The sequence below is a fragment of the Mobula hypostoma genome, chromosome 4 (assembly GCF_963921235.1).
Source record: "Mobula hypostoma chromosome 4, sMobHyp1.1, whole genome shotgun sequence".
Taxonomy (NCBI): Eukaryota; Metazoa; Chordata; class Chondrichthyes; order Myliobatiformes; family Myliobatidae; genus Mobula; species Mobula hypostoma.
Window position 1 is genome coordinate 201,419,704 of NC_086100.1, and position 225,093 is coordinate 201,644,796.

Sequence of the window (225,093 nt, forward strand, 5' to 3'; positions counted from 1 at the left end):
AGGTGACAGTACTCCAAGTGTGGCCTAACCAGAGTTTTATAGAGCTGCATCATTACATCGCGATTCTTAAACTCTATCCCTCAACTTATGAAAGCTAACACCCCATAAGCTTTCTTAACTACCCTATCCACCTGTGAGGCAACTTTCAGGGATCTGCGGACATGTACCCTGAGATCCCTCTGCTCCTCCACACTACCAAGTATCCTGCCATTTACTTTGTACTCTGCCTTGGAGTTTGTCCTTCCAAAGTGTACCACCTCACACTTCTCCGGGTTGAACTCCATCTGCCACTTCTCAACCCACTTCTGCATCCTATCAATGTCTCTCTGCCATCTTTGACAATCCTCTACACTATCTACAACACCACCAACCTTTGTGTCGTCTGCAAACTTGCCAACCCACCCTTCTACCCCCACATCCAGGTCGTTAATAAAAATCACGAAAAGTAGGGGTCCCAGAACAGATCCTTGTGGGACACCACTAGTCACAATCCTCCAATCTGAATGTACTTCCTCCACCACCACCCTCTGCCTTCTGCAGGCAAGCCAATTCTGAATCCACCTGGCCAAACTTCCCTGGATCCCATGCCTTCTAACTTTCTGAATAATCCTACCGTGTGGAACCTTGTCAAATGTCAGATCCATATAGATCACATCCACTGCACTACCCTCATCTATATGCCTGGTCACCTCCTCAAAGAACTCTATCAGGCTTGTTAGACACGATCTGCCCTTCACAAAGCCATGCTGACTGTCCCTGATCAGACCATGATTCTCTAAATGCCGATAGATCCTATCTCTAATAATCTTTTCCAACAGCTTTCCCACCACAGATGTAAGGCTCACTGATCTATAATTACCCGGACTATCCCTTCTACCTTTTTTGAACAAGGGAACAACATTCACCTCCCTCCAATCCTCCGGTACCATTCCCGTGGACAACAAGGACATAAAGATCCTAGCCAGAGGCTCAGCAATCTCTTCTCTCGCCTCGTGGAGTAGCCTGGGGAATATTCCGTCAGGCCCCGGGGACTTATCTGTCCTAATGTATTTTAACAACTCCAATTCCTCCTCTCCCTTAATATCAACATGCTCCAGAACATCAACCTCACTCATATTGTCCACACCATCATCAAGTTCCCTCTCATTGGTGAATACCGAAGAGAAGTATTCATTGAGGACCTCGCTCACTTCCACAGCCTCCAGGCACATCTTCCCACCTTTACCTCTAATCGGTCCTACCTTCGCTCCTGTCATCCTTTTTTTCTTCACATAATTGAAGAATGCCTTGGGGTTTTCCTTTACCCTACTCACCAAGGCCTTCTCATGCCCCCTTATTGCTCTTCTCAGCCCCTTCTTAAGCTCCTTTCTTGCTTCCCTATATTCCTCAATAGACCCATCTGATCCTTGCTTCCTAAACCTCATGTATGCTGCCTTCTTCCACCTGACTAGATTTTCCACCTCACTTGTCACCCATGGTTCCTTCACCCTACCATTCTTTATCTTCCTCACCAGGACAAACTTATCCCTTACATCCCGCAAGAGATCTCTAAACATCGACCACATGTCCATAGTACATTTCCCTGCAAAAACATCATCCCAATTCACACCCGCAAGTTCTAGCCTTATAGCCTCATAATTTGCCTTTCCCCAATTAAAAATTTTCCGGTCCTCTTTGATTCTATCCTTTTCCATGATAATGCTAAAGGCCAGGGAGCGGTGGTCACTGTCCCCAAGATGCTCACCCACTGAGAGATCTGTGACCTGACCCGGTTCATTACCTAGTACTAGATCTAGTATGGCATTCCCCCTGGTCGGCCTGTCCACATACTGTGACAGGAATCCATCCTGGGCACACTTAACAAATTCTGCCCCATCTAAACCCTTGGAACTAATCAGGTGTCAATCAATATTAGGGAAGTTAAAGTCACCCATGATAACAACCCTGATATTTTTGCACCTTTCCAAAATCTGCCTCCCAATCTGCTCCTGTGTATCTCTGCTGCTACCAGGGGGCCTATAGAATACCCCCAGTAGAGTAACTGCTCCCTTCCTGTTCCTGACTTCCACCCATACTGACTCAAAAGAGGATCCTGCTACATTACCCACCCTTTCTGTAGCTGTAATAGTATCCCTGACCAGTAATGCCACCCCTCCTCCCCTTTTTCCGCCCTCTCTATCCCTTTTGATGATGTGGTTTGAGCTGAATCTGGCAGTACGGTCATGAGTACATAGCCCTGGGGCATACTGGTGTTCAGTGTGATGGAGCTTGAGGTGTTGCCGCCAACTCAAACTGACTGGAATTGTTCAATTAGAAGTTCAAGATCCAGTTACAGAGAGGAGTGGGGAATCCCAATGAGGACAGTTTACCCACCGGTCTCTGAGGGGTGATCATGCTAAATGCCAAGCTGAATTCAATTAACAGTATCCAGACATATGAGGCACCTTCTTCTAGGTAGGACAGGACAGAGTGGAGGGCCAGGGCTATGGCATCATCGGTGCACCTGTTTGAGCGGTAGGTGAATTAGAAAAGGTGCAGTGTAGCTGGAAGGTGGCATTCTATATGTACGATCCATTACCAGCCGCTCAAAGCACTTTATGATTGTTGAAGTCAGTGCCACTGGGTGATAGTTGTTCAGGTCAGTTACCATTGCTCTCTTGGGCACCAGAATGAAGCCTTGAAGCCCGCAGTGATTGTGGACTATTTCAAAGAGGTGTTAAAGATATTTATTAATACAATTTTGTTAGCGGATCTGCACAGTACCTCAGCACCTGACCGGCTACTGTTTGTTGTCTGGCCCTGCAGCTTTGCCTGGGTTTACTCTGGCTAGGATCCTCCTCACCTTGGCTGCGAGATGGTACCTGTTCTTCAGGGCTCAGGGGGAGGGGAGTGCTTTCAATATCACATCGTTCAATGCATCAGATCATGAATAGAAGACATTCAGCCTATCAGGAAGAGATTTGTCACTGTGCAAGGTGGACTTGTAATCCATTATGGTCTGAATACTCCGCCACATGCGCCACCTGTCCCTGTTGTCACAGAGGTGTCTGTGAATTTTCTGTGCGTACTCACACTCTGCTTTCCTGATGGCACAGGAGAGTGTGGCTCTTGCTGAAGTTAGGGATGACCCCAATCTGAAAGCAGTGTCTCAACCCCTAAACTGTGCGCAAACCCACGCAGTCAGTTTAGAATATAGAATGGTACAGGCACATCAGCCCACGGTTGTTCTCACCTTCTAACAAACTCCAAGGTCAATCTAACCTTTCCCTCATACAAAGCCCTCCATTTTTCTTTAGCCATGTGCTTATCCATGGTTCTCTTAAATGTCCCTAATGCATCTGCTTCTTCCACCACCCATGACTGTGCATTCCATACATCCATTACTCTGTGTAAAAAATACCTACCTCTGACATCTCCCCTATACTTTCTTCTAATCACCATAAATGGCTCGTATTAGCCACTTCCACTCTGGGAAAAAGTCTCTGGTTGTCCACTCAATCTATACCTCTTGTCATCTTTATATACCTCGATCGTCGCCTCTCATCCTCCTTCAATCCACAATCCCCATCCCAGTTCTTAGACCTCAGTACTCTTTCCCCCACAACAGATATTTATGTTGATAATTATTGCAGGAATCAGTGCTAGTGTCTATTGTTGTTTGTCATCTATGTCAACGATCTGGATGGTAATGTGGTTAACTGGATCAGCAAATTTGTGGATGACACCAAGATTAGGGGTGCAGTGGACAGCGAGGAAGACTAACATGGCTTGCACCAACTGGAAGAATGGGCTGAAAAATGGCAGATGGAATTTAATGCAGACGTGTACGAGATATTGCCCTTTGAAAGGACCAGCCAGGGTAGGTCTTACATAGTGAACAGTATGGCACTGAAGTGTATAGTAGAACAAAGGGATCTGGGCATACAGATTCATAATCCATTGTAAGTGGCATCACAGGTCGATAGGTTCATAAGGAAAGCTTTTGGCACTTGGGCCTTCATAAATCAAAGTATAGGAGATTGGATGTTATGGTAAAGTTTTATAAGACATAATTTGGAGTATTATGTACAGTTTTGGTCAATTGCCTGCAGGAAAGATGTAAACAAGGTTGAAAGATGCAGAGAAAATGTACAAGGATGTTGCGATGTCTGCAGGACCTGATTTATAATGAAGGATCGAATAGGTTAGGACTGTATTCTTTAGAACACAGAAGTTTGAGAGGGATTTGATACAGATATACAAAATTATGAGGGGTATAGGTCGGGTAAATGCAGGCAGGCTTTTTCCACTGAGGTTGGGTGGGACTACAACTAGATCATGGATTAAGGGGAACATGAGGGGAAAATTCTTCTATCAGAGGGCTGTGAGAGTGTGGAATGAGCTGCCAGCACAAGTGGTGCAGGGCAAGCTCAATTTCAATGTTTAAGAGATGTTTGGATAGGGGTATGAAGGGCTATGGCCCCTTGGCAGGTTGATGGGACTAGGTGGTTCAAATGGTTTGGAATGGACTAGATGGGCTGAAGGGCTTGTTTCTGTGCTGTACCTTACTATGACTCTAATTCCTGATATTTCCATCTCATTTCAGTTTTACAGACCATTGTATCTTCGAATTGCACTAATTGGTGTTGAGGTGTGGACAACAGACCAGATTGTGGTGGACGACAATGCATTGACCACCATGAAACGATTCCTGACATGGAGGAAAACAAACCTTCTACCAAGGTTGCATAATGACAATGCCCAGCTTATCACGTAAGCTACTGTTACTGAGATAACTCACTGGTGCAGAATGTGAATTAGATCCCTTTACCTTCACAGATCCTACTAAGCCTGCTGAGTTCCCCCACCAGTTCAACATTTGCAGCTTATTTCCAACACTTCAAGGTGACATTTTACATGATTATGCGGTTATCGTTAAATCTGATTGCTTTGTCTATTTAGAATCACTTCTGCAAACCTTTTTACTTCTCTCATGAGGCTTACGTTTTCATTTTATATTCTTTTTTGTGCATTTTTCTGCTTGAAATGAGAAATGAGAAAGAGAAAAGGTATGACTACCTTAATGGGGCTATATTACAGACCAAGGAACAAATTTGTAAAGAGATAGCAGTCTGTGCAAGAAAGATAGTGTTGTTACAGTTGGTGATTTAAAATTTCCACATCTTGGCTGGGAATTGTCATGGTCCGGTCCGTGGACTCCGGGTCTTCCAGCTGTCCCTTGTTTCAGTTGGGCTTAATCATAGGCACCTGACGCTCATCTTGGGGCTGGGAATATAAATGGCCCTGGTTTTGAGTGCTGTTGCTGGTTTGTCTTGTCAGTATCCTGTCCTTGCCTCTATGGGGGTAAGTCAGGCCATCTTTGGGGTTACCCTGAGGTTGGACTGTCCCTTCCCCTTCCCCTTCCCCTTCCCCTTCCCCTGCCCCTTCCCCTTGAAGCCTTGCCCCGCAACCGGTATTTAGTTCAACCACCGGAGTGAGACTGGAGCCTTGCTGTGTCAAGATAAGGAACTGTCTATCGTTGAGTTGGAAATTTCTCTGTGTCCATGCCTTCGCTAGGTAGGTCTGGCTGTTTGCCACTACCTAGTGTTGGGAACTGTCTCTGAGTCCACGCTCTCCCAAGGTAGGTCCAGCCATTTGTCACTACCTAGAGTTGGAAATTGTCTCGTCATGTTCAGCATTCTGTGTATGAGTCCTGGCCCTAAGTCCTGTTCCCAAGGAGGGGTCCCTGCTCTGTGTTCCATGTTCCTGTCTCTCAAGTCCAAGGCTCTGTGTTCCTGTGCTCTAGACTGACGCTCTGTCCTCCCCAAGACCAAGTCAAGGCTTCTGGCTTTGTGTTTCGAGGTTCCTGTCTCCCAAGACCACTTCATGTCTTTGCCTAGTTCCGGAGTCTAAGCCCTAGTCAAGACCCAGGTTCTGGGTCCTTGTCCAGTCTCTGGCTCGGAGTCCAAACCCAAGCTTCAAGGAACCCAAGCCATGTCCAGTCCTGTACCCACATTATGTCCTCGCCTAGTTCCACGGTCCAAGCCTGAGCCAAGACCCAGGTTCTGGGTCCTTGTCCAGTCTCTGGCTCGGAGTCCAAGCCCAGGCTCCTAGTTCCCAGTTCCTAGTCCTGGTCCCGCTTGCCTTGCCAATATCCTAAGCCAAGTCTGTGTTCTTGTCCCAGCTCCTTGACTACATCCAGTCACGTCCCTAATTCTAGTCTCTAGTCCTGTTCTGTTCCTAGTACTTCAGTGTCTGTGTCTTGCATTTGGGTCCGCTACCAGCACCCCCACTATGACAGGAATTGAATACTGAAAAAGGACTGATAGAGTTTCTCAAATGTGTTCTGGAAAGTTTCCTTTGTCAGCATGTAGAAGAACTGATGACAGAGCATGCTATACTGGATCTGCTGTTAGGGAGTGAGACAGGGCAGGTGATAGAAGTTTGTGCAGGGGAACACTTTGCATCTAGTGATGACAATGCCATAAGTTACAAAGTAAATATACCAAGAGAAAGATCTGGTCCATGGGTTGAGCTTCTAATAGAGCTTTGGCCAGTGACCAATCCAGACTTTGGAAATTTCGAGAGGAAAGGACTTCAATCAGGTCCACTACCCAAGGGTAGAATCAGCACCAGGTCGCAGCAGCATAATAGAGCTTTGACCAGAGGCCAATCGGTGTCTCGGATTGATTAGTAAGAGCAAATTAAAGGAAGCCAGGAGCGATAACAGTGGCTGTCATCTGTGTGGGCATAGTCATAGTGGTGATCTTAAGGTTTTTTGAGGGTTCTCCGCTTTATATCTGCTCAGGACAGTAGAGATGCCAGGCAGGATAGTTGAATGCTCCTTTTGCGGGATGTGGAGAGACAGGGAGATCTCCAGCATCCCTGGCAACTACAACTGAGAAGTGCATCCAGCTGCAGCTTCTAACAAACCTGTTAAGGAATTGTAGGTGGAACTGGGTGAACTCTGGATCATTCAGGATGCTGAAGGGTTAGAACATACAAAGAGGTAGTTAAACCCAAGGTGCTGGACACAGGAAACTGGGTGACAGTCAGGAAGGGGAAAGGGGTTAAGGAGCCAGTGCAGAGTAGTCCTGTGTCCATCTCCTTCAAAAGCAGGTATATCACGTTGGATATTGTCAGAAGGGGACGACCAAACAGAGGAAAGTCACAGTGGTTGGATCTCTGCCGCTGAGTCTGCCTCTGTGACTTAGAAGGGAGGGGGAGAAGAGGCATGCTGTGCTGATAGGAGATACATTAGTCAGGGGAACAGAAAGGAGAATCTGTGGACAAGAATGAGATTTCCGGATTGTACTTTGCTTCCCGGGTGCCAGGGTCTGGGATATCTCAGATCGAGTCTTCAGCGTTCCTCAGTGGGAGGGTGAACAGCCAGAGGTTGTGGTCCATGTAGGTACCAATACCATGGGTAGGACAGGTGACGAGCTTCTGCATGTTCAGGGAGATGAGCGCAAAGTTAAAGGGCAGGACCTCCAGGGTTCTGATCTCAGGATTTCTACCTATACATAGGAACATGGAAACATAGAAAACGTACAGCACAATACAGGCCCTTCGGCCAACAAAGCTGTGCCGAATATGTCCCTACCTTAGAACTACCTAGGCTTTACCCATAGCCCTCTATTTCTCTAAGCTCCATGTAGCCATTCAGGAGTCTCTTAAAAGACTCTATCGTTTCTGCCTCCACTACCACTGCTGGCAACCCATTCACACACTCAGCACTCTCTGCATACAAAAACTTGCCCCTGACATCTCCTCTGTACCTACTTCCAAGCACCTTAAGACTATGCCCTCTCGTGCTAGCCATTTCAGCCCTGGGGAAAAGCCTCTGACTATCCACACGATCAATGCCTCTCATTATCTTGTACACCTCTATCAGGTCACCTCTCATCCTCCATCACTCCAAGGAGAAAAGGCTTAGTGAGAATTATATAGTTTAATACTTGGCTAAAGAGTTGGTGTAGGAAGGAGGGTATAAGATTTTTCGATTATTGGGCTCCCTTCCAGGGAAGGGACAGCTTGCACCTGAACCCGAGTGGGAAGGTTTGTTAATGCTGCACGGTGGGGTTTAAACTAGAGTTGCAGGGGAATGGGAATCTGAATGCTAGAATATTTAGTGGAGAGATTGTGGAGGCAGATGTTGGTAAGACCTCAGATAAAGTTGGAAGTCAAAAGGTTGAGTGCAAATACTGTCCTGAGCTGCATATATTTCCATGCAGTAAGTATCGTAGGAAAAGCTTGTATTACTGCTGAAGATGAGGGAGCTGGTTTATAGAGGCAATGCGTAGTGAGGAAAGACTGTTGGTAAGACAAAAGTGCAGTCAGCAGCGTGAGTTGCAATGTAAAAGGTGGACAGTGTCGAAAAGGGTGAATAAAGGACTAAAGGTGTTGTATTTGAATGCATGCATTTATGGAATAAAGTAGATGAACTTGCACCACAGTGGCAGGTTGGCAGGTATGATGTTGTAGGCATCACTGAATGATGGCTGAAAGAAAATTATAGTTGGGAGCTTAATGTCTAAGGATACACATTATATTGAAATAATAGGTAGGAAGGCAAAGGGGGGCGACCTGGATCTGTGTGTAAAAAATCAAATCAGGTCATTAGAAAGAGGTTACAAAGGGTCAGAAGGTGTTGATTTATTGTGGATAGAGCTAAGGAACTGCAAGGGTAAAAAGACCCTTTTCGAAATCATTGATATACAGCAAAAAACAGAAGCGGCCCCAACAGCAACCCCGATCCTTTTATTCCCACTCACTGTCTCCTACCACTCAGCCAATGCTCTAACCATGTTAGTAACTTTCCTGTAATACTGTGGGCTCCTAACTTGGTAAGCAGCCTCATGTGTGGCATGTTGTCAAAAGCCTTCTATAAGTCCAAATTGATAACATCCACTGCATCCCCTTTATCTATCCTACTTGTAATCTTCTCAAAGAATTCCAGCAGGTTTGTCAGGCAAGATTTCCCTTGAGGAAACCATGCTGACTTTCTCCTATCTTGTCCTGTGTCACCAATTACTCCAACACCTCATTCTTAACAATTGACTCCAACATCTCCCCAACCACTGAGGTCAATCTAACTGGTCTATAATTTCCTTTCTGCTGCCTTTCTCCTTTCTCTAAGGGTAGGGTGACATTCGCAATTTTCTGGTCCTCTTGCACCATGCTAGAGACCAATGATTTTTGAAAGATCATTACTAATACCTCCATAATCTCTACCGCTACCTCTTTCTGAACCCTAGAGTGGCTTATGTACTGTTAGGTCTTTCAGTTTTTTGAGCACCTTCTCCTTTGTAATATTAACTACGCTCACTTCTCTTCCCTCACACCCTTTCAACATCTGGCACACTGCTAGTGTCTTCCATGTGAAGACTAATGCAAAATACTCATTTGCCATCTCCTTGTCCCCTTTATCATTTCCCTGGCTTCATTTTCTAGCATTTCTATACCCACTCATCTCTCTTTTATTATTTACATACTTGAAAATGCTTTTACAATCCACTTTAATATTGTTTGCTAGCTTGCTTTCATATTTCATCTTTTCCCTCTTAATGATTCTTTTAGTTGCTCTCTGTAGGCTTACCGATCCTCAGTCTTTCCACCAATTTTTGCTTTGGTGTATGTCCTCTTTTGCTTTTATATTAGCTTTGACTCCCCTTGTCAGCCACAGTTGTACTATTTTTCCATTTAAATATTTCTTCATTTTTAGAATACATCAATCCCTCTCCTTCTTCGGTTTTTCCCAGAAACTCATGCCATTGCTGCTCTGCTGTCTTCCCTGCCAGCATCTCCTTCCAATTTACTTTGGCCAACACTGCTCTCTCACCACTGTAATTTCCTTTACTCCACTGAAATACTGATACATCAGACTTTACTTTCTCACTATCAAATTTCAAGTTGAACTCAATGATATTGAGGTTATTGGCTCCTAAGGGTTTCTTTACCTTAAACTCCCTAATCGTCTCCAGTTATTTGCATAACACCAGTCCAGGAAAGCTAATCCCCTAGTCGGCTCAATGACAAACTGCTCTAAAAAACCATCTCGTAGGCATTCAACAAACTCACTCTTTTGAGATCCATTACCAAGCTGATATTCCCAATCGGCCTGCGTGTTAAAATCTCCCATGACTGTCATAACATTGCCCTTTTGACATGCCTTTTCTATTTCCTGTTGAAATCTGTGTTCCACACCACAACCCAGCTACTGCTGGGAGGCCTGTATATAACTGCCATCAGGGTCTTTTTACCCTTGCAGTTTCTTAACTCAACCCACAAGGATTCAACATCTTCCAATCCTATGTGACATCATTCTAATGATTTGATGCCATTGTTTATCAGCAGAGCCACACCACCCCCTCTGCCTACCTTCCAATCCCTCTGATACAACGTGTAACCTTAGACAGTCAGCTCCCAACTACAACCATCCTTCGGCCACGTTTCAGTGATGGCCACAACATCGTACCTGACAATTTGTAAAGTGCAACAAGATCATCCGCCTTATTTCTTATACTCCATGCACTGAGATATAGCACTTTGAGTCCTGTATTTACTACCCTTTCTGATTTTCCATCCTTAATGCACTGATACTCACCCTGCTGGCTGCAATTTTGTCTTATCATCTGCCTGACGGTCTGACTGCACACTATCTTGCTTTTTTTTTCCATCTGTCCTGTCCTGAGTCCCTTCATTCCGATTCCCACACCCCTGCCAAATTAGTTTAAACCCTCCCCAACAGCTCTAACAAACCTGCCCGTGACAATATTGGTCCCCCTCGGGTTCAGGTGCAACCCGTTCCTTTTGTACAGGTCATATCTTCCCCCAGAAGAGATCCCAGTGATGTGAGAACCTGAAGCCCTGCCCCCTGCACCAGCTTCTCAGCCACACAGTTATCTGTCAAATCATCCTGCTTCTACCACCACTAACAAGTGGCACAGGTAGCAATCCAGAAATTACTATTCTGAAGGTACTGCTTCTCAGCTTTCTGTCTAGCTCTCTAAATTCCCTCTTCAGGACCTTATCACTTTGTCATTGGTACCAGTATGTACAAGAGATCTGGCTGCTCTTCCTCCCTCTCTAAAATGATGTGGACCCTGGCACCTGGGAGGCAACGTACCATCTGGGGTCTGTCCAAGGTCTTATCACTGTCAACCTGTGCAGCAGCTTTGAGTGTCCAGTGGACACTTGTCTGGGTTGTCATCCATCTGCCACTTCTCAGCCCAGTTCTGCATCCTATCAATGTTCCTCTGACAACCCTCCAGACTACCCACAACACCCCTAACCTTTGTGTCATAAGCAAATTTACTAACCCACCCTTCTACTTCTTCATCTGGGTTACTTATAAAAATCACAATGAGGAGGGATCCCAGAGCAGATCCCTGTGGAACACCACTGGTCAGAGACCTCCATGCAGAATATGACCCGTCTACAACCACCCTTTGCCTTCTGTGGGCAAGCAAGTTCTGGATCCACAAAGCAATGTCCCCTTGAATCCCATGCCTCCTTACTTTCTGAGGGAGCCTTGCATGGGGAACCTTATCTCATGCCTTTCTGAAATCCATATATACTACATCCACTCCGCTACCTTCATTGATGTGTTTTGTTACATCCTCAAAGAATTCAGTCGGGCTCGTAAGGCACAACCTGCCCTTGACAAAGCCATGCTGACTATCCCTAATCAGATTACATCTCTCCAAATGCTCATAAATTTTGCCTCTGAGGACCTTCTCCAATAACTTGCCCACCACTGAAGTCTAACTCACTGATATATAATTTTCTGGGTTATCTCTACTCCCTTTCTTGAACAAGAGAACAACATTTGCAACCCTCCAATCCTCCGATACTTCTTCCGTCCCTATTGATGATGCAAAGATCACTGCCAGAGGCTCAGCAATCTTCTTCCTCGTTCCCCACAGTAGCCTGGGGTATATCTCATCTAGTCCCAGTGACTTATCTAACTTGATGCTTTTCAAAAGCTCCAGCACATCCTCTTTCTTAATGTCTCTATGTTCAAGCATTTCAGTCTGCTGTAAATCATCCCCACAATTGCCAAGGCTTTTTCCCCGGTGAATACTGAAGCAAAGTATTCATAAAGTACCTCCTCCGACTCTATGCACACATTTCCACGATGGCACCTGATAGGTCCTATCAGTTTATCGATACGGTTTATCCTCTTGCTCTTCACAAACTTGTAAAATGCCTTTGGTTTTCCTTAATCCTGTTCACTAAGGCCTTCTCAGAGCACCTTCTGGCTCTCCTAATTCCATTCTTAAGCTTCCCAGTAACCTTGTAATATTCTAGAGCTCTAACAGTACCTAGTTTCTTCAACCTTTTGGAAATGTTTCTTTTCTTCTTAACTAGATTTTCTACATTCTTTGTACACCATGGTTCTTTTACCCTACCATCCTTTCCCTGCCTCAATGGAACATACCTATGCAGAACTCCATGCAAATGTTCCCTGAACATTTGCCACATTTCTGCTGTGCATTTCCCTGAGAACATCTGCTCCCAATTTATGCTCCCTGCCTAATAGCATCATATTTCCCCCGACCCAATTAAATGTTTTCCCAAGTTTTCTGCTCCTAACCCTCTCTACTGCTATGGTGAAGGAGATAGAGTTATGGTCTCTACCTCCAAAATGCTCTCCCACAAGAGATCTGACAGCAAACCAGGTTCATTTCCCAATACCAAAACAAGTACAGCCTCTCCTCCAGTTGGCTTATCTACATATTGCGTCAGGAAACCTTCCCGAACACACCGAAGAAACTCCACCCCATCTAAACCCCCTGCATGAAGGAGATGCCAATTGATGTTAGGAAAGTTAAAATCACCCTTCACAACAACCCTATTAGTATTGCACATTCCAGAATCTGCCTCCCTACCTGCTCCTCGATATCCCTGTTACTATTGGGTGGTCTATAAAAAAAACAACCAGTAGAGCTATTGCCCCTTTCCTGCTTCTGACTTCCACTCACACTGATTCAGTAGATAATCGCTCCATGACTTCCTCCCTTTCTGCAGCCGTGACACTATCTCTAATTAGCAATGCTGCGCCCCCACCTCTTTCCTCCCTCTTATTCTTTTTGAAACATCTAAAGCCTGGCACACTCAGCAGCCATTCCTGCTCCTGAGACATCCAAATCTCTGTAATGACCACAACATCATAGTTGTACGTATAGAACCACACTCTAAATTCATCTGCTTCATTTATGATACCCCTTGCATTAAAATAGACACATCTCAAACCATCAGACTGATTGCATCTTTGCTCTAACATCTGCCTATCCTTCCTCACAAACTCCCTACAAGCTGTCTCTACTTGTGCTCCAACCTCCCCGTCTTCTGCCTCTTCACGTAGGTTCCCACCCCACTGCAAATCTAGTTTAAACCCTCCCCAATAGCATTAGCAAACCACCCCGCCAGGATTTTGATCCCCCTCAGATTCAAGTGCAACCCGTTCATTTTGTACAGGTCACACCTGCCCCAGAAGAGGTCCCAATGATCCAAAAATATGAATCCCTGCCCCCTGCTCCAATCCTTCAGGCATGCATTTATCCTCCACCTCATTCTATTCCAATACTCACTGTCGTATGACACAGGCAGCAACCCCGAGATTACTACCTTTGAGGTCCTGCTTCTTAGCTTCCTTCCTAACTCCCTGTATTCTGCTTTCAGGACCTCCACACTTTTTCTACCTATAAGACCATAAGATATAGGAGCTGATGTAGACCATTTGGCCCTTTGAGTCTTCTCTGCCCTTCAATCATGGGCTGATCCAATTCTTCCAGTCATCCACATTTCCCTACCTTCTTCCCATACTCTTATATGAAGAACCTATCTATCTCTGACCTTAAATACACCCAATGACTTTGCATCCACAGCTGCTCGTGGCAACAAATTCTACAGATTTACCACCCTCTGACTAAAGTAATTTCTCCACTTCTCTGTTCTAAATGGACGTCCTTCAATCCTGAAGTCATGCCCTTTTGTCCTAGACTCCCCTACCATGGGAAATAACTCTGCCATGTCTAATCTGTTCAGGCCTTTTAACATTCGGAATGTTTCTGTGAGATCCCCCTAATTCAGAATGTTTCTATAAGATCTCCCTCATTCTCCTGATAAATCTGTTGGAATCCTTTGAGGAGATTACACATAGGCTAGATAAGGGGGATGTAGTGGACATTGTATATTTGGACTATCAGAAGGTCTTTGACAAGGTGCCACACATGAGGCTGCTTACTAAGTTAAAAGCCTATGCTATTACGGGAAAGTTACTAACATGGTTAGATCATTGGCTGATTGGCAGGAGTCAGTGAGTGGGAATAAAAAGATCCTTTTCCGGTTGGCTCCACAGGGGCTGCTTCTTTTTATGCTGTATATCAATGATTTAGATGATGGAATACATTGCTTTGTTGCCAAGTTTGCAGATAAAACAAAGATTGGTGGAGGGGCAGGTAGTGTTGAGGAAACGGGTAGGCTGTAGAAGGACAGACAGATTAGGAGAGTGGGCAAGAGTGATAAATGAAATACAATGTTGGAAAATGCATGGTCATGCACTTTGGTACTAGAGATAAATGTGCAACTATTTTCTAAACAGTGAGAAAATCCAAAAATCTGAGATGCAAAGGGACCTGGGAGTTCTTGTGCAGAACACGCTAAAGATTAACTTGCAATTCGATTCTGTGGTGAGGAAGGCAAATGTCATGTTAGCATTCATTTCAAGAGGTCTATAATACAATAGTAGAGGGTTTCTAAGGCACTGTTGAAGCTTCACCTTGAGTATTGTGAACAGTTTTGGGCTCCTCATCTGAGAAAAGATGTGCTGGCATTGGAGAGGGTTCAGAGGAGGTTCACAAGGATGATTCTGAGAATGAAAGGGTTATCATACAAGGGACACTTGATAGCTCTTGGTCTGTACTTGCTGGAATTCAGAAGGATAACGGGGGATCTCATTGAAACCTTTCGAATGTTGAAAAACCTAGACAGAGTAGATGTGGAAGGGATGTTTCCCATGGTGGGGGAGTCTAGGACAAGAGGGCACAGCCTCAGGATAGAGGTGCATCCATTTAAAACAGATGCAGAGAAATGTATTTAGTCATAGGGTGGTGAATTTGTGGAATTTATTACCACTGGCAGTTGTGGAGACCAGGTTATTGGGTGTATTTAAGGCAGAGCTTGATAGATTCTTGATTGGCCACAGCAACAAAGATTATGGGGAGAAGTCCGGGGAGTGGGGCTGAGGAGGGGAAAAATGGATTAGCCATGATCGAATGGCAGAGCAGACTCGATGGGCCAACTGCTCCTCTGTTTTATTGTCTTATGGTCTTCTAGCTAAGCCTTTTGTAATTTTACATACCTAAGTTAAATCTCTTCTCAACTAACTCTGTTCTTAAGGTGCATTAATCTTTTAGTCTCTGTTTTGAATGAACGTAATGACTGAGCCTCCTTTGGTAGAGAATTACAAAAGTTCAACACCTCTGAATGAAGATATTTTTCCATCAAGCCTCTTTACATCCTTCAGCATAATCTCAATGCTATCCAGTTTTATTGTATTAGCAAGCTTGGAAACATGGTAGTCAAAGTAGATATATTATCGAAGTACATATATGTCACCATATACAATCCTGAGCTTCATCTTCTTGTGGACGTACTCAGTAAATCCAAGAACCGTAATAGAATCAGTGAAAGACCGCTTGAAAGACTACCAATGTGCAAAAGACAAGGAAGTGAGAAAATACATACATAGTTAAACAAGCAAGTAATAAATATCAGGAACATGAGTCCATAGATTGTTGGGACAATTAATCCCCTCAATTAATTTATTGATATGGATAATAAACATCTGGGTCCAAGCCTTGATTAATCCAAGACTCAACTGGCCATAGTCTGTTCATTGAGAAACCCATTAATTCTTTGCTTTTTGACAGGTAACCATTCCTTTAGTTCCTGTTGGTTTAAAATCTATGCTGGTATATTGCACAAAATTCCATGTGCATAATCTTGTGAATCAACTTTATTATCAAAAGTATTCTACAAAATCTAATTGTGCTCTGTCTCTGCTCACTGTTGGAATCTACCCAAATATCTGTGTGCCAAGTTATCCCTTATTAACTTAAGTCTATTTTGTGGAGAAGAGAACAGCAGTGAACCAACTTCCAAATGACTTGGGTCAAACCTCACCTGTACATCATTAGCATTCATGTTTTATCTTGTTTCTAGAGGCAGGAGCTTAAATAACATCGACAGACAGCTTGCTGAATTTGGATCCATGTGTTCCCAGGATTACTCAGGAGGTATTGTTCTGGTAAGCATCAGCCTGTTTGCACAAATATGATATGATTGAAGGTCCAAGGTAACAGGACAAAAGTACTGGTGGAATACAAAAGATTTAATAAAGCCAGAAGCAAAGCTCAAAGCAATGGTTATTCAATAATCATGTGCAACAGGGAAAAGTTTAGAGGATCAATTTATTGGATGCATTTGGGACAGTTTTCCAAAACAGTACAAATTGATTCAAATTCAGATTTATTTATCACATGTACATCATTTGTGTTAACAACCAAGACAAGCTAAGGACGTGCTGGAGCAGCCTGCAAATGTCAGCACACAGTCCAGCACCAACACAGCATGTCCACAATGCTCAGCAGAACAAAACTGAATGCACTCAGTGACAGAGCAAAAACAGCAAAACAAACCCCATTCCTCCCTACCATCCACCCACCCATCTACATACACAGTCCACTAACCCCAGGACAAGGTGCCTTCATGGATTTGCAGATATTGGGCCTTTGACTCCCCAGCAGGCTCAGATTCAGGACTCCATCTGTCAGGATTTGAATTCTGGGCAGCTGAGCACCTTTCGGCTTTGAAATGGACTTCCAATCAACTTTTGGGTTTCAATCTGGATTTCCAATTGATCTCCGGGCTTCAATCTTCAGTATAAACCTAGGACTTGCTGATGACAACAAATGAGGACCAAGGATGAAGATCTGAACTCCAGTCCTCAAACTCTGATCTTGCCAACTCGTGTATCTAGCACCCTCGCACCTCCTGCCTCCTGCCAATCACTTGCTGACAGGGAGATGGGAATAGACTTGGTCAGACCTTAATCTTCTGAAGTGAAACAGAGGGTTTAATATGAAATCCCAGAGGAAGAGAACCATGAGGAAGTAATCACAACATGACAGTATTTTATAAGCAATTTGGAAGTTGTGCAATTTAGTCAGAATATTTAGAACAAAATGATGCCGAAGCTGGAGATTGAAAGCAATGAGAGGAAAGGCAGAAGTGATGACATGAAGAAACAGAGATGGGGAGGGGGAATGAAGTCGGTGTTTCAGGTCAAAAACCCTTTATCGAAACCAGTGAGAAAACAGGTGTTGGATTCTGTTGTTTAAATCCAAGGTTCTTTTAGATGTCAGGAAAGGGGCATAAAACTTGTTGCTTCACCATTGTTTTATTAAGAGTTGACAGAACAAAGGGAACAAGAACAGAACAGTGACAAGAGGTCTTGCTACTTGAAAAAGCAAGAACCTGAAGATGATGCCAAGCATAAAACAGTTATTTTTAAACTCAGAAATAAGAAATTTCCATAGTAAACAATAGTCCAGTCAGAAAAAACCTATTCAGTATTAGTTATGTAAAGGATTTCTTCCTTTATGTTACTGCGTAGGTTAATCAAAATGGCTTCTTTGTTATGTTAAATGCTGAGAAAGTTCTCTCGCTGCAGCTTGTTTGGGTTGTATTATTGATAACAGAGCAAATGAACCAATGGGTGTCCATGTTATTCTTTCTTGGGCTGATATTCTGTCTCATATGGCTGGGAAAGGGTGTTTTTGGAGGAGAGACCGGGGAGTAAGTCTGTCTCATATGGCTGGGAAACGGTGTTTTTGGAGGAGAGACCGGAGGTAAGTCTGTCTCATATGGCTGGGAAAGGGTGTTTTTGGCGTGTTTTTGGAGGAGAGACCGGGGGGTAAGACTGTCTCATATGGCTGGGAAACGGTGTATTTGGAGGAGAGACCGGAGGTAAGTCTGTCTCATATGGCTTGGAAACGGTGTTTTTGGAGGAGAGACCGCAGGAAAGACTGTCTCATATGGCTGGGAAATGGTGTTTTTGGAGGAGGGACCGGGGGTAAGTCTGTCTCATATGGCTGGGAAACTGCGTTTTTGGATGAGAGACCGGAGGTAAAAGTCTGTCTCATATGGCAGGGAAACGGTGTTTTTGTTGGAGAGACCAGGGGTAAGTCTGTCTCATATGGCTGGGAGATGAGGGTTTTGGTGTGTTTTTGGACGAGTGACTGTGAGTAAGTCTGTCTCATATGGCTGGGAAACGGTGTTTTTGGAGGAGAGACCGGGGGTAAGTCTGTCTCATATGGCTGGGAAACGGTGTTTTTGGAGGAGGGACCGGGGGTAAGTCTGTCTCATATGGCTGGGAAACTGCGTTTTTGGAGGAGAGACCGGGGGTAAGACTGTCTCATATGGCTGGGAAACGGTGTTTTTGGATGAGAGACCGGAGGTAAAAGTCTGTCTCATATGGCAGGGAAACGGTGTTTTTGTTGGAGAGACCAGGGGTAAGTCTGTCTCATATGGCTGGGAGATGAGGGTTTTGGTGTGTTTTTGGACGAGTGACTGTGAGTAAGTCTGTCTCATATGGCTGGGAAACTGCGTTTTTGGCGTGTTTTTGGAGGAGAGACCGCAGCTAAGACTGTCTCCTCTGGCTGAGAAACGGTGTTTTTGGAGGAGAGACCCTGGGTAAGTCTGTCTCATATGGCTGGGAAACGGTGTTGTTGGCATGTTTTTGGAGGAGAGACCCGGGGTAAGTCTGTCTCATATGGCTGGGTTATAAGTCTGTCTCATATCACTGGGAAACAGTGTTTTTGGAGGAGAGACCGGGAGCAAGTCTGTCTCATATGGCTGGGAAACGGTGTTTTTAGCGTGTTTTTGGAGAAGAGACCGCGGGTTAGACTGTCTCATATGGCTGGGAAACGGTGTTTTTGGAGGAGGGACCAGGGGTAAGTCTGTCTCATATGGCTGGGAAACTGTGTTTTTGGCGTGTTTTTGGAGGAGAGACCGCAGGTAAGACTGTCTCATATGGCTGGGAAACAGTGTTTTTGAAGGAGAGACCGGGGATAAGACTGTCTCATATGGCTGGGATATAAGTCTGTCTCATCTGGCTGGGAAACGGTGTTTTTGGAGGAGAGACCGGGGGGTAAGTCTGTCTTATATGGCTGGGAAACGGTGTTTTTGGAGGAGAGACCGGGGGTAAGACTGTCTCATATGGCTGGGAAACGGTGTTGTTGGCATGTTTTTGGAGGAGAGACCTGGGGTAAGTCTGTCTCATATGGCTGGGTTATAAGTCTGTCTCATATGACTGGGAAACGGTGTTTTTGGAGGAGAGACCGGGAGCAAGTCTGTCTCATATAGCTGGGAAACGGTGTTTTTGGTGTGTTTTTGGAGAAGAGACCGCGGGTTAGACTGTCTCATATGGCTGGGATATAAGTCTGTCTCATATGGCTGGGAAACAGTGTTTTTGGAGGAAAGACTGGGGGTAAGTCTGTCTCATATGGCTGGGAAACGGTGTTTTTGGCATGTTTTTGGAGGAGAGACCCGGGGTAAGTCTGTCTCATATGGCTGGGTTATAAGTCTGTCTCATATGACTGGGAAACGGTGTTTTTGGAGGAGAGACCGGGAGCAAGTCTGTCTCATATGGCTGGGAAACGGTGTTTTTGGCGTGTTTTTGGAGAAGAGACCGCGGGTTAGACTGTCTCATATGGCTGGGAAACGATGTTTTTGGAGGAGAGACAGAGGGTAAGACTTTCTCATATGGCTGGGATATAAGTCTGTCTCATATGGCTGGGATATAAGTCTGTCTCATATGGCTGGGAAACAGTGTTTTTGGAGGAAAGACTGGGGGTAAGTCTGTCTCATATGGCTGGGAAACGGTGTTTTTGGCGTGTTTTTGGAGGAGAGACCCGGGGTAAGTCTGTCTCATGTGGCTGGGAAACGGTGTTTTTGGAGGAGAGACCGCGGGTAAGATTGTCTCATATGGCTGGGAAACGGTGTTTTTGGAGGAGAGACCGGGGGTAAGTCTGTCTCATATGGCTGGGAAACGGTGTTTTTGGAGGAGAGACCGGGGGTAAGTCTGTCTCATATGGCTGGGAAACGGTGTTTTTGGAGGAGGGACCGGGGGTAAGTCTGTCTCATATGGCTGGGAAACTGCGTTTTTGGATGAGAGACCGGAGGTAAAAGTCTGTCTCATATGGCAGGGAAACGGTGTTTTTGTTGGAGAGACCAGGGGTAAGTCTGTCTCATATCACTGGGAAATGGTGTTTTTGGAGGAGAGACCGGGGGTAAGACTGTCTCATCTGCCTGGGAAACGGTGTTTTTGGAGGAGAGACCAGGGGTAAGTCTGTCTCATATGGCTGGGATATAAGTCTGTCTCATCTGGCTGGGAAACGGTGTTTTTGGAGGAGAGACCAGGGGTAAGTCTGTCTCATATGGCTGGGATATAAGTCTGTCTCATCTGGCTGGGAAACGGTGTTTTTGGAGGAGAGACCGGGGGTACGCCTGTCTCATATGGCTGGGATATAAGTCTGTCTCATCTGGCTGGGAAACGGTGTTTTTGGAGGAGAGACCGGGGGTAAGACTGTCTCATCTGCCTGGGAAACGGTGTTTTTGGAGGAGAGACCAGGGGTAAGTCTGTCTCATATGGCTGGGATATAAGTCTGTCTCATCTGGCTGGGAAACGGTGTTTTTGGAGGAGAGACCGGGGGTAAGTCTGTCTCATATGGCTGGGATATAAGTCTGTCTCATCTGGCTGGGAAACGGTGTTTTTGGAGGAGAGACCGGGGGTACGCCTGTCTCATATGGCTGGGATATAAGTCTGTCTCATCTGGCTGGGAAACGGTGTTTTTGGAGGAGAGACCGGGGGTAAGACTGTCTCATCTGCCTGGGAAACGGTGTTTTTGGAGGAGAGACCAGGGATAAGACTGTCTCATATGGCTGGGAAACGGTGTTTTTGGAGGAGAGACCAGGGATAAGACTGTCTCATATGGCTGGGAAACGGTGTTTTTGGAGGAGAGACCAGGGATAAGACTGTCTCATCTGCCTGGGAAACGGTGTTTTTGGAGGAGAGACCAGGGATAAGACTGTCTCATATGGCTGGGAAACGGTGTTTTTGGAGGAGAGACCAGGGATAAGACTGCCTCATATGGCTGGGAAATGGTGTTTTTGGAGGAGAGACCAGGGATAAGACTGTCTCATATGGCTGGGAAACGGTGTTTTTGGAGGAGAGACCAGGGATAAGACTGTCTCATATGGCTGGGAAACGGTGTTTTTGGAGGAGAGACCGGGGGTAAGACTGTCTCATCTGCCTGGGAAACGGTGTTTTTGGTGGAGAGACCAGGGATAAGACTGTCTCATCTGCCTGGGAAACGGTGTTTTTGGTGGAGAGACTGGGGGTAAGTCTGTCTCATATGCTGGGAGACGGGGGTTTTGGAGGAGAGACCGGGGGTAAGTCTGTCTCATATGGCTGGGAAACGGTGTTTTTGGCATGTTTTTTGAGGAGAGACGGGGAGATGACGGACGTGCTGGGAGCGCTCTGGTCGATCACCTTGGGCGGTCCCGAGCGGCGAGTCTAGGGGGTCGGAGTGGATCGCAGGGTGAAGAGAGAATACCCCAGGTATTTGAGCTCCAACTGTGTGCACCAAGTAATTGAACTTTGATCAGTCTGGTGCCTTTTTGTTCATTCCCTTTTGTATTGTATCTCTATTAATCTCATAGTCTTAGTAAGATTTATGAAGTGTAATCTGTAAAATGTACTTTGTGTGCTGTCTGATGATTGATGTTTGAGCCGTATCAGGTGGCATTGCACAGCAACCGACGCAACCGGGAGACAAGGTTGGGCGGCAGACGGTGTTTCCCCTGGATAAATACGAGCCGATATAGCTGAGCATTACAGCTAAAATTAACCCATGAGAAAATACTGTCCACTTAATGAATTGAATTGACTTTACTTCTTACATCTTCGCATACTATACATGAGTAAAAATATTTACGTTACATCTGTCTAAGTGTACAATGTGCAAGCATAGTAATTTATAATAAATAGATCAGGCAATGTAACATTGAAATACACTCAAATCAGCATGATTTAATCAGTCTGATTGCCTGGTGGAAGAAGCTGTCCCAGAGCCTGTTGGTCCTGGTTTTTATGTTGCGGTACCATTTTCCGGATGGAAGCAGTTGGGACAGTTTGTGGTTGGGGTGACTCAGGTTCCCAATGATCCTATGGGCCCTTTTTACACACCTGTCTTTGTAAATGTCCTGAATAGTGGGAAGTTCACATCTACAGATACGCTGGGTTGTCCGCACCACTCTGCAGAGCCCTGCAATTGAGGGAAGTACAGTTCTCATACCAGGCGGTGATGCAGCCAGTCAGAATGCTCTCAATTGTGCCCCTGTAGAAAGTTCTTACCTGGCTGGTGGTGCAGTGACATCAGCGCCGGACTCCAGAGCGAAGGTTCCCGAGTTTGAATCCAGTCGGGCCACTTCTGGGCACGCTTTCCATATGTGCTGGTTGAGTGTCAAGCTCGCAGCTTGACCTCGTAAAAAAAAACAAAAAAACTGCGCTGTCAGAAGGATGTGAGGGACCACTCATAGAATCTTTCCTTCAAGACAACCACTTGAAAAGTGGTCGCCGAGGCTCTGGCAGAGTATGGCACGCAAGAAAAAAGAAAGTCCTTAGGATTTGGGGACCCATACCAAACGTCTTCAACCGTCTGAGGTGAAAGGGGCACTGTTGTGTCTTTTTCACCACACAGCTGGTGTGAAGTCCTCGATGATGTTGATGCCAAGGAACTTAAAGCTGTTTTTCCTCTCATCCCCAGATCTTTTGATGTCAATAGGGTTAGCCTGTCTCCATTCCTCCTATAGAAACATAGAAAATAGGTGCAGGAGTAGGCCATTCAGCCCTTTGAGCCTGCACCACCATTCAGTATGATCATGGCTGATCCAACTCAGAACCCTGTACCTGCCTTCTCTCCATACCCCCTGATCCCTTTAGCCACAAGGGCCATATCTAACTCTCTCTTAAATATAGCCAATGAACTGGCCTCAACTGTTTCCTGTGGCAGAGAATTCCACAGATTCACCACTTTCTGTGTGAAGAAGTTTTTCCTAATCTCGGTCCTAAAAGGCTTCCCCTCTATCCTCAAACTGTGACCCCTCGTTCTGGACTTCCCCAACATTGGAAACAATCTTCCTGCATCTAGCCTGTCCAAATCCAATCCCTTTAGAATTTTATACGTTTCAATAAGATCCCCCCTCAAATCTTCTAAATTCCAGTGAGTATAAGCCTAGTCGATCCAGTCTTTCATCATATGAAAGTCCTGCTATCCTAGGAATCAATCTGGTGAACCTTCTTCGTACTCCCTCTATGGCAAGAATGTCTTTCCTCAGGTTAGGGGACCAAAACTGCACACAATACTCCAGGTGTGGTCTCACCAAGGCCTTGTACAACTGCAGTGGTACCTCCCTGCTCCTGTACTCGAATCCTCTTGCTATGAATGCCAGCATACCATTTGCCTTTTTCACCGCCTGCTGTACCTGCATGCCTACTTTCAATGACTGGTGTATAATGACACCCAGGTCTTGTTGCACCTCCCCTTTTCCTAGTCGGCCACCATTCAGATAATAATCTGTTTTCCTGTTCTTAATTGGCTATAATTCACAACCAGCTAAGTTTTTGTGACATTGAGGGAGAGGTTGTTTTCTTGACACCACTGTGTCAGAGAGATAACTTCTTCTCTGTAGGCCACCTTGTTACTGTTGGAGATTAGGCCAATCAATGTAGTGTCATTGGCAAATTTAATTAGCAGATTAGAGCTGTGGGTGGCGACACAGTCATGGGTATACAGAGAGCAGGGGGAGACTCGGGTCTCCCTGAGGGGCTCCTGTGTTGAGAGTCAGAGGGATGAAGGTAAGGGAGCCCACTCTTACCACCTGCCAGCGAAGCCCAGGATCCAAGGCAGAGTGAAGGCCGAAGTCTGAGCTTCCTGTTGAGCCCGGATGGAATTATGGTGTCGAATGCTGAACGGTGGTCCAAGAATGGTTCCAAGGTTGACAAGTCAAGGAGTGGTAGTGGGGATAAGCTCCTACTACCTAAAAGTGCACCTCACGGCATGCGTCTCCAATAGCCTCTGACAACCCAGTCCAACTCCTGGCCTTCTTGTGTGGCTTAGCCTCTAAGCCCAGCGGAACTGTTTCTACTGACAGAAGGGGCAAAGGTGGGCCCTGGTGCCTTAAAACCAGTGCTTTGGGTAGATGGAGCTCATCAGCCTGGGAAGGCAGTCCATCCAAGACAGGAAAACTCTGATTTCAAACATCCGCTGCCTTGCAGCCATCCCCACTCATGGGAAAGGCTTCGGGAGTAAACCCTGAGGACAAATCCGGAGCTGGAGTCCCTAAGGCAGTTCGACGTTGCCTTCAACCTCGTTCTGGCAACTTCTGAGATGACACTGGTGCCAAGCTGTATCAGCCTTTGCCCTTCCCTTGGACAACATTGGTGTCGTGGAGAGGGGAGACTTGCTGCATGGGCAACTGCTGGTCTTCTATATAACCTTGCCCAGGCCTGCACCCTGGAAACTTCCAGGCACAGATTCATGGTCTCATGAGACTAACGGATGCCACCACCTGTCCAAGAACAGCATCCTCACATAAGCATCCTTCTTTTCCAGATGTGAAAGAATAAAGAAGCCAAAAAGCTTCTAAAATTATACCTTATAAAGTTCAAAAGGTTCAAAGTAAATTTTATTATCAAAGTACATAAATGTCACTATATACAACCTTGAGATTAATTTTCCTGCGTGCATACTCAGCAAATCTATAGAATAGTAACTATAATGGGATCAATGAAAGATCAGCTAGAAGGATGCCATCGCCTACCTGCTGAACCGTGTCTACGCCCACCTGGACAAGCCAGCGAGCACTGTGAGGGTCATGTTTTTTGACTTCTCAAGTGCGTTCAATACCTTCCGTCCTGCTCTGCTGGGGGAGAAGCTGACAGCGATGCAGGTGGATGCTTCCCTGGTATCATGGATTCTTGATTACCTGACTGGCAGACCACAGTACGTGTGCTTGCAACACTGTGTCCGACAGTGATCAGCAGCACTGGGGCTCCACAGGGGACTGTCTTGTCTCCCTTTCTCTTCATCATTTACACCTCGGACTTCAACTACTGCACAGAGTCTTGTCATCTTCAGAAGTTTTTGGATGACTCTGCCATAGTTGGATGCATCAGCAAGGGAGATGAGGTTGAGTACAGGGCTACGGTAGGAAACTTTGTTACATGGTGTGAGCAGAATTATCTGCAGCTTAATGTGAAAAAGATTAAGGAGCTGGTGGTAGACCTGAGGAGAGCTAAGGTACCGGTGACCCCTGTTTCCATCCGGGGGTCAGTGTGGACATGGTGAAGGATTACAAGTACCTGGGGATACGAATTGCCAATAAACTGAACTGGTCTAAGAACACTGAGGCTGTCTACAAGAAGGGTCAGAGCCGTCTCTATTTCCTGAGGAGACTGCGGTCCTTTAACATCTGTCGGACGATGCTGAAGATGTTCTACGAGTCTGTGGTGGCTAGTGCTATCATGTTTGCTGTTGTGTGCTGGGGCAGCAGGCTGAGGATAGCAGACACCAACAGAATCAACAAACTCATTCGTAAGGCCATTAATGTTGTGAGGATGGAACTGGACTCTCTCACGGTGGTGTCTGAAAAGAGGATGCTGTCTAAGTTGCATGCTATCTTGGTCAATGTCTCCCATCCACTACATAATGTACTGGGTGGGCACAGGAGTACATTCAGCCAGAGACTCATTCCACCGAGATGCAGCACAGAGCGTCATAGGAAGTCACTCCTGCCTGTGGCCATCAAACTTTACAACTCCTCCCTTGGAGGGTCAGACACCCTGAGCCAATAGGCTGGTCCTGGACTAATTTCATAATTTACTGGCATAATTTACATATTACTATTTAACTATTTATGGTTCTATTACTATTTATTATTTATGGTGCAACTGTAACAAAAAACAATTTCCCCTGGGATCAATAAAGTATGACTATGACTAGAGTGCAGAAGACAACAAACTGCAAATGCAAATGTAATTAAATAGCAATAAATAATGAGAACATGAGATAACAAGATAAAGGGTCCTTAAAGTGAGATCATTGTTTGTCGTGGGAACATCTCAATGGGTTGGCAAGTGAGTGTAGTTATCCCCTTTTGTTCAAGAGCCTGATGATTGAGGGGTAGTAACTGTTCTTAAATCTAGTGGTGTGAGTCTTGAGGCTCTTGTACCTTCTACATTAGATTAGATTAGATTCAACTTTATTGTCATTGTGCCGAGTACAGATACAAAGCCAATGAAATGCAATTAGCATCTGACCAAAAGTGCAAAAGAATAGTATTATTTACCAAATAACCGTGAATAAAAAGTAAGTGCTACAGCATACAAATATAAAAGTACTGATTGTGGAGTTAGAACTGTGTACAGAAACGCAGTCATAGGTGAAAAGGGAGTACAGAAGAGGGCTCAGCACACCGCCTTGAGGCATGCCGGTATTCAGGGTGAGAATGGAGGAGAGGTGGTTGTCTAAGTTAGCAGATTGGGGTCTGTTAGTCAGAAAGTCCAAGGTCCAATTGCAGAGGGATGAGCTGATACCAAGCTGGCGAAGTTTGGCAATCAGCTTGGAGGGGATCATAGTTCGGCATTCAATACTAAGGTCAATGAACAGCATTCTGATGTAAGAGTTGGGGCTGTCCAGGTGGGTCAGGGCAGAGTGAAGTGCTGTGGAGATGGCATCCTCTGTTGACCTGTTGGTGTGACAGGCAAATTGATGGGGGTCCAGGGTAGTGGACAGAAAGGATTTCAGATGTGGTCGAACCAGTCTCTCAAAGCACTTCGCAATGATGGGGTGAGTGCAACTGGACAGAAGTCATTCAGGCCCGTGGCAGTGGAATGATGGCAGCAGTGAGAAAAGAGCACGACTTTGGTGGTGGAGATCTCTGATGATGGATGCTGATTTCCTACGACAGTATTTCATGCAGATATGCTCAATGGTTGGGAGGGTTTTGCCTGTGATGTATTGGGCTGAATCCTACTTTTTGTTCCACTCAAAGGCATTGGTGTTTCCATTCCAGGCCATGATGAAGCCAGGCAATATACTTTCCACTACAGTTTGTTGAAGTTTTAAATGTCATGCCAAGTCTCTTCAGACTCCCAAGGAAGTAGAGATGCAGCCGTGCTTTCTTTACAATTGCATTTATGTACTGAGTCCAGGACAGATCTCCGGAATTAGTAACATCTTGGAGTTTAGAGTTGTTAACCCTCTCCACCTCTGATCTTCCAATGAGGACTGGCTTGTGGACCTCTAGTTCCCTTTCCTGAATACTGCATTCACCAGTATAGACTTATTAAACTGTTACGTACATAAAGACTACTTAAAATACGAACAGATAACACTGGACAGCAAATTGTTTTGAAAGTGTTGCTTCCTCAGAAATTTTTATGTTTCTGATAGACCACTTGAAGCTGAACACAAATATAATTTCAGACTAATTGTACCACGTAGGAAGTTGGAGAAACAAGAAAAATAACTTTTATTGAATGTAATGCATTTAATTGCATAGCTAACACTTTACAATAGTTCAACTAAGCTAAAAATGTTTTGTTGATAATTTTCATTTGTACTTGTTGTCTGAGGCTTCTCACTTAATGTCCAGCAATGATCAGCTAGCATTGATTGATTCCAGTTGCCCTGATACTGTTTCTTCATAACCACAATGTCCTGGTGAAATCTTTAACTATGCTCGCCTCTGACAGCGCGAAGGTTTGCCGTGAAGAAGTCTAAATGGGAATTCAGAAAATGACATTGTTTGATGCTCTATAGCTGCCAGGAAAATTTTCAGTAACATCCTCGAATGCCTTCCATGCGATTTTTCTCTTGTCCCATTAGAAATTCTTCCAATTGTCTGTCATTGTTGACCTGTTTGATTTGTGGATGAACAAGAATGCCTTCCTTAATCTTTGCATTTGTCAGGTTATTCTGTCAAATCACCGGCAGATGGTAAAACTGAGCTCCCTCACCTCTGCCCCTCAACACAGGTGCCCCTCAAGGCTGTGTCCTCAGCCCCCTTCTTTACTCTCTGCATACCCATGACTGCATCGCCACCCACCGCTCCAATCTTCTAATCATATTTGCTGATGATTCCTCATTGATTGGCCTTATCTCAAATAATAACGAGGCAGCCTAGAGAAAAGAAGTCATCACCCTGACACAGTGGTGTCAAGATAACAACCTCTCCCTCAATGTCGCAAAAACAAAAGAGCTGGTTGTGGACTACAGGAGGAGTGGAGACACGTTAACGCCTATTGACATCAATGGATCTGGAATTGAGAGGGTGAACAGCTTTAAGTTCCTTGGCATACACATCACCGAGGATCTCATGTGGTCTGTACATACCGGCTGTGGTGAAAAAAGCACAACAGTGCCTCTTTCACCTCAGACGGCTAAAGAAGTTTGGTATGGGCCCCCAGATCCTAAGGAGTTTCTCCAGGGGCACAATTGAGAGTATCCTGACTGTCTGTATCACTGCCTGGTATGAGAACTGTACTTCCCTCAATCGCAGGACTTTGCAGAGTGTTGTGGACAGCCCAGCGCATCTGTAAAAGAAGAGGCCGAGTTGCAAGCTTGACGCTCAACCCAGCACGGATGGAAAGTGTGCAAGGGAGCTGGCTGGATTTGAACTCGGGAGCCTTCGCTCCGAAGTCCGGTGCTGATGCCACTACGCCACCAGCCAGCTATCTGTAGATGTGAACTCCAACTATACAGGACATTTACAGAGACGCGTGTAAAAAGGGCCCGAAGGATCATTGGGGACCCAAGTCACTCCAACCACAAACTGTTCCAGCTGCTACCATCCAGTAAATGGTACAGCAGCATAAAAGCCAGGACCGACAGGCCCTGGGACAGCTTCTTCCACCAGGCCATCAGACTAATTAATTCATACAGATACATTTGTACAAACCCCATTTCCAGAAAAGTTGGGATATTTTCCAAAATGCAATAAAAACAAAAATCTGTGATATGTTAATTCACGTGAACCTTTATTTAACTGACAAAAGTACAAAGAAAAGATTTTCGATAGTTTTACTGACCAACTTAATTGTATTTTGTAAACATACACAAATTTAGAATTTGATGGCTGCAACACACTCAGCAAAAATTGGGACAGAGTTAAAATAAGATTGAAAAGTGCACAGAATATTCAAGTAACACAGGTTTTGAAGACTCCACGTTAAGCAGGCTAATTGGTAGCAGGTGAGGTATCATGACTGGCTGTTGCAACATTGGCAAAACATTTTGCTACCACAAGTACTGTTGAAAATACAACTACTTTATTATAATGAGTGCACACAATGTGCTATGCTCGCAGAGCATGCACATCAATGTGATCGCCAACCGATATACATGTAAACACAATGCATAGAACGATGTGTGTATGATGCTTTTATACCTTTCTAAAACCTGCCCTGCCATGTAGCATCTGTCCTGCCTAATCATGCCCAGGCATACCATGACAAGATAGAAAACTTTTCAACTTACATTGAGGGCAACATTTTAATTGACTTGAATTATGAATTCAAATAACAAATATAGAGGATTTCAAAAAAATGATGCTTGATAGAGATATTTCATTGTGATTTTCATGGTCAGCAGCCCAAAAAGTATTCAGGAAGCAAAATCTTTGTTGTCTAGTGTAATTGATTGTTAAACTGCAAAGAAAATGACATTTAAAATTAAACAGTATCCAACACAGGTTTGTTTACCATTGCAAGGAAGGGAGGCATGCAGAGAACTGAAGGAACACCTCTCATTGGGTCAAGGTCTTCATCAAGGACTTGGGAATTTTCTCTCCTTCCTCGTTCAATTACCTGATATATATCCCACCAGGCCTTAGGGACCCAGTAACACCTTCTCCAACTCAAAATACCCTGGCACATGTTCATGGCTCACACTCATCTCTAAATATAAAGGGAAATTATACGATGAATGGCATGATATTTAATAGGATTAATGTACCATAGAACCATGGAACACTGCAGCACAGAAAACAGGCCGTTCGAACCTTCTAGTTTGTGCCGAAACATTATTCCACTTGTCGCACTGACCTGCATCTAGTCCATAACCCTCCAGACCTCTCCCATCCATGTACCTATCCAATTTATTCTTAAAACTTAAGATTGAGCCCGCATTTACCATGTCAGATGGCAGCTCGTTCCACACTCCCACCATTCTCTGAGTGAAGAAGTTCCCCCTAATGTTCCCCCTAAACCTTTCCCCTTTCACCCTAAAGCCATGTCCTCTCATATTTATCTCTCCTAATCTAAGTGGAAAGAGCGAAGTACCAAGGGAACTTGAAGTCCAAGTGCAAAGTGACTGCACAAGCAGACGGGGTGGTAAAGAAGGGAGAGAGGTGGAAGAAAGGAAATTATAAACCAGTTAACTTGACCTCAGCAGTTAGGAAGATGCTGGAGTCTTATTAAAGATGAGGTTTGGAGTTACTTGGGTGCACATGGTAAAATAGGTCAGCATAGCTTCCTTAAGGAAAAAACTTAGGTCCATAAGATACAGGAGTAGAATTAGGCCATTTGGCCCATCAAGTGTGCTCCACCATTTCAGCATGGCTGATCCATTTTCCTTCACAGCCCCAATCTCCTTCCTTCTCTCTGTATCCCTTTATGCCCTGACCTATCAAGAATCTAGCCACCTCTGCCTTAAATTAGATAATGACTTAGCCTCCACAGTCACCTGTGGCAACAAATTCCACAGGACTAGAAGCAACCCTTAGATGACTGGCCTCCTCCAACCTGACCCCCAGGAGCACCCATGTCCCGTGGGCTGAGTATGCCCACCACACACTCTGCTGCTCTTCCACAGGTCTCTGCTCTTTCAAATGCTATTTCAGATACCAGCCACCCATGTTTCTCGAGCAGGAGGTTGTGGTGTGGGTCCCTTCTGCACATCCAGTCATAAGACCATAAGATATAGGAGCAGAATTAGGCCATTGACTCTGCTCCACCATTTCGTCATGGCTGATCCAATTTTCCTCTTATGCCCAGTCTCCTGCCTTCTTCCTATATCCCTTTGTGCCCTGACCAATCAAGAATCTATCAACCTCTGCCTCTGCCTTAAATATACGTAAAGACTTGGCCTTCACAGTCATCTGTGGCAACAAATTCCACAGATTCATCACTCTCTGGCTAAAGAAATTCTTCCTCATTTCCATTCTAAAAGGTCACCCCTCAATTCTGAGGCTGTGTCCTCTTGTCCTAAACTCTCCCACCATAGGAAACATCCTCTCCACATCCACTCTATTGAGGCCTTTCAACATTTGATACGTTTCAATTAGGTTATCCCTCATTCTTCTGAATTCCAGTGAATACAGGGCCAAAGAGATCAAACACTCTTCATATGACAAGCCATTCAATCCTGGATTAATTTTCGTGAATATCCTTTGAATCCTTTCCAGTTTCAGCACATCCTTTCTAAAATAAGGGATCCAAAACCACTACAATACTCCACGTGAGGCCTGACCAGTGCTTTATAAAGCCTCAACATTGCATCTTTGCTTTTATATTCTAGTTCCCTTGAAATAAATGCTAACATCACATTTGCCTTCCTCACAACCTGCAAATTAACCTTTAGGGAGTCCTGCACAAGGACACCCAAGTCTCTTTGCGCCTCAGATTTGCACCTCATTCTTAATAATCAACTCCAACATCTTCCAACCAAACTGGCCTATAATTTCCTTTCTTCTGCCTCTCTCTCTTCTTGAAGAGTGGAGTGACATTTGCAATGTTCCAGTCCTCCCGAACCTTTCCAGAATCTAGTGATTCTTGAAAGATCATAACTAATGCCTCCACAATCTCTTCAGGACACTGGGATGTACACCATCTGGTCCTGGTGACTTACCTACCTTCAGACCTTTCTGACAAATCTGTTGGAATTCTTTGAGGAAGTAAGTAGGATAGACAAAGGAGAATCGGTAGATTGGTGTATTTTCAGAAGGCCACACGTAGCAAGATAAGAGCCCATGGTATTACAGGAAAGATACTTGTATGGATAGAGCATTGGCCGATTGGCAGGAGGCAGAGAGTGGGAATAAAGGGAGGCTCTTTCGATTGACTGCCGGTGACAAGTGGTGTTCCACAGGGATCAGTATTGGGACTGCTTTTTACGTTATGTGTCAATGATTAGGATGATGGAATTGATGGCTTTGTGGCACAGTATACGGATGATATGGAGATAGGTGGAAGGGCAGGTTGTACTGAGGAAGCAAGGTGGCTGGAGAAGGACTTAGACAGATTAGGAGAATGGACAAAGAAGTGGCAGATGGAATACACTGTCAGGAAGTGCACTCAGGTAAAAGGAACGAAAGCATTCTAAGTGGGGAGAAAATTGAAAACTCCAAGGTTCAATGGGGCTTAGGAGTCCTTGAGTAGGATTTGCTAAAGGTTAACTTGCAGGTTCAATTGGTGATGGAGGAAGGCAAATATGCTGTCGGCATTCACTTTGAGATGACTAGGATATTAATACAAGGATGTAATACTGAGGCTCTGTAAGACACTGGTTATACCACACTTGGAGTATTGAGAGCACTTTTGGACCCCTTATCCAAGAAAGGATGTGTTGATATTGGAGAGGGTTCAAAAGAGGTTCACAGAGATGGTTTCAGGAATGAACTGCTTATCATATGAGAAATGTTTGATGACTCTGAGCCTGTAACCGCTGAAATTTAGAAGAATGAGGGGGAAATCTCATTGAAACCTATAAAATGTTGGAAGGCCTAGATGGAGTGAATGTGGAGAGGATGATTCCTATAGTCTGGGAGTCTAGGACCAGAGGGCACAACCTCAGAATAGAGGGCCGTCCATTTAGAACAGAGATCAGGAGGAATTTCTTTAGCTAGTGAATATGTGGAATTTGTTGCCACAGGCGGCTGTCAATGCCAGGTCATTAGGTGTATTTAAGGCAAAATAAATAGATTCTTGATAGGTCAGTGTGTCAAAGGTTGAGGAGAGAAGGCAGGTGAATGGGGTTGAGAGGGAAATAGATAAGCCACAATCAAATGGTAGAGCAGATTTGATAGGCAGAATGGCCTGATTCTGCTCCTATGTCTTATGGTCTTATTTCGAAGCTTTGATGAGGCTGTATTGAGAGTGTTATGTGCAGTTGTGGTTGACCCATTACAGGAAGGATGTGAAGGCTTTAGAAAGGGTGCTGAAGAGGTTCACCAGCGTACTGCCTGGATGAAAGTGCATGAGCTATCGGAAGAGGCTGAGTGAATTTGGGATGTTGGAGACTGAGGGGAAACCTAGTAGCAGATTACACAATTATGAGAGGCAAAATTGTCTCCATGCGTGGGACAGACATGGTGAGTCAAAGGGCCTGTGCCTGTGCTGTTTGTTCTCCGTGCTGAAAGATGGGATTGAGAAGTGTGCCCACTGGCTAGTCTGCACATGGCGAGTAGAATGGATGCTTCCAAGTTGTATCACTCTATGACTCAAAGTCATTACTCTGTTCTTCTAGGACACCACTGCTGAAAGTTTAGGCATTGCTTCTAACCTGGCTCATGGAATTGGACATAATCTAGGAATTGACCATGACTTCCAAGATCCAAAGTGCGTATGTGCAGACAAGAAGGCTGCTTGCATCATGGCAGAAGTCCACAGGTAATATATCTGTAGATGTGACAGAGGGTAGTCACTATTGTCTCCGTCATGGAAGACAGAGGGTAGTCACTATTTGGTTGGTCTTGAAAGGCAAGGGTAGTCACTATTGACTTGGCCATGGAAGACAGGTAGTCACCATTGGCTTGGTAGACAAAAGCAGAGGATGATGATGTAAGGTTGAGGTAAAGCAGAAGGTGGGTGTGTGGGGATCGTGGGGAAAACGTCATGGCAAACGACACGGTAATGCTCAGTCAGGACAGGCTGGAGAACTTGTCTAGTGAGGCATTATGGGTGGAACTGAGAAGTAAGAAAGGTTTGACCACGTTAATAGGGTTATATTACATCCGACAGATTTAGAGGAACAGATTTGCAGGGAGTTTGCAACATAAGGTTGTTATAATACGTAGATGATTTTAACTTTCCACTTATGACTGCAACTCCCATTCTGTAAAATTACTCGGAATGGATAGAGTTTGTCAAACGTATTCAGTAAAGTTTCCTTAATCAGAATCAGGTTTATTATCACCGGCATGTGAGGTGAAATTTGTTAACTTAGCAGCAGCAGTTCAATGTAACAGATAATCTAGCAGAGATAAAATAAATAAATGAACAAACAAACAAACAAGTAAATCAATTACATATATTGAATAGACTTTTAAAAATGTGCAAAAACAGAAATACTGTATATTTTTTAAAAATTGAGGTAGTGTCCAAAGATTGAGTGTCAATTTAGGAATCGGATAGCAGAGGGGAAGAAGCTGTATGAAATCGCTGTGTGTGTGCCTTCAGGCTTCTGTATCCCCTACCTGACGGTAACAGTCAGAAAAGGGCATGCCCTGGGTGCTGGAGGTCCTTAATAATGGACGCTGCCTTTCTGAGACACCGTTCCCTAAAGATGTCCTGGGTACTTTGTAGGCTAGTATCCAAGATGGAGCTGACTAGATTTACAACCCTCTGCAGCTTCTTTCGGTTCTGTGCAGTTGCCCCTCCATACCAGATAGTGATGCAGCCTGTCAGAATGCTCTCCATGGTACAACTATAGAAGTTTTTGAGTGTATTTGTGGACATGCCAAATCTCTTCAAACTCCTAATAAAGTACAGCCGGTCCTCAGAGACCTTGACACCCAGGAACTTGAAGCTGCTCATTTTCTCCACTCCTGATCCCTCTATGAGGATTAGTATATGTTCCTTCGTCTTACCCTTCCTGAAGTCCACATTCAGCTATTTCGTCTTACTGATGTTGAGTGCCAGGTTGTTGCTGAGGCACCACTCCCCAGTTCGCATAATCTCACTCCTGTACGCCCTCTTGTCACCACCTGAGATTCTACCAACAACGGTTGTATCATCAGCAAATTTATAAACGGTATTTGAGCTATGCCTAGTCACACAGTCATGTGTATATAGAGAGTAGAGCTGTGGGCTAAGCACACACCCCTGAGGTGCATCAGTGTTGATCGTCAGCGATCTGCACAGATTGTGGTCTTCCGGTTAGGAAGTCAAGGATCCAATTGCAGAGGAAGGTACAGAGGCCCAGGTTCTGCAACTTCTCAATCAGGATTGTGGGAATAATGGCTAAATGCTGAACTATATTCGATGAACAGCATCCTGACGTAGGTGTTTGTATTCTCCAGGTGGTCTAAAGCTGTGTGGAGAGCTATTGAGATTGCGTCTGCCATTGACCTTTTGTGGCGATAGGCAAATTGTAATGGGTCTACGTCCTTGCTGAGGCAGTTCAGTCTAGTCGTGACCAAACTAAAGCATTTCATCACTGTCGATGTGAGTGCTACTGGGCGATAGTCATTAAGGCAGCCCACATTATTCTTCTTAGGCACTGGTATAATTGTTGTCTTTTTGAAGCAAGTACGTAGAAGTCCCAACAAGAGAGTGTACGGTACTGGATCTGCAAGAGGACACTTAAGAAAAAAAAAACCAGGAAGGCTGAAAGAAGGCATGAGGATGCCCTGGCAGACAAGGTGAAGGAGAATCTTAAGGGATTTTACATATATGTTAAGAGCAAAAGGATTGTAAGGGACAAGACTGGTCCTCTGGAAGATCACAATTGTAATCCTTGCTAGCAGCCAAAAGAAAGAGGGAGATCTTAAATAATTTTTTGCATCTGTGTTTACTCAGGAGATGGACACAGAATCTATAGAAGTGAGGCAAAGCGGCTTCAACTTCATGGACCCTACACTGATTACAGAGGAGTAAGTGTTTGCTGTCCTGAGGCAAATTAGGGTGGACAAATCAGGGCCTGACAACGTGTTACCTCAGACCATTAAGAAAGCTGGGACCCTAGCAGAGATATTTAAATCATCCTTAGTGACAGGTGAGGTACCGGAGGATTGGAGGATAGCTAATGTTGTTCTGCTGTTTAAGAAAGAGTAAAAATAAACCAGGAAATTATAGGCTGGTGAGCCTGATACAGTCAGTCGTGGGAAAGTTACTGGAAGGTATTCTAAGGGATTGGTTATATAAGTATTTGTATAGACATGGACTGATTAAGAATAGTCAGTGACTTTGTGCATTGTAGGTCATATCGGGCTGATCAGAAGGTTCAGTCAATCGGCAATCAAGATGAAGTAGTAAATTGGATTAGGCATTGGCTTTGTGGAGAAGCCAGAGTGTGGTAGTAGATGGTTGCCTCTCTGACTAGAGACCTGTGACTAGTGGGTTGCCACAGGGATCAGTGCTGGGTCAGTTGTTGTTTATTGTCTGTATCAATGATCTGGATGATAATATGGTTAACTGGATCAGCAAATTTGCAGATGATGCCAGGTTGGGTGTGTAAGTGAGCGACTGTCTACCATCGCCAGATACTGCTACAATACAGAGATCGCCCAAAAACAAACCTTCATGAAGAGCTGCTGGTTAAATTGTGTGACCTTGGCTTGCTGAGGGAATCGGGCCCGCAGTCCTCAGAGTCGCCTGATGCCGGTGGCCGGAGGTGGGGACATTGTAAGCGGTGTGCAAAGAAACCGAAGCGAGGCGAGCAGGCAGGAGTCCATGCCAGGAAAAAGGCAAGCCCTAGCCGGCTGGCTCTCCTGTCCATTCTGCCCTCCAAAGTCTGTTTGCTGAGGGAATTGGGCCTGCAGTACTCAGAGTTGCCTGATGCTGGTGGCCGGAGGTGGGGAGGTCGTAAGCGGTGTGTGAGGAAGCCGAAGCGAAGTGAGTGGGCAGGAGTCCGTGCCAGGAAAAAGGCAAGCCCTAGCCGGCTGGCTCTCCCGTCCATTCTGCCCTCCAAAGGACATTAAATTGGACTGCAACCAACTCCAACGACATACTTGGTGGGAGTACGGAAACGGACGGAATCCCGGACTCAGCTGTCTATGTAACAGTTTTTTCCCCCAAGCCATTGGACTACCAACCTACTGCCCTCTGCTGTGCCTATTGTCTTGTTTATTATTTATTGTAATGCCTGCACTGTTCACATTGACCTTCATAAATCAAAGTATTGAGTACAGGGGATGGGATGTTACGTTGAAGTTGCATAAGACATTGGTGAAGCCTAACTTATTGTGTTCAGTTTTGGTCAACAACCTACAGGAAAGATGTAAATAAGGTTGAAATAGTACAGAGAAAATTTGCAAGAATGTTTTGCTAGGTCTGGAGGACCTGAGTTATAAGGAAAAATTGAATAGGTTAGTACTTTATTCCTTGAATGTAGAAGATTGGGAGGATTGGGAGTAATGAGAAGAGGGCATGTCCGTGATAGTGAGGGTTTTTAATGCTGGATTCTGCCTTCTGAGGTACCACCTCTTGAAGATGTCCTCACTGGTAAAGAGCTTGAGCCTCTGATGGAGCTGGCTGAGTCTACAAACCTCTGCAGCTTCTTGTAGTCCTGTGTATTACAGTCTCCAGCCAGGCAGAATGCACTCCACCATACATCTTTGGAAATTTACAGGAGTCCTTGGTGACATATCAGATCTCCTTAAGTTCCTATTGAAGTAGAGCCGCTATCAACAGATCACCCGCAACACTAGAGGACCCAACACACTCAACTACCGCGATACCACGACTAGGAATATCTACCACTCCATCCACAAAGGCTCTTTGGTAAATCTGACCACTTGTCTGTGCTTCTTCTGTCTGTGTACAGACAAGTTGAAGAGTTTGGCACTGGGGAGGAGGACCATAAACAGCAGAAGCAGAAGATGGAATTCAGGAGATCTTCGATTTAGTGGACTGGATCATATTCAAGAATTAATCAGTTGACCTGGATAAATAGTATTAATAATAATAATAAGTACTTTATGATCTCGAGTGGAAAATTATTTAGTTACAGCAGCAACATTTAAAAACACACTTAACAATAATAAATATAATAACTAATACTAAGTACAGAATAATAATATACACAATAATAATGTACCAATGTGCAATAATAATGTATGAAATAATAAAACAGAGGCTATTGTACTACAATGTGTGATCTCTTGTCACACAGAGATGAACTGTTGTATATGCTTATTGCACTTGGTAGGGAAGATTTTCTGTAGCAATCCTTGTGACAGTGGAGCTGATTGAGTCTGTTTGAAAGGGTGCTCAGTGGCTTATTCTGTAGGTCATAGAGAGGATGTGTTTTAGCCAAGGACGGATCCAGCCTTTTTGATGAGTTTATTTAATCTTTTTGCTTCACCAGCACCAATGCTGCTCCCCCAACATAAAGCCGCAGAAAAGACTACACTCGCTATAACAGACTGATAAAAGATCTCCAAATTCCGCACGTTGAAGGATTTCAGCTTCCTTAGAAATCACTGAGTTCAGTATTAGAATCAGGTTTAATACCACCAGCATATGTTGTGAAATTTGTTAACTTTAAGACAACAGTACAATGCATACATGATAAATATAGAAAAATAAATAAATCAATTATATTAAGTATATATATGTTCTGTAGCTCAATAGTTCCATTTAATATCAGAAGATGTATACAATATACAATGTGAAATTCTCGCCCTCCGCAGGCATTGTCGAAACAGAAGAAAAACCACCAAAGAATGAATGACAGAAAAAATAAGAACCCCAAAGCCCCCTGCCCAGCTCCCGTGCACAAGCAGCATCAACCGTCCCCCCACTTATTCTAGCATAAAGCATCAGCATTCCCACCACCCACCATGCAAGCAAAAGCAAAGCCCCCAAAGTGAGACCATGGTCTACGGTCCATCTATATACTACAAAAACTCTCATGCTCTGACTGTCTGTTTGTGACCTCCAATTAGCGCAAACGGTGCATCACAGCGGCATTTTTTTTGGCAAAATCGAATTAAAATGCGCTAACTTACAGAATGCAGACAAAGTTCAATATTATATATTCGTATAAAATTGCTCATTCGCAAAAATTAACAGGCTTCCTTTTAACCCGAGAGCCAATCCGCCATCATGGAAATTGGGACGTGACAGCCCGACGCATGCGCACAGCCAGCCTCAGCAGTGACACCTACCAGAGCAAAAGGGCAGGGCAGCTCTATTTCGAGGGGTCGCATTCTGCTAATCACCATCAGCATGTGCAGGATTGGGACAGATCTAACTGCCACCCATCAATAAGAGATAATTAAATCTTATTGTAATGACGTACTTCGCGACACCCATAAGACCCTTTGCTGCAGTCAAAGGACAGCGGTGACTATATCATGTCCATTTAGGAGAGCGCCAACCACATCATCAAGAATAATCAGCATCCTTTGGTGTTAGTGCTTCGTGTCTTCTATCCAGCATTAGGGTAAAAAAAATGTCAGCCTAATTATGCTGCGCGGAAAAGGAAGAGGGACATTATGGTCAAGAGATGACACCAAACGTTGTCAGGAAGCGCCAAGGAGAAGGAGAGAACAAGAATCAGATGAGGCCAGGGCCGCACGACTCCAGGATCAAAGAGTCAAGACAAAAAAAGATGAGAGAAGAAGAGACAGAGGAGGAGAGGCATACATGTCTCCAATATGACAACAATAGGCACAGAACAAGAATCGGATCAGGCCAGGGCAGCATGACTCCAGGATCAAAGAGAAAGAACAAAGGATAGAAGAGATGAAGAGACGAAGGATGAAAGGGCTGCGCGTCAGGGAGATGGAGGTGTTGCTATTGCTATAGCATCACCCGGTATTGCAGCAACATTGATGCCTGGTGTTAGGACAGCGCATTCAAGATTCAAGATACCCCTCAAAGTCAATGAAGATGCCCTTTGTAACATCGATAAAAACACCAATACTGCAAATTTACTCCGAAATGCGAGGCTTATTGTCTGGGATGAGTGCCCCATGATTAGGAGGGAGAGCTTCGAAGCCGTGGACCGGACTCTTCGTGATGCATCCGGCAAGAATGAGGCCTTCAGCGGTATTTTAACCATTTGCTGTGGTGATTTCCGTCAGCTTCTAGCAGTTGTGAAATGAGGAAATGATGCTGATGTGGAGAATTCATGCATAAAAAATCCTACCTATGGAGAAGCTTTATCAAGTTTCAAGAGAAACATGTGAGTGAGGGAGAAGGATGATATTCTGAGTTCTTATTGGATGTTGGAGAAGACAAGATTGAGAAAAATGAAAATTATGAAATCAAATTACAGGTACCTGAAGATATGATTCTGCCAGCAAAAACTATTGAAGAATGTATTGATTTCATCTACCCGACATTTGACAATCCTACAGAACTGTTCTCAAGGAATTCTAACTTGGTTCCTCTCGATGAAATGATGCGAAAAATAAACTTCACATGCATTAGACGCTTCCCTGGAATCATGAAAGAATACTGTTCCTTCAATGCCGTAAGTGAAGAAGCTAACGCCACTCATTTTCCAACAGAATTCCTTGATTCGGTTGAACTCTCTGGATTGCCACGACATAAACTGGAATTAAAAAGGGGATCGCCCATCATTTCAATGAGGAACTTGAATCCACCAAGGCCAAACCATGGAGAATGTGTTGATTTATCTGGAGAAACTGGTATTCCAGCATGATCAGCTGTATGTGGCTTTAAGTCGGGGAAAAAGAAATGACAACGATAGAGTATTCTTGAAGGGTGGCAGATCAACCAGAAATGTTATCATCGAAAGTGTCTTTCATTAAACGAGGAAGAGCTATATTTGTCTTGCTACGCGTCTTTCTTCTTTAATAAACTGAGTTTTTCTTCTTTAATTTCCAAGGCAAAGCAATAGAAATAGCATTCGAGGAAATTTAATGTTCATTCTGGTCACATATTTGTCCTGCTATTCGTCTTTTTACTTTAATAAACTGAGTTTTTCTTCTTTAATTTCCAAATCAAAGAGATAACAATAGCATTCAGGAAAATTTAATGTTCATTCTGGTCACATCAGACTGCACTACCCTTCTCTCAAAGGGTGCCCCAACTGGTCACCCCGTTGTCTAGTCAAAAACTAAATGTTCACACCAACATTTTAACATCCCTCAGACTGTCTCCCACTAACATGACAGAGACGGATATTGCTCCTTCCACAGTGACAGAGAGGATAACAGTCACCATTTTAATGTTACAGTCAGTCTGAAGTGTTGCTTTTTTACTTTGAGTTCCCCAACTCGAGAATCGGCAAATCAATTACCGAGTACAGAGCCCTCTGACACCTACTCTCACTTTCTTCGATGTTCCAGCTTCTGCTACATTCAGTATGCAACACTGGCGAGAATTCATGTCCATGGGACCTTGCAAGCATCGAGGCCACCCGACTGCAGGCTGAACGTGGACATGCCAAAACAGGAACGATCAGCGAGTTCCAAGAATGGCAACACGCCGTTGTGCAGAGCCACAGTCTTTGGGTGCTGCTGTAGATCAAAGATCCTGATAAGACCCAGCAGCTCTGAAAAGGAAAATAGAGACATTAGAATAGGAAGAATTCAAAGGTTTCACTGGTGAGCTGGGAGAAGTCACCTTCTGACGCCATCTTTAGCAACACTATTAAAAATAGTGCAAAAACAGAATTAATTAAAAAAAAAGTGAGGTAGTGTTCATGGGTTCAATGTGCATTTAGAAATTGGATGGCAGAGGGGAAGAAGCTGCTCTTGAATCACTGAGTGTGTACCTTCAGACTTCTGTACCTCCATCCTGACAGCAACAATGAGAAGAGGGCATATCCTGGGTGATGGGGGTCCATCTTCCTGAGGCACTGCTCCTTGAAGATGTCTTGGATTCTATGGAGGCTATTACCCATGATGGAGCTGACTGATTTTACAACTTTCAGTAGCTTCTTTTGATCCTGTGCAGTAGCTTCCCCCCGCCCCAACGCCATACCAGATGGTGATGCAGCCAGTCAGAATGCTCTCCACAGTACACCTGAAGAAGTTTAAAGTGCTTTAGGTGACAAACCAAATCTCTCAAATTCAGAATGAAATATAGCAGCGGTTTTGCCTTCTTTATAGCTGCATCGATATGTTGGGACCAGGTTAGATCCTCAGGGGTATTGACACCCAGGAACTTGAAATTGCTCACCCTCTCCACTTCTGATCTCTCTATGAGGATTGGTTCATGTTCCCTCATCTTACCCTTCCATCAGCTCTTTGGTTTTGCTGACGTTAAGTGCAGGGCTGTTGCTGTGACACCACTCAGCTGTTTGTTATATCTCGCTCCTGTACACCCTCCTTTCACCGTCTAATATTCTGCCAATAATAGTTGTATCATCAGCAAATTTATTGATACCATTTGAACTATGCCTAGCCACACAGTCATGGATATAGAGAGAGTAGAGCAGTGGGCTAATCACATATCCCTGAGGTGTACCAGTGTTGATTGTTAGCATGGTGGAGATGTTGTTACCAATCCGCACATATTAGGAAGTCAAGGATCCAATTGCATAGGGAGGTACAGAGACCCAGGTTCTGTAGCTTTTCGATCAGTACCGTAGAAATAATGGTGTTAAACGCTGATCTATAGTGAATGAACAGCATCTTGACATAGGTGTTTGTAGTGTCCAGGTGATCTAAGGCCACGTGAAGAACTATTGAGTTAGGCGGTTGCCGTAGACCTCTTGTGGCAGTAGGCAAATGGCAGTGGTTCCAGGTCCTTGCTGAGGCGGGAGTTGTTTTTAGCCATGACCAACCTCTCAAAACATTTCATCACATCAAAACATTTTGAGGCCAGTTCATTGGCTATATTTAAGAGGGAGTTAGATATGGCCCTTGTGGCTAAAGGGATCGGGGGTATGGAGGGAAGGCTGGTACAGGGTTCTGAGTTGGATGATCAGCCATGATCGTACTGAATGGCAGTGCAGGCTTGAAGGGCCGAATGGACTACTCCTGCACCTATTTTCTATGTTTCTATGTTTCTTATATGTTTCACCATAGGTGTGAGTGCTACTGGGTGATAGTCATTAAGGCAGCTGACATCTTCTTGGGCACTGGCATAATTGTTACCCTTTTGAAGCAGATGGGAACTTCTGATCTTAGCAGTGAAAGATTGAAAATGACTTCACAAGGACATGGTAAACATAGTGGACTTGAGCAAGCTACCACTTTGCTCTTTGGATTGAAGGAGGATGAGAGGTGGCTTAATAGAACTGTACAAGATGATAAGAGACAGAGGTAGAGTGAATGGCCAGAGACTTTTTCCAGAGTAGAAATGGCTAACGTGAGAGGATTTTAAGGTGATTGGAGAAAAGTATAGAAGGGTTATCAGAGGTAAGCTCTTTTTATACAGAGTGGTGAGGGCATGGAACACACTGTCAAGGGTGGTGGTAGAGGCAGATACATTTCAGAGACTCTTAGGTAGATACATAGATGATAGAAAAAGGAGGCCTTTGTGGGAAGGTAGAGTTAGATTGATCTTAGAGGTGGTTAAAAGATTGCACAACATCCTGGGCCAATGGGCCTGCACTGTGCTATACAGTTCTATCTTCTATGACGTGCATGTACGAGTATGTACCCACAAAAACATACCCCTTTATCTCCAACCAGGAGCTCCAAATGAACCAGGAGAATTGGTAATTTTCTGAGGATTAGATTTGTGGTGTTTAGGGCTGGCGACCCTGGGGCATATCAAAAGTCCAGGTACAACTTCTGGAAGTCCATTATGAGTACAAAGACACAATTTCAGACTAAACTGGATGCTTGACAGCTGTGGCAGGGCTTGCACAGTATAAATTCCCAAAAGGCTAGATCGGGCAGTATAAGTGGCAGCGATACACCACAACCACAAGCTGCTCTAAAAAGCCCTCTCATTGGCATTCTACAAATCTCTCTCGGAATTTGGCACCAACCCTTTTCACGTACCTTTTCTATCTCCCTTTGTAATTTGTAGCCCACACCTGGCTGCTGTTCAGTGACCTGTATGTAACTCCCATCAGAGTCTTTTCGCTCTTGCAGTTTCTTAACTGTAACAACAAGGATTCTACATCTTCCAATCCTTTGTTATCTCTTTTTATGGATTTGATTTCATTTTTGACCAACAGAGCCATATCACCCCCTCTGCCTACCTGCCTGTCCTTCTAATACAATGTGTATCCTTGGATGTTAAGCTCTCAACTATATTTTTTTAGCCATGGCACTGTGATGCCCACCTGCCAATTTCTAACTGCGCCATTAGCTCATCTACCTTTTTTCTTAGGGTGTGCATTCAGATACAACACTTTCAGTCCTGCATTAACCACCCCACTTCTCAGATTTGTCTTCATCTTGTTTGAAGGTGAATTCTTAATCTGTCTAAACTTTCTGACTTCTGTTTATTCTGGAGTACCCTCTCTTGTGCCCTCCTTCCTTTTTTACTTGATCCATACTTTTCCAAGTAATCGAACCCACTCCCCTACTATCTAGTTTAAAGCTCTATCCATAGCCCTAGTTATACAGTTTGGCATGATCCTAGTTCCAGCATGCTTCAGGTGTCACTATCCCATGGATCTTTAACTTTCTGATCTTATTGACCCTGTGAGAGAAAAAGAAATTGTGGACAACTTCAGAAGTATATTGTGTCAGTTTTCACTGTGGAAGATTCTAGCAGTATGCCAGAAATTAGAATGTCAAGGCTGAAGTGAGCATAGTTCCTATAACTAAGAAGAAGGTGCTTGGGCAGCTAAGTTCATCCAGCATTTCGTGTGTGTTGCTCAGATTTCCAGCATCTGTAGATTTTCTCTTGTTCGTGACTTGCCATGTGAAGAGTATTTGAGGGCTCTGTGCCTGTATTCACTAGAATTCAGAAGAATGAGGGGACACCTAATTGAAACCAATTGAATGATGAAAGTCCTTGATAGAGTGGATGTGGAGAGGATGTTTCCTACGGTGAGAGAGTCTTAAGACCAGTGGACACAGCTTCAAAAGAGAGGAACATCCTTTCAGGACATAGATAAGATGGAATTTCTTTAGCCAGAGTGGTGAAGTTGTGGAATTTGTTGCCACAGGCAGATGTGGAGGCCGTCTGTATGTGTACTTAAGGCAGAGGTTGATAGATTCATGAAGAGATACGGGGTGGGGGGGAAAGCAGGAGATTGGGGCTGGGAGGAAAAACGTATCAACCATGATGAAATGGCAGAGCAGACTCCATGGGCCAAATGGCCTAATTCTGCTTCTATATCTTAAGGTCCAGTCACTGGATTCTGGAGTAGTTCCAGATGACTGGAAAATTGCAAATGTCACTCCAGTCTTTAAGAAGGGGGGGAGATAGAAGAAAGGAAATGATAGGTAAGTTGGCCTTTCTTCAATGGTTGGAAAGATGTTGGAGTCCATTATTAATGATGAGGTTTCAGAGTACTTTGAGGCACATGATAAAGTAGGCCAAAGTTAACATGGTTTCCTTCAGGAAAAAAAATTACCTGACAAATCTGTTGAAATTCTTTGAGGAAATGACTGGCAGAATAGACAAAGGAGAGTCATTGGATGTTATTTACTAAGATTTTCAGAAGGCCTTTGACAGAGAGCTGAACAAGATAAGAGCCGATGGCATTACAGAAAAGATACTGGCATGGATAAAGCAGTGGCTGACTAGCAGGAGATAAAGAGTGGGAATAAAGAGAGCCGTTTCTGGTTCTCCACAGGGGTTGGTATTGGGACCAGTTCTTTTCACATCGCATGTCAATGATTCGGAATTAGCTTTGTGCCAAGTTTGTGGATGATACAAAGGTAGGTTGAGGGGCAGTTCATGTTGAGGAAGTAGGGAGTCTGCAAATGGACTTAGATAAGTTAGGAGAATGGGCAAAGTGGTAAATGGAATAAAGTGCAAGGAAGAATATGATCATGCACTTTGATAGAAGGAATAAAGGTGTAGACTATTTTCTAAATAGGCAGAAATTTCAAAAGGACATGGTAGACCTTGTGCAGGATTCCCTAAAGGTTAGGGAAGAATTTAGTCAGAGAATGGTGAATCTGTGGAATTTATTGCCACTGGTGGCTGTGGAGGCCAAGTGATTGGGTATATTTAAAGTGGAGATTGATAGGTTCTTGAATAGTTAAATCAGAAACGAGAAAATCTGCAGACACTGGAAATCTAAGCAACACACACAAAATGCTGGAGGAACTCAACAGGCCAGGTAACATCTCTGGAAAAGAATACAGTTGACGTTTTGGGCCGAGACCCTTCATCAAGACACTTGAATAGTTAGATTGTCAAAGGTTGCAGGGAGAAGGTTGGAGAATGGGGTTGAGAGGGATAATAAATCAGCCATGATCGAATGGCAGATCAGACTTGATGGACCAAATAGACTCATTCTGCTCCTATGTCTTTTGGTCTGTACCAATTTCAACATGGCAAGATTATTACTCTTTTGATTCAACTTTTTAATTTAGTACCTTGCTGCTTAAATTTCTTCAGCAGAACCTGTTTTCTTATTCTACCTACATTGTTGGTACCCACTTAAATGACAACAAAGGCCAGGTGAGATCCCCCTAAAAGCAATATGAGATGCCCTGAACCGAGGCACCTGCCAGGCAACACAGTCAATCCTTCCTGCAGAGACTTCAGGAAGGAGAAGCAGGGCAAACGTGCTAATCTACATGGGGAAGGTAAGCAGTGGACAGAGTCAGCACTTCCTGGGCATTAAAATATCAGATGAACTTTCCTAGGTCCAGCTCATAAGGAAAGCAAATCAGAGTCTACTTTCTCTGGAGCTTAAGGAGGTTTGGCTTTCCCACACCACCAGGTTCAGGAACAGTTATTACCCTACCACATCAATCTCCTGAATCAACGAGGATAGCTTCAGTCAGTACAATTCTCAACTGATTCCGCAAAGTGCAGACTCACTTTCAAGGACTCCACAACTCGTGTTCTCAGTGTTAGTTAGTTAGTTGCTATTTATTTATTTATTTATTGGTGGGGGGGCGGTTTTTGTATTTGCAGTGTGTCTTTTACACACTGGTTGCTTGTCAGTCTTTGTGTGTAGTTTTTCATTGATTCTGCTGCATTTCTTTGTTTTACGTACATACTTTGATACTTCTATTTGATTGTTTAATTTATTCTTTCAGGCTTCAGCCAGCACAGGTCTTCAGCAGCTGCAGCAAAGATTCCTTGGAGCGAAGTCTAGCTCGTGGTGTTGGGATATGCCTCTATAACCTACCTGATCCCAGTTTGTTGGTTCAAGGACCAAAATGTGGAAATTTCTATGTAGATGTAGGTGAAGAATGTGACTGTGGAAAGCCTGAGGTAGGTAATGGTAGATCAGTTTATTATGATCGCATGTACTTGTCTTTTACTTGCACCCAAGAAGCCTTTGTATTTAATAGTATTTTTAATTTTTTCCTCCTATAATCCAATATTAGCCATTTTCAGTTGCAGTTTTGTGTTTTAAAGCGTTATTAGATGGTTATAAAACAAATAAAACTGCAGATACTGGAAGCTTGTTTTTGGCATGTATGATTACAAAGAATCCCAAGGCACTTTATGTGTATACAGTGCCTATAAAAAGTATTCACTCCCCCCTTGGAAGTTTTCATGTTTTATTGTTTTACAACATTGAATCACAGTGGAATTAATTTGGCTTTTTTGACACTGATCAATAGAAAAGACTCTCTCATGTCAAAGTGAAAACAAATTTCTACAAATTGGTCTAAATTTATTACAAAATAATTGATTGCATAATTACTCACCCCTTTCAAGCCAGTATTTAGCAGATGCACCTTTGGTAGCGTTTACAACCTTGAGTCTGTGTGGATAGGTCTCTTCAAACAACACACACAAAAAATGCTGGTGAACACAGCAGGCCAGGCAGCATCTATAGGAAGAGGTACAGTCAACATTTCATGCCGAGATCCTTCGTCAGCACTAACTGAAAGAAGAGATAGTAAGAGATTGAAAGTGGGAGGGGGCGGGGGAGATCCGAAACGATAGGAGAAGACGGGGGGGAGGGGGTGAGGGATGGAGCTAAGAGCTGGAAAGTTGATTGGCAAAAGGGATACGAGGCTGGAGAAGGGAGGGGATCATGGGATGGGAGGCCTAGGGAGAAAGAAAGGGGGAGGGGGGAAACCCAGAGTATGGGCAAGGAGTTATAGTGAGAGGGACAGAGGGAGAAAAAAGAGAGAGAGAATGAATGAATGAATCAATCAATCAATCAATAAAGAAAGAAAGAAATAAGGGATGGGATCAGTTTTGCATATTGGACACTGCAATTTTTCCTGATTCTTCATATAACGAGTCTGTGGTAGCCAGTGCTATCATGTTTGCTTTTGTGCGCTGGGGCAGCAGGCTGAGGGTAGCAAACACCAACAGAATCAACAAACTCATTCGTAAGGCCACTGATGTTGTGGGGGATGGAACTGGACTCTCTCACAGTGGTGTCTGAAAAGAGGATGCTGTCCAAGTTGCATGCCATCTTGGACAATGTGTCCCATCCACTACATAATGTACTGGGTGGGCACAGGAGTACATTCAGCCAGAGACTCATTCCATCAAGATGTAGCACAGAGCGTCATTGGAAGTCATTCCTGCCTGTGGCCATCAAACTTTACAACTCCTCCCTTGGAGGGTCAGACACCCTGAGCCAATAGGCTGGTCCTGGACTTATTTCATAATTTACATATTACTATTTAACTATTTATTATTTATGGTGCAACTGTAATGAAAACCAGCTTCCCCCAGGATCCATTTCTTAATGCATGCATTACTAAATGACAATAAAAGAGGACTGCGTGTCCTCATAATCTAAGCTAATAATCTAATCTAACTTGGAGTGCTGTGTCCAGTTCTGGTCGCCTCACTATAGGAAGGATGTGGAAGCATTGGAAAGGGAACAGAGGAGATTTACCAGGATGCTGCCTGGTTTAGAGAGTATGCATTACGATCAGAGATTAAGGGAGCTAGGGCTTTACTCTCTGAAGAGAAGGAGGATGAAAGGAGACATGATAGAGGTATACAAGATATTAAGAGGAATAGATAGAGTGGACGTCCAGTGCCTCTTCCCCAGGGCACCACTGCTCAATACAAGAGGACATGGCTTTAAGGCAAGGGGTGGGAAGTTCAAGGGGGATATTAGAGGAAGGTTTTTTACTCAGAGAGTGGTTGGTGCGTGGAATGCACTGCCTGAGTCAGTGGTGGAGGCAGATACACTAGTGAAGTTTAAGAGACTACTAGACAGGTATATGGAGGAATTTAGGTGGAGAGGGGTTATATAGGAGGCAGGGTTTAAGGGTTGGCACAACATTGTGGGCCAAAGGGACTGTACTGTTCTATGTTATATATATTTCCCCATCTCTTCCCCCAGGGTATGGATATCCAATGTTTGCTGGTAGACTTTCTGGGAGCAACGGTACACAAGATCTTGGTCCCTAGGATGTCCTCATGGGCCATCCATAAGTGATTTCAGCTGGTGACAACCATGTTTCCCCTGTGGGGTAACCCTCATGTGGAATAGGGCTAGCGGTAGGACCTTCAACCAAGTGAGTCCAGTCTCTGCCGTTAGTTTAGCCAATTTACTCTTCAGAGTGCCATTGGCTCTTTCCACTATGCCAGCAGCCCATGGGTAGTGTACACAGTGGAATTGTTGCTTGATAGCTAGTTCATTACATGCCTCTTCGTTTACTTTCGTCACAAAGTGTGGGCCACTGTCAGAACTCAGCATCTCTGGCAGGCTGTACCTGCGAATTATATCCGCAATAATACCTTCACAACAGTCAGCAGTATCATTGGTAGTTGGATTAGCTTCAATCCATCTACTAAACACACCTATAATAACTAAGCATATCTATAGCAATGTACGCTAGGCAATTCAATAAAATCAACTTGTAGACACGAAAAAGGTTTACCTGACAAGGGAGTCAAACGCGGTGTGCAGGGTACAGGTTACCAACCATTCCCTCCTTTTCCAGGTGTGTACAATTATGTATATAATCGACCAATATTGGTAAAATCTGTGTAGAAACACAAACCTGTCCCGCTGGGGTGATCCGAAAACCTAGGTCGTGGTCTTTCTGGCACTCTATCTGGGACCACAGAGGCATCCCCCTGAAAAGTATGTACCTCCCACATGTCTGGCAAACCTGTTCTGCTTAAGTCACAGAGGGTTGCTTGACGGGAACCCGAGGGGACTACAACTACCGAGGATTGTGCCACAGTTTTTGCTGTCTTATCTCCTAAAGCAGTGGTCCCCAACCTCTGGGCATAGCATGCAGGGGTGCAGCAGTAGTCAGAGCGCACCCAGCATATCTTTAAGATAAAAGCTGAAATAAACAAGCTAATTAATTAGGTGCTGCCCAGAAGCCAGTCTTCATTAGAGGAACTGAGATGAAGAGGGTCAATAACTTTAAATTCCTCGGCATTAAGGATCGACGTTTCTCTCTCTGAAAAGTGTCAGATGATCTGTCCTGGGACCAGCACGTAACGGTCATTACAAAGAAAGCACGGCAGCGCCTATACTTTATTAGAAGTTTGTGTAGATTCAACATGTCACCTTGATCCTGACAGCCCTGTCTTTTCAGCCTGTCTGGGCTGGTGTTTAAATTGGCCAAACAATGGAAGAGCTAAAGGCTCCAGCGCCCTGGAAAGAGAAGTGAACATCGCGTAGAGCAAGTGAAATCGGCAATCACCTCTGATCTGGGCCGACATTTATGTGCTGGGTGGCACCTAATTAATTAGTTTGTTTATTTTGGCTTTTTTTTTAAAGATGTGCTGGGTGCGCTCTGGCTACCACTGCACCCCTGCAGGCTTCGCGGCCCGGTATCGGTTCATGGCCCAGAGGTTGGGGACGACTGTGCTAAAGCATTGCCTTTAGTGACCCAGTCGGACATGCGGGTGTGGGCCGCACTTAATAATAGCCATAACTCGAGGTAGCTGTAGAGCGGTGAGTAAGTTGTTTACAAAGGTGGAATTACTAATGGGGTGACCAGAGGAAGTCAGGAATCCCCAATGTTCCCAGACAGCCCCATAGAATGTACAATTCCAAATGCATAAAGGGAGTCTGTGTAAACGTTCGCACTTTTGTCTGTTGTTAGGATAGAGGCACGAGTCAGAGCAATTAGCTCAACGTTCTGGGCTGTGACTGCTGCTTCAAAAGAGACCTGCTCAACTACGTCACTGTCCGTCACTATTGCATAGCCAGAACATCGTTTCCCTGCTGGATCCTCAAAAGAGCTTCCATCCTCATAAAACGTTGCCTCGGGCTTGAGGGGGTATGGCAGAATGGATGGGAGAGTCTGTCCTTCTTTCACAGTGATCCGGACAGTGGGGGGGGGTGCAGTTGGTGTGACTGACTTCATGGCCTGAAATTGCCCAGAGATGGGGTCATTGTCGTGGCTATCCCTCGAGGTCAAGGATGATGGTCTTCGTTCTGAAGAAGTGGCCCACAAGAGCAAAGACGCCCGTGCGTGTATTTGTTTAACGTGTACTTGATGTTGCACTCCAAGAAGCACACAATACTTCACAAATCAACCCACTGATTCCAATGGCATGGAAACCATGACGATTGGAGCTGATAGATTTGTTGCAGCCTTCATCCGCCTTCATAGCCGTTGAGTTCGAAGTAACTTCGTCTGCCTGTTCCACCGTTGAGGTCTTGGTTGGATTGTTCTTTGTCAGGGACCTCACCCTCGACCTTACCACCATGGGTGACCCTACCAGGAGCATAGCTCCAGACAGCATTATTCTCGGGATCACAGGACCACACAAGCTTCTCCACCGCAACAAGGTGACAATCCACGGAGAAGAAAGATGGGGTACAACATCTCGGGTTCGGTCAATATTAAAAGAATGTCTTACCAGATGTCCCATCTTCACCTCAGGTTTCTTCCAGTATCAGAGTCGGCCTGCAGCCAAGTCTCGCCAGTCTCCCTCGGTGCTGGAGGCTTGTTTCGTCAGGGTGTAGGCAAGGAACCCTAGGCTCTTTGGCTTGAACCCAGGGTAAACCCTAACGGTGGTATGGGGAACCACTAGTCTTGTCTGTCGCCAAAGGAAATCTGGAACTTCAGCCAGTAATGCACTGTCCTCTCTTCCTTTAACCTCCCCAGTCACCGTGACTGGGAACTTCTGTCCCTCAGGGGGTGCATAATATAATATTGGCTTTCCTCAGTTGGGCACCCCGTAGGGCCATAGCACAGGGTCACATGAGGGGCGATCGCTAGCAGAGGGGGTTCAAACGAGGTGGAGTCCAGATTAAGTGCCCACCACTGGGAGGGGTCGGATTCTGGAGAAGCTGTCAGTTGTGTCATGTCAGCACAAATAACATGGGGAAGAAGAGGAAAGACATTCTACAGCGTGACTTCAGAGAACTTGGAAGAAGGCTGAAAAGCAGGACTTCCAGGCTGGTTATCTCCGGTTTGCTTCCAGTTCCTTATGCTGGAGTGGGCAAGAACAGGGAGATAATGGATCTGAATGCATGGCTGAGGAACTGGTGCAGGAAGCAAGGATTTACATTCTTGGACCACTGGGGTATGTTTCGGGTAAGGATGAATTGTACAAAAGGGATGGGTTGCACCCTAATAAGCGGGACACCAGCATTCTGGCAGGCAGGTTTGCCTCTGCAACACGGGTGTATTTAAACTAAGTAGTGGGGGGGAGGGGACGAACTGGAAACATAAGGATGGAGATAAAGGGAAAGTGAGAATAAGAAAAGTTAAGAATGACAGCAGAATCAACAGAGCAGAAAGCTCAAGAAGGGATCGTGCATTATGGCCAAGTGAAATAGGAATTGATATGGGAGGTGAGGGAAGTAATGAATTAAAAGTATTGTATGTGAATGCACGGAGTATAAGAAATAAAGTGGATGAGCTTGAGGCTCAGTTGGAAATTGGTAAGTATGATGTTGTGGGAATCACAGAGACATGGCTTCAAGTGGACAGGGCCTGGGAAATGAATATTCAAGGTTATACGTCCTATCGAAAGGACAGACTGATGGGCAGAGGGGGTGGGGTGGCTCTGTTGATGAGGAATGATATTCAGTCCCTTGCGAGGGGGGACATAGAATCAGGAGACGTAGAGTCAGTATGGATAGAACTGAGAAATTCTGAGGGTAGAAAGACCCTAATGGGAGTTATCTACAGGCCCCCAAACAGAAGTCTGGATGTAGGGTATAAGTTGAATCAAGAGTTAAAATTGGCATGTCGCAAAGGTAATGCTACAGTTGTTATGGGGGATTTCAACATGTGGGTAGACTGGAGGAATCAGGTTGGTACTGGACCCCAAGAAAGGGAGTTTGTGGAGTCCCTCCAAGATGGATTCTTAGAACAGCTTGTACTGGAGTCTACCAGAGAGAATGCAATTCTAGATTTAGTATTGTGCAATGAACCAGATTTGATCAGGGACCTCGAGGTAAAGGAGCCATTAGGAGGTAAGTTTTAATCTACAATTTGAGAGGGAGAAGGGAAACTCGGAAGTGTCAGTATTACAGTTGAACAAAGGGAACTATGGTGCTATGAGGGAGCAGCTGGCCAAAGTTCAATGGAACAATACCCTCGCAGGGATGACAATGGAACAGCAATGGCAAGTGTTTCTGGGAATAATGCAGAAGGTGCAGGAACCGTTCATTCCAAAGAGGAAGAAAGATCCTAAGGGGAGTAAGGGGATGCTGTGGCTGACAAGGGCAGTAATGGACAATATAAAAATAAAAGAGAAGTATAACATAGCAAAGACGAATGGGAAGCCGGAGGATTGGGAAACTTTTAAAGAGCAACAGAAGGTAACTAAAAAGGCAATACACGGAGAAAAAATGAGGTACGAAGGTAAACTAGCCAAGAATATAAAGGAGGATAGTAAAAGCTTCTTTAGGTATGTGAAAAGGAAAAAAATAGTTACGACCAAAATTGGGCCCTTGAAGACAGAAACGGGTGAATTTATTATGGGGAACAAGGAAATGGCAGACGAGTTGAACAGGTACTTCGGATCTGTCTTCACTAGGGAAGACACAAACAATCTCCCAGATATAATAGTGGCCAAAGGACCTAGGGTAATGGATGAATTGAAGGAAATTTATATTAGACAGGAAATGGTGTTGGATAGACTGTTGGGTCTGAAGGCTGATAATCCCCAGGACCTGATGGTCTGCATCCCAGGGTACTTAAGGAGGTGGCTTTAGAAATCGTGGATGCATTGGTAATCATTTTCCAATGTTCTATAGATTCAGGCTCAGTTCCAGTGGATTGGAGGGTGGCTAATGTTGTTCCTCTCCTCAAGAAGGGGAGGAAGAGAGAAAACAGGAATTATAGACTGGTTAGCTTGATGTCGGTGGTGGGAAAGATGTTGGAGTCAATTATAAAAGATGAAATTACAACACATCTGGATAGCAGTAGCAGGATCGGTCCGTGTCAGCATGGATTTACAAAGGGGAAATCATGCTTGACTAATCTTCTGGAATTTTTTGAGGATGTAACTATGAAAATGGACAAGGGAGAGCCAGTGGATGTAGTGTACCCGGACTTTCAGAAAGCCTTTGATAAAGTTCCACATAGGAGATTAGTGGGCAAAATTAGGGCACATGGTATTGGGGGCAGACTACTGACATGGATTGAAAATTGGCTGGCTGACAGAAAACAAAGAGTAGCGATTAACGGGTCCCTTTCGGAATGGCAGGCAGTGACCAGTGGGGTACTGCAGGGTTCAGTGCTGGGACCGCAGCTATTTACAATATATATTAATGATTTAGATGAGGGAATTAAAAGTAACATTAGCAAATTTGCTGATAACAGAAAGCTGGGTGGCAGTGTGAAATGTGAGGAGGATGTTATGAGAATGTAGGGTGACTTGGACAGGCTGGGTGAGTGGGCAGATGCATGGCAGATACAGTTTAATGTGGATAAATGTGAGGTTATCCACTTTGGTGGTAAAAACAGGAAGGCAGATTATTATCTAAATGGAGTCAAGTTAGGAAAAGGGGAAGCACAACGAGATCTAGGTGTTCTTGTACATCAGTCACTGAAAGCAAGCATGCAAGTACAGCAGGCAGTGAAGAAAGCTAATGGCATGCTAGTCTTCATAACAATGGGAGTTGAGTATAAGAGCAAAGAGGTCCTTCTGCAGCTATACAGGGCCCTGGTGAGACCACACCTGGAGTACTGTGTGCAGTTTTGGTCTCCAAGTTTGAGGAAGGACATTCTTGCTATTGAGGGAGTGCAGCGTAGGTTCTCAAGGTTAATTCCCGGGATGGCGGGACTGTCATATGTTGAAAGATTGGAGCGTCTGGGCTTGTATACGCTGGAATTTAGAAGGCTGAGAGGGGATCTTATTGAAACATATAAGATTATTAAGGGATTGGACACGCTGCAGGCAGGAAGCGTGTTCCCGCTGATGGGTGAGTCCAGAACCAAAGGCCACAGTTTAAGAATAAGGGATAGGCCATTTAGAACGGAGCTGAGGAAAAATTTTTTCACACAGAGAGTGGTGGATATGTGGAATGCTCTGCCCCAGAAGGCAGTGGAGGCCAAGTCTCTGGATGTTTTCAAGAAAGAGATGGATAGAGCTCTTAAAGATAGCGGAATCAAAGGTTATGGGGATAAGGCAGGAACTGGATACTGATTGTGGATGATGAGCCATGATCACAGTGAATGGAGGTGCTGGCTCGAAGGGCCGAATGGCCTACTCCTGCACCTATTGTCTATTGTTCGCTAGTCCCAGGGTGATACCCTTGTCCGTGCATAGAATCTCAACTTCTAACGGGCAGAGCAAGTCTCTCCCTGCTAGATTACACTCCAGACTAGTGGTGACTGTAAATGAAACCTCACACTGGTTCCTCTGAAATTCCACCTGCAGTGGCTGAGTATGTGAATAGGATGTTCTGTGCCTTCGAACCCAGACAGAGTTGCATCTGATAGCTGGAATCCCTTTTCCAATACTATTTCCTGATTGAGAGTGGATGCGGTTGCCCCTGTATCAATCATAAAAGGAATTGGAATTCCAGCAACTTGCAATATTACATTGGACTCTACCTGAGGGGTGGTACTCATGGTAGGGGGCATCCTTGCTTATCAATTTCTAAACGGGTTGTGGGCACAGAATGCAGTCGTTGTCCCCCCTGTCCCTTGGTAGGTTTTTGTTCCCATGGGCACCTCGCCCTCCAGTGCCCATAACATTCACAATTGAAGCACACCCCACTTGGTCCGGGGTTGGCCCCCCCATACCCATGGCCTGTCTGTGATAATGATCCACGGTGGGCCAGGCCTACCATTCCTAGAATCCTGACGGTTGAGTGGAAGCCGTTGGGCTAGCATTCTATTGGGTCCTGTCCAATAAGAGTCCGGGTTATCAGGGTACGGCCAATCGGGAAAATGATCCCAGTTCTGATCCCCAGATATAGCCCTCTTGCGTCCTTCATCCCACTGAACATATTCACCTTTAATATTAGTTCCCTTCGGGGTTGATCGGGATTCGAAAGTCGGGTCCCAGTAATATATCAAAGCTCGTCGCATTCGATTTCGGTCATTGTCAGGCCAATCCATTTTATTTGTTTTAATCATCTTGGCTAACTTAATTGGTAAGCATTGGAGCAGTAGGGCATTAAACTGGGGGGCGGATTCCCATTATTAAAGGCTAGGTCTCCTGCGAAAGTGCCGTAGCAGGCCACAAGTTGCTCCCGATAGTCTGATCCCGATTCTCCAGGCTTAGGTTTGCATTCAAGTACTTTAGTGATGTTTACAGGTTACTGGAGAGCCCTTTCCAAGGCTTGAATACTCTGGTCTGTCTGTTCATTCTCATTATGGATTCCTGCCTGTAAATTCTGATAGGTTTGGTATCTTAATTCTGCCTTCCATTTCCACCCCTCTTCAGCTGAGAGAATCATGCAGCAGAGACTGAATAAATCTTGCATTTGTATAGTACTGCGGACATACTGAGCAAACTGTGCTGGTTTTTCTTTTCTATCTGGGGCCTGATTCACAATCATTATCATTTCCTGAGGCTTCCAGGGTTCATACACAGGAACTACTGAGGGCTGTCCTTCCTCGGCTACTTGTGGACTGGGCAGCATTCGTGTGGGCAATTGTCTTGGTGGGTCCCTTAACTCTGGGGTTTTATTGGATTCTTCCCTCCCTTTCTTGGAATAATCCTCGGTATTCCCTTTCTGGATCTCAGGGTATAGGGACCTCTCTTTCCCTGCCACCACTGTTTTACCCAAGAGGCCACCGTATCTGAGTACTGGGAGGATTGGGGTTCGGCAGCACTGGGTGCACTTGGCCCCTGGTAAGGTGGGTGATACGGTGGGTGCCCACTCCTCATCACAGTCACTGTCCCCGAACAGGGTTGGTATGCCAGACATGGGTTCGGGATCCCTTGTTTCCCTATTAGTTCGAACTCTAGACTGACATTCCTGCCCTTCTCTCCGATCTAGGTCAGCCTTGGTTTGCTTACATTGTTTTTCCTGTTCCCATTTTTGGTGCCCATCCACCCATTCACGCTCCTCCTTTAGCGTCTCCCAGCCTTTGGCGTTCCTTCTGCAGTACATACCTCTATCCCTTTGTCACACACGTTATCCCTCCAACTTGCTAATAATGTACTGTTCCACTTTACACCTGCCTTTTCCTTCCATTCCCTTTTCAACAATTTCCACTTCTTTCCACAGTTCTTTTTCCATATCACATTTACTGCTTGTTCTCATGAGGTAATATCCTAGGCTCCCCCCCAGTGGCCATATTTTGTTCCCCAATTTCTTATTCAGCGCTGCACTTAATATTCGTAAATCTTTTCCCTTGTCTGGAAAACTCTCACACATACAGTGTAGGGCTGCTCCTGGCCCACTCATATCAGTCGACTGCAATTGACCCATGTTCTCTAAGTAATTTACCCGGCACAAAGCCTCCTGCTCAATTAATAAAATTTGCCTACCTTATACAAGTCTCCCAGCAGATTCTTTCCCAATCCCGACAAAGTTATGCGATCAGCCTTGGGTAAGGGACCGTCCCTCCAAAGGAACTAACGGAGAGCGACAAAAGGTAAAATACCTATTGGGCGCCCGGTTGGTCTCCGCAGTCCCCAGAGTGGTCCAGCTGCTTACTCAGCCCGTCTGCTTGGCACTCCCTATATTGGGATCCTGTTCATGATGCCAAATGTTAAAGTCGAATCTGAATAAAACTCAGGAGACCAGCTTCTTATCGTCACCACAGTTTATTGCGCATTCTCCTGCAGAAGTTTGAGACCCATTTGTCAAAGGGAAGGCACGTAAGCACTGCCACCCTCTGACAAGTGGGACTGACTTCGTCAGGTTACAGCTGTATATTTATACATAGTAAGCCCTATACTTTACTATTGCAAGATGTTATTTGAATTGGTACGCCCACCAAGTCTGTTGGTGCAAAACTTCGTTACAGATAAGAGAGTCCACTGAATCAAGGTTTAATTACAGATGGATGTGCTGTCCAGTCCTTATCAGTTATTCCCCTTGCTAGGCCCTGACTTAATTATAGATGGATATTCATACCTATCCTTATCGGTGAGTCCTTACTCAAACAATGGTACAATATATTATTTATCAAATTCTCAATGTCTCTCTGCCAATTAAAAGGGAACCAGTATAAGCCAGTTATTTTTAACTGCTGAAGACAGAGTTTACTTCAGTTCAAAAAATTCCTGTTCAGTCCCAATTATTCTTTTAGCCAGAGGTTACATAAGTTCAAAATTATATATATATATTCTCAATTCCTCAACCCTAAGATCCCTCTGATCCTCCACACTACCAGGAGTCTAACCATTAATACTACATTCTGTCATCATATTTGACCTACCAAAATGAACCACCTCACACTTATCTGGGTTGAACTCCATCTACCACTTCTCAGCCCAGTTTTGCATCCTATCAATGTCCCGCTGTAACCTCTGACAGCCCTCCAAACTATCCACAACACCCCCAACCTTTGTGTCATCAGCAAATTTGTGAACCCATCCCTCCCCTTCTTCATCCAGGTCACCTAAAGAAATTACGAAGAGATCCCTGAGGCACACCACTGGTGACTGACCTTCATGCAGAATATGACCTGTCTACAACCACTCTTTGCCTTCTGTGGGCAAGCCTGTTCTGGATCCACAAAGCAAGGTCCCCTTGGATCCCATGCCTCCATACTTTCTCAATAAGCCTTGCATAGGGTACCTTATCAAATACCTTGCTGAAATCCATATACACTACATCTACTGCTCTTCCTTCATCAATGTGTTTAGTCACATCCTCAAAAAATTCAATCAGGCTTGTAAGGCACGACCTGTCTTTGACAAAGCCATGCTGACGATTCCTAATCTTATTATGCCTCTCCAAATGTTCATAAATCCTGCTTCTCAGGATCTTTTCCATCAACTTACAAATCACTGAAGTAAGACTCACTGGTCTATAATTTCCTGGGCTATCTCTACTCCCTTTCTTGAATAATGGAACAACATCCACAACCCTCCAATCCTCCGGAACCTCTCCGGTCCCCATTGTTGATGCAAAGATCATTGCCAAAGGCTCAGCAATCTCCTCCCTCGCCTCCCACAGTAGCCTGGGGTACATCTCGTCCAGTCCCCGTGACTTATCCAACTTGATGCATTCCAAAAGCTACTACACTTCATCTTTCTTAATATCTACATGCTCAAGCTTTTAATATCTACATGCTCAAGCCATCAAGTCTCTTAGTGGCCTCTCTCACTAGTCCCCTTACACAGTCACTCAGTTTTTGAGGATGGCCTGCTCTAGGCAGATTTATAACTGTGTCATACTCTTTCCATTTCTTGATGATTGACTTAACTGTACTCCAAGGGATATTCAGTGACTTGGAAATTTTCTTGTGTCCATCTCCTAACTTGTGCTTTTCAATAACCTTTTTGTGGAGGTGTTTGTAGTGATCCTTTATCATCATGGTGTAATTTTTGCCAGGATACTGACTCACCCACAGTTGGACCTTACAAGTGTATTTTTACTACAATCAGTTGAAACAACTTGACTGCACACACGTCTCCAAAAACAAATCTCCATTTAATTAATTATGTGACTCCTAAAACCAGTTGGCTGCACCAGTGATGGTTTGGTGTGTCATATTAAAAGGGGCGAATAGTTATACAATTATTTATTTTGTGTTTTATATTTGTAATTAATTCAGATCTCTTTGTAGAGTTCTGTTTTCACTTTGACATGAAAGAATCTTTTTTCTTTTGAACAGTGTCAAAAAAGCCAAATTAAATCCACTGTAATTCAGTGTTGTAAAACAAAACATGAAAACTTCCAAGGGGAGTGAATACTTTTTATAGGCACTGCATTAGCAACAAGAGGGAAGCTGTATTCACCAATGAGAGGGACATGGATGATAATGAAAACAGTGAGGGCTATGTTGGTATTAACAAAGACGAGGAATTGGGTCACTTCAGAAATTTTACTGTGTTTAAGTTCTAAGTGCCTGCTGGGATCTGTGCCAGGATACTGAAGAAGGCAGAGGTGGAGACTGCTGGAGTCTTGACAGAGTTCTTTGTATCTTCTTCAGCCTCTGTCAAGGTCCCAGAAAGTTCAAAGTAAATTTATTATCAAAGTACATATTTGTCACCATTTACAGCCCTGTGAGTCACAATAAATACAAAGAGACACAATAGAATCAATGAAAAACTGCAATCAAAAGAATGGATAAACAACAATGTGCAAGGTAACCAAATGTGCAAATACAAAAAGAGAAAATAATAATAAATAAATAAATAATCAAATAAATAAATTTGTTGAGCTGATTATGGATTTTGCAGCTGACACAAAAATTGTCAGAAGTGTAGATGATGACAACAGCTGTGTTGTCAGAGCTGTAGCCGTAGTAGGTGTAGGCAAGTGATCATAATATGATCAGATTCACCTCGAATTTTGAGAAGGAGAAGCTAAAGTCAGATGTATCAGTATTTCATTTGAGGAAGGGGAATTACAAAGGTATGAAAGAGGAGTTGGCTAGAATTGACTGGAAATTAACACTGGCAGGGATGACAGCAGAGCAGCAATGGCTGGAATTTCTGAAGCAATTCAGAAGGCACAGGATATGTACATCCGAAGAGGAAGAAGTATTCTGTAGGCAAGATGATACAACTGTGGCTAACAAAAGTATTTAAAGCCAACATAAAAGTCAAAGAGAGGACATATCATTGAGCAAAAATTAGTGGGAAGTGAGAGAATTGGGAAGCTTTTAAATACCAACAGAAGGCAACTAAGAAATGTTATTAAGGAAAAAATGAAATACGAAACTAAGCAAGCCAATAATATTAAAGAGGATACCAAAGGTTTCTTCAGATGCATAAAATGTAAAAGAGAGGTGAGAGTGGATATCAGACCACTGGAAACGATGCTGAGGAGGAGTAATGGGGGACAAGGCAATGGTATACCAACTGTAACAGTCTTCACTGTAAAAGACACTAGCAGTATGATAGAAGTGTGTGAATTTATTAGGCAGAAGGTCCTTGGGAAACTGAATAGTAGATTAGTCATCTGGACCAAATGTTGTACACCCCAGGGTTCTAAAAGAGATGGCTGAAGAGATCATGGAGGCATTAGGAATGATCTTTCAAGAATCACTAGATTCTGGAATGATTCTGGAAGACTGGAAAATTGCAAATATCATTCCACTCTTCAAGAAGGGAGAAAGGCAGAAAAAAATAAATTATAGGCCATTTAATCTGATCTCAGTGATTGGGTAGATGTTGGAGTCGGATGTTAACGATGTGGTTTTGGGGTACTTGGAAGCACATGATAAAATAGGCCATGGTCAGCATGATTTCCTCAAGGGAAAATCTTGCCTGACAAATCTGTTGGAATTTGAAGAAATAACAAGTATGATAGACAAAGGAGAATCAGTTGATACTCTGTACTTGGATGTTCTGAAGGCCTTTGACAAGGTGCCACACATGAGGCTGCTTAACAAGTTACAGGAAAGATTCTAGCATGGATAAGGTAGTGGTTGATCGATGGGAGGCAAAGAGTGGGAATAAAGGGAGGCCTTTCTGGTTGGCTGCCGATGACCAATGGTGTTCCACTGGGATCTTTGTTGGGACTGATTCTTTTACGTCATATGTCATTGATTTGGATGATGGAGTTGATGGCATTGTTGCAAAGTTTACAAACATTGCAAAGATAGGTGGAGGGGCTGGTAGTTTTGAGGATGTACAGAGGCTGCAGAAGGACTTAGATTAGAAGAATGAGCAAAGAAGTGGCAGATAGAATACAGGGAAGGGAAGTAAATGGTCATACACTTTGGCAGAAGAAACAAAAGGGCTGACTATTTTCTAAATGGAAAGAAAATACAAAAAACTGAGACGCAAAGGGACTTGGGAGTCCTTGTGCAAGATTTTCCAAATGTTAATTTTCAGTTAGAGTCTCTGGTGAGGAAGGCAAATGCACTGTTAGCATTCACCTTAGAGGACTAGAATATAAAAGGGAGGATGTAATGTTTAATCTTTATTAAGCAATGGTGATTCCTCACTTGGAGTATTGTGAGCAGATTGGGCCCTTTAGAAAGGATGTGCTGAAACTGGGGAGGGTTCAAAAGAGGTTAACGAAAATGATTCCACAATTAAACGGCTTGTCATATGAAGTGCGTTTGATCGCTCTGGGCCTGTATTCACTAGAACTTAGAAGTATAAGGGGTGACCTCATAGAAACCTATCGAGTGGCTAAAGGCCTTGGTAGAGTGGATATGAAGAGGATGTTTCCTATGGCGGGAGAGTCTTAAGACAAGACAACACAGCCTCTGCATAGAGAGGCATCTGTTTAGAATGTAGATGAGGAAGAATTTCTTTTGCCAGAGAGTGGTGAATCTATAGAACTTGTTGCCACGGGTTGCTGTGGAGGCCAATTCTGTATGTATATTTAAGTCAGAGGTTGATAGATTGGCCCAAATGGCCTAAATCTGCTCCTAAGTCTGTGTTTTATGGTGACAAAAGTTGTAAGAGATTGTCAAAGAAGGGAGATCAGTTGGAAATTTGGTCAGAGAAATGGTAGATAGAGTTAAATCAAGTATAAGGTGTTGTATCTTGGCAGGTTAAATGAGAACATAGATCAATGCAACATAGGACCGACCCCCCCCCCCGCAATAGATGCCTACACCGAATATGATGCCAATTTAAACAAGACCTCCTGTGCCTGTACGTGAGCCATTTCCCTCCAATCCCTGCATAATCATGTGTCTATTCAATGCTTGGCCACCTGTTCAAGGCACCTACCACTTCCCGTAAAAAAAAAGCGATCTTGCCCCACACATCTTCTTTAAACTTTCAACTCTCTCCTTAAAAGAATGAAGTCTATTATTGTTAAAATACAAATGAACTGCAGAGAATAATCCAAATGACTGAATGATGAAGGTAGAGCAGTAGATATAGTGTATATGGAGTTCAGCAAGGCATTTGATAAGATACCCCATGCAAGGCTTATTGAGAAAGTATGGAGGCAATGGATCCAAGGGGACATTGCTTTGTGGATCCAGAACTGTCTTGCCCATAGAAGGCAAAGAGTGGTTGTAGACGGGTCATATTCTGCATGGAGGTCGGTGACCAGTGGTGTGCCTCAGGGATCTGTTCTGGGACCCCTACTCTTAGTGATTTTTATAAATGACCTGGATAAGGAAGTGGAGGGATGGGTTCGTAAATTTGCTGATGACACAAAGGTTGGAGGTGTTGTGGATAGTGTGGAGGGCTGTCAGAGGTTACAGTGGGACATTGATAGGATGCAAAACTGGGCTGAGAAGTGGCAGATGGAGTTCAATAAGTGTGAGGTGGTTCATTTTGGTAAGTCAAATATGATGGCACAATATAGTATTAATGGTAAGACTCTTAGCAGTGTGGAGGATCAGAGGGATCTTGGGGTCCGAGTCCATAGGACACTCAAAGCTGCTTTGCAGGTTGACTCTGTGGATAAGAAAGAATACGATGTATTGGCCTTCATCAATCGTGGGATTTAGTTTAAGAGCCGAGAGGTAATTTTGCAGCTCTATAGGACCCTGGTCAGACCCCACTTGGAGTACTGTGCTCAGCTTGGGTCACCTCACTACAGGAAGGATGTGGAAACCATAGAAAGGGTGCAGAGGAGACTTACAAGGATTTTGCCTGCATTGGAGAGCATGCCTTACGAGAATAGGTTGAGTGAATTCAGCCTTTTCTCCTTGGAGTGAGGAGGATGAGAGGTGACCTGATAGAGGTGTGTAAGATGATAAGAGGCATTGATCGTGCGGATAGTCAGAGGGTTTTTTCCAGGGCTGAAATGGCTAGCACGAGAGGGCACAGTTTTAAGGTGCTTGGAAGCAGGTACGGAGGAGTTGTCAGGGTAAGTTTTTTACTCAGAGTGGTGAGTGCGTGGAATGGGCTGCCGGCGATGGTGGTGGAGCCGGATATGATAGGGTCTTTTAAGAGACTCCTGGATAGGTATATGGAGCTTAGAAAAATAGAGGGCTATGGGTAACCCTAGGTAATTTCTAAATTAAGGTAGATGTTCGACTTAGCATTGTCGCCAAAGGACCTGTATTGTGCTGTAGATTTTCTGTGTTTCTATGTTTCAAATCAGACCTCACTATCATCTTACACACTTCAATATCTATATACTACTAAAATTCTCATGCTCTGTCTGCCTGTTTGTGACCTCCAATTAGCGCAAACGGTGCATTACAGCGGCACATTTTTTGGCTAAATCGAATTAAGATGCGCTAACTTACAGAATGCAGGCAAAGTTCAGGGTTATATATTCGTATAAAATTGCTCATTTGCCAAAATAAACAGGGCTTCCTTTTAACCCGGGAGCCAATCCGCCATCATGGAAATCGGGACGCAACAGCCCGACGCATGAGCACGGCCAGCCTCAGCAGCAACACCTACCGGAGCAAAAGGGCAGGGCAGCTCTATTTCGAGGAGTTGCATTCTGCTAATCACCATCAGCATGTGCAGGATTGGGACAGATCTAACTGCCACCCATCAATAAGAAATAATTAAATCTTATTGTAATGACGTACTTCGCGACACCCATAAGACCCTTTGCTGCAGTCAAAGGACAGCGGTGACTATATCACGTCCATTTAGGGGAGCGCCAACCACATCATCAAGAATAATCAGCATCCTTTGGTGTTAGTGCTTCGTATCTTCTATCCAGCATTAGGGTAAAAAAAAATGTCAGCCTAATTATGCCGCGTGGAAAAGGAAGGGGGACGTTATGGACAAGAAGTGACGCCAAACATTGTCGGGAAGCGGCAAGGAGAGGGAGAGAACAAGAATCGGATGAGGCCAGGGCCGCATGACTCCAGGATCAAAGAGTCAGGACAAAAAAAGATGAGAAAAGAAGAGACAGAGGAGGAGAGGCGTGCACATCTTCAGGATCAGAGACAAACAACAAACAGCAGAAAAGATGAAGAGATGGGGGTGAAAGGACTGCACGTCTCCAGAATGACAACGAGATGCACAAGGGTGGCAGATAAACCAGAAATGATGCCATCAAAGGTGTCCTTCGTTAAATGAGGAACAGCTATATTTGCTTTGCTACGCGTCGTTCTTCTTTAATAAACTGAGGTTTTCTACTTCAGTTTCCATAGCAAAGCGATACCAATAGCATTCAGGAAAATTTAATGTTCATTCTAGTCACATCAGACTGCACTACCCTTCTCTCAAAGGGTGCCCCAATGGGTCACCCCATTGTCTAGTAACATTCTAACTCCTGTCTCAGTACTTTGATTTAGGAAGGCCACTGTGCCAAAAGCTCACTCTATGACCCTATCTACCTGTGATGCCACTTCCAAGGAATTATGGATTTGTATTCCCAGATCCCTCTGTTCTACCATACACTTCAATGCAGTACCACTTCCTGTGTAGGACCTACCCTGGTCTGTCTTCCCCAAAGTGCAACACCGTACTTATCTGAATAAAATTCCATCTGCTACTTTTCAGCCCATTTTTCCAGCAGGCCCATATCCTGCTGCAAGCTTTGATAGTCTCCCTCACTATCCACTATGCCCCTAATCTGGGTGTCATCCACAAATTTGCTTTTAAGTTCCATTCAAAAGCTTGAATTTGTGCCAGTGAGGGAGGATGTGTGTTGCATAACTTGTGACATCCTTTAGTGCATATGTGATATGTCCACTGGAGAGGCTGGGTGTGGTTTCACCAGGAAATGATCAGTAGGACAATCCAACCTGGTTAAAGTAGGCTTGACTGGGTTCAACAGACCTTCTGTAGTTATTGATAAAACTGTATTGTTGTAATTCCAATCATTTCTCTTTTCACATAGGATTGCATGGACCCCTGTTGTGTCGCCTCTGTGTGTAAACTTCGGCCCGGTGCCAAATGTGCATCAAGTGATATCTGCTGTCGAAACTGCAAAGTAAGTCTTTGATTCTTCCTTTGCCACCATAATTATATAGATGGAAGGATTCCTTTACTTGGTTAATCTGCTGTCTGAAGTTTCATGAGTTGACAATTCACTGCCATAGTAGTCAACTATCAGATCTCCTAGCTGTACTCTGCAGCTGACTGCTAAAACCAAGACCATTGAATGTCTGCCTATCCTCCCAGTGTTGCTTGGTACAGATAACAGAAATATTTGTACCTGTTGACTGAAAATAAGATTGTGTTCCTCTATTCTGATGTTCCAGTTATACATTTCATTCTCCCCATTATGTCCTTATGTGCAAAAGCTTGCAGGTTCCCCAGAATAGTACATTCAGCATCTCTGACAAGGAATGTCACCACTCATTCTCCTTCCCTCCAGAGCAGACAAGCCCAACCTACCTAGAACAAAAGACCTCCCATCCAGCCAACACCCGGGAAATTTCCTACACCCCATTTCAGTGCAAACATGAACTGCACAGAATATTTAATTTGCAGCCTAAGGAGTGTTTTGTAAATTAGCAACGTAATGTCCTGATTCTAATATTCAGTGTTCTGACCTCTGAAGCATACTGCTCTGTCAACATGTGTAGCCACTTTTGGAAAACTATGGACCTGCACTCTTAAGTTTTCAGTGTTCATTAACACTCCCTGGAGCCCTGCCACTTACGCTGTACTGTTTGTCTTACTTGTACTTGGCTTCCCAAAATGCATCACCTTGCCCTTTATGGGATTAAATTCCATCTACCAATGATTTATGCAACTTTCCATCTGATCTGTATCCTGGTCCAGTCTTAGACAGCTTTCTTCACTTTCCAAAACACCACCAGTTTTCCAAGTCAACCATAATCTTGCTAATCACAGCCCAAGGCCCAACCCAACCAAAGGCCTGATCCATAGGCCTGTGACACCAGAGCCCAATGCCAAAGACCAACTGAATCAGAGGTCTGACCATACAGAACACCTGAGGCCCACAAGACACTCCTCACTTCACTTATATGACAGCCAACTCTACACCAGGACTCCCAGACCCAATTAGAAGACCATATGACATAGAAGCAAAATTAGGCCATTCAGACCATTGACTCTGCTCCACCATTCCATCATGACTGATTTATTATTCTTCTCAAGCCTTCTTTCTGTAACTTTTGATGCTCTGACTAATCAAGAAACTGTCGACCTCCATTTTAAATATACTCAATGACTTGGCCTCCACAGTCACCCATGCCAATGAATTCTACAGATTCACTACCCTCTGGCTCAATAAATTTTTTTCTCATCTCTGTTCTAAATGGATGTCCCTCTAATCTGAATCTGGACCTCTGGTCCTAGACACCCACGATAGGAAAATCTCTCCCTATATCCACTCTATCTGGACCTTCCAATATTCAATGAGATCTCCCCCCATTCTTCTAAACTCCAGCAAGCACAGGCCAAAGCCATCAAGCTGCTCATGTGTTAACCCTCTCATTCCCTGAATCATTCTTGTGAATCTCTTCTGGATCCTCTCCAATGCCAGCACATCTTTTCTTAAATAATGAGCCCAAAACTCCGTGTAACCTGGCCAATGCCTTTTAGTTGAGGGCAGTTCATTGGCTATATTTAAGAGGGAGTTAGATATGGCCCTTGTGGCTAAAGGGATCAGGGAGTATGGAGAGAAGGCAGGTACAGGGTTCTGAGTTGGATGATCAGCCATGATCATAATAAATGGCGGTGCAGGCTCGAAGGGCTGAATAGCCTACTCCTGCACCTATTTTCTATGTTTCTAAAGCCTCAGCATTACATCTGTACTTTTGTATTCTAGTATTCTCAAAATGAATGCTACCGTCACATAGAAACATAGAAAAACTACAGTACAATACAGGCCCTTCAGCCCACAATGCTGTGTGTACTTTCTTTAGAAATTACCTAGGGTTACCCATAGCCCTCTATTTTTCTAAGCTCCATGTACCTATCCAGGAGCCTCTTAAAAGACCCTATCGTATCTGCCTCCACAACCATCGCCGGCAGCCCATTCCACGCACTCACCACTCTCTGAGTAAAAAACTTAACCACTGACATCTCCTCTGTACCTACTTCCAAGCACTTTAAAACTGTACCCTCTTATGTTAGCCATTTCAGCCCTGGGAAAAAGCCTCTGACTATCCACACGATCAATGCCTCTTATCATCTTATACACTTCTATCAGGTCACCTCTCATCCTCCGTCGCTCCAAGGAGAAAAGGCTGAGTTCACTCAACCTATTCTCATAAAGCACACTCACCAATCCAGGCAACATCCTTGTAAATCTCCTCTGCACCCTTTCTATGGTTTCCACATCCTTCCTGTAGCGAGGTGACCCGAACTGAGCACAGTACTCCAAGTGGGGTCTGATCAGGGTCCTATATAGCTGCAACATTACTTCTCCGCTTTTAAACTCAATCCCACAGTTGATGAAGGCCAATACACCATTGGCCTTCTTAACCACAGAGTCAACCTGCGCAGCAGCTTTGAGTGTCCTATGGACTCGAACCCCAAGATCTGTCTGATCCACCACACTACCAAGAGTCTTACCATTAATACTATATTCTGCCATCATATTTGACCTACCAAAATGGACCACCTCACACTTATCTGGGTTGAACTCCATCTGCCACTTCTCAGCCCAGTTTTGCATCCTATCAATGTCCTGCTGTAACCTCTGACAGCCCTCCACACTATCCACAACACCCCCAACCTTTGTGTCATCAGCAAATTTACTAACCCATCCCTCCACTTCCTCATCCAGGTCATTTATAAAAATTCACATTTATCTTCCTTACCACCGACTCTCCCTGCAAGTTAACTTTTAGAGAATCCTGCATGAGAACTCCTGAGTCTCTGGTCACCTCTGATTTATGTCCATAGACTTGGCCACAAAGCAATCAGTTCTGCCATTGACTCCTGTAGCACCCCACTAGCCACCGGCAGCCAACTAGAAAAAGCCTTCTTTATTCCCTCTCTTTGCCTCCTGCCAGAAAGCCAATCTTCTATGCATACTAGTACTGTTCCTGTAATACCATGGGCTCTTATCTTGTTTAGTAGCCTCATGTGCAGCACCTTGTCACAAACCTTCTGAAAATCCAAATGAACAACATTCACTGACTCTCCTTTATCTATCCTGCCTGTTAGTTCCTCAAAGAATTCCAACGGATTTGTCAGGCATGATCTCCTCTTTAGAAAACCATGCTGATTTTGGCCTAGTTTATCATGTGCCTCCAAGTACTCTGAAACCTCCATGATAATAGTCTCCAACAACTTACCAACCACTGAAGTCAGGTTAACTGCCCTATAATTTCCTTCCTTCTACCTCCCTCCATTCTTAAAGAGTGGAGTGACATTTGCAATTTTCCACTCCTCCAGAACAATGCCAGGATCTACTGATTATTAAAAGATCATTACTAATGCCTCCACAATCTCTTCAGCTACCTTTCAAATCTTGGTGACTTATCTACCCTCAGACTTTTCAGCTTAACAAGCACCTTCTCCTTAGTATTACAAACTATACTCACTTATGCCCCCTCACACTCTCACATTTCTGGCATCCTTCTAGTATCTTCCACTTATTAAGTTCATCCGGTATTCCTTTGCTCCACCATTACTACGTTTCCAGTGGTCTGATATGCAGTCTCTCATCTCTCTTTTACTCTTTATATATCTGAAAAAACTCTTTCTATCATCTTTTATATTACTAGCTAGCTTATCTTCATATTTCAGCTTTTCTCTTTAGGGCTTTTTTCGTTGCTTTCTGTTGGTTTTTGAAGCTTCCTAATCATCTACTTTTCCATTCATTTTTGCCATATTATATGACTTCTCTTTAGCTTTTATGCTGTCTTTGACTTCCCTTGTCAATCACGGTTGCTTCACCCTCCCTTTAGAATAATTCTTTCATCTATCCTGAGCCTTCTGAATTTCACCTTAAAACATCAGCTATTATGTTCTGTCGTTTTCCCTGTTAGTGTCCCCTTCCGATTATTTTTGACCAGCGCCTCTCTAATGCCTCTGTAATTCCCTTTACTTCACTATAGCACTGATACATCTGATTTTAGCTTCCCCTTTCAAACTACAGGGTGAATTCAGGCATATTATGATCATTTTCTCCTTAGGGTTCTTTTACCTTTAGCTCCCTAATCAAAATCAGGGTCATTACATAACACTCAATCCAGATTAGTCATTCCCCTTGTGGGCTCAACCACGAGCTGCACTAAAAAGTCACCTCATAGGCATTCTAGAAATTCCCCCACTTGGAACCTGGTGCCAACCTAATTTTCCCAATCTACCTGTATATTGAAATCCCCCGTGACTATTGTAACGTTGTCCTTTTGGCATGCATTTGTATCTCCCATTATAATTTGTAGACCAAATCTTTACTACAGTTTGGGGGTCTGTATAGGACTCCCATCAGGGTCTTTTTCTCTGGGTCTGTACACAATGATTGAACATCTTCCAACCCTGTGTCACCTCCTTCTAATGATTTGATTTCATTTTTTACCAATGGAGCCACCCCACCCCCTCAGCTTACCTGCTTGTCCTTTCAATAGAATCCTAGATCCAACCAGGATCTTCTTTCAGTGATGACTCAGAAATGTCCACATCATACGTGCTAATCTCTAACTGCACTACAAGATCATCTATCTTATCCTGTATACTGCGTGCATCCAAATATAACACCTTCAGTCCTGTATTCATCACCCTTTTTGATTTTGGTCCTCTATTACATTTTAATTCATCCACTGACTGCAGTTTTGTCCTGTCATTGCCTGCCCTTCCTGATAGTCTCACTACACACTGCATCTAGTTGTAAATTAACTGCTCCACCCTCAGCCCCATCACTCCAGTTTCCATTACCCTGCCAAATTAGTTTAAACCTTCCCCAGCAGCTCTAGTGTACCTGCGTACAAGGATATTGGTCCCCCTCAGGTTCAGGTGTAACCCATCCTTTTCTGTACTTGTCATGCCTTCCCCAGAAGAGATCGCAGTGATCCAGAAGTCTGAAGTCTTGCCCCCTGAACCAATTCTCAGCCATGCATTCATCTGCCAAATCATCCTATTTAGCAAAGGCACCATAAAGCCAAACCCATTATAAGAGTATCCCCGGGGGGTTCTCGGGGGAGAACTTGAAGTGCGCGCACTCAACGCAATGACAGAATGACAAGGCAATGTTTGTGTATGTAAATGTGTACGTGTACGGAGTGCAGAGACCGAGCGCTTTCTGTCACATTGCTAAGCCATGAGCTGCCACAGGCTCAATGGGTGAAGTGGTGATCCCTAATGTTATGACAAATCTATCATATTACCTTCTATCTGAATAAAATTGTTTGGATGAACATAATCACTCACTCATTGATACACAGTATTAACAATAAATGTGATTTCAAATACGCAGTTTTTAAAAAGAAGTAGATATATTAATTGAGAAAAGTTTTCAGCAGTTATAATTGGATTTGAGTCAGAAGGTTGGACACTGTAATTGTAACTATTAGTTATTTTTAATTTTTAATTACCTTTAATTTTGAACTGTTCCAATAAAAATTGCTGTTACTAATTTGTGATTAAGATTAATGTGCTTTTATAAATTACAGTTTGTAAAACCAAATAGAATTTGCAGGAAATCCATTGGAGAATGTGATTTTCCAGAGTACTGCACAGGCTCGTCCTCAAAGTGTCCTGTGAATATGTATAAGAAGAATTTTTACCCCTGTGCAAATGGAACTTCCTATTGTTATAATGGTGCATGCCAGACTCTGCAAAGTCAATGTCAGAATATATGGGGACCAAGTAAGTACACAACAGATAGGAAGTGATCGGTTACACACAGGTTTTGTAGTGTTTGCTCACTTATTTTATTTTATTGCATCTATTAGCTTTGTTATATGTTTTAACATTGGTCAAAAAGAGTGAAATATTTAAAAATAGGGATCATTTTCATAAAGAGGAAGACTATTCAGATAAAAGGTTCTGGATATGGAATGTTACCTTTCACTTTTCACTGACCTGATGTGTGTTTCCAGCATTTTTTGTTTTCACTTTAGATTTTCATGCCTGCACTTCCCTTCATTTTCATTTAGGTTAAGTAAATGATATATAATTTTGAAATTAGGTGAGAGGCACAATGCTGAAGTGATTCAAGAAAGAAATTCCAGTGCATAATGAGGCAATAAAGAGAAAAGAGAAGTGAGATATGTTGAAGAAATTGGAATAATGGGCAATAAAGTGATTTTTTACATGGCTAAAGAAAGTTACTGGAGTAATTGAGGGAGATAGAGGGTTTGAAAACAAAGATGGGTAATGTCAAAGATTAATACAGGCAGTGCCAGTCCAGGTACCACGGTGTCTGCAAGCAGAGAAATATGAGAGACGAAGAGTTAGGAGCATGGAAACAGGCCCTTCAGTACTACTCATCAATACCAACCAAGGTGTCCATCCGAGCTATTCCTGTTTGCCTAGATCCTTCTAAACCTGTCTAAATGCTTCCTCTAACAGATTGTTCTATATTCCTACCATCCTCTGTCTGGAAGAGGTGCCTCTCAGGTTCCTTTTAAATCTTTCCCTCTCACCTTAAAACCTCTCATCTACTCTTTTCAGAGTTTCCATATCATTCCCGTAATGGAGTGACCCCAGTTGCATACATTACTCTAAGTATGGTTACTCCAAAGTCTTACATAACTGCAGCGTGATTTTCTTATACTCACTGCCCCAACCAATGAAAGCAAGCGTGCCATACACCGCCTTTATCACCCTGCCTACTTGTGTCACTATTTTCAGGGAGCTTTGAACAAGACCCCTCTGTACATCAAAATCTACCTGAATGTCACACATTGCCTCAGTACATTCATTCTGTACACTGATCAGTTCTGGGACATCTGCCGTTGGCAATAAATATAAATAATTTGGACAAAGTATGTAGATGGGCTGGTTAGTCAGTTTTCAGATGTCACAGACATTAATAGAGTTTTTGATGTTGAGGAAAGTTGTCAAAGGATTTAGTAGAATATATACCAGATGGAAATCTGGGTAAGGAAATGGCAGATGGCGTATAATCCAGTCCAGAGCGATATATTTGAGAGGTCAAGTGGAAGAGATAAGTATACAATGAATGGCAGGACCTTAGGTGCATTGATGTACAGATGGATCTTGGGGCAGAAAGATGCAAACTCAGCCAGTTCTATCGTGGGCACTAGCCTCCCCAGCATCAAGCACATCTTCAAAAGGTGATCCCTCAGAAAGGCAGCATGTATCATTAAAGACCCCCATCACCCAGGACATAACCTCTCCTCATTCCTACCATCAGGGAGCCTGAACTTAGGAGAACAGTTGAACACATTCAACATGTTAGGAACAGCTTCTTCCCTTCCACCATCAGATTTCAGAATGGACAATAAACCTATGTAAACTACCATACTTTTTTCTTTTTTTGCTTTCTTTTTGTACTACTTATTTAATGTAATTATATCTATATATAATTCCTATTCTAATGTATAGTTTTTTAAATTATGTAATGAATTTACTGTTGCCACAAAACAAAATATTTTATGACATATGCCAATGATATTAAACCTGATCCTAATTCTGTTTCTGATTCAAGACCATAGCTCTCTGAAAGCAATAGTTATAGAATCCCTCACAGTTGCCACACAAGTTATGTTAAAAATTGTATAAGACGTTGGTGAGGCCTAATTTGGAGTATTGTGTGCAGCTTTGTTCACCTACCTACAGGAAAGATGTAAACAAGGTTGAAAGAGTACAGAGAAAATTGACAAGAATGTCACTGGGTCTGGAGGACCTGAATAATAAGGAAACATTGAAGAGGTTAGGACTGTATTCTTTAAAATGTAGAAAATTGAGAGGAGATTTGATAGAGTTATATAAAATTATGAAAGATATAGAAAGGGTAAATACAAGCAGGCTTTTTCCAGTGACATTGGATGGGATTACAACCAGAAGTCATGGTTTAAGGGTGAAAGGTGAAAAGTTTAAGGGGAACATGAAGGAAAACCTCTTCACATGAGAGTGTTGAATGAGTCACCACTACAAGTGGTCCATGCAAGCTCATTTTCAACGTTTAAGAGAAGTTTCAATAGGTACATGGATAGTAGGGATATGGAGGGCAATGGTCCTGGTGCAGGTTGATGGGATTATGCAGTTTAAATAGTTTTGGTTACCTCACTATAGGAAGGACGTGGAAGCTTTAGAGAAGGTGCACAGATTTACCAAGATGCTACCTGGACTACAGGGCATGTCTTATGAAGATAGGTTGAGCGAACTAGGTTTTTCTCTTTGGAGCAATGGAAGGTGAGAGATGACTTGATAGAGGTCTTCTCTGATGATTGCATCATTTTGTGGTGGAAGGCTTGTATGTTCCTAAGATCCCGAGAATGGAGTTTAGCCATCTGGCACTTAGTTCCTGATAAGATCACCTGTGGCAGTAAGGTCAAAGTGGAGGTACCAGACAAAGCATAGTCCAACCAAGATCTCAACGGTAGAGCTTGCGGAAGATGATGACACATCACAATGGTAGAGAAGGTGGAATAAGGGTGGAGCAGTGAAGGGTCCCCAGTCATCTTGCGTTTCGTACAACTGGACCCTGGGCCCGATCTGTTAATGACCATGTGGTGGCTGCCCATGTATCAGCCTCTGTACATGAAGCACAAGTTATGCACAGGCATTCACCATTCATGTGGCTCTCAGATCGGCCACTAAAGCCACCTGGAGACCCACCATAGACGACCCCTTTGGAGAACATCATACTGAACTTGAGTGATTGCACCACTAGAAGTGTATGAGATAAGAGGCCTTTTCCCAGGATGGAAATGGCTTATACGAGGGGCATAATTTTAAGGTGATTGGAGGAAAGTATTCAGGGGAATGTAAAGGGTAAGTTCCTTACACAGAGAGTGGAACACACTGCCAAGAGTGGTGGTAGAGGCAGATACATTAAGGGCATTTAAGAAACTCTTAAATAGGCACATGGATTATAGAAGACTGGAGGATTATGGAAGAGAGAAGGGTTAGATTCATCTTAGAGTAGGTTAAAAGTATGGCACAACTTGCTGACTCGAATATCCTGTACTATGGTGTAATGTTCTATGTTCTGTAAGTAGATAGGGTGGTAATGAAAGTTTGTGGTATACTTGACTTCATTGGTTAGGACGCTGAGTATAAAAGTCAGGAAGTCATGTTACAGCTATATACAACTTTGGTTAGGTGACATTTGGAGTATTGCTTCTGGTTCTGTTGCTTCATTACAGGTAGGATGTGGAGACTTAGGAGAGGGTGCCAAAGATTATGAAGATGTTACCTGAATTAGAGGGTATGAGCTATTAGGAGAGTTTTGACAAACTTGGATTATTTCCTCTGAAGCACTGGAGAGACAGCCTGATAGAATTTAATAAAATTGTGAGTGTCATAAATAGGGTAGATTGAATCTTTTCTCCGGGGTGGAAATGTCAAATGCTAAAAGCTATAGCATTAAGATGAGAGAGGGAAGTTTAAAGAAGATCATTCTGGCAAGCTTTTTTGCGAGGGGTGTAGATAACTAGAATGGTGGAAGTTGATTTGCTGGCAACATGTAAGAGGTATTTAGACACACATATAGCCAGGCAGCGAATAGAGGCACATAGATGTGTGCAGATGAAATTTGTATTTCAGTTAGCACACCTATATTATATATAACATGTATATAGGCTAATTCAGTCTCTCTCATGGACCTTCACAGCACTCTTCTCCCCCAGTGCATCCCTTTTTGGTAAGGAGGCAAGAATCAGTCTACAATGTATGGAGATATCTTCACTCCTGTCCTCAGTTCTGTAGTAATAAAGGCCAACATACCAGTTGCCATCCCAAATGCCTTCTGCACCTTCATATTCTCTATGATTTGAGCACAAGCATAACTAGGTATTTTTCAACATAAAGACAGAGGTTTAAAGTGAGAAGGGAAAGATTTAAAAGAGACCTGATAGTCCCATTAAGATGAGCTATCCATGTATTTGTGGTCTTTCTGTAGAATAAAAGTATCCAGAGCCCTGTCAGTTATTGTATTGGAGAGAATTAGAATTGTGATTATGTTGCTTACCAGGAAAGGAAGTTTTTGGGTTTTTCTTTTCAAATGTTTATATTTTAAGCATAAAATATCAATGTAAGTTGGGTTATGTTTAACACATTTTATTTTTCCTTCTTTCCAGCTTCTGTTCCCAGTCCCATTTTGTGTTATTGGTACATGAACATCATAGGAAATCAGTTTGGAAACTGCGGCCGGAAAGACGATGGTTCCTTTCTGAGTTGCCCGATAAAGTAAGTAAAAATATCCAGTGAGTGCTGTCTTCCGCCCATGCAGTCTAAGGAGATTGTGGTGCTAATCCTCACTGGAAGCAAAAGTAAGATATTTCATACAGAGCTGTGTCATTGGATGCAGGCTGACCTATCTCTTAAGAATGATCAAAATATATAGGTCAGCATATCATTGTGCGCAGAAGGTCTAAACGACCATAGAGTGCTGTAGTATTCAGTGAGCAATCTGTTCACTTCAAGTATTTAAACCAACATCTCATGCAGTCAGTTCTTTGGGATTGATGATGTCTGAACTGCATATGTTCCACAGTTTGGCTGGTCAAATTCCTATCAAATGGGACCAACTGTATTTTGGATCAAGGAGTAGCAACCTTGTTCTTGACCCTAACACCAGAGGGAGTGACTATCTCATGCTCATTTTTATTCTTTATTAGTTCAGATAAAGCTCCCAAAGATGAGAGAAGTAGGTATTAGATTAGATTAGATTATGAGGACACTCAGTCCTTGTTTATTGTCATTTAGAAATGCATGCATTAAAAATGATACAACGTTCCTCCAGAATGATATCACAGAAAAACAGGACAAACCAAAGACTAACACTGACCACATAATTATAACATATAGTGACGGCAGTGCAAAGCAATACCATAATTTGATAAAGAGCAGACCATGGCCATGGTAAAAAAAAGTCTCAAAGTTCCGATCGACTCCCGATAGTCCCGCTAGCAGGCGGCAAAAGGGAGAAACTCTCCCTGCCATAAACCTCCAGGCGCCGACAACTGCCGATGCATTGTAAGCACCCGACCACAACCGACTCTGAGTCCGTCCAAAAACTTCAAACCTCCGACCAGCCCTCCGATATTGAGCACCGAGCACCATCTCTGCCGAGCGCTTCAACCCCGCCCCGGCCGCCAAGCAATAAGCAAAGCCGAGGATTTGGGGCCTTCCCCTCTGGAGATTTCGGATCACACAGTAGCAGCGGCAGTGAAGAAGGCAGTTCAGAAGTTTCTCCAGATGTTCCTCCGTGCTCTCACGTCTGTCTCCATCAAATTAGGATTGTGCACGGCACCCTACTTGACAGATAACAGATATCATTCACCGGAGTGGCCACTGCACGCTGTGTCGCACCGCCATCTTCTCCTCCTCCTCTTTATCTGTATTATCTGAAATATTAAGAGAAAAAATTAGCGTGAGATAGTCAGTCACTGCCTCTGATTATAGCTTATCTATTCAGATCTAATCTAATCTAATTGGTGGGCTACATCATTACAAACCACACAATAGTCCATGGGATTTAGAAGAACAATTTTATAGAAATCACAGACTGTTGCAAGAAACATAAGGTTGTGATAGTAGGTGATTTTAACTATCCACATATTGACTGGGACTCCCACGCTGTAAAATGAGATAGAGATGAGATAGAGTTTGTCAGATGTATTCAGGAAAGGTTCCTTAATCAGTATATAATCAGTACAGTCCCAATGGAAGAGTGTGTGTTACCTGACCTACTATAAGAGAATGTGACAGAATAGGTGACTGGAGAATACTTTGCATCTAGTGATAATAATGCCATTAGTTTCAAAGTAACTATGGAAAAAGACAGGTCTGGTCCACGGGTTGAGATTCTAAATTGGAGAAAGGCCAATTTTGGTGGTCTCAGAAAGGATCTGGCATGTGTGTATTGGGACAGGCTGTTTTCTGACAAAGGTGTACTTGGTGTACTTTAACTTCAAAAGTTAAATTCTGAGAGTACGAAACATACAGCCTGTCAGAATAAAAGGTAAAGGTAACAGGTTTAGGGAACCTTGGTTTTCAAGAGACATTGTGACCCTGGTTAAAAAAAAAGGAGCTGCATAGTATGTACAGGTACAAATGAGGTAGGTATGGAGTACAAGAATTGCAAGAGAACACTTCAGAAAGAAATCAGGAGGGCTAAAAAAAAAGGTATGAAGTTGCTCTAGCAGACAAGTTGAAGGAGAATCCTAACAGATTCTAAGAGATGTTAAGAGCAAAAGAATTGCAAGGGATAAAATTGGTCCTCTGGAAGATCAGAATGGTAATCCATATGAGGAGCCAAAAGAGATGGGGGAGATCTTATATTAATTTTTTTGCATCTGTATTTACTCAGGAGTCAGACACAGAGTCTATAGAAGTGAGGCAAAGCAGCATCAACTTCATGGACCCAAAACAGAATACAGAAATGGAGGTGCTTATTGTCTTGAGGCAAATCAGTGTGGGTAAATCCCCAGATCCTGACAAGGTGTTACTTCAGACCCTGTGGGAGGCAAGGGCAGAAAATGCAAGGGCCCTCGCAGAGATATTTAATCATACTTAGCGACAGGTGAGGTGCCGAAGGATTGGAGGATAGTTAATGTTGTTGTGCTGTTTAAGAAAGGCCCTAAAAATAAACCAGGTAATTGTAGGCCGCTGAGCCTGGCATCAGTAGTGGGAAAGGAATTGGAAGGTATTCTAAGGGACCGGATATATGAGTATTTGGATAGAACATGGACTGATGTGGGATAGTCAGCATGATTTTGTGCATGGTAGGTCATCCGCAACCAATCTTAGAGTTTTTCAAGTAACTTACCAGAAATGTTGATGAAGACAAGGTAGTGGATGTTGTCTACATGGACTTTAGCATTTGACAAGGTCCTGCATGTGAGATTAGACAGGAAGGTTCAGTCACTCGGCATTCAAGATCAAGTAGTAAATTAGATTGGACATTCGTTTCGTGGGAGAAGCCAGTGATTGATAGTATATGGTTGCCTCGCTCAATGGTAGCCTGTGTCTAGTGGAATGCCACAGGGATCAGTGCTGAGTCCATTGTTGTTTGTCATCTATATCAGTGATCTGAATGATAATGCTGTTAACTGGATCAGCAAATTTGCGGATGACAACAAGACTGGGAGTGTACTGGACAGTGAAAAAGACAATCAGAGCTCGCAGTGGGATCTGGACCAGCCGGAAAAATTAGCTAAAATATAGCAGATGGAATTTAATGCAGACAAGTACACGGTGTTGCTCTTTGGTTGGACCAACCAGGGTAGACCTTACACAGTGAACAGTAGGATACTGAGGAGTGCTGTAGAGCAAAGCAATCTGGGAATAGAGGTCCATAATTTATTGAAGGTGGTGTCATAGGTAGATAGGTACATAAAGAAAGCTTTTGGCATATTGTCCATAAATCAAAGTATTGAGTACAGGAGATGGAATGTTATGTTGAAGTTGTGCAAGACGTTGGTGAGCCCTAATTTGGAGTCCTGTCACCACCTACAGGAAACATGTAAATAAGGGTGAAAAAGTATAGATACAATTTACAAGGATGTTGCTGCGACTGGATGACCATGAATTATAAACAAAGATTGAATAGGTTAGGACTGTGTTCCTTGCAACATAGAAGATTAGGAGAGCTAAAAGGGGCCATGAGAAGGCCTTGGTGAGCAGGATTAAGGAAAACCCCAAGGCATTCTACAAGTATGTGAAGAGCAAGAGGATGAACAATCAGGTGTGATAGTGGAAACATCAGGTGGAGGTAGCGGAGGTACTTAATATTTTGCTTCAATATTCACCAGTGAAAAGGACCTTGGCAATTGTGGGGATGACTAACAGCAGACTGAAATGCTTCAGTGCATAGACATTAAGAAAGAGGATGTGCTGGATCTTTTGAAAGGTATTAAGTTAGATAAATTCCTGGGACCGGACGAGATATACCCAGGCTACTGTGGGAAGCAAGGGAGGAGATTTCTGAGCCTCTGGTGATGACCTTTGCATCATCAATAGGGACAGGAGAAGTACCAGAGGATTGGAAAATTACAAATGTTGTTCCCTTGTTCAAGAAAGGGAGTAGAGATAACCCAGAAAATTGTAGGCCAGTGAGTCTGACTTCAGTGGTGGGCAAGTTGTTGGAGAAGATCCTGAGAGACAGGATCTATGAGCATTTGGAGAGACATAATCTGATTACGGATAGTCAGCATAGTTTTGTCAAGGGCAGGTTGTGCCTTATGAACCTAACTGGATTCTTTGAGGATGTAACAAAACACATTGATGAAGTTAGAGCAGCGGATGTAGTGTATATGGATTTCAGTAAGGCATTTGATAAGGTTCCCCATGCCAGGCTCATTCAGAAAGTAAGGAGGCATAGGATCCAAGGGGATATTGCTTTGTAGATCCAGAACTGGCTTCCCCACAGAAAGCAAAGGGTGGTTGTAGATGGTTCCTATTCTGTATGAAGGTCAGTGACCAGTGGTGTACTGCAGGGATCTGTTCTGGGACCCCTCCACTTTGTGATTTTTATAAGTAACCTAGTTGAGGAAGTAGAAGGGTGGGTTAGTAAGTTTGCTGATGATACAAAAGTTGGGGGTGTTGTGGATAGTCTGGAGGGTTGTCAGAGGTTACATTGGGACATCGATAGGATGCAGAACTGGGCTGAGAAGTAGCAGATGGAGTTCAACCCAGATAAGTGTGAAGTGGTTCATTTCTGTAGGTCAAATTTGAAGACGGAAGGTAGTATTAATGGTAAGACTCGACAGTATGGATCTTGGGGGTCCATAGCCATCAGACACTCGGAGCTGCTGCGCGGGTTGACAGTTATTAAGAAGGCGGATGCCTTCATCAACCACGGGATTGAGTTCAAGAGCCGAGAGGTAATGTTACAGCTATATAAGACCATAGTTAGAACCCACTGTGTTCAGTTCTGCTCACCTCATTACAGGAAGGAAGTAGATACTATAGAGAGAGTGCAGAGGAGATTTACAAGGATGTTGCCTGGATTGGAGAGCATGCCTTATGAGAATAGGTTGAGTGAACTTGGCCTTTTCTCCTTGGAGCAATGGTGGGTGAAAGGTGACCTGTTGGATAAGATGATGAGAGGCATTGATTGTGTGGATAGCCAGAAGCTTTTATCTAGGGCTGAAATGGCTAACATGAAGGGGAACAGTTTTAAGGTGCTTGGAAGTAGGTTCAATGGGAATGTCAGAGGTAAGTCTTTCACACAGAGAATGGTGGATGTGTGGAATGCACTGCCAGCGAAGGTGATAGAGACGGATCAATAGGGTCTTTTAAGAGACTCTTAGATAAGTACACGGAGCTTAGAAAAATAGAGGGCTATGTGGTAGGGAAATTCTAGGCAGCTTCTAGAGTAGGTTACGTGGTCGGTGCAACATTGTGAGCTGAAGGGCCTGTAATGTGCTGTAGATTCTCTGTATATCTATTCAGGGGAAATTTGATAAAGGTATACAAAATTATGAGGGGTATAGATAGGGTAAATACAGGCAGGCCTTTTTATCTGTGGTTGGATGGGACTGCAACCAGACGTCATGGCTTAAGGGTGAACGGCAGAAGTTTTAAGGGGAACATGAAGGGAAACTTGTTCACTCAGAGTTGTGAGAGTGTGGACTGAGCTGCCAGCCCAATTGGTGCATGTGAACTCGATATAAACACACACAAATCAATGAAACAAAATTCCTCCAGACCGTGGTGCACCCAAAAACCATACATCACACACAACACATAAGAAAAATATTACCCTAATGAATCCCACTTACTATTTGAGCACAGTCCAACTCCAAAAATCATGCCCAATCAGTAAGCAGGAGCACGAGAAGAAGTGGTGATTTCATTTGTCCGCAGCTGAAGATTAAAAAAGGCAGCACTTTGCAGCAGTTTTTGGAGTTGAACTGCATCCAATCAGGAACAGGAGCATAAGAAGAGGCAGTGATGTCATTTAGGTTTGCAGCCTAAGATTAAAAAAGGCAATTTCAGCACCCAGTTAGTGAGTGGGATTCATTAGGAAGGGCGAATGAAAATAAGCAGGGGCAAGCAGAGTGGCCATTGAGAGAATGGGTCAGTGTTGGATTGGCTTTGGCTCATCAGGCTTGGGTGAGGTAAGTATCTGGCAAGTTTGTTTTTTCTTCTTTATTCCTCATCTGTTAAGACACAGTTTGTGCAATGAGAATAGATCCAGGGACTGTGATTTTTTTTTTCTGTGTGTGAGATGTGAGAATTCTGGGAAACCTCCAACCTCCTGGGTAACCACATCTGCACCGGCCTCAGAGTATGTGTTAAGGAACTGGAGCTGCATCTCCATCTTCAGCTATACGGGAGACTGAGGAAGTGATAGGTAGGAGCTACAGGTAGGTTGCAGGAGACAGGTAGCTGGGTGACTGTCAGGAGAAGGGAGGGATGTGGGCATCCAGTGCTGAGTATTACTATGGCCATTCCCCTCAATAATAAGTATACTACTTTGAATACTGTTAAGGGGGATAACCTACCATGGGGGGCTGCAGCGACCAGGTCTCTAACACTGAATCTCATGCTACAGCTCAGAAGAGAAGAGAGGTGTAGAGAACTGCAGTAGGAACTTCCATAAATAGAGAAATATTGATTGATTGGAAAGTTGAGCCTACTGGACCTGAACACCTCCCTCTGCAACTGGATCCTAGACTTCCTGACTAGGAGACCTCAGTCAGTCCGGATCGGAAGCAGCATCTCCAATACCATCACACTGAGCACGGGGGCCCCCCAGGGCTGTGTGCTCAGTCCACTGCTGTTCAATCTGCTGACCCACAACTGTGCTGCAACACAGCTCGAACCACATCATCAAGTTCGCCGATGACACGACCATGGTGGGTCTTATCAGTAAGAACAATGAGTCACAGCGAGTACAGCGAGGCGGTGCTGCGTAGTAGTGTAGTTTAGTTTTTGTGTTGTTTTACGTAGTTCAGTGTAGTTTTTGTATTGTTTCATGTAGCATCATGGTCCTGAAAAATGTTGTCTTGTTTTTACTGTGTACTGTACCAGCAGTTATGGTCGAAATGACAATAAAAAGTGACTTGACTTGACTTGACTTGAATAGAGACGAGATTCTGTGGACATGGTAGAGATACCCACAGGATATGTTGCCTCCCAGGTGCCAGGGTCAGTAGTGTCTCATTTTGGGTCCATAACATTCTGAAGGGGGAGGATGAACAGCCAGAAGTCTTGGCATGAGTGAATTACTGTAGGTAGGAAAGGTGAGGAGATCCTGAAGAGAGATTTTAAGGAGCTAGGTAGAAAGCAGAAAAAAAGAGCCTCCATGGTGGTACTCTCTGGATCACTGCCTATGCCACATACCTGTGGAGGTAAGAATAGGATGATTTGACAGATAAATGTTTGGCTGAAGAAGTGGTGCAGGGGGGCAGTGGTTCAGATTTCTGGATCATTGGGATTTGTTTCGGGGAAGGTATGACCTCTACAAAAGAGACGGGTTACACCGAAACCCAAAGGGGACCAATATTATTGCTCGAGCTGTTCAGGAGGGTTTAAACTTATTTGGCAGGGGGGTGGGAACTAGAATGATGGTGATGAAGATGGGGTAATTGGTTTACAGACAGAGGCAGTGTGTAGTGAGTCTGCTAGCAAGGAGAGGCTGATGATCGGGAAAACTTACAAGTCAGCAGGATGAGCTGCAATGTAAAAGAGGGACTTATTCGAAAATGGTGATGAATACACCCTGAAGGTGTTGTGTTTGAATGTGCACAGTACACAGAATAAGGTAGATGAACTTGTAGCATAGTTACAGATTGGCATGTATGGCATTGTGGGTATCACTGAATCATGGCTTAAAGATTATAGCTGGCAGCTTAACATCCAAGGATACATATTGTCTTGAAAGGTCAGGCAGGAAAGCAGAGGAGATGGGGTTGTTCTGTTGGTAAAAAATGAAATCAAATCAATAGAAGTAGATGTCATAGGATCAGAAGGTGTAGAATCATTGTGGGTACAGTTAAGAAACTGTAAGGGTGAAAAGACCCTGATGGGAATTATATATACAGATCACTGAGTAGTAGCAAATATATGATCTACAAACAGAAGATGGAAAATGCATCTCAGAAAGACAATGTTATGATAACTGTGGAGGATATCAATATGCTGGTAGATTGGAAAAAATCAGGTTGGGTCTGGACCCCAAGAGGGTGGATTTTGTAGAATGAACACAATTGTGCGGATAGTCAGAGGCTTTTTCCCAGGGCTGATATGGCTATCACGAGAGGACATAGTTTTAAGGTTGTTGGAGGTAGGTACAGAGGAGATGTCAGGGTTAAGTTTTTTAAGCAGAGTGGTGAGTGCATGGAATGGGCTGCCAGTGATAGTGGTGGAGGCGGATACAATAGGGTCTTTTAAGAGTCTCCTGAATACGTACATGGAGCTTAGAAAAGTAGAGGGCTATGGGAACCCCAGTAGTTTCTAAAGTAAGTACATGTTTGGCACAGCATTGTGGGCTGAAGGGCTTGTATTGTGCTGTAGTTTTTCTATGCTTCTATAACTTTTTGGAGCAAATCATGGTTAAGCCCACTTGGGGATAAGCTATTCTGGACTGAGTGTTGTAAAGTAAGCCAAAATTGATTAGAGAGCTTAAGGTAAAAGAACCCTTAGAGACCAGTGATCATAATATGATAGAATTCACACTGCAGTTTGAGAAGGGGAAGCTAAGTTCAGAAGTATCAGTATCACAGAGGAGTAAAGGGAATTACAGAGGCATGAGAGAGAAGCTGATCAAGATTGATTGAAAAGGAACACTAGCAGGGATGACAACTGTGCAGCATTAGCTGAAGTTTCTGGGAACAATTCAGAAGGCACAGGATAGATAGATTCCAAAGAAGAAGAAGAACTATTCTAATGGCAAGATGACGTCACTGTGGAGACAAAAGAAGTCAAAGCCAACATAAAAACCAAAGAGAAGCCAAATAGAGCAAAAATTAATAGGAAGTTAGACGATTGGGAGGTGTTTAAAAACCAACAGAAGGCAAGTAAAAAAAAAGTCACAAAGGAAAAAACAGAATACGAAGGTAAGCTACCAAAGGTTTCTTCAGATATATGAAGCGTAAAAAAGCAGCAAGAGTAGATATTGGACTGCTGGAAAATAATGATCATTAGTAAAGGGGCGAGGAAATAGTGGAAGACTGAATAAGTATTTTGCAAGCAAGACAAAATCTGCAGATGCTGGAAATCTGAGCAACACACACAAAATGCTGGAGGAACTCAGCAGGGCAGGCAGCATCTATGGAAAAAAGTACAGTCGACGTTTCGGGCTGAAGGGGGTTGAGAGAGAATGCCAGGCGGTAGGTGAAACTTGGAGGGGGAGGAATGAAACAAAGAGCTAGGAAGCTGATTGGTGAAAGGGACCAGAGACCATGGAAGAAAGAGGAAAAGATGGGGAGGAGCATCAGAGGGAGGTGATGGGCAGGCAAGGAGATAACATAAGAGAGGAAAAGGGAATGGAAGCATTACTGGAAGTTTGAGAAATCGATGTTCATGCCATCAGGTTGGAGGCTACCCAAATAGATTATAAGGTGGTGTTCTAACCTGAATGGAGCCTCATCACGACAGTGGAGGAGGCCATGGATAGCCATACCGGAATGGGAAGCAGAAGTGGAATTAAAATGGGTGGCCACTGGGAGATTCTGCTTGTTCTAGTGGGTGGAGTGTAGAAGCTCAGCGAAGCAGTCTCCCAATCTTTCTTGGGTCTCACCAATATACAAGAGGCCACACCAGGAGCACCGAACACAGTATATGACTCCAACAGACTCGCAGATGAAGTGTCTCCTCAACTGGAAGGACTGTTTGAGGCGCTGAATGGTACTGAGGGAAGAGGTGTAAGGGCAGGTGAAGCATTTGTTCTGCTTGCAAGTATAAATGCCAGGAGAGAGATCAGTGGGGAGGGACGAATGGACAAGGGAGTCGCTCACGTAGGGAGCGATCGCTGCATAAAGCAGAAAGTGGGGGGGCAGGGAAAGATGTGTTTGGTGGTGGGGTCCAGTTGGAGGTGGCAGAGGTTTCGGAGAATTATGTGCTAGACGTGGAGGCTGGTGGGATAGTAGGTGAAGACAAGAGGAACCCTATCCCTGGTAGCATGGCGGGAGGATGGGGGTAAGAGCAGACGTGCGTGAAATGGAAGAGATGCAGTTGAAAGCAGCATTGATGGTGGAGGAAGGGAAGCCCCTTTCTTTGAAACAGCAGGACATCTCCTTCATTCTAGAGTGAAAAGACTCATCCTGAGAGCCGATGCAGCAAAGACGGAGGAATTGAGCAAAATGGATGGCGTTTTTACAAGTAGCAGGGTGGGACAAGGTATAGTCCAGGAAGCTGTGAGAGCCCGTTGGCTTATAATAGACATCAGTGGATAAGCTGACTCCAGAGATAGAGACAGTGAGATCGAGAAACAGAAGGGAGGTGTCAGAAATGGACCAGTGTGTGAGTGACAGAGAAGTTCAAAAGGTCGGGTGGAATTTGGAGCCAAAGTGGATGAAATCGACGAGTTCAGCACGTTTGCAAGAAGCACCACCAATGTAGTCGTCAGTGTAGTGTAGGAAAAGTGCAGGATGGTCACCAGTGTAGGCTAACAATATAGACTGTTCCACGTAGCCAACAAACAGACAGGCATAGCTGGGACCCATGTGAGTGCCCATGGCTACCCCTTTTGTTTGAAGGAACTGGGAGGACCCAAAGTCTTCACTGTGAATGCCACTAGCATTATGTTGGGAGTTCTAGGTGTCAATGGTCATGAAGTGTGTGAAGTTACTATTACAAGAGAGAAGTTTTTTAGAAAACCATAAGGTCTGAAGGTAGATAGGTCACCTGAACAAGATGGCATACACCCCAGGGTTCTGAAAGAGGTGGCTGAAGAGATTGTGAAGGCATTAGTAATAATTTTTCTAGAATCAATGGATTCTGGCATGGTGTAGAAATACTTTGTTAGAAGAAGTAAAAGCATAGACTCTTTTCTAAAAGGAGAGAAAATTCAAAAACCTGAGGTGCAAAGGGACATGGAGACCTTGTGTAGGATTCCTTAAAGGTTGAGTCAGTGGTGAGAAAGGCAAATGTAATTGAAACCCCCGGTTTGCTTGGCTGCATAAGTTTAGGGAAAACATTCTCCAGTCTCGCCAGACTCGAGAGACCAAGATGGCTTTCCTGCCCCAAACCCCGGTTTGTGTGGATGCTGTGTAACTTGCTTCCCTGTTACAAATTAGAGCCACGAAACAACAGACAGTACACTGCATACTATTAACAGAATTATATTTATGGATCTTAACTAAAGGGTTAGTGAAGAAAATCAAAAAGAAAGGGGCCATTTTAATTAAACAGTCAAATGTGCACAAATTGGAGCTCATTTTGAACTTCTGTGTCACTCACACACTGATCCCTCGGTCAGTGTGAAAGCACACACCACCTTCCAAATGTCGCTCGTAATCCATCTTGAACAAACGGGTCTTCCAACAGATCGTATCCTGCAACTGGTTCTCCCCAGCGTCTTCTCTCTTCATCGCTCACCAAACCAAAAAAAGCCCAAGACCAACCTTAGTGTCCCTCACTGAGAAAACCTCCCCCTAAATGGATGGCACACATTCCACATCATTTTCCTCCAGTGATCTTAAAATGTCACCTCCTCTTATTAGTCATTTTCACCCTGGGAAAACTCCTTGGCTATTCACTTGGCCTATGCCTCTTATCAAGAGGACAAGCAGGGTGGACAGAGGAGAGGCAGTGAATGTCATTTACATGGATCTTCAGAAGGCATTTGATAAGATGCCACAAATGAGACTGCTGGACAAGATAAAATCCTGTGACATGTCCTGATCGGTCAGGACATGGTAAGCCATGGCGGAGTGGCAGTGCAGACTCAGTGGGCTGAATGGCCTAATTCTGCTCCTTAGTCTTACGGTCTTATCATCCTGTACACCCCTATCAGCATTCTCTCATCCTTCTCCACTCCACAGAGACAAGTCCTAGGTTGCTCAACCTATTGTCAAAAGACATGCTCTTCCATCCAGGTAGATCTCCTCTGCACCTTCTCTGAAGCTTTTACATCCTTTCTATAATGAGGCAACCAGAACTGAACAGAATGTTCCAGTGTGGTCCAACCATGATCTTATAGAGCCACATGGTTCTTGAACTCAGTTCCCCCAAGTAATGAAGTCCAACACACCATAGAATTTTTTGAGGATGTAACTAGTAGAGTGGATAGGGGAGAACCAGTGGATGTGGTATATTTGGATTTTCAAAAGGCTTTTGACAAGGTCCCACACAGGAGATCAGTGTGCAAACTTAAAGCACACGGTATTGGGGGTAAGGTATTGATGTGGATAGAGAATTGGTTAGCAGACAGGAAGCAAAGAGTGGGAATAAACGGGACATTTTCAGAATGGCAGGCAGTGACTAGTGGGGTACCGCAAGGCTCTGTGCTGGGACCCCAGTTGTTTACAATATATATTAATGACTTGGATGAGGGAATTAAATGCAGCATCTCCAAGTTTGCGTATGACACGAAGCTGGGCGGCAGTGTTAGCTGTGAGGAGGATGCTAAGAGGATGCAGGGTGACTTGGATAGATTGGGTGAGTGGGCAAATTCCTGGCAGATGCAATTTAATGTGGATAAATGTGAAGTTATCCACTTTGGTGGAAAAAATAGGAAAACAGATTATTATCTGAATGGTGGCCGATTAGGAAAAGGGGAGGTGCAACGAGACCTGGGTGTCATTATACACCAGTCATTGAAAGCGGGCATGCAGGTACAGCAGGCGGTGAAAAAGGCGAATGGTATGCTGGCAGTTATAGCAAGAGGATTCGAGTACAGGAGCAGGGAGGTACTACTGCAGTTGTACAAGGCCTTGGTGAGACCACACCTGGAGTATTGTGTGCAGTTTTGGTCCCCTAATCTGAGGAAAGACATCCTTGCCATAGAGGGAGTACAAAGAAGGTTCACCAGATTGATTCCTGGGATGGCAGGACTTTCATATGAAGAAAGACTGGATGAACTAGGCTTGTACTCGTTGGAATTTAGAAGATTGAGGGGGGATCTGATTGAAACGTATAAAATCCTAAAGGGATTGGACAGGCTAGATGCAGGAAGATTGTTCCCGATGTTGGGGAAGTCCAGACCGAGGGGTCACAGTTTGAGGATAAAGGGGAAGCCTTTTAGGACTGAGATTAGGAAAAACTTCTTCACACAGAGAGTGGTGAATCTGTGGAATTCTCTGCCACAGGAAACAGTTGAGGCCAGTTCATTGGCTATATTTAAGAGGGAGTTAGATATGGCCCTTGTGGCTAGGGTGATCCGAGGGTATGGAGGGAAGGCTGGTACAGGGTTCTGAGTTGGATGATCAGCCATGATCATAATAAATGGTGGTGCAGGCTCGAAGGGCCGAATGGCCTACTCCTGCACCTATTTTCTATGTTTTCTATGTTTCTATGTGCCTCTTAGCCACCCCATCAACCTGTACAGCAACTTTGAGGGATCTATAGATCACGATCTCTCGAGTTGTACTCTCTGTTTCTCCGCACTGCCTTCAAGCTTGACCTTCCAAAGTGCACTTCACACTTACTTTACATCACTTTTTATTATTATTCCAGATTTGAAATTATTTGCTTTCCTGTTGGAAATTCACCAAGTGAATGTTGTACTGATCCAGATAATACCAACCTTCAGTCATTTACTCTTCTCTTGTAGAGATGTAAGATGTGGAAAGCTTCAGTGCAATGGAAAAGGCAGTTCACCAGCAATTGGTGGAAGAATGGAAAATGTGGTGTCTCAGTTCTCCAGTAAGGGCAAAAATATTGAATGTTATGGAACATACTTCTCAGGCGATGCTGAAGGCGTTGATATGGTGGTAGATGGCACTCCCTGTGGTTCAGGAAAGGTAATTCACTTTCAGTTATAAAGATTAACAACATAAAATATGCTATTTGATGCAGTGTCTGACCACGTCAATTCCCAGCTGTCACTCCATTGATCCATAGCTGCAAAGTGCATTATCAAGTGTTCATCTGAGTACTGTTTAAATGTGATGAAGTTTGCTTTATCAGTAACACCCCGAAAATCACAGAGAGCTTACTGATCTTTCCTCTCATCAATGGTCCTGACCTCGTTACTGTTCACCCCTTGTGGGTTTTCTCTGATTGCCATTTCTAAGATGAGGGTTGTTAAGTTAATTGAACTCCAAAGGTTTTGTCAGACATGATTCTGTTGATTGTTCCTTATTTATCTTGCTTTCAGTGTTCTATTACTCCTTCCTTAATATTGTCCTTCCTCAAGCATTGTCCTTGTACTCATGTAAGGCTCACTGGAGCATAGTTATACTTTCTGTTTCATTTCTTAAATAGTTGGGTACATTTGCTGCTGTCTAATCTGTGGGAACATGGTGGTAGCATAGCAGTTAGTATAATGTTATTACAGCACCAGCCACCCAGGTTCACTTCTGCTGCTGTCTACTAAAAGTTCTACTTTCTCCCTATGACTGCAGTAGTTTCCTTTGGATGCTCCAGCTTCCTGCCACATTCCAAAGGCAGACAGGTTAAGTTTAGTAAGTAGTGGGCATTTTATGTTGGTGCCAGTATCATGTTGGCATTTGTGGGCTGCCCTCAGCACATCTTTATACTTCGGTGGTCATTGATGTAAACAACACATTTAAGTGTATGTTTTGATGTATGTACATGTGACAAATAAAGCTAATCTTCATCTCTTTAAGATCTAGAATCTGGAATTTATTGTTTGTTTTCTCTGTTCCTCTTGACTTTTCTTCTTGGTATGTTATTGTTCATCAAATATTCCTTACCCTCACCAAATAGATTAATAGAGTCATACAGCAAGGTAACAGACCTAGCAGCCCAACCAAGATTCCCATCTAAGATAGTCACATTTGCCTTCATTTGGCTCATATCTAAGCTTTCCCCATCCACTGAAGTGCTTTTTAAATGTTGTTAATGTGCTGTACCTGCCTCAACCACTTCATCTGGCAGCTCATTCCACGTACTGACCACCCTTTGCATGAAAATGTTGCTCCTCACAGTTTATTTAAATCTCTTCTCTCTCATCTTAAACTTCTGCACTTTAGTTCTTTATTATCCAGCTCTGGGAAAAAGACTGTGCACATACACCCTGTCTGTGACTTTCATCATTTTATAAGGCTCTCGGTAAGATTCCACTTCTCACTGTGCAAACCAGCCTCGTCTTTATGGATTCTGTCTACATATCTCACTGCCTTGCTAAAGCAGCTGGCATAATCAAAGGCCCCACCTGCCCCAGGCATTCTCTCTTCCTACCACCAAAAATATGTTCTGATGTACGCAAATGTGACAAATAAAGCTAATCTTTATCTCTTTAAGATCTAGATGTCACAACCACGGATTCGGCAGCTCAGTAGATACAGCAATTGTGCTTGTGAATTTGCACGTCAGCTAATTATTATTTATCGTGACAGTATTTAACTCCATATTTGTCGTTGTGGTGCTTGTCGAGACTTGGACAGAGCATAGCAACGCTTTGCTGCTGTTTTGCATTTGGCCTTCCCTGGGATGTTGGACTTTCAAGTCAACTGACTCTGAAGACTAACGGTATTTGTTTAATGTTTAGATGTTCTTTTCAGCCGCAGTGTAGGTGTCATAAGGGGGACGCTGGTGGTGGACCCAAATGCAAGACACAGACACTGAAGTACTAGGAACAGGACTCAGAGTGTCAAGAAAGCAAGGGAAGTGGGGAAGAAAGGATGCTGGACATTGACACAGGCCCTGGACGAGACTAGGATGCAGGGTCTAGGCTAGGACATGGACAAGAAACACAGAACCCAGACAAGGAACTAGGAGCAAGGAGCCTGGACTAGAGGCACGGAACTCCGGAACCAGAGCCTGGACAAGGACCCAGAACCTGGGTCTTGACTCGGAACCGGAACCCAGGTCTAGGCTAGGACTCGGGACTAGGATCTTCGCAAGGACAGGACGTGGCTACAAAACAGGACGTGGAACTCCTGCACAGGACAAGGCACATGGACAGGACATGAACACAAAGCCTTGACTTGGACAGGATGGGAGACTCCTGGACAGGACGAGGGAACCCCAGCACAGGACAAGGGAACCCCAGCATCGGGCTGGGCAAGGTACTCCTGGGCTGGGCGAGGCACATAGACAGGATGAGACCCTGAAGCCTTGACTTGGTCTTGGGAGACAGGAATGCAGAGCCTTGGTCGAGGGAGAACAGGAACGCAGAGCCTTGGTCCAGGGAGAACAGGAACGCAGAATGCAGAGCTGGGACCCCTCCTTGGGAACAGGGCGTAGGGCCAGGACTCATACACAAAACACAGAGAGATAGTTCCCAACACAAGGTAGCAGCAAACGGCCAGACCTACCTAGTGAAGGCGTGGACACAGAGACAGTTCCTAACACAAGGTAGTGGCAAACAGCCAGACCTACCTAGTGAAGGCATGGACGCAGAGACGGTTACCAACACAAGGTAGCAGCAAACAGCTGGACCTACCTAGCAAAGGCATGGACACAGAGACAGTTCCAAGCAACAATAGACAGTTCCTTATCTAGACACAGCAAGGCTCTGGTCTTGCTCCAGCAGTAGAACTTGAAAGCGATATAGGCAGAGGTTGCAGCAAGGCTTCAGGAGGAAGGTGAAGGGAACAGTCCAGCAAATGAAGCTGAACCCAGGAGCTACTTATGTAGCCAGCCCAAAATCAGAATCATGTGCCTCAATTAAGGCACACAACAGGACAAGGGAAAACCGGAAAACCTGGAATATGGATCGATGGACCAGACCGTGAAACGGAATGCGGACTTCATGGACCGGACCATGACAGTAGGCTTCGTTTTTCTTTTGAGAGTTTTAGTTAATGGCCCTGTTTGGCCGAGTGTTTGTTGTTTTATTTTCCCTTTAACACTGTTTGTATTTAAGTCTGTGAATTATCGACCTGCTTCAGTGTCTCTCACTCCGTACTTGGGCTATATCTGAACCTGGTAACAGTAAGTCTCGAACACAAGCATGGACCCAGCAGAGAGAGTGCAGCTGACCTTGGCCGTAAGATTCATTGGTCAGGTAGGAGACAAGCTACAGGGAATGGAATCCGTTCTCAGTGAAGTTACGGAGGCAATGAGGCAGATAACTTTGTGCCAACAAGCCCAATTTTACTTGGAGGAACAGGTATCGTCCCTAGCCACAGCTGTTCAACAGCTCACCACAGACAATCGGCCTCAGGTGTCTGCGATTTCCGCACTCACGGCCGCTGTCCATGAACTTACTGTGAACAGCTAGCATCAGCTGACAACCATTAACGTTCTTGCCAGCTCAATTCAGCAGCTTCAGGCCGCCTCAGTCCCACTCCCAGCATCTCACAGGTCCTTCTTTTCTGCTGCCCCGATGATCTCTGCTACTAATGCTCCTGCTCCCGTGCCCGGACCAGATCCGACTCCCACGACTGTTCAGGAACCGAGTATTCCACCAGCAGGCAGATATTCTGGTGATCCCAATGGTTGCAGGAATTCTATTACCTGATGTGAGTTGACATTCCAAGCCCAGTCTGGTCGTTTTGGTGGTGATGCGTGAAAATTGGCGTACATGGTTAATCTTCTTGATGGACATCCACTCAGCCTGTTCAACGCTTTACGGGAGCAAGGATACCCTGCAGCCCAGTCATTCCAACATTTTGTGGCGGAGTTAAGGAGGGTTTTTGATCTTCCAGTACGGGGTCAGGAGGCTGCCCCCCAACTCATGGACCTGCACCAAGGCAGAGGAACGGTGAGAACCTATGGAGTCAAATTCTGTACCCTTGCAGTAGAGATGGGATGGAATGAGATATCTCTCATCACTGCCTTCCAGTGTGGACTGAATGCAGGGCTCCGGCATGAGATCGCGGTCCTGGATGAGCAGGGTAGTTTGGATGACCTGATTAATCTATTCGAGTTGACGACCGGGTAACTGAGTGGCTTAGGGAAAGAATGTTTCAAACTTCCTATGCACACCAGATCACTGTCTTTCCTCGCCCCCTCCCTCACCTGATCACCATGTTTCCTCAACCTCTCCCCCTCCCTCACCACCCAGCACCCAGCCCACGGAGGAGCTTATGCAAGTGGGGTGCATGCTCCTGTCTTGGGAGAAACAAGAGTCGCGCTGGAGAACAGGTTCCTGCCTCTGTCGTGGTGATCCAGGACACTTCCGGGCGGCATGTTCCAAGCGTCCAGTAAAAGAGAGTACCCGTCAGCAGGGAGGGGAATCCTGACGGGTCAGTTCTCTCTTCAATCAGCTTCCCCTAATTCTGTAATGCTCACAGCTTCCTTGTCGTGGAGGTCTCAGACCCATGAACTTAAGGCGCTTATCGACTCCAGTGCAGCTGGAAATCTCATTGACATCTCTCTCATTCAAAGATGAGAAGTTTCAACTCAGGAATTAAGAGAAAAGATCAACGTCAAGGTGCTGGACGGTTGACCTCTGGGAACCGGCCAGATCCACCTTTCCACCCAACCCCTCCAACTGGTGCTTGAAGGCAACCACCATGAAGAAATATATTTCTGTCTGGTTAATTCACCTGAACTGCCACTGGTACTTGGTCTCCCCGGTTATCCCGACATAACCCACAGATCGATTGGTCTCTGAAGGTACTCCAAGAGTGGGGACCAACATGCTTGTCTACCTGTCTGGGTCCAGCTCAAGCTCCATTCCATGAATTCCTTCCTGTGTCAGCTAAGGATGTGGACCTGTCTGGGATTCCGGCTGAATATGCGGATCTCCTTGAGGTCTTCAGTTAAAGAAAGGCCACCACCCTGCCTCCACACCGGCCATACGACTATGCCATAGACCTCCTACCGGGCACTAGTCCTCCCCAGGGCCGGCTCTTTTCCCTCTCTTGTCCCGAAATGGTGGCCATGGAGGAATACATCAAGGAGGCATTGAGCATTGGGTTCATCTGTCTCTCAACCTCACCGACAGGAGCGGGTTTCTTTTTGTGAGCAAGAAAGATGGCAAGCTCCATCCCTACATCGACCATCGGCCTCTGAACAACATCACTGTGAAGAACCGCTACCCTCTTCCCTTGCTGGTGTTTGTGTTTGACCAACTCCAGGGAGCAACAATATTTTCCAAAATTGATCTGCACAATGCTTACAATCTGATTCGCATAAGAAAAGGGGATGAGTGGAAAACGGCTTTCAGCACCTCTAATGGCCGCTATGAGTACCTGGTGATGACTTTTGGACCGGCCAGTACCCCCACTGTATTTCAGTCCTTGGTTAACGATGTGCTCAGGGATATGTTGAACTAGTTTGTGTTTGTGTATTTAGATGACATCCTTATCTATTCCCGCTCTCATCAGGAGCATGTCCAGCATGTCCGGAAAGTACTCAGACGCCTTCTTGAATACGACTTGTACGCCAAGCCTAAAAAATGTGAATTCCATAAAGACCAGCTGTCGGTTTTGGGCTATATATTTACCCCATCCAGTGTTCAAATGGACCTTAGTAAAGTTCTGGCAGTTGCAGAGTGGCCCAAACCATCTACAGTCAAACAGGTACAGTGCTTCATGGAGTTTGTGAACTTTTATCGCCGCTTCATTTGGAATTTCGGCTCAATTAATGCACTCACCAAGAAGAATTAATCACTGCAGGAAACATAAAGTTGTGGTAGTAGGGGATTTTAATTTCCCACAATTTGATTGGGACTCCCATACTGTTAGGGGTCTAGATTGTTTAGAGTTTGTAAAATGTGTTCAGGAAAGTTTTCTAAATCAATATATAGAGGTACCAACTAGAGGGGATGCAATATTGGATCTCCTGTTAGGAAACGAGTTAGGACAAGTAACAGAAGTGTGTGTAGGGGAGCACTTTGGTTCCAGTGATCATAACACCATTAGTTTCAACTTGATCATGGACAAGGATAGATTTGGTCCTAGGGTTGAGGTTCTGAACTGGAAGGAAGCCAAATTTGAAGAAATGTGAAAGGATCTAAAAAGCGCGGATTGGGACAGGTTGTTCTCTGGCAAGGATGTGATCGGTAAGTCGGAAGCCTTCAAAGGAGAAATTTTGAGAGTGCAGAGCTTGTATGTTCCTGTCAGGATTAAAGGCAAAGTGAATAGGAATAAGGAAACTTGGTTCTCAAGGGATATTGCAAGTCTGATAAAGAAGAAGAGAGAGTTGTATGACATGTATAGGAAACAGGGAGTAAATCAGGTGCTTGAGGAGTATAAAAAGTGCAAGAAAATACTTAAGAAGGAAATCAGGAGGGCTAAAAGAAGACATGAGGTTGCCTTGGCAGTCAAAGTGAAGGATAATCCAAAGAGCTTTTACAGGTATATTAAGAGTAAAAGGATTGTAAGGGAAATATTGGTCCTCTTGAAGATCAGAGTGGTCGGCTACGTGCGGAACCAAAAGAAATGGGGGAGACCTTAAATGGGTTTTTTGCGTCTGTATTTACTAGGGAAACTGGCATGAAGTCCATGGAATTAAGGGAAACAAGCAGTGAGATCATGGAAACTGTGCAGATTGAAAAGGAGGAGGTGCTTGCTATCTTGAGGCAAATTAAAGTGGATAAATCCCAAGGACCTGACAGGGTATTCCCTCGGACCATGAAGGAGACTAGTGTTGAAATTGCAGGGGCCCCGGCAGATATATTTAAAATATCGGTGTCTACGGGTGAGGTGCCGGAGGATTGGAGAGGTGCTCATGTTGTTCCGTTGTTTAAAAAAGGATCGAAAAGTAATCTGGGAAATTATAGGCCGGTGAATTTGACGTCCGTAGTGGGTAAGTTATTGGAGGGAGTACTAAAAGACAGAATCTACAAGTATTTGGATAGACTGGGACTTATTAGGGAGAGTCAACATGGCTTTGTGCGTGGTAGGTCATGTTTGACCAATCTATTGGAGTTTTTCGAGGAGGTTACCAGGAAAGTGGATGAAGGGAAGGCAGTGGATATTGTCTACATGGACTTCACAAGGTCCCGCATGGGAGGTTAGATAGGAAAATTCAGTCGCTAGATATGCATGGAGAGGTGGTAAATTGGATTAGACATTGGCTCAATGGAAGAAGCCAAAGAGTGGTAGTAGAGAATTGCTTCTCAGAGTGGAGGCCTGTGACTAGTGGTGTGCAACTGGGATCAGTGCTGGGTCCATTGTTATTTGTCATCTATATCAATGATCTGGATGATAATGTGGTTAATTGGATCAGCAAATTTGCTGATGATACAAAGATTGGAGGTGTAGTGGACAGTGAGGAAGGTTTTCAAAGCTTGCAGAGGGACTTGGACCAGCTGGAAAAATGGGTTGAAAAATGGCAAATGGAGTTTAATACAGACAAGTGTGAGGTATTGCACTTTGGAAGGACAAACCGAAGTAGAACATACAGGATAAATGGTAAGGCACTGAGGAGTGCAGTAGAACAGAGGGATCTGGGAATACAGATACAAAATTCCCTAAAAGTGGCGTCACGGGTAGATAGGGTCGTAAAGAGAGCTTTTGGTACATTGGCCTTTATTAATCAAAGTATTGAGTATAAGAGTTGGATTATTATGATGAGGTTGTATAAGGCATTGGTGAGGCCGAATCTGGAATATTGTGTTCAGTTTTGGTCACCAAATTACAGGAAGGATATTAATAAGGTTGAAAGAGTGCAGAGAAGGTTTACAAGGATGTTGCCGGCACTTGAGAAACTCAGTTACAGAGAAAGGTTGAATAGGTTAGGACTTTATTCCCTGGAGCGTAGAAGAATGAGGGGAGATTTGATAGAGGTATATAAAATTATGATGGGTATAGATAGAGTGAATGCAAGCAGGATTTTTCCACTGAGGCAAGGGGAGAAAAAAACCAGAGGACATGGGTTAAGGGTGAGGGGGGAAAAGTTTAAAGGGAACATTAGTGGGGGCTTCTTCACACAGAGAGTGGTGGGAGTGTGGAATGAGCTGCCAGACGAGGTGGTAAATGCAGGTTCTTTTTTAACATTTAAGAATAAATTGGACAGATACATGGATGGGAGGTGTATGGAGGGATATGGTCCGTGTGCAGGTCAGTGGGACTAGGCAGAAAATGGTTCGGCACAGCCAAGAAGGGCCAAAAGGCCTGTTTCTGTGCTGTAGTTTTTCTATGGTTTCTAAGACCTTGGCAGGATTCCTTTGAACAGACGAGGCTGACCAAGCATTTTCCGAGCAAAAGCAACGTTTCAGCACTGCCCCGCTGCTGCAACACCCAGACCCATCTCAGCCATTCATTGACAAGGCGGATCCATCTGATGTAGGCATTGGAGCTGTCCTCTCTCAGCGCTCGTCTGCAGATAGCCGGCTGCACCCTTGTGCCTTTCTTTACCGTCGCTTGACTCTGGCCGAGAGGAATTACGATGTTGGGAACCAGGAGTTTCTGGCTGTTAAAGAGGCCCTGAAGGAATGCCGTCACAGGCTGGAGGGGGCAGAACATCCATTCTTCGTCTGGACAGATCACAAGAACCTCTCGTATATTCAGGATGCTAAGAGACTCAACTCTCATCAAGCCTGGTGGGCTCTCTTCTTCACACGGTTCAATTTCATCCTCACTTATCGTCCCGGCAGCAAGAATACAAAGGCCGACGCTCTCTCCTAGCAGTTTGACAGATCTGAGGACAATGCCAATCCAGAGCCCGTTCTTCCTCGCTCGTGTATCGCTGCTCCAGTTATCTGGGGAATAGAGGCAGAGGTGAGGGCCACCCAACAATTAGATCCAGGCCCGGATGGGGTTGCTCCCAACCGGCTGTTTGTCCCTGTTGCGGTGCGTTCCAAAGTGTTGAAATGGGGTCACTCCTCCCGTCTGGCTGGACGTCCGGGAATTCAGCGGACTTAGGAGTTTATAAAGAGACAATTTTGATGGCCATCTATGTCCCAGGATGTCCACGACTTTGTGTCTGCCTGTCCTACCTGCGCTCGGAACAAGACATCACGCCAGCATCCTGCGGGTCTGTTATGTCCACTGCCTGTGTCCCACCACCCCTGGTCCCACCTCTCAGTAGATTTTATCACTGGCCCACCCCCGTCGAATGGAAACACCACCATTTTGGTTGTTGTGGATTGATTTTCCAAGGCTGCCCATTTCATTGCCCTCCCCAAGTTTCCATCGGCTCGTGAGACTGCCACACTCAGGTTCAACATGTGTTCAGGCTCCACAGCTTTCCCCAAGACATAGTGTCTGATCATGGACCGCAGTTCACTTCCCGCTTTTGGAAGGCTTTCTGCTCTCTTGTAGGAGCCACGGCCAGCCTCTCATCTGGTTTTCACGCCAGTCTAATGGCCAGAGAGAGAGAGAGTGAACCAGGAGTTGGAAACAACCCTGCACTGTCTTTCCTCTTCCAACCCCACGTGCTGGAGCATACGATTGGTTTGGGCAGAGATCACCCACAATAACCTCCAGTCGTCCTCCACCGTTATGTCTCCCTTTGAATGCCAGAAGGGATTCCAGCCCCATCTCTTCCCTGATCAGGAGATCGACGTAGGAGTTCCTGCTGCTGAACAGCTAATCCAGTGTTACAAGCACACCCGGAGACAAGCCAGAGCTTCTCTGCTGCGTGCCCAGAAACAGCATTCCCGGCAGGCTGATCGGCTCCATTGACAGGTAAGGCCATTCGAGCCAGGAGAGGAGGTCTGGTTGGCATCAAGGGATCTTCCCCTGAAAGTCGAGAACCGGAAATTGGCACCATGCTACGTGGGACCGTTTGTAGTGGAAAAGGCTGTAAACAAGGTGTCCTATAGATTGCATCTACCAGCATCATTGAAGATCCACCCAGTATTCCATGTTTCCCAGCTCAAGCCGGTTATTACCTCTCCCCTGGGCCCAGTCACCCTCCCTCCCCTTTCTCTCCACCTGGTAGATGGTTCCCTTGTCTATACTGTACGGGGTCTCCTAGCATCTCACCGGGTACATGGTAAGGTCTAGTACCTTGTGGACTGGGAAGGGTATGGCCCAGAAGAACATACTTAGATCCCAGCGAAGGACATCTTGGACAACTGACACAGGTCTGTGGTGGCTCAGGGGCTGTGCCTAGAGAGGGGAGCCCTGTCACAACCGCAGGTTCGGCAACTCAGTAGATATGGCAATTGCGCTTGTGAATTTGCACATGTCAGCTAATTATTATTTAATCGTGATAGTATTTAACTCCATACTTGTTGTCATAGTGCTTGTCGAGACTTGGACAGAGCATAGCAACGCTTCACTGCTGTTTTACATTCGGCCTTCCCTGAGATATTGGACTTTCAAGTCAACTGACTCTGAAGACTAGTGGTATTCGTTTAATGTTTAGATGTTTTTTTCAGTCACAGTATAGGCTTCGTTTTCCTTTTGAGAGTTTTAGTTAACAGCCCTGTTTGGCCAAGTGTTTGTTCTTCAATTTTCCCTTTATCACTGTTTGTATTAAAGTCTGTGAACTATTGGAGAGGATTATTTCTTCAGCGGTTTGATTGGGGCACGACTGCGTAAGCACGTGGATGTCAGCTAGTGAGAACAGTGAGAAGAGTTTAAAAGGAGATGGTTATTTCTTCAGCGCTTTGATCAGGGCACGACTGTGTAAGCGTTTGGACATCAACCAGTGAGAACAGCGAGAAGAGTTTAAAAGGAGACACCTTATAGAGCAGGCCTCAGAGTAGAGGGAGACAGAGTAGGAAGGCTTTGGGTAAACAGGGCTTCGGCGATAATGGGTCAAGGCAAGGAAGGTTATCTGTGCAGAATACAGACAGGAAGTATGCATGTGAGGCTGGTGTTCTATGCTCGGTCTCAGATGTGGGAACTCCCAGCCTCCCGGACAGTCACATCTGCGCCAGGTGCATTGAGCTGCAGCTCCTTAGGGCCCGCGTTAGGGAACTGGAGATGCAGCTCGGTGACGTTCGTCTGGTCAGGGAGAGTGAGGAGGTGATAGAGAGGAGCTATAGGCAAGTAGTCATACCGGGGCCTGAGGAGACATAAGTGGGTAACAGTCAGGAGAGGGAAGGGCAGGAGTCAGATGCTAGAGAGCACCCTTTTGACTGTCCCCCTTGACAATAAGTACTCCTGTTTGGTACTGTTAGGGGGGTCGGCCTACCTGGGGGAAGCAACAGTGGCAGCACCTCTGGCACAGAGTCTGGCCCTGTGGCTCAGAAGGGTAGGGAAAAGAAGAGGAAGGCAGTAGTGATAAGGGACTCTGTAGTTAGGGGGTCAGAAAGGCGATTCTATGGACGCAGGAAAGAAGCGCAGATGGTAGTCTGCCTCCCAGGTACTAGGGTCCGAGATGTTTCTGATCACGTGCACGATATCCTGAAGTCGGAAGAACAGCCAGAGGTCATGGTACATATTGGTACCAATGACAGAGGCAGAAAAAGGGAGGAGGTTCTGAAAGCAGATTACAGTGAGTTAGGAAGGAAATTGAAAAGCAGGACCACAAAGGTAGTCACCTCAGGATTACTGCCTGTGCTACGTGACAGTGAGTATAGGAATAGAGTGAGGTGGAGGATAAACGTGTGGCTGAGGGATTGGAGCAGGGGGCAGGGATTCAGATTTCTGGATCATTGGGCCATCTTATGGGGCAGGTGTGACCTGTACAAAAAGGACGGGTTGCACTTGAATCCCAGGGGGACCAATATCCTGGTGGGGAGATTTGCTAAGGATATTGGGGAGGGTTTAAACTCAGATTGCTGGGGGGTGGGAACCAAACTGAAGAAACGGAGGCAGAGGTGGTTGGCTCACAAATAGAGAAAGCTTGGAGACAGTGCGAGAGGGAGGATAGGCAGGTGATAGAGAAGGGACACACTGAGACCAGTGGTTTGAGATGTGTCTATTTAATGCAAGGGGTAGTAGGAACAAAGTGGATGAGCTTACACTGTGGACCAGTACTTGGAGCCATTAATGTTGTGTTGTGGCCATTACAAAGACTTGGATGGCTTAGGGGCAGGAATGGTTACTGAGAGTGCCAGGCTTTAGATGTTTCAGAAAGACAAGGAGGGAGGCAAAAGAGGTGGGGGCGTGGCACTGTTGATCAGAGATAGTGTCACCACTGCAGAAAAGGAAGAAGACACGGAGGGATTGTCTACAGAGTCTCTGTGGGTGGAAGTTAGGAACAGGAAGGGGTCAATAACTCTGCTGGGTGTTTTTTATAGACCACCCAATAGTAACAGGGACATCGAGGACCAGATAGGGAGACAGATTCTGGAAAGGTGTAATAAAAACAGGGAGTTTTTAATTTCCCAAATATTGATTGGCATGTCCCTAGAGCGAGGTGTTTAGATGGGGTTGAGTTTGTTTGGTGTGTTCTTGACACAATATGTAGATAAGCCTACAAGAGGAGAGGCTGTACTTGATCTGGTATTGGGAAATGAACCAAGTCAGGTGTCAGATCTCTCAGTAGGAGAGCATTTTAGAGATAGTGATCACAATTCTATCTCCTTTACCATAGCATTGGAGACGGATAAGAAAAGACAAGTTAGGAAAGTGTTAAATTGGAGTGAGGGGAAATATGAGGCTATCAGGCAGGAACTTGGAAGCATTAATTGGGAACAGATGTTCTCAGGGAAATGTACTGAAGAAATGTGGCAAATGTTCAGGGGATATTTGCGTGGAGTTCTGCATAGGTATGTTCCGATGAAACAGGGAAAGGATGGTAAGGTACAGGAACTGTGGTGTACAAAGGCTGTTGTAAATCTAGTCAAGAAGAAGAGAAAAGCTTACCAAAGGCTCAAAAAACTAGGTAATGATAGAGATCCAGAAGATTATAAGGCTAGCAGGAAGGAACTTAAGAATGAAATTAGGAGAGTCAGAAGGAGCCATGAGAAGGCCTTGGCAGATGGATTCAGGAAAACCCCAAGGCATTCTACAAGTATGTGAAGAGCAAGAGGATAAGACATGAGAGAATAGAACCAATCAAGTGTGACAGTGGGAAAGTGTGTATGGAACTGGAGGAAATAACAGAGGTACTTAGTGAGTACTTTGCTTCAGTATTCACGACGGAAAAGGATCTTGGCAATTGTAGGGATGACTTACAGTGGATTGAAAAGCTTGAGCATGTAAATATTAAGAAAGAGGATGTGCTGGAGCTTTTGGAAAGCATTAAGTTGGATAAGTCACCAGGACCGGATGAGATGTACCCCAGGCTACTGTGGGAGATAAGGGAGGAAATTGCGGAGCCTCTGGCGATGATCTTTGCATCATCATTGGGGACGGGAGAGGTTCTGGAGGATTGGAGGGTTGCAGATATTGTTCTATTATTCAAGAAAGAGAGTAGAGATAGCCCAGAAAATTATAGACCAGTGAGTCTTACTTCTGTGATTCATAAGTTGATGGAGAAGATCCTGAGAGGCAGGATTTATGATCATTTGGAGAGGCATAATAAGATTAGGAATAGTTAGCATGGCTTTGTCAAAGACAGGTCGTGCCTTATAAGCCTGATTGAATTTTTTGAGGATGTGACTAAGCACATTGATGAAGGTAGAGCAGTAGATGTAGTTTATATAGATTTCAGCAAGGCATTTGATAAGGTACTCCATGCAAGGCTTATTGAGGAAGTAAGGAGACATGGGATCTAAGGGGACATTACTTTGTGAATCCAGAACTCGCTTGCCCAGAGAAGGCAAAGTGTGGTTGTAGATGGGTCATATTCTGCACGGAGGTTGGTGACCAGTGGTGTGCCTCAGGGATCTGTTCTGGGACCCCCTACACTTTGTGATTTTTATAAATGACCTGGATGAGGAAGTGGAGGGATGGGTTAGTAAATTCTCCGATGACACAAAGGTTGTGGATAGTGTGGAGGGCTGTCAGAGGTTACAGCGGGACATTGGTAGGATGCAAAACCGGGCTGAGAACTGGCAGATGCAGTTCAACCCAGATAAGTGTGAGATGGTTCATTTTGGTAGGTCAAATATGATGACAGAATATAGTATTAATGGTAAGACTCTTGGCAGTGTGGAGGATCAGAGGGATCTTGGGGTCTGAGTCCATAGGACATTCAAAGCTGCTACGCAGGTTGACTCTGTGGTTCAGAAAGCATAAAATACATTGGCCTTCTTCAATTATGGGATTGAGTTTAGGAGCTAAGAGGTAAATGTTACAGCTATATAGGACCCTGGTCAGACCCCACTTGGAGTACTGTGCTCACTTCTGGTCGCCTCACTATAGGAAGGATGTGGAAACCATAGAAAGGGTGCAGAGGAGAGTTACAAGGATGTTGCCTGGATTGGGGAGACAACAGACAATAGGTGCAGGAGTGGCCATTCGGCCCTTCGAGCCAGCACCACCATTCACTGTGATCATGGCTAATCATCCACAATCAGTATCCATTTCCTGCCTTATCCCCATAACCTTTAATTCCACTATCTTTAAGAGCTCTATCCATCTCTTTCTTAAAAGCATCCTGAGACTTGGCCTCCACAGCCTTCTGAGGCTGAGCCTTCCACATATCCACCACCCTCTGGGTGAAAAAGTTTTTCCTCAACTCCGTTCTAAATGGCCTACCCCTTATTCTTAAACTGTAGCCTCTGGTTCTGGACTCACCCATCAGCAGGAACATGCTTCCTGCCTCCAGCATGTCCAATCCCTTAATAATCTTATATGTTTCAATCAGGTCCCTTCTCATCCTTCTAAATTCCAGTGTATACAAGCCCAGTCGCTGCAATCTTTCAACATATGACAGTCCTGCCATCTCGGGAATTAACCTCGTGAACCTACGCTGCACTCCCTGAATAGCAAGAATGTCCTTCCTCAAATTTGGAGACCAAAGTTGCACACAATACTCCAGGTGTGGTCTCACCACGGCCCTGTACAGCTGCAGAAGGACCTCTTTGCTCCTATACTCAATTCCCCTTGTTATGAAGGCCAGCATGCCATTAGCTTTCTTCACTGCCTGCTGTACCTGCATGCTTGCTTTCAGTGACTGATGTACAAGAACACCTAGATCTCATTGTACTTCCCTTTTCCTAACTTGACTCCATTTAGATAATAATCTGCCTTCCCGTTCTTACCACCAAAGTGGATAACCTCACATTTATCCACATTAAACTGCATCTGCCATGCATCCGCCCAGTCACCCAGCCTGTCCAAGTCACCCTTATACCTTGGTGGTTGGAAGTAGGTACAGAGGAGATGTCAGGAGTAAGTTTTTTACCCAGAGAGTGGTGAATGCATGAAATGGGCTGCCGGCGACGGTGGTGGAGGTGGATACAATAGGGTCTTTAAAGAGACTCCTGGATAGGCACATCATGCTCAGAAAAATAGAGGGCTATGGGTAACCCTAGGTAATTTCTAAGGTAAGGACATATTCAGCACAGCTTTGTGGGCCAAAGGGCCTGTATTGTGCTGTAGGTTTTCTATGTTTCTGTGTTTATCGACCTGGTTCAGTGCCTCTCAGTCCGCACTTTGGCCATATCCGAACCTGATAACACTAGAATCCTTGGAATTTACCTCTCCTCCTCTCTGCACTTTCTGAACAGATCGCACCCTCCATGATTTCCTTGTCCATTCATCCTTCCCCACTAATCTCCCTCCTGGTACTTATCCCTGCAAGTGGCCAGAGTTCTGCACCTGCCCATTCACCACCTCCCTCACCTTCATTCAGGGCCCCATACAGTCCTTGCAGGGGAGCCACCAATTCACCTGTGAATCTGCATGGGTCATCTATTGTGTCTCGTGCTCCTGATATGGCCTCATTTACGTTGGTGAGATCCATCATAAATTGGGGGACCATTTCGTCGAGCACCGCTGCTCTATCCACCAAAAGCAGAACTTCCTGGTGACCAGACACTTTAATTTCAGTTTCCATTACCATTCTGACATGCCCCCGCTTGTGCCATGAGAAGTTCACCCTCAGGGTGGAGGAGCAACAAGTTATATTTGGTCAAGGTAGCCTTCAGCCTGATGGCATAAATATCACTTGCTGGCCCTCCTGGTTAAAAAAATTTCCCATCCCCTCCTCTCTTCTATTCCCCTTCTGGCCCCTTACTTCTTCTCACCTGTCTATCACCTCCCTCTGGGTCCACTCCTGCTTCCCTTTCTCCTGTGGTCCACTTTCCTCTCCTATCAGATTCCTTCCTCTCCAACCCTTTACCTTTCCTATCAACCTGGCTTCACCTTTTACTGTCTAGCTATCTTCCTTCCTCCTGTCCCCCCACCTTTTTATTCTGTCATCTTCCCCTTCCTTTCCAGTCCTGAAGAAGGGTGTCGGCTCAAAATATTGACTGTTTATTCATTTACAGCGATGCTGTCTGACCTGCTGAATTGCTCTTGTATTTTGTACATGTTGCATCAGATTTCCAGCATCTGTAGAATTTCTTGTGTTTGTTCTCTCTTCTCCCCCTTCCCAAAGTCAAAGATTCAAAGTATATTTGTTATCAAAGTATGTATGCAGTATACAGCCCTGAGATTTGTCTTCCCACAGACAACCACGAAACAAACACCATAGGACCTGTTCAAAGAAAACAAACACCCAACATGCAAAAAAAAGAACAAATCGCGCAACGGGAAAAAGTTAGCAAAAAGCACAAAATATAAATCATCAAACTACAGAATCGTTGAAACTGACTCGGAATGTTCAGTTTAGTTCAGTTCAGTTCAGTTTGGTGCTTTATCATTCATTGTCTGCAGGCTGCAGAGCCAATTCACCCTGATTGCACAAAATAGCAATAAAAATGGAGTAACCAGGAACACATATAACAGAAACTGCTGAGTCCAATCCACAAACCATCTCGATTAAACCTTGCCCAAGACACCATCCTTCGGCAGCATCAAGCAAGAGGGAGAGAGAACCTGGTTAAATGCAGGCAGACCCTCTCACCTTCTGCTGACGTCGTCGTTGATTTCAATCTTGCTCGATGCTTTAATTGGCGAGATCGGCGAGTATTGGAGTTGATCATGGGCTCGCACCCCGTCTCCAGGCGTCCTGGCCTCCAAACTGCACACTCTGCTGCAAACCACACCGAACTCCCTCACAGACAGCAATGTGCCAGATCACTTCATCGACCCATTGGTCAGAAGGTACAAAAGCTTGAAAGTACGTACCACCATACCACCATGGACAGTTTCTATCACGCTTTTATAAGACCATCGAACAACCCTTTTTCACAATAAGATGGACTCTTGACCTCGTCATGGCCTTGCACATTTTCTGCCTGCACTGCACTTTCTCTGTAACTGTAACATTTCATTCTGCATTCTGTTATTGCTTTTTCCTTGTACCACATCAATATACTGATGTATTGAAATGACTGTTTGAAGGTATCCAAAACAAAGCTTTTCACTGTACCTCAGTATATGTGACAATAAGAAAACAATTACCCTTCAACCTCTCTCCATAACGCAGTCTCTCAGGTCCTGGAAGCATCCTTGTAAATTTCCTTTGCACTCTTTTCAGCTGAATGGCATGTTTCCTTTAGGAGGGTGACCTAAATGAACACAATATCCCAGCACATCATTCTCCATAGCTTCCACTATCTCCAATGAGATTCTACCTCTGAACTATATTCTGCCGCACCCTCTCTTCTGCTTTCCGTAGGAATTGCTCTCTATTTGACTCTCTTGACCACTTCACCACTACATTGATGAGACTTGATGCATATCAGTGTCTGCTCTGTCAGGCTTGTTCACGCTGTCACAAAATATAGGCTTTCCTGCTGGTTATGCATTTCAATTTGTCTTCTCATTCTCATTTCCTCCTCTACTGCCACGATGAAGCCAAATTCAGGTTGGAGGAGCAACCTCTCATGTTCTGTCTGGGTAGCTTCCAACCTGATGGCATGAACATCAATTTTGCTATTTTTCTAACCTTCGGTAATTTCTCCCCCCCCCCCCCACCCCTCTTCCCTTTCCATTCTCTATTCTGGTTCCCCTTCTTCTCTTTCTTCAACGGTCCACTGTCCTCTCCTGAAGGAAGTATCTTCAGCCCTTTGCCTTTTCCACCTATCGCCTCCCATCTTCTCACTTCTTCCCACCCACCTTCTCCCCTACCTGGTCTCACCTATCATCTGCCAGTTTGTACACCTTCCCCTCCCCACACCACCTTGCTCTGGCTTCTTACCTTTTCTCTTCCAGTTCTGATGAAGGATATCAGGTCAAAGCATTGGGATTTTATTCATTTCCATAGATGCTGCCTATGTTGCACAAGCATGCCTTGCATCTTTTTTCACCACCTCATCTCAATGCCACTTTCATGCTCTTGAACCCTAGATCCCTCTGTACATATACTGTATAATTTCCTAATATACATATACTTCTCTTGGCACTTGCCTGCATTAAATTCTATTTGCCATTTCTCCATCCAAATTTTCAAGTATTTTTGGTCTATTGTTAGGCTACAGTTGATTTATATATTGTCAATGAAGTGTGGTATGAAAGTGTAAATTTTTTTAAAAGATGGGTCTTTTAAAGTGTAGACTGTCTTATCCTTCAGGTCTGCATCAACAAAGTGTGCCGTAATGTGGCTGGTTTCGGTGTTGCCAAGTGCAACAAGTACTGCAGTGGCCATGGGGTAAGTGCAACAAAAGATACTTCTCCTGTATTCTTGATCCAACTGAGCCATAAGGAATGACCTCTAAAAACACGGCCCTTCTAAATCATCAGATTTGAGTTTGTAAAGCCCCAGGTATAACTGGGAAAAGAGAAAGAAGATATTAATAGAAACCATAGAACCATAGAAACTACAGCACAGAAACAGGCCTTTTGGCCCTTCTTGGCTGTGCCGAACCATTTTCTGCCTAGTCCCACTGACCTGCACACAGACCATATCCCTCCATACACCTCCCATCCATGTATCTGTCCAATTTATTCTTAAATGTTAAAAAAGAACCTGCATTTACCACCTCATCTGGCAGCTCATTCCATACTCCCACCACTCTCTGTGTGAAGAAGCCCCCCCTAATGTTCCCTTTAAACTTTTCCCCCCTCATCGTTAACCCATGTCCTCTGGTTTTTTTCTCCCCTTGCCTCAGTGGAAGAAGCCTGCTTGCATTCACTCTATCTATACCCATCATAATTTTATATACCTCTATCAAATCTCCCCTCATTCTTCTATGCTCCAGGGAATGAAGTCCTGGTATTATTCTGGTATTATGATGACATGAGTCTAAAAACAGATCAGCTTTTGCCAAAGTCACAGATGGCAAGCTGGATTTTAAAAAAAATATGAGAATCCATGGGAGACAATTGTTCCTGAAACATTGAATATGTGTCTTCAGGCTCCTGTACCTCCAACTTGATAGTAAAAATGAGAAGAGGGCATGTCCTGGGTGATAGAGGTCCTTAACGATAGATGCTGCTTTTTTGAGGTATCACCTTATGAACATGTCCCGGATGGGGGAGGCTACTCCCATGGTGGAGCTGTCTCATTTCAATCCTGTGCAGTGGCGTCTCCATGAGTAATGCAATCAGAATGCTCTCCACAGTACATCTGTAGAAATGTGCGAGTGTTTTTGGTGACATACAAATTCTCCTCAAGCGTTGTGCTGCTGTAGTGCCTTCTTTGTAATTTCATCAATATGTTAGACCCAGAATACGAGGGATGATTGATAAGTTCATGGCCTAAGGTAGACGGAGTCAATTTTACAAAACCTAGCACATTTATTTTTCCTACATTTATACACTTAGTCCAGTGGTTGTGGAGCATACAGATCCCCTCTTTGTAGAAGTCGGCGTCTTGGACCTCCAGAAAGTGGTCCACAGCAGCGATGATTGATAAGTTTGTAGCCTAAGGTAGAAGGAGATGAGTTATTAACTTCAAATTTTCTACATTTTCACAGAAAGAGTTGGACTGTACGTGCATGTAACAAGAGCTGTATAACTCATCTCCTTCTACCTTAGGCCACGAACTTATCAATCACCCCTGCTGTAGACCACTTCCACAAAGAAGGGATCTGTATGCTTCATGACTGCCGGACTATGTGCTTACATGTAGGAGGGGACTGTATTGAAAAATAAATGTGCTAGGTTTTCTAAAATCGACTCCTACCTTGGGCCACAAATTTATCAATCACCCCTCGCAGATCCTCAGAGATGTTGACACCCAGGAACTTGAAACTACTCACCCTTTCCACTGCTAATCTCTTGAGGAGGACTGGTGTGTGTTCCCTCGACTTTACCTTCCTGAAATCCAAAACCAATTCCTTGGTCTTACTGATGTTAAATGCAGTGTTGTTGCTGTGACACCACTGATGACAACCAGCTGATCTATCTTGCTCCTGTATGCCTCCTCATTATCATCTGAAATTAATTACCATTATGAAGCTTGCAGATTCAGGTGAGAAAGCAGGCAGGGAACATCAAATGGAGACCGTCTTTGTTGTTATAACTGTGACTTTTTCCAACTTGTATCAATTGATTTCAGCTGACAGGAAAAGAGCTACTGTTCAATTGTAGAAAAGTGCAGATTGAGATTTACAGTATGGCTTTTTCACAGTGGATCTCAGTATGGTGAATGAGGGAACTGCAGTGACTTAAGGTCCAAAGTTCCAGGGAATCTTCTCAACATTGATCAATGTAGACATAGAAGAACAAAGAAAACCCACTGCACAATACAGCCCACAAAGCTGTGCCAAACACGTCCTGAAATCACTCATGTCCTGACATGAGCATATTCACCACCTTCCCTTCCTGAAGTCAGTGACAGCCTCCTTTGTTTTACTGATTCGAGGGGAAGGTTGCTCTCTATCTCCATCCTGTACTCTAACTCATCGTTACTTAAGACACATGCCACTGCAGTAGTGTTGGTTCTCTTGAAAAATGTTAAGGTGGATAACTCCCCAGATTATTCAGAGAGGTATGAGAGGAGATTGCTGAGCTCTTGATCAATATCTTTGTGGTATGCTCATTGAGAATGTTAAAGTGCAGAGGATGTATGGTGACTTGGCTGCTTTGATGCAGATTGGTTTGCCCAGGAAAGAGAGTGGAGCGGGCGATAGGTTTGAGGTCCATAATGTATTGGAAGGATGTCGGAGGAGGTTTACCCGGATGCTGCCTGGATTAGATGTGCTATAACGAGAGATTAGACAAAGTAGGGTTGTTTTCTCTGGAATGGTGGAGACTCGGGGGAGAGAAGCTTAAAATGATGAGTGGTATAGATAGAGTAAACAGCCCACATCTTTTTCCCAGATTTGAAATGTTTAATGATAGAGGCCATGCATTTAAGGCGAGAGGAGAAATTTGAATGTACACAGTCTGTCCTAAAGTTGGGGAATCAAGATTTAGAGGACATAGGTTTAAGTTTAAATAGGAGAGATTTAACAGAAGCCCAAGGGAAGCCTTTTCATACAGATTGCAGTCTAGATATGGAATGAGCAGCCAGAAATAGTGGTTGAAGCAGGTATATAACCAATATTTAAAAGACACTTAGACAGGTAAATGGTTAAGAGAGATATAGAGGGAAATGAGCCAAATGTGGGCAAAAAAGGGATGTGTTTAGATTTACATCTTAGTCGGCATGAACCGTTTGGGCTGAAGGGCCTTTTTCTGTGCTGTATGACTCCACAGCTCTATAATTGATAGTTGGTAAAGATTAACCTACTGCTACCATTTCATCCAAAGCTTCAAAATATAAAATATGCATGGTTACATATTACCAGTTTTAACACTTGTAATAAGGATTGTTTAATCAATAGTTTTGGATTTTATCATCTTAGGTGTGTAATAATAATGATGCATGCTACTGTGACCCTGGCTGGGCTCCCCCAAACTGCACCTCTGCAGGACAAGGTGGTAGTATGAACAGTGTAACATGGTTTTCCCAGCAGCCAGGTAGGTGTCCAATGGTGTAATCTCTGATTTGCTAAAGACTGTTGCCTTATATAACCCTTCTTGCAGCCTCTGTTCTTCATGTTTTCATGTACTGACCACACTCAGGTGGTGTGGTGACACAGCTGTAGGGCTGCTGCATTGTTGCACCAACTCAGATTCGATGCAACTCTACTATGCTGACTGTGACTGCATGGGTTTACTCTGCATGCTTTGGTTCCCACCCACATCCCAGATACACTCAGTACCTCCTCGACCTAATAAAGTTGCCTCTGACTGTATGTTTGTGATCTTCTGGTGCTGTAGCCCATCTACTTCAAGGTTTGATGTGCTGTGTGTTATTTGAGTTACTATCACCTTCCTGTTAGCTTGAACCAGTCTGGCCATTCTCCTCTGACCTCTCTCATTAAAAAGGCATTTTCACCCTCAGAACTGCCACTCATTGGATGGTTTTTATTTTTCACACCATTCTCTGTAAAGTCTAGAGATTGTTGTATGTGAAAATCCCAGGAGACCACCCTTTCTGGGACCAACATTCATTCCACGGTCAAAGTCACTTAGATCACATTTCTTCCCCATTCTGATGTTTGGTCTGAACAACAACTGAACCTCTTAACCATGTCTACATGCTTTTATGCATTGAGTTGCTGCAACATAATACTTGCATTAACGAGCAGGTATATAAGGGTACCTAATAAAGTGGCCACTAAGTGTGTATGCAGGTTGGGATGTAATTATTGTTACGTACCCCGAAACTGGGTTGCCAAACCAGCAGAAATGGAACGCTCGTTGGAGTCTGTGATTACTAGGAACTAATAAAGTTTTATTAAAGAAATAAGTAATACAGTACACTAATTGCAAGGATATAAATGTAACAGGTTAGCAATGATAATACACACATATACACAGAAACAGGGTAATAGGAATCAACCAAGCTCTATCGCAGTCTAGGGGTAAAATGATCAGTCTTAAGTGAAGCAGGGTTCAGTTCAGTTTAGTGCAGTTCGAAGTAGTCGCTGTTGTTGTACCGTTGGAGAGAGAGTGAGAGATGCAGCTGGTTTCAGGCAGACCTTTTGATGTCTTCTAATCCCACTGTGGTCACCGACTGTGACCCCTCCGTTCCGGATACGATCGTTCTACCGCGGTGAACCCGGCACCCAGGCAAGGGCGGACACACACCCCAGGTTCCCACCGATCGTACCTTTACACCCTGTGAGCCTCTGATCGGTTCCCGCGAACCAGTCCTCCACACTCCCACCAACTTGCGGGGTTACACTGCTCTTTCCAGGGTCGCATGGCGTGTCTCATGCCTTAGCAAACCTGCTCTTTTTATCCCCCTGCTGGGGTATCACCTGTCCATCAAACTTCAAACAGTTCAGGTTCAAAGCAACCGGTCTGTCAATATCTGAATTGTGTTTCTTTCTCGTTAATCTCTCTCTTCTCTCTTATTAGTATTTTGAATGTTTCTCCATTGTCTTCCGTTATCTCTCTCATTAGCATCATCCGTCCGGTAGCTCTGCTTGGCACACACATGACATTATTAACTAAGTTACCCCTAGTATAGGTGAATTGTCGAATCTGGAGGGAATTAATGGGAATGTTATGAGAGTAAAAGAAAAATGGATTTGATACAGTGAGCCCTGAGGATTGACACCAACTCAAGAAGAAAGAATGTAGAAGTAGGAGCAACCACCAGGTCCTTTAATTCTACCCTGCCATTCATCTTTCAACGCCTCTCTGTGTCAGGTTTCCACCTTGAGACCTGGGAATTCCGTTGATTTTTTAACCACTAACAGAAGAAATTTTTATGCACCTCAGTGTTAAACTGTCCAGCCCTTTATCCTGTGCCTAGTGTTCCTTTATAGACATACAATCAATCTATTTATATAAACTATCTTATAAGACCATAAGATACAGGAGCAGAATTAGGCCATTTGGCCCATTGAGTCTACTCTGCCATTTCATCATGGCTAATCCATTTTTCCTCTCAGTCCCAGTTTCCTGCCTCCCCCCCCCCGCCCCCATATCCCTTCATGCCCTGACCAATCAAGACTCTGTCAATATGTGCCTTAAATATACATCTTTATGTATATTTAAGTCTTTACTTGGCCTCCACAGGTGCCTGTGGCAAAGAATTCCATAGACTCACCACTCTCTGGCTAAATAAATTCCTCCTCATATCCATTCTAAAAGGATGCCCCTCTATTTTGAAGCTGTGTCCTCTGGTCTTAGACTTTTGCCCCATAGGAATCATCCTCTCCACATCCACTCTATCAAGGCCTTTCACCATTCGATAGGTTTCAATGAGATCACCCCTCATTCTTCTGAATTCCAGTAAATACAGGCCCAGAGCCATCAAACACTCTTCATATGACAAGCCATTCAATCCTGGAAGCATTTTCGTGAGTCTCCTTTGAACTCTCTCCAGTTTCAGCACATCATTTCTAAGATAAGAGCCCCAAACCTGCTCTCAATACTCCAAGTGAGGCCTCACCAGTGCTTTCCAAAGTCTCAGCAATACATCCTTGCCGTTACATCCTAGTCCTCTTGAAATGAATGCTAATATTGCATTTGCCTTCCTCACCACAAATTCAACCTGCGAATTAACCTTTAGGAAATCCTGCACAAACTCCTAAGTCCCTTTGACCCTCAATTTTTTTATTTTCTCTCCATTTAGAAAATAGTCAACCTTTTCACTTCTTCTACCAAATTGCATGACCATACACTTGCCAACAATGTATTCCATCTGCCATTTCTTTGCCCTTTCTCCCTATCTGTCTAAGTCCTTCTGTAGCCTCTGTACTTCCTCAAAACTATCTGCCCCTCCACCTATCTTCATATTGTCTACAAACTTTGCAACAAAGCCATGAATTCATCATCCAAATCATTTATTTCTAACATAAGATGAATTGATCCCAATACAGACACTTGTGGAACACCACTAGTCACTGGCAGCCAACCAGAAAAGGCTCCCTTTATTCCCACTCAAGGTTGGCCCTTTCAAGGTTGTGAGGAAAATAAATCTGGTTAGCTACCAACTCAAGTTGCCTCGATCCGTGAAAATTGACCTCACTTTCCATGTGTCCCTCCTGTGGTCTGTAACCAATTTCCCCCTGGCCCTGAAGCTCGACCCCATCCCCCATTCTACAATATCGATGGTCAGTCTGCCAACCACTGGACTCCTGCATGGCCCACAGACAACTTCAGTACCCGGTGGATTGGGAGATGTATGGGCCGGAGGAACATTGCTGGGTCCTAGCTTGGAAAGTATTGGACCCGGAATTGACTAAGAACTTTTGTCATCGACCCAACCATCTTTGGGGGAGAGAAGTATCAGAAGGTGTGCCTAGGAGTGGAGGGTGGCGCAGTCAGGAATTCAGGGTCCATCCCACAGTTGGCCACTGGAAGCCCTCAGTGAGCTTCTGTTTTTTAAACATTGACACTTTGCTGTATTACTTGTATGGTAATTGACTACACCTGTGCCTAGTTATTCTGAGTATTTAAGGTGTGTGAATTCTGTTGTTCTTTGCTTGGTCTTTGAGCCAACACTTGAATGGGGGCCTGTCTTATAATCCAGTGGTATATCCCTTTCAAGTGTTTTTTTGTTTGGCCCATGCCTTGCTATTTTTGTATTTTGGACCTGTTTTATTTTTGAACTTAGGATTTAGTCTGTTGTGTTTTTAGGAAAAGCTTGCCTGTTTCTTTTTGACTTCTGTTTTTTGTTATATTGAACCACTGCCCAGCCTTCCGATTTGGATTATTGCCTTTGTTTTGGAATTGTGCTGGAAAAGCAAAATATCCAGTGAAGTACCTGTCTGAATATTCATTCTGGCCTGGGTTCATTTCTCACTCAACCCCTTGAGTACGGTCATAGACTTCCAGACTGCCACGTCGGAGCACCGGGTTCAACTCAAACAGGTCTTATGGACTCCGGAACATGCTGTCTCTGGGGGAGCCATCAGCCTCTGTCCACATTGGTTTGTGTTGGGCATTGTGGCCCAGTCAGTGGATGTCCTATATCTGCATAGGTGTCTTTCAAATGCAGATTGGGGACTTAAGACTCGGGCTGGTCACTTGGATTCACTCTAAATAGCCTACTGAAGTAACAGGTCTACTACCTCATTGGCTCTTCACACAACCCTAGAACATCTGGACAGCAAAAGTACATACATCAGGATGTTCTTTATCGATTACATTTAACACCATCATCCCCTCAAAACTAACTAGTAAATTCCAAGAACTGGGCCTCAATACCCCCTTGTGCAATTGGATCCTGGATTTCCTCACTTGTAGACCCCAATCAGTTCAGATTGGTTAAAAACATCTCCTCCACAATCTCCATCAGCACAGGAGCACCACAGAGATTTGTGCATAGTCCTCTGTTCTGCTCGCTTTAAACCTGTGACTGTCATTAGGTACAGCTCCAACACAATATACAAGTTTACTGACAACACTACTGTTGTGGGCTGTATCAAAGGGGTGATGAATCAGCATACAGGAGGTTGATTAAAACTTGCCTGAGTGGTGTGATAGCAACAACCTCTCACTCAATGTCAATAAAACCAAGGAACTGATTATAGACAACAAACAACATCCTGACGAAGGGTCTTGGCCTGAATTGTCGACTGTACCGCTTCCTAGAGATGCTGCCTGGCCTGCTGTGTTCACCAGCAACTTTGATGTGTGTTGGTTGAACTGATTATAGACTTCAGGAGAAGGAAACCAGAGGTCATGAGCCAGTAATCGTCAGAGGATCAGAGGTGGAGAGAGTCAGAAACTTTAAATTCCTGGGTATCACTACTTCAGAGGACCTGTCCTGGACCCGACCCATCATATAAATATAATTGTGAGGAAAGTACGACAGCGCCCGCACTTCCTCAGGAGTCTGCGGAGATTCAGCATGTCATCAAAACCTGGCAAACTTCTCTGGATGTTTGGTGGAAAGTGTGCTGACTGGCTGCATTACAGCCTGGTATCCTCACTACCCAGACCATGCTCTTTTCTCACTGCTGCCATCAGGTAGAAGGTACAGGTTTTTCAGGACCACCATGTTCAAGAACAGTTACTGCCACTCAACCATCAGGCTCTTGTTTAAAAAGGGTTTTCTACACTCTTTTAAGGACTCCATTATATTGTTATTTTATACTCATTATTTATTGTTATTTATTTATATCTGCATTTGCACAGTTTGTTTACAGTTAACAGATCCCAATGCTTACAGTTACTGTTTAATAGATTTGCCAAGTATGCCTGTAGAAAAAGAATCTCAGGGTTGTATGTGGTGACATGTATATACTCTGATAATAAATTTTACTTTGAACTTTGGGCTCTCCTCCAATTCCCTTACATCTCCATTTTCAACCCCTAACTTCTTACCCTTAACACTCCTGTCTGTCTCCATAGCCATCCCCACAAACCCAAAAAAAACATCAAACTGAGCCAGAATCTCAACGGAGGTCACAGATCAACACCGTCTTGATCCATGTACTTGGAAACATGCAGTGAAAAGCTGGGAGCAACCCGCAAGGATGTCCTGTAGTATTAGTCATTATCACCCTGAGAAAAAGGTGCTGGCTGTCCACTCTATCTATGCCTCTTGTAATCTTTTGCATCTCTATCAAGTCGTCTCTTATTCCCCATCAAAACAAAGAGATAAGCCATAGCTTACTCAAAATTCCATAATAAGACAATTCTCCTTATCCAGGAAGCATCCTGATAGATCTTCTCTGCACCATCTCTAAACCTTCTCATCCTTCCTATAATGAGGTGATTAGAACTGAACATAATTCTCCAAGTGTGGTCTAACTGCATCCTGGTCTATCAAGGTTCAAAGTACATTTATTATCAAAGAATGTATAAATTATACAACCTTGAGATTTATTTGCTTACAGGTAGCCACAAAGCAAGAAACTCGAATAACCCAATTAAAAAAAAGACCATAACCACTACACTAAGAAGGAGGGGGAAAAATGCTCAACAGACAAACAATAGGTGCAAACAACAGCATATTGAACCAGATTGTGTCCTTAGATCCACTCCCCCAAGCAGCCAGAGTAGATCCAGGCCTCGATCTCAGTTCATCATATTAGAGGGGCAAACATGCCGAGAAAGTCACAGAGACTAGTTGCCGGAACAGTCCACAGTCTTGGTGCCACAGAGAGAGGAATGAATAGTGTGGGAGAGCAAGCAAAATCAGCCCAACCCTCATCTCCAGTCCTGACACTCGTACTTTCCAGTCTACCTGAGCAAGCACGGGGTAGTGCCTCCTCTAGGACCTGCACCCGGCACAGGGACACACACAGGCTGCACATCCCAAAGGCGTTCTTCATCTCACTAAATTGTCTTGGTTCTTGGAGTGATCCAGCCTCGCACCCAGGTTAGGAGGACGGGCATTGAAACTCTTCCACATCAACTCCTCTCCAAATCGTTCACTCCAACAGTGACTCTGTCTGCCATGATATCTTGAACACATTGTGCTTCAGCTTTGTGGTACATCAGTACTGCTTATCCTTCAAATTGACACAAACCCCGTGACGGGTTAAAGTACCAACAGAAATGGAAAACACTTTGGAGTCCAGTATTGCTATTAACTAATGGTATTTATTAGTAACTACTGTGACAAAAGAGGGTTACAAAAGTACACATAGATTAAGATGTTAACTGTCCTGTGCTGGCACCAGTGGGATCAACAGTTGATCTGCCACCTGTCTTCAGGAGAAAGAGAGATAAATAAGACAATGGAGCGGCATTTTGGAAATGTTAATGAAGAGAGAGAGGGTTTAATGGAAGGAGACACCGGTAGGCAAGAGCGGCTCCGTTTGAACCCTGAACTGTTTGAAGTGATATGGACAGGCGATACCCCAGCAGGGGGATAAAAAGGGACACGTTCGCTAAGGCAACACACACGACACCACGAGGTAACGAGACCCCAGAAGCGGTGCACTTCCCGCAAGTCGGGGGGAATTGTTGGAGGTCTGGTCATGGGACCAGCCAGAGACGCACAGGGTAGAAAGGTACGGATCGGCAGGAACCTGGTGTGTGTGTCCACCCTTGCCTGGGTGCTGGGTTCACTGCGGAAGAACGATCGTATCTGACATGGAGGGATCACAGTCAGTGACTTCAGAAGACATTACAAAGGGCTCGCCCGAAAGCTGCCTGTGAGCAATATCGAAGGTCTGTTTGGGAATCCGATTTTGAATATTCGTTCGCTCTCTCTCTCTCTCTCTCCCCCACGGCGACAGTGATTACTGTAAACTGAACTGAACTCAATTGAACTGAATTTTGCGTCACTTTGAAACTGGTCATTTACCCCTAGACGACGATAGAGCTTGATTGATCCTATTATCCTAGATCTGTGTACATGTGTGTTTATTCATTGCTAACCTGTTGCGTTTGTATCCTTACTATTAGAGTACTGTGTTACTTGTTTCTTTAATAAAACTTTCTTAGTTCTAGTAATCCACACTCCAACTGAGTGGTCCATTTCTGCTGGTTTGGCAACCCAGTTACGGGGTATGTAACACTACGCAATACAGTAAAATAAATGCAGATAAATCAAACAGATTAGCAATGATAAGTAAGTATATCAGTAAGTGTGGAAATATATGAAAACCAAGCTTCTTCAAGTCTAGGGGTAAATAGATAGTCTTACGATGATGAGTAAAGTTCAGTTCAGTTCGTGGTATTGAGTTGAGTAGTGATGAAGAGAGAGGGAGAGATTTGAGTCTTCAGATGAGCTGACGCAGTCGATCTTCCCATTGTCCTCCGAAATCCTTTAAAAGTCACCGACTGTGACCACAACAAAGGGGACCGTTCTTCTGTGGTGGAGCTATCAACCCAGGTGAGGGTTGGACACACAAATAACTTCCCACCGGTCATGCCCTGTTAACACTGCGAGAGCCACTGATCGATCTGCCTAATCAATCCTCCAAAACCCACTTTTTCTGTGGGCGCAACAAAGCTCATTCTGTGTCCAAAAACCATGTGTCTCCGGTCTATCATCTGACCTTCTATTTATCTCCCTGTACTGAGTACCAACTGCCACTCAAACAGCTCCTCCTTTCTCTGTCTGTAAGAACGTACAAGCAGGCAATGTCCTTGGGAAAGTATAAACAAACTGTGAGCAGTCCTAGTCTCTCTCTCTCTCTTTCTTAAAAACAAGATGTCGGTGTTAAATACCTCTCTCTCTCTTCTCAAAAGCACAGTTCATAGGGGTAATTCAGGACCCCGTCACAGAATTAGTTTACCTTCCACTTGCTTCTACATTGCGGTGATAGTTGACCACAATTTACTTCAGAAAAGGTTTTTAGTCATATTTCTTGCCTTCTGAACTACCAGTAAGCTGTCACACAACTTCAATAGCACTATCTTAAACAGGAAAGCCATCCCCACTATTGAGTACATCTATAAGGAGCGCTTTTGCAGGAAAGTAGCATCCATCATAAGGGTCTCCCACCACCCAAGCCATGCTGTCTTCTCAAGATGGAGGTACAGAATTCTCAGGACTCGCACCACCAGCTTCAGGAACAGTTATTACCCCTCAACCATTGGGTTCTTGAACCAGCAGGGATAACTTCACTCAACTTCACTCAAGCAACATTGAACTATTCCCACAACCTATGGACTCACTTTCAAGGACTATTCATCTCTGATTCTCAATATTTATTGATTGCTTATTTTTTTATTATTATTTTCCTTTTTGTATTTGCACAGTTTGTTGTCTTTTGCACATGAGTTCGTCCATTTTGATAGATAGATATACTTCGTTGATCCCGAGGGAAATTGGGCTTCGTTACAGCCGCACCAACCAAGAATACAAAAACCACAAACAATCAAACAACAAAATGCAAACTATGCCAGATGGAAAAAAGTCCAGGACCAGTCTATTGGCTCGGGGTGTCTGACCCTCCACGGGAGGAGCTGCAAGTTCGATGGCCGCAGGCAGGAACGACTCCCCGTGCTGCCCAGTGTTGTATCTCGGTGGAATGTGGCCGAAGTCCAACAGTAAAAAGTTCAATATCTGGTCTACGAACACGTTCCTCAATCGTAATATGACCCAGATTGCACCATCTGTTGTTAACCAGAACAGTAAGCACCCAACTCCTTTACGCTTACCGCTCTCAGTGCACTTCCGGTGAGCCGGAACGGTCTGGAAGCTGTCCATGGAGAAGTTTTGATCGGGTATGTCCTCGTGCAGCCCCGTACCAGTGAAACACATAACACTGCCCTCCTGAAATGTTCTCTGATGCCCGGCTAGCGCCGTGAACTCGTCCATTTTATTCCCCAGCAAACTCCTCTTCTCCATAAGTCTCTGTTGTCTCGACCCGGTCCTCTTTCCTCGACTTTGTGATCCCCCTCTGCATCCTCTGTGTGTTTTCCTCCAGATTTCAGCAGGGGTGTCCGCCGCTCTGCTCGCTAAACCGGCCGGCATTAGTGCAAGCAGCTGGTCCCTGGAATGAACAATGCGACCATGCTTCTGTCCTGCATGACGGGATGTAACTATTTCCAGCGCTAAAAACCCAAATAAAACTCTCTCTACCAGCACGTTAGAGAGGGTGCAGCTTTGACATGTAACCGTGAAAAAAAAATACAAAAAATAACGTGTTAAAAAGTAAGAAGAAAAGAGTAAGAATCTGATTGGAACGGCTGTAACAGGCTGCATGCACGACCGGCGCATGCCCACTATATGAGGTTGTGTGTGGTTTTTCATTGATTCTATGGTGTTTCTTCGTATGTACTGTGAATGACGCAAGCAAATGAATCTCGGGGTTGTATATGGTGACATACATGTAACATGCATATTGTGACATATACATGTAAGGATTCACTGCTAATGTAATGGCTTTGTAATGTTCACTACTGAGGTAATGGTTTCTCTGAAGCAGCAATGTTAGGTTTATGGCTGGAGATAACAGACTGTGATATGCATGTTAGCCAATCAGGAGACTGTTGCTCTGTCTTGTGAATCTGGAAGGAGACTTTTCGCAGTCTTTTGTCGGGGAGAAATGAGGAGAGAAGACGCAATTGGAGAGATTTGGTAGACCGCCGGACAGAATGGACTTGTGAGCGAGGGTCCAGAGGGCAGCGACGATCAAAGGAGGTCGATGGTGGACGATCGACTTATCAGTGAGCTCCAACATTGCGCAACAGACTGTTTAATAAGATTGGGCTCTTTTTTTTCTTTTTTTCATTTCTTTACTAACCATATAGTCAAAGTAAGAATTATAAAGCTTAATTGTTTAATCGCATATTGTGTACTGTTTGTTATTTCGGGGTACTGATTTGTAACAGGGGACACATCACGCAGCATCAACCCAAACGAGATTTCTTAAGTTTGGCCGGGCCGGGTGTTATCACCCCCTATATTGAGCCGCTAGCCGAAGTGAGAGTTACATACATTATGTACTTTGATAATAAATTTACTTTGAACTTTGGAACTATTATAGAGCTATAACATTACATCACGGCTCTTGAACTCAATCCCCTGACTGATGAAGGCCAACACACAATATGCCTTCTTAACAACCCTATTAACTGGCATGGCAACTTTGACGAATCTATGTACGCAGACTCCAAGATCCCTCTGTTCCTCCATACTGCTAATAATCCTACCATTAATCTTGTATTTTCCCCTCAAATTTGATCTTCCAGAGTGAATCACTTCATACTTTTCAGGATTGAACTCCATCCGCTACTCGACAAACAGGCTCCGGGACATTCAGTATCTCTCTCATGTGATTGCAAAAGAAATTCCTTCCTTTATCCTTGAGTGGTCCTGCACTCTCCTTCATTATCTTCTTGTTTTTAATGTAAGAATAAAGTGCCCTCAGATTCTTTTTAATCCTGCCTCTCTAGGGACTTGTTTTAGTTTTAGCTTCCTGCATATGATTCCTTTTCCTTTTGACTAAATTCACCACCATGATCTTCCTGACTGGCGGGGCAGGCTTGATAGGCCAGACGGCTACTCTTATTTTTTTATGTTCTCTTAACATCCAAGATTCCCTTAACTTGCCATCTTAGTCCTTCCTCCTTACTGGAACATACCTGTCCTATACATTGTGCAGTGAGTATTCTGTGTTTTTCACCTGATCTTTCTTTGTGTGTGTGTGGGGGGAGAGGGATTTGAGTGTTGATGATCTTGCTGCTGCTGTTTCTTGGGTTCATGGCTCCCTGGAGAAGAATAATTTTGTAATTGTGTACTTCCTTTTTAGATGGGAAGGTTGGGGAATATGTGCCAAATAGGACTAACCTGAGTAAGCATCTGGTGGTCATAGGCACGTTAGGCCAAAGGGCTTGTAACATCTCTTTGTCTCTAAGATTGTATCTTGACTAATTATTCACTGGAAATAGATTTTTCAGGGAATTACAAGTTGTTAGTGATCTTCAGATGATCAAAAGCTTTCCACATTGAACTCGTGTTAATTCTGGATGGAGAAGGATTGTGAGCCCAAGATCGTTGCTTACTCACTGCATTTTGATGTTTTATATTTCACAGCTAAAACCATCAATATTAAAGCACTAAAACTAAATGCTGATATTACTGAGAACAATTTAATCTATTCCAAAGGAAAACCAACCAGTGCAGCAAATGGTAAGTGAACTCTATCAACTCCCATTAGTCAGCATCAGTAAGGAGATTGGGAAGTGCTGTTCAAAGCTGCGCATGTCCTCGAAAACATGAAGGTAGAGCAGGCAGTTTGGAAGACAGGTGGTATTTTTTCAAATATTGCCTGACTATTTGAATATAAAAGTGAGGATATCCTACTGCAATTATATAGGATGGCCATTCCTGGCATATGTGTGCAGTTTTGATCTAAACCAAAAAGATAGAAGGAATTTGGGATGACTGCTCTGTTTTCTGAAGGAAGACTGAATCAGAGATTGAATTATCCTTCCATCTTCAGAAATTAAAAGAATGAGAGGCAAACTTACTGCAACTTAACAAATTCTTAAAAGAATCAACAGGGTAGATATGGGGCAAAATGTTTTCTCAAGATGAAGTATTTGGAACAAACGACCACACTTTCAACTGAAAGAGCCACTATTCAGGACTGTTGACAAAGGGTGGTGAATTTTCAGCACACAGTATCATGGCTGACCATGATGTCTGCCTACATGTGTTCTTTATCCCTCTGTACCCAGCTTGAAAAATGTGCCTGTCTGGATGTCTCTTTCAAAGTTACGTTTGTACCTGTTCCCTTTACTTCCACTAGCAGCATGTTTCAGACACTTAAAGCTCTCTGGGTTAAAAACTTGCCTGATAAACCTGCTTTAGACATTCGGCTTCACCTTAAACCTATGCTCTCATTTTTGAGTTTTCCACCATGGGGAAAAGAGATCTGCCTCCCATGGTTTTTAATACAAAATTGTAGCAGATTTTTAACTTCTCCAGTATTGATTGGGACATCCTTACTGCAAGAGGCTTAGGCTGGGCAGAATCCCTTCTTAAAATAGTTTGTAGATAGTCCAACTAGTGGAAAGGCTATGCCTGACCTTGTATTGGGAAACAAGCTTGGCCAGTGATTGGAGTTTCAGTGGGAGAGAATTTTGGGAACATTATTCGCAACTCCTTAAGTTTTAAGATAGATATGAATAAGGAAAAGTCTGGACCTCAGAGGAAAGTGTGAAATCCTTACGTGAAAGGCAAATTACAACTTTCTTTGGCAGGAGCACAGATTGCAAATAGCTGTTATTGGACAACACCACATCTGGCATTTGCGGCATTCAAAGACCAGCTGATCAGAATTCAGGACTGACACGTTCCTTGGAGAAAAGATAAGGATAGCCTTCCTTACTATCCACTGATAGCCACAGGGATAGCCTTCTTCACTGTCCATTACCAGTAGCCACAAGGATAGCCTTCCTCACTGTCCACTATGCCCCCAATCTTAGTGACAAATGCAAATTTGCTGGTCCAGTTTACTATATTATCATCCAGACCATTATATAAATGACAAGCAAAAACAGACCCAGCACTGATCCCTGCAGCACTCTACCAGGCACAGGCCTCCAGTCAGAGAGGCACTATCTACTACCACTCTGTGGCTTCTCCTATAAAGCCAGTGACCAATCCTATTTACTACCTCATCTTGAATGCTGAGCGACTGAATCTTCTTAACCGACCTCCCATCTGGGACCTTGTCAGATGCTTTTCTGAAGTCCATGTAGACAATATCCACTGCCTTGCCTTCATCAACTTTCCTGGTAACTTCCTCAAAAAACTCTATAAGATTGATAAGACTCGATCAACCATGCATGAAGCCATAGATTGATTCCAGGATTCAGGAATCTTATGTGATGAGAGATGTCAGAAAGGAAAAGGAAGCACATATAAGTTTCATGATGCAGAAATTGGACAGTGCCTTTAAGTAATGTAAAGAAAGCAGGAAAGAACTGAAGCATGAAATTAGTAGGGACAAAGGGAGCCATGAGATGTCCTCAGTGAATAGGATTAAGGAAAATCCAAGGCATTTTATCTGAAAAAGAGAGGAGCTTGTGAGAGAGTAGCACCAGAGCTAGGGAGGCTCTAATCATTGTGTCTCAACTTCTGGACCTCTGATCAACCTTTGGGCTTTGATCCAGTCCTCTGATTGAACTTTGGGCTTCGATTCAGTCCTCCAATCGACCTTTGGGCTTCGATTTAGTGCTCCGGTCGATCTTTGGGCTTCGATTCAGTCCTTCGATTGAACTTTGGGCTTCAATCCAGTACTCGGATCGAACTTGGGCTTCCAGCAGATTGTTGGATTCACAGAAGTTGGGCCTTCAACTTTCCCAGTGGACCCAAAGATTTCCAGACTCAGGGTTTCAGCCATTGGGCCACAATTTCTGCAATTTTTGGACCTACAATCGACCTCTGGGCTTTGATTCTGGGTAAAGATCCCAAAGTTCACCAATAACAAAAAATGAAGACCCTGGATGAGGATCTGCACTCCAGGCCTTGAGCTGCAGACTCACTGACGATGGGACTCTGAGCAATATTCTTGCCAGTCTGACAGCCCGATATCCAACCATGCCCACATCTCTGTCCCTAAAACCTAACCAGACCCCAAACTCCCCTCTCTCTCCCCAAAAACCATCCCATGAAATGGAAGATCAAGAGATTGTTAATCATCTGGGGCATGTTGAAGTCCAGAAGGAAGTGGTGTTGGGTCACAGACAAAGGAATAATACAGCATAGAAACCATCCCTTCAGCCCATCCAGTCCATGCTGACCTGAACTTCTGCCTAGTTCCTTCCACCTGCACCAAGACCATATCTCTCCAAACCCCTTTCATCCATGTACCTATCCAAACTTCTCTTAAATGTTACAATTGAACCTGCATCGACCATTTCCATTGTTAGTTCATACCACATTCTCACCGCCCTCTAAGTGAAGAAGATGCCCCTCATGTGAAACATTTCACCTTTCACCTCGAACCCATGATTTCCAGTTCTTGTCTCAACCAACCTCAGCAGAAAAGGCCTGCTTAAACTCACCCTATTTATACCCCTCATAATTTTGTATACTTCTATTAAATATCCCCTCATTCTCCTTCACTCTAGGGAATAAAATCCAAACCTATTCCATCTTTCTCCATTAGGTCCTCAAGTCATGGCAATATCTTTGTAATTTTTTCCATCAGACATAGGAGCAGAGTGAGACCATTTGGCCCATCGAGTCAGCTCTGCCATTCAATCTTGGCTGATCTATGTCTCCCCTCCTCAGCCCCACTCCCCAGCTTTCTCCCCATAAACTTTGATGCTGTGGCCAATCAAGAACATTTCAATCTCTGCCTTAGATACATCCAACGATCTGGCCTCCACAGCTGCCTGTGATAACAAATTCCGCAAATTCACCTAAATAAATTTCTACACATCTCTGTTTTAAATGGATGCCCCTCTATCTTGAGGCTGTGCCCACTTGTCCTAGAATTCCCCACCATGGGAAACATTCTTTCCACATCTACTCTGTCTAGGCTTTTCACCATTCAAAAGGTTTCAATATGATCCCCCTTCATCCTTCTAAATTCCAGTGAGTACAGGCCCAGAGCCATCAAACGTTCCTCGAATGGTAACCCTTTCATTCCTGGAATCATCCTTGTGAATCCCTTGTGAAGACTATCCAATGCCAGCACATCTTTTCTTAGATGACGAGCCCAAAACTGTTCACAACACTCAAGGTGAAGCCTCACCAGTGCCTTATAAAGCCTCAGCATCACATCCCTGCTCTTATATTCTAGACATCTTGAAATGAATGCTAACATTTCATTTGCCTTCCTCACCACTGACTCTACCTGCAGGTAACCTTTAGGGTGTTCTGCAGAAGGACTCCCAAGTCTCTTTGTGACTCAGATTTTTTGACTTGCTCCCCATTTAGAAAATATGCTGGAGAATCAGAGGGATTTTTGGCAGCGTGGAGGATCAGAGGGATCTTGGGATAAAAGTGCATAGGACACTCAAAGCTGCTGCGCAGGTTGACTCTGTTGTTAAGAAGGCATATGGTGCGTTGGTCTTCATCAACCTTGGGATTGAGTTTAAGAGCCGAGAGGTAATGTTGCAGTTATATAGGACCCTGGTGAGACCCCATTTGGAGTACTGTGCTCAGTTCTGGTCACCTTGCTACAGGAAGGATGTGGAAACTATAGAAAGAGTGCAGAGGAGATTTACAAGGATGTTGCCTGGATTGGGGAGCATGCCTTATGAGAATAGGTTGAGTGAACTCGGCCTTTTCTCTTTGGAGCAGCGTAGGATGTGAGGTGACCTGATAGAGGTGTATAAGATGATGAGAGACATTAGTCGTGTGGATATAGAACCATAGAACCATAGAAACTACAGCACAGAAACAGGCCCTTTGGCCCTTCTTGGCTGTGCCGAACCATTTTCTGCCTAGTCCCACTGACCTGCACACGGACCATATCCCTCCATACACCTCCCATCCATGTATCTGTCCAATTTATTCTTAAATGTTAAAAAAGAACCCGCATTTACCACCTCGTCTGGCAGCTCATTCCATACTCCCACCACTCTCTGTGTGAAGAAGCCCCCACTAATGTTCCCTTTAAACTTTTCCCCCCTCACCCTTAACCCATGTCCTCTGGTTTTTTTCTCCCCTTGCCTCAGAGGAAAAAGCCTGCTTGCATTCACTCTATCTATACCCATCATAATTTTATATACCTCTATCAAATCTCCCCTCATTCTTCTATGCTCCAGGGAATAAAGTCCTAACCTATTCAACCTTTCTCTGTAACTGAGTTTCTCAAGTCCCGGCAACATCCTTGTAAACCTTCTCTGCACTCTTTCAACCTTATTTATATCCTTCCTGTAATTTGGTGACCAAAACTGAACATGATACTCCAGATTCGGCCTCACCAATGCCTTATACAACCTCATCATAACATTCCAGCTCTTATACTCAATACTTTGATTAATAAAGGCCAATGTACCAAAAGCTCTCTTTACGACCCTATCTACCTGTGACGACACTTTTAGGGAATTTTGTATCTGTATTCCCAGATCCCTCTGTTCCACTGCACTCCTCAGTGCCTTACCATTAACCCTGTATGTTCTACGTTGGTTTGTCCTTCCAACGTGCAATACCTCACACTTGTCAGTATTAAACTCCATCTGCCATTTTTCAGCCCATTTTTCCAGATGGTCAAGTCCCTCTGCAGGCTCTGAAAACCTTCCTCACTGTCTACTACACCTCCAATCTTTGTATCATCAGCAAACTTGCTGATCCAGAGTCAGAGGCTTTTTCCCAGGGCTGAAATGGCTAACAGGAGAGGACACAGTTTTAAGGTGCTTGGAAGTAGGTACAGAGGAAATGTCAGGTTTAAGTTTTTTTTACACAGAGAGTGGTGAGTGTGTGGAATGGGTTGCCGGCAATGGTGGTGGAGGCAGATACAATAGGATCTTTTAAGAGACTCGTGGATAGATACAAGGAGCTTAGAAAAATAGAGGGCTATGGGTAACCTTAGGTAATTTCTAAGTAAGTATATATTCAGCACAGCATTGTGGGCTGAAGGGCCTGTATTGTGCTGTAGGTTTTCTATGTTTCTATTTATTTCTTCCCATTTTCCAACATTGTATTTCATTTGGCACCTTCTTGCCTATTCTCCTAATCTGTCTAAGTTTTCTGCAGCCTTTCTGTCTCAACACTACCTGCCCGTCCACCAACCTTTGTATCATCTGTAAACTTGGCAACAAAGCCACCTACTTCAACTAAATAATTGATATAAAAAGAAGCAGTCCCAACACCGACCCCTGCAGAACACTACTAGTTACTGGCAGCCAACCTGAAAAGTATCCTTTCATTCCCACTCAACCAGTGCTCTAACCATGCTAGTAACTTTCCTGTAATACCATGAGCTCTTAACTTGGTAAGCAGCCTCATGTGCGGCACTTTATCAAAGGCCTTCAGAAAATCCAAATATGCAGCATCCACTACTTCCCCTTTATCTATCAGACTTGTAATCTCCTCAAAGAATTCCAACAGGTTCGTCAGGCAAGATTTTCCCATAAGGAACCCATGTTGACTTTGTCCTAACTTATCCTGTGTCTCCAAGTATTCCATAATCTCATCCTTAACAATTGACTCCAAACTCTTCCCAACCACTGAGGTCAGGCTAACTGCTCTATAATTTCCTTTATGCTGCCTCCCTTTTTTCTTAAAGACAGGAGTGACACTTGCAATTTTCCAGTTCTCTAGAACCTTGCCGGAGTCCAGTGGTTCTTGACAGATTATTAATTCCTCCACAATCTCTACTGCTACCTCTTTCAGAACCTAGGGTGCGGTTCATCTGTTCTGGGTGACTTATGTTCCTTGAGGTCTTTCAGCTTTTTGATTACCTTCTCCCTTGTATTAGTAACTGCACTCACTTCTCTTCCCTCATATCCTTCAACACCTGACACACTGCTAGTGTCTTCCACAGTGAAGACTGATGCAAAATACTCATTCAGTTCATATGCCATCTCCTTGTCCCCTGTTGTTATTCCTCCTGCCTCGTTTTCTAGCGATGTTAGATCCACTCTCATCTCTCTTATAAACTTGAAAAAGCTTTTTCTATCCTCCTTGATATTGTTTGCTAGCTTGCTTTCATATTTCATCTTTTCCCTCCTAATGATTCTTTTAGTTGCTTTTTGTAGGTTTTTAAAAGCTTCCCAATCCTCCAACTTCCTGCTCATTTTTGCTTTGTTGTATGCCCTCTCTTTTGCTTTTACATTCGCTTTGACTTCCCTTGTCAGCCATGGTTGTACTGTTTTGCCATTTGAGTATTTCTTTGTTTTTGGAATACATTTATCTGTACCTTCCTCATTTTTCCCAGAACTCAAGCCATTGCTGATCTGCTGTCATCCCTATCAACATCTTCCAATTTACTTTGGTCAACTCCACTCTCATACCACTGTAATTCTCTTTACTCCACTGAAATACTAATATGTCAGACTTAACTTTCTCTCTATATAAGTTCAAGTTGAACTCATCATATTGTGATCACTGCTTCCTAAGGGTTCCTTTACCTTAAGCTCCCTGATCACCTCCAGTTCATTGCATAACACCCAATCCGATATACTGATTCTCTAGTAGGCTTAATGACAAACAGCTCTAAAAAGTTATCTGTTAGACATTCAACTTGGGATCCATTTCCAACCTGATTTTCCCAATCTACCTGCATGTTAAAATCTCCCATGACTATCATAAAATTGCCCTTTTGACATGCCTTTTCTATTTCCCTTTGTAATCTGTAGTCCACTGTTTGGAGGCCTATATATAGTCCTTTTACCCTTGCAGTTTCTTAACTCAGCCCACAACATCATCTGATCCTATGCCACATCTTTCTAATGATTTGATGCCATTCTTTACCAGCAGAGCTACGCCACCCCCTCTGCCTACCTTCCTATCCATCTGATACAATGTGTAACCTTGGACATTTAGCTCCCAACTACAACCATCCTTCAGCCACAATTCGGTGATGGCTACAACATCATACCCAATAATCTGTAAAAGTGCAACAAAATCATCCACCTTATTTCTTCTACTCTGTGCATTGAGATATAACGCTATGAGTACTGTATCTGCTACCCTTTTTGATTCTGAATCCCTAATGCACTGGTACTCACCCTGCTGACTGCAATTCTGTCCTATCATCTGCCTACCCTTTCTGACAGTCCAATTGCATGCTATCTTTTCTTTTTTACCATCCATCCTATCCTGAGTCCCTACTCTCTGGTTCCCATCCTCCTGCTAAATTAGTTTAACCCCTTCCTAACAGCCTCAGGTTCACATGCAACCCGTCACTCTTGTACAGGTCATACCTCCCTCAGAAGAGATCCCAATGATCCAAGAACCTGAAGCCCTGCCCCCTGCACCAGCTTCTCAGCCACACATTTATCTGCCAAATTATTCTGTTTCTACCCTCACTGGCACGTGGCACAGGCAGCAATCCAGAAATTGCTACTGTGGAGGTCCTGCTTCTCAGCTTTCTGCCTAGCTCTAAGTTCTCTCTTCAGGACCTCTTTGCTTTTCCTTCCAATATCATGGTACCAATATGTACCAAGGCACCTGGCTGCTCTCTCTCCCCCTCCAAAATGTTGTGGATGCAATCTGAGATGTCCCTGACCCTGGCACCTGGGAGGCAACATACCATCTGGTTGTCCCGCTCAAGAACATAGAATCTTCTGTCTGTTCCCCTCGAGTCCCCTATCACTACCGCTCCCCTTTTCTCCCCCTTTTCCTTCTGCACCACAGACCCATGCTCAGTGCTCTAACCTGATGTTCGTTGCATTCCCCTGGGAGGTCAACCCACAATAGTATCCAAAACAGTATACTTATTATAGAGGAGAATGGCCACACAGGTACTCTGTGCTAGTTGCCTATTCACCTTCCCATTCCTTCTCCTGATAATCACCCAACTACTCACCTCCTGCAATTTAGGAGTGACCACTTCCCTGTAACTCTGATCAATGATCTCCTCACTCTTCCATACAAGCTGAAAGTCAACCAGCTGCTGCTCCAGATCTCCACAGATCAGAATCAGGTTTATTATCACCGGCATGTGATGTGAAATTTGTTAACTTAGCAGCAGCAGTTCAATGCAATTCATAATATAGAAGAAAAAAATAAAAATAATAATAATAAATTACAATATATGTATATTGAATAGACTAAAAATCATGCAAAAAGCAGAAATACCGTATATTGAAAGTAGTGAGGTAATGTCCAAGGGTTCAATTCCATTTAAGAATCGGATGGCAGAGGGGAAGAAGCTGTTCCTGAATCATTGAGTGTGTGCCTTCAGGCTTCTGTACCTCCTACCTGATGTAACGGTGAGAAAAGGGCATGCCCTGGGTGCTGGAGGTCCTTAATAATAGACGCTGCATTTCTGAGACACCACTCCCTGAAGATGTCCTGAGTACTTTGTAGGCGAGTACCTAAGATGGAGCTGACTAGATTTACAACCCTCTGCAGTTTCTTTTGGTCCTGTGCAGTACCAGACAGTGATGCAGCCTGTCAGAATGCTCTTGAGTGCATTTGTTGACATGCCAAATCTCTTCATACTCCTATAGCCACTGTCTTGCCTTCTTTATGACTACATAAATATGTTGAGACCAGGTTCACGCAGATGTAGTTCCCTGGGAGTCTCTGAGTCTCCCAGGACTCCAAGTTTAAATGGCAATGGCCATTTAAACTACACTAAGTACCCCTGACACAGCAAGAAAAAAGGGAAATGTAACAGAAACTTACCTAAAGCCTATGCCTCTTCCAGCCAAAGCCTCCTTTGAGCCAAAGCTTGACGCTCCCACTCTCACCACTGGCCCAATCCCAACAATGGCAGCTGCACTTGTCACTTCAGTACTTTTATTTGCTCCTCGCTGCGCTGGTCCCATCTCTAATTGGCACCCAAATGACACCAAACGTCCATGAAGCTCTCCTTTAAATAAGCACCATTTTCTGCCCTCTTTCAGTCTTATTGATATCTTTCCTGTAGGTACACAGGATACTGCAAAATAGGCCTCACCAATGTCTTATACAATTTCAACATAACACCTCAGCTCCGTACTCAGTGTCCTGATTTATGAAGGCCAATGTGCCAAAAGCTCTCTTTATGATCCTATTTACCTGTGACACCACTTTCAAGGAATTCTGGATCTGTATTCCCAGATCCCTCTGTTCTACTGCACTCCTCAGTGCCCTACCGTGCACCTTGTAAGACTACTCTGGTTTCTCCTTCCAAAGTGCAACATCTCACTTCACTATATTAAATTCCAGCTGCTATTTTTCAACCCATTTTTCCAGCTGGTTTAAATGCTGCTGCAAGCTTGCTTGCAATTGTTAAAAATGCTTGAACTGGTTAATAAAACCATAACTAAAAGCAACTGCATAAAATTGTCATGATGATATTTACATGGAGACTTGTAAGATCAGCATTGAACAACACACAACGCTGGAGGAACTCAGCAGGCCAGCAGTGGAAGTTTTGTGCCGAGACCCTTCATCAGGAGTAGAGAAAAAAAGATGAGGAGTCAGAGTTAGAAGGTAGAGGGAGAGGAGGAAGAACCACAAGGTGATAGGTGAACTGCGAGAGGGAAGGGGTGATTGGTGAAAGAGATACAGGTCTGGAGAAGGGGAATTTAATAGGAGAGGACAGAAGCCTTGGAAGAAGGAAAAGGGGGAGGAGCACCAGAGGGAAGTGATGAGGAGGTAAAGAGATAAGATGAGTGAGGGAAAAGGGAAAGAGGTATGGTGAGGGGAAGGGAACATTACCGGAAGTTTGAGAAATCAATGTTCATTCCATCAGGTTGAAGGCTACCCAGACAGAACATAAGGTGTTGCTCCTCCAACCTGAGTGTGGCCTCATCGAAACAGTAGACAAGGCCACAGACTGCCTGGCCTAATGAGTTCCCTCAGCATTTTGTGTGTGTTACTTGGATATCCATCTAAAGATTTTCTCTTGTTTGAGATTAGCATGGAGACCGATGCCTGCTCAGTGAGAGAAGGGTGTGAAATCTGTTCGTCAATTATTGCATTAATATTTCAGGTGTTACTATTTCACTGCAGGTACGAAAGCAGGCACAACTACACCACAACTGCCTGAAGATTCGGGTAAGGAAACACACCAAATAAATCACTTCACATTTCCAAGAAAGCATGTTTTAAAAGTTCCCATTAAACTGAGGAGAATTTTAGACAGACAGCATTTCTGAAAAGTAACCATAATTTATATGAATTATTACTGTTTGTTTTAGTCATCAGTTTGCAATTCCTGAGTATTGGACAGGTACCTATTGGTGATGCTGAGGCTCTAAAAGGCACTGGTGAGGCCTCACCTTGAGTATTGTGAACAGTTTTACATAGAAAACCTACAGCACAATACAGGCCCTTTGGCCCACAAAGCTGTGCTGAACATGTCCTTACCTTAAAAATTACCTAGGGTTACCCATAGCCCTCTATTTTTCTGAGCTCCATCTACCTGTTTTTTGCCTTCTTCGTGGATTGTCACCTTGTCGCGGTGGAGAGGACAGACTGGAGTGCTCATCTATTGAGTCTATTTGTCTGGAACTGAGGAATAAGAAAGGATGAGCACATTCCTGGGATTATATTTATAGACCTCCCTGTTGTCAGAAGGATTTAGAGGGATAAGTTTGTAGAAAGATAGCAGACTTTTGCAAAAGAATAAGGTTGTGTAACATGATTTTAACTTCACACATATTGACCGAGACTCCTATACTATAAAAGGATTGAATGGCCTAGAGATTGTCAAATATTTTCAGGAAAGTTTCCTTAATCAATATGTAGAGTTCTCCATGGATTGTCACCTTGTCGCAATGGAGAAGCTTGTGTGGTCCTGAGATCCCGAGAGCGATGCCGTCTGGAGCTATGCTCCTGGTAGGGTCACCCATGGCGGTAAGGTCAAGGGTGAGGTCCCTGACAAAGAACAATCCAACCAAGACCTCAACGGTGGAACAGGCGGACGAAGTTACTTCGAACTCAACGGCTGTGAAGGCGGATGAAGGCTGCAACAAATCCATCGGCTCCAATTGTCGTGGTTTCTATGCCATTGGAATCAGTTAGTTGATTTGTGAAGTATTGTGTGCTTCTTGGAGTGCAATATCAAGTCGACGTTAAACAAATACACGCACGGGCATCTTTGCTCTGTAATGAAGACCATCATCCTCGACCTCGAGGGATAGCCACGACGACGACCTGTTTTTTGCCCTTCATCTCAGAAAAGATGTGCTGGCATTGGAGAGGGTGCAGAGGAGGTTCACAAGGATGATTCCAGGAATTAAAGGGTTATCATATGAGGTGTTGTAGATAGTGTAGAGTAGGGGGTCACCAACCCATCAACTGCGATCGACTGCTCGATCTTTGAGACTTTCCCAGTAGATCCCGGAAAAAATCAAAAATAAATACACAAATACTTTTGTAATGTGAGCATTATAAAAATAAGTAATACTAATTAGGATAATTGTAATATAGCAATACTTTTGCTACAAAGCTGTTTGTAAAGAGAGATTGTTTCCAGGTTGCGGTGTTTTAGTTCCGTTCTTTCTGCCCAGTGGCCCAGTGCGCATGAGTGTAGCATCCCCGCCATGAACAGCATTTTCAGCGTAGCTTGTGCCGCAAAAAAGTGACCAATTAGATTAGATACGCAGTGGTCCCCAACCACCGGGCCGCGAAGAATGCAGCAGTACAATGCTAGTCGGAACGTGCCCAGCACATCTTTAAGAAAAAAGCCGAAATAAACAAGCTAATTAATTAGGTGCCGCCTAGCACGTAAATGTTGGCCCAGATCAGAGGTGATTGCCGATTGTGTCGCCTCTGATCTGGGCCGATATTTACGTGCCGGGCGGCACCTAATTAATTAGCTTGTTTATTTTGGCTTTTTTTTCTTAAAGATGTGCTGGATGCGTTCCGGCCACAGCTGTACCGCTGCATTCTTCGCGGCCCGGAGGTTGGGGACCATTGGATAAGAGTACAGACTGTCGCAAACATCAATATACAGCACTCGCTCGTGATATCCTGATAGCATAGTGGAGGCTCCATGAAAGAAGGCGAAAACGTACAAATTCCATCCAGAATGGGAAGAGGAATTTCTATTTACCTTGGTGAAAGACAAGTGTGTATGTAAGTTGTGCCACCAAACACAAGCACTGACTAAAAGAGGGAATCTGGAGCAGCACCGCTACATCAACCACCAGAAATTTAAAGACACCCACCCCCCAAAGAGCGCAATTCGTGCCTGGAAAGTTGAGGAGCTGAAATCGGGGTTGAAGGCTCAGCAATCATTTTTCATAAAACATGCTGCTCAAAATAAGGTTGCTATTGAAGCATCATTTCGTGTAAGTCACCTTTTGGGTAAACACAAGAAGCCTTTTACAGATGGTGATTTATTCAAGGAAGCAATGACCATTACCACAGAGACTGTTTTTAATGACTTTAAAAACAAGAACGACATCACAATCGCAATACATAATGTACCGCTTGGCCCTGCAACAGTAACAAGGAGGGTAGAGTCACTGTCAGAGGACGTGGGTATTTTTCACTACAATTCGATGAATCTCTGGATGTAATGCAAACAGCTCAGCTTGTTGTATTTGTCAGAATGGCTTTCCAGGATTTTACAACAGAGGACTTCCTCACTCTTTTGCAATTAAAGGAGAGAACAAGGGGTGAGGATATTTACAATGAGTTTAAAAAATATATCCGTGAAAATGACAACCCCATTCACAAACTGGTGGCAATTACTACTGATGGGGCCCCAGCAATGCGCAGTGTGCGCGTTGGTTTTATAGCACTAAGAGTCAGTGCCTACTTTGGGTTAACTTACCTACGTAAAATTGCACTTTCACAGATGAAAATTATTAAATCTAAGTACAGGAGCTGTCTTACTGACAGACACCTCACAGACTGTCTCAGACTGGCTGTCTGTAGTTATGAGCCAAATTTCAGGGAACTAGCAATAAGTATTCAGCCCCAGTCATCACACTGAGTGCAACAGTCAATTTTTATTCGTATATTTTTCATGTTGAAATAAAATTAAATAATGAAACTTAGAATTAAAGGTGTGAAGTATTGTAATATTCTTAAAGGAAGATATGCTAGTTAAAGTGTTTTCTTGTTTGAATTAGTTTTACCTACTACGATTTAGTAGGTAGATCTTGCCTTTCACTAAGGTCGAGGTAGGGGATCTTGGGCTTAAAAAGGTTGGTGACCACTAGTGTAGAGGATTGTCGAAGATTGCAGAGAGACATTGATAGGATGCAGAAGTGGGCTGAGAAGTGGCAGATGGAGTTCAACCCGGAGAAGTGTGAGGTGGTACACTTTGGAAGGACAAACTCCAAGGCAGACTAAATGGCAGGATACTTGGTAGTGTGGAGGAGCAGAGGGATCTGGGGGTAGATGTCCACAGATCCCTGAAAGTTGCCTCACAGGTAGATAGGGTAGTTAAGAAAGCTTATGGGGTGTTAGCTTTCATAAGTCGAGGGATAGAGTTTAAGAGTCGCGATGTAATGATGCAGCTCTATAAAACTCTGGTTAGGCCACACTTGGAGTACTGTATCCAGTTCTGGTCGCCTCACTATAGGAAGGCTGTGGAAGCATTGGAAAGGGTACAGAGGAGATTTACCAGGATGTTGCCTGGTTTAGAGAGTATGGATTATGATCAGGGATTAAGGGAGCTAGGGCTTTACTCTTTGGAGAGAAGGAGAATGAGAGGAGACTTGATAGAGGTATACAAGATATTAAGAGGAATAGACAGAGTGGACAGCCAGCGCCTCTTCCCCAGGACACCACTGCTCAATACAAGAGCACATGACTTTAAGGTAAGGGATGGGAAGTTCAAGGGGGATATTAGAGGAAGGTTTTTTTACTCAGAGAGTCAGTGGTGGAGGCAGATACACTAGTGAAATTTAAGAGACTACTAGACAGGTATATGGAGGAATTTAAGGTGGGGGGTTACATGGGAGGCAGGGTTTGAGGGTCGGCACAACACTGTGGGCCAAAGGGCCTGTACTGTGCTGTACTATTCTATGTTCTATGAATGTTTGATAGCTCTGGATCTGTACTCGCTGGAATACAGAAGGATGGGGCGGGGGGATCTCATTGAAACCTTTTGAATGTTGAAAGGCCCAGACAGAATAGATGTGGAAAGGATGTTTCCCATGGTGAGAGAGTCTAGGACAAGAGGGCACAGCCTCAGGTTAGAGGGGTGTCCTTTCAAAACAGAGATGCGGAGTAATTTCTTTAGCCAAAGGATGGTGAATTTGTGGAATTTGTTGTCACATGCAGCTATAGAGGTCAGGTCATTAGGTGTATTTAAGGCAGAGATTGATAGGTTCTTGATTGGACATGGCATCAAAGGTTACAGGGAGAAGGCCAGGAACTGGGGTTGAGGAGGAGAAGGAATAAAGATCAGCCATGATTGAATGGTGGAGCAGACTCGATGGGCCAGATGGCCTAATTCTGCTCCTATGTCTTATGGTCTTATGATCTTATGATCTTAATTTTCTGGATTATCTCTACTCCCTTTCTTGAACAAGGAAATAATGTTTACAACCCTTCAATCCTCTGATACCTTTCCCAACCCTATTGGTGATGCAAAGATCATCGACAGAGGCTCAACAATCTCCTCTCTTGATTCCCCAGTAGTCTGGGGTATCTTGACTGGTCCCAGCGACTTACCTAACTTAATACCTTTCAAAAGCTCCAGCACATCCTCTTTCTTAATGTCTATACGCTCAAGCATCTCATTCTGCTGTAAGTCATCCCCACAATTGCCAAGGTCCTTTTCACTGTTGAATACTGAAGCAAAGTATTCATTAAGGACCTCCACTCCATGCACACATTTCCACTATCGCACCTGGTTGGTCCTATTCTCACACGGCCCATCCTCTTGCTCTTCACATACTTGTAGAATACCTTGGAGTTTACCTTAATCCTGCTGTCCAAGTCCTTCTCATGGCCTCTTTTGCTCTCTTAATTCCATTCTTGAGCTCCTTCCTGGCACCCTTGTAATTTTCTAGAGCTCTAACAGTACCTAGTTTCTTGAACCATTTGTAAGCTTTTCTTTTCTTCTTAACTAGATTTTCTTCATCCTTTGTACACCATGGTTCTTTTACCCTACCATCCTGTCCATTCCTCAATGGAATATACCTCGGCAGAACACCGCACAAATGTTCCCTGAACATTTGCCGCATTTCTGCCGTGTATTTCCCTGAGAGCATCTGCTCCCAATTTATGTTCTCAAGTTCCTGCCTAGTAGCATCATATTTCCCCCTACCCCAATTAAATGTTTTCCCAAATTGTCTGTCCCTATCCCTCTCCAGCGCTATGGTAAAGGAGGTAGAGTTGTGATCACTATTTCCAAAATGCTCTCCCATTGAGAGATCTGACACCTGACCAGTTCATTTCCCAATACTCTGAACATCTTAAATATCAGCTGGGAAGATAGAAGAACCAACGTCAGTGTGCTAAGTGAAGCAAAAACAACAAGCATTGAAGCTTACGTCATCAAGAACCAACTAAAATGGAACAGTCATGTTGTTCAGATGAAAGACGAACGTCTGCCGAAACAAATCTTCTACTCCCAGCTTAAAGAAGGCAAATGTAAAAGAGGCGGACAACAGAAGAGATTCAAAGACGTCTTAAAAGCCAACATGAAGAGATGTAACATCGACATCAACAATTGGGAAATCAATGCCAAGGACAGGAAACTCTGGCAAGCCATCATCCGAGAAGGATCAGCAACTTTCAAAGCCAATAGATGTGCAGAATTAGAGGAAAATGGAAAGAGAGACAGCAACAACCAAAGCCCGATCTGCCATCTGGAACTACCTGTCCTGAATGCAGAAGAACTTTCAAAGGCAAGGTTGGACTTGAGAGCCCATAAGTAGATCAACAGAATGAAGACCATCATCTTCGACCTCAAGGGATAGCCGCGACGACCAGATCAAGTAAAGCCACTCCTCTAGTTGGTGTATCTACAAATTGCATCAGGAAACCTTCCTAAACACACCTAACAAATTTCACCCTGTCTAAACCCCTTACACTCAGGAGATGCCAATCAATATTAGGAAAGTTAAAATCACCCATCACATCAACCGTACTATTATTGCACCATTCCAGAATTTGCCTCCTTATCTGCTCCTCGATGTCTCTGTTACTATTGGGGGATCTATAAAAAAAAACACCCATTAGAGTTATTGCCCACTTCCTGTTTCTGACTTCTACCCATAATGACTCAGTCAACTATTCCTCCATTACTGCCTCCTTTTGTGCAGCTGTGATTTATCCCTAATTAGAAATGCCACACTACCATCTCTTTTGTTTCCCTCCCTGTGCTCTTTGAAACATCGAAAGCCCAGCATACACAGCAGCCATTCCTGCCCCTGAAACATCCAAGTCTCTATAATGGCCACAACATCAGAATTCCACGTATTGATCCACGCTCTAAGTTCATCTGCCTTGCTTATGATACTCCTTTCTTCTGCTTTTTCGTTTCTTGAAGAGTGGAGTGACATTTGCAATTTTCTATTCCACTGGAACCATGCCAGAGTCAATCAGTTCTAGAAAGATATTTGCTAATGCCTCCACAATCTCCTCGGCCACCTTTTTTAGTATATGCCGTCTGTTCCATATGACTTAAATTTCAGGCCTTTCAGTTTCCCAAGAACCATCTCCCTAGTAATGGCAGCCTCACACTTTGCCCTCTCACGCACTCAATCTTGTGACATACTGCTAGTCTTTTCCATAGTGAAGACTGATACAACATGCTTATTTAGTTCATCCACCATTTCCTCATCACCCATTGGTACTTTTCCAGCATCATTTTTGAGGGATCCAATATCTATTCTCGCTTCTCTTTTACACTTTAAGTATCTGAAGAAACTTTTGGTATCCTCTTTAATATTATTGGCTAGCTTACCTTTGTATTCCATCTTTATCTTCTTAATGACTTTTAGTTGTCTTCTGATGGTTTGTAAAAGCTTCCTAGTTCTCTAACTTGCCACTAATTTTTGGTCTATTATATGTCCTCTGTTTGGCTTTTATATTGGCTTTGACTTCTCTTGTTAGCCACAGTTGTGTCATCTTGCCTTTAGGATACTTATTCCTCTTTGGGATGTATACTGTATATCCCGTGCCTTCCAAACTGCTTCCAGAACTTCTAGCCATTTTTACTATACCATCATCCCTACCAGTGTTTTTTCCAATCAATTTTGTCCAGCTCCTCTTACTGTAATTCCCTTTACTCCACTATAATATTGATACCTCTGACTTTAGCTTCTCCTTCTCAATTTGCAGAATGAATTCCATCATATTATGATCACTAGCCCATAAGGGTTCTTTTACCTTAAGCTCTCTAATCAATTCCGTTTCATTGCACAATGCCAAATCCAGAATAGCTGATCCATAGTGGGCTCTACTACAAGCTGCAATAAAAAGCCATCTCATAGGCATTCTAGAAATTCCCCCTCTTGGGGTCCAGCACCAACTTGATTTTCCCAATCTACCTGCATATTGAAATCCCCCATGATGATCATAACATTGGCCTTTTGGCATGTATTTTCAATCTCCGTTTTAGAACATAGAACATAGAATAGTACAGCACATTACAGGCCCTTCGGCCCACAATGTTGTGCCGACCCTCAAACCCTGACTCCCATATAAGCCCCCACCTTAAATTCCTCCATATACCTGTCTAGTAGTCTCTTAAACTTCACTAGTGTATCTGCCTCCACTACTGACTCAGGCAGTGTATTCCACGCACCAACCACTTTCTGAGTAAAAAACCTTCCTCTAATATCCCCCTTGAACTTCCCACCGCTTACCTTAAAGCCATGTCCTCTTGTATTGAGCAGTGGTGCCCTGGGGAAGAGGCGCTGGCTATCCACTCTATCTATTCCTCTCATTATCTTGTACACCTCCATCATGTCTCCTCTCATCCTCCTTCTCTCCAAAGGGTAAAGCCCTAGCTCCCTTAATCTCTAATCATAATGCATACTCTCTAAACCAGGCAGCATTCTGGTAAATCTCCTCTGTACTCTTTCCAATGCTTCCACATCCTTCCTATAGTGAGGCGACCAGAACTGGACACAGTACTCCAAGTGTGGCCTAACCAGAGTTTTATAGTGCTGCATCATTACATCGCGACTCTTAAACTCTATCCCTCGACTTATGAAAGCTAACAACCCATAAGCTTTCTTAACTACCCTATCCACCTGTGAGGCAACTTTCAGGGATCTGTGGACATGTACCCCCAGATCCCTCTGCTCCTCCACACTGCCAAGTGTCCTGCCATTTGCTTTGTACTCTGCCTTGGAGTTTGTCCTTCCGAAGTGTACCACCTCACACTTCTCCGGGTTGAACTCCATCTGCCACTTCTCAGCCCACTTCTGCATCCTATCAATGTCTCTCTGCAATCTTTGACAATCCTCTACACTATCTACAACACCACCAACCTTTGTGTCGTCTGCAAACTTGCCAACCCACCCTTCTACCCCCACATCCAGGTCGTTAATAAAAATCACGAAAAGTAGAGGTCCCAGAACAGATCCTTGTGGGACACCACTAGTCACAATCCTCCAATCTGTTTAGTTTGTAGACCACATCTTTACTATTTGAGGGTCTGTATATAACTCCCATCAGGGTCATTTTACCCTTGCAGTTCCTTAACTCTACCAACAATGATTCAACATCTTCCAACCCTATGTCACCTCTTTTTTATGATTTGATTTCATTTTTTACCAACAGAGCCTTATCACCCCCTCTGCCTACCTACATGTCCTTTCAATACAATGTATATCCCTGGTCATTAAGCTCCCAGCTATAATCTTCTTCAAACCATGAATCAGTGATGCCCACAATGCCATATATGCCAATCTGTAACTGTGATGCAAATTCATCTTCCGTGTACTACGTGTAATGTTCTGTGTTCACTCATGATGCTGACTATGATTCAACTAGTTAATCAGCCAGCCATTCTATCCCATTCCTGTAAACTGACTCATCACTACGTACGATTCATCCTGCCATTCTATCCTATTCCTGTACACTGACTTGTCATCACCTATGATTCAGCCAACAACACTGCTGTCATCACTGAATTTGTTGATGATATTGCATTTGTGCTTGACCATAGAGCAGAGGGATAAATGTCTACCCCTGTGGTGTGCCTGTGTTAATGGGCATTGTTACTGATTGAAGCCTGCCCATGAGGAAGACAAGGATCAAGTTGCAAAGTAATTTGCAGAGTCCCATGTCTTGGAATCCTGGTGATGTTTGGAGGTGTGATTGTGTTGAATGCTGAGCTGTAGTCATTGAAAAGCTGCCTGCCATATATATGACTGTTATCAGTCCAAACAAAGTGGAGAATCAGTGAAATGTTGTCATCTGTTAACCCGTTGAGATGAAAGGCAAATGAATGGGATCCAGGTTATCTCGAAGGGAAGAGTTGATTTGCGACATTAACAACCTCTCAAAGCACTCAAAAATATGCTCCTAGAACCAAAGGGACACAGAAACAGGCCTTTCAGCCCATCTAGTCTGTGCCAAACTTTTTTTTGACTTGTTCCATCTTTCTATAACTGGGCCATAGACCTCCATATCCCTCCATTCTATTTAGCTAACCAAAATTCTCTTAAACATTACAATTGAATCTACATCTATCATGTCTTCTGGCAGTCCATTTCACACTCTTACCCCCTCTGAGTAAAGAAGTTCTCCTTCAGGTTCAGGACTGATAATATGGAAAGATAGACAGGAAGGTAAGGGAGGTGGGGTAGCACTCTTAAGAGTGATATCCGGGTGATAGTGATAGACAATTTAAGATCTAAGGAGCAGAATGTTGAAGCCATCTGGGTAGAGATTAGGAATAGTAAAGAGAAAAAAATCACTGGTGGGAGTTGTCTATTAGCCACCGAATAATAACATTACAGTGGCACAGGCAATAAACAGAGAAATATCTGAGGCATGTAAGAATGGTACAGCAGGAACTTTAACTTGCACATAGATTGGGTGAATCAAGTTGGTGAAGGTAGTCTTCAGGAGGACTACATAGAGTGCATCCATGATGGCTCTCTTGAACAGCATGTTACTAAAACTGCAAGGGAATGTGTTATCTTAGATCTGGTCCTATGCAATGAGACAGGTAAAATTAGTGATCTTGCAGTGAGCAATCCTCTTGGAAAGAGTGATGACAGTATGATTGAATTTCTCATACAAATGGAGGGTGCAACAGTTCGATTGAAAACCAGTGTATTATGCCTAAACAATAAGACCACAATGGGATGAAGGAGGATTTGGTTAGTGTAGACTGGGAACACAGGCTATATGGTGGGAAAGTTGAGGAACACTGGGAGACTTTCAAAGAGATTTTTCACGGTGCTCAAAAGTATATTCCAATTAGAAGCAAGGACACTCATGGCGGACAGAGCCAGCTTTGGATAACTAAGCAAAGAAAGGAGGGCATCAAGCTAAAAACTCGTGCATACAAAGTCGCCAAGAGTAGTGGGAAACTGGAAGACTGGGAAAACTTTAAAAAGTAACAAAGTACCATTAAGTGGGCAATAAAGAGAGAGGCTAGATTTTGAAAATTAACTAGCACATAATATAAAAAACAGATATTAAAGACTTTTATAATTATATGAAGCAGAAAAGGGTAGCTAAAGTGAATGTAGGTCCCTTGGAGGATGAGAAGGGGGAATTGATATTGAGTAATGAGTAAATGGCAGAGGCTTTGTTTTGGCTTCATAGTGGAGGACATGTCTAACGTGCCAAAGAAAGATGCTATGGATGCGATTGGAGGTGAGGAGCTCAATACAATGGCTATCACTGAAGAGGTAGTGCTGAGCAAACTTGTGGGCCTGAAGATAGATAAGTCACTTGGTTCTGATGGGATGTATCCCAGGGTACTGAAAGAAATGGCAGAAGTTATAGCTGAGGCATTGATGATAATTTACCAAAATTCTCTGGACGCTGAGCAGGTCCCGGCAGAATGTCACGCCACTGTTCAAAAAAATGATGTAGGCTAAAGGCAGGTTACTATAGGCTAGTTAGTTTAACATCTGTAGTTTGGGAAATGCTTGAAGCTATCATAAAAGAAGAAATAGGCATCTGGAAAGAAATGGACCCATTAGGCAGATGCAGCATGGATTCAGCAAAGGCAGATCCTGTTTGACGAACTTACAAGAGTTCTTTGAGGATATAATGAGCACTGTGGATAGAGAGGAACAGATAGACATTATTTACTTGGATTTCCAAAAGGCATTCGGTAAGGCGCCACATAAAAGAATTATCCATAAGATAAGGATGCATAGAGTTGGTGGTGATGTATTAGCATGGTTAGAGAATTGGTTAACTAATAGAAAATAGAGGGTTGGTATATATGGGTGTTACTCTGGTTGGCAATCAGTGGTGAGCAATGTTCTACAGGGGTCGGTGCTGGGCCTAGAACTGTTCACGGTATACATTAACGATCTAGAAGAGGGGACCAGGTGTAGTATATCTAAGTTTGCTGATGATATTAAATTGACTGGGAAAGCAAATTGTGCAGAAGATACGGAGAGTCTGCAGAGAGATATAGATAGGTTAAGTAAGTGGGTAAGGGTCTGGCAGATGGAGTACAATGTTAGTAAATGCGAGGCCATCCACTTTGGAAGGAAAAATGGAAAAGCAGATTATTATTTAAATAGTAAAAAATTACAACATGCTGCTGTGCAGAAGGACTTGGGAGTGCTTGTGCATGAATCACAAAAGGTTGGTTTGCAGGTACAACAGGCTATCAAGAAGTCAAATGGAACGTTGGCCTTCATTGCTGGAGGGATTGTATTTAAGAGCAGGGACGTTATGCTGCAACTGTACAGGGTACTGATGAGGCCACATCTGGACTACTGCATGCAGTTCTGGTCTCCTTACTCTAGGAAGGATATACTGGCTTTGGAGGCAGTGCAGAGGAGGTTCACCAGGTTGATTCCAGAGATGAGATCTTTCCTGTGGGAAGGTGACCATAACTATACACAATACTCTAAATTAGACCTCAGCAACATCTTATACAACTTCAACATAACATCCGATCTCCTGTACTCCGTACTTTGATTTATGAAGACTAATGTGCCAAAAGCTCTCTTTATGACCCTATAGATAAAGTAAATGCAAGGAGGTTTTTTACCACTGACTTTACATTGGACTACAACCTGAGGTCATTAGTTAAGTGTGAAAGGTGAAAGGTTTAACAGGAACATGAAGGGAAACTTCTTCACTGAGGGGCCTTGAGCATGTGGAACGAGCTGCCAGTACATGTGGTACACTGGAGTTCGATTTCAAAGTTTAAAAGAAGTTTGGGTAGATACATGGATAGTAGGGATATGGAGGGCTATCATTCCAGTGCAAGTCGATGGGATTAGGCAGTTTAAATGTTTTGGCATGGACTAGATGGGCTGAAGGGCCTGCTTCTGTGCTGTACTTCTCAATGACTCTATGACCCCATCTACATGTGACATTACTTTCCAGGAGTTATGGATCTGTTATGGCCAGAGTCAAGGCATGTTGACTCCATATCAGATGCTTTCTATGATGCATCAATAAAACTTGATGAGGGTCGACAGGGATATGCCGAATTTCTTTGGCTTCCTGAGGAAGTAGAGATGTTGGTGAGCTTTCTTGGCCATGCTCTTTCTTTGAAACTTGGTGCTTTTAACTTTGTTGACCTCAGTACCAAGAACACATGAATCGCCTCGACCTATTTCCCTCCACAGATGATGCCTGCCCCACTAAGTTCCTCCAGCACTTTGTATTATTTACTCTACATTCCAGCATCTTGTGTCTCCATTAATTGGCTGTATAAAATGACACAGTGACTGATGTGGCCATGCCATTGATTAATCACAAGGCTTGTGTTTGTGCTTTTTATGGCAGTTCTTAAAAGTGGTGCCAGTTCAAGGAAGAAGAATGCTAAGACAACAACTGCAAGTCCAGGCAGAGGTAAGGAGACAAGTGTGGTAAAATTGGCATGTCAGTCACCCTCTATAGCACATGGCCATTGGGAACAGCAGTTTAAAGGGCAGAGAGGAGGAGTAATTTCCTGAAGTACACTCAAGAAAGCATGTTGATCACTATGTAAACACGAGGAATTCTGCAGATGCTGGAAACCCAAGCAACACACACCAAAGTTGCTGGTGAACGCAGCAGGCCAGGCAGCACCTCCAGGAAGAGGCACAGTCGACGCTTGAGGCCGAGACCCTTCGTGTGTTGCTTGATCACTATGTTCTGTGTTTCCTTTGCAGTCTGGAGTTGATTCAGAGGAAGGTAATTGATCAAGTGTAGTAGGTAGCAGTGGGAGCAGAATTGGATAACATTAATCCATATAACAATAGTTATGAAAAAGGACAAAAGTCAAAGATCAAGAAACAATCAGAAAGCAGAAATGAGTTAAAACAATGAACAAGTGATAGGAGTTCGGAGGATAGTACCGATACTGGTGATGCACATAGCAAAGTTAGAAACAACAAAGGACAATGCAGCTTTAGAAGTTCGATTAACCTTTCTTCTTCATCGATTAGGACGAAACAGGAAAATAAACTTCAGCTTTTGAAGCGAGAATCAAGCGAAGGGAAATTTTAAAAAATGAAGTGCAACAAGACTTTGAGAAAAGGAATACCAACTTCTATACATGAAACATAAAACAGTACAGCACAGTACAGGCCCATCAGTCTGCAATGTTGTGCCAACTCTTTAACCTACTCTTTTACCTACTCAAGTTAATCTTTCCCTCCCACATAGCCCTCCATTTTTTCTTTCATCCCTGTGCCTATCTAAGGGTAATAAGAGAATAAAAGGGGAAAGAGTAGAGCTCTTAATGGACCAAAAGATCATCTTAATAAAGGTACAAGGCATGGTTGAGATAATAACGAGAATTTTTCACCTTTTGACACTGGACAAGAAAATGCTGCCAATATTATGATTTTAAAATGACCCATAAAATAGGTAGAGAAAAGACGATAAGATGGCAGCACTCAAATTAGAATTGTTTCCAGGCCTGATTACGGACAGAAGTAGGTGGATGGGAAAGCTTGAGAGGGATATGAGCCAAATACATGCAAACAGGTCTAGCTCAGGTAGGCAACTAGGTTAGCACTGATGAGTTAAAGTTCGGCTGAAAAGCCAGTATACATGCTGGATGTCTCTGACTCTTAAGTATCCTTTAAATATGGGATAGATAGATAAATAGATAGACGTACTTTATTGATCCCGAGGGAAATTAGGTTTCGTTACAGTTGCACCAACCAAGAACAGAGTACAAACATAGCAATACAAAACCACAAACAATCAAATATTAATATGTAAACCATGCCAGATGGAAATAAGTCCAGGACCAGCCCATTGGCCCAGGGTGTCCGACCCTCCAAGGGAGGAGCTGCAAGGTTTGATGGCCACAGGCAGGAATGACTTCCTATGACGCTCAGTGCTGCATCCCGGTGGAATGAGTCTCTGGCTGAATGTACTCCTGTGCCCAACAGTGTAAATGATGTTACACGCCGATGTTGGGTTGGCAGAGGGAGGGATGTACACAACAACCACAATTGCATGTGAGATCTCCCTTGGCAGATAATATGGCTGGAGTCCAACAGCAAAAAGTTCAATATCCAGGATCTGTACTGCAGAGATCAATTTATTAAATACAGGCTATATTTTTACCAAGGTAACGGCAGGAAATTACTAGAGTCCTTAATCTGGGACAAAATGAATTCCCAGTTAGAAAAACACACTGTGGCAAGCATTTGGTCCATAATGACATAAGATCATAAGAATACAAGAAATAGGAGCAGGAGTAGGCCATCTGGCCCGTCAAGCCTGCTCCACCATTCAATAAGATCATGGCTGATCTGGTCATGAACTCATCTCCACCTACCTGCCTTTTCCCCATAACCCTTAATTCCCCTACTATGCAAAAATCTATCCAACCTTGTCTTAAATATATTTACTGAGGTAGCCTCCACTGCTTCATTGGGCAGAGAATTTCACAGATTCACCACTCTCTGGGAAAAACAGTTCCTCCTCATCTCCATCTTAAATCTACTCCCCCAAATCTTGAGGCTATGTCCCCTAGTTCTAGTCCCAACTACCAGTAGAAACAACTTTCCTGCCTCTATCTTATCTTCCTTTTCATAATTTTATATGTAATAAACACAAAACAGACCGGGCACCATGACCCGGAGAGTGAACCCAGTCAGTCTCACACAGACGGGGCAGGTGACCATCACACACCCTGGTTACAGTTAGGATGGCTCACAAATACACAAGTGAGTAATTGTATAACCCAAGCTAAAACGCAACAATAAATGAACTGGAACTTACTACCATAATTCCACAAAAGCATTTTAACACAAGAACAATAACCAATGCAGGTCATAAGAAATGCAAGGGTGGGCTGTTGACCGTAACCCCCCTCCCCCAGCAGCTCACATCTGAAAGTTTTCCCCTCCCCCGTCTTCCTTTCCTATCAGATTCTACTATTTTCAGCCTTTGTCACTTCCACTGATCACCTACCAGATTCCGGCATTATCTCTACTCTACTTGCCATCTGCCTATCATACTACCTCACCTGGAATGACCTGCAGGCTCTTGCTCCACCCTCATCTCTTTATACTGGCTTACCTCCCCGCCATCTTGATGCAAAACATTGAATAATGAAGACCAAACTTATTTAAGGCTTCACTGGGGAGCAGTTTTTCAGTCTCTATCTGTAGTGAGGGGTGTTATAATTCCACTCACTTTTGTTGTGTGTGGAATAGTTCAATCTACTGTATGTAAAGACAACAATGTGCTGGATAATCTGCTTGTTAAAGTGTATGGCAAGGTTGGTGCATACACTGTACCTGTAAAATAGTCGGATTAGTTCTCACTCTGCAGTGTGTGGCAGACTGCAGTCTGAACCCACACAGCAGCATGTGGGATGGAGAGGTGCTTAAACAACATTCCGTGCCTCATCTGTGAATCTGTAACCATGTGGGACTGTCTGACCTAGTGTATGTGTGCACTGAAGTGTGTGGGTCAGGCTGAACAGCACAAATATTACAATTGGTGAAATTAATAGGTCCACACTGCACTGAGTGCAATAGTCTGATCCCTGCTCATAATGTGATCTGTGGTGTCATTGATATGTTGGGATAGTTGATCTGTGTTTGATATGTATCACACTGAAAGAGGTAACACAAGTAGATAGGGTGGTAAAGTGGGTGTATAACATGCTTGTCTTCACTGGCTGGAGCAGTAAGGAAGTCATGTTGTAGCTATATAAAACTGGTTAGCTGCATTTAGAACATCGTGTGCATGTCTAGTCACCCCATTACAGGAAGAATGTGGACACTTTGGAAAGGATACAGAAAGTTGCTGCCTGGATTACAGAAAATGTGTTGTAAAAAGAGCTTGGATAAACTTTAGTTGTTTCCATTGGAGCATCATAGAATAAAAGGAAACATGATAGAGGTTTAGGAAATTGTCCCAGGCATAGACAGACAGAATCTTTTCCTAGAGTGGAAATGTCAAATACTAGCGGGCATGTATTTAAGGTGAGAGGATGAGAGTTTGAAAGAGATGTTCTATTTAAGGAGTGTCGGAATTGGAAACAGGCTACCAGGGATAGTGATGAGAGCAATTAACATTCATTTAGACAGACACATGAATACCTACCAGGAACAAGTTGCAGTGGTCCTGTCTCTGGCACTGAGGTTGGACCCTCAACTCAGAAGGGGAGGAGGGAAGAGAGGACAGCGGTAGTGATAGGGGATTCTATAGTCGGGGGGCAGATAGGAGATTTTGTGGGGGACATTGGAAGTCTCGGATGGTATGTTGCCTCCCTGGTGCCGGGGTCCGGGACATCTCAGATCGGGTGCAGGTTATTCTCGAGAGGGAGGGCAAGAATCCAGATGTTGTGGTCCATGTAGGGACCAATGACGTGGGTAGGAAGAGTGAGGGGGTCCTGCGTAGTGAGTTCAGGGAGTTAGGTGTGAAGCTGAAGGGCAGGACCTCCAGGGTAACAATCTCAGGATTGCTACCTGTGCCACGTGCGAGTGAGGCGAGGAACAGAAGGATTATACAGATCAATACGTGGCTGAGAGGATGGTGCAGGAGGGAGGGCTTCAGGTTTTTAGATAATTGGGCTTTGTTCCAGGGAAGGTGGGATCTGTTCCAACGGGACGTTTTACACCTGAACTGGAGGGGTACTAACATTCTTGCAGGAAAGTTTGCTAGTGCTGCTTGGGGGGGGTTAAATTAAATTTGCAGGGGGCAGGGATCCAGAATGTGAGAGAGGATAGCGAGATGAAGTATAAAGGACAGGTGGGGATTACACGGTTCCGGAATATTAAGTGTGAAGTAGAGAAAGGTGAGGCGGAACGAGTGATAAGGAGGATACATGTGCGGAGGGATGGTCTGACGGAGCATGGAGTTAAATGTGCAGAAAGAGTAAGTAAATTTAAGAAGGACAACAAAATTCAAGGGGCGTATAGCCCGGTGAGAGTTCGGGGAGCTGGGTTATGCACAACATGCAGCGATTTAAACAGAGAGAGGAGAAATGGGTTAAAAATTCTATATCTGAATGCACGAAGTGTCAGAAATAAGGCAGATGAGCTTGAAGCTCAGGTGCGAATGGGTAACTATGATGTTATTGGGATAATGGAGACATGGCTGCAGGGGGATCAGACCTGGGAATTGAATGTACAAGGGTATACGTGCTATCGAAGGGACAGAAAGGTGGGCAGAGGGGGTGGGGTGGCCCTGTTGGTGAGGAATGAGATTCAGTCCCTTGCAAGGGGGGACATAGAATCAGGAGAAGTAGAGTCAGTGTGGATAGAACTGAGGAACAGTAAGGGCAAAAAGACCCTAATAGGTGTTATCTACAGGCCCCCAAACAGTAGCATGGATATTGGGTGCAAGTTGAATAGGGAGTTAACAATGACATGTGGCAAAGGAAATGTCGCAGTAGTTATGGGGGATTTCAACATGCAGGTGAACTGGGAAAATCAGATTGGTACTGGACCCCAGGATAGGCAGTTTGTAGAGTGCCTACGGGATGCATTTTTGGAGCAGCTTGTACAAGAGCCGACCAGGGATAAGGCTATTCTGGATTTAGTGTTGAGCAATGAACAGGATTTGATAAGCGATCTTGAAGTAAAGGAGCCATTAGGAGGTAGTGACCATAATATGATAAGTTTTTATCTGCAAGTTGAGAGGGATAAGGGCAGATCAGAAGTGTCAGTATTGCAGGTGAACAAAGGGGACTATGGAGCCATGAGGGAGGAGCTGGCCAAAGTTGACTGGTCGGATATCCTAGCAGAAAAGACAGTGGAACAGCAATGGCAGGTATTCTTGGGAATAATGCACAAGGTGCAAAATCAGTTCATCCCCCGGAGAAGGAAGGATTCAAAGGGGGAAAAGTGGCCACAGTGGTTGACAAAGGAAGTCAGAGATAGCATAGCATTAAAAAAGAAGTATTACAGAGCTGAGGTGAGTGGGAAGACGGATGATTGGGAAATTTTTAAGGAGCAACAGAACTTAACTAAAAAGGCAATACGGGGAGAAAAAATGAGGTATGAATGCAAGCAACACACATAAAAGTTGCTGGTGAACGCAGCAGGCCAGGCAACATCTCTAGGAAGAGGTGCAGTCGACGTTTCAGGCTGAGACCCTTCATCAGGACTAACTGAAGGAAGAGTGAGTAAGAGATTTGAAAGTTGGAGGGGGAGATCCAAAATGATAGGAGAAGACAGGGGGGGGAGGGATGGAGCCAAGAGCTGGACAGGTGATAGGCAAAAGGGGATATGAGAGGATCATGGGACAGGAGGTCTGGGAAGAAAGACAAGGGGGGGGGACCCAGAGGATGGGCAAGGGGTATATTCAGAGGGACAGAGGGAGAAAAAGGAGAGTGAGAGAAAGAATGTGTGTATAAAAATAAGTAACAGATGGGGTACGAGGGGGAAGTGGGGCATTAGCGGAAGTTAGAGAAGTCGATGTTCATGCCATCAGGTTGGAGGCTACCCAGACGGGATATAAGGTGTTGTTCCCCAACCTGAGTGTGGTTTCATCTTTACAGTAGAGGAGGCCGTGGATAGACATGTCAGAATGGGAATGGGATGTGGAATTAAAATGTGTGGCCACTGGGAGATCCTGCTTTCTCTGGCGGACAGAGCGTAGATGTTCAGCAAAGCGGTCTCCCAGTCTGCGTCGGGTCTCGCCAATATATAAAAGGCCACATCGGGAGCACCGGACGCAGTATATCACCCCAGCCGACTCACAGGTGAAGTGTTGCCTCACCTGGAAAGACTGTTTGGGGCCCTGAATGGTGGTAAGGGAGGAAGTGTAAGGGCATGTGTAGCACTTGTTCCGCTTACATGGATAAGTGCCAGGAGGGAGATCAGTGGGGAGGGATGGGGGGGACGAATGGACAAGGGAGTTGCGTAGGGAGCGATCCCTGCGGAATGCAGAGAGAGGGGGGAGGGAAAGATGTGCTTAGTGGTGGGATCCCGTTGGGGGTGGCGGAAGTTACGGAGAATAATATGTTGGACCCGGAGGCTGGTGGGGTGGTAGGTGAGGACCAGGGGAACCCTATTCCTAGTGGGGTGGCGGGAGGATGAAGTGAGAGCAGATGTACGTGAAATGGGGGAGATGCGTTTAAGAGCAGAGTTGATAGTGGAGGAAGGGAAGCCCCTTTCTTTAAAAAAGGAAGACATCTCCCTCGTCCTAGAATGAAAAGCCTCATCCTGAGAGCAGATGCGGCGGAGACGGAGGAATTGCGAGAAGGGGATGGCGTTTTTGCAAGAGACAGGGTGAGAAGAGGAATAGTCCAGATAGCTGTGAGAGTCAGTAGGCTTATAGTAGACATCAGTGGATAAGCTGTCCAGAGACAGAGACAGAAAGATCTAGAAAGGGGAGGGAGGTGTCGGAAATGGACCAGGTAAACTTGAGGGCAGGGTGAAAGTTGGAGGTAAAGTTAATAAAGTCAACGAGCTCTGCATGCGTGCAGGAAGCAGCGCCAATGCAGTCGTCGATGTAGCGAAGGAAAAGTGGGAGACAGATACCAGAATAAGCACGGAACATAGATTGTTCCCCAAAGCCAACAAAAAGGCAGGCATAGCTAGGACCCATACGGGTGCCCATAGCTACACCTTTAGTTTGGAGGAAGTGGGAGGAGCCAAAGGAGAAATTATTAAGAGTAAGGACTAATTCCGCTAGACGGAGCAGAGTGGTGGTAGAGGGGAACTGATTAGGTCTGGAATCCAAAAAGAAGCGTAGAGCTTTGAGACCTTCCTGATGGGGGATGGAAGTATATAGGGACTGGACATCCATGGTGAAAATAAAGCGGTGGGGGCCAGGGAACTTAAAATCATCGAAAAGTTTAAGAGCTTGAGAAGTGTCACGAACATAGGTCGGAAGGGATTGAACAAGGGGGGATAAAACCGTGTCGAGGTATGCAGAAATGAGTTCGGTGGGGCAGGAGCAATCTGAGACAATAGGTCTGCCAGGACAGGCAGGTTTGTGGATCTTGGGTAGGAGGTAGAAATGGGAAGTGCAAGGTGTGGGAACTATAAGGTTGGTAGCAGTGGATGGGAGATCCCCTGAGCGGATAAAGGCGGTGATGGTGTAGGAGACAATGGCCTGGTGCTCCTTAGTGGGGTCACGATCGAGGGGTAATTAAGAGGAGGTATCCGCGAGTTGTCGCTGTGCCTCGGCAAGGTAGAGGTCAGTACGCCAGACTACAACAGCACCCCCCTTATCGGCGGGTTTAATAATAAGGTTAGGAGTAGTGTGGAGGGAGTGGAGAGCAAAGCATTCTGAAGGAGTGAGGTTGGAATGGGGACAAGGTGCGGTGAAGTCTAGACGGTTGATGTCCCGTCAGCAGTTAGCGATAAAGAGATCCAGAGCAGGCAGAAGACCAGAGCGGGGTGTCCATGAAGAAGAGGAGGGTTGAAGACGGGACAAGGGGTCATCGGTGGGGGTGGAAGAGTCCTTGCCAAAGAAGTAGGCTCGGAGACGGAGACGGCGGAAGAAAAGTTCCGCATCGTGGCGAACACGGAACTCGCTGAGGTGTGGGCGAAGGGGGACAGAGGTGAGGCCCTTACTGAGGACAGAGCGCAAGCTAGCTAGGAATATAAAGGAGGATAGCAAAAGTTTTTTTAGGTTATGTGAAGAGAAGGAAGATAGTTAAGAACAATGTTGGGCCCTTGAAGAATGAATTGGGAGAAATTGTTATGGGAAACAGAGAAATGGCAGACGAATTTAATAAGTACTTTGGATCTGTCTTCACTAGGGAAGACACAAGCAATCTCCCAGATGTATGGATGGGCCAAGGACATAGGGTAACAGAGGAACTGAGACAGATTGGCATTAGGAAGGAAACGGTGATGAGTAGACTGATGGGACTGAAGGCTAACAAATCCCCAGGTCCAGATGGTCTGCATCCTAGGGTACTAAAGGAGGTGGCTCTGGAAATTGCGGATGCATTGGTGATCATTTTCCAATGTTCCTTAGATTCAGGATCAGTTCCTAGGATTGGCGAATGGCTAATGTTATCCCACTTTTTAAGAAAGGAGGGAGGGAGAAAACAGAGAACTATCGCCCTGTTAACCTAACATCAGTAGTGGGGAAGATGCTAGAGTCCATTATTAAAGATGAAATAGCGGCATATCTTGATAGCAGTGATAGGATTGGGCCGAGCCAGCATGGATTTACCAAGGGCAAATCATGCTTGACTAATCTATTGGAGTTTTTTGAGGATGTAACCAGGAAGATAGACACGGGAGATCCAGTGGATGTGGTGTACCTTGACTTTCAGAAGGCCTTTGATAAGGTACCACATAGGAGATTGGTGGGTAAAATCAGAGCTCATGGCATTCGGGGGAGGATATTGACATGGATAGAAAACTGGTTGGCAGATAGAAAGCAAAGGGTAGCAGTGAATGAGTGTTTCTCGGAATGGCAGGTGGTGATTGGACCACAGCTGTTTACAATTTACGTCAATGATTTAGAGGAAGGCATTGTGAATAACAGCAAGTTTGCTGATGATACTAAGCTGGGTGGCAGTGTGACATGTGATGAGGATGTTAGGAGAATTCAAGGTGACTTGGATTTGCTGGATGAGTGGGCAGAAACTTGGCAGATGGCGTTTAATGTGAATAAGTGTGAGGTTATTCACTTTGGGAGCAAGAACAGGAAGGCAGATTATTATCTGAACGGTGTGAAGTTAGGTAAGGGAGAAATACAAAGAGATCTAGGAGTACTTGTTCATCAGTCTCTGAAGGTGAATGAGCAAGTGCAGCAGGCAGTGAAGAAGGCTAATGGAATGTTGGCCTTTATTACAAAGGGAATTGAGTACAAAAGCAAGGAAATACTTTTGCATTTGTACAGGGCCCTGGTGAGACCACACCTGGAGTATTGTGTGCAGTTTTGATCTCCAGGGTTAAGGAAGGACATCCTGGCTGTGGAGGAGGTGCAGCGTAGGTTCACTGGGTTAATTCCTGGGATGTCCGGACTGTCTTACACAGAGAGGTTAGAGAGACTGGGCTTGGACCGCTGGAATTAAGGAAATTGAGGGGGGATCTAATTGAGACATGTAAGATTATTAAGGGATTGGACAAGATAGAGGCAGGAAATATGATCCAGATGCTGGGAGAGTCCAGTACTAGAGGGCATGGTTTAAGAATAAGGGGTAGATCATTTAGGACAGAGTTGAGGAGGAACTTCTTCTCCCAGAGAGTTGTGGAGGTGTGGAACGCGCTGCCTCAGAAGGCAGTGGAGGCCAATTCTCTGGATGCTTTCAAGAAGGAGCTAGATAGGTATCTTATGGATAGGGGAATCAAGGGTTATGGGGACAAGGCAGGAACCGGGTATTTATAGTAGATGATCAGCCATGATCTCAGAATGGCGGTGCAGGCTCGAAGGGCCGAAAGGTCTACTTCTGCACCTATTGTCTATTGTCTATAATATACTTGGAATGGAGGGATATGGATCGTGCAGGCAGAAGGGATTTGGATAAATTCAGCATTGTGTTTGGAACAGATACCGGGGATAATCTGATTTGTGGTCACTGCACAGTGTGTAAAATGGGTTGTTTGCTACCAGTAGCCTCGTTCACCTGATGCTAGTAATTCAGACAAGGATTGTCTGCTCTGATCTGAGCCACCAGCTACCGGAGTGTTTTGCTTACAATGGTTTCTATTCTTTTTACAGCAGGCCCTTTTAGAACGCGTCTAGTAATTAAAGATGGTGTAATACCTAGCCGTCGAACTCCAGCATCTGGCCCATTACAAGGTACGAATGCTCCCATCCAACTTTCCCTTTATATTTGCCCCATCAGCTTGTACCTCTTCAGCCTATATACGGCCTCCAAATGGTAGGACTGTCACCCCAGATTATATATACATTATCTTGGAATTTTTTTGTCTAACTGCCTAGAAAATAGCTACCAGAACTATACACAATATTCTTCTGTTCACAATACCCTGCTTCTTCTGAAAACCTGTGTCATGAGAGGCAATGACCATGTGGATAGTCAGAGGCTTTTTCCCAGGGCTGAAATGGTTGCCTCGAGAGGACACAGGTTTAAGATGCTGGGGAGTAGGTACAAAAGAGATGTCAGGGGTAGGTTTTTCACTCAGAGAGTGGTGAGTGCATGGAATGGGCTGCCTGCGATAGTGGTGGAGATGGATACGATAGAGTCTTTTAAGAGACTTTTAGATAGGTACATGGAGCTTAGTAAAGTAGAGGGCTATAGGTAAGCCTATAGCCTGGCATAATTCTGTGAGCCGAAGGTCCTGTATTGTGCTGTAGGTTTTCTATGTTTCTATGTAGGACCTGGTCATCACCAATACGGTCTTCTGCCTGGCAAACTGTAACAAAACATCTTGGATGCATCATCGCTCTTAGTGCTGGCATCTGATTGGCTACGTCATCACCAGGAGATATGAATGACACGATGTCAGAGTGACCAAAGCCTTGAGTGGTGCAGACTGCTGGACAGACTACCCTCTGATCGTTTCCAAACTTAATGTCCACATCCAACCCAAACAAAGTCCACAAGCAAGGAAATTTGCCAAGCTACTGGTTCATACAGACCACCTGGTTCATAGCTCCCAGTCACAAGTCGCCAGTGTTCATCTTGGAGGGCATATTGAAGAAGACTGGACTGTTTTCAGAGATCGTGTTCAGTCTGCCTCCTTCGAGATCCTTGGCCATACAACAAGAAAGAGCCAAGACTGGTTAGACGAGAATGATAAAAGCTCTCCTACAGGAAAAGCACAGGTACACGGAGCCTATCAGAATGATCCCGCCTGAATCTCCAAGAAGAAAGCATTTGCCAATACGGGCAGATTAGTACAAGCCAAACTCAGAAAGACGCAAGAGTGTTTGTTTTGCATAAAGAGCTGACGAGATTCAGGGCTATGTTGATAGACATGACTCAGAGAGCTTCTTTGATGCATGGCTCTCAGCCTTCTGGGACCTCGCCGCTCCTAAGCACAGATGGCACCACACTCATCACTGAGTAGGCCAAGATTCTGGACAGATGGCAGAGCATTTTGAATCTGTGCTGAACAGACCACCCTCCATAAACAAGGAAGCAATAAATCGTCTCGATCAAGTAGATGTCAACCATGAGGTGGACTCTCTTCCCCAGGGAGAGGAAGTCAAGAAAGTAATAGGCCAGCTGTCAAGTGGCAAGGCTCCTGGAGCAGATGCTACATCAGCGGAGGTTTACAAAACAGGTGGTTCACTCATCACCAGCAAACCGACAGAGCTCCTCCAATCCTTCTTGAAGAAGGCTCAGATACCATAAGAAATGAAGGACGCATCCATTGTACAAGAGGAAGGGAAACCGCCAAGCATGTAACCACCACAGAGACATCTCTTTGCTCTCAGTAGCTGGGAAAATCTTAGCTTGAGTCCTGCTAAACAGACTAAATGCTCATCTGGAATGAGATCATCTCCCAGAAAGTCAGTGCAGCTTAAGGAAAGAAGAGGAACTATTCTTAGAATCTTTTCTATGAGACAACTCCAGGAAAAACACCAAGAGTAGAATAGACAGCTCGACACCACCATTGTTAATCTTACCAAGGCCTTTGACACCATGAGTCAAGAGGGATTATGGAATACGGCGAAGTTTGGTTGCCCTGGCAGATTCATCACCAGGGTTAAGCAGTTTCATGACAGGATGTCAGCCCGCATGCCCGATCAGGATGACTGTTCTGTTGCTTTCTCAGTCACAAATGGGGTCAAGCAGGAATGAGTGCTGGTGCTCTTCAGCATGATGTTCAGTGCAATGTTGACTAATGCATTCCCGGGCAGTATCCTGGAATGCACTTCACATACAGGATGGATGATAAGCTGTTCAACCTGTGCAGATTTCAAGTTGTTACTAACGTCAAAGAGATGGTGCTGAGAGACTTCCTATTTGCTGACAACTGCACTCTCAGTGCAAGATCTGAGTCCGATGTGCATGACATCATCGACAAATTTTCCATTGCATGTGGCAACTTCAGTCTCACCATCAGCACAAAGAAGACAGAAGTCATACACCAAGCAGCCCCAGATAAACTCTATGTGGAGGCATCCATCTCTATGAATGTCCAGCAGCTCCAGGCAGTTGTAAAGTAGCACACTCTCAAGAGCAGGTCATATTGACGACGAGGTCAGCTGTAGGATCGCTAAGGCTAGTGCTAACTTTTGAGAGACTACATGACGTTGTCTGGGGCAGAAGGGGAATTACTCTGAAGACCAGGTTGAAAATCTACCACACTGTCATCCTACCCCGCTCCTCTACACATGCGAAACATGGACTGTGTACATGAGACACACATGTAGACTGAACCACTTCCACTTGTCATGCCTACGGAAGATCATGAAACTAATTGGCACGACAGAATTCCTGACACGGCAGCAGACATGCCCATTATCCACACATTGCTGACGAAACATCAAGGTGGATGGACAGGCCACGTTGTCAGGATGTCAGACAATCGCATCTCACAGCTGTTCGTCAGGGAACTGTCCACAGGAAGCACTCTTGTGCTAGTTATCACAAAATATTCAAGGACATGCTCAAGACTTTGCTCAAGCCCCTTGAGATGGATCACACTTCATGGGAATATACATCCTTGAGTCACTCATCCTAGAGCAGCTTTCTCAATAAAAGTGCCACCAAAGCTGAAAAGAATCACAATGCTAAAGCAAAAGGAAAATGACAAAAGTAGAAAGAACAAGAAGCAGCCACCTCAACTACAGAACCTTCGCACGCTTGCCCCATGTATGGGAGGTAGACTGGACTCATCAGTCACCTCCGCACACACAAATGAGAAACACACCCACCCAAGGATGGCAGTGGTCTTCATCCCTCGAGATGGACATGCACACACACTATTCAGTATTTTTAACTACGGTTTAACAAATATTTTGTAAAGCAACAACTTGATCTCCCAATTCTTATACTCAGTGTCTTAGCACATTTTCATGTATACACCCTAAACCTCAACAACACACACAAAATGCTAGAGGAACTCAGCAGACTGTGATTGTACTAAACCGCAGTCTTGTTTGTGGTAGTAAATTGTGTCTTCCTCAGTACCATATCTTTATGTATCACCACTATGGATTTGCGCCTCAGGTCTCTGCATATAGGGTGTATATGGTAAGCCAATTGTACCTTACATAGAAACAGAAAACCTACAGCACAATACAGGCCCTTCGGCCCACAAAGTTGTGCTGAACATGTCCCTACCTTAGAAATTACTAGTCTTACCGATAGCCCTCTATTTTTCTATGTCCTAATAGAATTTGACCTCCCAAAATATATTACCACACATGTATTTAGATTGATCTAAATTCCACTATGTCCTTGGATAACCTTCTTCAGTATCTGCAATTCCACTATTTTTACTCTTGCCTTAAATCTACATACTGAGGTTTTTATGTGGTTTTTACATACTCCTTTTCAGTTTGCATTTTCACATTCATACAAAGCAGTAGCAGGTGCTGTGGCCACCCATGTGTATGGCAGTGATCAAGGGGACTCCTCAGTATCCCATTTACCAAAACTTGGTCCACACACTAATATGACTTGATGTTTTGCATGCTCATCTAAATACTTTTGAAAAATGGTAAAATACCTACCTCTATCACCTTCTCAACCAGTCGATTCCTGGTGGCAACTCACCTCAGAGTGAAAACAAAATCCTCTGACCCCCCCCCCCACTAACCTTGTTAGCCTCCAGCTTAAAGCTCTTCCATCACAAATAAATGTTTCTCATTTTCCATCCTATCTATACACCTCATAATTTTATATATCACTGTCAGGTTCTCCCTCAGCTACCATCTCTCCAAGCAAAAGAAATCCACCCAATGCAGTCCTTCAGTTTATAACAGAAATGTTTTATCCATGTCAATGTCCTGTCAAATCTCCTCTCCTCTCCCCCCAATGCAATCTTGTCTTTCATAAGGTGTGGTGACCAGAAATACCTATCAGTGGTTTAACCCATGTTTTATAAAGTCACAGAGTCATAAGGCACAAGTCGGCCCTTGGCCCTTGGGCACATCTGCTCAAACATTCCCATCTAAGCTAGTCCCCTCTCACCTTAAGCCTGTGCCCACTAGTTCATGATCCCCAACACTAGAAAAAAGACTATGTGCATTCATGCTTTCTATGTCCCTCACAATCTTATAAACCTCAATAAGATCATCCCTCATTCTCCTACACTGCAATGAAAGAGCCCCAACCTGCTCAAACTCCCTCCACAACTCAGTCCATCAAGTCCTGACAGCATCCTCATAAATCTTCTCTGCATTCCTTCTAGCTTAATGGCATATTGTCTACACTAGGGTGACCAAAACTTAACACAATATTCCAAGGGCAGCCTGACTAATATCTTCTACAAATGTAATATAACATCCCATCTTCAACACTCATTGAATGTCCTACCCTCTCAGTTCTATAACAATCCTCAGGGCCCTGTCGGTCACAGTGAACATCGTACCCTCTCTGTTCTATAATGATCCTCAGGGCCCTGTCGGTCACAGTGAACATCATACCCTCTCTGTTCTGTAATGATCGTCAGGGCCCTGTCATTCACTGTGAATGTCCTATCCTCTCTGTTGTATAATGATCATCAGGGCCCTGTCGTTCAGAGTGAACATCGTACCCTCTCTGTTCTATAATGATCCTCAGGGCCCTGTCTTTCACAGTGAACATTGTACCCTCTCTGTTGTATAATGATCCTCAGTGCCCTGTCGGTCACTGTGAACATCCTACCCTCTCTGTTCGGTAATGATCGTCAGGGTCCTGTCGGTCACTGTGAACATCATACCCTCTCTGTTCTATAATGATCGTCAGGGCCCTGTCATTCACTGTGAATGTCCTACCCTCTCTGTTCTATAACATTCCCCAGGGCCCTACTGTTCACTGTGAACATCCTACCCTCTTTGTTCTATCATACTCCCCAGGGCCCTGCCATTTACTGCGAGCGTCCTACCCTCATTTGTCTTCGCAGAATGTAACACTGGCCCATCCAAATTAAACTCATTTCCAACCCTCAGCCTGCAGATCAAGATTCCTCTGATAACTATCTTCATTGTCAGTGCCACCACCTATTTTAGTGTAATTTGCAGAACTTACTAACCATGTCTTATATAGTCTTTTCCAAATCATTGAAATAGATGAGAGAGCAATGGGCCTAACTTGGGGCCCTGGGGACCACAGTTTATAACAGGCCTCCAGTCCAAAAACTAACTTTCCACCATCACCCTCTGCTTCCTTCCATCAAATCTGTATCCAATTACCTCAGTCATAGGATAACATGCAACCTAACTCTCCATAGGCCTTTTCAAAGTCCATATAATCTATACCTACCACATTGCTCTCAACATTCTTGGGTACTTCTTCAAAAGTAACACTCAGATTCATGGGACCTTATCTCCCATGTGCTAAGCCATGCTGACTATCCTTAATTAGGCCTGTCTTTTCAGCCCTTCATAAATAAAGGTACAATACTCCCTCTCCAGTTTTCTTTCCTTCAATTGTTACTAATGATGCTACATATATCTCAGACAAAACAGAGACTACAGATACTGGGTGTATCTCAGCCAGGACTCCAACAATTTCTTCTGTAGCTTCCCACAGAGTTCTTGAATATATCTGATTAGCTGCTTGAGATATATCTACCTTCATTCAATTTAAACCATCCAGTATCTCTTCAGTGGTAATGCAGACTATCCCATAAGATTCATGTTAACTGTTTCAAGTTCCGAAGTCTTCAAGTCTTCATGGTTAAAGCAGGAGAAATTCTCATTAAGCACCTCGCCCATTTCCTGTTGCTCCACACAAAGATGTCTCCTTTGGTCTCTGAGTCTCTGAGAGGTCCTGTTCTCTCACTAGTTGACCATTTTCTCAATATAAGACAATAAGATACAGGAGCAGAAGTAGGTCATTCGGCCCATCGAGTCTGTTCTGCCCTCAATCATGGCTGATCCAATTCTTTCAGTCATCCCAACTCCCCTGCCTTCTCCCCATACTTTTTGATGCCCTGGCTAATCAAGAACCTATCTATCTCTGCCTTAAATGCACCCAGTGACTTGGCCTCCACAGCTGCTTGTGGCAACAAATTCCATAGATTTACCACCCACTGACCAAAGTAATTTCTGCGCATCTCTGTTCTAAATGGACGACCTTCAATCCTGAAGTTGTGCCCTCTTGTTCTAGAAACCCCTACCATGGGAAATAACTTTGCCATACCTAATCTGTTCAGGCCTTTCAACATTCGGAATATTTCTATGAGATCCCCCCTTATTCTCCTCTGCTCCAGGGAATATAACCCAGACGTTCCTCATACGGTAACCCTTTCATTCCTAAATCATTCTCATGAATCTTCTCTGAACCCTTTCCAATTTCAGTATATCTTTTCTAAAATAAGGAGCCCAAAACTGCACACAGTACTCCAAGTGTGGTTTAACGAGTGCCTTATAGAGCCTCAACATCACATTCCTGCTCTTATATTCTATACTCTAGAAATGAATGCCAACATTGGTGGCCTTCTTCACCACTGACTCAACCTGGAGATTAACCTTTAGAGTATCCTGCACAGGACTCCCAAGTCTCTTTGCACCTCTGCATTTTGAATTCTTTCTCCCATCTTAATAATAGTCTGCCCATTTATTTCTTCCACCAAAGTGCACGACTATACACTTTCCAACATTGTATTTTATTTGCTGCTTCTTTGCCCATTCCCCTAAACTATCTAAGTCTCTCTGCAGGCTCTCTGTTTCCTCAACTCTACCCGCTCCTCCACCTATCTTTGTATCATCAGCAAATTTAGCCACAAATCCATTAATCCCATAGTCCAAATCATTGACATACTTTGTAAAAAGCAGCGGTCCCAACACCGACCCCTGTGGAACTCCACTGGTAATTGGCAGCCAGACAGAATAGGATCCCTTTATTCCCACTCTCTGTTTTCTGCCGATCAACCAATCCTCCAACCATGCTAGTCACTTCCATGTAATTCCATGGGCTCTTATCTTGCTAAGCAGCCTCCTGTGCAGCACTTTGTCAAAGATCTTCTGAAAATCCAAGTACGCCATGTCGACTGCATCTCCTTTGTCTACCCTGCTTGTAATTTCCTCAAAAAATTGCAGTAGGTTAGTCAGGCAGGATTTTCCTTTCAGGAAACCATGCTGGCTTTGACCTATCTTGTCATGTGCCTCCAGGTAATCCGTAATCTTATCCCTAACTATCAATTCCAACAACTTTCCAACCACTGATGTTAGGCTAACAAATCTATAGTTTCCTTTTTGCTGCCTCCCACCCTTCTTAAATATACTTCTAAAATCTCTTTAGATTTTATGTCATCTCTGCCAAAGCTATTTCATGAGGCCCCCCCCCGCCCATCTGATTTCTTTCTTGAATGCAATCCTGCAATCCCTGTATTCCCCAAGGATTCACTTAATCTCTGTTGCCTGTACCTGACCCATATGTCCTCATTCCTAACCAGAGCCAAGGAATATCCAGTGTTCCCTACCCCTGCCTAAAACCATCAAAATTTGTCTTAGCAACACATACAAAATGCTTGAGGAACTCAGCAGGCCAGGCAGCATCTGTGGAAAACAGTAAATAGTTGCTGTTTTGGTCTAAGACCTTTCATCAGGACTGCCTTACCCAAGTTCAGAACTTTTTCTTGTAGACCAGGTCCATTCTTTTCGATAACTAATTTAAAACTAATAGAACTATGGTCACTGGTCCCAATGTACTCCCCCACTGATGCTTCGGGGTTCTACCATTCATGGTTCATGTCCTTTTCATATAATAATCCATCAGCTCGGACTTCTTTGGAATTAAATTTCATTTGCCATTGCTCTGCTCAGTTTACCATCTGTAACCTAATAATGTCCTCATTATCAACAACATAAGCAGTTTTTGTGATATCTGTAAACTGACTAATCGTATGTGCACATTCATATCCTGACTGTTCATGAAAAACTTTACCAGTCACACCTCCAATCCCTGTGGTACACCACTGTGATCACAGACTCCAATAACATCAGCAACCTTCTGCCTCCTCTGACCAAGGCCACATGGGTTCCACTCAGCAACCTGCTTAAATCCCATGGAGTCTAAACTTTTAGATCAGACTTCTATGTGGAACCTATATGAAGACTTTACTGGTCCATGTAGATCTGTGTGACCACCCTATGTATTGACAAAACTTATGCAGTTCCAAATCAGCAGTTTTTGTGATTTATCATCTGTATTTACCATCTATTCGACTGTTAACCAACACAAATTAATTAATGAGCTTAAATAGTCTGTGGCTTTTCACTTTATTTCCCCTCCTCTACCCACCACCTTCTCCCTCATCTGGCCTTGCCTATTACCTGTCATGTTGTACTCCATCCTTCCCCTGCCCTCCCCCCATCTTCTTATTTTGGCTTCCCAACTCCCTCCTTCCTTTCCAGTCCTGATAAAGAGTTTTGTCCCAAAATGTTGACTGTTTATTCCCCTCCATAGATGCTGCCTGACCTGCTGTTCCTCCAGTATTTTGTGGAGGTTTCCAACAGATTTGGAAACTTCCCCTTAAGGAAACCATACTGACTTTGGCCTATTTTATCATGTTTTTCCAAGTACCTCAAAACCTCATCCTTAGTAATGAACTTCAACATCTTCCCCATCACTGAGGTCAAGCTAACTGGTCCATAATATCCTGCCTTTTGCCCTTCTCCCTTCTTAAAGATTGGAATGACATTTATCATTTTCCAGTCCTCCAGAACTATTCCAGAACCTAGTGATTCCTGAAAGATTACTCTTAATGCCTCCACAATCTCTTCAGCTACCTCTTTCTGAACCCTGGGATGTAGTCCATTCAGTCCAGGTGACTTATCTACGTTTAGACCTTTTAGCTTCCCAAACAACTCCTCCTTCTACTCACATCTGCTCCTGACTTTCTTTTTGAATAGTGTGACAATACTAGCTACCCTCCAGTTTTCTGTACCTCGGGATGCGTGACCAACAAAGATGCAAAAATCTTGGCTGGAACCTAAGCAATCTACTCCTTTGTTTCCCTTGGTGTCCTGGGGTAGATCTAGTCAGGCCCTGGGATATATCCAGCCTGATGTGCACCAATATTTCATTTACATCCTCCTTCCTGATGCAGACATGCTCCAGTATATCCGTGTCTCTTCCCTTAACTCTCCAGCCTCCACACTCCTCGTCCTGGTGAATTTAACTGCACTGCTTATACACTAAACCATCACACTTGTGCAAGATGTTTTGAGCTGATCACTTCATTATGTTTCTTGTCCTTTATCCTGCCTCTATTATATGTCTGATTTTCAAATATCTATCCATGGTTATCGATGCTTCCCGTAGTATTTGATGAAAAGTGTGTGCCAATTACAGGGATGCCATTGTGTTTCTTTGTTTTGTGGCTGCCAACAAGAAGACAAATCTCAAGGTTCCTTAAACTGTATACATACTTTGATAATATACTGTATGTACTTTAATTATTAATCTTATATTTCAATATATTGTAACTTTAATGTTATCTTTGCTATTCACCTCATTTTCTTTTCACTGCAGTGAACTTTGGAAATGGCACGTCTTTCAGATCAATCAGTAAACTAGGTAAGGTTCAGATACACAAACATGAGAAAATCTGCAGATGCTGGAAATTCAAGCAACACACACAAAATGCTGGTGAACACAGCAGGCCAGGCAGCATCTATAGGAAGGGGTACAGTCAACGTTTCAGGCCGAGACCCTTCGTCAGGACTGACTGAAAGAAGAGTTAGTACGAGATTTGAAGGGGGGAGGGGGAGGGGGAGAACCAAAATGATAGAAGAAGACAGGAGGGGGAGGGATGGAGCCAAGAGCTGGACAGGTGATTGGCAAAAGGGATATGAGGCTGGAGAAGGGGGAGAATCATGGGATGGGATGCCTAGGGAGAAAGAAAGGAGGAGGGGAGCCCAGAGGAAGATGGAGAGCAGGCAAGGAGTAATTGTGAGAGGGACAGAGAGAGAGAAAAAAAAGAGGAGAGCAATCAATAGTGAGCAGTGTGCCGCAAGGGTCGGTGCTGGGCCTGCATCTGTTCACAATATACATTAATGATCTGGAAGAGGGCAGTGAGTCTAGTGTACCTAAGTTTGCTGATTATACTAAATTGAGTGGAAAAACAAATTGTGCAGGAGATATGGAGAATCTACTGATAGATATAGGTAGGTTAAGTGAATGGGCAAGGGTCTGGCAGATGGAGTACAATGTTGGTAAATGCAAGGTCACCCACTTTGGAAGGAAAAATGGAAGAGCAGATTATTATTTAAATGGTAAAAAATTGCGGCATGCTGCTGTGCAGGGGGACTTGGGAGTGCTTGTACATGAATCACAAAAGGTTGGTTTGCAGGTACAACAGGCTATCAAGAAGAAAATGGAATGTTGGCTTTCATTGCCAGAGGGATTGAATTTAAGAGCAGGGAGGTCATGATGCAACTATACAGGGTACTGGTGAGGCTGCACCTGGAGTTCTGGTCTCCATACTCAAGGAAGGATATACTGGCTTTGGAGGCAGTGCAGAGGAAGTCCGCCAGATTGATTCCAGAGAGGAGGGGCTTGGACTATGAGGAGAGATTGAGTTGCCTGGGACTGTACTCGCTGGAATTCAGAAAAATGAGAGGATGTCTTAGAAACACAGAAACCCTACAGCACAATACAGGCCCTTCGTCCCACAAAGTTGTGCCGAACATGTCCGTACCTTAGAAATTACTAAACTTACCCATAGCCCTCTATTTTTCTAAGCTCCATGTACCTATCCAGGAGTATCTTAAAAAACCATATCATATCCGGCTCCACCACCGTTGCCGGCAGCCTATTCCATGCACTCACAACTCTCTGCATAAAAAACTTACCCGACATCTCCTCTGTACCTACTTCCAAGCATCTTAAACCTGTGCCCTCTCATGTTAGCCATTTCAGCCCTGGGAAAAAAGCCTCTGACAATCCACACGATCAATGCCTCACCTCATCTTATACACCTCTATCAGGTCACCTCTCATCCTCCATCACTCCAAGGAGAAAAGGCCGAGAAACATAAAAACATATATATGTTTCTTATAGAAACATATAAAATTATGAAAGAGTTCGATAAGATAACGGCAGGAATGTTGTTTCCACTGGTAGGTGAAACTAGAACTAGGGGACATAGCCTCAAGATTCAGGGGATTAGATTTAGGATGGAGATGAAGAGGAACTGCTTTTCCCAGAGAGTGCTGAATCTGTGGAATTCTCTGCCCAATGAAGTAGTGGAGGCTACCTCAGTAAATATATTTAAGACAAGGCTGGATAGATTTTTGCGTAGTAGGGGAATTAAGGGTTATGGGGAAAAGGCAGGTAGGTGGAGATGAGTCTATGGCCAGATCAGCCATGATCGTACTGAATGGCGGAGCAGGCTTGACGGGCCGGATGGCCTATTCCTGCTTCTATTATGTTCTTGTACATATTGTATCGAAAGGACAGGCACTTGGCAGAAGAAATAAACGGACAGACTATTATTTAAATGGGGAGAGATTTCAAAGTTCTGAGATGCAACGGGACTTGGGAGTCCTCATACCGGATACCCTTAAGGTTAACCTCCAGGCTGAGTCGGTGGTGAAGAAGGCAAATGCAATGTTGGCATTCATTTCTAGAGGAATAGAGTATAGGAGCAGGGATGTGATGTTGAGGCTTTATAAGGCGCTGGTGAGACCTCACTTGGAGTACTGTGGGCAGTTTTGGGTTCCTTATTTAAGAAAGGATGTGCTGACGTTGGAGAGGGTACAGAGAAGATTCATTAGAATGATTCTGGGAATGAGAGGGTTAACATATGAGGAACATTTGTCCGCTCTTGGACTGTATTCTTTGGAGTTTAGAAGAAAGAGGGGGGACCTCATAGAAACATTTCGAATGTTGAAAGGCATGGTCAGAGTGGATGTGGCAAAGTTGTTTCCCATGATGGGGGAGTCTAGTACGAGAGGGCATGACTTCAGGATTGAGGGGCACCATTCAGAACAGAGATGCGAAGAAATTTTTTTAGCCAGAGGGTGGTGAATCTATGGAATTTGTTGCCACGGGCAGCAGTGGAGGCCAAGTCATTGGGCATATTTAAGGCAGAGATTGATAGGTATCTGAGTAGCCAGGGCATCAAAGGTTATGGTGAGAAGGCGGGGGAGTGGGACTAAATGGGAGAATGGATCAACTCATGATAAAATGGCAGAGCAGACTCGATGGGCTGAATGGCCGACTTCTGTTCCTTTGTCTTATGGTCTTACGGTCTTTTATTTTACTTACCACACTCTTGCCCATTCTCCTGATCTGTCTTAAGTCCTTCTGCAGCTTTCCTGTTTCCTCAACACTACTTTCCCCTCCACAAATCTTTGTATCATTTGCAAACGTGGCAACATAGCCATCTATTCCATCATGTAACTCAGTGATCTACAGCATAAAAAGAAGTGGTCCCAACATCAACCCCTGTGGTACACCACTAGTCACTGGCAGCCAATCAGTTAAAGATCCTTGTATTCCCACTCACTACCTCATACCAATCAGCCAATTCTTTAACCACACTAGTAACTTTACTGTAATACCTTCCACTCTTAACTTGGTAAGCAGCCTCATGTGTGGCTTCTGAAAGTCCAAATATACGACATCCACTGCATCCCCTTTATCTGTCCTACTTATAATCTCCTCAAAGAATTCCAACAGGTTCATCAGGCAAGAATTTCCCTTACGGAAACCATGCTGACTTTGTGCTATCTTGTCCTGTGTCACCAAGTACTCCAGAACCTCATCCTTAACAATTAACTCCAACATCTTCCCAACCACTGAGGTCAAGCTAACTGGCCTATAATTTCCTTTCTGCTGCCTCTCTCCTTTCTTAAGGAGTGGAGTAACATTTGGAATTTTCCATTTCTCTGGAGTCCAATGATTCTTGAAGGATTATTACTAATGCCTCCACAATCTCTACCACTACCTCTTTCAGAACACTAAGGTGAAGTTTATCTGGTGCGGGTGACTTATGTACCTTTCGATCTTCCATTTTTTTGAGCACCTCCTCCCTTGTAATAGTAACTACACTCACTTCTCTTCCCTCACACCCTGCAATACCTGGCACACTGCTAGTGTCTTCCACAGTGAAGACTGATGCAAAATACTCATTTAGTTCATCTGCCATCTCCTTGTCCTCCATTATTATTTCTCCAGCTTCATTTTCTATCAGTCCTATATCCACTCTCACCTCAAACACAAAATACTCTGCAGATGCTGGGGTCAAAGCAACAATCACAACACACTGGAGGAACTCAGCAGGACGGGCAGCATCTGTGGAAACGATCAGTCAACTTTTCGGGCCGGAACCCTTCGTCAGGACTGAAGAGGAGGGGGCAGGGGCCCTATACAGAAGGCCCTATATTTGCTTCATCGAGCATCTCTGCTCCGTCCGCCACAACTGACAGGATCTCCCAGTTGCCATCCACTTCAACTCTGCTTCACATTCCCATTTGGATATGTCCATACATGGCCTCCTCTACTGCCATGATGAGGCTAAACTCAGGTTGGAGGAGCAACACCTCATATACCGTTTTGGTAGTCACCAGCCCCTTGGTATGAACATAGAATTATTCAGCTTCCAGTAATTCCCTTCCCCGATCTCTATTGCACTCTGCCACATCCCCCAGCAACCTATCACCTCCCTCATGGTTCCTCCTCCTTCTACTACCCATTGTGTTTTCCCCTATTCTTTCTTCACCTTCCCTGCTTCCCCTCCCCCACCCCTTTATCTTTCCCCTTACTGGTTTTTCACCTGGAACCTACCAGCCTTCTCCTTCCCACCCTCCCCCCACCTTCTTTATAGGGCCTCTGCCCCTTCCCTCTTCAGTCCTGACGAAGGGTTCCGGCCTGAAACGTTGACAGATCGTTTCCACGGATGCTGCCCGACCTGCTGAGTTCCTCCAGCATGTTGTGAGTATTGCCTCCGCTCTCATCTCCTTTTTTTTATACTTGAAAATTCTTTTTCTATCCACGTTGATATTGTTTGCTAGCTTGTTTTCATATTTCATTTTTCCCTCCTGATGATTCTTTTAGTTGCTTTCTGTAGGTTTTTAAAAGCTTCCCAATCCTTTATCTTCCCCCCCACCCCCCCCACCTTGTCTTTCCCCCTGGGCCTCCTGTCCCATGATCCTCTCATATCCCCTTTTGCCAATCACCTGTCCAGCTCTTGGCTCCATCCCTCCCCCTCCTGTCTTCTCCTATCATTTTGGATCTCTCCCTCCCCCTCACACTTTCAAATCTCTTACTAACTCTTCCTTCAGTTAGTCCTGACGAAGGGTCTCGGCCTGAAACGTCGACTGTACCTCTTCCTAGAGATGCTGCCTGGCCTGCTGCGTTCACCAACTTTGATGTGTCTTGCCTTTATCTTCGCCACTAATTTTTGATGCACTCTCTTTTGCTCTTCACATTAGCTTTGACTTCCCTTGTCAGCCACAGTTGTACTATTCTGCTATTTGAGCATTTCTTTGTTTTTGGAATACATCTATCCTACACCATCCTCATTTTTCCCAGAAACTCAAACCATTGCTGCTCTGCTGTCATCCCTGCCAGCATCTCCTTCCAATTTACTTTGGCTAACTCCTCTCTCATACCACTGTAATTTCCTTTACTCCCCTAAAATACTGCCATGTCAGACTTTATGCTCTCCCTATCAAATTTCAAGTTAAACTCAATCATATTGTGATCACTGCTTCCTCAGGGTTCCTTTACCTTAAACTCTCTCATCACTTCCAGTTTATTACATAACACCCAATCTCTTAGTAGACTCAATGATAAGCTGTTCTAAAAAGCCATCTTGTAGGCATTCTACAAATTCACTCTCTTGAGATCCATTACCAACCTGATTTTCCTAATCTACCAGTATGTTAAAATCGCCCATGATTATCATAACATTGTCCTTTTGACGCACCTTTTCTATTTCCCATTGTAATCTGTGGTCCACATCCCAGCCACTGTTTGGAGGCCTGTATATAACTGCCATCAAGGTCTTTTTACGCTTGCAGTTTCTTAACTCAACCCACAAGGATTCAACATCTTCCGATCCTATTTCAGATCTTTCTAATGATCTGCCATTCTTTACCAGCAGAGCCACACCACCCCATCTGCCTACCTTCCTATCTCTCAGATACAATGTGTAACCTTGGACATTCAGCTCCCAATTACAACCATCCTTCATCCACGATTCAGTGATGGCCACAACATCATATCCAACAATCTGTGTAAAAGTGCAATAAGATCATCCACTTTATTTCTTATACTCTGTGTCCTGAGATATAACACTTTATATGTATGTATTTGCTACCCTTTTTTGATTCTGCATCCCTAATGTACTGATACTCACACTGCTGACTGCATAAGAGCCCATGGTGGCTAACTGGCAGGAGGCAAAGTGTGGGAATAAAGGGGGCCTTTTCTGGTTGGCTACCGGTGACTAATCGTGTGCCGCAGGGGTGATTGTAGGACTGTATCTTTTCACATTATACAGTATGTCAATGATTTGGATGACAGAATTGATGGCTTTGTGGCCAAGTTTGCTGATGATACAAATATAGGTGGAGGGGCAGGTAATGTTGAGGAAACAAGGTGTTGAAAAAGGGCATAGACAGATTGGGGGAATGGGAGATGAAGTGTTAGATGGAATATAATGTAGGAAAGAATAAAGGTGTAGGGAGAAAAACCGAGAGGTGTGTACTCCTGCAGGATTCTCTAAAGGTTAACTTGCAGGTTGAGTTGGTGGTAAGGAAGAAAAAGGCATCGCTAGCATTCGTTTCAAGAGGATTGGAGTACAAAAGCAAGGTTGTGATGCGGAGGCTGTGTAAGGCATTGGTCAGACTGCATTTGGAAGTTCTGGACTGGAGCTAACTGGACTGGAAGGTAACCAAGTCTGTCCTTAAGCAGTCAGTTACCTTCCAGTCCAGTTAGCTCCAGTCCAGAACTTCCAAATCATCTGGTGGACTTGGAAGACCGAGAGTGGATTCAACCAGCCTGTGAGGTCAGTTGTTGTTCACATAGGGCTGTGAAGATGCTGAAGAGGAATGGGCTGCCCCAGCTGGTAAATGGAGGTGTTCAGGGAGCCTCAGCATCATTCAAAGTAGATGTGCAGGGGATTTTTTTTTTACCAGAGAATGGTGGGTACCTGGAAGGTGCTGCCAGGGATGGAGGTGAAGGCATCATACGACAGAGATGTTTCAGAGACTCTCATTTGGGAATAGAGGGAGATGCACCATGTACAGGCAGAAGGGATTAGGTGTCACTAGCTTAATTAGTTCGGCACATGAAGGGCTGAAGGTCCTGTTCCTTTGTTTACTGGGGGATATTCAGAGGGACAAAATCGACCAGCATTTTGAAAGGCGAGCACTGATTGGTGATAGTTAGCATCACTTTGTGTGTGGGAAATTGTGACTCACAGATTTGATAGAGTTTTTTAAAAGGGTGATAGAATATATAACAGTACAGCACAGGAACAAGACCTTTGGCCCACGATGTTGTATCAAACTAATTAAACTCATAATTAAATGGCCAACTAAACTAAACCCTGCTGCCTCCACAATGTCCATATCCCTCCATTCTCTGCATATTAATGCACCTATCTAAGAGCCTTCTAAATGACTATATTTCATTATCCCTTATCCATCAATCTTCACCAGACCACTCCATCATCTCTTTCCGTTGTGTATGAACCTATCTGTGTTCCAAGCACTCATACACGAATGGCTCCACACATTGGTGGTCCCTCTCACTCCTACGCACACTAGCTCTATTAAATTATCTCAGTGACACACATTATCAACTTCTATGCTTTAACCAATGAAGTTTGCTAACTTTCACTGGTTGAAAACCAGATAGGTGTAGTGTATAACAACAGGAATTCTGCAGATGCTGGAAATTCAAGCAACACACATCAAAGTTGCTGGTGAACGCAGCAGGCTTTGATGTGTGTTGTTAGGTGTAGTGTATGCTTATGACATTTTATGGTATCTGAACCTTATCTTGGAATGACTAGGAAACGGGTGTTGGGTGACCACTAATTGCTGCAGCTACAGAGACTGTGCTCAGATATGCTGCTTGTGATAGTCCATAGTTACTAATGGATGTCTTTTCAGTTCCCACAGCACCACAGTTCAAACAAGCTGGGAACATGTCAAAGGCTACCACTCCAGGACCAATAGTCTCTTGTGCACATACAGGTAAGGCCCAGAAAAAATACATTGTTGGATCTGCTTACGTCAACGGAACCATAGAACACTACAGCGCAGAAAACAGGCCATTCGGCCTTTCTAGTCTGTGCCAAAACTTTATTCCACTAGTCCCATTGACCTGCACCCAGTCCATAACCCTCCAGACCTCTCCCATCTATGTATCTATCCAATTTATACTTAAACCTTAAGAGTGAGCCCGCATTTACCACGTCAGATGGCAGCTCGTTCCACACTCCCACTACTCTCTGAGTGGAGAAGTTCCCCCTAATGTTCCCCCTAAACCTTTCCCCTTTCACCCTAAAGCCATGTCCCCTCATATTTATCTCTCCTAATCTAAGTGGAAAGAGCCTACTCATATTTACTCTGTCTATACCCCTCATAATTTTGTAAACCTCTATCAAATCCCCCCTCATTGTTCTAGACTCCAAGGAATAAAGTCCCAACCTGTTCAATCTTTCCCTGTACTCAACTCCTGAAGACCCGGCAACATCTTAGTAAATCTTCTCTGCACTCTTTCAATCTGACTGATATCCTTCCTATAGTTAGGTGACCAGAACTGCACACAATACTCCAAATTTGGCTTCACCAATGTCTTATACAACCTCCCCTTAACATCCCAACTCCTATACTCAATACTTTGATTTATGAATGCCAGGATGCCAAAAGCCTTCTTTACAACCCTGTCTACCTGTGACGCCACTTTCAGGGAATTATGTATCTGAACTCCCAGATCCCTTTGTTCCTCCACACTCCTCAGTGCCCTACCATTTATTGTGTATGTCCTACCTTGATTTGTCCTTCCAAAATGCAACCCCTCACACTTGTCTGCATTAAATTCCATCTGCCATTTTCTGGCCCATTTTTCCAGTTGGTCCAGATCCCTCTGCAAGCTTTGAAAGCCTTCCTCGCTGTCCACAACGCCTCCAATCTTACTGTCATAAGCAAACTTGTTGAACCAATTTACCACATTATCATGGAGATCATTGATATAGACAACAAACAACAATGGTCCCAGCACAGATCCCTGAGGCACACCGCTAGTCACAGGCCTCCAGTCTGAGAAGCAATCATCCACTACCACTCTCTGTCTTCTCCCCACACAGCAAATTTCGAATCCAGTTTACAACCTCTCCATGGATACCTAGTGTCTGAACCTTCTGAACTAACCTCTCATGTGGGACCTTGTCAAAGGCCTTATTAAAGTCCATGTAGACAACATCCACAGCGTTCCCTTCATTTACTTTCTTAGTAACCTCCTCGAAAATCTCTACATGATTCGTTAAACACGATCTACCACGCACAAAGCCATGCTGACTATCCTTAGTCAGCCCTTGGCTGTCCAAATACTTGTATACCTGATCTCTCAGAACACCTTCCAATAATTTATCTACTACTGATGTCAGGCTCACCAGCCTGTAATTACCTGGTTTACTTTTGGAGCCTTTTTAAAACAATGGAACAACATGAGCTACCCTGAAGTCCTCCGGCACTGCACCCGTGGCTAAGGACATTTTAAATATTTCTGCCAGGGCCCCTACAATTTCTATACTAGTCTCTCAAGGTCCAAAGAAATATCATGTCAGGCCTGGGGGATTTACCTACCTTTATTTGCTGAAAGGCAGCAAGCATCTCCTCCTCTTTAATCTCTATATGCTCCATGACACTACAGCTTGTTTCCCTTCCTTCCATATACACTATGTCAGTTTCCTGAGTAAATACTGATGCAAAAAAACTGTTTAAGATCTCCCCATCTCGTGAGGCTCCACACATAGACGACCACTCTGATCTTCTAGGGGACCAATTTTGTCCCTTACTATCCTTTTACTCTTAATATACTTGTAAAAACCCTTTGGGTTTAGAACATAGAACATAGAATAGTACAGCACAGTACAGGCCCTTCAGCCCACAGTGTTGTGCCGACCCTCAAACCCTGCCTCCCATATAACCCCCCACCTTAAATTCCTCCATATACCTGTCTAGTAGTCTCTTAAATTTCACTAGTGTATCTGCCTCCACCACTGACTCTGGCAGTGCATTCCACGCACCAACCACTCTCTGAGTAAAAAACCTTCCTCTAATATCCCCCTTGAACTTCCCACCCCTTACCTTAAAGCCATGTCCCCTTGTATTGAGCAGTGGTGCCCTGGAGAAGAGGCACTGGCTGTCCACTCTATCTATTCCTCTTAATATCTTGTACACCTCTATCATGTCTCCTCTCATTCTCCTTCTCTCCAAAGAGTAAAGCCGTAGCTCCCTTAATCCCTGATCATAATCCATACTCTCTAAACCAGGACCTTCACATTATCTGCCAAAGCAACCTCATGTCTTCTTTTTGCCTTCCTGATTTCCTTCTTTAGTATTTTCTTACATTTTCTATACTCTTCCCATGGGAAGATAGCTTGGAAGAGGCCTTTGAAAGGAAGCTCTCCAAGTACGCAGGACTGGTCAACAACTGTCAGCAGGCTGGATGGAGAGCGAGGTGTCTCCCAGTGGAGGTTGGTTGTAGGGGATTTGTAGCCCATTCTTTAGTTACAGCCTTCAGCATTTTGGGCATCGAGGGAAAGAGGAAGAGGAGAGCCATCCGCAGTACCACCGATGTGGCAGAGAGGGCCTCAAGATGGCTGTGGCTCAAAAGAGGGGAGCCATGGAGTCATAAGTAGCTAGCCATCTGGACACAAGCTGGGGTCTGATCAGCCCTGGCTGGGTCACCTGGAGGAGGTTGTATGACGTTGAAAGACCCGAAACACCCGATGATTCCAGGAACATCACTGAAGATGTGTCCAGAAGCATCAATAGATGTATGTACACAGCTTACTCTTCAAGTAACTAATTTGTTCTTTGTTGCCTATACCTGCTATACACCTCTCTCTTTTTCTTAACCAGATCGCCAATATCCCTTTAAAACCAAGGTTCTCTATGCCTGTAACTTTGCCTTTAATCCTGGCAGGAACATGCAAACTCTGCACTCTCAAAATTTCGCCTTTGAAGGCCTTCCACATACTGAACACATCCTTGCTAGAAAACAGCTTATCCCAATCCACTCTTCCTAGATCCTTTGTCATTTCCACAAAATTGGCCCTTCTCCAATTTGGAACCTCAACTCAAGGACCAGACCTATCCTTATCCATAATTAACTTGAAACTAATGACATTATGGTCACTGGACCCAAAACGTTCGTCTACACATACTTCTGTCACCTGACCTGTCTGGTTCCCTAATAGGAGATCAAGTATTGCATCCTCTCTCGTTGGTACCTCTATATATTGATTTAGAAAACTTTCCTGAACACATTTGACAAACTCCAAGTTTGTCCCAGTCAATATGTGGAAAGTTAAAATCCCCTACTATTACTATTTGTGTTCCCATACCAAGCTGTAATGCATTTATTCAGCACACTTTCCACCACACATCTATAAAAGATTGCCAAGGTTTTTGATGATGTGCTGAACCTCTTTAGACTCCTGAAGAAGTACAGGCACTGTTGTACTTTCTTCACAATAATATTTATATGATGGGTCCAGGACAGGTCCTCTGAGATAGTGACGCCCAGGAATTTAAAGTTAGTGACCTTCTCTACCTCTGATCTTCGGATGATTCCTGGCTCATAAGACCAGAAGACATAGGAGCAGAATTAGACCATTTAATCCATCAAGTCGCCTCCACCATTCAATCATGGCTGATCCTTTTCTCCCCTCCTTGACCCCATTTCCTCGCCTTCTCCCCATAGCCTTTGGACCTCTGGTCTTGTTGACATTGAGTGAGAGGTTGTTGTTAATATACCACTCGGCCAAATTTTCAATCTCCCTCTTATATGCTGATTTATTCCCCACCCCCCATGATACAGCCCACAACAGTGGTGCCTTTAGCAAACTTGTATACGGTATTGGACCTGTACTTAGCCACACAGTCATAGGTGTAAAGTGAGTAGAGCAGGGGGCTAAGTACACATTCCTGTGGTGCTCCTGTGATGATGGAGATTGTGGAGGAGATGTTTTTGCCAATTCGAATTGATTGGGGTCTATAAGTGAGGAAATCCAGGATCCAATTGCACAAGGGGGTATTGATGCCCAGGTCTTGGAGTTTACTGATTAGTTTTGAGGGGGTTATGATGTTAAATGCCGAGCTGTAATTGATAAAGAGCATCCTGATTTATGCATCTCTGCTATCCAGATGTTTCAGGGTTGTGTGAAGAGCCAACGAGATAGCATCTGCTATAGGCCTGTGGCTTCAGTAGGTGAATTGGAGAGCCATTCAGACAGCTGATGTGTTTCAACACCAGTCTCTCAAAACTCTTCATCACTGTGGATGTAAGTGCCACTGGGTAATAATCATTTAGACAAGTTGCCATGCACTTCTTGGGCACTGCTATGATCGAAGCCTACTTAAAGCAGGTGGGTACCACACACTGCCGGAGTGACTGGTTGAAGATATCCGGGAAATCATCAGCCAGTCGGTCAGCAAAGATCTTCAGTACTTGGCCAGGTACTCTGTCTGGACCGGATGCTTTTCTTGGATTCGCTCTCTTGAAAGCAGCCCTCACGTCATCTTCAGATACTGAGGCCAAAGGATCATGGGGGTGTGCAATGGTTCCTCCTTGTTCTGGTGGTCATAGAAGGCACTGAGCTCATGTGGAACTGAAGCTCTGCTGTACCCTATGTTGCAAAATTTAACTTTGTAGGAGGTTATGGCATTCAAACCCTGCCACAGCTGTCCAACATCCCTCATTGATTCCAGTCTAGTCCGGAATTTCCACTACTTTGCCCAAGAGATGGCTTTCCAGAGGGCATACCTGCACATACTTGATCTTCGGACTGTAATGCCTCTGATCTGGCTCTCAGTAGGTTCCATATTTCACTGTTCATCCAGGGCTTCTAACTGGGGAAAACCCTGAACAATTGTGTGGGGATGCATTCATCCACAGCAGTTTTAATAAAGTCTGTAATGACCCTGGTGTAGTCATTCAGTCCTCAAATGAGTTCCTGAACACGGCCTAGTCCACTGACTTGAGGCAATCCTATAACCATTCCTCAGCCTCCCACAACCACCTCTTGGCTGTCTTGATCTCTGAGCCTTACTCTTTAGGCTCTGTCTGTATGCAGGTAGCAGGAGTCCAGCCAAATAATCCAACTTGCCAAAATGCAGTCTCGGGATGAAACGATAGTCATTCTTTATCATAGTGTAGCAATGGTCTAGTGTGTTCTAGATCAGGGGAACAAGAAGTCGACATAACCCCAATGTCCGTGCACCAACAAGAATTGACTGAAAAGCATACACTGCCATATCTTTCCTTACCAGAATTCAAGGTTCGATCCATTCTGAAAATCGTAAAGCCTTCTGGTCAGATAGCTGGGTCCGGCGTGTTCGCTGTTAACCAAGTCTCAATGCAACAGACAATGGAGATCTACCTCATTTGCCTCTGATTCAATTTTATTTTCAAATGCTGTACGTTCACTAACAAGATGGTAGGCAGAGAAGGCCTCATCCCTCTGTGCTTCAGCCTGATGGAATTCTCCTCCTATGTCTTATGGTCTCTTCCTAGGAGGGCCTTCAAGATATTGCAGGAGAGAACTTTCCAGAAGACATTTGACAAATTCCAAGCCCTTAGCACTATGGCAGTGCCAGTCTATGTTAGGAAAGTTAAATTCCCTTGTTATTCTTATAACTCGCCGCAATCTCCTTACATATTTGTTCCTCTAGTTTCTGTTGACTATTTCTGCAGTAGAATCCCAACAATGTGATCATCCCCTTCTTATTTCTCAGTTCTCCCATAAAGCCTCACTGGATGGTCCCTCAGAAATTTCATCTTGGACCACTGCTGTAATGTGCACCTTGTTTTGAAATGTAATTCCCCCTCCTCTCATTCTTCAACCTCTACCCTGCATATAACCCCTATACCCTTGAACATAAAGTGCCACTCATGTTCCTTCTTTAGCCATGTTTCTATTATGAATGCACTCGACTAGTTGCACACAGCTATCCAAGTACTCAATTCATCTGTTTTAGCTGTCAGGTCCCCTGCATTGAAATAAATACAAATTAATCCCACAGGTTTTAAATTTGCATTTCCTTGAACCAGTGGTTTATGTAGTGTTACATACCTGATGGATATCTTGTGACTTTCTTGTGAGGATGATGTAATGGTCTTTTGGAGGTCACCTGATGTAATTTTCCCGCTGATGTGAGGTCACGTGATGACATGTTCACCTCGGGTATAAAAGGAGAACCCTGGGGTGATGCAGGTTTGATTTAAAACAGAGTTTTACGTTCTATTGTAAGGTACTAAAATGTTGGGCCAGCAGTTTAACCAATAGCTGCCAGATTTGTTGATGTACCTTTTCAGTAATATTGGAGAGTGAAGATGGGAACCTGAAGGAGTTGTTCAATGGTTCAAAGGATCGACCATTATTGAATTTGTTCAAGGAAGAGTGATTTGCATGAGATAGCCTCTGCTAAAAGCAGCAGAAAAGGTTGTGCAGTATCTAGTATCCAGAGGGAAAGGTCAGTGCCTTTAAACCGTTTTATTTCCATCGTCGTGAATCCTGCGGAAAAGACAGGATCCGGCTGGGACTGGCGTGACGTCGGGTCTTCGAGGAATTCTTTACTTCAGGAAAGTCTCTCCTAATTGACTGTATAAATCTCTTGAACTTTCGAATTTACCATTCTAAGAACTGTTTTTGAATTCACCACTTTAAGAACTAGTACTGGGTGGCGGTTTGTTAAATGGCCACATAGCAGTTTACTTCCGGTTAAGATTTTTGTTTGTTTTTTTTATATTGAGCAGAGTTTAATAAATGTTTGATTGTTTTTATAAAACCTGACTCGATTGATATATTCATTGTTGCCGGTCACGTGACAGTAGTATCCCATCTGCAGGCAAAAGGTGCAGGATTTATAAACAAGTGAAACAGCAGATTACTTGCAAATTTGCAACTCTTCTCCCTTATTCCCTAGGTACACCCATTTGGCTGATGGTGTTGCTTGTCTTGGTTGTGATCTTCCTTCTTGTGGTATTCGTTGTGCTGTTGTATTATCTGAGGAAGAAGAGTGACAGTACTGATGATGTATCAGAAAGATCCAATCTCAGTGAGAATAATCCTACTGTGAGGTGAGGTTCCAGATTTTCTTTTTTTTCTGTAATTTATTTTTTATTGAAGTTCATCATCAAACAAACATTTCCATAAGATGTATTTCAGACACTGTACATGTATAGGTGCCAGATTTTCATCACCGTTATCATTGTGCAGTTGCTCCTCAGAACAGACATTCCGTATTCTAGCCAATAACTCCATTTACTAACTTTAGTCACCGAAGTTCAGTATCCTGAATAACCCAGGGTCCCACTAGTGTTCACCTTATGTTCCAAATTGTAATTGAGAAAGTCTGTTTGCAGTGTGACATGATTTCAGCCTTGAATCATAGTCACAGGCCATTTGTGCTACTGCAGCCCATCTCCACCGACAACAGCTCCTCTCATAAACTTACACAATCTGTTGTTCAACCATTCTAAACTCCCATTCTGTTGAAAGAAAGGAATGAGCTATGTCCACCAGTGTGGCTGACTAGACTGAGGAAATTGTTACGAACCGTAACGTTTTAGAAACAAATTAGCAGCAAGAGATTTCACACTGAGTCAGGTTTTAATGTTACAACCACTATATTAGTATCTACTTGTAATATAGTAACTCCTCCAAGATAACCAAAAGCTAACAGTGTTACGTGTATATATGTGTGTGTAAATATAACTCCCAAACTAGACTGAGCTTGGGGGGAACAAGGCTTAGAGTCTTGAGATGGCAATGTAGGGAAGTTCAGTCATCCACGTAAGAAGTGATGGGAGAGAGATATTTGTAATCCAAGGTAGATGTAGAGGAAGGGTAAATGCGAAGTATTCCACAAGTTCCACGTCAGGTAAAATGAGAGAACGTCGCCGTAAATCTTGTCCGTCGTGTCATTCCAAATTATCACCGAAAGTGATCTGTCACGGGAATATCGTCTTCCAGTGGTTACATACCCAGGCAAGGGCTACAAAAGTGGTCCCACAAGATACTCCAAAATCCACTCTATGGATTTTACGAAGTGACAGTCACACATTCATTGTGCACTGTGTGCCGATGTTTAACCCACCGTTGTAGGCATAAGAGAGTTCCAAGCCCCTGCTGCGACAAGCTGAAGCTACCGGCTTCCCCAGACTCTCTCCCTCACTGACTGAAGATCTCTCTCTCTCTCTCTCCCTGTATAAAAACCTGAAGCAAACCATTTCAGTCGGTGACTGACGTCATAGTCCCGCCTCACTTAGGTGCTCTTAAAGTGACAGTCCACAGTAAACGAAACCTGTGGGTTTGTAACACAATTTAAAGGCATAGTTGATTGAAAAGCACGAAGATAGGGACAATTAGTACGTCTTTGTCACTTCTTACAAACCTTATTGACTCTCAACACAGGTGCCCCTCAGGTTTGTGTACTAAGCCCCCTCCTTTACTCTCTGTATACCCACGACTGTGTTGCCACCCACAGCTCCAATCTGCTAATTAAATTTGCTGATGACACTATAATGATTGGCCTAATCTCAAATAATAATGAGGTAGCCTGCAGAGAAGGAGTCACCACTCTGACACAGTGGTGTCAAGAAAACAACCTCTCCCTCAATGTCACAAAAACAAAGGAGCTGGTTGTGGACTAGAGGAGGAATGGAGAGAGGCTAACCCCTATTGACATCAATGGATCTGGGGTCGAGAGGGTGAACAGCTTTAAGTTTCTCGGCATAAACATCACCAAAGATCTCAGGTGGTCTGTACACACCGGCTGTGTGGTGCAAAAGGCACAACAGTTCCTCTTTCACCTCAGAACACTGAGGAAGTTTGGTATGGGCCCCCAAATCCTCAGATCAGTTGTTTGTGATGTATATCAATGACAATGTGTATAGACTGATTTGGAAATTATGGAATTATGGATAATAACAAAGGTAGTAAACCATTTGAAGTGTGGGCAGACAAGTGGCAGATGGATTTGAACCTGGACAATTGTGAGGTGCTACATTTTGAGAGATCAGCTCTTAGAGGAAAGTAGGCAGTTAATGGCAAGATCTTTTGAACCATAAACAGAAACGAGGTATGATTTATTATCATTGACATAGACATAGAAACATTGAAAGCCTACAACACAATACAGGCCCTTCGGCCCACAATGCTGTGCCGAACATGTACTTACTTTAGAAATTACCTAGGGTTACACATAGCCCTCTATTTTTCTAAGATCCATGTACCTATCTAGGAGTCTCTTAAAAGACCCTATCGTATCCGCCTCCACCACCATCGCCAGCAGCCCATTCCACACACTCACTACTCTCTGAGTAAAAAACTTACTCCTGACATCTCCTCTGTACCTACTTCCAGAACCGTGCCCTCTCATATCAGCCATTTCAGCCCTGGGAAAAAGCCAATGACTATGCACATGTAACACTCAGCTCTATCAACCCACGTTCATCTGGAGGAAACTGCTGTCCACCCGCCAAACTGTGTCTCACGTTTGCGTAGATGCTGTGTATGCACCCCGGCGCAAACCCACAACGTAAAATATCAGTCAGTACACAATGTACGCTTAAACGATTACACTTTATAAATTTTACTGTGACTGTGGGGTATCCTTGGTCCACCATTTGATTTCCTCCGAAATCCACGACCCTCGGACTGGGACCAGCCACGGTGGTCTACCAGAGCACTTCCCGCACGTCCTCCCTCTTCGCTGCTCCTCGCCGAACTTCCCGCACACTCACTCAGGTTCCCACACATACAGATAGAATAACATAACTTCCATTATCTATTCCATTATCCCCGTTATCTACAATTATAACCCAAACAGTTCAGCTACAACGAACATTAACTCATCGGTTAACATTACAGAGAAGCCATTTCATTATAACACTTCAGAGAAGCCATTTTACTATTAGCAGTTAACAGTTAACATTACAGTTAATATTACTGAGAACCCTACACATGCAATCAATGTCTCTCATCATCTTATACACCTCTATCAGGTCACCTCTCATCCTCCGTTGCTCCAAGGAGAAGAGGCCGAGTTCACTCAACCTATTCATAGTCATAGTCATAGTCATACTTTATTGATCCCGGGGGGAATTGGTTTTCATTACAGTTGCACCATAAATAATTAAATAGTAATAGAACCATAAATAGTTAAATAGTAATATGTAAATTATACCAGTAAATTATGAAATAAGTCCAGGACCAGCCCATTGGCTCAGGGTGTCCCTCCAAGGGAGGAGTTGTAAAGTTTGATGGCCACAGGCAGGAATGACTTCCTATGACGCTCTGTGTTGCATCTCGGTGGAATGAGTCTCTGGCTGAATGTACTCCTGTGCCCACCCAGTGCATTATGTAGTGGATGGGAGACATTGACCAAGATGGCATGCAACTTAGACAGCATCCTCTTTTCATAAGACATGCTCCCCAATCCAGGCAACATCCTTGTAAATCTCCTCTGCACCCTTTCTATGATTTCCACGTCCTTCCTATAGTGAGGTGACCAGAATTGAGCACAGTACTCCAGTGGGGTCTGACCAGGGTCCTATATAGCTGCAATATTACCTCTCGACTCTTAAACTGAATTCCATGATTGATGAAGGCCAATGCACCGTATGTCTTCTTAACCACAGAGTCAACCTGCAAAGCAGCTTTGAGTGTCCTATGGACTCAGACCTCAAGATCCCTCTGATCCTCCACACTGCCAAGGGTCTTGCCATTAATACTATATTCTGCCATCATATGTGACCTACCAAAATGAACCGCCTCACACTTATCTGGGTTGAACTCCATCTGCCACTTCTCAGCCCAGTTTTGCATCCTATCAATGTCCCGCTATAACCTCTGACAGCCCTCCACACTATCCACAACACACCCAACATTTGTGTCATCAGCAAATTTACTAACCCGACCCTCCACTTCCTCATCCAGGTCATTTATAAAAATCACAAAGAGTCGGGGTCCCGAACAGATCCCTGAGGCACACCACTGTTCATCAGGCTCCATGCAGAATATGACCTGTCTACAATCACTCTTTGTCTTGTGTGGGCAAGCCAGTTCTGGATCCACAAAGCAATATCCCCTTGGATCCCATGCCTCCTTACTTTCTCAATACCTTATCAAATGCCTTGCTAAAATCTATATACACTACATCTACAGCTCTACCTTCATCAGTGAGCTTAGTCACATCCTCAAAAAATTCAATCAGGCTCGTAAAGCACGACCTGCCTTTGACAAAGCCATGCTGACTATTCCTAATCATATTTTGCCTCTCCAAATGTTCATAAACCCTGCCTCTCAGGATCTTCTCCATCAACTTACCAACCACTGAAGTAAGACTCATTGGCCTATAATTTCCTGGGATATCTCCACTCACTTTCTTGAATAAGGGAACAACATCCACAACCCTCTAATCCTCCGGAACCTCTCCCGTCCTCATTGATGATGCAAAGATCATCGCCAGAGGCTCAGCAATCTCCTCCCTTGCTTCCAACAGTACATCCTGTCTGGTCCAAGTGACTTATCCAACTTGATGCTTTCCAAAAGCTCCAGCACATCCTCTTTCTTAACATCTACATTCTAAAGATTTTCAGTCCGCTGCAAGTCATCCCTATAATCGCCAGGATCCTTTTCCATAGTGAATACTGAAGCAAGGTATTCATTAAGTACCGCCGCTATTTCCTCCAGTTCCATACACACTTTTCCATTGTCACACTTGATTGGTCCTAGTCTCTCACGTCTTATCCTCTTGATCTTCATATACTTGTAGAATGCCTTGGGGTTTTCCTTAATCCTGTCCACCATGGCCTTCTCATGGCCCCTTCTGGCTCTCCTAATTTCATTCTTAAGCTCCTTCCTGCTAGCCTTATAATCTTCTAGATTCATATCATTACCTAGTTTTTTGAACCTTTTTGTAAGCTTTTCTTTTCTTCTTGACTAGATTTACAACAGCCTTTGTGCATCACCGATCTTGTACCGTACCATCCTTTTGAATTCTCTCTCCATCTTAATAATAGTCTGTTCGTTTCTTTCTTCCACCAAAGGGGAAGTCCATGAACATACACTTTCCAACATTGTATTTCATTTGCCACTTCTTTGCCATTCCCCTAAACTATCTAAGTCTCTCTGCAGGCTCTCTGTTTCCTCAACACTACCCGCTCCTCCACCTATCTTTGTATCGTCGGCAAATTTACCCACAAATCCATTAATACCGTAGTCCAAATCATTGACATACAGTGTAAAAAGCAGCGGTCCCAACACCGACCCCTGTGGAACTCCACTGGTAACTAGCAGCCAGCCAGAATAGGATCCCTTTATTCCCACTCCCTGTTTCCTGCCGATCAGCCAATGCTCCACCCATGCTAGTAACTCCCCTGTAATTCCATGGGCTCTTATCTTGCTAAGCAGCCTCATGTGCGGCACCTTGCCAAAGGCCTTCTGAAAATCCAGGTACACATTTACTGCATCTCCTTTGTCTACCCTTCTTGTAATTTCCTCAAAAAATTGCAGTACGTTAGTCAGACAGGATTTTCCTTTCAGGAACCATGCTGGCTTTGGCCTATCTTGTCATGTGCCTCCAGGTACTCCATAATCTCATCCCTAACAATCGTTTCCAACAACTATCTAACCATTGATGTCAGGCTAACAGATCTATAGTTCCCTTTCTGCTGCCTCCCGCCCTTCTAAAAAAGATGAGTCATATTTGCAATTTTCCCGACATCCGGTACAATGCCAGAATCTATCGATTCTTGAAAGATCATTGTTAATGCCTCCGCAATCTCTCCAGCTACTTCCTTCAGAACCCAAGGGTGCATTCCATCAGGTCCAGGAGATTTATCCACCCTCAGACCATTAAGCTTCCTGAGCACCTTCTCAGTTGTAATTTTCACTGCATATACTTCACTTCCCTGACACTCTTGAATGTCCGGTATACTGCTGATGTCTTCCACTGTGAAGACTGATGCAGAATACGCATTCAGTTCCTCTGCCCTCTCTGCGTCTCTCATTACAATATCTCCAGCATCATGGCTTTAAGTGGTGTATTCACATTGCAATGAGACAGAGAGAGCAGATGTGTAGACAACAGATCAATGCACATCGGTAAATTATCAGTCCATTTGTAGTGCTAAGGGGAGTCAGTTCTCTGAAAGAAATAAATCCATATATTAAAGTGAGGATCTCTGATGATGGAGTTTCATGTAGATGTGGTCATTGGTTGAGAGGCCCTTACCCGTGATATTCTGGGCCAAATCCACTACCTTTTTGTTGGATTTTCCATTCAAAAGCATTGGTGTTTTGGTACCAGGCCATGATGCAGCCAGTCAGTACACTCTCCACTACACATCTATAGAGGTTTGTCAAAGTTTTTGATGTCATGTCAAATCTCTGCAGACTCCTAAGGAAATAGAGGCGCTGCCCATGCTTTCTTCACAGTTACATTTACATCTTGAATCCAAGACAGGTCCTCTGAAATGGGAACATACAGGAATTTAAAGTTGCTGACCCTCTCCACCTCTGATCCTCCGATGAGGACTGACTCTGGTTTCCCTCTCCTGAAGTATACAGTCAGTTCCTTGGTCTTGCTGACTTTGAGTGAGGGTGTTGTTATGACACCCCTCAGCCAAACTTTCAATCTCCCTCCTGTATACTGATTCATCACCTCCTTTGATACGGCCCACAACAGTAGTGTCATCAGCAAACATTAGCCATATAGTCACAGATGTAAAGCGGATGGAGCAGGGGTCTTCTCAGCCCACAGCCCTGTGGTGCACCTGTGCTGGTGGAGATCGTGGAGGAGATGTTTTTGCCAATCCAAATTGACTGGGGTCTACAAGTGAGGAAATCCAGGATCCAATTGCACAAGGAGGAATTGAGGCCAAGGTCTTGGAGCTTATTGATTAGTTTTGAGGGGATGATGGTATTAAATGCTGAGCTGAAATCGATAAAGAGCATCCTGATGTATGCATCTTTGCTGTCCACATATTCCATGGTTGTGTGACATGTCAATGAGATGGCACCTGCTGTGGACCTGTTGGTGCAGATCCAAGTTGTATTTTGGGCAGGAGCTGATATGTTTCATCACAGCCTCTCTAAACACTTCATCACTGTGGATATAAGTGCAACTGGGCATTTGCGGCAGGTCGCCACACTCTTCTTGGGCACCAGTATAATTCAAGCCTGCTTGAAGCAGGTGAGTGCCATACACTGCTGAAGCAAGATGCTAAAGATTTCTGTAAACACACCAGCCAGTTGGTCAGCACAGGTCTTTAGTACCCCGTCCCGTCCGGATGATTTCCTTGGATTCACCCTCCTGAATATAGCCCACATGTCAGCTTGAGATACTGAGATCAAAGGATCATCAGGAGATTTGGGGGTTCGTGATTCTGAAGGTCAGAAGCCATTGAGCTCATCTGGAAGTGAAGCCCTACTGTCTTCCACGTTGCTTGACTTAACTTTGTAGGTGGTTCTAACATTCAACCTGCCACAGCTGCCAAGTATCCCTCATTGATTCTAGTTTGGTCCGGAATTTCCACTTCGCCTGGGGGATGGCTTTCCGGAGACCTCTTGTAGTATTATTGGGCTTCAGACTTGAATGCCTCTGATCTGGCCCTCAACAAATTTTGGATGTCATGGTTCATCCAGGGCTTCTGATTGGGGACGACTCTGAAAAATTTAATGAGGACACACTCATCTACAGCTACAACCCTGGTGTATTCATTCAGATCCTCAGATGAGTCCTTGAACACGTCCCAGTCCACTGACTCAAAGCAATCTCATAATCGTTCTTCTGCCTCCCGCATCCACCTCTTAATTGTCTTAAACTCCAGAGCCTTGCTTTTTAGACTGTACCTGTATCCAGGTAGGAGGAAACAGCTAAGTAATCTGATTTACCAGAATGTAGTCTGGGCAAGGAACAGTCATCATTCCTTATCTTAGTGTAGCAATGGTCTAGTGTGTTGGGACCTCTGGTGCTACAGGTTATATGCTGGTGTTAATTGGGCAGTGTTTACTTCAAACGGGCCTGGTTGATGTCTCCATCTATAACTTGAAATGCATTGGGATGGGCTGTTTCTTGTCTGCAGATGGCATCGTGCAAGATGCCATTGGTGGTATATGAGCTGCTGCAGGATCACAGATCAGAACTCCCAAGGCAAATAGAATGGTCTACATTTCATCATTGGGTGTTCCAAGTCGGGGGAACACAAGTTCGACATAACCACCATGTCAGAGCACCAACGAGAATTGACCATAAAACACACCTCCTCCCTTTGCCTTACCTAATTCTGGAGCTTAGTCCATTATGAAAATTGTAAATCCTTCTGGTCTGACAGCTCCATCCAACATATCTGCAGATAACCAAGTTTGGGTAGAGCAAACAATTGAGATATTTCTCATCTGCCTCTGATACAGCAGTCTTGTCCTCAGATTGTCAGTTTTATTCTCCAGCAACTGTGCATTGGTCAACAAAATGCTGGGTAGAGGAAGTCTCATCCCTCTGCGTTTCACCCCTCTCCTGCCACACTCTTGGCCATGGTGATGAGCTTGACTGGTGTGTCCAGGTTCTTAAGTCCATCATGAGATCTGAAGACTATTGATGTGATTTAGAAGTGCATTGTTAGGAGGAAGCTTAGATAATGCAGATTGCAGCTGAAGTATTTTTAAGAGGAAATCTGAAAACAATTTTCTGCAGCCCACAGAAAGTCGCTGATCATCACCAGTGCCATCCTAAGAAGGGTAGTTTAGTAAAGTTTGCAGATGATACGAAGGTTGGTGGTGTTGTAGACGGTGTAGAAGGATGCATCCTACCAACAGAACATGGATAGGATGCAGAGCTGGGCTGAGACGTTCAATCCAGAAAAGTCGAAAGTGATTCACTTTGGAAGGTCAAACATGAAGGCGAGTACAGGGTTAGTAGCAAGATTCTTAGCAGTGTGGAGGGACAGAGGGATCTTGGGGTCCTCATCTATAGATCCCTTCAAGTTGCCATGCAAGTTGTTAGGGTTGGTAAGAAGTCATATGGTGTGTTGGCCTTCATTAGTCAGGAGATTGAGTTTTTTTTAGATTATGAAGACACGTAGTACCCTTTTATTGTCATTTAGTAATGCATGCATTAAGAAATGATACATTATTTCCTCTGGTGTGATATCACAAAAACACAGGACAAACCAAGACTGAAAAAACTGACAAAACCACTTAATTATACATATAGTTACAACAGTGCACAATACCATAACTTGATGAAGAAGTCCCTGACCACAGTAAAGTTCAAAGTTTCTCAAATGTCCCACATCTCACGCAGACGGGAGAGGGAAGAGAAACTCTCCCTGCCATGCCGACCACAATCTGACTCTGAGTCATCCGAAAACTTCGAGCTCTGATCAGCTGTACGACACCGAGTTCTGAGCACCATCTCTGTCCAAGCGATTCGACCTCTTTCTCGGTCGCCAAAAGCAAGCAAGACCGGGGATTTTGAGGCCTACCTTCCGAAAGATTCCCGACCACACAGTAACGACAGCAGCGGACGGGCGTTTCAGAAATTTCTCCAGATGTTCCTCTGTGCTTTCATGTCTATCTCCATCAAATCAGAAATTGTCCACGGCCCCTATTTAACAGATACGACATCATTTTTCACCAGAGAGCTGCGCACGCGCAGTGCGCTGCCATCTTCTCCTCCCGCTGTTCAAGAGCTATGAGGTAATGTTGCAGTTCTAATAAACCCTGGTTAGACAATACTTGGAATATTGTCTTCAGTTCTGATCACTTCATTATAGGAAGTGATGTGGAAGCTTTCAAGAGACTGTGGAGGAAATTTGGCAAGATGTGGCCTGGGGTAGAGAGTATGCCTTATGAAGATAATTTGAGCAAGCTAGGACTTTTCTTTGGAGAGGAGGAAGATGAGAGGTGACTTGATAGAGGCATAGATAGAATAGATAGCCAGAGACTTTTTCCCAGGACAGAAATGGCTAATACAAGACAACATAATTTTAAGGTCATTGGAGAAGTATAGGAGTGATAGGACTATAAGGTATAGGAGCAGAATTAGGCCATTTGGCCCATCGAGTCTGCTCTGCCATTTCATCATTGCTGATCCAAGTTCCCTCTCAGCCCCAATCTCCTGCCTTCTCCCCGTATCCCTTCATTCCCTGACTAATCAATAATCTATCAACCTCTGCCTTAGATATATATAAAGATTTGGCATCCACAGCTGCCTAAGGAAAAGAATTGCACAAATTCAATACTCTCTGTCTAAAGAAATTCCTCCTCATCTGTGTTCTAAAAAGATGTCTCTCTGTTTTGAGACTGTGTCCTCTGTTCTTAGACTCTCCCACCATAGGGAACATCCTCTCCACATCCACTCTACCAAGGCCTTTCACCATTTGATATGTTTCAATGAGTTCACCCTCATTCTTCAGAATTCTAATGAATACAAGCCCAGATGCACTTCATATGACAAGCCATTCAATTCTGGAATCATTTTTGTGAGCCTCCTTTGAACTCTCTTCAGTTTCAGCACATACTTTCTAAGATAAGGGACCCAAAACTGCTCGCAATATTTCAAGTGAGGCCTCACCATTGATTTATAAAGTCTCAACATTACATCTTTGCTTTCATATTCTAATCCTCTTGAAATAAATGCTAATATCGCATTTCCTTTCCTCAGCACAGACTCAACCTGCAAATTAACTTTTAGAGAATCGTACAGGATTGGTCAGGGCATCCAAGGATATGGTGAGGAGGCAGGCGTAGAGGACTGAGTGGGATCTGGGATCAGCCATGATGGAATGGCAGAGCAAACTCGATGGGCTGAATGGCCTAATTCTGGTGCCATGTTTTATGGCTTTCTGGCCTTAAGTCCCTTTGCACCTCAGGTTTTCGTATTTTCTCTCCATTTAGAAAATAGTTAACTCTTTCATTTCTTCTATCAAAGTTCAAGACCGTAAGCATCCGAACACATATTCCATTTGCATTTGTTTGCCCATTCTCCTAATCTGTCTAAGTCCTTCTGTAGCCCTTCTACTTCCTCATAACTACCTGCCCCTCTACATCTTCTTATCATTTGCAGTGGCAGAAGTAAGTTTTTTTACACATGGTATTGGGTGCATGGAACACCCTGCCAGGGGTGCTGGCAGAGGCAGATTTATCAGGGACATTTAAGAGACTCTTAGGCACATGGATGATTTAAAAAATGCAGGTTATGTAGGAGGGAAGGGTTAGATTGATTTTAGAGTAGGTGAAAAGTTTGACACAACATCGTGAGCTGAAGGCCATGTACTGTGCTGTAGTGGTCTATATTGTAAAGAATGGGTCTGAAATTCCTTTCAGAAGGATGATAAGTAGCGTGTCCACATCTATATCTACAGTGTTAATGTTTCTACTATCAAATACAGTGGATTCCAGTTAATCAGGACACGTCAAGACCAGTAAATTTTGGCCCAATTAAGCCGCTGCCCAAATTAGCCAAAGTTTCATTGAAATACAAACGTTTGTATTTACAAAGGTATAAAGATAAACTATTGTTTAACTGAGTAACAATTATGTATTTAAATGAAATACAGAATAAATTAGAACACTACCAAAACTACTACAGTACTCTAAAACTGTGTACTAGTTCCTAATAGTTATTAAAGGGGGAATTCATTCAGTTGTACGTTACTGTATTCTTTTGATTGACTGTAAATGAACAAAAGTAGTGCAAACACCTCGTGAGCTTTCAACGATTGCATCCTCCAAATCTTCATTTTCTTTTTGATTGGATTAGATTATGAGGGCACGCAGTCCTCTTTTATTGTCATTTACTAATGCAAGCATTAAGAAATGATACAATTTGTTCCTCCAGCATGATATCACAGAAACACAAGACAAACCAAGACTAAAAAAACTGACAAAAACCACATAATTAGAACATATAGTTACAACAGTGCAAAACAATACCGTAATTTGATAGAAGAACAGACCATGGGCACGGTAAAAAAGTCTCAAAGTCTCTCGAAAGTCCCATCATCTCACGTAGACGGTTGAAGGAAGAAAACTCTTCCTGCTATGAGCTTCCAGCCCCGCAAACTTGCCGATGCAGCATCCTGGAAGCACCCGACCACAGTCCGACTCCGAGTCTGTCCAAAAACTTCGAGCCTCCGATCAGCTCTCCAACACCGAGCACCACCTCTGCTGAGCACTTTGACCCCGGCCCCGGCAACAGGCAATAGGCAAAGCCGAGGATTTGGGGCCTTCCTCTCCGGAGATTCTCGATCACACAGTAGCAGTGGCAGCGAAGCGGGCATTTCAGAAGTTTCTCCAGATGTTCCTCCATGCTTCTCATGGCTGTCTCCATCAAATGAGGATTGTGCAGAGCACCCTACTTCACAAATATGATATCAATTCCGAGTGGCTGTGCACGCTGCGTCGCACCGCCATCTTCTCCTCCCCTCCCTTCATTGTAATATTCAAGATGATTGCCGATACCTTCAAATTCTTCATCGGTCCTAACTTGTTGAAGTAGTGAAATCGTTTAAGTTTTACTCCTGGCTGTTTCTCCAAACCTGAATGCTTGAAACCACAGCGAGCAAAACAGTTCTGAATGATCTTACTGTTTATTAGTGGCAAAAATCACTGTTTTTGAACACAAACATGCAACTGATGCTATTTAAAATCTGTTCACTCTAAGCATGGTGCAGTGTCAAATGTCCACATAGCATGCAAATAACTGATTCCAGTTAGAAAATGTTCAGCAACAGTCTTCTGGCCCAATTAAGTGGCATAGTGTCCCAAATAAACAAAAGGAATCCCAACTATTTTGTTCTTTAAAAGTTGTCCCAAATAAGCAGTTCAACTAACCAGACTTCACTGTGGTCACCTTTTCTTTACCCCAGACAATGGAGCTTGCTGACTCATTTTCTGTGCAGATGTCACTTTTCCTTTTGATAGTCCTTTGAAGTGTAAAATTGATTTTCATTCCCACTCTCCAGTTCCCACAGCTCCACGTACATCTCTCTGTCCAGAAAGGGTTCCGATGCTGCATCTAGCCAGTCGAGTGCATAGGATATCAGGCTGCAACACCAGTGATGTGAGACCAGAGGCAAGACGCTTGACCATGTGCACCAGTCACTGAAACCTAGGTTTTGGAGACCTTGTCTACTGGGTATGTCTTAATCTTCAGATTCAAGGGTAGCATCACCCGGCATGTTTGGAAATATCCTCAAAGAGCTAACTATTTCACTGAGAGGACTGCCACACCATCACAATGTCTGTTTCAAATTTGCTTTGTTTTTTGGCATTTAGTGTATAAACAATATAAAAACAATGATAAAAGACGCAGTGAAAATTTAAGATATGTTGCTAGGGGCATACTTGTCGACTGTCTAGGGATTTTGTAGCCTTATAGACATATAGAACAATACAGCACCAGCATGTCCCTTCAGACTACAATATATAAAACCATGACATAGGAGCAGAATTAGGCCATTTGACCCAATGAGTCTGCTCCACCATTACATCATGGCTAATTTATTATCCTTCTCAACCCCATTCTCCTGCCTCCTTCACATAATCTTTGACACCCTGACTAATCAAGAACTAATCAACCTCCAATTTAAATATACCCATTGACTTGGCCTCCACGGCCACCTGTGGTAGTGAATTCCACAGATTTGCCACCCTCTGGCTAAAGAAATTCCTCCTCATCTATTTTCTAAAGGGAGAAACTTGTATTCTGAGGCTGTGCCCTCTGGTCCTACACTCACCCACTTTAGGAAACAGGCTCTCTACATCCACTCTACCAAGGCCTTTCATTGTGATCCCTCCCCATTCTTCTAAACTCCAACAAGCACAGGCCCAGAGCTATCAAATGCTTCTCATATGTTAACCCTTCCGTCCCCAGGAACATTCTCATGAACGACATATGGACCCTCTCCATTACCAGTATCCTTTCTTAGATAAGGGTTTAGACTAACTTGGCAGGGGGGTGGGAACCAGAGTGAAGGGACTCAGGAAAGGACGGATGGTGAAAAAGTAAAGACAGTGTGCAGTCAGATTGTCAGGAAGGGCAGCAGGTGAAGGGACTTAGTTGCAACCAACAGGCTGAGTATCAATTTGTTAAGGATGCAGAGTAAATACATAGAAACATAGAAAATAGGTGCAGGAGTAGGCCATTCGGCCCTTCGAGCCTGCACCGCCATTTATTATGATCATGGCTGATCCTCCAACTCAGAACCCCGCCCCAGCTTCCCTCCATACCCCCTGACCCCCGTAGCCACAAGGGCCATATCTAACTCCCTCTTAAATATAGCTAATGAACTGGCCTCAACTGTTTCCTGTGGCAGAGAATTCCACAGATTCACCACTCTCTGTGTGAAGAAGTTTTTCCTAATCACGGTCCTAAAAGGCTTCCCCTCTATCCTCAAACTGTGGCCCCTCGTTCTGGACTTCCCCAACATTGGGAACAATCTTCCTGCATCTAGCCTGTCCAATCCCTTTAGGATCTTATACGTTTCAATCAGATCCCCCCTCAATCTTCTAAATTCCAACGAGTACAAGCCCAGTTCATCCAGTCTTTCTTCATATGAAAGTCCTGCCATCCCAGGAATCAATCTGGTGAACCTTCTTTGTACTCCCTCTATGGCAAGGATGTCTTTCCTCAGATTAGGGGACCAAAACTGCACACAATACTCCAGGTGTGGTCTCACCAAGGCCTTGTACAACTGCAGTAGTACCTCCCTGCTCCTGTACTCGAATCCTCTCGCTATAAATGCCAGCATACCATTCGCCTTTTTCACCACCTGCTGTACCTGCATGCCCACTTTCAATGACTGGTGTATAATGACACCCAGGTCTCGTTGCACCTCCCCTTTTCCTAATCGGCCACCATTCAGATAATAATCTGTTTTCCTATTTTTGCCACCAAAGTGGATAACTTCACATTTATCCACATTAAATTGCATCTGCCCTGAATTTGCCCACTCACCCAACCTATCCAAGTCACCCTGCATCCTCTTAGCATCCTCCTCACAGCTAACACTGCCACCCAGCTTCGTGTCATCCACAAACTTGGAGATGCTGCATTTAATTCCCTCATCCAAGTCATTAATATATATTGTAAACAACTGGGGTCCCAGCACTGAGCCTTGCGGTACCCCACTAGTCACCGCCTGCCATTCTGAAAAGGTCCCGTTTATTCCCACTCTTGCTTCCTGTCTCAAGGTACTAAGGTATTGTATCTCAGTGTGTGTAGTATAAGAAATAAGGTGGATGATCTTGTTACACTTTTACAGATTGACAGGTATGATGTTGTACCCATCACTGAATGGTGGCTGAAGGATGGTTGTAGTTGGGAGCTGAATGTCCAAGGTTACATGTTATATTGAGGGATAGGAAGGTAGGCAGAGGAGGTGGTGTGGCTCCACTGGTAAAGAACACCATCCAATCAGTAGAAAGAAGTGACAGAGGATCGGAAGATGTTGAATCCTTGTGGGTTGAGTTAAACTGCAAGGGTAAAAGGACCCTGACAGCAGTTATATACAGGCCTCCAAACAGCGGCTAGGAGGTGGACCACAGATTACAACAGGAAATAGAAAAGGCAAGTCAAAAGAGCAATGTTATGGTAGTCATAGGAGATTTTAAACAGGTAGGTCAATTGGGAAAATCAGGTTGGTAATGGGTCTCAAGAGAGTGAGTTTGTTGAATGCTAAGAGATTACTTTTTAGAGCAGTTTGCTATTGAGCCTACTAGGGGATCAGCTATACTGGATTGGGTGTAATGTAATGAACCAGAGGTGATTAGGGAGCTTAAGGTAAAAGAACCCTTGGGAACCAGTGAGCACAATATGATTGTGTTCAACTTGAAATTTGATAGAGAGAAAGTAAAGTCTGATGTAACAGTATTTCAGTGGAGTAAGGGAAATTACAGTGGTATGAGAGAGGAGTTGGCCAAAGTAAATTGGAAGGAGCTGCTGGCAGGGATGTCAGCAGAGCAGCAATGGTGTGAGTTTCTGGGAAAAATGAGAAAGGTGCAGGACATGTGTATTCCAAAAATGAAGAATTACTCAAATGGTAAAATAGTACAACTGTGGCTGACACGGGAAGACAAAGATATTGTAAAAGCAAAAGAAAGGGCATACAACGAAGCAAAAATTAGTGGGAAGAAACAGTAGAGGATAGGGAAGTTTTAAAAAACCTATAGACAGCAACTAACAAAATCATTAGAAGGGAAAAGATGAAATATGAGAACAAGCTAGCAAATAATATCAAAGTGGATAGTAGAAGTTTTTTCAAGTATGCTAAAAATAAAAGAGAAATGAGAGTGGATATAGGACCGCTAGAAAATGAGACAGGATAAATAATAATGGAGGACAAGGAGATGGCTGATGAACTAAATGAGTATTGTGCTTCAGTCTTCACTGTGGAAGACACTAGCAGTGTGCCAGATGTTGTAGTGTGTGAAGGAAGAGAAGTGGGTGCAGTTACTATTAGAAGAGAGAAGGTGCTCAAAAAGTTGAAAGAACTAAAGGTACATAAGTCACACGGACCAAATAAACTGCACTCTAGGTTTCTGAAAGAGGTAGCGTTAGAGATTGCGGTGACATTAGCAATGATCTTTCAAAAATCATTGCACTCCGGCATGGTGCCAGAGGACTGGAAAATTACAAACGTTACTCCACTCTTTTAAGAAAGGAGAAAGGCAGCAGAAAGGAAATTATAGACCAGTTAGCCTGACCTCAGTGGTTGGGAAGATGTTAGAGTCAATTGTTAAGGAAGAGGTGATGGAGTACTTGGTGACACAGGACAAGATAGGACAAAGTCAGCATGGTTTCCTTCAGGGAAAATCGTTCCTGACAAACCTGTTGGAATTCTTTGAAGAGATTACAAGTAGGATAGATAAAGGGGATGCAGTGGATGTTGTGTATTTGGACTTTCAGAAAGCCTTTGACAAGGTGCCACACATGAGGCTGCTTACCAAGTTAAGAGTCCATGGTATTACAGGAAAGTTACTAACATGGTTAGAGCATTGGCTGATTGGTAGGAGGCAGTGAGTGGGAATAAAAGGATCCTTTCTGGTTGGCTGCCAGTGACTAGTGATGGTCCACAAGGGTTGGTGTTGGGACCACTTCTTTTTATGCTGCATATAAATAATTTATATGAATGAATGGATGGCTTTGTTGCCAAATTTGCAGATGATACAAAGATTGGTGGAGGGGCAGATAGTGTTGAGGAAACAGGTAGGATGCAGAAGGACTTAGACAGATTAGGAGAATGGGAAAGAAAGTGGCAAATGAAATACAATGTTGAAAAATGCACGGTCATGCACTTTGGTCGTAGAAATAAATGTGCAGGCTGTTTTCTAAACGGGGGAAAAAATCCAGGAATCTGAGATGCAAAGGGACTTAGAAATCCTTGTGCAGAACACCGTGAAGGTTAACTTGCAGGTTAAGTCAGTGGTGAGGAAGGCAAATGCCATGTTAACATTCATTTCAAGAGGTCTAAAATACCAGAGCAAGGATGTGATGCTGAGGCTTTATAAGGAACTGGTGAGTATTGTGAGCAGTTTTGGGCCCCTCATCTTAGAAAAGATGTACTGGCATTGGAGAGGGCCCAGAGGAGGTTCACAAGGATGATTCCGGGAATGAAAGGGTTATCATAACGAGGAACGTTTGATGGCTCTGGGCCTGTACTCGCTGGAATTCAAAAGGATGAGAGGGGATCTCATTGAAATCTTTTGAATGTTGAAAGGCTTAGATGGAATTGATGGATGTTTCCCATGGTGGGAGAGTCTAGGACAAGAGGGCACAGCCTCAGGATAGGGGGCGCTCTTTCAAAACAGAGATGCGGAGAAATTTCTTTAGCCAGAGGCTGATGAATTTGTGGAATTTGTTGCCACATGCAGCTGTGGAGGCCAGGTCGTTGGGTGTATTTAAGGCAGGTGTTGATAGGTTCTTGATTGGACATGGCAACAAAGGTTATGGGGAGAAGGCCGGGAACTGGGGTTGAGGAGGAGATAGAAAAAAGGATCAGCCATGATTGAATGGTGGAGCAGACTTGATGGGCCAGGTGACCTAATTATGGTGTTATAAGGGACCCAAAACTGCTCACAATACTCCAAATGCAGACTGACTAATGCTCTATAAAGCCTCAATATTACACTTTTGACCTTAAATTATTCTCCTTTTGAAATGAATGCTAACATTGCATTTGCCTTCCTTACCACTGACTCAAGCTCCAAATTAACCTTTAAGGAATCCTGCACAAGGATCCCCAAGTCCCTTTGCAAATCTAATTTTTGAATTTTCTCCTCATTTAGAAAATAGTCTGCACCTTTATCCTTGTACCAATGTGTATGACCATTTTGTCAATCTGTCCGAATCTTTCTGCAGACTCCCTGCCTCCTCAACACTACCTGCCCCTCCACCCGTCTCTGTATTGTCCACAAACTTGGTCACAAAGCCATTAATTCCATCTTGCAAATGACTGAATTATTGACATATATTGTCAAAAGAAGCTGTCCCAACACCAGACCCTGCGGAGAACACCAGTAGCCAAGCAGAAAAGGCTTCCTTTAATCCCATTCTTTGCCTCATGCCAGTCAGTCAATCTTATAACCATGCTAGTTTCTCTCCTGTAATACCAAGTTAAGAGTCCATGGTATTTCCTGTAAAGCCCTTTTCTTGTTTAGCAGCCTCATGTGCAGCACTCATCAAAGGCCTTCTGAAAATTCAAGTAAACGACATCCACTGACTTTGTCTATCCTGTTTGTTATTTCTTTAAAGAATTCCAACAGATTTGTCAGGCAAGATATTCCCTGAAGGAGGCCACGCTGACTTCAGCCTATTTTATCAGGTCCTGATGAAGGATCTCGGCCTGTAATGTGAACTGTTTATTCTTTTCCATAGATGCTGCCTGGCTGACTGAAGCCCTCCAGCATTTTGTGTGTATTAGTCCCAAAGCCTTATCCTTAATAATGGACTTTCCCAACCATTGGCTGCCTGTGTCTTTCTACTGCATCTTAAAAGATCCTAACATCATCTGATTCAACCTGTCAATACTCACTGTAATTTATATGGTGAAGATAATCAACATTGTCAGGAGGTTATGTTGCAGCTATACAAATCTTTGGTTAGGCTGCATGGAGTATTGTGTGCCCATTATGGAGGCTTCAGAGAGGATGCAGAAGAGCTTTACTAGGAATGTTGTCTGAATTATAAGGAGAGGTTGGACAAATCTGGGTTGTTGTCTCTGGAGTATAAGAAACTGAAGGAGATCTGACAGAAGTTTATGAGATTATTTGAGGCATTACTGAGAGGCTGGTGAATCTGGAATTCATTGCCACATACGTCTGTGTAGACCAGTTCATTAAATATATTGAAAGTGAAGGTTGATGGGTTCTTGATTAGTCAGGGCATGAAAGATTAAAGGGAGAAGGCAGGAGAATAGGGTTGAGAGGGATAATAGATCAGCCATGATGGAATGACAGAGCAGACTTCATGGGCTGAATCGCCCAACCCTGCTCTTCTGTCTTATGGTCTAAAAGCTTGATAAATGCCGCTATCTACGTGCCAGGAGTAAATATGATAGTGATGTTCAATAGGCTTTTAGACAGGCACATGAATATGCAGACAATGGTGGGGTATAGATCATGTGCAGGCACAAGAGATTTAGCTTAGTTTGGCACAGACATTGTGGGCCAAAATCTGTTCTGTGTTCTCAAAACCACTGTCCTGTCTGCTTCCACCACCACCCCATTGTGATAAAAAAAACTTACCCCGTACATGCCCTATCTATGCTTTGGTCTTTGTCATTTTGTAGATCTTTGTCAGGTCTCCCTGGCAAACCTCTTTTGCACCCACTCCAAAGCTTCCACATCCTTCCTTTGTGTGGCACCATACACTGCTCAAAATGTGACCTATATTTTATACATCTGCAACAATACTTTCTGGCTCTTGTATTCAACACCCCAACCGATCAAAGCAAGACTGCCATACAGCTTCTTTACCAAACATTGGGACATAAGATACGTAACCTCTAGGTAGGATTCAATTCAGTGAGCTATTTTTCCCCCATTCCCCTTGAGAGCTAGATAACAGAAAGTGATTGGTTTCTACTTCGTCTCTACTTTGTCACTCTTGATAAAATTAATTTAGGTTTATCGAGCAAGACCTACCCCTGAACTGTCAATGCTAGCTATCTCTCATCAAATAATATATTTCAGAAGTTTGCCCTCTATTTATAAACTATAGTTATTTCCCAGAAGGGTTGATAATAAATTAACTGGCCCTTATTTCCTGATTTCCCACTCTCACCTTTCTTATACAACAGGAACATGCATGATTTCCAAATGTGAAGGAATGATTCCCAGATTGTAGTTGTTACATCTACATTATGTTTACTAACTCTGTGATACAGCAGCCTGTTATTCATTCATTACTTTGAATTTTGCCAAATTCTGACCCATGCATGACATTTACTAATTTTCACTTAAATTAACTCTGCTGATTGAGAGTAGAGGAGTGGAGTGGCAGAGGCTGAGGGGAGATCTGATGGAGGTTATAAAATAATGAGAGACCTAGAAAGGGTATAGACGGTCTTTTTCCCAGGGTGAAAATATCAAATCCTCTTTACTTATCATAGCTTTAAGATGAGAGGGGAAAGTTTAAAGGAGATTGTGGGCCGAAGGGCCTGTAATATGCTGAAATGTTCTATTTTCTATCAGATTTTGAAGCAAGATTTTTACTCAGTGGGTTATATCGAGGCAGATAGTGGTGTTTAAGAAGCATTTAGACAGGCCGTGAATAGAAAAGCTGAAATAGAACTGCTAGAGGAACTCAACAGGTGGAGCAGCGTCTGTTGGTGGAAGGGAATTCAGGATTGAGAGGGGAGATTGTCAGAGTAAAGAGGAAGGATGAGGAATGAGTCAGGAGTGAGTAGGTGATTGGTGGAGTGAGATATAATGAAGGACTATGAGCACATGGAGCCAGGAGTGGGAAGCGGAGCTTGAAGATGAGGAAAGCTGCTGGAGGGTGATAGCGGGACACAAAGGGACTCAGTGCTCAACTCTGGTAGGTAAGAAAGGTGATAAAGGGAACTATGCAGGAGAGGTGAAGGACAGGTGGAACCTGATAGGGAGGGAACCCGGTAAGTGAACTGTGTTGGTGATTAGCGGATGGATCCAACATGGAGAGGGGAATGAAAATGAGTGATGTGATGGAGCAAGGGGTGGGTAAAGGAAAAGAGACAAGAATGGGAAGAGCAGAATTTGATTGGGGGGGGCAGACAGAAGAATTGGGGGAGGGGTGGTCCCTGAAATTGGAAAATTCAATATCCATACCGTCATAACTTTAGACCATGCTCCTCCAGTCTGTATTGGACTCACCCTGGCGGTGGAGAAGGCCAAGGATGGACAGGTCAGTGTGGGATTGGGGAGGGGAACTGCATTAATTGAGAGTTTGGGATGGCCAATGTGAACAGGGTGTATTGGTCTCAGTGATGTAGAGGAGTCATATCAATAGCACTGGATGCAGTGGATGAGGTTGGAGGAGATGTGGTGATGGAGGAGATGTGGTGATGGAGGAGGTGTAGGAACAAGTGTTACATCTCCTAGGGTCATAGAGGAGAGTTACCAGGGGCCAGGAAGAAATGAGCAAGACACAGGGAGAGTCTCCCCTGGTGAAGGTGGAAGGGGTTAGGGAGAAGGTGTGGCTGGTGATGGAATCTTGTTGAAGCTGATGGAAATGGAGAAGGATGATATTCTATTTGTAGAGGCTGATCAGGTGAGTGGTGAGGACCATTCTGTTTAGAGGGACACGGGTGAGAGCAGAGGTCCAAAGAATTGAGGAAATGCCAGAGAGGGCTCCATCAACCACAGCAGAAGGGAATCGTTTCTGGAAAAAAAAGGACTTTTCAGATGTCCTGCAATGAAAGGCCCCATCCTGAGAGCAGCTGTGGTAGAGATGGAGAACCTAGGAGAAGAAGATGACATTCTTACAAATGAGAGAGTGGGAATAGGTACGGACCTAATAGCTGTGGGAGTCATGGCTATAGTAAACAGCAAATGGACTAGTTTAAATTTGCATAGTGGTTAGTGAAGATGTGATGGAATGAAGGGCCTGTTCTTTTGCTGTGGTGTGCTATCTTCAGAGTAAGTTACTGGGTTTCTCATTTACCTCCTCAGATTTTTTACATCAATGTCTTTACCTTGATGACTCTCTGCAACCAGTATTGAAAGGACTGCTTCCTGGATATGAGAACATTAACACAGACTCACCCACCCAGCTATGCAGACCAGAAATGTATACGTACTCCCTCAGCCAAGTCCCCCATGCCTGCACACCAGCAATGGATAAACATTTCCTTTATAAAGTGTAATTTTCTGCAGTGTGTTTCCAGAAATGCTGATTACTTATGTTGAGTGGTAGTAAATGGGTATTCTGTGTATATAAATTCTATTACTATCAAATCTTTTATTTTAATATATCATATTAAACTGGTTAAATAGAAAATATTAGTTACTGTTTGGTTATAATAAATTATTGCCATCTGTTGTTCCTGGTGTTTTTTGATTTTCTTTAATAATTTGCATAATGCATGATTGTCTGTAATACCAGTTCTTGGTTATGTATCCCAATGCAGCAGAGAACTGAATGAGCTGCTATACAAACACAGCATCAGTCCTTACTAGACCGAGCTTTCAGATATTCAAACAAGATGACAACAAGGAACACAGGGATTATGCCAAATTGGAGAAAAGCCAAATGTCATACGATATCTTCCATGACTTGATGGTTGATAAACTCGCCATACATCAAACCGCCAGCAGATAGCATAGTAAAAAGAACAGTTAGTGAGGACGAGGATGGCCATTACAGATGTGGACTGCTCCACTGCATCTTCCTCCTCGTGTCAGCACACTACCCTGAACAGCAACACAGTAGCACAGAGCACAATTCAACATAAAATCGCTGTGAGAAATCAAAACTATCATAGTATCTCCAACAAAGATTTCACTCTGCCTCACAGAACGAGAACAAACAGCTGGGGGATTCACAAATATTGTAGGATCAAGAATTCCTCCATTTGTTGTTGTACCTCTTCCAAGAGGACCACAATCTTGTCGTGGGGTTTGGAGGCGTGCATGCCTCAATGACCCGGAGAGCTATGCTGGCTGAGTCGGGGCATTATACTCCAGCTCTTGGTAGGGTCACCCATGCCAAACAGGTCAAAGGGTAGAGGCCACTGGACCTTCACGATCTTGGGGTCTGAGTCCATAGGACGCTCAAAGCAGCTGTGCAGTTGACTCTGTGGTTAAGAAGGCGTATGGTGTATTGGCCTTCATCAATCATGGAGTTGAGTTTAGAAGTCGAGAGGTAATGTTGCAGCTATATAGGTCCCTGGTCAGACCCCACTTGGAGTACTGTGCTCAGTTCTGGTCCCCTCACTACAGGAAGGATGTGGAAGCCATAGAAAGGGTGCAGAGGAGATTTACAAGGATGTCGCCTGGACTGGGGAGCATGCCTTATGAGAATAGGTTGAGTGAACTTGGCCTTTTCTCCTTGGAGCGACGGAGGATGAGAGATGACCTGGTAGAGGTGTATAAAATGATGAGAGGCATTGGTCGTGTGGATAGTCAGAGGCTTTTTCCCAGGGCTGAAATGGTTGCCACAAGAGGACACAGGTTTAAGGTGCTGGGGTGTAGGTACAGAGGAGATGTCAGGGGTAAGTTTTTTTACGCAGAGAGTGGTGAGTGCATGGAATGGGCTGCCAGCAATGGTGGTGGAGGCGGATACGACAGAGTTTTTTAAGAGACTTTTGGATAGGTACATGGAGCTTAGAAAAATAGAGGGCTATGGGTAAGCCGAGTAATTTCTAAGGTCGGGACATGTTCGGCAATTGCCAAAAGACAGGATCTATGATAATATCCAAAAAGAAGGAGAATCCTATCTGCAGGTTGAGAATAAATGGGGAAGACATAAAACAAGTACAGAACTTTTGCTACTTAGGAAGCTGGGTGACATCAGATGGCAGGTGCGACTTGGACATCAAAAGAAGAATAGGGATGGCAAAAGACACCTTTACGAGAATGAAGAGTATACTGACCAATACTAAACTAGGCATGACAACCCACCTGAGTACTGAAATGTTACGTTTATCCAATTATGTTATATGGCTCAGAATGACAATATCTAGTAACATGAGGAATCGAATTGAAGCCGCAGAGATGTGGTTTTTGAGGAGGATGCAGAGAATATCATGGACAAAACGAATATCTAACGAAGATGTCATGAACAGAGCAAACACAAAAAGAGAAATAATGTCTGAGATCATGAAAAGGCAACATAACTTCATTGGACATGTGATTAGGGAAGAGGAGTTAGAATGCACGGTAATTATGGGAAAGATTGAAGGGAAGAAAGCAAGAGGAAGACAAGGACAAATGATGATGGCGACAGCAGCCAGAGAACTGGAAATGAATCCCAATGAATTGATCCCCTTGACCTGAAATAGGAGTGTGTGGGCCATGGCAGTCAAAGCTCAAACCGGGCATGGCACCTGATGATGATGATGATGATGATGATGAAGAACGCTGGCTGCCCCGGACGGGACGGACGAGCACATGATGATGATGAAGAACGCTGGCTGCCCCGGACGGGACGGACGAGCACATGATGATGATGAAGAACGCTGGCTGCTCCGGACGGGACGGACGAGCACATGATGATGATGATGAAGAACGCTGACTGCCCCGGACGGGACGGACGAGCACATGATGATGATGATGAAGAACGCTGGCTGCCCCGGACGGGACGGACGAGCACATGATGATGATGATGAAGAACGCTGGCTGCCCCGGACGGGACGGACGAGCACATGATGATGATGATGAAGAACGCTGACTGCCCCGGACGGGACGGACGAACGGCCGAGCCCGACGGTCACAGCGTCCGGACCGGATGGGAGCTGCGCCACTGCTTCGCTCGCGTCCGGGATCTGTGACGGAGGCAGCACGTGACGAGTTTGAACCAATCACTAGCCTGGCTTGTTGTCGGCGGCAAACGCGATTCAAACGGCAGGGCGCGCGGCTTGACTGTTAATGAGAGCGGGAGGGAGAAAGGGAAGTGAGTGAGGAGGCAAAAAGAGGGAGAAGGAGAAGGGATAGAGGCTGAATGTGAAGGGGTGAAAGAGTATGAAGCAGGGAATGGCGAGTGAGTGAAGGATACGGGCAGAGGGCAGTACAGTACATCGAAGGGAGCGTCGGGCCAGGCTGTAAGGATAATAGGGACAGAGACTGAGTGGAGAGAGGGTCACAGAGACAGGCTGTAAGGATAATAGGGACAGAGACTGAGTGGACAGAGGGTCACAGAGACAGGCTGTAAGGATAATAGGGGACGGAGACAGTGGAGAGAGGGTCACAGAGACAGGCTGTAAGGATAATAGGGACAGAGACTGAGTGGACAGAGGGTCACAGAGACAGGCTGTAAGGATAATAGGGGACGGAGACAGTGGAGAGAGGGTCACAGAGACAGGCTGTAAGGATAATAGGGACAGAGACTGAGTGGAGAGAGGGTCACAGAGACAGGCTGTAAGGATAATAGGGGACAGAGAGGGAGAGGAGAGACAGGCTGTAAGGATAATAGGGGACGGACACGGAGGGGAGAGAGGGTCACAGACAGGCTGTAAGGATAATAGGGGACAGAGAGGGAGGGGAGAGACAGGCTGTAAGGATAATAGGGGACAGAGAGGGAGAGGAGAGACAGGCTGTAAGGATAATAGGGGACGGACACGGAGGGGAGAGAGGGTCACAGACAGGCTGTAAGGATAATAGGGGACGGAGAGGGAGGGGAGAGAGGGTCACAAAGACAGGCTGTAAGGATAATAGGGGACGGACACCGAGTGAAGCTAGGGAGGGGTCACGGAGACTAGAGTTGGAGACGGATAAAGGGTCATGGAGACTGGAGCTGGGGAGGGGAGAGGAGAGAGGTTCATGGTCAGGTTGTAAGGGTCATAGGAGACAGACTGATGCTGGGGAGGGGAGAGAGGGTTACAAAAATAAGTTGTAAGGGTAATTGGGGATAGAGACAGAGTTATCCCAACCGGGCGAGGGTTGGGGGTGCTGGGTAAGAGGGGAGTTGCCTCGACAGAAGAGGGCAGATGGGAAAGGTGCCAAAGGGAGGTAGGGAGAGACTAGGGAAGAGGGAAAACAGGTAATGATTCAGGGATCAAAACAGATAAGAAGAAAGGGGTAGAAGGATTGAGAAAAACTGACAGACATAGAGAAAAATAATGTAACAAGGAGAAGGGGAAGAGTGAGGGAAGGAGGCAGATATTGAGGGTGGGGAACAATGGGGAGGAGGTGAAGGAAGAAGATCCTGCTGGAAGTGCAGGCTTGGGTTAAATCAAAGCTACGCAGCAAATAATAAAACTGAAAGCGATAGAGAATAGGATATTGAGAAGAATGAATGGAAAGGACCCAGTAAAACTTATCTGACATAAGAATATTAACACACTAGGATAGAACAAGGAGGAATCAAGGCAAGGAGACAGCTTAAAAAAGTGGGCAGAAGACACCAGAAGGAGTGGGAATAGTTGCCTGAGAGGATTCAGACAGTTGAAGGTTATCTTAACCACTTCAAATGTTTATTAGAGGTATAGTTGTGATTTTAGGGATTTGGTCCCACGTTGCAATTTTATTACCTCTCACTAAAAAGACTTTTGTTGATGCTCCACAAAAGGAAGTGTTTAGAGTTGCATCAAAACCAAAAATAACAGAAGAATTCTCAGGAACTCAGTTGTTCCCTGATCTTCATCCTAACCAAACTGGATTGCAGGCTCAAGCAGGTAAAAATGAAGAATTTTTACCAAACGTGGATTAAGATAAGATTAATTAACACAGCTAGAAAATTGATGCAGTTAATGCATTGGTAGAAGGATAAAGAGAGGATGTTATTCCCAAAATGTGTACAGGACAACTTTGTTGAATCGGGAAAGAGCAGTGATGGATTCCCAATGGGGGTCCTTCAAGGCAATGGTGATCAAAAACACATTTACTTGTGCACAAATAGTGAAAAATGAAATGTGGGAATACACCAACAGCCAGTTAATTTCAGTGACTGGGTATGGAATAGAAGGATATTAGGATATTATTTGATGCCGAGTTCCTACTCGACTGATTCTGCTCGACTCACTGACTCGCTCCACCAGACAGTTTGTTGTGATGTGAGTTTACTTTTTTTAAAAAAAGTGATCCATGTGTAAGATTGAGAAAGCAGAACTTTGACAGCCCCCATAAAGAATTTAAAAAAGCAAGAAAGCACTCAATGGTATTGTGAGGACCACAAGGGGTCATGGATGTCCTTGGCAAGTAGGATTATAAAATCCATATTCATTTTATACATGCACTGTAAACAAGAAGGAGGCACAGGAGGGAGTAAGTCCACTCAAGGATGAAGGAGAGAATTTATGTCCGAAACCAGAGGATACTAAACAATACTACACATGGGTACACACCAAGGAGGAGGACATGGAGGACAGCGAGATCAGGGAGAAAAGTCCTGACAATGCTGAGATCAAAAAGGAGGTGATATTGGGTCTATTGATGAGCATTGGTGGATAGGTCCCCAGGGCCTAATGGAGATCTATCTGAGGTACGAGGCAGGAGACTGACAAAGACCTCTGTATCCTCCCTAACCAAAGGCCATGTTGCAGAGGACTGCAGAATTGACCACCGTCATATTTTTATATATATGAAGGACTGTTAAGGATTTCCAGGAAATTGTAGTCTGGTGAACCTCACATCAGTGGCAGGAAAGCTATTGGGGTGAATTATTAGCAATAGGGTTTATGACTATTCAGCGTGAGATATATTGGTCTTAGGCATTGGTCAGACGCACTTGAAGTACTATACTGTGAGCAGTTTTTATCTAAGGAAAAGTGTGGCAGCATTGAACAGCATTCAGAGGAGGTTCCTGAGAATGATCCCGGGAATGAATGGGCTAACATATAAGGCACATTCGATGGTTCTGGGCCTGTACTTGCTAGAGTTTAGAAGAATTAGGGGGCTCTCAATGAAACTTATCAAATATTGAAAGGTCCAGATAGAGTGAATGTGGAGAGGATGTTTCCTACAGAGGGAGAAACTAGGACCAGGGGACACAGCCTCAGAATAGAGGAACATCCTTTTAGAAAAAATGAGAAGTTTCTTTAATCAGGGGTTGGTGAATCTATGGAATTCGTTGTCACAGGCATGTATAGAGGATGAATTATTGGGTGCTTAAAGTGCAGGTCAATTGGTTTTTGATTAGTCAGGGTGTCAAAGATTATGGGGAGAAATCAGGAGAACGGGTTTGATGTAGCCACCTCCTTCAGGTAGCCTTCACTTATACCAGTGTCTAATAAAAACATAGTACAGTGACCTGCCTCAGTGACTATCATTCAGCAGCACTTCTATCCACTGTGATGAAGTATTTTTAGAGGTTGGTGATGAAACATCAACTCCTGCCTGAGAAGCGACTTGGATCCTCTCCAATTTGCCTACCATCACAGCAGTCCACAGTAGATGCCATCTCATTGGCTCTTCCCTCAACACTGGAACACCTGGACAGCAAAGATGCAAACATCGGGATACACTTTATCGACTATAGCTCGGCATTCAGTACCATCATCCCTTCCAAACTAATCAACGTGTGCTCAATCCCTGCTCTACTTGCTTTATACTTATGACTGTGTAGCTAAGCACAGCATCAATGCTGTATTCACATTTGCTGACGACATTACTGTCGTAGGCCAAATCAAAGGTAGCGAGAAATCAGCATACAGGAGGGAGTTTGAAAGTATGGCTGCATGGTGTCATAACAACAACCTCTTACTCAATGTCAGCAAAACCAAGGAGCTGATTATTGACTTCAGGATGAAGAAACCAGAGGTCCATGAGCCAGTCCCCTTTGAAGGATCAGAGGTGGAGAGGGTCAGCAATGTTAAATTCTCCAAGCCGTTATTATGGAGGGCCTCCCCCGGGGTCAGCACGTTCAGTGCAATTACAAGGAAACCACGACAGTGCCTCTACTTCCTTAGGTTTGGCATGACATTTAAAACTTTGACAAACTTCTATAGATGTGAGGTTGAGAGTATACTTACTAGCTGCATAACAACCTGCTATGGGAACAACAATGTTCTTGAATGGAAAATGCTACTAAAAGTAGTGGATATGGCCCAGTCCATGATTGGTAAAGCCACTTCCATCGTTGTTGCAGGAAAGCAGCATCCATCATCAGGAACTCCCACCACCCAGGACATGTTTTCTTCTTGCTACTGCCATCAGGAAGAAAATGCAGGAGCCTCAGGACTCTCACCAGGTTCAGGAACAGTCATTACCCCTTTTGAACCAAAGGGGATAACTTCACTTGCCCCATCATTGAAATGTTCCCACACCTATGGACTCACTTTCAAGGACTCTTCATCTCATGTTCTCGATATGTATTCCTTATTTATTATTATTATTAATTTTTGTACTGTACTTGCATAGTTTGTTTACTTTTCCACACTGGCTGAACACCTAAGTTGGTGCGATCGTTCATTGATTCCATTATGGCTAATATTTTATTCTGAATTTATTGAATATTCCTACAAGAAAATGAATCTCAGGGCTATATGTGGTGTCATATATGTACTTTGATGATAAATTTACTTTGAACTTTGAGAGTGTTAATAAACCAGCCGTAGTGGAATGGGAGAACAGGTTGGGCAAAAATGGTTTTATTCTGCTCCTATGTCTTATGATCTTATAATCTTCTGGTCTCATCAGTCCATAGTTTCCATGATTATCCCTATTTTCCTCCTTGAACAATGGAACTACATTAGCTAATCACCAGTCCTCTGGGACTTTGTGGCTAGAGAGGACACAAGGATCTTGGTCAGGCCTCATCAATCTCATCTCGTGCCTCTTCTAATGACCTGGCCCTAAGCTTTTTTTCAACTGAATATTCTTTAAATAACCTACCATTACAAACTTCAACTTCAACTTGAACTGCCCTAATGTATTAGCATGCTGCATACTGATCTCCCTTGGTAAACACTGATACAAAGTACGCAGTTAAATCATCAGCTGCATCCTCCCTCCCAAGCACATTCCCTCCTTTATCTTTGAGTGGTCCTACCCTCTCCCTAGTTTATCATTTTGCTGTTGGTACATGTGTGGAATCTCTTTAATCCTAATTGTCATGGATTTTCATGCCCCTCCTATAAGATAGTCACACACTATAGAAACCTTTCAAAAGCAACTCAGCAGGTTCTTGATGAAGGGCTTTGTGGAGAAAGGTGGAGTACAAGGCTGAATTGGATGGTTCTGTCAATGAGCCAGATGCAAGTACCATGTGATGAACAACCCCCTTCTAAGATGCTGTAATTTTAAGAAGCATTTAAAATGGATGGCCTTGGAATTGGAGACTATTTGTAGATCAGAAAATACTTGGAATGCATTACCTGGAAAGATAATGGAAGTTGCTTTCAGAATAACATTCAAAGAGAATTTGGATAAATGCAGAAAATATTTTATGAAATGTATGGTAAGGGAAAGAAAAGGCAGCTAATGAAATAACCTGTTGGAAGAGCATGCATATACGCAAAATCAAATGGTCTCTCCTGTTCTGTATAATCCTGTGAATGCCTGTTAGCTGATTCTAATCACTTACATTCTTATCTTTTACACTGACAGCTATTAAAGGATTTCCACAGGGTTTAAATTGTGCACCAGGTAAGGAATCTCACTTCTCAGTAATTTAAAATGTTGAATTAACAATGGAGATAACCTAGACAGCAAAAGAACCTGCAGCTATAAAAGACAATAACTACAAATTTATTAAGGAAATATGAACACACTTTGTTCTGAGAGTAGTTAAAATGTGGTACTTGTGGAGATCACAAAAGACAGGGGAACAAGGCAAGAGTCAGCAGGACTTTTAGTGAGCAACACACACAAAATTTAGGTTGGGCAGCATCTACAGTATGAAGGGAGATACACAATCGACGTTTCAGGCCCAGACCCTTCATCTCAGCTGGAAAGGAAAGGGGCAGAAACCAGACAGTGATGGAACATAGAATAATACAGCAAAGGAATAGGCCTATGGTCCACGATGTTGTGCAGAACTATTTAAACTAGCTATGGAATGCCTACTAACCAAACACCCCTGGTGCCTACACAATATTCATATCCCTTCATTCTCTATATATCCATGTGCCTAGTGCCTATGTAAGAGCCTCTATCAGACCTGCCTCCACTGCCACTCCTGGCAGTATATTTCAGGCACTACCACTCTGTGTATTTTTTTTAAAAAACTTGCCCCATACATCCCCTTTGAACGTACCCTCTCACATACTTTCTACTATTGGACAGTTTGACCATGGGGTAAATATTGGCTGTTAATCTATGCCCACACATCTCCTTTGAATGTATCCCTCTCTCATACTTTACTGGACATTTGACCCTGGGGAAAATACCGACTGTGCATCCATGCTTCTTATAATTTTCATATCAGGTCTCCCCTCAGCCTCTGCTGCCTCAGAGAATATAACCCTAAAGTGTCCAACCTCTTATAAACACATTCCCTCTAACTGATGCTGCATCCTCTTCAAAGCCTCAACATCCTTCCTTCAATGAGGTAACCAGAACTATATTTAATACTCAAGTTTTATAAAGCTGCAACATAATTTCCTGGCTTTGGAACTCATTTCCTTGACTTATAGAGGTAAATGTGCCATTTGCCCTTTACCACCCTATCAACTTGTGTAGCCCCTCTCAGGGAGATATAGACTTGGACCCAAGATCCCTCTGCTGATCCACAATGTCAAGGGTCCTGCCATTAACAGTATACTATCCAGTTGCATTTGCTCTCCCTAACTGAAACTCTTCACATTTAGCCATGTTAAACTCTGCCCATATCTACAACTGATCTATATCCAACTATATTATTTACCAGTCTTCTATGCTACCCACAACACCACCAATCTTCTTATTGTTTCCAGACTTTCTAACCCACCCATCTACATTTTCATCCAGGTCATTTACATACATCACAAACAGCAGAGGTCCAGTACAGATCCCTCTGGAACATCATTAATCACAGACCACCAGCCAGAATCAGTCACATTGACCACTACCCTCTGTGTTCCATCACTGGACAATCCCTCAGCAATCTCATCTTGGACAATTGCCATGATGTTCTTGATCGGAAATGCAACTTCCCTCTCCTCTCTTTGCTCCACCTCTATCCCACTTAAAGCACTTGCTCCCTGCGACATTCAGCTATATCCTGTCATTCCGTCGCCATGCTTCTCCAATGACTATTTTATCTCAGTCCAATGAAGTTATCTGTGTCCTGAGTTCATCTGCCTTACTTGGAAATAAATACATCGTAATCCAATATGGCTCAAATGCCATCTATAGATTTGCTGTTGTTGGCAGAATCTCAGATGGTAAGGAGGAAGGAGTATAGGACTGAGCCATTTCCACCACTTGCTTAACTATCACTTTATAGTAGCTACATCCTCCTCACAACTTACACTGCCACCATTTGTTTCTCTCAGTTTCATCAGTCTGCATCCTATCGTAGACTTTCCCCTATGTTCTCTTCACCCCATCCCTTTCTCTGTAACTTAAAATTTGTTTTACTTCTAATTTTTACTATTGAACACAGTGCTAATTCTGTTTCTTTACCAATTGATGCTAGTTGATTGCCTGAATATTTCCCATACATTCTCTTTAAGTGGTAGTTAGTTTCTCCAGATCTGTCCAGTTTTAGAATAATGTTCAGGGTAGAGCTCATGAAGTAATTTTGCTTCGTCGTTCTTCCCTTTGCCAAGGTACTCCGCTTTGGCTCATATGCCTTGTAGTGCTGGTCCTGGTTCTACTTATTACAGACGGAATCTTGTTATTAGTCGTGTGCAAGAAGTGCTGTAGAACTGCTTCACAGTGAACATTAACCTCCAATGCCTAGAAAAGTTCCAGGTAAATTGCAATTCAATATACAATTTATAGTTAGTCTATGTTCTTACATGCCAAATATACATCATGCATTACTAATTTTGATTTGACAATATAGTTCAGAATTTTCAAATATTAAAATGTCCAATTTGTGCTTGGAATAAATGATTACAACTAGTAGTTTACACTTAGCATCTAAGTGCAGGGTCTTACAGGATCGATATGGAGAGAATGTTTCCTCTTGTAGGGGAATTTAAAACCAGAGGTCTGAGATAATCATACATTTAGTGCTGACATGAGGAGAAGTATTTTCTTTCAGGTGGTGGCCCCTCCTCAGAGAGCAGTGAAACCAGCATCTTCCGATATTTTGAAGATTGAGGTTAACAAACAGGGTATGAAAGGCCCCAGCATGTCCACTAAAATGCAAAATTGAGGTTACAGTAAGATCAGCCATGAGCAGAGAAGGATTGACATGCCTTGAGGCCTGCTCCTATACTGCCACGGTGAGGCCATTCACAGTTTGGAGGGGCAATGTCTCAAACACCGGCTGGGTAACCTCCAACCTGATGACATGAACATCGATTTCTCCAACTTCTGTTAATTCTCCCCCCTCCTCATCTCCTTTTTTTTACAGTCATTGAGAAGTACAGTACAGAAACAGGTCCTTCAGCTCATCTAGTCCGTGCCAGAACCATATGAACTGCCTGATCCCTATACCTGGACCACAGCCCTAAATGTCCCTTCTACTTGTGTACCTATCCAAACTTTGAAATTAAGCTTGCATGTCCCACTCGTGCCGGCAGCTCATTCCACAATATCACAACCCTCTGAGTGAAGAAATTTTTCCCTCATGTTACCCTTAAACTTCTCACCTTTCACCCTTAACCCATATCTTCTGCTTGTAGTCCCAGTCAACCTCAGTAGAAAAAGCCTGGTTGCATTTACCCCATCTATACCCCTCATAATTTTGTGTACCTCCATCAAATCTCCTCTCAATCTTCTACATACTAAAGAATAAAGTCCTAACCTATTCAATCTTTCCTTGTAACTCAGGTCCTCCAGACCCAGCAACATCCTTGTAAATTTTCTATGCACTCTTTCAAGCATGTTCACATCTTTCCTTCAGGTAGGAGACCAAAACTGCACACATTACTCCAAATTGGGCTTCACCAATGTCCTGTACAACTTCAACATAATATCCCATCTCCTGTACTCAATACATTGATTTATGAAGGCCAATGTGCCAAAAGCTTTCTTTACAATCCTATCTAACTGTGACACTACTTTCAACAAATTATGTGCATGTATTCACAGATCTGTTTGTTCTACCACACTCCTCAGTGCCCTACTGTTCACTATGTAAGACCTACATTGGTCATATCAAAGTGCAAAATTTCACACTGGTCTTCCTTAAATTCCATCTTCCATTTTTCCAGTGATGCAGATTCCTCTGCGAGCCATTATAGCCTTCCTCACTGTCCACTACTGCCCCAATCTTGGTGTCATCTGCAAATTTGTTGATCCAATAAACCACATTATCATGTATATAACACCCTGGCAAAGGTTTTGCTGCTAACGTAATGGTATTTCAAACAACAAAGAACCCGGCACCAATTCCTGCGGCACACCAGTAGTCACAGGCCTCCAGAGGGAGAAGCAACCCTCTATTACTAAGCTCTGGCTTCTCCTACAAGTCGATGTTCAATCCAATTTACTACCTCATGGTACATGGTGGCATCCGTTAGTCTCGTGAGACCATGGATCTGTGCCTGGACCTCTCCAGGGCGCAGGCCTAGGCAAGGTTATATAGAAGACTAGCAGTTGCCCATGCAGCAAGTCTCCCCTCTCCATGACACCGATATTGTCCAAGGGAAGGGCAAGGGCTGATACAGCCTGGCACCAGTGTCATCTCGGGAGTTGCCAGAACGAGGTTGAAGGCAACTTCGAACTGCCTTAGGGACTCCAGCTCCGGATTTGTCCTCAGGGTTTACTCCCAAAGACTTTCCCATGAGTAGGTATGGCCGCAAGGCAGCGGTGGTTTGAAATCAGAGTTTTCCCTCTCTTAGATGGACTGCCTTCCCAGGCTGATGAGCTCCATCTACCCAAAGCACTGGTTTTAAGGCACCAGGGCCCACCTTTGCCCCTTCTGTCAGTAGAAACAGTTCCGCTGGGCTTAGAGGCTAAGCCACACAAGAAGACCAGGAGTTGGACTGGGTTGTCAGAGGCTATTTGAGGCGCATGCCGTGAGGAGCACTTTTAGGTAGTGGGAGCTTGTCCCCACTACCACTCCTCGGCTTGACAACCTTGGAACCCTCAAATAGTACATAGAACATAGAAATTTACAGTGTGTTACAGGCCCTTCAGCCCACAATGTTATGTTGACCATGTAACCTACTCTAGAGACCGCCCAGAATTGCCCTAGCACACAGCTCTCTATTTTTCTAAGTTCCATGTACCTATCTAAGAGGATCTTAAAAGACCCTATTGTATCCGCTTCCACCACTGCTGCTGGCAGTGCATTCCATGCACCCACCAGTCCCTGTGTGAAAACCTTCCCCTGACATCCCCTCGGTACCAATTTCTAAGCACCTTAAAACTATACCCCCTCATGTTAGCCATGAGAGCTGTGGGAGAAACTCTCTGCCTATCTACATGATCAATGCTTCTCATCATCTTATACATCTCTATAAGGTCACCTCTCATCCTTCATCACTCCAGGGAGAAAAGTCCAAGTATACTAAACTTATTTTCATAAGGTGCATCCTCCAATCCAGGCAACATCCTTGTAAATCTCCTCTGCACTCTCTCTGTAGTATCCACATCCTTTCTGTAGTGAGGTGACCAGAACTGAACACACTACTCCAAGTGGGATCTGACCAAGGTCTTATATAGCTGTAACATTACCTCACGGCTCTTGAACTCAATCCCACGGTTGATGAATGCCAACACACCATATGGCTTCTTAACAATACTGTCAACCCGCACAGCAGTTTTGAGTGTCCTATTGACACAGACCCCAAGATCCCTCAGATCTTCTACACTGCCAAGCTTCTTACCATTTATATTATATTCTGTTTTCCAGTTGGACCTTCCAAAATGAACCATTTCACACTTACCTGGGTTGAAGTCCAACTGCCACTTCTCAGCCCACTTCTGCATCCTATCAATGTCCCGCTGTAATCTCTGACAACCCTCCAGACTATTCACAACACCCCCAACCTTTGTGTCATCAGCAAACTTACTAACCCACCCTTCTACTTCTTCATCTGGGTCATTTATAAAAATCACAAAGAGGGATCCCAGAACAGATCCCTGTGGAATACCACTGGTCACCGACCTCCATGCAGAATATGAACCATCTACAACCACCCTTTGTCTTCTGTGGGCAAGCTAATTCTGGATTCACAAAGCAAGGTCTCCTTGGATCCCATTCCTCCTTACTTTTTGAAAGAGCCTGGCATGGGGAACCTTATCAAATGCTTTACTGAAATCCATATACACTACATTCGCTGCTCTAACTTCATCAATGTGTTTTGTTACATCCTCAAAAAATTCAATCAGGCTCGTAAGGCACAACCTGCCCTTGACAAAGCCACGCTGACTATCCCCATTCAGATTATGTCTCTCCAAATGCTCATAAATCCTGCCTCTCAGGATCTTTTTCAACAACTTGCCCACCACTGAAGTCAGACTCACTGGCCTAAAATTTCCAGGGTTAGCTCTTCCCTTTTTTGAACAAGGGAACAACATTTGCAACCCTCCAATCTTCCGGTACTTCTTCCATCCCTATTGATAATGCAAAGATCACCACAAGAGGCTCGGCAATCTCCTCTCTCACTTCCCACAGTAACCTGGCGTATATCTCATCTGGTCCCGGTGACTCATCTAACTTAATGCTTTTCAAAAGCTCCAGCACATCCTCTTTCTTAACGTCTATATGTTCAAGCATTTCAGTCCACTGTGAGTCATCCCCACAATTGCCAAGTTCTTTTTCCCTGGTGAATACTGAAGCAAAGTATTCATTAAGTACCTCCGCTACCTCCTCTGACTCCATGCACATGTTTCCAGTATCGTACCTGATTGGTCCTATTCTCACTCGGCTCATCCCCTTGCTCTTCACATACTTGTAGAATGCCTTGGGGTTTTCTTTAATCCTGCCTGCCAAGGCCTTCTTATGGACCCTTGTGGCTCTCGTAATTTCATTCTTAGGCTGCTTCATTCTAGCCTTATAATTTTCTAGATCTCTATCATTACTTAGTTTCTTGAACCTTTCATAAGCTTTTCTTTTCTTCTTAACTAGATTTTCTACATATATTGTACACCATCTTGAATGTCAAGTGACTAAACCTTCTTGACCAGCCTCCTTGTAAAATACCTTACTAGAGTCCATGTAGACAACATCCACTGCTTTGCCCTCATCTTCTTTCCTGGGAACTTCATCGAAAAACTCTGTAAGATTAGTTGAACATGCCCTACCATACACAAAGCTGCACTAACTATCCTTAATCAGCCTATGTCTATCCAAATACTTATATATCCTGTCTCTTAGAATATCTTCCAATAACTTTCCCACAACTGATAACAGACCCACCAGCCTATAATTTCCTGGTTTCTGTTTAGAGCCTTTTTTAAACAGTGGAACAACATTAGCTATCCTCCAATGACAAACAAGAGAAAATCTGCAGACGCTGGAAATCCGAGCAACACACACAAAATGCTGGAGGAACTCAGCAGGCCAGGCAGCATCTATGGAAAAGAATACAGTCAACATTTTGGGCTGAGACCCTTCGACAGGACTGGAGGTAAAAAAGCTGAGTAGATTTAAAAGGTGAGGGAAGGGAAGAGAGAAACTCAAATTGATAGGTGAAACCTGAAAGGGGAAGGATGAAGTAAAGAACTGGGAAGTTGATTGGTGAAAGAGATACAGGGCCGGAGAAGGGGGAATCTGATAGGAGAGGACAGAAAGCCATGGAAGAAAGAAAAGGGGGAGGAGCACAGAGCGAGGTGATGGGCGGGAAAGAAAATAAAGTGAGAGAGGGAAAAGGGGATGGTGAAAAGGGGAAGGGGAGGGGAGCATTACCAGAGTTTGAGAAATCAATGTTCATGCCATCGGGTCAGAGGCTACCCTGACAGAATATAAGGTGTTGTTCCTCCCTGAATGTGACCTCATCATGACAGTGGAGGAGGCCATGGATAGACATATCGGAATGGGAATGGGGAGCAATATTAAAATGGGTGGTAACTGGGAGATCCTGCTTTTTCTGGTGGATGGAGCGTAGGTGCTCAGTGAAGCGGTCTCCCAGTCTACGTCGGGTCTCACCGATATACAGGAGGTGACACCAAGAGAGATGGAGTCAGAGGAATGAGAGAAGGGGATGGTCAGAATCAGAATCAGGTTTATTATCACCGGCATGTGACATGAAATTTGTTAACTTAGCAGCAGCAGTTCAATGCAATACATAATCTAGAAGAGAAAAAATTAATAAATAAGTACATCAATTACAGGATATGTATATTGAATAGATTAAAAAACATGCAAAAAACAGAAATACTGTACATTAAAAAAGTGAGGTAGTGTCCAAGAGTTCAATGTCCATTTAGGAATTGGGTGGCAGAGGGGAAGAAGCTGTTCCTGAATCACTGAGTGTGTGCCTTCAGGCTTCTGTACCTCCCACCCAATGTAACAGTGAGAAAAGGGCATGCCCTGGGTGCCGGAGGTCCTTAATAATGGACGCTGTCTTTCTGAGACACCACTCCCTGAAGATGTCCTGGGTACTTTGTAGGCTGCGTTCATCCAGCGTGTTGTGAGTGTTGCTTTGACCCCAGCATCTGCAGAGTATTTTGTGTTTACTTTGTAGGCTAGTACCCAAGATGGAGCTGACTAGATTTACAACACTCTGCAGCTTCTTTCAGTCCTGTGCAGTACCAGACAGTGATGCAGCCTGTCAGAATACTCTCCACGGTACATCTATAGAAGTTTTTGAGGGTACTTGTTGACATGCCAAATCTTTTCAAACTCCTAATAAAGTATAGCCGCTGTCTTGCCTTCTTTATAACTACATCAATATGTTGGGACCAGGTTAGATCCTCAGAGATCTTGAAACTGCTCACTCTTTCCAGTTCTGATCCTTCTTTGAGGATTGGTATACGTTCCTTTGTCTCATCCTTCCTGAAGTCCACAATCAGCTCTTTCATCTTTCTGACATTGAGTGCCAGGTTGTCACTCCACTAGTTGACATACCTTACTCCTGTACACCCTCTCGTCACCACCTGAGATTGAGGCAATGGGTCCAGTCCTTGCTGAGACAGGAGTTCAGTCTAGTCATGACCAACCTCTCAAAGCATTTCATCGCTGTCAATGTGAGTACTAGCGGGCAACAGTCATTAAGGCAGCTCACATTATTCTTCTTAGGCACTGGTATAATTGTTGTCTTTTTTGAAGCAAGTGGGAACTTCCACCCATAGCAGTGAGAGGTTGAAAATGTCCTTGAATACTCCTGTTAGTTGGTTGGCACAGATTTTCAGAGCCTTACCGGGTACTCCATTGGGACCTTCCACCTTGCGAGAGTTCACTATCTTTAAAGACAGACTAACATCGGTGTTTTTACAAGTAACAGGGTGGGAGGAGGTGTAGTTAAGGGAGCTGTGAGAGTCTGTGGGTTTGTAATAAATATTAGTAAATAAGCTGTCTCCAGAGATGGAGACAAAGGGATTGAGAAAGGAGAGGGAGGTGTCAGAAATGGACCAGGTAATTCTGAGGGCTCTAATTTGCTCCATCTCCACTACATCTGCTCTCAGGATGAGGCTTTTCATTCCAGAACAAAGAAAATGTCCTCCTTCAAAGAAAGATGCTTCCCTTCCTCCACCATCAATACTACCCTCACCTGCATCTCTTCCATTTCACATGTCTGTTGTCACTCTATCCTCCCGCCACCCTACAGGGATAGGGTTCCTCTTGTCCTCACCTACCACCCGACCAGCCTCTACAACCAGCACACAATTCTCCACAACTTCCGCCATCTCCAACAGGATCCCATCACCAAGCACATCTTTCCCTCCCACCCCAACCTCCACCCTTTCTGCTTTCCACAGGGATTAGTCCCTACACGACTTCCTTGTCCATTCATCCCTACTCACTGATCTCCCTCCTGGCACTTACCCTTGCAAGTGGAACACGTGCTACACCTGCCCCTACTCCACTGCACTCACTACCATTCAGGGCCATAAACAGTCCTTCCAGGTGAGGCAACACTTCACCTGAGTCTGTTAGAGTCATGTACTGTGTCCAGTGCCCCCGGTGTGGCCTCCTATCAACTTCCCTACCCTTTACTTCATCCCTCCCCCTCCAGGTTTCACCTATCACCTTGAGCTTCTCTCTCACCTCCCCCCCGCCTTTGAAATCTACTCAGCTTTTTTTCTCTAGTTCTGACAAAGGGTCTCAGCCCAAAACATTGACTGTACTCTTTTCCATAGATTCCTCCAGCATTTTGACTGTGTTGCTATCCTCCAATCCTCTGTCACCTCTCCTGTCGTTAAGGATGTTTTAATATTTTTGCTAGGACCCTGGCAATTTCTGCACTTGCCTTCTGTAGGGTCTGAGGGAACACCCTGTCAGGCCCTGGGGATTTATCCACTCTGGTTTGCCTCAGGGTAGCAAACACCTCCTCTGTAATCTGCACAGGGTCCATGAACTTGATGCTGCTTTGCGTTATTTCTATGGACTCTGTATCAAGCTTCTGAGTAAATACAGATGCAAATAAATCATTTAAGATCTTCCCCATCTGTTTTGGCTGCACGCATGGATTGCCATTCTGATCTTCCAGAGGACCAATTTTGTCCCTTGCTCTTCACATATCTGTAGAATCCCTTAGGATTCCCCTTCACCTTGTCTGCTAGATCAATTTCATGCCTTCGTTTAGCCTTTGTGATTTCTTTCTCTTGTACTTCATAAGCACCTCATTTGTTCCTACTTGCCTATACCTGCTATGCACTTCCTTTTTTCTCTTAACTAGGATCTAAATATCTCTTGAAAACCAAGGTTTCCTGCACTAGTTATCGTCACCTTTTATTCTGACAAGCACCTACAAGGTTTGTACTCTCAAAATTTTGTTCTTGAATGCCTCCCACTTACCAAGTACACCTTTGCCAGAAAATAGCCTGTCCCAAACCACACTTGCCAGATCATTTCTGATACCAAGATTGACCTTTCTCCAATTTATTTATTTATTTTGAAATTAATGACATTGTGGTCATTGGATGCAAAATGTTCCCCTACATAAACGTCTCTCACCTGTCTTGTCTTTTTCCCTAATAGCAGATCAGGTATCGCATGCTCTGTCAGTGGGACTTCTATGTGCTGAGGAAGGAAGCTTTCCCGAACACATTTGTCAAACTCTATCCCATCTAGTCCTTTTACAGTAGAGATTCCCACCTACTATAACAGCATTGCATTTCTTTGCAACAGCTACCATCTCTTTCTAATTTGTTCTTCTTAATCCCTAAGACTGTTGGGTGATCTGTAATTCAGCCCCATTAACATGGTCATTCTCCCCCTTCCTGTCCAGTCCTGATGAAGGGTCTCAGCCCAAAACATCAACTATTTATTCCCCTCCATAGATGCGGAATTCCCCCAGTATTTTGTGTGATTCCCTCAGTCCCAGCTTCCCAGTCATTTCCATGTAACTATCTCTCTACTACCTCCCTGACTTTCCTGCCACCCAACACCCATCAACAACTCATTAACCTAACATCAGCACCCTTTTGGGATGGGAAAGCCCATACTGTGGGCCAGGTAGCATCTAGTTTACCATTGAAGCTGCTGCACTAACTGTAATCATAAAGATGAGATGCTGCAAATAAAACAAGGAGCAGAGTTCGGCCATTTGGCCCATCAAGCTGCTCCACTATTTCATCATTGATCCATTTTTCCTGTCAGCCCCAGACTCCTGCCTTCTCCCAGTATCCCTTCATGCCCTGACCAAACAAGAATCTATCAACCTCTACCTTAAATATACATACAGATTTGGCCTCCACAGCTGCCCGTGGCAACAAATTCCACAGATTCACCACCCTCTGACTAAAGAAATTCCTCCTCACCTCCGTTGTAAAAGGATGTCCCTCTGAAGCTGTGTCCTTTGGTCTTAGACTGCCCCATCATTGGAAACATCCCCTCCACATCCTTCACCATTCGATAGGATTCAGTGAGATCCTCATCATTCTTCTGAATTCCAATAAGTACAGGGCCAGAGCCAACAACACTACTCGTATGTTAACCCTTTCATTCCCGGGATCATTTTCACAAACCTCCTCTGGGCCCTCTCCAATGTCAGCACATCCTTTCTAAAATAAGGGGCCTAAAACTGCTCACAATACTCCAAGTAAAGCCTTACCAGTGTTTTATAAAGCCTCAACATTACATCCTGGCTTTTATATTCTAGTCCTCTGAAAACGAATGATAATATCACATTTGCATTCCTCACCACCAACTCAACCTACAAATTAACCTTTAGGGAATCCTGCACAAGGGCTCCCAAGTGCCTTTGCACGCTGGATTTTTGAATTTTCTCTTCATTTAGAAAATAGTCTATGCTTTTATTTTTTCTATGAAAGTGCATGACCATGCACTTTATGACACAGTTTTCCATCTGCCACTTCTTTGTGCATTCTCCCAGCCTTAAGTCCTCTGCAGACCCCCAGGGCACACTAAAAGATGATGGCAAAATGAGTGGGTGGGGGGGGGGGTGGCGTGAGAAGCTGGAAGGTGATAGATGGAAAAGGTAAAGGGCTGAAGAAGGAATCTGTTAGGAGAGGAGAGGGAACCATGGAAGAAAGGAAAGAATGTGGGCAACTGAGGAGAAGAGATGGACGGGGAACCAAAATGGGGATTGGACAAAGAGGAGGGGAGATAAAAATTACTCGAAAGCAGAGTAATCGATGTTCGTGCTGACAGGTTGGAGGTTATCCAACCTGAGTTTGGCTTCAACGAGGCAGTAGAGGAGGAAATGGATAGACATGTCGAAATCGCAGACATCCCACCTCTTCCGGAAGTTCTGGGAGTCTCCTGCATATTGACAGTGGCTTCCTGATGCCTGCAAATGATATACAATATCCCAGAAATCGACTCTTTTGAGAGCGAGAGAGAGAGAGCAAGAGTGAGTGAGAGAG

General features: G+C 44.0%; 1 protein-coding gene across 1 annotated transcript; it reads left to right on the top strand.

Moving 5' to 3' along the window:
* The first annotated feature begins 40,032 nt into the window (after window positions 1-40,032).
* Window positions 40,033-206,673, top strand: LOC134346012 (uncharacterized). The gene is made up of 10 exons (XM_063047352.1): window positions 40,033-40,108; window positions 76,591-76,699; window positions 90,180-90,369; window positions 108,842-108,919; window positions 112,062-112,176; window positions 123,668-123,763; window positions 134,207-134,251; window positions 147,062-147,127; window positions 181,898-182,051; window positions 206,538-206,673. Exons 1-10 carry the CDS (start codon window positions 40,033-40,035, stop codon window positions 206,671-206,673), a joined length of 1,065 nt encoding a protein of 354 aa, XP_062903422.1.
* Window positions 206,674-225,093: the final 18,420 nt, after the last annotated feature.

What these genes read in the sequence shown, in the direction of transcription:
- LOC134346012 (XM_063047352.1), top strand. Translation starts at nt 40,033, where the DNA reads ATGATTAGGAGGGAGAGCTTCGAAGCCGTGGACCGGACTCTTCGTGAT. An exon ending in ATGGTTTTCCCAGCAGCCAG is followed by an intron (nt 112,177 to 123,667) that starts GTAGGTGTCCAA and finishes TATATTTCACAG; the next exon opens with CTAAAACCATCAATATTAAA. An exon ending in ACCAACCAGTGCAGCAAATG is followed by an intron (nt 123,764 to 134,206) that starts GTAAGTGAACTC and finishes ATTTCACTGCAG; the next exon opens with GTACGAAAGCAGGCACAACT.